General features: G+C 37.2%; 11 protein-coding genes and 1 long non-coding RNA gene across 20 annotated transcripts; 5 read left to right on the forward strand and 7 right to left on the reverse strand.

The window, feature by feature from the left end:
* Nucleotides 1-463: 463 nt before the first annotated feature.
* On the forward strand, nucleotides 464-9,034 carry LOC6039932 (sideroflexin-1-3). Its single transcript, XM_001849378.2, has 5 exons — nucleotides 464-1,380; nucleotides 5,103-5,451; nucleotides 5,879-5,964; nucleotides 8,153-8,280; nucleotides 8,349-9,034. Exons 1-5 carry the CDS (start codon nucleotides 1,223-1,225, stop codon nucleotides 8,591-8,593), a joined length of 966 nt encoding a protein of 321 aa, XP_001849430.1. The 5' UTR covers nucleotides 464-1,222; the 3' UTR covers nucleotides 8,594-9,034.
* Nucleotides 9,035-15,543: 6,509 nt separating this feature from the next.
* On the forward strand, nucleotides 15,544-17,879 carry LOC6039934 (ran-binding protein 3). The gene is made up of 4 exons (XM_001849379.2): nucleotides 15,544-15,745; nucleotides 15,820-16,832; nucleotides 16,889-16,984; nucleotides 17,055-17,879. Exons 1-4 carry the CDS (start codon nucleotides 15,730-15,732, stop codon nucleotides 17,322-17,324), a joined length of 1,395 nt encoding a protein of 464 aa, XP_001849431.2. The 5' UTR covers nucleotides 15,544-15,729; the 3' UTR covers nucleotides 17,325-17,879.
* Nucleotides 17,880-24,541: 6,662 nt separating this feature from the next.
* LOC6039935 (puff-specific protein Bx42) lies at nucleotides 24,542-26,551 on the reverse strand. The gene is made up of 2 exons (XM_001849380.2): nucleotides 26,158-26,551; nucleotides 24,542-26,087 (listed from the first exon to the last, which is right to left on the reverse strand). The coding sequence occupies exons 1-2, from the start codon at nucleotides 26,387-26,389 to the stop codon at nucleotides 24,643-24,645; spliced, it is 1,677 nt and encodes a 558-aa protein (XP_001849432.2). The 5' UTR covers nucleotides 26,390-26,551; the 3' UTR covers nucleotides 24,542-24,642.
* A 4,812-nt stretch (nucleotides 26,552-31,363) lies between these two features.
* Nucleotides 31,364-39,779, forward strand: LOC6039936 (TBC1 domain family member 22B). The gene is made up of 4 exons (XM_038255452.1): nucleotides 31,364-32,714; nucleotides 32,772-32,954; nucleotides 33,018-33,241; nucleotides 39,252-39,779. The coding sequence occupies exons 1-4, from the start codon at nucleotides 31,688-31,690 to the stop codon at nucleotides 39,375-39,377; spliced, it is 1,560 nt and encodes a 519-aa protein (XP_038111380.1). The 5' UTR covers nucleotides 31,364-31,687; the 3' UTR covers nucleotides 39,378-39,779.
* A 48-nt stretch (nucleotides 39,780-39,827) lies between these two features.
* Nucleotides 39,828-43,391, reverse strand: LOC6039937. Its single transcript, XM_001849382.2, has 4 exons — nucleotides 43,020-43,391; nucleotides 41,319-42,959; nucleotides 41,079-41,251; nucleotides 39,828-41,025 (listed from the first exon to the last, which is right to left on the reverse strand). Exons 1-4 carry the CDS (start codon nucleotides 43,183-43,185, stop codon nucleotides 40,036-40,038), a joined length of 2,970 nt encoding a protein of 989 aa, XP_001849434.2. The 5' UTR covers nucleotides 43,186-43,391; the 3' UTR covers nucleotides 39,828-40,035.
* An 831-nt stretch (nucleotides 43,392-44,222) lies between these two features.
* Nucleotides 44,223-45,650, forward strand: LOC119765572. The gene is made up of 2 exons (XR_005276823.1): nucleotides 44,223-44,909; nucleotides 45,379-45,650. It is a non-coding gene; the product is annotated as an uncharacterized LOC119765572 (long non-coding RNA).
* Nucleotides 45,651-50,281: 4,631 nt separating this feature from the next.
* Nucleotides 50,282-89,876, reverse strand: LOC6039938 (serine-rich adhesin for platelets). 7 transcript variants are annotated; one of them, XM_038248163.1, is made up of 6 exons: nucleotides 89,696-89,876; nucleotides 87,660-87,860; nucleotides 67,611-68,051; nucleotides 61,798-61,876; nucleotides 51,577-51,866; nucleotides 50,282-51,514 (listed from the first exon to the last, which is right to left on the reverse strand). In XM_038248163.1, the coding sequence occupies exons 2-6, from the start codon at nucleotides 87,723-87,725 to the stop codon at nucleotides 50,888-50,890; spliced, it is 1,503 nt and encodes a 500-aa protein (XP_038104091.1). In that variant the 5' UTR covers nucleotides 87,726-87,860; nucleotides 89,696-89,876; the 3' UTR covers nucleotides 50,282-50,887. The 7 variants fall into 7 exon arrangements, with proteins under 7 accessions (XP_038104091.1, XP_038104098.1, XP_038104080.1 ...); XM_038248170.1 differs by lacking the exon at nucleotides 89,696-89,876 and having other exon boundaries at nucleotides 87,660-87,880; XM_038248152.1 differs by lacking the exons at nucleotides 87,660-87,860; nucleotides 89,696-89,876 and adding an exon at nucleotides 78,850-79,123.
* Nucleotides 89,877-94,401: 4,525 nt separating this feature from the next.
* On the reverse strand, nucleotides 94,402-190,484 carry LOC6046541. The gene is made up of 10 exons (XM_038248191.1): nucleotides 190,355-190,484; nucleotides 177,784-177,804; nucleotides 166,399-166,446; nucleotides 150,894-150,967; nucleotides 130,138-130,340; nucleotides 122,190-122,217; nucleotides 105,472-105,556; nucleotides 105,158-105,364; nucleotides 98,947-99,496; nucleotides 94,402-97,532 (listed from the first exon to the last, which is right to left on the reverse strand). Exons 1-9 carry the CDS (start codon nucleotides 190,413-190,415, stop codon nucleotides 99,297-99,299), a joined length of 927 nt encoding a protein of 308 aa, XP_038104119.1. The 5' UTR covers nucleotides 190,416-190,484; the 3' UTR covers nucleotides 94,402-97,532; nucleotides 98,947-99,296.
* Nucleotides 111,606-151,950, forward strand: LOC6046540. 3 transcript variants are annotated; one of them, XM_038248212.1, is made up of 3 exons: nucleotides 111,606-111,666; nucleotides 115,989-116,039; nucleotides 151,616-151,950. In XM_038248212.1, the coding sequence occupies exons 1-3, from the start codon at nucleotides 111,619-111,621 to the stop codon at nucleotides 151,886-151,888; spliced, it is 372 nt and encodes a 123-aa protein (XP_038104140.1). In that variant the 5' UTR covers nucleotides 111,606-111,618; the 3' UTR covers nucleotides 151,889-151,950. The 3 variants fall into 3 exon arrangements, 1 of the variants encoding a protein (XP_038104140.1); XR_005276493.1 differs by lacking the exons at nucleotides 111,606-111,666; nucleotides 151,616-151,950 and adding an exon at nucleotides 116,118-116,209; XR_005276492.1 differs by lacking the exons at nucleotides 111,606-111,666; nucleotides 151,616-151,950 and adding an exon at nucleotides 116,095-116,179.
* LOC119765074 lies at nucleotides 128,279-129,227 on the reverse strand. Its single transcript, XM_038248203.1, has one exon. The coding sequence runs from the start codon at nucleotides 129,175-129,177 to the stop codon at nucleotides 128,512-128,514; it is 666 nt and encodes a 221-aa protein (XP_038104131.1). The 5' UTR covers nucleotides 129,178-129,227; the 3' UTR covers nucleotides 128,279-128,511.
* A 226-nt stretch (nucleotides 190,485-190,710) lies between the features above and the next one.
* LOC119765077 lies at nucleotides 190,711-191,368 on the reverse strand. The gene is made up of 2 exons (XM_038248208.1): nucleotides 191,296-191,368; nucleotides 190,711-191,061 (listed from the first exon to the last, which is right to left on the reverse strand). The coding sequence occupies exons 1-2, from the start codon at nucleotides 191,351-191,353 to the stop codon at nucleotides 190,742-190,744; spliced, it is 378 nt and encodes a 125-aa protein (XP_038104136.1). The 5' UTR covers nucleotides 191,354-191,368; the 3' UTR covers nucleotides 190,711-190,741.
* A 12,434-nt stretch (nucleotides 191,369-203,802) lies between these two features.
* LOC119765443 lies at nucleotides 203,803-207,410 on the reverse strand. The gene is made up of 4 exons (XM_038249300.1): nucleotides 207,321-207,410; nucleotides 204,604-204,660; nucleotides 204,454-204,543; nucleotides 203,803-204,390 (listed from the first exon to the last, which is right to left on the reverse strand). The coding sequence occupies exons 1-4, from the start codon at nucleotides 207,408-207,410 to the stop codon at nucleotides 204,310-204,312; spliced, it is 318 nt and encodes a 105-aa protein (XP_038105228.1). The 3' UTR covers nucleotides 203,803-204,309.
* Between the last annotated feature and the right edge of the window lie 3,704 nt (nucleotides 207,411-211,114).

A 211,114-nucleotide genomic window follows, 5' to 3' on the forward strand; every position in this document is an offset into this window, starting at 1 on the left:
TTCTAGGGTTAGCCGGTAGGCTATCATCAAATCATCATCATATTATTTCGAATGAACCACCCACATTTAACAAGCCAAGAATGAATTTTGTTCTCTCTTTATCAATTTTCAACTCTCGCGACCGATGGAGAAGCAACACGCACACTCCACACACAACACTCCGCGAGAATCCCCTCAGCAAATAAAAAAGAGAGTGAAGGCGGAGGAAGACAAAACAAAATAGAACCGAATCGATGTACCTCGGTACATGAACTTCTCAAAACAGTTTTATGGATGTTGTTCTTAGAGAAAATGTAAACCTGTTTTTGAGCTTAAATGATTTGTTTTTTTACTTTACCAATGCATTTGAAAAGTCCTAAAAATTATTAGCTTTAGTTCAATACTGCCCACGTTCGGAACTTCCACTAAAATTGAGGAAAAAAAACTTGACAAAAAGGAGGCGGTCAAACCAGCACAAATTTGCGCACAAAAAAGTTCACGGGGTTCATTTTTAACACTGCGAGAGTGTCAAAAAAGCAAAACTTCATACCGATTCCGCAGTCAATTGAAACAGGTCCTACAAGACTTATCGCGCCGTCGTCGTCGTCGAAGTACAAAACTCATCCTCCAGAGTGCAAAAAAAAGACATCAATATTCTCGTTTTTTTTTGCGACTGATAATCTATATAATATTTCACAAGTGACGGGTCTCAAGTCAGCCGGGAGAGCCCGTTATCAGTGCTTAATACCTCTTGAGAGCTTCAGGCTTGGCCGTCGTCCTACATTACGAGCTTAGTTACTACACGGCCACGGCCATCATCGTCCGTCGGTCAAGTGAGAGTTGAAAGATTTGCAGTCTCAGCAGCCGGTGTCAGTTTCCTGAGGCAATTCGTCCAGTCCGGGCAGGCCAGCGCCTACTTTGTGGGGAAGTCCATAGCGGAGAAAAATTGGAGCAATCGCGGATTGCATAACCCTTTGAGGTTGAAGTTACAATAGTAATCGCCTACTTGGGGCGTGTGTGCAGTGCCAACAAGTAGTTCCCGGTTCTCCAGGCACGGAAAGGTCGAATTCATTACTCGGACTATTGTGACGTGTGTGTGTGTGCCATATACTTATATCCGAAAGCTGTGTTCACCCGTCGGAACCAAGTGTGTTCAACAACTGGAAATCGCGTGATAGAATTGTAAAGTGTGAAATTTAGCCAGCCCGATCCAATCTAGTTAGCAGTTCGATTTATAATAAAAATGACGTCTCTACCTCGTGTCAATCTGGACGAGCCCCGGTACGACCAGAGCTCATACCTGAACCGGGCGAAGCACTTTTTGATTGTTACCAACCCGCTCAATGCGTTCGCCACCGAGGAACAGCTGGACCGGGCCGCCCGGATCGTCAAAGACTATCGGTAAGCTCCATGTTGCTAAAGTACTCACTAATAATGGTTTTCCCATGAACATTTCAGAAGTTGTAAATATACTAACAACTTTTATTTCTTAGTTTAATTCGATTTTTTAACAATGTGCCTTAAAATGCTAAATATGTTCAGTTCTTATCCTTAGAATTTAGAATCTTTTGTAAACAAAACATTTTTCCTTGTTTCATTGAAATTTTTTTTAACGGTTTTAGAACAATAATGTGTGCAATTTATATTTGCAAAGTAAGAATTTTGTCAGCACGAATTTTCAGTCGAGTTGAATAATTACGGCGAGTGCTTAAAAAATCGTATAAAACCGCATAGAAAATATATCTGGATAGAAAACTTTGATGTGTGCGATTTTAAGTTTTAAAGAGTTAATACTGAAAAGTATTTCATTTTTGCACTGTTGACCTTCTACAAACCACTCCACTTTTAGACAAATTTTATTACAAAATTAAGCGGAAATTAATTTCAACCAATTTTCTTATCTTTTTATTATTTTTGAAATCAAGCAAAACAATGTGTGCAAATGAGCCAAAGCAAAAGTGTAAACAAACAGTCTGTCCTGCTTACGTCAGTGGATGTTTACGTTAGGACAAGCAGGACAGACTCTTTTTTACACTTCGGCTTCGGCCCATTAACATTGTTTTGCTTGAAATAGTGGTTTTGGTCGTTTGTTTTGTTTCATGTGACATTGCATTGACTATGTTTTGAAAAATGCATTTTTTGTAAGCTTTGAACATATTTTTGACTTAGTTTCACTACAATTTAGGTTTAATTTAATATGCAGTGTTTTTTGTTTAGCTGAAATTCGAATTAAAAAGCACTCAATCGTCAAAACCAGTTGCCAAACATATGTACAATTTAACTCATTTGTTAGACGATTTCCGAAGACGTGGTTCCATGCTTTTGGCAGCTGTCAGACGTTGCTATTGGGTACTAAAGCTCTATGTAAATTTTTATGTACAACGGTAAAAAATACGGTTAAAACCCATTTCTGTTCATTTTTTTTTTTTTTTCATTTTAATGCAATTTTTTTTTTGACTACACAGAAAAAAATATTCCTGTAAATTTACATTATTTATCATGTACCAAAAAGTATCATGATAAATGATGTATATTTACATTAGGTTCATTGGAAATTTACATTAGATTTATTGGAAATTTACATTAGTTTTGAAAATTTACATTAGTTTTGGAATTTACATTACTTTAGCAATTTACATTAGTTCAAAGCAACTAATTCTGATTGGCCAATGGGAATGAGAAGCTCGACTTGGATTGCAGTAGGAAAAGGGTGTGGCCTATGTTCTATTTTAAAATGATTGAAGCGGGCAGCAAAAGGAAATTCTGATTTTAAAAAGTTGTTTCACAGGTAGGGGGCGCTTTTTCGTCGACGGCCAAGTGGAATAACGCTGGACTGGAATCGAACGGACGACGGGTAGGATGATCGGTGTTACTGCTGCTACCCGCTGCCGACTGAGCCATCTTCGCATTTTATAAACGAGCGGCTAAAGCATCAACTTGTTCAGGTCGAGGCTCAGGCAGTGGGCCAGCGAAGTATGAGAGCGATAGAAAGAGAACCAAATATAACTATTTTTAGTTCGGGTAGTTTTGAAGGCAACGTTTGGCAGAAATACATTAGATATATGATTTACATTAAATAGGAATTTACAGGAAGCCGAACACGGGTAGAAATTCATCAGATTTGAGTTTCCATGCTCAACGTTTCCATTAGATTCATGATTTACATTAGATTTAGATTTACATCAGAGTAATTTCCATGACTTTTTGCGCTTTACATCATATCTCAACATTACATTGAGTGAGTTTACATAAGAAACAGTAATTACGTGCTGTGTAAATTTACATATTTTTTTCTGTGTAGACAACATTTTTTCGACGGATCAACTATGGTCTCCTTGGAACAAGCTGTCAAGTAAAAGCTTTTCTGTCAAGAAGGACCGCGAGGTTAATTGGGTACTAAAGCCCTGTGCCAATTTTTATGTACAACAGTAAAAAACACGATTAAAAACCATTTCTGATCACTTTTTTTCATTTTAATGCAAAATTTTTTTTTGACAAGACAACCTTTTTTCGATGGATCAACTATGGTTCCCTTGGAACGACCTGTCAAGTAGGAGCTTTTCTGTTCAAGAAGGACCGCGAGGTTAATTTTTCAAAATTGATTTGAAAATCCATTTTAAGCTCTTTATGGTCGTACTAAGGGTCATTGTACTCAGAAAAATAAGCTTTATCGCTGTGAACAATAATATCAGGAATCTAAGCTTCATTTTAGGACCCATTTTTTCAAAATTTATTTAAAAATCTATTTTAAACTCTTTGTGGTTGTACAAAGGGTCATTGTACTAAAAAAAATAAGTTTTATCGCTGTAAATAATAATATCAGCTTCATTTTAGGACCCAATTATCGAATTCGGATTCGCTCATTCGAGCGCAGTTCCATGCCATTCTGTAATTATAAATTTATAATACAGTAGTTGTTCGGTAACTGCCCATGGGCGTTGTTTAACTGAGCTGCTTTTTAACTGCACGCAGAAAAATGTTTAGTAGAATCAGCCTGTACGAGGTTTGAATCAACAAAATTTTTTTGCGTGCTGTTGCCAAACTTATGTTGACAATTTAACCCCATTGTTCGACGATTCCCGAACATGTAGTTTCATGCTTTTGACAGCTGTCAGACGTTGCAATTAACGAATTCGGATTTGCTTATTCGAGCGCAGTTCCATGCCATTTTGTAATGTTTAATTTATATCAACAAATGTTCAAGAAATGAAAAAGCTAAAAATTGTGTGGAAAATATTTTTAAAAAAGCAAAAATTTGTTTGGAGTTTGTAGAAAACATTACTCAAACTACCTCAGTGATGTATGCCCACTAGGCTCGTCGTTATATGAAAAATTAAAAAAAAATGATCAAATCAAACCAGAACAAAGTTTTTTTTAAGTCTTTTGGTTTTCAAAACAACTCCCTAAAATTCGGGAGTGATTGGTTGCGTCCACACTTTGCGCATTGCATTTCAATTTTGAATGGAAATTAGTATGGAAAACCCATCTCTTTTACATTATGATTTTTATCATTTTTATTTTCCACTCATTTTTTTAAAACCAACACAAAAGCACTAAAATTGAGAAAAATCTCTAAAACTTTACTGAAGAAAGTATTATGCTATCTTGCTCCTGTCAAAAGATACAGCGTCCTCAAAACTGGGCTAAAACGTGTTTTTTGCTCGGAAATCACGTTTTAGACGAGTTTTTTGCTCAAAACTATATATTTTGACAGAAGCAAGATAGCACAATACTTTCTTCGGAAATGTTTTAGAGAATTTTCTCAACTTTAACACTAATGTGCTGGGTTGAAAAATTTAGTAGAAAATCAAAATGATAAAAATAAAAATATTAAAAAGAGGGTTTTCCATACTAATTCCCATACAAAATTGAAATGCAATGCGCAAAATGTGGACGCAACCAATCGTTCCCAAATTTTGGGGAGTTGGAGCTGTTTAGGAGGCTAAAAGCAACCGAAAAAACATGTTCTGAAAAATTGACCATCTCGAGCCATCCTAATGCCCACCCCAAAATGCAGCCCAAAAGCTTGCAAAAAACCCTATTGAAGCTAAAAAGTAGTCTGGTCTATATTTTGATTTGTTTTTGACTTTCCAAAATAACATAAAAAAATTTTCCTTCCCCAGCGCCGGCAAACCCGTCGAGGGCATCTCCTCCGTGGACGAACTGTGGGCCGCCAAGTACCTGTACGACAGCGCATTCCACCCGGACACCGGCGAGAAGATGCTGCTGGTTGGCCGCATGTCCGCCCAGGTCCCGATGAACATGACCATCACGGGGTGCATGATGACGTTCTACAAGTCTACACCCGCCGTCATCTTCTGGCAGTGGTTCAACCAGTCGTTCAACGCGGTGGTCAACTATACGAACCGTTCCGGAAGTTCGCCGATTAGCCAGCAGCAACTGCTGACGTCGTACTGTATGGCCACCGGTGGTGCGCTCGTGACGGCCCTCTCGCTGAATCGACTCGTGCGGGTGAGTTTCTTTTTTTTTTTTTGACGGCTTGCCATAATGGCGGATGCTATAAAATCGTGTTTTCGGGCTACTCACGCGAAAAAAAGTGCAAGTCCACGCAGAAAAATGTTTTGTAGAATCAGCCTGTACGAGGTTTGTTTTAACAAAAATTTTGTTGAATATAATCAACGCCGATTTTGCGTTGAAACAGACCTTGATTATCTCAATTTAACAACAATCTTTTGTTGTTTTGAAAAAGTTGCTTTGACGTTTAGCATTGATTCAACAAAAATCTTGATTTTCAAATCAACAAAATGTTTTGTTGATTCAAATATGCCTTATTTTTCTGCGTGTCAGCCAAGTTCAAGTTCAAACCCATTAATTTGCACACAAATCACGCGGAATTTTCACTCTCCCTTTTGCATTTTCTCGTTTTTTATAATTTTAGAATGCACCGCCACTTGTTGGCCGGCTGGTGCCGCTGGCAGCCGTGGCCGCGGCCAACTGTATCAACATTCCGTTGATGCGTATGCAGTAAGTATATCCACGTTCCAACCGTATGGAGTTTTTGAGTGGGGGCTCGTCCCATCCCAGAGTTGGAGGAATTTACTACGCGCCATTTATGGTACATTTAGCTCGCAAAAGCGGTGCGACAAACATGTGACCTCGGCTGACGCGCGCTGCTGTCTTTTTTGTTGTTGTTTTTATCTCACACAGCTGATGTATTTTTGTCGTGCGTGGAAAATTTATCTTTTTTTGCTGTTTTTGTTTTTTTTTTTTCGTCAAGCACGTTAATCATTGGTGAAGTGCGACTTTTGTTACACCTCCAACGGCGCAGAAATACAGTGAGTCAAATATTTGTCCGTACCCCCCCGTACGGGAAATGTTTGTGATATAAAAGTACATAAAATTCGACTAAAGTGCCATGTTTTATACATCAATCGACGCGGCAAAATGTCCTCTTTAAGACATTGTCATTGGATTTGCAAAAAACTTTTTCTTGAAAAATACAAAAATTGTTTACTGAAAAAAGTTAAAAGAGGTCAAATAATTGTCCGTACCCCTAGTAAAAGTACAAAATCTGATCGATTTAAGTGAATTCATTTATGAAATGTTGTTTCAGTGTCAAATACTAATACCTTTAGCCAGTTTGTGACAACTTTGAACTTCTGATAAGTTTGTTTAGTTAATTTATATTAAAATTGGATTAAATTTAGTTTTTAAAGTAAAACTTATCAAAACATTAGTTTATAAACAACTATTTTTATAAAATTGCTATTTTGTGTTGTAAGAGTCTCTATTGAACAAGTTTCAACAATATTTGTTCAAAATATACATTGTTTTCATCTTTTTATTGACATTTTCGACCAAAAATACTGTTTCGGAACAATACCGTTAAACAATCCGGATTGTCCCGGAACCGGTTCAACCTCGGAGGAAATTTTGTGGTGATCAGATAGAGGACAAAAAACCCACCTCTTGCAATTTGAAGCATCCAATTTCGTCCACTACAGCCCGATTACGAGTCCCTAGTCTGAAATTTGAAATTTTCACTTTCCGTGCTGAGAATTTCTGTACCGTTCTGGGTCAGAATGTTTTGCTTGGGGAATTCGAAAATTTCAAATTTCAGACTAGGGACTCGTAATCGGGCTGTAGTGGACGAAATTGGATGCTTCAAATTGCAAGAGGTGGGTTTTTGTCCTCTATCTAATCACCACAAAATTTCCTCCGAGGGTTGAACCGGTTCCGGGACAATCCGGATTGTTTAACGGTATTGTTCCGAAACAGTTTTTGGTCGAAAAATGTCAATAAAAAGATGAAAACAATGTATATTTTGAACAAATATTGTTGAAACTTGTTCAATAGAGACTCTTACAACACAAAATAGCAATTTTATAAAAATAGTTGTTTATAAACTAATGTTTTGATAAGTTTTACTTTAAAAAAACTTTAATCCAATTTTAATATAAATTAACTAAACAAAGTTATCAGAAGTTCAAAGTTGTCACAAACTGGCTAAAGGTATTAGTATTTGACACTGAAACAACATTTCATAAATGAATTCACTTAAATCGATCAGATTTTGTACTTTTACTAGGGTACGGACAATTATTTGACCTCTTTTTTTGACTTTTTTCAGTAAACAATTTTTGTATTTTTCAAGAAAAAGTTTTTTGCAAATCCAATGACAGTGTCTTAAAGAGGACATTCTGCCGCGTCGATTGATGTATAAAACATGGCACTTTAGTCGAATTTTATGTACTTTTATATCACAAACATTTCCCGTACGGGGGGGTACGGACAAATATTTGACTCACTGTAGATCGTTTGTTAGGAGGTTTGAATTTGTTCGGAGAATTAGACGAATTTCAGTTAAGTACCTTTTAGAGAAGAACTGTCAAGTTAAGTCGCCATTATGGCAAGTCTGACATGTCATGATTGTTCGAAATAAATAAAACGAAACAAATGTAGAATTATAAAATCCCACTCATTATCAGCATTAAACTTGGACTTTGATAACTATGTTCATCACTCCTATAAAAGTGAATCCAAACAAAACTGCTCACTCCATCGACACACGGTTAGACACGACATGAGATCGCTCTCTTATCAGTAAACAAAATACCAATAGTCGAAGGTCGGCCCCCATTCAGACTCAAGTTGAAGGTTAAGCGCGTGTCTATACGAGAGATCTCGTTACTCAACCATAATATTTCCGCAGAGAACTTCAGCAGGGCGTGACACTGATTGACGAGGATGGAAAGGAACTCGGCCAGTCGTGCCGCGCCGCCAAGGAGGGCATCGCCGCCGTCACGTTCAGCCGAATCATGATGGCCACTCCGGGCATGGGTAATCATGGCGCCCAATGTGACGTTTTAAACCTGCCATAATGACGCTCCTCTTTCAATCCTTCCCAGTTCTGACGCCGGTGCTGATGAACTCGCTCGAGAAGCGTGGCTTCCTGAAGCGTGTGCCGTGGTCAAACGCCCCGATCCAAACGCTGTTCTGTGGTTTCCTGTTGACCTTTGCGACGCCCCTGTGCTGTGCGCTGTTCAGCCAGAAGGCCTCGATCAGCGTGGACAGTCTGGAGGAGGAGGTGCGCGAAAAGATCCGCAAGGAGCGCCCCGAGCTGCAGGTCGTGTACTACAACAAGGGACTGTAAGCCTTCCAAACATCCACGCGTGCAGGGACAATAAAGGTCAGCTAAGGAACATCCGTGGTAAGAAATTCAAGTGTGTCGAGTTTGAATCTTTATTTTTTATTTGTGTTAAACTGCATTTATTGTGACATTGTTGTAAACTTCGACTTCGTTTCCTCGTCTTAATCCTCAACCGATTCAATTGAGAGACAACTCTATAAAGTAAATCGATTTCATTCCACGAGGCAGTTATCCAGAAATGCATGTTGGAGCAGTAGAAAAAATGCGCGATGTTGTCGTTAGGATTTAGCTTAGGAAGGGGAAATAGCTCAAATCGTTTGGATCAATAGTGCAAAAGGCGGTCTGTGTTTGTGTATTATCCGATGAATATTGTGTGCAAAACAAATGTTATATTACCTCTAGATGATGGAACCAGTGCAGAGCAAATAAAGAAAATGAAATAAATGTGGTGTTTGAATTGAAAGAAATGGGGATAAAACATAAAATTTGTTTTGATTTAAATGCAAAAACATTGCTTAATCCACCTTTAGGTGATGGGTGTCTTCCTCACATTCATATAGTAAATATCTTCATCCAGAATTGCATCATTCCCCCTTAACATGTTTAAAAATTTAAGCTTCAAAACTCATTTCTTTCGATAGGATTTTCAGATCTTCAATCCTTTTGGTTCACACTCAGTCGCCAGCCAGCGACAAGTTCAGACGTGTTTTGCTCGTGTTGTCGTCTCGCGTGCTTGGAAGTTTTTGACAGATGGAGGTGGAGGAATCCTCCGTGGAGGAAGATTTTCGTCCCGTCCGCGGGAATCGGAAGCGGAAGAAGTCCAGCGAGGTCACTGGAATCGGCATCGAAGGAGAAAAAGTTGAGAAGACCCTGCTCAACAACAACAAGTTCAGCCCGCTAGCGGATAACAAAAACAACAACAATGCCAGCCCAGCAGGAGGAGGGGATGCCTCGGCGGTTCCACCACCCGGCCAGTCGGCAGGTAAACAAAAGCAACCACCTTTGGTGGTGAAGAACACCACGGATTTTTACAAGCTCGTGGCGATAGTGGAAAGTTGTAAATTAGGTTTCAAACCGATTTACAAACTAACCCGATTTGGAACCAAGGTGACCTGCTTCTCTGTCAAAGATTTTGACAAGTTGCAAGAGCTACTCAAGAAGAAGAAAGTGGAATTCTACACCCACGATCGGCGGAGCGAACGAAATCATCGGGTGGTTCTTCGTGGTTTTCCTGATGAACTGAAACCGGACGAGGTCAAGTACCTTCTGAAGAGGGATCTCAAGCTGGACGCGCTGGAGGTGCATATCATCAAGCGGAAGGAAAAGTCCACCGTGGACGAAACTCCGTACATTGTGGTCTTCCCAAGGGATACACCAATCTGAAGAAGCTCTCTGCAATGAAAGTTGTGGCAAGCACTATCATCCGGTGGGAGGCCTACCGGAACAAGCGGCCGAACGTGACCCAGTGCAGGAACTGCTTGCAGCTGGGTCATGGAACCAGGAACTGTCACCTGAAAGGCAGGTGCAACAACTGTGGGGGTCCTTACAAGACGGACAAGTGCGAAGTCCAAGAAGCCGAGCCGAAGCGGTGTGCCAACTGCTCTGGAGCCCACGAAGCCACGGACCGCAGCTGCCCTAAGCGTGCGGACTTTATCCGGAGGCGCCAGCAAGCGTCGAAACCGAAACCGCCGGCAAGGAAGGTGGAGAAGCAGAGTCCAGCAGTTCCGGCGTTTACGCCGGCGGAGTTTCCTCCGCTGCCGGGCGCAGTTCCGGACGGAAAATCCAAGGATCGCCCTCGTCCCGCAGGAAGCAGCCAAGGTGGCCCCCGAGACGGTGGAGCCACGGAGAAGGAAGCCGGGGAGGTGCTCTACAGTTCGTCTGAGCTGTGGGGGATTTTCTCCGAGTACATCGGCAGGTTCAAGTCCTGCAAGACCCGCTTGGACCAAGTTACCCTCGTCAGTTACATGATCTCCAAGTATGGAATTTAAGGAGTTTTTTTTTTTGTTATTATATATTGTTATACTGATCCTCGGTCCCAACCTGGTAACAGCACCTAAAAGGACCTAATAAAAATAAGTTAAGAAAAAAAAATCCTTTTGGTTCATCGGTAAGGTCTTTTGATAACTTATCCAACGATAGTTCGCATGATAGATCCGGGCAACGTTTTCATCAAAATATCTGAGATCCGGCCTCTAAAAAGTGTATAAACAACACTAAAGTGCATATGACTTTTGATATTGGAAAGGTCTTTTAAATACCTTTCTAAAAATGTATAACATGACGGGTTTCTTACAAAAAAACACCCTAAATCTTCCGGACTTTTGTTAAAATCGTTTTTTTAGCATAACTTTCGAAGTACTTTTCTAAACTTCATAATATTAATTAGATTCTTGTGGGACCCCGAGACGGATCGAATGAGACCAACACGGTCCAAATCGGTTCAGCCATTCCGGAGATAGTCGTGTGCATATTTTTCGGTGCACGGACTCACATCCACACACACGCACAGACATTTGTTCAGAATTTGATTCTGAGTCGATAGGTATACGTGATGGTACATCTACGAGGTCATTTTTCGAGTGATTTTATAGCCTTTCCTCATTGAGGTGAGGAAGGCAAAACTATTGAAACTTCAAAAGTTTTTTATTTCGGAACCAACCCTTTACCAGCTATCAACATTGTTTGTTAAATTTACTATTAACATGGACATGGAAGTTTTTTTTTAATTTTGGTTAAAATAATAATAATTATTATCAATAATAGCAATTAATGATAATAATAATTTATAATAATAACTACTATATATACAGCAATTCCCCACGAAAACTGCATGGAAAAAAACAAAAGTCCCCTGGCCGAAATAATTAGACCCGCTTTTTTCCATTACGGTGACCTACGGCGTGTTAGGGTGGTCTGAAATTGGTAATTTTCGTCGATTTTCGCAAAAACTCCCAGAAAAATGTTGACAAAAATAAAACATAATACGCACTTCGGAAGGAACTGGTCAAGAAAAATTCTAAATGAAAGCAAGCTAGAGAGCAGGCTTGCCACACGTACAGATATTTTTGGCACATACCAAACACTCAATCAAGTATAACTTTAAAGAAAAACTGGCAGTGTTGCAAGCGCAAAACATATGTTGCCAGAGCCTATTTATTTTACATCGACCAATCTGTTTCCCTTGACAATCTGTACTGCTCACGTCAGTTGATGTTGAACGAGCAGGATAGACTTTTTGTTTACGCTTCAACATTGGTCAATCATTTTGTTTTGCTAAAAATTACACTTAAAGCATTTTCGCAATTCGCAATTTTCAGTGTAAGAACGGGCCTTGATCGATCTTATGCACCAGGTTCCCGACGAACACGCACTGCCCTTACACCTACATCTCACCCTTGCTCTGAGTCAGTACGAGCAGCACGCTAGAACACGCTTTGAGTGTTCGTGCCAGGCATGCACACCTTCTTTTCCGGTTACGCATTTTAACTCGGCCGGGGGTGGTACATTACGTAGGGTTTGATGTAAGTATAAGCGCCTAACCATTTAAAGTGTGCCTATCAACTTTCATTAAAGCAAAAACTGTTTTATTTTTAGTTTGAATTCAAAAACTAATTGTTATTTACTGTGTATTGTTTTCTCCTGAAATCTTCCCTATTGTTGTGTCTGTTTATCTGATGCTATTCCTTTTGTCGCGGTGTTTTGTTACAATTTTTGATCCTAAGCATTTTATAAAAGTTTACCAAAAATACAATAGTAATATTTGTGTTAATCCTTTAACCGTTCCATAAATTGAGTAAGGGCTCAAACCTCACTTGTTTGAAAAAAGGGTGAAGATTGAAAACAATTGACAGTAAAAGAGAATTTATTTTATAAAAATCAAGTATCAATAGTAAGAGAATGATGAGCGTATTTTGAAGAATAAAAATGAGAAGCTAGATGTCATCATTCTCTTACTATTGATAAGATGTAAAATTAGACAATAGTTAATAAATAGAGATACAAAACAAGCTTAGATTATAGTAATGATAATTTATAGGACAGATAAAGAATTATTCAAATAAATAAATTCGCAATTAATAAAATCAAAAAAAAAAAAAGATTAGGCGAATGATAAATAGACTTGATATTACTAGTACATTAAGGAAAAGTATATTTTTAAAACAAAGTTTGTTACAGCAGTATCAATTGATAGAAAAGAGTGAAAAAGCTTTGAGAGATAAGAGAATCAAAAGTTAGTAAAATTAAAATAAAATGTTGGATATTAAATAGAAGAATCAGTGAAGAATTGGGAATCAGAAGAGCAAAATAAAAATAGGAGATAGGTGGTAGCTGAGAATGAAGAGAAGAGAAACCCCGTTGTGCGATGTTTCAGGTACATCCACAGCAGTTGACTCAACATACTGCGAATCAAAACAATACCGTCTACAATCACAAATTACTTCCCTTTCCCACATTGTCGCGCCCCTTTCTTTTAGCCGTCTTGACTCTGACCCGCGGTGGTCAAAGGTTTACGATCCGTTTCCACAGGCCACCAGCTAGGTCATCATGAAAACCAAGCCAACGTGGAGGTAAGAAAATTTGACACTCGCAAGGAACCAGAGCTATACTGTTCTGATCAAGATAATTCGGATGATCTAACAGAACTACGGATGTAGTTAGTTACGCTCCTTCCAGGATGTTCCTTACGTGGACGTCAACCGAAGAGCACGCAACAAGGTCAGTGCCATTGCATGCTCTTAGGTATCAATCCTTGGCCTGCAATTTGTTTTGCTAAAAATGACACTTTAAAGCATTTTGAATATAAATTATTTTCAATATACCATATTGAACTTTCCATAGAAAATTCATCTCGTGACGGTGGGGCGGTACGGTCTCTTCCATTTTTGAACATTCGAAAAATTATTTTTGATCATTCGAAAAATTAGTTAGGTTTCCCTTATCAACAGCATGTACGAATGCGCTGAAAAGATAAAACACCATAATTGCTTAAACTAGATTAGTTGCGAATAGGTAACAGTCATTGGCCACCAACGGCGCCGGGAAGGGAATGTTAGTTAGCGCAAGTTGCTACTAGGGCAGCGGGTTTACCTTGAGACCCTAAATAGGGAGGCTGGTCTAAGCTAGCTAAATCGATCTGGCAACGTATGTAATGCTCGTTTGGATACGTCAAACCCGTGTCTGTTTGGGTACGTCAAATTCACTTCGACCAGTCTCCCTATTTAGGATCTCTAGGTTTACCCTATACTAACACCCCACAAGCGCCAGGAACCTGAAAATTTGAAGGGTTTTTGGTAAGGATTCATCATACGGTACGTTATCCATTAAAAAACAAATCTTGTTATTAGGCCCTTTTAACATTACAACTGTTGAGAACTGAAAGGGCAATAAAGTGCTGTCACCGTATTGTTGTTTTGAATGATGTTTATGGGCCCTTTGTTTAGATAGAAATACTAAGGAATTCAGCGGAAATTTTGATAATTGGTAAAGTTTTGTGATTGAATGGTGTAGATAAGGTACCGTAAACTGGGGTGACTTTGATAGCCCGGGGTGACATTGATAGAAATTTGATTTGGCCACTAATTTTGATACATCCAATGTAACAGGCTCATTTTTGCATATATGTTCGATAATAAGCTATCCCTTAATGCTTACATACTCAAAATTCTCAAAAATATTTAGATATTAATTTGACGGGCATTTGAAAAATCTATCAAAGTCACCCCGGGCTATCAAAGTCACCCCAGTTTACGGTATGTAAAACATAAAAATTCTTCAAAAGTGTACTGAACAGCAGCCACGGGACCGTATTAAATATTGTATTTTGACAAAGTATTTTTCTGCAAAATCCTTGGTGAAAAGTAAACCAAACTTTGTTTTGAACTTGGTTTTGAAGTGAATTAGTGTTAAGAATGTATGAAAAGTCTACTTTATAACACAAAATGTTCCTCAACTACGAAAAACTAACGAAAAAGAAAAGAGCTCATTTGAACACGTGCCCTTTTGCGTTTTTGCATTTTTCAATAGAAAATTGCTGGCTATCAATCTGATTCTTAGAGTGCATGTAGGGAGTGTACTAATGAATGAAAATTTCATTTTATTTAATAGTGGAATAATCCCAAATGTTTACGTTTTGGCTTGATTTACACGTTAAGGTTTATCTAAGAGGTGTATTTAAGCTCATTTTCGAGTGATTTTATAGCCTTTCCTCTGTGAGAATGGTTAAAACTTACCGCGTCCTGTAGCAATACAATAGAGCTTTATGACGTTTCGCGTACACACACTAGCGCACCATTTGATTTTGCTGGCCGGACAAAATTTAACCTCAATCTTTTTCGTGTACGTACACGCAATACATGCGCACGTAGATAACTCTATAGAAGTCTCCCTTTGCAAGACATGAACACTGCACACAAAGTCAGAAGTATTCCTCAAAAGGGTACTTTCAATCCTCAAAAAGGATACTTTCTATCCTTTTTTAAAGTTCACCCGGCGTAACCCTTTTAAAATGGTATGTCAAATTCAGTACATTTTCGATACCCTTTTAAAGGGTGACGACGGGTGAACTTGAAAAAAGGATACTATTTACTTTGAGTGTGCAGTATCGAAACCGAAATAATGCGAATGCGGAACACATCATATTACAGCAGTTACCGGTATTTCACTATCTTCAAAACAGTCGAAATCGAACACAATCACATATACGCGAAATAATAATAAAAGAAAACTGCGCGCTTTTATATATAAAAGTGGAGCACAACTTTTTGTAAACAATGACATATCGCGCGAAAAGTACTACGTTCATTGGACAGTGCTTAAGTTTGGGTTTAATTGTCAACACCATTCACCACAAAATGATCCACCCTACTGCGAAACATTTCACATCCTTCAAAGCTAATATATTTGGCTCAAATTTCCGTTCGACCTGCTGCGATTCAACCCACTGCCCGCTGCCAAAGCCCAAAACTTGACAAAAATTGAAGCCTGCCCGCGTTCGCAGCCCCATCAGGTTTGCATCTTCTTCCAGAAGCAGCGAGTTTTTTTTTGGGTTCCAAGAGGAAAATTATTGGCCACTTTTTTCCGCAATCCGGACCCGATAAAACAGACCAGGAAGAGGACGACGACGACGGATTTGTCCGACGATGGCGAATGTTGAGCGTGAGTAACTTTTTGTTTGTTGCTTTGGGTGGAAGCAGAAAATGTTTTGGTTTTCTTCCTTTACTTGCCATCAGGGGACAACAACATGATGAACGAAGAGCAGGAATCGTCCCAGTCGAACAGTTCGAACGGTTCCGGAGCGACTCCGCAGCAGAACCAGTCCAGCTTTCAGCTCAAGTCGAGTATTTTGCGGCAGCCTGCTACGTTCGGTTCGGGAGCGGGTGCTGGGGGAGGATTGTTTGGCAGTGGTTCGTCGGCGTCGTCGGTGACGGCCGCAGCCGGGGGAGGTTTCAATCTGAAGCCCAGTGTGTTGAAGCCGTCGCACTTTGGCGGGTCGGCCTTCCAGAACAACAGCAGTGGCAGCAACAGTTTCGGTTCGAATCCATTCCTGAAAACGCAGCAAAGCGAAGAGGATCCGGAATCGGAAGCTTCGGCCCAGCAGGCGCCGGAAACGTCGTCGGATGGGACCGCCAAAAACGATAAGGAAGAAGGCGGTTCGGATCCGTTGACCGCGTTGAACCGCTCGACGCTGCCCAAGTCGAATCTGTTTGCGAACGTGAAATCCATCAGCGAAAACAAGGGCTTCGTGTTTGGCCAGAATGTCCACGAGCGGGTCACCGGCGGTGAGAACATTGACGTGTCCGCCACTCCGACGGCCGGGCTATCCTTTTCTAGTACGGTGGCCACGACGACGACCACCACCAACAACAGCAACGATTCGTCCTCCTCGAACTCGACGACACCGGCCTCGACAGCTGCCTCCGCTGCAGCAGGTTCCACCGGAAATAACGGCGAGAAGCCGGAATCGACCGGCGGTAACACTGAGGAAAGCCTGGAAGAAGCGGCCCGTCGGTACGAGGAAAGCCGAGGCGCCCTCAAGCGAAAGTTCGACGAAGTCGAAACAATCACCGGCGAAGAGGACGAACGGAACGTGGCCGAGCTGAACTGCAAGCTGTTTGCGTTCGCCAAAAGCAACTGGGAGGAGCGCGGCCACGGTACGCTTCGCCTCAACGACTCGGATGGCAGCAAAGAGTCGCGGGTGGTGTTCCGGCAGGCCGGCAACCTACGAGTGTTGATCAATACCAAGGTAAGATGCAATCATGGTCGTATTTACGTTAACTAACCTCTGCCTTCCGTTTGCAGGTTTGGTCCGGAATGACTGCCGACCAGTCCAGCCAGAAGAGCCTGCGCCTCACCGCCATGGACAACAACGGCCAGGTTAAAGTGTTCCTTGTGATGGTAAGCTAAACCGCTTTATCAATCCCAAAAACGACTCGAAACAACCTCCACTTCCGCTTTCTCTTTCAAGTCCCGCCCGGATGTGATCGGCAAGCTGCATAAAGAGCTCACCAAGCGCATCGAGACGGCGAAGGAGTTGGCCGCGGTCGCCGGCGAAGACCACGACGACGACGACAGCAAAGAGAACAACGACGAAAACGTGAGCGCCGCTGCGGCGGTCAAACCCAGCGAAGACGACGAGCACGCCACGCCGCCCGTTGTGGTCGTGGTGGGAGATGGTGCCGGCGACGACGAACCGCCCAGCGCCAAGAAACGGCTCAGCGCGGCTGCTTCGCCCTAAATCGCACCGAAATACGATATCTCTTTCAACAAACAACAAATTGCTGACAAGTCGAGTTATTCCAAAAGTTCTACCAATCATGCATTCGAGCAGAAATTTACGCGAGAATTTGTCAAACTAAACACAACACACAAATTCGCACGCACACACACACACACTTACTATGAATTTAGAACAACACAACAAGAATAATAAAACATCAAAAATAAACCTTAAAAAAAGTGCGAACTATTCTTCCCAAAAAAAAAAAATTAAAATCGTCGTCTTATCAAAAGAAAAAAAAAACTTTATCACCATCAAAATTCACTTGGCTCCGTTAGTTTTTTTATGTGTAGGCAACGTCTAGGTGTTTATAAAATTTAGAAATCAAACATTACGTTGAAAAATTACAAGCGGCAGAGAGAAAGCGCGTAAAGTCGACTGAACTAAAGCAATTAATGTGCGTGTGTCGGGCAAAAAATAAAATGAGAGGATGACGGCAGGAAGAAAGAAAAGCGCTGTACTCAAAATCTCTTCAAAATGTGTAATGGAAAATGATAAAGGAACAAAAAAAAATAATAAAATGATTCAATCAGTCACGGTTTGTTTCTTCTAAAGTGACCAAATGGCCTTCTTATCGTTCGCAAAAATCACACTGCTGTAAAGTTCACTTAAAGAATTAATTTGAATTCTGAAAAGCTCAACTTTTCAGCACTTGTGTCGAAATTTCCAGCGAACACCAACTCCCTCACACGTGTTTTCGATATTGCGGATATGCTTCAATTTGTAATCTGCGTCGTTTCAATAAAATCTGCGCTCCGAACAATTTTTTAGTGCACTATTCGTTTCGCTGAAAGCTTTTTTTAGTTTCAGCTGACTTCAACAATACATTGCTTGTAAACATTGGCGCGAAGCGAGAGAGAAAATCGCTTGACAGATTGTTCGTTAGAAGCAAAAAAAAAAAAACAAAGCAATCCACACCTTAACTAGAGAGCCTATATGGAGAGGCGAAATGTCACTCTCAGGGTTCCAATCGAACTGTCAAATCGGGGTTCCAATCGAGCAACAAGGTCATGTAAGAACAAGGTCGGAATCAATTTAAAATCATTTTGGCAAAAAAACGAGACTTATAACAATCAAAAGTATTGTAAAACAGTTGTTGATAATAATCTGATAGTTTTTGTTATGTTTGTGCTTGTTCGGTACAAGAAAAGTGCCAGCACCAAAGAAAAACTACAAGTTTTTCAACCTTAAATTTGCATGACTTTGAGTGTTTGAAATTTCTCCCAGAACATTTCATTTCCCTATGTAGGTCCCTAACCTTAACGACCCCCGGGTCGCTTGTGGTCTTTGTTGCAAGTTTCTGCTCATTTTTAGGCGTCCGAAGATTTTGTGTGGTGAATATTACGATCGTAATTTGTCGATAGTAGATTGAGATCATTCGATCGTAATTTCTCGATCTACCATTGACAATTTACGACCATTATGGCCTATCTACAATCACTTTGCTTAGAAAATTTCACTTAGCTTAGAAATTTGAATCAATGGAAATGAATCTGAGTTTCTACAATGGAAAAGTAATCAAATTAGAAACTGACGTTTGGTTTGGAAAATTTCAAAATCTACGGTAAGTTGACGTTTCCATATCAAAGGTAAACAAACAACTGCATAGCAACGTATATCAGCCCAGCAAGTTTTCTAAGTTGATTGTGGATGACGAACGTAAGTTGCAGACTTTCCTAAGTAACTACTTTACTTAGATGTTCTAAGCTAAGTGATTGTAGATAGGCCGATCGAGAAAATCTCGATACATGTTTTAAAAAATTCAAGTATTCAAAAATTTCTAAAATTTGAAAAATTACAAAAATTTTAAAAATTTCAAAAAATTTAAAAAATTCAGTGATTTCAAATATTTTAATAATTTCATATAGGGTATATGATCCTATTTTGGACCTAGTACCTATTTTGGACCTATTTTTATTAATCGAGGTAGTTCAGGCTTTCAAAGTACGAATTCACTGAATCCAACCAACAGAAAGTGTAGGCAGGATCGTTTTGTATCTTACCTCTTCCAAAAATGTTAACATTTTTGATTATTTCCGCTTTTTCAGCCACTTTTTCCAACGCCATTCGAACTTCCTTTCATTTTCCTACCACATCGATTAGGTCCAAAAATTCCAGCCTCGTTGCTTATCAGATTTGGCTCGCGACACCTTGATGATTTTTTCTGTTTTGCACTGACACCAAGCAATTTCGTCCGGTTTCCGAGCAATGTAACTGTTGCTTATTTAATTCTTTCTTGTTTTCCGTCACTAAACCATTGAAATAACTATTCTATTATCGAAAAAAACTCATTTCAAAATATTTTTTCAAATCAGCCGCGTTGGATCAGTTTTGGAGCTACTTTGCCGTCGGTTCAAGGCTATCACAAACACATGCATAACAAGGTGTTGCCAGTTTTGTTTATCAATTTATTTCGATATTTCATTGAAATTGATTGAAATTTTTTAATTTAATATTTTGAATTGAATTTCTTTACTGTAATTATTTGAATGAAATCTAAGCTTTAAAAAGCAAATGATTAACAGAAACAATGAAAATATGTTTTTTAAACGATAAAAATGCAAATTGAAGCTAAAGATTTAGATGATTGTTAGGACCGATTGCAAAGTATCCCAAAATTTGAACTGATGTTGATTTATTTTTGTCTTAACATCATTATCACCAATTTAGCCGCATATATTTTTAATTTTTGCTTCAAAAAATGCAAACTGGCTACCCTGTTGGAATTGAAGGGGAAACGATTGAAAAACCTAAAGGGTCTAGTTCATTAAATCGTCAGCTGTCACCGTGACAGGAGCTGTCAACATCGCTTAAGAGTGGTTTTTGAAAAAGTCGTATGAATTAAATTTAAAAAAATCTTGAGTTAGTTTTAAAAAGATCCTAAGTGCTAGTTGTAAACAAATCAATTTTTCGATTAGTTCTCGATCAATTAACGAATTATAAATAAAAAATGCTTTGAATTATCATCTGCACGTCTTTTAAATGCTATTTACTGGAAAACAAACAAAATTTGGTTTGGTTCAGAAAAAAATCAAAAATGTGTCGGAGATCGTGATGGCTTTTAAGACGTATTGCTAACTAATCAGAGAAATATACATATGGAAAATATATATGATTTTTGGCATATGAGCAGTTCTCTACGGAATCGGTCTTTTTTGTTTTATTTTAATTTTTGTATTTTTTAATCCGGCTGAAACTATTTTGGTGCCTTCGGTATGCCCAAAGAAGCCATTTTGCATCATTAGTTTATCCATATAATTTTCCATACAAATTTGGCAGCTGTTCATACAAAAATGATATGTGAAAATTCAAAAATCTGTATCTTTTGAAGGAATTTTTTGATCGAGTTGGTGTCATCGGCAAAGTTGTAGGTATGAATATGGACTACACTGAAAAAAAAATGCTACACGGTAAAAAAAATGTTGGTAATTTTTTATTTAACTTTTTGTCACTAAAACTTGATTGAAACTTGGCAAAAAATCTTTGACCGAGTTATGATTTTTTGAATCAATACTGATTTTTTCAAAAAATCGAAATATCGGTCGCAAAAAATTTTCAACTTCATTTTTCGATGTAAAATCGAATTTGCAATCAAAAAGTACTTTAGTGAATTTTTGATAAAGTGCACCGTTTTCAAGTCATAGCCATTTTTAGGTAACTTTTTTGAAAATTGTCGCAGTTTTTCATTTTTTATAATTAGTGCCCATGTTTGCCCACCTTTGAAAAAAATATTTTCGAAAAGCTGAGAAAATTCTCTATATTTTGCTTTATTGAACTTTGTTGATGCGACCCATAGTTGCTGAGATATTGCTATGCCAAGGCTAAAAAAAGGTGCAGGTGGTTATGTTACACATGACCAGTATGACAAAGAACTTTGCAAGATGATTGTTGAAATTTTCGATTAGAATGTCCGGTTCAAATTTCCCCTTTATAATTACCGTCGTATCGAACTAGGGGAACATATTGCCATATTGCCCCAACTCTTACGGTCCAGCAAATTTCCCACCATCGGAACATCCGCGGGGCCTCCGGCCACTCCGGATTGTGGCCACTACTGCCGAAATGTCAAATTTCATGTCCAGTAGCAAAAACCATAAAGTTTGATACCCATATTGCCCCAACTCTTACGGTCCGGCAAATGTCCCCCCATCGGAACATCCCCGGGGCCTACGGCCACTCCAGGCCAGGTGGTGGCCAGTTCCAATGATCGACTCCCGCGACTGGCATGTCTTAGCTGGTCCTTGCCTCCAAGCCATCTGCTCCCAGACCTCCAGACCGTCTGCTACCGGGCCACCAGGCCATCTGCTTCTGATGTGTCCTCGTCGACGTCCAGCAATAGAATGAATTTTCGGGATCAACTGAGCCGAGTTTTGTTGGCTCGTCGACGATCCGAAAATTATGAGGTGGAGTGGGGGTGATTTTAGATACATCAATCTCACGTCTCTCGATTGACTGATTGGGAAACGTTCGTTCATCCAACCAGCGTGCACCAAAAAGAGGGGAAATTTGCCGAGAGGGGAATTCGTCACGTAACGTTTTCGCTTCGCGAAAATTTTGGATTAACACCACGTATAGAAACCTTAGGACAAAGTTCTTTGTCAAAACAGGAAAATTGATGTTTTCTAAGTCTCACCCAAACAACCCAACATTTTCTAATGTCGATATCTCAGCAACTTTAGGTCCGATTTACAATGTTAAAACATGAAACATTCGTGAAATTTTCCGATCTTTTCGAAAAAAATATTTTCAAAAAATTAAAATCAAGACTAACATTTCAAATGGGCGTAATAATTTAGAACCTTTTTTCATTGTTACTTGTTATGTAGCTTAATTCATTTAATTTTAAGATAAAGTGTTTTTATTGCGAGTAATAACGGGTTGTCTTTAATGTTCTAATGCTTGAACAATTAGGTCATAAGAATATGCAAATTGTAAATAGGACAGAGACCTGCTAAAGATGCGTGAGTTTCCATTCAATATGATTAAAACACGTTTTCAAATTCAAATCCATTGTTTCATCATAATTGTTTAATTTCTGAAACAAATATTTTCCAAATTATAATCGTGGATAGGCCCTTTGGTTTATCAAACCGAGTTTTTGTAAGTGTGCGTGTTGCCACCGCACGCCGCAATTCGAGTTGTCCAAATTTCAACCAATCAGAGTGTGGGTCCAAAATAGGTTCAGCGATGTCTCCAAAATACATTCAATAAGTCCAAAAAGCATCCAAAAAATGTTTTACTTGAAATGCTTATTACAATGGAATGGTAAAATTATTTTAAATTTTCAATAGTACACTTTGTTAAGCATAAATTAAGGCACAAAACAATCCTGAAACGAGCCAAATTAGTTAGACCGTTCCTGAGAACTATGCCAAATATGTTGACGCTTTGCATAGTAGGTCCAAAATAGGGCCATATACCCTATTTCAAAAATTCCAAAGATTTTAAAAATTTCAAAAATTAAAAAAAAAAACAAAAAAAAAATTCAAAAATTTCAAAAATTTTAAAAATTACAAAAATTTATAAAATTACAAAAATTTTAAAAAATTAAAAAAAATCATTAATTTTAAATAGGTATTTTCCAAATTATAATAGTGGATAGGCCCTTTGGTTTATCAAACCGATTTTTTGTAAGTGTGCGTGTTGCCGACGCACGCCGCAATTCGAGTTGTCCAAATTTCAACCAATCAGAGTGTGGGTCCAAAATAGGTTCAGCGATGTCTCCAAAATACATTCAATAAGTCCAAAAGCATCCAAAAATGTTTTACTTGAAATGCTAATTACAATGGAATGGTTAAATTATTTTAAATTTTCAATAGTACACTTTGTTAAGCATAAATTAAGGCACAAAACAATCCTGAAACGAGCCAAATTAGTTAGACCGTTCCTGAGAACTATGCGAAATATGTTGACGCTTTGCATAGTAGGTCCAAAATAGGGCCATATACCCTATTTTAATAATTTCAAAAATTTCAAAGATTCCAAAAATTTCTAAAATTTAAAAAATTACAAAAATTTTAAAAATTTCAAAAAATTGAAAAATTTCAGTGATTTTAAATATTTTAATAATAAAACAATAACAAAAATTCCAATGATTTTTAAAAATTTCAAAAATTTAAAAAAAATCAAAAATTTCTAAAATTTAAAAAATTACAAAAATTTAAAAAATTACAAAAATTTTAAAAATTTCAAAATTTTTAAAAATTTCAAAATTTTTAAAAATTTCAAAAAATTAAAAAATTTCAAAAATTTCAAAAAATTAAAAAAAATCAATAATTTTAAATATTTTAATAATTTCAAAAAATTTAAAAATTTCAAATATTTTAATAATTTCAAAAATTTCAAAGATTTTAAACATTTCAAAAATTTAAAAAAAATTAAAAAATTTCTAAAATTTTAAAAATTACAAAAACTTATTTTTTTTTAATTCAAAAAATTTCAATAATTTCAAATATTTTAATAATTTCAAGAAATTAAAAAAATTAAAAATTTCAAAAAAATTCTTTTTTTTTTTTAATTTAAAAGATTCAAAGAATTCATAAATTTCAAAAAATTTAAAAATTTCAAAAAATTCAAAAATTTCTAAAATTTTAAAACTTTTAAAACATTCAAAATTTTTAAAAATTTCCTATATTTCAAATATCTCAAAAATTTAAAATTACTGAAATTTTTAAAAACTTCAATTTTTTTGAAATTTTTAAAAACTTCGAATTTTTTGAAATTTTTAAATTTTTTGAAATGTTTGAAATACTTAAAAAAAATTAAATTTTTGAATTTTTTGAAATTTTTAAAATTTTTGACGCTCTTGAAATTTTTAAAAGTTTTAAATTTTTTTAAATTATTGATTTTTTTTTAATTGTTTGAAATTAAAAAAAAATTCGTTTAGATTTTTTTATTTTTGTTATTTTTTCACATTGGAAAAAAAAATAACTTAGATTTTATTTAAATATTCCGTTTAAATAAAAAAAAACCAAAAAAGGTTACGATCGAGATTTCACAACAGTAAAATTACGATCGTAATTTCTCGATGGTAAGTCGTAATTTCACGATGGTAAGTCGTAATCTTACTATCGAGAAATCTCGATCGTAAGTCGAGAAATTACGATCGTAATATTACGATCGAATGCAATAATCACCACGTGTGATTTTCTTTCATTCAATTATAAAGCCGTCCGTTACGTCAAACTTATTTATTTATGTTACACCCAATCATGTAATGCATGTCTAATAACTAAATATTACTTCATTCCATTTAATTAAAAAAAAAAGACTCCTCTTAATCTCTCCGCTTCTTACGGTCCTTGTCGCGATTGCTGCTGCTGCTTCCGCTGCCGCCAGCCATGGCGTCCTCCTTGCGCTTCGGCGCCTTCTTGGCCATGTTCAAGAACTGGTCCAGACCGAACGGATCCTCCTCCTTCTCGAACTGCACCGGTCCCTGGCGTGCGGCCTGCGCCGACCGATCCGTACCGCTAAACTCCTTGTCCGGCACGAAGCGCTGCGTGGTGATGATCTGGTCCAGGTCGGCCCCGTACGCGTCATTGTCGGCGCCCTTGGTGGGCCGATACAGATGCGTGCCGAGTGTTCCGGCTTCGCGCCACGGTTTGTCGTACACGTTGTACGCCTCGTCATCGCCGTAGCCCGAGTCCATGCCCTTGGAAGTGTTGAACAGACGCTGGTCGAACTGGGCTTCACCGGCCAGGTTGCTCTTGGCCGGCATTCCAAGTGCGATTTGCTCGGATATGTCACGCTCGCGTTCACGCTGCAGCTTGGATCGCTTGTCAGGGGCGGCGCGGGCCAGGTTGCGATCGCGTGCACGCTCCCGGTGACGTTCGGCACGAATTTCTTCACGCTCGCGGAACTCGGCCGACGTTGAGCTGCCTTCTCCGCTGGGACCGGCTTGAGCCATTTCGTTCGGATGACGAATTCCGGCACGTTCCTCACGGGCCCGTTGAGCCATCTGCCGCAGCATGTCTTCCTTCTTTTCCTTCTCTTTCTGGGCCAGCTTCTTCTCCAGCTGGGCACGGGCCTCGACAGCTTCACGTGCCTTCCGGTCAGCAATGTACAACGCCTCGGCCATTTTGGCGAACTTTTCGTTGATGTGCACCTGCTGCAGTCCGCGACCATCGGCGGCCAAACGCTTATCCAGTGGGATGGTGTAACCTTTGGCGTTCTTCCAGTTTGAAATGCACGGCGGAACCTTCCACTCTTTTTGCTCCTTCACGGTAACCTTGCGTGTCGGCGAGTGAAGAACCGGTGCCGGCGGTGACGGTGGCCCACGGGGAATCTTCTTATTGATGCGGAATCGCGGTGGTTCCATCGGATCGACCTGTGCCTCGACCATCCGAATGACGCGCTGCTTGGCCCCGGAGTTGAACGCATCGCCCTGCTGCGACGGAGTGTACCGGATGTACTGCGCCGGACCTTGCTTCTCGGCAGCCCGCACAGGCATCGCCGACACAATCTTCTGATTGGTCAGCTTCTCCAGCGCCCGGCGGGTGTTTTCCGTAATTTCATCAAGCGCTTCCTGGTCCGGCATCTGCAGCTCTTCCGCATCTTCGGACAAAACCTCCGCCGGAAGCAGCTGGTTAATGTTGGAGTACACGATCTTGTCCTTGGCGTGGCCCTGCCGGGCGATCGCATCGTACTTCACCTTCCCACTCTGGTCCAGCTGGACGGCCAACGCATTCGATTTCTTGTTGGCATTCCCCGGAGCTCCCAACCCTGCGGAACACACACAAAATAATCAACACAAAATCCCACACGACCAAATAAAATCCCCCTCCCAACTCACCCAGCGGGTACTGCGCAACGTGAATCTCCGGAAAGGCACCTCCATCACCAAAGTCGGCCTCCGTCCGGGGGACCCAGCCCTTGCGCTGGCCATATGGAGGCGATGCGATCTTCGCACTGACCAGCGCACCCAAATTCGAGCCCGAGCTGGACGATGCAGCCTTGTGGCGACGCTCGTCTTCGCGGTCCCATATCGGGTTGGACGGCGCTGGCAATATACTGGACAGGGACATGGCGGCGGCGGCAGCGGCGACAAACTCACGCGATCATTCGGTACTGCGAAAACCAGGCTTTGAGGATCCGCGCACACGGGACGTTTACGTTTTTGTGACCGAAGAAAAGAAAATGTCGACTTTTGTGATTTCACTTGACGCACAAGAATGAGGTCGAATGAGAATGACAGCTCAGAGGGATTGTCAAATAAGGTCGAAAGCCATCGATGCCCAACAAATGAACCGAGCTGAGGTGAAATATTTCAATATAGGTTTTCATACACGCAAAAATATCAGGCCTATTTGAATCGACAAAATATTTTGTTGTTTTCACTTGACGATTTTTTGTTGAAACAGATCTCAAAACCAACTGAAACAACTCAAAATTTTGAGTTGAATCTACTCTGTGTGTTTTGCCAAATCTTTTTGGAAATATCAACAAAAATATTGCGTTGATTCTACAATAATCGGCGTTGAATCAACTTAACTATGTTTTTTGATTTTAATTAAATTTAATGCTGTTTACACGTGCCCGCTATATGTCAAAATGTTAAGTTTTTCTTGAATTTGATTTGAGTGGACAAGTTTTGTTCCGTGCGAGAATTTCGTTCGTGTGTTTGATCCCGATCCCGTCATTTTATACAATGCGAGAAGTCAGTGCGCTATTCGTGCCGATTTCACCTCCACCAGCTAGGCCACCTCATCATCAACAATTGATATGCGCAAGCTGCCATCTCTTGAAGTTAAAGATGTTTTGCAGATTCACGAAACTCCCCAACCACTCGACAGAACATGCTTGGTAAGCCGCTCTAGCATTTTACTTCAAATGACCCTTTTTGATCCTCTACCATCCTTGCAGACTTCTGCGGAAAACAACGTAACCACGGTTTACCGGAACGCCAATGACAACATGGCTCATTCAACGCGGGAGGCAACTTTACAAACTCGTCGGTTCATCAGGAGGCGGCGGTGCCACCAGGTGCGGTTCAAAAGCAGCGAAACGGCACATAGACCGAACAAGGTGCAACCACGGGTGCAACACATGGAGGACCACATCGAATTGTTTTCTATACGATAAAAAAAAATGCAAATATTAATAAATAATGACTATTTTTATTCCTATTCAACATTTGTTAATTCAATTGAAAGACTAACCTTATTTTGAAAAAATAATCAGGGTTGTTTCAACAAAAAATCTGGAGTTTTTTTTGAAAAGGTCCAATAAACCAAATTTCCAGTTTTTGCTTTTTGGGTGTTTTTAAAACCGCCTTGAGTCAGGGGTATTGAAAAACACCCAAAAAGCAAAAACTGAAAATTTGGTATATTGGACCTTTTCAAAAAAAAACTCCAGAAATCGACGTTGCTTCAACAAAAATCTGATTTGAACGAGCTTCTGTCAAATTTTGATCAACAAAAAAACCCGATTTGAAACAACAAAACATGAGAGTTGATTTAATGCAAAAATTTTGTTGATTATATTCAACAAAATATTTTGTTGAATCAAACCTCGTACAGGCTGAATCTACAAAACATTTTTCTGCGTGTACACGCTTAATTATTTATCTTTGCGTATAAAGGAAAAAATCGTGACGTCAGAAATGAACTCAAATCACTCAAAGTTCATTTTGTGAGTGACTTTAACATTTTGGCCTAGTTTGACAGCTACCTCGTTCCCAGGTTTTCTGTGGGAGAGAAAAGGAGGCGAATACTTTATGAAAATCATACCTGTCAAAATTCCGAGCCTCAAAATTTTGTCGCGAGTTGCTTTTCTCCTCTATACTTTATGAAAATCATACCTCTCAAAATTCCTAGCCTCAAAATTTTGTCGCGAGTTGCTTTTCTCCTCTAAATAAATATTGCTTATTGCGAGATTCTCCTTCGCTTCTACTGACAGGAGGTCTAAGTCGCTGAACTACCGTGGTCTGAAAATCAGCAAGTTGAACTGAAATAATTCCACGTTGATTTGTCAACTTCACTCAAAGTCAGAAGTATCCCTCAAAAGGGTACTTTCAATCCTCAAAAAGGATACTTTCTATCCTTTTTTAAAGTTCACCCGGCGTCACCCTTTTAAAAGGGTATGTCAAATTCAGTACATTTTCGATACCCTTTTAAAGGGTGACAACGTGTTTTCAACATTCTCCAAAAAGTCAGCTGAAAACTCAAGGCAACCTTTAACAACAGTGGGTAAGCATGGGCGTTAAGATTAAAAAAAAAAATTACTGCGAATATTTTCAAAAAAGTTACCTAAAAATGGCTGTAACTTTTTTTTTAAATAAAATATATCTTTATAAAACATTCTTGTAATAATTACATTTTATTTACATTCCAAGGGCATCTGCATCGGGGTGCAAATCAAATTTGCACTCGGGTTATGGAAACCAAGATCAAATTTACCACCTTGAAATAATTCCGTCTTCCCCTAGCGAATTTGCCACCGAAACAAGCCCACAGCGGGGGGCAAATATGGTTTTTTTTTCGTTTTTTGCTCTTGTTTACCTACAAAGTCAATAATTATGCCATGATTCATGCCTAGAAATGCTTAAAGTTTATAATCTCATTGAAAATTTAAAAGAATTTCATTTTTCGAAAATGTCGAAAGTTCAACAATTTGCTACCTGATTTCATTCACATCTGAAATTAAAAAATTCCAAGATTCAAAAAATCTAAATCTACCAAAATTTAAAAATAAAAAAAAATTCTAGAATTTAAAATTATGTTTATCAAACTGATAGATTTTTTTTGTTTTAATTTGTTGAACATTTAGAAGACTCTTTTGAAATTTTCTTTTTTTTTGTTCTAATTTTAGAAAAAATCGTTTTATTTATTTATTGATTTTAGTTTTCTTTTGATTAGGCCATGTAAATAAATGCAAATATTGAGTCGTGTCCCCAAGCCTAAAACAGCAAACCTCTTCAAACCCAGAACTTTTGCACATCCTACTGCTTCAAATTTATCAACCAGAATGACCCGAATCAACATGAGGTTGATTCGAGTAGGCAGAGAGAATCCTGTACGAACACATGATTTCCTCTCCAAATACTTGCTTTCTCACTCACTCTCCCTTATTTCTCAATTTCTTGTGCCCTTTTCTCACTCTCTCTCTCTCTCTCTTTTCAGAAATCTAATCCAAAATCCAAATTTCGACCGGGTAGGTTTTAGACACTTTTCTCTTTGTTTATCCTTGAAATTCTCTGGAATACTCAAATTCGTTCAATATCATTTGGCTTCTCCAAACTCTTTGCAACAAGACAACCGTTTCTTAAATTATCGTCATGAAATTGACTGAAATTCTCTTTCTACGCAATATTATTCGTCTACTACAATTTTGCACTTACAATCATCTTCATTTTTTTTTTAAAGAAATTCAATCAAAAGCCAAAACCTAAACTGGTGCCTAAACCTTGTAGATTGCCAGACATATTTTCTTGTTTATATTCTTAAAATGGCTGAAATGTTCAAACTCAATTAATATAATTTGGCTACTTGAATCTCTTTGCATCTAATCATCTGGTCACGACAATCATCTACATTTTATTTTCCAGTATTTAAATCAAAGCTAAAGTGTGTTTGTTTCCAGACTACCCTTCGGTCAAGAAAATTTCAAAAAGGGGAGCAGCGGCAGCGTAAACAAGCCAAAGAGGGTAAAGAAAAGCACCAAGAAAAACGCGCCCTCTCCTTTGTTCTGCTGTTCGTAAAGCTGTTTCTTGGCCCCTTTCCTTCCGATCTCCATACTAGCCTAAAAATAAAGAGCAATATTCAGCAGTTTGCTTTCACTCGAATTTCTTCTGATCCACAAAAAACTTTTTTTTATTTCAGAAATTCAATCAGAAGCAACATTTGTACGTGTACGATTCTAGACTACTGTTTCCTTAATTGTCGCTTTGAAATTGATTGAAATTATCCAACTCATGCAATATAATTCATTTACTTAATTGTTTTTTTTTTTTGAACTCCAAATCATCTTTACTTTCTTTTTTCAGAAATCTAATCCAAAATCCAAATTTCGACCGGGTAGGTTTAAGATTTTTTCTGGTTGATAAATTTGAAGCAGTAAGATGTGCAAAAGTTCTGGGTTTGAAGAGGTTTGCTGTTTTAGGCTTGGGGACACGACATATCCCTCTCACACCTCCATCGTATTAAGCGGGATACACTAAATGTTTACATTTGATAACCGCGGTGTGGTTGACGGGGTTGACGTCGGGTGCAAAATTGATTTGCTTCGATGTTTGCCACCAGCGCTGGAGATGCACTTATATATAGGTTTTTTTTTTGAACTTTTTAACACTTGTTTGGTTCTTGAGGGACGCACGTCTGACTCGCTGCTCTGCTTATCGCACTAATCGCAGCCTAAGCCGAGGCCTAAGCTCTAACTTAAAAACGGTGCACTTTATTAAAATTTCACTAAAGTACTTTTTGATTGCAAATTGGATTTCACATCGCAGTAAATATTGATTCAAAAATGCATAACTCGGTTAAAGATTTTTTCACATTCTGCGAATTTCTGAAAAGTTGGCATTTGATGCCTCCTAAAACATATCAGAAAATAGAAAAAATAGTGTTTTTTGCACATCAAGTTTTGGTGATTAAAAGTGAAGTTAAAAATCACCAATTATTTTTTAACCGTCTATCATTTTTTAGTGTACTGCTTATCCACACCTACAACTTTTCCAAAGACACCAAATAGATCAAAAAATTCCTTCAAAAGATACAGATTTTTTTAATTTTCATATATCATTTTTGTATGGACAGCTGCCAAATTTGTATGAAAAATTATATGGACAAACTAATTATGCACAATGGCTTCTTTGGGCATACCGAAAGCACAAAAAAAAATTCAGCCGGATTAAAAACTACATAAAAAAATTGAATGACCGAAATCTCAGAGAATTGCTCTCGAGTCATCTTGGCCATTTTTCTGTTTTTTCTAACGGGGTTCAAAATACAAGTGAAATATTTCGTCCATCCGATGGAAAAGAGATTACAAAATGTCAACAGCCCCATCAGTGAGTGAGACCTGTGTATGTGTCAAAATCGTCAAAATAGTGGAAGAAAATTTTTAGCTAGTTTTCCGGAATTTTTGTTAATTTTGTTTTTCGTGTTCCGTGATCCGCGCCGTGAAACCGCCGCCCCGTCGTCGACGTCACTTGCAGGGGCACGAGTATCGAGTACGAAGCAGGAGCCGCTGCAGCGCCCTTCCGGGAGAGTGAGGTGACACACAAAGAGGGAAGAAAAGATGACCAGCCAAAACTCGTCGTCAGCTAATTAAAGGCAGCAGGGAGGGTGCAGCAGCAACAGCAGCGAATCTTCGGAACGGCGGCCATGAACAGCAGTAGCGACGCGGCCGGTTCGTCGACCTTTTGGCGGAACAATTCGGCAGCGCGACTTCCGGGTCGGCCCACGATGGCTACGCGGATGGCCTCCGGGGGAAATGGGGGAGCTGGAGCTGGCGGTGCGGGGGGTGGAAGTTCGTTCCAGGACTACCAGGAATCGGTGAGCGACGCGTGGGATCTGGGGGACGATGAGTTTTGTATCATTTCGGGGGGAGTGTCGGTGGAGGCCGCGCGGATATCGAAGAAGGTCTCGCAATCGGCGGCGTTGAACGTCATCAAGACACACAAGAATCACAAGAATGTGAGGGTCGGAACGGCGGCGGTGGCAACGACGACGACGACGACGGCGGCGGCGATGGTCGAGAGCATGGACGGAATGAAGATTAGCAGTCGGACCGCCGTGGACAGTGACAACGACGGGAATGTGGTTCAGCGAAGGGAGCAGCAGCAGAATCATGACGGAATGAACAATGTCAGCGATCATCGGCTGCGCCAACGGTTTCACGCCTACCCGGGCCGTCCACAGCCGTTGAAACTGTCCTCGAATGTGGCCTCGAAGGACGTCGAGTGCGAGTCCAAGTACGAAAAGTTTACCAACATTCTGGAGGCGCCGTTGTTGAACCTGATCGCGCTGAAGGAAATCAGCTGGTCGGGCGTTCCGCGCCGAATGCGTGCCGTCACGTGGCGTCTGCTGGCCGGTTATCTGCCGACGAGCCTAGAACGGCGAAACACTCTGCTGGAGCGAAAGCGAGTCGATTACCGGAAGCTCGTGCAGCAGTACTTCCACGTTGACGCCCGGGACGAAATCCAGCAGGACACGTACCGCCAGATTCACATCGACGTGCCGCGGATGAACCCGCACGTGGCGCTGTTCCAGCAGAAACTGGTCCAGGAGATGTTCGAGCGAATTTTGTTCATTTGGGCAATTCGCCACCCCGCGTCCGGCTACGTCCAGGGCATCAACGATCTTGTGACGCCGTTCTTTATCGTGTTTCTACAGGAATCCGTCGGAGCTGGTGAGTTTCTGACAATTCATGTTGAACCTAGATTAGTTACAAACTCTTCGATTCCAGACAAGGACCTGGAACAGTGCCAACTGGGTGACCTGTCCGAGGAGCAGCGCGACATCATCGAGGCGGACTCGTTCTGGTGTCTGTCCAAGTTCCTCGACTGCATCCAGGACAACTACATCTTCGCCCAGCTCGGTATCCAGGAGAAGGTGAACCAGCTGAAGGACCTAATCCAGCGAATCGACGGTAAATCTGGCCATCAAACAAACATTTCTAAAAAAAAAACTAATCCCTTCCAAAACCCCGCAGGAACCCTCCACCGGCACCTGCAGGCCCACGGCGTCGACTATCTGCAGTTTTCGTTCCGCTGGATGAACAACCTGCTGACGCGCGAGCTGCCGCTGTACTGCACGATCCGCCTCTGGGACACGTACCTGGCCGAGTCGGACGGCTTCGCGGTGTTCCAGCTGTACGTGTGCGCCGCCTTTCTGCTGCACTGGCGCGACCAGCTGCTGCAGGAGCGGGACTTTCAGGTGGGTTATCACTTGCTTTCTTCTGTGTTTCAATTTATTTCGGCTCACCGATTCCTGCCAACCTTGGCCGTTTCCCAAACGTTTGGCTTGCCTTGGAGTTGCACACCAGCTCGTGGTTCGTCCTTCTCCGCCATACACTGTTGTTTTCGCGTACGCCGTTTGAAAACTTCAAGCGCTTTCAGGCCTTCCTGCCCGTATAGAACGACCGGTCTTATCAGCGTTTCGTACATGGTACACAATTTAAACTACTAGATTCTTTCAAAAATCGTGCTTTCCATTTCAATAGGGCACAAAACTTTTGTAAACAATTGTGTATCCCTCTCACACCTTACGCAAACTGTCATTTGAGTGAAAGGGATACGCAATTGTTTACAAAAGTTTTGTGCCCTTTTAAAATGTTATGCTCCAAATGAACAGATTGTTTTTATTTATTTTGGATTTTTGCTACCAACCTGAACATTTTCAGTCTTAAAAGAGTGACTTAATACACCCCAAAGTAAGGTTTGCAGATCGAAGGGAACGCGGTCAAGAAAAGTTGAGCATTCTTTTCGTGACTCCCTCAAGAATAGATGACAGTGCGTGGCTGTTAAAAAAAAAACAATAATTGAATTCAAAAATTAAATTGAACACTGTAATTTCAATGTTGAAAACAATAAAAAAAATTAAAAATCTGAAAAGAAAAATTCTGATATTTCTAGATTAAATTTTCAAAACAACCTATCCGTCATGGGTTTCCTGTGTAGATAGGACCATTTGACAATTTAATCTAGATTTTAGAAAATCCAAAACTCTAACGTTCTAAAAGTCTGAAGTTTCAGAAAAGCCTATAACATCCAGTACTTTGTTCTAGAAATCAAGAGGAAATCCAGTTTTTTCGCGAAAACTTAACAGGTAACCTTATGTTTGGGACAAACTTAAAATGCGTTTTTCTCAGCTTACTGTTTTTTGCATATGGGACATTTATGCGAACATGGACAGTTTATAAATTACTATCTTTCTTTTACTATTGATCCTTGAAATAGTATATTTCTTTCACTGTCAATTGCTTTTCAATCGTCACTCTTTTCTTCAAACAAGTGAGGTTCGAGCCCTTACTCAGTTTATAGCAGCGATTCTCAACGGGGGTACCGGGCCTACTTGATTTACATGGCAGGCGGTATCGGCGTAGAAGAAGGTTGAGAATAGCTGGTTTATAGAATGGTTAAAGGATTAACACAAAAATTACTACTGTACTTTTATAACATGCTTAGGTCAAAAAATTGTAACAAAACACCGCGACAAAAGAAATAGCAACAAATAAACACGACTCAACGCTAGGATCTTGGTGATTATTGCATTCGATCGTAATATTTCGATCGTAATTTCTCGACTCATAATATTACGATCGTAATTTGACGATAGTAGACTGAGATCATTCGATCGTAATTTCTCGATCTACCATTGACACATTACGACTGACGATCGAGAAAATCTCGATATGTGTTTTAAAAAATTAAAATATAAAAAAAAAAAACTAAAAATTTCCAAAATTTTAAAAATTTCAAAAATTTTAAAAATTTCAAAAATTTTAAAAATTTTAGAAATTTTATAAATTTCAAAAATATCTAAAATTTAAAACATTTCAAAATTTTTATAAATTTAAAAAATTTCAAAAAAAATCAAAAATTTCAATCATTTAAAAAATTTAAAAAAAACGTTGCTTAATCCACCCTTAGGTGGTTGTTGCCTTCCTCACATTTAGAGGGTAATGCTATCCAAAATAGATACACAAGGGCGGACCTTTGCAGTGTTCTATCCACTTGATTAATATTTCATATTTTATAATTATTCATACCATCAGATTGGGTAGTCAAATCTTCATAATTCAGGGCACTTACGTGCTTATAACTTTTGATAGGGTTGTCAGATCTGCAATCTACTGAACTCGTTGGAAAGGTCTTTTGATTACCTATCCAACGACAGGACGCATTAACGCGGTCTCTAAAAAGTTCATAAATAACACTTAAGTGCACATAACTTTTGATAGGGTTGTCAGATCTTCAAACTTTTGAACTCGTTGGAAAGGTCTTTCGAATACCTTTCTAAAAATGCATGGGTTTCTTACAAAAACCACCCCAGGGTGACCACTCAAATTCCATTTTCAAATTCCCGACTTTTTCCCGACTTTTTCCCGACTTTTTTCCAGACTTTTCCAGAATGCTCAAATAATAGGCATTTGTTATCTAAATAATAATTTCAAACAAAAAACTTTCTATAAAAAAGTCAATATTAACCACCGAAAAAAAATTATCAATAAATTTAAAAAAATATCCAAATATAGGCATTTTTTGTAATTACAGAAATTAAACAACAAATAAAAAAACTTCAAAAATTGAATTTCATTATTATGATTCAGAGTAGAAACACAAACAATTAGTCTTTGAAAAAATAACCGAAAGTTCAACAATACTTAAAACTTCCGTGTTATTTTTTGAATTGGCAAACGTATAGTTTTTGATACTGCGTTTCAACTGGAAATGACAAAAAGTTAAAGATGACTGAACTTAAAATCTCGATCTTATTTTTTTTAAACTTCATCATCTTTTTAAAACTAGGAATGATTCAAACATAATTGCTGTTATCATTCATTTAAAGGATTTAGAAAAATGTCAAATGGAAAAATGTTTTTTTCAAGTTCCCTTTTTAATTTTGTAATTTATGATATTGAATTTTCTAATTAATGCTAATTTATCTAGTGGTCAGTATTTAACTGTTTGTTTTTTCAATTAAAATTCAGTTTGATATGATTGTATGTTTTCCAACTTTTTTGATGAGATTATTATTTTAAACAATTTATTGCAAAAAACTCAAAATTTCCTTTTTTTTTACAATTTCAAAATTTTCTTTATGTTTTAAAAACTTATTTTGGATTTTATGCGATAATTAAGTTATCCGAAAACTGAAAATTAAGCTTTATTCATGGTATTTAATTTACCCATACTCACAAAAAAAAGTTCAAGGGTAACATTTGAAAAAAAAAAACATATTTTAAATTACTTAATGAATTTAGTAAAACAATTAATAATATTTATTTAAAAAAAACATTGCCACATTCAATTTGGAATCTGTTAGTTTTCAAATATTCAATTTATGTGACAAAATTAAATAGAATCTATTAGGATTTATTTTTATATTAGTTTTTCATTGACTTTACCTCTTGTTTAATGATAAAAAAAAATAGCGATCATTTGATTTATAGAAAAATATTATGAAAATCTGTGTCAAAGACCCCAATATTCATTAAGATTTTGAATGTCTTAAACAGCTTTTCAATTCTGAAATATATTGAAATATTCAAAAGAACCTTAAATTTAAAGAAAGTTACTAAAGCAGAAATGAGTGACTTCAATTTTAAAATTGTTCAAAAGTTGAAAAATAATTTTCAAACAAGTATGCTCAGAATTCCCGACTTTTCCCGACTTTTTAACAAAAAATCACAAATTCCCGACTTTTTCCCGATTTTTTGCGGATTTTGGCGAATTCCCGACTTTTTCCCGACTTTCCCGATTTCCCGACTTGAGTGGCCACCCTGCCACCCTTTTTATAATCATCCGGACTTTTGTTAGAATCGTTTTTTTAGCATAACTTTTGAAGTACTTAACTAAACTTTATAATTTTCAATAGCGACTTATGGGACCCCAAGACGGATCGAATGAGACCAAAACGGTCCAAATCGGTTCAGCCAGTGCCGAGATAATCCAGTGCAAATTTTTTTGATCAACATCCCACCACACACACAGACATTTGCTTTGAAGGTGGGTCTAGAAGGTAAAATTAAGAATTTCGTTTTTTGAGTGATTTTATAGCCTTTCCTCAGTAAGGTGAGGAAGGCAAAAATATAAAAAATTTAAAAAACTTAAAAAAATCAAAAATTTTAGAAAATTTAAAAATTTAAAGAATTAAAATTTCAGAAAAAGAAATTTGATTAGATTTTTAATTTAGTAATTTTCAATTTTTTTTCAATTTTTTTAAAATTTTGAAATTTCTAATAAATTTATTTTTTTTTTTAAATTTTTAAAATTTTGAATTTTTAATAATTTTAAAAATTTATTTTTTTTTTATTTCAAATTTTTTAAAAAATTTAAATTTTTTGAATTTAAAAAAAAACTTAATTTTTTGAAATTTTTAAATTTTTTGAATTTTTGAAACTTTTGAATTTTTTAAATTTTTTGAATTTTTTGAAATTTTTGAATTTTTTGAAATTTTAGGAATTTTTGAAACTTTAGAAATTTTGTTAAATTTTTGAAATTTTAGAAATTTCTTAAATTTTCAAAATTTTTGAAACTTTTAAAATTTTTAAGTTTTTTTAAGTTTTAGAAATTTTAGAAATTTCTTAAAATTTTTTAATTTTTTGAAGCTTTTGAAATTTTTGAAACTTTTGAAATTTTGATATTTCTTAAATTTTCAATTTTTTAAAAATTGTTGAAACTTTTAAATTTTTTAAAAAATTTTAAGTTTTAGAAATTTTAGAAATTTCTTAATTTTTTTGAAATTTTTGAAACTTTTGAAATTTTTAAAACTTTTAAAACTTTTGAAATTTTAGAAATTTTGTTAAATTTTTGAGATCGGTCAAGGCCCGTTCTTACACTGAAAATTGCGAACAACCTTGGTCTTTTGCTCGATTGCACAGTGGTCCGAACCCGAAATCTAGCGTGGCAAAATTGATAGCGACCATACGTTAAGATTTATAGCTTTGGTGTCTTCGGGACTAATGATCAGGGTCAATAGGGCCCTCTTTTGGTATGGTGGATATTAGGGTGGTCCAAATTTTAGGGTGGTTCAGAATTTTTATTTTGGCGGGATGACGAGATAGCGCTTCGGTGTCTTCAGAAAAGTTGTAGAGAACACCATTTTGAGCAACTTTGCTGAAGAGCACAAAGCTCTATCTACAAACGGGAAGTTTCTAGAGCCATTTTTGTAATTTAGGTTGAAGTGTTTATGGAAAAATGAGTTTTTTGGATTTATCAACGCAGGCTTGTGTCGTAGCGAGTTGGTGTCTTGTAGACATTTGTAGAGCTTATCAAAACACACATTTATCTTCCCAGAGAGCAAAAATCGGATCTTTAAAACGAAAGTGATAGCCAAAATACGACGAAAAAGACGCCATTTGGTAGAGTTTGACCTCGCTCTTGGAAGCATCAGAAAGTACACATTTTAGAGTACATTTGCTGAAATTACCTCGGGGGTCTTTTTTGTTTAACTTATTTAATCTCAATTTGAAAATGAGCATTTTTAATCGCTTTTTGCCCATAACTTTTGATAGCATTGACCAAAATTCATTTTTCAAGAATAAAAATGTTCATTTTTGACAAGCTCTACAATTGTCTAGAAGGGCTCAAAAATGTACAAAATGATCTAGTGGTTGTAAAAGAAGAAACAAATTTTGGTTGAAATATTCTAGGAATAAATTTAATTACCTATTTTGCCGAAGTTTTTGAAATTTTTGATTTTTTTGAAATTTTTAAATCTTTAAATTTTTTAAAATTTTTTAAAAAAATTCAAAACTTTTAAAATTTTTGAAATTTTCAAAACTTTTAAAATTTTTAAAGTTTTTAAAATTTTAAAAATTTTAAAAATTTTTGAATTTAAAAAAAAATTAAATTTTTAAAAATTGTGAAATTTGTAAATTTTTTAAAATTTTTATTTTATTTTATTTTTATTTATCTTTAAAATTTTTAAAATTTCAGAAATTTTAGAAATTTCTTAAATTTTTGAAATCGGTCAAGGTTCGTTCATACACTGAAAATTGCGAACAACCTTGGTCTTTTGCTCGATTGATACCTCCGTTTTACAGTTCTCGTCCTTCGAGTGATACTTTTGGTTTAAGATGGCCGTTCTCTAATAAACTCCAGGTTCTCTACTTTTGCGAACCATTGGGAACCAACATGGGTAGTTGGGTGTTTTGATTGATTGAAAATTCATAGTTTGCTAATCCTCTCTCTTGTTGCTTGCCCTTCTCCCCACCACACAGGGCCTGATGCTGCTGCTGCAGAACCTGCCGACCCACAACTGGACCGACTCGCACATCGGCGTGCTCGTCGCGGAAGCGTTCCGCCTCAAGTTTACGTACGCCGACACGAAGAAGCACCTGAGTTGACAGCTGTGCCACCACCAGCAGCAACAGCAACAGCATCACGGGGACTATTGTAAAAACTATCTGTACAAGTTCATTTGAGGCAGGTCAGATTGAAATTTCCAGGGGAAGCAAAAAGATTAGATTTGTTTTTTTTTTCGTTGGTGCAGTGCGCGTGCAGATATCAAACAGGTTGCAAAGTTAAATAAAAAGGGAAAAATATAAGAAGCATGGAGCAAGAAGTAAAACAGATTATTTTCTAGAGTTTAGAAACGACGACAAAAAGCGACATTTCCGGCAAACTGTTCAGAGGCCGTTTGAACGAAAGATAATTAAAATTTAACTAGTAAGAGACGTATCTATGATAAACCCAATCTACACACATAAGTAAGTAATCAATAAACAATATTATAATAAAACCAGCTTTGAAGGGGGTCGTGTGATCATCACCAAGTTTGAAGAAAGCCGCTCAAGTTTTGCAAAACGAACAACTATATTTATTTCGGAAAAAAATCTCTCTAAAAACCCGCTAAATAATTCGATTGTTGCATCAAAACACTAAGCTTTGAAGAAGAAAAAAAAAGGACGCTTCATCCTTATCACATTCGGTCGTGTGGTCGTCACTTTGCAAGTGCTACTACAATTAAAACAAATCAATACTTACCTCTCCTCCCTTCGTCGTTCAGTAGCAGTCGGCTTCGTTGACCTCGGCCGCGTAGTACGAGAACAGCACGTCGTCCAGCAGCGAGCCGAAGCTTTCGGTTTTCCGCAGCCAGCTTTCCCGGCCCGCGATCAGCTCGTCAAAGTCCGTGGCGGCGACCTGCTTCAGGAAGTCCTCCGGCGAAACTTCGGCGTACTTCCGGAACAGATCGTTGTGATGTTTGCTCGCCTCGCAGTGGCAGCCACCGCCGGCGGGGGTCATCGTCGTGGCAGTCGGTTCCGGTCCCGACGACGAGACGCTCATGTTGTGTTTGTACGTGATCGAGAGCAGGTTGACGTCGTCCAGGTTCACGATCGAGTCGATGATCTCGTCCGAGTTGATGAGGCAGGGCACGTTGCCGCTGCTGTAGTCGGCGTCGTTCCGCTGGGCGCTCTTCAGCTGGTGGTCCGAGGGACGCTTGTGCTCCGAGTAGTTTGTATCGATGACCGCCACGAACGCCGAGCGATCGTCGCTGGCCGGTTCAACGCGTCGATTCACGCACTCCTCCATGTAGTTGTACTTGTTCAGGTAGCACATCAACCGCCGGATGATCTCCACCGTCTGTCGGACCACCTCCAGGTCACAGTCGTCCCCCAGGCAGGCCAGCAACACCCCGAGACACCCCCGCAGCGACAACTCGTTCAACACCTTGCGCAGCCTCAGCAGAATCTCCTTGTTCGTCAGCGTGATGATCTTCTTGTGCTCCTTCGAGAACGTCACCGCCGGAAACGTTCCGTCGATCATGCCCTGGTGCTGAAACTGCCGGCACATGACCACCTTCCAGAAGACCAGCGCGTTCAGCTTGACCTCCCAGTACAGGTCGTTGGCGGCGGAGAACGCCAGCACCGAGAACACCGCGTCCAAGCACTGCGCCTGGATCTTGTGGTTCGAGTAAATCTCCCGGATGGTGTTGACCGCTTCGCGCCGCACCACGCCCTCGCTCTCGTTGTCGAACACGGTGATCAGGTGGTTCTGCGGGATAAGAAGATTTCGAAACCTCGTTGATTGATAGAAAAGAAACTCACCATCAGGTTCAGCTGGACGAGCGAGTGCTCCCACAGCAGCCGAATCTTGACCATGAGCGTGAGACAGCGCAGCGCCGACGCCCGCACGTACGGTTCGGAGTCGTTCTTCGCGGCCGCCTCCACCACCGGAATGATGTCGCAGTCCAGGACGTGCTTCTGGAAGGAGGGAAATTCTGCGAAAAGGAAAGTGAATGCGATTAGACGCGGTTATTCGGGGGGGACGTTGGCGTCCACACTAACTGATTTCCGAGATTTCGACGATGGACGCGAGCAGCTCGAGGGCCGAGTCGCGAACCTCCCAGTTGCTGTCGTGGAGTCGCTGGTAGATGATGCGGCCGACAAAGGACAGACCGGAGCCCTCGATGTTGTCCATGAGCAGGGCCAGGTTCGGTGCGAGAAAGTGTTCGATCGACAGCTGGGTTAGCTTGAGCGCGAGGACGACGTGGCGCGGGGGTAGATTCGGGTTCCCCAGAAGGTTCAGCATAAAGTTGACGAGCGTGGTCGATTCGATGCACTCCTTCCAGTTGAATTTGTAGTTCTGGATGAGTGAGTGCAGCGCGTTGATGATTGCGGCGAGCAGGTTCGGTTTGGACAGAATCAGGTCGGTTTTGGAGAAGTCGCATTGGTTCTCCAGGTAGCACATGTCCGGCAGGAACTCCTTCAGCACGTAGACGAACACCTGGAACGCGATGATGGCCCGGGGACGCGGGAGCGTGTTCATCGAGACGATTCCCTGGATCGATTTGATGGCCATCTCGGCGACGACGGTGTTGTACGCCTCGAACACGTCCCGGCACGCGTACATGAGTCGTACGGTGAACTCGCAACTGATGTCGTACAGCCGCATGCAGAACTTTTCAATGTAATCCGGCGGGTCCTTCGAGGTGAGACTCTTGATTTCGTAAACCACGGGGAACAGCTGGAGCAGCAGAATCTGATCGCCAAACTTGATGTTCTGATTCTTGAGGACGACCTCTTCCGGGGCGCGGTCCGCCATCAGGTTCCACGCGTGGTGATGCATTTGGGCCATCAGCATTACGTTCGGGATGTTTCCGCGACGGAGCGAAAAATTCACATAGTTAAAGAAGTTGATTGTGTACTTTTCAAACTTTAGATCCTCCACTGCGGTGTCTTCCGTAGGAATGTCCATGCAGCCAAGTCGGGTGCAGTTCGCCAGAATGTGCGTCTCCCACACCTTCGTAAGCACGCTGTGGTCCTGAATGGCATCCGCGTAACACCACAGGTTCCGCTCGAACTTAAACGTTATCAAAATATGGTACGCAGCGCGCGATCTCTTATTACTGACCAGCAACTTCCGGAACAGCGTACACATCAGATTCAACATCGACGTCACAATCCGCTGTGATTTCTCATCGTCCACCAGAACGGCATGCTCCTGGTCCGGACTCTTCCACACCACGTCCAACAACGGCGACAAAATGTTCCGCACAATTTCCTCCACCAACTCGTAATCCCCGACCATCCCGAACCTCTCCAAAACCTCGTAAATAAACAGCGACGCTTCCTTCGTAATAAAGATCGTCTGCAGCTGGCCATTGTAATAGTCCAAACAAATCCTCCACGACCCCGAACTCTTGATCCAGGCCAGCCCCATCGCGTGCCTCGACACGGCCTTCAACACCAGCACGTGGCCCAGCTTCACCGACGGGTGCTGGAACCGCCCGACGCAGTCCTGGAACCGATCCAGCAACTTCTTGTTCTGCACCCGGGCAAAACTCCACTCGTCCCCCACGATCATCGCCAGCACCTGCAACGTAAACGCCGCCACATCCCCCGACGGAAGCGTCTCACTCTCCCACTGACCCAGCGCATCGTCCAAAAACACAAACATCTCCGCCGACTTCAACAGGTTGCGATGTTCTGAAAAAGACAACGGCGACATCAAAATCAACCCGCCGCTAATCAAATTGCCCAACTCACCCCCCAAATGGGACACAATCATCTCCAGGTACACGTCGTTGTTGATGGTAAAGTTCCGGTTCAGCAGCGCCGCCAGCACCTTGTTGAACTTGTCGGTGCAGTCCTCGAGGGCGGGCGTCCCGTCGTCCGGATGTTTCAAGGTCGCCGACTCTACTACGCTGGCCATTCTCACGCTTGATTCTCGGTTCGTGTGCCTTCAAAAGACTGCTCGCATTTTCCGCGTCGACAAGAGGGTGCAAGATGTTTTTTACTCTGCTCGTGCTGAATATTGTGGAAATTTGATGGATTTTGGCGAAATAGTTAAAAAACAACACAGCTTGCGAGCATCAACGCAAAGTTATGACGAAATTTTTGACACTTTGCGACACACCATGGGAGCGTTCATTTATTACGTGACGCAGTTTGGAGGAATGGCGAGTGGAAAGGTCGTGTTATACGGTCCATATTTTTTTTTTAAATTTGGATAAAAATTTTGTTACGTGTGGGGATAGGGGGTCCATAAATCCAAATGTATGCTCCCAAGCAGATTGATTATCAAGGGACCATCCATAAACCAAGTAGACAGTTTTTTTGGAATATCAGACCCCTCCCCGCCCCCCCCCCCTCGTGGATAATTTCTTTACAAAACCAGTATTTTTTGTATGGAACGTGGGAAATCACTGACCCCCCTCCCATTAGGTGTCCACGTGGTTTATGGATGGCCCTTAAAAGTTTTTCGTGCATTTTCTTGAAACATTTCATCGCACACGGAAAGTTGTACTGAGTACTATTGTTAATTTGATTTGGTTAACCGCGGTGGATTTTCTTGAAATAATTCGAACTGTCAAAAATCCACCGAAGCATCTACCGGTGGATACTATTCTATCACAGTTTTTTGAGCGATCAATAGAGTTATCTACGTGCGTATGTATTGCGTGTACGTACACGAAAAAAAGTGAGGTTAAATTTTGTACCAGCCAGCAAAACAAATGGTGTGCTAGTGTGTATGAGATCGGGCTTAGATAGCTCTATGTGGTAGATGCTTTGGTGGATTTTTGACAGTTCGAATTATTTGAAGAAAATCTACCGCGATTAACCAAAATAAAATTAACTCTGTTAAAATTACAATTCCGGTGCCAGTGTTGCTGGGCGTAAAGGGCGGTTGGTGCCCAGCGCGTTTGGATCTGTCAAACATTGGCCAATATGTTTCCCTCGACAATCTGTATTTCTAGAGTACTTTTTCAAAAGGTCCTATGCGCCAAAAGTAAACAAACTGAGTTATACAATGCATGACGTTCTGCATATCCGAAACTACACTATCCTCAAACCCGATTTCTTCTAAGTATTTAATTTTTAAAATTATTAGCGAAATGCAAAAAAACCTATGAGCATTCTCTTAAATTTTCATACAAAATAATTTACGTCGTTTTACCTCTCAGTGTCCTATGTGCATTCAGTAAAATGATGCACATACGACAATAACAAATCGACCTATGAACAATTTTAAATATATTTCAATCATTATGCACATACGCTAATATAATAACGACGTATGTACGCATTTTATTGAATAATTAGAAAGTAATGATAGATTTTTTTATATCCATATATCTTTTTAAAAATAATGTTTGCCTAGGTTCCGGTTAACGTGTAGACGTCAGCTGTAAGAGAGTATGAAATGTTTCAATGCCTGACACAGCAAAAGAGAAGAGCAAAATTTGACCAATGAGCTCTCTCTCCCGAATCTGGCGGATACGACTCCCAGCATGACATACCAAAACAACTCATAAAACAGCATAAAATATGTTTTTTGTTTTGGTTGATAGGATCCCGGACAGATCATTGTTGTGGACTGTCTGAGTTTTTAAAGAAAAGTGTCGGAGGGCGAAGGATTGCGGCAACAAAAATACGGTAAGTAGGGTGGAAAATTACCGTGATTCCCAAAGATGATTCCAGGACCATGGGATCGGCTCCGAAAGGCGTCCCTGTGCAAGAGGGCGAATATTTGTTTGGCCTTTCGGGTTGGGTTTGCCGGTACCGTGGCCATTATTTGGCTTTCCGGATGGGTTTTCTTGGTTCCGTGGCTATCTGGAAGGTGTCCCTGTCCAAAAGGGAGGATGCTTTTTGGCCGCCCGGATAGATTTTGTCTGTTCCGTGGCCATCCGGATGGCCAAAAAGCATCATCCCTCTTGCACAGAGAAGCCATCCGGATGGCCACGGAACCGACCAAAAAACATCCGGAAGGCCAGAAAACATCCCACCTTTTGGCCAGGGACGACTTCGGATGGCCACGGTACCGGTTAACACATTTCAGGAGGGAAATGTTATGCTGTTAAATTTAATAAACCTTAACCTTAAACTACTTTTTCATCACCCGCAGCACTGCTTTACGGTACCTGGTCCCCCGACAACGACCAACCAAGCGGCGGCGGACGTGGTACGGAGGACGCTTCTAGAAACCCTAAAAGAGCGCGCCATCCGCTTCGTGGTCATGGTCTGTCAGAGAACCTCAAGACGAACGTCGAGTACATTAAGATTGCCGGAACCCGGGCGGATCGGCTATCAACAACTTCGCCAACGGCAAACTCATAATTACGCACGCAGATGCAGGTCGTCTGGGCCGCTTGGGACAACGTGTCCGAGAATCCAAAATGCACGAGCTGCTGAGACTAGTGTTTCTGAGGCCACCGGAGTGGGCGGAAACATAGAGGTTGCGGCGGTTAAGGGGTTACATACATGTAGAAAATCACAAAATGTCATATTACAGATTTTTTTGAATCCACTAAAAGATGATTAGGAATATTTTTTCTGTGTATATTTCGGCAGTGATACAACCAAATGTCTTCAAATATGTTTTGATAATAGATGAAAATGTGTATTTTAATGCCCTGATAACAGTTTTTAATAAAATTAAGTGTGTGCTCACACCAACCTCTGACTTTTTTATCGATTTACATGTATGTAACAAAGGCTCTGCAGAAGCGCTCCGATCACGACGTGTTGTTCCTGACTACGCAGGGTATCGTCCAGCTGGAGCAGCGTCACCGTAACGGAATACGCGGTCGCATGGCGGCCGTGCACGATCTGTCAGTACTACGCCGTGGTTTTTCAGTTCCAGCATGGACACTACGACAAGTGCGTCGCGGCTTCGTCGTCGTGATGAACTTTTCTCACAGCCAGCCATAAACGAACTGGTTTTACGGAGGAATTGGCTGCTAATCTGAGCGAACTTACCTCGCTGAAGAATCGCTTGTGACTCTTCGCGCTTGACAGGTCCTAATAGCTGCTCATCAGCCAGCTTAAGAACTACGTCACAACCAGATAAAGTCCATCTGTCTGTCTAAGAGCACGAAAACCTGCAGTGGTTGATCTTTTCGGATGTTTCCATCTTGGATATTCCGCACGACTACCTTTCGACCTTTCTACGACTACTCGTTTCTACCTTTCTTATCGTGCAGTCTGCAATGCAATGCTGGATTACGTCCATTGGGCGTACTCGTCCTATGATATGACCTGCCTGCAGCATCTGGAGCTGTCCGGCAAAGTCCCGCTGATGAACTGCCAACAGCACGTTACGAGTGTTTTTCTTCTGTGCCTCTGTTTTTTTGTGACCCGATGTTTTCCGTTTTTCCAGACTCCTCCCAAACGGTATCAAGTCGGCAACCTAACCGACTCGTTCATGACCCTGGCAGTTTAGCGGCGTTCGATTCATACGAGCACTTTACCCAGTACTCGGATGAGATCCTGGACTTGCTCGGGGACATGACTTCGAGGCGCGCGATTCGGACCGCCGCATAAGCATCTCGATCAACGCAATTGATTCCAGTTTTGTGCGACTTGCGCTCTTCAAGTCCCAAGCTGACCTCACCCCTCGGCCAAGCAACAGCCGTAGAACCCGTTCGGAGATCAAACCCCTGAGATCGGAATAATTCTTTGGCGAAGAGCAAGGTTCTCAGGGCCGCTCCTGAATCAACATCTTGCATCCTTCGTTAGGCCGTAGGCGTCATCCATAAAGTACGTCACGCTCTAAGGGGGTGGAGAGTTGTCGCAAGTGTGACAAGGAGAGGGGGTACGTGAGACTGTGACGTGATAATCGGACATGGTAATAATCCGTGACGTGGTAATCACTTTGGCATAAAGTTGTGCGCATGCAGTGCTGCTGGGGGCTATCGGAACACTTGTTTATAAGTGTTAAATAATATGTTTACACTACTTGGGCCAAAAACTTTCAAAACGAAAGATTAAAAAATGTATTATGTGCGCTCACAGCTCGATAGGCGGATAAGACAATTTACCATGTCAAATTATCCTATGCGCCAAAGTAAACAATATTGATTGTTTACATTGGCGCATTGGTTAATTTGGCATCGTAAATTATCCTACCCGCCACCCATCTGACAGAATGCTCATTGGTAAATAACGGCTTCTCTCTCCTCTCACGCGCTGGAGGCATTGAAATATTTCATGCTCTTCATCAGCTGATGCCTACACGTTGCGAGAGGGTTGGAAATACATTATTATTACAAAAATTTAGTTTTTGTTTAAATCGAGATTTAAATTTTATTTGATAAAGTTTTATGTGCAATGCCACATGAATATAGTCCAATGCCAATGTCTTATGTGCAAAAATTGTTCTATGAAACGTGTCCTATGTGCACTCACAGGTTGTATGAACCAAATTGCGTCAGAACTAAGCGTAATCTTGTCTTTTATATAATCCCGAGATGTACACTTGAAAAGCATTACTCTAGACCCATTTGGGCGTTTTCAGAATCGAAAAATACCCAAACGTGTTTGAATGGGATTTAAAAATGTGCACCAAAACTTTATCATCAAATTTCTCAGATTGAGGTTTTTGCACATAGGACCTTTTGAAAAAGTACTCTAGATTTTATAACTCTCTTAGGGCATCTCCAGCGCTGGGGTGCAAATCAAATTTGCACCCGGCTCATGAATACCGAGATCAAATTTGCCACCTTGAAAAAACTCCGTCATCCCCACCGCTAGGGTAGCAAATTTGCCACCGAAACAAGCCCACCGCGGGGGGCAAATATGGGTTTTTATCATTTTTTGCTCTCGTTTACCTTCAAAATCAATAATTATTAATTGAATCATGCCTAGAAATGCTAAAAGTTTATTAAACTTTTTAATCCTATTGAAATTTCAAAGAATTTCATTTTTCGAAAATGTCGAAAGTTAAACCATTTGCTACCCGATTTGAGTCCCACCTAATTTGCTCTCGAGTTTGCCCCGAGTATCCCACCGCGCTTAGCAAAGCAGGTATCAAATTTGATCTCAAGTTCATCTGTAGAAGAAAATTATGTCTCGGTACCTGTCGGGTACTCATTTTCTGATACCCGACAAGTGCCGGCAAGCTAGGGGAAAAGTTTTGAATGCGTGTTTCGGAGATTTTTGTAGGGTCTTGTGGGTGATTCAAAAATTCAAATATTCAAAAAATTAAAAATTCTAAAATTCTAAAACCCTAAAATTCAAAAATTCAAAAATTCAAAAAATCAAAAATTTAAAAATTTAAAAATTCAAAAATTCAAAAATTCAAAAATTTAAAAATTCAAAAATTTAAAAATTTAAGAATTCAAAATTCAAAATTCTAAAATTCTAAAATTCTAAAATTAAAAAATTCAAAAAATTCACTTAGGAAAGGCTATAAAAAAACTCGAAAAATGAACTTCTTAAATAGGCCTTGTAGACCCACCTTCACGTATACATATCGACTCCGAATTCATATCGACTCCAAATTCTGAGCAAATGTCTGTGCGTGCGTAACCCTATCAAAAGTTATAAGCACTTAAGTGCTATTTATGCACTTTTTGAAGGCCAGATCTCAGATATTTTGATGAAAACGTTATCCGGATCTTTCATGCGCCCTATCTTTGGATAGGTAATAAAAAGCACAAATTGGATTGGAGATCTGACTACCCTATCATAAGTTGTAAGTACATAAGTGCCCTGCAACATGAAAATCTGATTACCCAATCTAGTGGTATGAATAATGAGTCAAATTGATAACACTGATAACACCGCCCTTTTGTGTCTATTTTTGATAGCACCCTTTAAATTTGAGGAAGGCACCAACCTCCTAAGAGTGGATTAAGTAACGTTTTAAATTTAAATAGCTTATTTTTTGTTTGATTTTTTCAATTTTATTTATTTTTTAAATTTTTTGAACTTTTTAAATTTTTCCAATTTTTTAAAGATTTTTCAATTATTTTTAATTTTTTTCAGATTTTTAATTTTGTTTGAGTTTTTTTTAATTGTTATTTTTTTTTATTTTATTTTTTCGGAATTTTTAAATTTTTTATGTTTTTAAATTTTTTTATTTTTTTTTTAAATTTTGTTTTTTTTTAATTTTTTAATTTTATTATTATTTTTAAATTTTTTTAAATTTATTTTTACTGTTTTTTTTAAATCTTTTAAATCCTTTTAAATTTTTTTGATTTATTTTTTTTTAATTTTGTAATTTTTTTAATTTTTTTTTGATTTTTTATATTAAAAAAGAAACATTTTTTTTCCGCGCATGATTCAGTTTTCCGTGCATCATTCCGTTTGCCGCAGTAGCAAACCAGCGGGTAGCAAATGGTACGTTCGCTTGAACAGCCGGTGTGGCACTGAGTGCCGCACTCGTCGGTGCCAGTTTTGGTTCAAACGAACATCACTTTTCAGTGTGCATGGAACTCGCATGAAACTGAAAAAATATCGAGTGTGGCACTAGAGTTTCAGTTCTGGAGTTTTTTTGAAAAGGTTCAATAAACCAAATTTTCAGTTTTTTCTTTTTGGGTGTTTTTAATACCCCTGACTCAAGGTGGTTTCAAAAACACCCAAAAAGCAAAAACTGGAAATTTGGTTTATTGGACCTTTTCAAAAAAAAACTCCAGAGTTCCAAGATGGCGGTGAAACTTGTGCGGAACTAGCGCGAGTTTCTTCAAACAAACACTTTGACAGCTCTGAGTGCGGCACTCAGTGTGGAACCAGCCCTCAAACGAACGTACCAAAAGTGAAATCCCGAAGAACTGAGAGCAAATTTGCTACCGCGACAGGTACCGCGGTGGGGTTGACGTCGGGTGCAAATTTGATTTGCTTCGATGTTTGCTACCCGCGCTGGAGATGCACTATCGCCACCAATTAAGGTTTGAAATCTTCTTCGCAAACAAGCTATGCGTCAAGAAACAAAACAAAAAGACAAAACAAAATTTGTCGGGGTTGGCTTGTTTATAATGTTTAAACTTCGCAGAATGGGAACTTTTCGGACTAAATTAAGCGATTAGTTCATCGTTCAAGCTTACTCTCGGTTACACACCCAAAGCCATTACAGCTAAATATTGGTCAAAAAACTGCTGCGAGGGAGGGAGAGAAAGCGAGAGAGGTTTTATTTGTTGCAATTTCATTTGTTTCAAAACATTTATTTCTGTTTTCTCCACTCTGTCCTGCCAATCGGTTTTGGTTCCGGCCAACTTCCGACTGGACTCCGACCCTCGACTTCACGCGAGACGATAAAAACCCACCCATCAACACACTTCAGCACGCGACGACACAATCTCGTTACACTTTTTGTTATTGTTTCATGCTGTTTTTATTTTGCTCTTCATGCTTCTGCTGATAATTTGAGATGAATTTTGATTGCAATTTTGTTTTTGCAGTTGGTCTTTTTAATTGGTGTGAAATGCGAGCATTACGATTGGTTAATGATTTTTTTTCGTATTTTTTGTCTTTTCGGTTTACTACTTTTTGTGAGATTGATAGAAAGAAAAGCATAAAATTGTTAATGCTCCAAATACTAAACACAGATGATTGCATTTTATATAAAAATAGATAAATCTGGTTGCTGACTAATATCGTTAAAGTTAAAATCGTTTTAACAAAAATATATCTTCCTAAACTCGCCTGCCCTTGGCGGCCGGTTTCGGCTTGTTGTGCAGCATCGTTTTACACTTGGGAATGTGTCGTTCGGCGGCCGTCTGGTTGAACCGCCGGGAGCAGTGCGGACACTGGACGTAGTCCGGATTCTCCGAAGGTGGTGGCGGCGGCAGATCGGACAGCTTACCACCCTTGGCCAGATACGCCTTCATCTCTTTGGCCGCCCTGATGGCCGCGATAAATTCTTCGTGTTTCCTCCTCCAATCACCCTTGCCACCGGATGTGGCCGCGGCGGCATTCGATGCCGCTGGTCCGGAGATTGATTTTTTACTGCCGGAACTCGCCGCCACGCCAGTTTTCCCCTTCCGCAGGACGTACTTCTCGGCGTCGGTTCCCTGGACACGGTGCTTGGTCACGTCAAACACCTTCCGCTTCTTGCTCTTGGTCTTTCGGCAAATTTCCATGTGCTTGGCGACACGATCCTCGGCAAAGTTCCGTCCGCACACGGAGCAGCGAGCCATTCCGTCCGGCACGGGACCGTCGTCCATTGAAGCAATCGACGCAGACGTGACTGAAATGGCCGAAGCCTTTCTCGATCCAGAGGCCGCCATTCCGGTTGCGGACTTTCCGGTTGATGCGCGAGACTGCAAAAAAAAAGTTCGAATTTAAAAGTGACAGTTGAAAATCATAATCAAGCGACGCCTACTTTGGCTGAACTTGGCTGGGAGCCACGTGGCGTCGAGGGGTTTGTCGCCGATGGGGGCGCCGCTGGAGGTGTCTTTTTCGGGGCTGCTGCGGGAGTGGCTTTCAGAGAGGTCGTCGTCGGGGTTCGTCCCGGGACCGGTTTCAGCTTCAAGCTGTTGACGTTCTGCGCTGGAACGGTGCCGTTGGTGGTGGCTGCGGCCCCGGGGGTGTTGAGTTTGCCAACGTTGGGCAGCTTCCGGGCGAGGAGCGTTCCGGTGGACAGCGCAAAGTCCTCATCGAAGGAGATTGTGTCTGGTAGAAAATAAATTCATTTTTAAATCTCAAAACGAGAGTTTCAACTTTCTATGGTGTTCAATTCTATTTGACGCTTCCTCCTCTCTTCTGATTTTGTAATTTTGAGAATTTTGACAATATTGAAAATTTCGAGAATTTTGAAAATTTTAAAGATTATGAGAATGTAGAATTTTAAAACTTTAGAATTTTAGAATTTTAGAATTTTAGAATTTAAGAATTTTAGAATTTTAGAATCTTAGAATTTTAGAATTTTAGAATTTGAGAATTTGAGAATTTTAGAATTTTAGAATTTTAGAATTTTAGAATTTTAGAATTTTAGATTTTTAGAATTTTAGAATTTTAGAATTTTAGAATTTTAGAATTTTAAATTTTAAATTTTAGAATTTTAAATTTTAAATTTTAAATTTTAAATTTTAAATTTTAAATTTTAAATTTTAAATTTTAGAATTTTAAATTTTAGAATTTTAAATTTTAAATTTTAGAATTTTAGAATTTTAGAATTTTAGAATTTTAAATTTTAGAATTTTAAATTTTAGAATTTTAGAATTTTAAATTTTAAATTTTAAATTTTAAATTTTAGAATTTTAAATTTTAAATTTTAAATTTTAAATTTTAAATTTTAGAATTTTAAATTTTAAATTTTAAATTTTAAATTTTAAATTTTAAATTTTAGAATTTTAAATTTTAGAATTTTAGAATTTTAAATTTTAAATTTTAAATTTTAAATTTTAAATTTTAGAATTTTAGAATTTTAGAATTTTAGAATTTTAGAATTTTAGAATTTTAGAATTTTAGAATTTTAAATTTTAAATTTTAGAATTTTAAATTTTAAATTTTAGAATTTTAGAATTTTAAATTTTAAATTTTAAATTTTAGAATTTTAAATTTTAAATTTTAAATTTTAGAATTTTAGAATTTTAGAATTTTAGAATTTTAAATTTTAAATTTTAGAATTTTAGAATTTTAGAATTTTAAATTTTAAATTTTAGAATTTTAAATTTTAGAATTTTAAATTTTAAATTTTAAATTTTAGAATTTTAGAATTTTAAATTTTAAATTTTAGAATTTTAAATTTTAGAATTTTAAATTTTAGAATTTTAGAATTTTAAATTTTAAATTTTAAATTTTAGAATTTTAAATTTTAAATTTTAGAATTTTAGAATTTTAAATTTTAAATTTTAAATTTTAAATTTTAAATTTTAAATTTTAAATTTTAAATTTTAAATTTTAAATTTTAAATTTTAGAATTTTAAATTTTAGAATTTTAGAATTTTAAATTTTAAATTTTAGAATTTTAGAATTTTAAATTTTAGAATTTTAAATTTTAAATTTTAAATTTTAAATTTTAGAATTTTAAATTTTAAATTTTAAATTTTAGAATTTTAGAATTTTAAATTTTAGAATTTTAAATTTTAGAAATTTAGAATTTTAAATTTTAAATTTTAAATTTTAGAATTTTAAATTTTAAATTTTAAATTTTAAATTTTAAATTTTAGAATTTTAGAATTTTAAATTTTAAATTTTAAATTTTAAATTTTAAATTTTAGAATTTTAAATTTTAGAATTTTAGAATTTTAAATTTTAGAATTTTAGAATTTTAAATTTTAAATTTTAAATTTTAGAATTTTAAATTTTAGAATTTTAGAATTTTAGAATTTTTTAAATTTTAGAATTTTAAATTTTAAATTTTAAATTTTAGAATTTTAAATTTTAGAATTTTAAATTTTAGAATTTTAGAATTTTAGAATTTTAGAATTTTAAATTTTAAATTTTAAATTTTAAATTTTAAATTTTAAATTTTAAATTTTAGAATTTTAGAATTTTAAATTTTAAATTTTAAATTTTAAATTTTAAATTTTAGAATTTTAAATTTTAGAATTTTAAATTTTAAATTTTAAATTTTAAATTTTAAATTTTAAATTTTAAATTTTAAATTTTAAATTTTAAATTTTAGAATTTTAGATTTTAGAATTTTAAATTTTAGAATTTTAGAATTTTAAATTTTAAATTTTAAATTTTAAATTTTAAATTTTAAATTTTAAATTTTAAATTTTAAATTTTAGAATTTTAGAATTTTAAATTTTAGAATTTTAGAATTTTAGAATTTTAGAATTTTAGAATTTTAAATTTTAAATTTTAAATTTTAGAATTTTAAATTTTAGAATTTTAAATTTTAAATTTTAAATTTTATTTTAAATTTTAAATTTTAAATTTTAAATTTTAAATTTTAAATTTTAGAATTTTAAATTTTAGAATTTTAGAATTTTAAATTTTAAATTTTAAATTTTAAATTTTAGAATTTTAAATTTTAGAATTTTAAATTTTAGAATTTTAGAATTTTAGAATTTTAGAATTTTAAATTTTAGAATTTTAGAATTTTAGAATTTTAGAATTTTAGAATTTTAAATTTTAGAATTTTAGAATTTTAAATTTTAGAATTTTAGAATTTTAGAATTTTAAATTTTAAATTTTAGAATTTTAAATTTTAGAATTTTAGAATTTTAAATTTTAGAATTTTAGAATTTTAGAATTTTAGAATTTTAGAATTTTAGAATTTTAAATTTTAGAATTTTAAATTTTAAATTTTAGAATTTTAGAATTTTAAATTTTAAATTTTAAATTTTAAATTTTAGAATTTTAGAATTTTAAATTTTAAATTTTAGAATTTTAGAATTTTAAATTTTAGAATTTTAAATTTTAAATTTTAAATTTTAAATTTTAAATTTTAGAATTTTAAATTTTAGAATTTTAAATTTTAAATTTTAAATTTTAAATTTTAGAATTTTAAATTTTAAATTTTAAATTTTAGAATTTTAAATTTTAAATTTTAAATTTTAAATTTTAAATTTTAGAATTTTAAATTTTAGAATTTTAAATTTTAAATTTTAAATTTTAGAATTTTAAATTTTAGAATTTTAAATTTTAAATTTTAGAATTTTAAATTTTAGAATTTTAAATTTTAGAATTTTAAATTTTAGAATTTTAGAATTTTAAATTTTAGAATTTTAGAATTTTAGAATTTTAAATTTTAAATTTTAGAATTTTAGAATTTTAAATTTTAGAATTTTAGAATTTTAGAATTTTAGAATTTTAAATTTTAAATTTTAAATTTTAAATTTTAGAATTTTAAATTTTAGAATTTTAAATTTTAAATTTTAGAATTTTAAATTTTAGAATTTTAAATTTTAGAATTTTAGAATTTTAAATTTTAGAATTTTAGAATTTTAAATTTTAAATTTTAAATTTTAAATTTTAAATTTTAATTTTAGAATTTTAGAATTTTAAATTTTAGAATTTTAAATTTTAGAATTTTAAATTTTAGAATTTTAGAATTTTAGAATTTTAGAATTTTTTAAATTTTAAATTTTAAATTTTAAATTTTAGAATTTTAGAATTTTAAATTTTAGAATTTTAAATTTTAGAATTTTAGAATTTTAGAATTTTAAATTTTAAATTTTAAATTTTAGAATTTTAAATTTTAAATTTTAGAATTTTAAATTTTAGAATTTTAGAATTTTAGAATTTTAAATTTTAAATTTTAGAATTTTAAATTTTAGAATTTTAGAATTTTAAATTTTAGAATTTTAGAATTTTAGAATTTTAGATTTTAAGAATTTTAAATTTTAAATTTTAGAATTTAGAATTTTAAATTTTAGAATTTTAAATTTTAGAATTTTAGAATTTTAAAGAATTTTAAATTTTAAATTTTAGAATTTTAGAATTTTAGAATTTTAAATTTTAGAATTTTAGAATTTTAAATTTTAAATTTTAGAATTTTAAATTTTAAATTTTAGAATTTTAGAATTTTAAATTTTAGAATTTTAAATTTTAGAATTTTAAATTTTAGAATTTTAGAATTTTAGAATTTTAGAATTTTAGAATTTTAAATTTTAAATTTTAGAATTTTAGAATTTTAGAATTTTAGAATTTTAAATTTTAGAATTTTAAATTTTAAATTTTAGAATTTTAGAATTTTAAATTTTAGAATTTTAAATTTTAGAATTTTAGAATTTTAGAATTTTAGAATTTTAAATTTTAGAATTTTAGAATTTTAGAATTTTAGAATTTTAAATTTTAGAATTTTAGAATTTTAGAATTTTAGAATTTTAAATTTTAGAATTTTAAATTTTAGAATTTTAGAATTTTAGAATTTTAAATTTTAGAATTTTAAATTTTAGAATTTTAGAATTTTAAATTTTAGAATTTTAAATTTTAAATTTTAAATTTTAAATTTTAGAATTTTAAATTTTAGAATTTTAGAATTTTAGAATTTTAAATTTTAGAATTTTAGAATTTTAAATTTTAGAATTTTAAATTTTAGAATTTTAGAATTTTAAATTTTAAATTTTAAATTTTAAATTTTAAATTTTAGAATTTTAAATTTTAGAATTTTAGAATTTTAAATTTTAAATTTTAGAATTTTAGAATTTTAAATTTTAGAATTTTAGAATTTTAGAATTTTAGAATTTTAAATTTTAGAATTTTAAATTTTAAATTTTAGAATTTTAGAATTTTAGAATTTTAGAATTTTAAATTTTAGAATTTTAGAATTTTAGAATTTTAAATTTTAGAATTTTAGAATTTTAGAATTTTAAATTTTAAATTTTAAATTTTAAATTTTAAATTTTAGAATTTTAAATTTTAGAATTTTAAATTTTAAATTTTAAATTTTAAATTTTAGAATTTTAAATTTTAAATTTTAAATTTTAGAATTTTAAATTTTAAATTTTAGAATTTTAAATTTTAGAATTTTAAATTTTAAATTTTAGAATTTTAGAATTTTAGAATTTTAGAATTTTAAATTTTAGAATTTTAGAATTTTAAATTTTAAATTTTAGAATTTTAGAATTTTAGAATTTTAAATTTTAGAATTTTAGAATTTTAGAATTTTAGAATTTTAGAATTTTAGAATTTTAGAATTTTAGAATTTTAGAATTTTAGAATTTTAAAATTTTAGAATTTTAAATTTTAGAATTTTAGAATTTTAGAATTTAAATTTTAGAATTTTAGAATTTTAGAATTTTAGAATTTTAAATTTTAGAATTTTAGAATTTTAAATTTTAGAATTTTAAATTTTAGAATTTTAAATTTTAAATTTTAGAATTTTAGAATTTTAAATTTTAGAATTTTAAATTTTAGAATTTTAGAATTTTAGAATTTTAGAATTTTAGAATTTTAAATTTTAAATTTTAGAATTTTAGAATTTTAAATTTTAAATTTTAAATTTTAGAATTTTAAATTTTAAATTTTAGAATTTTAGAATTTTAGAATTTTAGAATTTTAGAATTTTAAATTTTAAATTTTAAATTTTAGAATTTTAAATTTTAAATTTTAAATTTTAGAATTTTAGAATTTTAAATTTTAAATTTTAGAATTTTAGAATTTTAAATTTTAGAATTTTAAATTTTAAATTTTAGAATTTTAAATTTTAGAATTTTAGAATTTTAGAATTTTAAATTTTAAATTTTAGAATTTTAAATTTTAAATTTTAGAATTTTAAATTTTAAATTTTAGAATTTTAAATTTTAGAATTTTAAATTTTAAATTTTAAATTTTAGAATTTTAGAATTTTAAATTTTAGAATTTTAGAATTTTAGAATTTTAAATTTTAAATTTTAGAATTTTAAATTTTAAATTTTAGAATTTTAGAATTTTAGAATTTTAAATTTTAGAATTTTAAATTTTAGAATTTTAGAATTTTAGAATTTTAGAATTTTAGAATTTTAGAATTTTAAATTTTAAATTTTAGAATTTTAAATTTTAAATTTTAAATTTTAAATTTTAAATTTTAAATTTTAAATTTTAGAATTTTAAATTTTAAATTTTAGAATTTTAGAATTTTAAATTTTAGAATTTTAAATTTTAGAATTTTAAATTTTAGAATTTTAGAATTTTAAATTTTTTTTAGAATTTTAGAATTTTAGAATTTTAGAATTTTAAATTTTAGAATTTTAAATTTTAAATTTTAGAATTTTAAATTTTAGAATTTTAGAATTTTAAATTTTAGAATTTTAGAATTTTAGAATTTTAAATTTTAAATTTTAGAATTTTAGAATTTTAAATTTTAAATTTTAGAATTTTAAATTTTAGAATTTTAAATTTTAAATTTTAAATTTTAAATTTTAAATTTTAAATTTTAAATTTTAGAATTTTAGAATTTTAATTTTAGAATTTTAGAATTTTAGAATTTTAGAATTTTAAATTTTAGAATTTTAGAATTTTAAATTTTAGAATTTTAAATTTTAAATTTTAGAATTTTAGAATTTTAGAATTTTAGAATTTTAGAATTTTAGAATTTTAGAATTTTAGAATTTTAAATTTTAGAATTTTAAATTTTAAATTTTAAATTTTAAATTTTAAATTTTAAATTTTAGAATTTTAGAATTTTAAATTTTAGAATTTAAGAATTTAAAATTTAAAATTTTAGAATTTTAGAATTTTAGAATTTTAGAATTTTAGAATTTTAAATTTTAGAATTTTAAATTTTAGAATTTTAGAATTTTAAATTTTAGAATTTTAAATTTTAAATTTTAAATTTTAGAATTTTAGAATTTTAAATTTTAAATTTTAAATTTTAGAATTTTAAATTTTAAATTTTAAATTTTAAATTTTAAATTTTAGAATTTTAAATTTTAGAATTTTAAATTTTAAATTTTAGAATTTTAGAATTTTAAATTTTAGAATTTTAGAATTTTAAATTTTAAATTTTAAATTTTAAATTTTAAATTTTAAATTTTAAATTTTAGAATTTTAAATTTTAGAATTTTAGAATTTTAGAATTTTAGAATTTTAGAATTTTAAATTTTAAATTTTAGAATTTTAGAATTTTAAATTTTAGAATTTTAGAATTTTAGAATTTTAGAATTTTAAATTTTAAATTTTAAATTTTAGAATTTTAAATTTTAAATTTTAGAATTTTAAATTTTAAATTTTAAATTTTAAATTTTAGAATTTTAAATTTTAAATTTTAAATTTTAGAATTTTAAATTTTAAATTTTAAATTTTAAATTTTAGAATTTTAAATTTTAGAATTTTAAATTTTAAATTTTAGAATTTTAAATTTTAAATTTAAATTTTAGAATTTTAGAATTTTAGAATTTTAGAATTTTAGAATTTTAAATTTTAAATTTTAGAATTTTAAATTTTAAATTTTAGAATTTTAGAATTTTAGAATTTTAGAATTTTAGAATTTTAAATTTTAGAATTTTAAATTTTAGAATTTTAGAATTTTAGAATTTTAGAATTTTAGAATTTAAAATTTTAAATTTTAGAATTTTAGAATTTTAGAATTTTAGAATTTTAGAATTTTAGAATTTTAGAATTTTAAATTTTAAATTTTAGAATTTTAAATTTTAGAATTTTAAATTTTAAATTTTAGAATTTTAAATTTTAGAATTTTAGAATTTTAGAATTTTAAATTTTAGAATTTTAGATTTTAAATTTTAGAATTTTAGAATTTTAAATTTTAGAATTTTAGAATTTTAGATTTTTAGAATTTTAGAATTTTAGAATTTTAGAATTTTAGAATTTTAGAATTTTAAATTTTAAATTTTAGAATTTTAGAATTTTAAATTTTAGAATTTTAGAATTTTAAATTTTAAATTTTAAATTTTAGAATTTTAAATTTTAGAATTTTAAATTTTAGAATTTTAGAATTTTAGAATTTTAAATTTTAGAATTTTAGAATTTTAGAATTTTAGAATTTTAGAATTTTAAATTTTAGAATTTTAAATTTTAGAATTTTAGAATTTTAGAATTTTAGAATTTTAGAATTTTAGAATTTTAGAATTTTAAATTTTAAATTTTAGAATTTTAGAATTTTAAATTTTAAATTTTAAATTTTAGAATTTTAAATTTTAAATTTTAAATTTTAGAATTTTAAATTTTAAATTTTAGAATTTTAGAATTTTAAATTTTAAATTTTAGAATTTTAGAATTTTAGAATTTTAGAATTTTAAATTTTAAATTTTAGAATTTTAGAATTTTAGAATTTTAGAATTTTAGAATTTTAGAATTTTAGAATTTTAGAATTTTAGAATTTTAAATTTTAGAATTTTAGAATTTTAAATTTTAGAATTTTAAATTTTAAATTTTAGAATTTAAATTTTTTTTAGAATTTTAGAATTTTTAAATTTTAGAATTTTAGAATTTTAGAATTTTAGAATTTTAGAATTTTAGAATTTTAAATTTTAGAATTTTAGAATTTTAGAATTTTAGAATTTTAAATTTTAAATTTTAAATTTTAGAATTTTAGAATTTTAGAATTTTAGAATTTTAGAATTTTAGATTTTAGAATTTTAGAATTTTAGAATTTTAGAATTTTAGAATTTTAGAATTTTAGAATTTTAGAATTTTAGAATTTTAAATTTTAGAATTTTAAATTTTAAATTTTAAATTTTAAATTTTAAATTTTAGAATTTTAGAATTTTAGAATTTTAGAATTTTAGAATTTTAGAATTTTAAATTTTAGAATTTTAGAATTTTAAATTTTAAATTTTAGAATTTTAGAATTTTAGAATTTGAGAATTTTAAATTTTAGAATTTTAGAATTTTAAATTTTAGAATTTTTGAATTTTAAATTTTAAATTTTAAATTTTAGAATTTTAGAATTTTAGAATTTTAGAATTTTAGAATTTTAGAATTTTAGAATTTTAGAATTTTAGAATTTTAGAATTTTAGAATTTTAGAATTTTAGAATTTTAGAATTTTAGAATTTTAGAATTTTAGAATTTTAGAATTTTAGAATTTTAGAATTATAGAATTTTAGAATTTTAGAATTTTAGAATTTTAGAATTCTAGAATTTTAGAATTTTAGAATTTTAGAATTTTAGAATTTTAGAATTTTAGAATTTTAGAATTTTAGAATTTTAGAATTTTAGAATTTTAGAATTTTAGAATTTTAGAATTTTAGAAATTTTTTTTCTCAAAATTTTGTTTGCAAATATTATTGATTTTTTGATCAAGGAAAGTTGATTTGCGAAAACGTAAAGAATTGCACTTCTGCAGTGTCGAAATTGTTTTTTTTAAATAGCTGAAAACAATCAATAATATACCTACATGAGGATTTTTAGTCGAGACTTATACATTAATTGAGAATATGCCTTCATACACAAAACCGTGAGTTGCCAGTTTTATACCCCCTATCAATCAAAACAGGACAACAATAATTTACTGTCTCTTATCAATAAATCTCGCTTCGTCGTTAAAAAAGAGGATATTCCTTCCTCCCCACCCACTCCAACTCAAATCTCTAACCTGTCTGTCCGAATTTCAAGGGCGTGCGACAGCGTCGGGGAAAAGGGGGGTATCCAAAAAAACACCTCTATATCAATATTCGATGTAAATTCCTGCCTCACCCCCACAAACCCACCCATCGTCTAGGACGACAAGGGGTCGCTCAATAATTCATCTACTTGTTTGCCGACGCCGTAGCTTTCGCTTTCTAACCTAACAAAAGTGAGCGCCGAAAAAAAGTCGTCGAATGGGAGGGGGGGTGGGGGGGTCTCTGCATAGAATTTGCAATTGCGTCGTCGTTCCTGTGTCTGGAATCAAAAAATGCGACGAGGGGGGGGGCACTTTGTTTTGGTGCAGAACCGATGTAACCGAACGGGGAAGGATGAATAAAAATTTGATTTTAAAACGAAGAGAGAGAGGGGAATTGATCAGAGCAGGCATTCAAATTAGTTTAATGTCAAAAAGTAATCAGTTGTCATAAAAATAGGACGTGATTTGACAGCTCAAGTAGCCGCCATTATGGCGAAGTCAGTCTGGCAACCCTATCCACCCTTTGCCCGGTGAACTCCGGCGAGGATTGACGTTCGATTGATATCGATTTGGGCCCGTTTGACGGTGTTTTACCATTTCTCGTAAAGGGGAAGGCAAGGTAGGACGACCTGGAACGAAAACAGAACGTGACACGTGCAATTACCTGGAAACTTCTCGTCCTCCAGCAGGTTTTCGTTGTCGTCGAAAGTGGCACTGGCACCGCCGCCGGATTTGCCGAGGACCTGTAAAATGGAGCTGCCGTTACTGAACTGCACACGTGGGTAGGTTGAGATGTGAGTGAATTTGACTGAATCTGACAGGTTGATAAGTGGCAGCTTTGTAGCGAGAATTCATCGGAACTTGATCGGAACGGGTTTTTTTTAGAGGAATGCCTTTATAAAACATTATCAACTGGAAATGAAAAATAATAATTTTATCCAGCACGATGTTGAAAAGCTATGAATCAATGCAGTTCAATGTTAATCAAAACATAGGTAACGAACTGTCAAATGAATCACGCCGATTTCCTGCCATTTCCCCAATTCCATGTCTTGCTCAAGCTAAACAATTTCGTCACTCTCCAGAGTAGGTGATCGACGTATTGTCGCTCTGGCACTAAACCGAATCGAGCGATTTCCACTCTCGCCGCACTTTTTCTCTCCGCCTTTTTCTGCCAAGCTTTATTTGGTATTACCCGATCAGAGTGTAGCCAAGTTTGTTATGATTCCTCCATGTTGTTTTGATTGGCGAAATTTTTTGTCGAGGGATGAAACATTTTTTTTGTTTATTTAATAAAAAAACAAATAAAATATGTACTATTTTTATCTTCAAAAATGCCCATCATTATCATCCAAAACATCCGACGGCAACACGCAAGCACTGATGCTATTTATTTTGCAAAAAAATGCGGAGAGAAAAAGTGCGGCGAGAGTTGAAATCGCTCGTTTCGATTTGGTGCCAGAGCGACAAAATGTTGTCAGTGATGTTTCAGCACAACATATCGTTACACTCAGAAATGATGTTGATAAGTTTTCGAAGCGTAGTGTCGGAGAAGTCGCCGCAAAAATTCGATTTATTTCCGAAACCACAATAATTACGGTAATGGGTCCTGGCCGGAGCGATGTCATCACCGTCGTCGTGCCCAAATTGGAAAAGTTTACCGATTAATGGAGACGCCTGTCGTCGCGATTCAGGAAGGAGGTGGAAAAATGTCGAAATGTGCCCCCCTTTTTGTTTATTAAATATTTGTGAGCGGGGGAAGAAAGGCCAAAGTAGGCGATAAAGTTGTGCCTGAAAGGTGACCTTCCCGTGCCGGTTTCGATTTCCCGGTCCATTGACCGATTGACCAACAGGAATTCGAGGTCAAACAGCTCAATTAGAAGCCATTGCCATAATGGCGCAGCTTGCTATAAAAAAAATGACAACTCACCTCCCAGGCCCGTAGCCAGGGGGGGGGCTTCCGGGCTGCAGCCCCCCCCGAAATTTTTTCCAATTTTTTAAAAATTGAACTACCTTAAAAAAATCTTAAATCAATGATTGTGTGTTCTCTTCCCAGAAATAATTTGTAAGATAGAGAATCAAGAATTGATTGATCAAACTAAGTAATTTGCCTGTCCGTTGCCGGGCTCAGTTTTAGTAGATTATGGATCCAAAATTTGGATATTTAAAAATTGAGCTGCAGATTTGAACATTGTTCCATTCAGTAACATCTCATTTATCTTGTAGTTTTAGCATTACATTGGTTAGGATGGTCCAAATCTGGGCTTACTTGGGGCTATCCCCTGAAATCAAAGATTTACGCATCACTAGCCTAAGTTCCAAAATTTGAACTTTTTCTGACCACTGACCACCAAGTTTGGGCAAAATCGTCAAATTGTATGAAGAAAAGCAACTGTTTCAGTTTTTGACCAATGGAAGGCGCAATAACTATCCAGTTCTTATCAATTTTCAGAACTAATATCTTCTTTAAATTTGGAAAAACTTTCCCGAAGACACCTTATTTTTTTGGGTTTTTTGCTAAAAAGTTATTAACCTTCGAAAATAGCAATTTCCGAGTGGACTGCTCTAAGGGGCTACATAGAAATAATTACCGTCATCTGGGGCGAATCGGGACTACAGTCTGAATAGGGACAGCAAAATCCTTAGATCTTGTTGTCTTATTTTTGATTGTAGAACTTAAGTATGACCCCTGAAGAACCATAAAATAATTTAGAATTTTTGGATTCAATGTGGCGGTCAAAATGGAGGTCAAGAAATATTTCTGGTGTTTTTTTTAAAGGTCTAATAAACCAAATTTCCAGTTTTTGCTTTTTGGGTGCTTTTGAAACCGTCAGGGGTATTAAAAAACACCCAAAAAGCAAAAACTTGGTGTATTGGACCATTAAAAAACAGATGCCGAATTTGATGTTTAAAAAAAGCAAATAAAACATGCCGATTTCATTTGTTCCTGATTCGGTTATCCAAAGTCCTTCGAACTTCGGATAATCGAAACTTTGGATAATCGAGGCTTCGGCTAGTCGAATTTGGATTGTAAAATTAATAGCCCTCCTTTATTTGCATTAAAACCTTTAAACTGTTAATACATGTTTTTTCTCTACATTTTTCAAAATTTATCATAATTTCTCAAAAATATTTAGATTTTGTTTTCAAAAACGAAAGCATTTAATATGAAAAACATTTGAGTGAATTTTGACTATTATCAGAAATACAATTCTAATTTTATCGTTTTTGGTTTTAAGAATATGGTTAGTTACATATCTAAGACCTTAGAGAAAAATGCTTGAGAAATATCTGTGTGTATTTTTTTATTACTTTTTCGTAAACCTTTTTTCCGAAACCACTCGTCCAAAATGCTTTCTTTTGGTCACATTTTTTAGTTTCCACCGTGGCCAATCTCCAATTTTTATTTAATATATCAAAAATCGGAAGATCAACTAAGTGAATACTTATTATCAACTAAATTTCACTTTGTGCATGAGCTTGCGATTTTTAAAGGAAGAAATAAAATGATAAAAATATTCAAAACGTTAAAAAAAATTAAGCTTGGAATCAAAAACTCTGAAATTAAATTAATTAAACATCACTTTCAAATTATATAATTTCTGATCAATAATTAATTTTTATACTATTTAATTTCTATTTTTTGGATTTTACAGATTAGAATTTGCATTTTGAAAATTTTAAAATTTCTTTATTATTTTTTTTATAATTTCTTATTTCTGAATATCAATTGTAAATATTTAATATTTACAAAAAACAGAGAGCAAATACAATATTAAAAAAAAAATAGCTTCACAATTTTAATGGAAATAACTTATTTCGATTAAGTCTTTTTAGGACCAGCGACCAGGTCGGTCCGGAAAACAAATTTGAAATGTTTTTCCTGCTTTGATAATCATATACGACATGTTTGGGCTCGTTTAAAAATATTTAGAATTTTTGTAACATGTCGCGGAACCGCGGAAAGTTTTTTCTCACGAAAAAAGGATTTCGCCATCAGCTAGATATTTTGAAAACTAATGATGCAAAACAACTGTACTGATTTAAAGTGTGTTTTGAACACTTTTAAAATAATAAAACCATAGCTTGTAGTTTTGATTTGTAACCCTCTCAACTTTGGTCAGAGTTTAGTGACATAAACTTCAGAATAATATTCGCAACGGCTAATTGAAGATTTAAAAATTTTACACTTCCAAATTTCTAAATTTTCATAATTTTCAAAATCAAAAATAAAAATAATAAAAACATAAAAAATTTAAGATAACAATTCAACAGAATAATATCAAAAAATCTGAAATTCCAAAAATTTAAAAATCTAAAACTGAAAAATTAATAAAATAATTGATACTTAAGAAATCCTAAACTAAAAAAAAATATCATTTTAAAATTAAGTTATTCAAAATCCAATAAGTTATGTTTTTTCAATCTTAATTTTTGGATGCTTTAAATATTTTTATGTTTGAATTCTAGTATTCCTAAATTAATTTATATTTACCAGAAAATTAAGTGATTTTTGTAATGGCTTTTCCCTTATTTCAGCATTTTAAGAATCAGCGTTTTGATAGTCAGCTTCATGAGGCAATTCTTCAATATTATTTAAGCGAATTCATTATTTTCAAACGTTATTTTCAGTCGCATCCAAATAAACAAATCAAAATCTCATCAACACATATTGTTCCCGAAGAAATATCAAACGACGCTTTTTGTTTCTGTTCCTATTCAGCTGCGTACCGCTTAAGAGAAGTCTTTTCGTAAACCTTTTCTTGACCGTTCCTTGAGATTTTTTTATGGAGTTTTAAGAGTCTCCGTACTACAGGACATTTTTTAAAATTTTCGTTTGAAAGTAAAATATAGTTCTTGTTGCAAAATTCAGACTAAGATTTGATTTACAGGAAAAATGTAATTGATTTAAGAATTCTTACATAAAGTATTCTTTATTTTTAAAACAAAAATTTAAGATAATAACTACACATGATAATTTAAAAAAAATCAGAAATTCCAAAAATTAAAAAAAAAACAAATACATAAAAAAATATAAAATAATTACAACTAAAAAAATCCTTAAATTATAAAAAAAACATTTTTTATCATTTTTAAATAAAGATATTCAAAAAATAATTTTCAATCATTTCAATAAATTATGTTTTAATAATCTTATTTTTTTGATGCTTCGAATATTGGTATGTTTGAATTCAAGTGCAGACTAAGATTAGATTTACAGGATAAAACTAATCAATTTATGAATTCTTACATAAAGTTTTCTTTATTTTTAATTTAGCAACGTTTCGTAAATATAAAATTTCTAAACCATAAAATGTGCAGGATTTTGTTCCTAGAGTCAAGATATTGGTTGAACAAACATCGATTTTAATAAATGGTTACAATCCTAAATTATTAAATATGTATATAGATTAAAATTTTATTAAAAAAATATCTTTAGAATTGAGATCTGATTTAATTTTTTTTGTCATGTTTTAAAATTTTTTTTTTGCTCAAATTCTGGACAAATTTTCAGAATACAATGAGTAATGAATTTGAAAATGGCGTTTAGTCGGAATATTAAAGTTAAACATGATTCGTTTTAATGTTTGATGCAATCGAGGAAAATTTTAACGGTTACATATGCATTTAAAAATGGTTACATATGCATTATTAACAACTCTCCCAGATTATATTTTGGCGTTAAAAAATAATTTAATACATTTTATCTAAATTTTTTAACACATTAAAATTAAACACAGGCACTGATTTTTTTGTTGCCATGGAGACACTTCAGAAGCTGAAATTTCAACGATTTTATTTTTTTGTATTTCATTAAAATTATTTATTTTTGAGAGCACCAGGAGCTTTGCAAAATATGAAATGGCTTCAATAGCTTAGAACAATTAAAATAAAACATTGTTTAAGTTTGTTTATAAAATTTTAAGAAAAACAAATATTCCAGTTATGAGTTTTATGTTGTGCTAGAAAAAATGAAAAATGTTAGATAAACCATCACAATTATCACACAGCTGAAAATGTAAATCCAGACGGTTTAAAATTTCTCTCAGTATAAAATACAGAAAACATAATACTTATGGTTAGATAAATCGATATTACTTTTAAAAAAAATTTATGCTTTCAAAAATTTGATTCAAGTTAAGTATATTTTAAATTTAGCGACGTTTATCACGAAATTGGATTACAATTAAACAATTCAAGAAAATGTTAAAAAAAACACTTTCTCTACTCCTTTAATACAAACAAGCTGTTAAAATAAAGAAAAAAAATGACGAACGAGTTTCTTCAATAAATACATTGAAAACTTAATATGAAAATCTTCGAAAACTTTTTTGCATACATTAAAATTTTACAATTCATCTCAATAATTATACCACAAACCAAGTGATGGTATAAATGATTTGCTGATTTTTATACTCCTTGAATTTTTGCACCCAAGCCCCCCCCGAACAAAAATCCTGGCTACGGCCCTGTCACCTCCCCATTTCCGTTTTCCTGCTGGTGCTGCCTAGCAAGCCGAGCCTTCGTGTTGGCCGAAATCGGCGGAACGCGCGTTTTGTTGTTCAGCCCGTTCGCCGTCGCCGCCGCCCCCTTGGATGGCGCGGCGCCAGTGTTGCCATTTTTGCTGACAACCTGCCCGATCGGTTGCAGCGGGTAGCTTTTGTCGATTCCGGCCGCTTTGCGCTGTTCGAACATTGCCCGGACTTTGCCGGCGCCGAGCGAAGCGGACAGGTCCTGCTGCTGCTGGACGGCGGAACTGGTCGTCACGGACTGGTGGATGGCCGTGGTTGCCGACGAGCGGATCGTGCTGCTGCTACTGCTACTGTTGCCGGAAGTGGTCGTCACGGTTTTGGTCGCGGACACCATCTCTACCTTCCGTTGGTCGCGTTCCTGTTGCTGGCGCTGCTGGAATCGCATCTGTGGGCAGACGAGAGAAGGTTTATGAGAAAATTTACACTTTTATGACATAACCTAAAACAGTTTTCTTTTGAACAAAACATAAATTTTAGCAGGTTGCGATAATGGCTGCATATAGAGTTATCTACGTGCGCATGTATTGCGTGTACGTACACGAACAAGATTGAGGTTAAATTTTGTCCGGCCAGCAAAATCAAATGGTGCGCTAGTGTGCGTACGCGAAACGTCATAAAGCTCTATTGTCAAATAAAAAATATATTAAAAAGTCACGAGCATTAGTGCAACCTTCAATGTTCGAACATTGATATTTTGTATTATTTTTATATTTGCATTTGATTTTGTGGGAGCTCTCCATATTTGCAAATCATTGGTTCTTCCCACGGTTACGACACGACTGTCATCCACATACAAAGCGAGTGAAGTCAAAATCGAACCAAGATCGAACCAAGTTTATAATAATAAAAACTTTTTTCCGGTTTTTTGTCTTTAGAAAGATTTATGTTTTTTCTCAAATTTGAACTAGGGGAATAGCATATAATTCCATCGAAAACCTAATGTTGGCTTATCAGCACTTTGGTGTTCAGTTACAGCTAGTTTAAAGCATTTTCGACAGAAATTTAGTTAGTATTCTGAAAGCGTAATTCATTTTAACACAACGGACAGGATTTTAACACAACGGAAATATCAAACAAATTTTATTTTGTTTCAAGGAAACTGAAGCTATTCAGTTTTTAGTTCAGTTCAGTGTGTTGTGTAGTTTTTCTTGCATGGCCAAGTAGAACTTTGTTTTATTGATCTAATAAATGTTAAATGTAAAAAAATAACGTAATACTTGTAACTATCTCGCATATATATGCAAAAAAAAAAAAGTTAAAACGGAGGTACAAACTAACAAAAAACATAATTTGAGAAAAAAAATGTATTTGTTTCATACGACCTTTCCAAAACCATACGTAAACAATATTGACAGCGCTGGTGGGGACTTCAGGAAACTGCATGCGTGTCAAATCCCTGGTTCTTCCTTTGAAGTTGTTTAAATACAAGTTTGACAGCTGTCCATTGTTTTTTTTTGCAACCAGTGACTTAACCAAACTTTTCTGCACCCTCCGCTAACGTCAAACCACTACAAAGTTGTTGTCGGACCTTTCTTTGGATGCCTTTCGGAAATATCATTCCCAGTCACGAAATATTCTAGCAGAGCTGGTTCTGCCAGAATCCTGCTAGAACGGTGGAACATTTCTGCTAGAATGCTGTAAGAATATCCAGCTCTGTGAGAACTCTGCTAGAATCCTGCTAGAACGTCGTGACTGGAGCGTTCTTTTATTACGTAACGCATAATTTGGAATTTGGTATGTGTCTAGCGAAGGGTAGCGAAGAAGCCGCCATCTTGGAAGTTCAGATTACAAACACTGTGAATCAGTATTATTCATATTACTTTGGTAACACGAAAGGTGTTATCTTGGTTAAACTCAAAAGTCCCATGCAAATGTGTAAAACCAAACTGAAAAATTTGTAATGCCGATTCACAGTGTACGGGCGCACTGTTTGATGGACCAAAAAAAAAAAAAGCAAAAAAAGGTAAACAGAAAAATCACTTTTTTCGATATGAATTTTCAGCCAATATTGGGATGGAATCTCCAAGGATATGATAGATTTTGCCATCAGCAACACAATTCACGTGTTTTTTCAGGTATTTATCGTTTGAATTGCGGGTAATTTGAGCATCAAAAGCCCAAACAATGATTTGTTATGGGCTACCATTTGACAGCTATTGTTTTTGTTGTGGGCTCTCATTTGACAACCGTACTAATGTCGACTGTTGTCAGTTTGCTTTGGTTGGAATAGGGTTGCCATCCCCCCGCTAAATATTCTTAAGTTCCAGAGTACTTTTTCAAAACAACCAATGCGGCATGGCTTTCCTATGTGCATAGGCCCTTTTGAAAAAGTAAGCGAGAATTGATGTGTCTTGGGCAAGGTCATAAATTTTCAACTTACTTTGTGACCGAAAAAAGAGCACAACATATTTTTTGAGAATATTAATTTTGGATATGTTTAACACCAAAAAAAAGAAAAATTTACAAACTTTTTTTATGTGAATTGAAAAATACTGATTTATAGAATCATATTGTTTTTGATATTAATTCACATTCAGTTCGAATTTTGCGGAAATATTACAATTTTAACATCATTTATTATTATTATTAATTACAGCATATTGGTATGTTAGTATTTTTCTGTGTGTTTTTTGCATTGTTTTTGTTTCTTTTTGTATTTTGGTATTTTGATATTTTTATATTTTTGTGTAGTTGGAAAATAGTGTAAACATACACGGATAGTAATCCTGTGAGCAAATCCGGTAACTATATGTTGCTAAATTTGGAAACATTAAAATGTTTTTGAACATTTCTTCCGATTTTGAACAACAATGTTGTCAATTTTGACATTTTTTTAAGTTAAGAAATTCGACAACATTGATTTCTACAGGAAATTTTTCAGAAGTTTAATTTTGTTGTTGCTGTAAATTACAGATCTTTTTGTAGCAGTTGACCAAAATGACAAAATTACTAATATTTATTGTTTTTCAAATCAATCCTACCTTTTTAACGATGTGCTCATAGCGATTGGTAAAGCTCTCGATAATGTCCACATAATCAAGAGATTTTAACTTCATTTCTGCACACTTTTCAACGCATGAAGTCCTCTAGCTAGCGTTGCCAACTAACCCCAACAACAATTGGCCCCCGACCCTTCGCACTGGATGTTATTGCACAATTATTGTGTGCAATCTGCACTGTTTTGCTTCGCCTGACTTCCGTTCGCAATGGTGAAATGCTTTTTTTCAGCTTCCTGCTATTGTTCTCACTCCCACGAAACCATTTTTTTCTTCTTTGAAAATTCTTTGCGCGAGCCTCCCCCCTTTTTTTCTATTCTTCTATTGTTTGTCAGCAGCTGATGCTGGCAAAAAAAGATCGGTTGCAGCCATCCAGGAGATGGCGTGAGACATGCACGTTTTTTCTTCTTCTTCTTTGTTACTCCCAACTACAACAATAACAATGCATGGAATTTCTTCCTTGTGCGAGGAATGCGTTTTGCCTGCTTGCAGGGGCAAACTCTTTATACGGTCTAGCTTTAGGCGTCCGCGCGCGGGCTATCGTCCTTCCCGGTGGCAGGTGAAACTAGTACTGACTAGCCGATGTAGTTAGTTAGTAGATAGTTTCCACCCCACTTTTTTCCACTGTGATTAGTGGAGGTTGGTAGGTAACTCTCAAAACAAAGTAAGCCATGGAAACGCCTAAAAATAGGCAATTTGGGTAAAATTTACTAAAAGCGCCATAATTTTACAAAAAGAACCGCATTCTTTAAAGCCATTTGTAAAAAAAAGAAAATTTCATTAAAAAATATTCCTCAAAACCAGCAGATACTGCACTTTCCGCCCCAGTAGCAACTGCTTGGAGCCGCCGCACGACGAAAGTTTGTTTAGTTTCGAAACAACCCAGTAGGCGGGTAGAGAGGAAAAGTGTTTGCTTCAGGTTCGAGTTACAGGAACCCCAGGTGCAGTGCCGTCCAAAGGGGTGACACTGACCACGTGTTTTGCCGTTTTGCTTAAAATACCATAAAAAGTTTGACAGCTGCCGCCATTATGGCAAGCACTTGAAATTCTAACCAAAACAGTGTTTCCAAACTAACCCAAAATGACGGTTTAAAATTGAAACGGAAAAGAGTGGTGCACCTTTTGCTGCAGCCAAAACGGTAGCTACCGTTCGGTGTAGTTGTTTGGTTGTGTGTGAGTGGCGCACACTTTTGTGTATTTATAGCGAAGGCTCTCCTTGATTGGGGCAAATTGAATCCGGGGTTGAAACTTTGCCCACTGAGCAGTCACGGGTGCAGTTTTGTGAATGCTCTCTGTAATGAAGGCTACTCGTTTGGTTTTGTGTTGGGAGCTTTTTCCGAGCTTTGTTTGTACCTGTTTGGTGGAAAACAATCTCTTGGGTGGAGGGGGAACTAATGAGCCTGATTTGTTTGAGCGATGTTTGCGAGGTGGTTTGAGGCTAGGATAAGTTTGCTATAAAACTAGACGTAATATTTTTTATGCAATCAACATGTCCTATCTGTACAAGTTTTTAGCAATTTTAAATAAGTTTGAAGAAAACAGATCGGATTTGTTGATAAGAATTTCGTCAATCCATAAAAAATGCAACGTCATTTGTGGATTGGGCCTTGAATTTATGTAGTAAACAGTGTTTGGTTTGTTGGATGTTACAAAATTAATTTTATTGAAAACCTTATCCTTTACAATTTTACACGGGATTAAACCCGCAAATAAGCTTTTTCAGAAATGTAACTTTTCCAGCATCAATCTTATGATCACAAACCGAGTCACAAACAGGATTACAAATTTTGCCCATAAACAATGGCCACATTTCCCACAAATAAGTTCGGAACTTGCCCGGGCCATGTGACAAAGTAATCCCAGTTGATTCCATGGTGGGAGCAAGGTTTAATTTCCGTCGTCCCCTATCCGCATCCAAGGAACCTCCTGGTTTGCGGGTTTGTTTACTTTGATTGACAGCATAAATTTACTTCCCATTCTACCTCCGGGCGCATCGCCTACTGTGAAATTTTGTCGACCACTGCGATATTCACTTTTTTTTCGAGGTTATGTTACGATTTTCGATCATTTCCCTCACTGTCTGGCTCGTCGGAGTTCGTTTGAGCTTCTTTTCTCGTAGATTTTTTTTTCGCTGCTACTCTCCCCATCGCCAAATTCAATAAAGGGAAAATTGCTTGACTGTTCATTTGCCATTTCCCTACGGGGACTTGGCGTAGCAAAAAAAGAAAAAAAAGTCCGACGACGTTGTCGGTGAAATTTGCTTACAAATGAGATTTTGAGATCCAATGGAACCGGCAAATTGTGCAATTTGCAGGGGCACGGAGAACCACACCGGAAACTCAAGCTCCTTTTGCAGAAGGGAACTTACGAACTTGGCCCTTACCAGACAAGAAATACGAAAAACGATGAAATAATCCTCCCTGAAATACTGGCAAGCTCATGTTTGCACTCTCTCGCTCCCCTTTTGCAATATGGCGAAATTTTCAAATTCCACTTGAATGCACCCTGCTTCGATTCGAGCCACTTGCGAGAAAACTTTTGCCTTTGTGCAATATCATCGAGACTGTACCCTTCCCGGACCCCGGAAATGGACAGACCCGCGGAGATGGTTCTTGTTTATGCGAAGGAAATGAACTTTCTTGAGTGCTGTTGCTGACACACGGTTGGAAAAAAGCTGGCAAGTTTGCGCTAGTGGAAACAAAGATGGCGCTTTCGTACCTTGAGGAAGAGTGGGTTTGGGAAAAAGGTGGCCGAAACGTCAAACTTGAAATTTTGAAATGTGACTAATTTTCTCTCACAGTGCAACCGATTTGCACTAGCAGTTACTTAGTGCACTTCAAACGATGCACAAAATGGAATGCAATCGAGAATTGATACACACACACACACACATCCTCACATAAACACACAATCGCACACTTATTCGGCGAATAGTAAGTGGGAAAGTGCAATTCAGCGAATTTCTTCTTAAGAATAGGTTAAGGTTGCCAATGGTGGGCCAAGTTTGACAGAATAAAAAGGGCAACATTTGCAATTTTACCCTAAGGGCAGGAAGCTCTCTGGACCAACTTTGAAAGATTTGCTGCAAGCTCCGACCAAGAGCTATCAGTTTCAACAGGAAGGCAAACTATTGACTGTGTGCCAGTCACTCTCTCCCGTGCTGGGTGTAGAGTTTCGAAAACATGGATTGGAATTTTTCCATTATTTGAAGTTGTTTAGTTTCCGGTTGCGTTTCCTTTTTTACTTCCGTTATTGGATTATATATCAAAGTTGGAATGATAGAAACAAAAACAACACCGGAAACAGAGGAGGGTAACGTTCAACAAATTATGCTAATTTTATTAACAATAGAGCAATTCCAGCTCAAATCAGGATTTTTTCTGGTACTTTTGTACCTGACCCTCTCCGATTTCAATGAAACTTTGTAGAAAAGTTATCCATAGGCATTGTTGTGTATATGGAGTCAAAAGTACTCGAAAATAACATTTCGGAAGGGCGTAAGGTATTTAAATATTTTTTTATTTTGTAATTTAAAAATTACTGTATCTCGAAGCCGTTGCGTCGTATCAAAAAGTGTTCCAAGACAAACTTGTGGGAAATTGGACGGGCTTTCTGAAAAAATACACTGAAACAAAAATACACGCCACATCTAAGAGATTTTTTTGATTTTTAAGTCTAAAACTTAAATTTAAAGGTGATGTCACGATTTTTTCGTTCAAAATTTTTGAGGAAATAGCCTAAAATATAATCAAAGCACTGACGAAAAATGCAGGATGGTATGTCTCTCCTAAAAAAATACAAAAATCATTTACAAAAACTGTTTTTTTGAAAAGTGGTCTAAACGTCAAAATTTTTGAAAACCGGTGGTGGGAATCGATTCTCCAGACAATTTTACATAAAAGTCTCCATATTGATCATGATAGATCAAAATAGGTCGCGCTGCGGGTCGGACGCAAATTTTTGTGCTCCTGTCATTCACATGTTTGAGACAAAATTTAAAATGTCTTCAAAATTATTCGAACGGTTTGTGAATGTTTTAAAACTTGTGCACCTGGTGAAGAAGGAAACTGTTTTGTCCGCGCCGGCCATCAACCAAGTGAATTACTAAATTCGCCTTACGGACAGTTTTTATCGGACGGCGCTGGGTGGCGATTGCTATCAAATTTTGGTCTGAAGAAGACCAGTGGAAGTTGACCAATATGTACAACTAGGTGGAGCTGAGGGATTTAGATTTGCGCTTTCCGCGGCATAGAACAGCTGTTCGAGATCGTGTTGTTCAAACCCGGTGAGGAATTTCCTTTTTGCATCCTTATTTAATTTTCAAGTGTTGCAAGAGCGGCCGTGGCTGACTGGTTACAATGTTCGCTTTATAAGCGAATAGTTCTGGGTTCGATTCCCATCTGCTCCCAACGAGAAAGTTAAGGAAATATAAATTCTTGAAATTCCTGAACATGAACAAAAAATCTAAATTGCTCAAGGCGAGGTTAGTTCCCCCGTCCAAATTCGCGGCATTATGAGCTATGACTGGAATCAGGAATACTGTTACTGCTAACAATTATATACGCTTTGTCCATTTGACGAGGGTCCGGAAGTTCTGAATAACTGTGAATACAAAGAGACGAGTTGTTCCTTTTAATTCCGCTATATATTTTAATATCTTGACAGATACGTATTTCGTCTACTACTTGCAGACTTCATCAGTGTTCTGTTCTGGTCGAGAACAGAACACTGATGAAGTCTGCAAGTAGTAGACGAAATACGTATCTGTCAAGATATTAAAATATATAGCGGAATTAAAAGGACAACTCGTCTCTTTGTATTCACAGTAATGCATTCTGCTAAAACGCTCAACCAAACCACAATTCTGAATAACGTTTGGATCAAATTGATGCAACCGTTCTTTAGGGCGGGGCTTGTCGGTTCAGCGGAGGTACCTCGCGCTTGGCTAGCCAGCGTAGAAATGGGTCACCGAAGCTCGGCAGAGCTAACACCTTCCAAATGCCTATGCAAGTTATTTGCATCTATAGAATAAAAAATCTAAAATACATGGAAACAACTCAATTTGTAAGAAGCGGCCACGTGGTCCCGTTTGATTGGTTGCACACACACACACACACACACACACACACACACACACACAAGTCTCCATATTGATCATTGTCCTATGTCCAATCTTTGGGAAGATACAGCGGTTTTAAAAATGAATATGTTGAAAAAAACGGGTTTTTTGGTGGTTTTTGGCAATTTCCATATGACCGACTGGGTTTTTCAGTCTCGTAAATATTTGTACCGGAAAGCTCGTCTAATTTCCCATAAGTTTGCCTTTGACAGCATTTCAATTGGATTTAAGGGCTTACAGATATGAGCATAATTACATTGCTCATAACTGATAATTGAATATTTTTTTCAGTGTGGTAGAAACCAAGATAGTAAATTTGATTACGTAAATATAAAAACGATATAAATCAAAAATCTGTCAAGGGAAAACTTATGGGAATTTGGACGAGCTTTCCGGTAAAAATATTTACGAGACTGAAAAACCAAGTCATTCATATGAAAATTGCCAAAAACCACAAAAAAACCGTTTTTTCAACATTTTCATTTTTAAAACCGCTGTATCTTCCCAAAGATTGGACATAGGACAATGGTCAATATGGAGACTTTTATGTAAAATTGTCTGGAGAATCGATTCCCACCACTGGTTTTCAAAAATTTTGACGTTTAGACCACTTTTCAAAAAAACAGTTTTAGTAAATGATTTTTGTATTTTTTTAGGAGAGACATACCATCCTGCATTTTCGTCAGTCTTTTGGTTATATTTTAGGCCATTTCCACAAAAATTTTGAACGAAAGCAAATCGTGACATCACCTTTACATTTACGTTTTAGACTTAAAAATCAAAAAATCTCATAGATGTGGCGTGTATTTTTGTTTCAGTGTATTTTTTTCAGAAAGTCTGTCCAATTTCCTACAAGTTTGTCTTTGACCACTTTTTGATGCGACGCAACGGCTTCGAGATACAGTATTTTTTAAATTACAAAATACAAAAATATTTAAATGCCTTACGCCCTTTTCAAAAGTTATTTTCGAGTACTATTGGCTCCATATACACAAAAATGGCTTGTATAAGCCTAGGATAACATGTCTATAAAGTTTCATTGAAATCGGAGAGGGTCAGGTACAAAAGTACCAGAAAAAAACCTGATTTGAGCTGGAATTGCTCAATAGAAGAAATGATTCAATGAACGTGGTAAATTTGAACGGTTGAAAACACGTTGTATGCAAATTTTCTGATCGATTTCATCTCTTCGGCAAAGTTATAATGACTTTATTCTAAAGCTCGAGAAAAAGCAATTCTCTACGTAATCGAACTTTTTTGGATCGATTTGGTGTCTTCGGCAAAGTTTAGGTAAAACGCTATTGATACGAAAATTTATAACTCGGTCGAAATTTCTGAAAAGTTGGCATTTGATTTCTCTTAAAACATATCAGCAAATAAAAAATAAAAATAGTGTTTTTCTGCAAATAAATTTTAGTAACAAAAAGTTAAATTAAAAATCGCAAAAAAAATTACCATTTATCATTTTTTCCCAGCGTAGTCCTTATCCATACCTACAATTTTGCCGAAGACACCAAATCGATCACAAAATTCCTTCAAAGGATACTGAATTTTGAATTTTCATAGGGTATTTGTCCCTATTTTGGGCCTAGTAACTATTTTGGGTCTACCAAACTTAATTCAACGAAATTGAGCATTTCACCAAATCTGGCAGGAATCTACCACTTGATAATGATACGTGCAGTCATTATCTTCATTTTGGTGGGCAAGAATAATTTACTTTTTTCTTCTAAATTAGAAATAAAGTGATAAAAATAGCACTCTTCTCTTTTTTCTTGGCAAATCGCTAATTGCCCATTAGGGCAAACATTTTCACCACTTTTGCTTACCGCTTGTTGACACTCAGCGCCCGGCTTTCATCGCTCAGCACACGAATGAGAGCCGTCCCCCGAATCTCCAACCACCGGCAATATGTTTTTTGGTGGGTTGCACAATCCCGTTGAAAAAACAATCACCAAACTGCCACCAAATCACTAAAATAACTGATTAATAACTTCGTCTATTTCGGAGAGAATGGCTCTATATTCAGTCCATTTGACACTTCTACAAATTGTGACAGTGTGTGTGTGTGCTTTTCACAAGTTACAGTGTTTCTTGCATCTTACGGGCTTGTTGTTTGGCTACGCAACAAATGTTTTATTATGTTTAAAACTCGTAAAGAATGATATAAATCATGTCCAAGCTAACTATGCACGTAATGCAAGTGAAATCAATCGTTCTAATGTTGATTTGTGGCTCAAAACATCACAATGATTGAGCATGTTTGTCGACCGAATTTGTGCGGCTGTACTGTACGAGCTGTGCACGAGCCCTAATCATAACATAACCTACAACTTTGCCGAGGACACCAAATCTTGTCTAACTAAAAATACAGAAATAAATTAAGGGGTCGTAACGCCCCACCGTCACAAAATGGACTTCCGATTCATGATCAGAGAATAAAATTACCCCGTAAAGAAAATTTTACCAAAATCGAAGAGAGGTCGGGGCAACTGCTTGTGTGTGTTGACGAAGATTGACATATTATTATTTTTTTAAGAAGTAGAGAAATGAATTAAAAAGCACTCAAACGTCAAAATTAAGCTGTTGGTCAGCAAATTTAGACTGTCTTGTTTTAATTTGAATTTAATGAAATTAATTTACTTACAAATTGTTATTTGTCGCTCTAATCTTAAAATAATTCAATTCACTCTAAGCCAAAATTAATTGCAACGCAATAACCAACCAATCTAACGACCAACCTTGAACTTGTACAAAAACTGTCCGACTCTTCCTTCTCCTCCTAGAAGGACCGTCCAACCGAAACCGACTAGCAGAACTGCAGCAGGTGGTTGTCAGTCCATCAATCGTCGTCGATATCTACCACACCGGAGCTGAATTATTCATGGCTTCCCCTCGAAAACAGTGAGACACAAATCGATAAATCGGGTTGTTTCGTTTGCACTAATAGTGCAGTGACGCTTTGCTGCGATCGAAGCATGCCGCGAGAATTTCATTGTCAACCCTGTTTAGTCAAGCTTCGAACCTCTCTTTCCCTTCTAAGAAGTGCGCCTTAATTTATGCCTTACATCGTAACTCCCGGTGCGGTTCAGCACCTCCAGCAGGCTGCGACCGGTCCAGGAATCGTCCAGGCTGATACTGACCGCGCCGTTGATGAGCGTGCCACGTGTCAGCAGCGAAGACGAAGCCGACGAAGACAGTTGGTTGTTCATTTCTTACAAACTCGCAAAAGCTATTCGCCACCAGGGGACGCGGTGCGGTTGCATACTTGGAGGAGGCGCGCGCAGCAAACACCACCCGGAATCGATCCGTCACGTTCCGCGGTTACCGGTGGACTGGCCACCCTCCCCCTGTGCGCGGTGGTGGCCGGGCCGGCTTGGAGTGCTCTTCAAGTCCCAATCCTGACGACGCGGGGCTTTTGGAGAAGGGTTGGACAGCGGAAATTGACAAACACACAAATGATCTATAATTATCGGGATAGTGCGGTAGAATAATAGGGATGTTCAGCTACTAGCACTAGACAGCGACAATATTCACTTTAAAACACTCTTAAGAAATGTTGATCATTTTGCGTTTAGACCATCGTCACCATACATTTGTCATAGGAGCTTGATTTTTAAAATTTTCAATATATTTCCGGTTTTTCGAACACCCCAACTCGATGACCAATCCCCATCAAACCTACCCCTAACCTCCTTCGAACACACACAAAACATGTCCCCCCCCCCTCCCCAAACCCCGTTCTAATTGACAGGTTAAAGCATTTGCATGACTCTGTCCCAACTCTGTCTTCTTGTCGCTCGGTGACGCACACGTTCTAAAGTGCGGATTGCCCCCTCCGCCCTTCCTTCTCGGGATGGACAACGCGGAGGACACGTTTACCGTGTTTATTCCCACTCCCTCCTAAGGGGTCATTCGGTCCGTTGACGCTGGCCGTGGCGCGTGACGTTTGCCACAGGTTTGGCGGTGGGTGGAGTGAGGTTATGTTTGGTTACATGTCCATCAGCTAAAAGCTTTGGCCCGTGTTCGGCGGAATCGTGTGCTCAGACAAATTAGGTACTGCCAGATTGGGGATAGCTTTAAAGCTTGAATGTTTTAGACATTTTGAAATTATATTAGCAAATTGTAGTTGGTTCTATTCAATGTTTTTTTTCTCAGTGCATCCTCTTTTGACAATTTGTTTGTGTAGGTTTACTCAAAACTGTTTAAAATTTAGTCAAACTACTCAGTTTCGATTAACAATAAATCGAAAATTGGTACATCCTGGCTATTTAATGCATGAATAATGTGGCTCTTCCAGCCACACAACACCGTCATGTGTGTCAACATTCGCTCCGCGGCCATCTCTTCAACAGGCAGTATACACCAAGAACTGCTTGTGTCCAGCCGGGTCCATTCGAGAGTGACACATGACCATCGGCAGATTGAACCAGGTGTTTTTTTCAACAAAGTGACGTTAATGCAACCTTGAGCCAGTTTGGAATTTTAGGATTTTAGAATTTTAGAATTTTAGAATTTTAGAATTTTAGAATTTTAGAATTCTGGAATTTTAGAATTTTAGAATTTTAGAATTTTAGAATTTTAGAATTTTAGAATTTTAGAATTTTAGAATTTTAGAATTTTAGAATTTTAGAATTTTAGAATTTTAGAATTTTAGAATTTTAGAATTTTAGAATTTTAGAATTTTAGAATTTTAGAATTTTAGAATTTTAGAATTTTAGAATTTTAGAATTTTAGAATTTTAGAATTTTAGAATTTTAGAATTTTAGAATTTTAGAATTTTAGAATTTTAGAATTTTAGAATTTTAGAATTTTAGAATTTTAGAATTTTAGAATTTTAGAATTTTAGAATTTTAGAATTTTAGAATTTTAGAATTTTAGAATTTTAGAATTTTAGAATTTTAGAATTTTAGAATTTTAGAATTTTAAAATTTTAGAATTTTAGAATTTTAGAATTTTAGAATTTTAGAATTTTAGAATTTTAGAATTTTAGAATTTTAGAATTTTAGAATTTTAGAATTTTAGAATTTTAGAATTTTAGAATTTTAGAATTTTAGAATTTTAGAATTTTAGAATTTTAGAATTTTAGAATTTTAGAATTTTAGAATTTTAGAATTTTAGAATTTTAGAATTTTAGAATTTTAGAATTTTAGAATTTTAGAATTTTAGAATTTTAGAATTTTAGAATTTTAGAATTTTAGAATTTTAGAATTTTAGAATTTTAGAATTTTAGAATTTTAGAATTTTAGAATTTTAGAATTTAGAATTTTAGAATTTTAGAATTTTAGAATTTTGGAATTTTAGAATTTTAGAATTTTAGAATTTTAGAATTTTAGAATTTTAGAATTTTATAATTTTAGAATTTTAGAATTTTAGAATTTTAGAATTTTAGAATTTTAGAATTTTAGAATTTTAGAATTTAGAATTTTAGAATTTTAGAATTTTAGAATTTTAGAATTTTAGAATTTTAGAATTTTAGAATTTTAGAATTTTAGAATTTTAGAATTTTAGAATTTTAGAATTTTGGAATTTTAGAATTTTAGAATTTTATAATTTTAGAATTTTAGAATTTTAGAATTTTAGAAGTTTAGAATTTTAGAATTATAAAAAAGTGGCGCCTACGTAAAAAAAAAACACGGAAAAGCTGCAGTTGTTGGTGCCGGAATATATTGACGAATGAATGATGCATGAGTAGTTAATGGTGATTGTGCGTTTTACTGTTGGTTCAGGCTCCCTCCCCCTCGGATGGTGAGTGTGTGGGGTAAACAACTCTGAAACTTTATGGAAATTGGTCCAGGTGGTGTTGATTAGGGGACAGTATTTAAAATGTATTCTTTTTCATCAATATGTTGAAATTAACTTTATAGCTATTCATAAAGTACTATTTCAATTCATGTCCAAAATAGGCAAATTCTCGATCAAATTAGATTTCTTGAAAATAGCTCTGTGGATAAGTTTTGACAGAAAGTAAACAAACCTCTTGATGAGCACCAGCGCTTGACCACTCATCATCCAACTCCAATCCCGCTAGAGAGTGCTTCGCAAATGCTAATTAAAAGCAAACGCGAATTAGCAAATCCGATTTCGAGGCGGCGTCGTGCTGTTAAACGTCAACAAAGTTAAGCTTGTTGTCTGGGTGTCCGTCAATCCGATGATCATCATCGCGGATGATCAATTTGCATACACCGCAATTAAGAGTTGGTACGATTTTTCTTGAGTTGGGCTCTAGTAATTTCAATGCAAAATTTGACATTCAAAGTTTTCTTAGCACGCTTATCCAAAATAAGTAACATTAAAATAATGTTTTTTGTTTTAGAATGAAGTTTGTTGCTCAGACAGTATGGATACATTTTACTCATAATTTGACAGCAAAATTTGTCACAAAAAAGTCTTCAATTCAAGTCTATGACCCTACACTGTCAATGGCAGTGACTCACTTTTCCATCGAACCGGCGCGTTGCCGTCAGTTTTTGAAAATCTGGGTCAAGTGTGTGTGGTTTTGGATCGCTAATCGGAGGTTGGTTTGCTTTCCATCCGACGTCGATGCTGGGATTTCATATATTTTTTTTTCAAGTACCCAACCCTCCAACGCTCTCGCTCCGAATGTTTTCGCAATGAAATTGATTGAAAACAAAAACCAATCTCAAAAGTGGCGAATGTGAGCGGTGCACGGAGGGAAATCGTAATGAAAACGATTGGATAGTTTGTGTTTTTTTTTTCGCACGTGGGACGTTTAAATCTCACAGACTACTCGGATCGCGCTGAGCTGAACAGAACAAGTTCTTGCTCTTTCCGCACGCAATAAATTACTCACTGTGTGGCACACGTACAGATGGGCACACGTACACAGACACACACAGTGTGCAGCGAGATCAAATTTTTATCATCAATCTCGTCGACCATAATTGATATTAGTTGGTGAAAGTTGGCGGAGAGCAGTGGGATGAAATACATTTTACGACAGTTTTCTGGGTGTGTCCTAGTTTGTTTTTTGACAGTTATGGTGTCATTTGTTTACACTGGATAAGGGGAAATTGCTGGAAATAATAAATGAGCAAAGTCATGTCGTTAGATTTAGGTTAGCGTGTAGGCAACTGTCAAAATGGAAATAATAACGTTCAAAGTTGCTCATAACTGAGGAGAAATTCTTAAGAAAAAATTTATTGAGGAATTTGTTGTTTAAATATCCAGCCAATACATTTCATTACAACGTTCCATCGCCAAGCATTTCGTCTTGTTGATAACAGTCGAACCCCATTTACATGACACTTTCATTCCGCTTTTTCAACAAATTTCAAAATGCCTGAGACCAGGGTCGTACGGTGAAATAGTACGATGTCACGCGCCAGGTCCTGCGTGTCTTTGACAACCGCTTCTAGCAGAAAATTCTTCAAGAAGATTCACCTGCTGCCCCCTCCGGATCACGTTGACATTGACAGGAAGGAGGACGGATCAACGGCGGCGGCGGCAACAGGAAATACCTTCCGGCTGTGGGTCGTACACATTCCGTTCCGTCTTGTGTACACACAAAACATGTCAAAACGCGCAAGCCAGGGTAAATGGGGAAATGTTGAGGTTATGTCTTGGTAGACCATCTAAGTAAGCCGAGAAAGGACGAAGAAGCCGCCTGCTCTGTTTTCAATGGTAGAGAAAGGGATCTAAGCTTGACATACCTTTGAATAATGTCTATAAGACGTGTACACGCTCAATTGAGCACGGAATTCACGTGGATGTTAAAATCTGTACACCTCCCGGGAAGAATAGGGCAGAGGGTGACCAAGAAATGTCCGGATGCACATTTAGAACATATAGGCAAAGAGAAGGTCGCATCGTCACGTGGTCACTGCACACATGTTGCATAATTAACGGCTGAATCTGAATCAAGGTAGGAAAGGTCGCCCGCAAATGGATTTCCAAGATGGCCGCCGTTAAAACAAACGAAGACGGTCTGCTAATTTCCCAGCCTGCCGGAATGGTGTTGTTTGCGCTTCTCGGAACATCATCACCGACAAAACATTGTACTTTTGCTGTCCTGTCAAAGCTGTCATCGCACAGCAGCAGGGCTGGGTAGCGCAAGGGAACGACCGGATTGCTGCGATGAACAACAGGGAGCCGCCGGAAGTTGTTTACAACAATGGCGTCGTTTATTCAGCGAAGGAAGAGCTGATGATGATGATGGCGACGAAAGAATTGCATCTTTCACCGGTTTCCGTGGGGGGAGGGACGTCGACAAAGTGGTTTGCGGTATGGAAGTGGCGCTAGAGTGAGGTTAGGAGGATGTTACACAACGATAAATATGTCAGCTAGAGTTTGCTGGATGCACATTTCGCAGTCCCAACTTTGGGGGGATAAAATGGAAAGAGTCTACATTTTACTATTTTTATTTATTTTAGTTTCAGTTGATGGAGCCAGCCAGGGACAAGACAAGTCTTGACAAACTGGCAACACTGGGCATTGCCATAGTAAAAACTTTAAGAATATTTAAGGTGGCAATGAAGTGTTGGAATGTTTTTGCCAATGCAATTCGTCTACTAATCCTAAACCGCTTCTCCTGTCTAAAAAGGTAAATATTATGATCTTCTAAGGTAATCATTTTCTGATGAATTGTCAGTTTGACGTTCACGCCATCACAAATTGACACCCCTAACCGCTCGTTGCGCCATCTTTAGTCCAGTGCAGGCAACAAAAATGTCAGGTAACAGGAACAATAAAGATGGCGGCCTGCTGGTCCGGTTTTATGGGCAAGTTTTCAAATTGAATTAAATTTTATGGTCGGTCTTGATGAAGACGGAACGGTCGCCGGACCGCCTACCGTGGCACGCTAAAAGCCCCTGTTTTCCGGAGAGTGGTTCGGGATGATGAAAGTTTTAATTAAAATTGACAGCTTCTCTTTTTTTTTTGGGCAGGTGGGAAACGAAGCTTTTCTTCGGGCATAGTTTTTGCATTTTAAACACTTTCTGGACTATGGGATGGGGAGCGTGTTGAAGCGTGAGTAACTGGTTGTGGGAAAACTTTTACTGTCATGGCGGCGACGTTTAACTCGCGTTTTGCGTGGAAAATTTTGGGAAAATTAAGCTTTTGACAGTGTGTGAAACGATCGCAAATCGTTCGCTCACTGAGTGAGCCCGTAAGAAGATTGTAAATTTATAACACTGAACGCCTTAACTTTTCGTGAGCTGACAGTTGAAGGTTTAGCTCTACCGAAATCCCAATTAATCCCCCGTGGGTGGTGGTGTTGCTAACACCTGATCGTGCCGAAAACTGTCACTTTCGCAGCTTATCATCCAAGCTGGCGTCGTCGTGTCGTGTCAGCTTGCCATCATCTCGCCTCGTCAGCTCAGCTCAGAAAATGGCATGGCTAACTAGATGAGCTTACCACAGCTTTATAGAAATGTGTAATGGGGGTGTGTGTTTTGAAAGTCACCACAAACACACAATTTAATCAAACCCTTGAGGCGAAAACACAAAGCTTCCCAGCCAACCAGTTGCGCTTCTGTTTGACTTTGGTTTCTGGGGTTTTACATGCGAAATTTAATATCTTCAACGAGTAGAGAATGTGTGATGAGCTGGAAGACCCAGAACTATTTTGTCAGAGAAGTTACACGCACATTTAAAATCAATCAAACTTTGTTAAAACCAAACACTTGTAAACAAATGAGTGAAATCAAACCTTACTTGTGTTAAACTACCCAAATCTAACAGTTTAATGAAAAATTTAAACTTTGCATGATATTTTTTTTCAGATAAGTGAAAAAAAAATAACAAACCATAACTAATTGAGAAAACTTAAATTCTCAGTGTATCTGTCATGATTACACGCTAACATCGATTTGACCAAACTTGCTAAATTTTGTGTATATTTTGCTTGCTGTCAAAATTTGCGTAAAACCTATCCCACCCACTTGTCCCTGCACAAAAGTGGTTGCTAAGGATCCGGTAACACAAGTCGTTGCCGAGTTTTGTGGTTTCCGTTCCGGTACACCGACGACGCCGGAGACGATGATGTCGAGCGCAAAAGTCATGTGTCATCGCATCGCAAAACCTCGGGAGAAACTTGTCGGGTCTCTGTTCCGATAAAGTAAAACATGGGTGTAATAATTAGCCAACCGAAAAGGCGGTCACCATCATCTTCAACCGTGCAACAGGGTACCGGCCTAGGGACCGGCAGTGTTTGCGGCAACAGAGATGAGATTTAATTAATTGGATAATTCAATTTTTAAACAGCCTCGGCAAAGCTTGCCATCAAACGTGTTTTAAGTCGATTATGGCACCAGTAATGAAGTGAAAATTGGACGCGCCAACTTTGACGTCAGCTGACTTTTATGGCGACAGCATTTGGATGAAAGCTTTAAAATTTGCGCGTGCAATAAAGGGTCCTGTCGTTAAATGAACGGAACGAGCCCCCACCGGTGAACCTTAACAGTAGGAACCGAGCATAAATCACGTCTCCTTCGGCGGCACATTTCCAACCTGATGAATCTAATCTTGGCCCAGAAATCTCGTGCTTCGTGCCTTTTCTTACCATCAGAGCCGGTGCCGGCGACTTTTTATGGCTTTCTGGTTCATAGCAAGGTGGCGAGATCCGGTAAGCAATCCGGACGCAGGAAAAAAAGGTAAATTTGGAGATGACGTGCAAAAAGATGCGACACGGCGGTTGTCATCGCGCCATAAACAAACAACAACAAACCACGTGCGCGCCGCCTGCTTGGTTTATGGCAAACGGAGGCGTTGCGGACTCTTAGTTTTATTTTTAATAATCGCATCCACAAATGGAAGATGATCCGGACGCCATATTTGGTGCTGAAATAAAATAGTGCGCAGCACTCTAATGGCGAATTGATGGAGCAGCAAAAAAAAAACTTTAATGACCTCAGCATTAGCTCCAAATTGTCGCTCCAACAAAGGAAAAATTATTACAAATTGTAACTGTCAAGCGAAGAACGCATGCAGTGCCATCTAGCGGTGGTGGCGCCTGTTCTGGAGGGAGGGCTGCGTCATAAATTTTAATTGAAAACAAGCTTGCTGCAGCAGCATCAGTAGGCGGGGAATGCAACGCAGGCGGATGTTCGCTTGGAACTGTTGCAGGCACCCTGGCAGGAGGTTGGGGCAAGTTGCTGGTTTGACCTTGACAAATGTCGTTTGCGAAGCCATAAATTACCACTTTCTAGTGCAGGATTGGGTTCTATGGCTGCGATTGCCGTTGTGCATCGACTGGAGAAATGGATCGAGGGTCTTCAAACGTGAAGATTTCCTGCTAAACTATGAAATGATTTGATAATGTTTTATTTTAATCCAACCAGAAATTGTCCAAATTGTTTTTATAGCAGATCCCATAATGGAGTTTGGGAGTAACTCTTTTGTCGAGTATCGAAACAAATAAATTTAGGAAGTTGTGATGATTTACCACACCACATCGTGAGCTAACGATTCTGTATATATGGCTGACTCACAGCTATAAATCATTTATGGTGACAACCACAACTTCGAAAAATCTCCCGCACTTTGCTCAAAGTTTTACTGTTTTTTCGCCGTTTTGAGATGAGGGCATGATGACTCAACGACTCGCGGTCATCGTTGCAAAAGGTGATGTAATGGAGGTAAGAACAAATAAATTCATCATTGCTTGAAATCAAGAAGGCGAGTCTCATTCTAGGAACAAGGAAGATTCACACAAAAAGAAACTTAATTTCGCATAAAATCAACACCGCTCCGCTGACATACGACCCGACCTGTCACATTTTGACAGCTGACTGCACGCCAACCGGGAAGCAGCCGCGCGCGCGACCTTTCCCATAAATTGCCTTGCAAATAGCGATCATACACGCAGAAATCAATCCAAGCAAGCTTGTGGCGCGCGTGGGCAAACACCCCAACTTACCTGCATCTGAGTAAGCCTTGATGTCATTACGGCGGGGGTGGCCGTCGTCGGTCCTTGCGCTGCCATAATTGGGCCGGGGGTTCGGCGGGTTGACGCTCGCGCTGAAGTCGCTTAGCACTGTTGTTTTTTGCTGTTGGCACTACGTTTCGTCGTTTCACTGATTAATATTGCTGATTATCACTCATGAAGCTTGCTTTTTTCCTGACAAAGAAGATATTGCACTTTTATCGCTTTTCAATCAACTTCCTTGAGATTGGCAACACTGCTGTCAGTTTCGCGACCTTTCTTCGTTTTTAACCATTCAAGGAAGAAGATTCCACAAGCAGGCGATGATTTCCAAGGTCTGAAATCGGCGCCTGCTTTGGTAGTCTGAGATGTGGACTTGTCGCGGTTGAAAACAATCAATGACTCATTTTGACTAAGCCGGCTACTCCGGTGGGTGGCGACCGTTTGTTGCGGCGTCCGTTTTCGGGAATTTTGACACTGCGTACTGATGCGTGCGTGGGACGCGTTTCAGTTCCAGATTTGGAATGGGACCACACTGTTCTGCACCGGAAAAGGAAATCCAGAGCAACGACCTAGACGGAGTTGAAGCTGGATCTGGAGATGATTTAGGTCTGGACAGTAGGTGTTTAAGACACTTCCGGATTTGGAAGAGATTGGATTTGGCATTGGTTTTTTTTTGTGTCTGGGTTAAATAAATTTACCAAGGTTGTCATAATGGTCAGAGCAACTACATTAGGAAAGAAGTCAAACTTTCAAAACCTTATACTTTAAAAGTATTTGTTGAACTGTTCAGTATAATTTAATAACTAACCTTTACAAAAGGTTTTGATTTTCTGATTAACTTTGACGGTTGATGTGTTTCAAATTAGAGTGTCACAATTTACACCAGTTTAAAAAAGAGTGAAACCATTTTAAAAGGTGACGAAGGGTGAATTTGAAAAAAAAATAAAGTGGAAAGTAATCCTTTTGCAGATAACTTTTATTTTGAGTGTACGAAAAACACATTTTTCTCTCTACACGCTAAAAAAACTCTTGTTTCGACAAAACCAAACTTGCTTGGAAATGAGTTTTTCCGATGTCAAATGTCAGACTGGGATGAGTTTCCCTTAAAATTAACCAAAATTTTGAATATTTCATCATAATTTGACATTTGACATTATAACTCATACCTGCGTAGGTTTCGATGAAAACTAAGAGGTTTTTTAGAGTTATTGGGTTGTAACGTAAACAAGAAAGTTAATTAACCTTAAACAGTCAACTGCTATCCGTTTTCAGCCAGCCAATCATTGACGTCGGCTGGAGTGTAATTAAGCCCAAAAAATAATCTGAAAATTCCACTAAAAAGAGCAGTTTCAAAAGGCAGTAATCCACACGCATTCTGTTGCATTTAACATGTTTATTTTAATTTAATCCGACTGTAAACACACATGATAAAAACGCCAATCGACTGGAAAAGTCCTTGATTTACTTGTTGTGAATTTTAATTTTGCTCGACTGCAAAATGCAGACACACAATCCCACTCGCTGGATGGAAAAGTGTTATTTACTGTTTATTTTACTCTGAAATTTGTGCAGAATTATTGAAAAAGAAAAAAAATATGCACGCTAAAGCAAAAAACAACCTTAATTAAACCAGCTAGCAACAACCTGTTAGAGCAAAAATAAATTAGAGTGCATTTTCCTCGTTTTTTTTTGAACTGTCAACAGCGCCACACCACGGACGAACGCCAGCACTCAAACAAACGCACGCCACATAACGGTTTTTTCTTGCTTCTTTGTCGTCGTTGTCGCTTTCAGCAGAATTTGACAGTCAATTTCGTGCAATGAATTCGCGTTCGCTTAATTTAATTAAAATTCGCGGTACATTTGGTAACGCGGCGCTGAGTCACGCCCCAATGGAGCGAGTGTCATTCATAAAAGAATAAAACACGCCCAAACACACAATCTCACAAACACAGATGAGGTTATTTCCAAAATTGAGCCGAAATTTGCGCGCACGACAGCGCAAAAAGAACGCAAACCGACAATACCTCCAACAATGACAGCACTGGTCGATCACAGTGTGCCGCGCGCCACCTGTTGAGGGAGTGCCCACTTGAGAGGGGGAGTATGTTACGGGTAATTAATCACAGTCAGATTTAAAATCGCGAAGCGAACTTAAGTCGAGGAGTAGTGTCTAGTCGCGACCGCGGTTTGCAAGTGACTAAAGTCTGCCCAAGTAGCTGAACCGCAGAGGCTGGAAGTAGTTAGCCTTTGCGTGGCGCCGTCTTTGGTCACGCACACACCGACAGCAGCGATCATCAGCCGTCGTCGATGCCGGGCCCGGCCCACTTTGTTTTTGTTTACAGTTTTAGCATCCGCATGCTTGGAGAAATCGAGCTTTTGGCGGGGTTTGCGGTGACGTCACTTGCATGTTTGCACGGACAAAAACACTCTAATTTCGTCGAAACGGTACTTACTCAAAGATGAGTTTATTTGCAAATGCTAGATTTGAGTAAACCTTATTCAAGATTTAAGGAAAACAAAAGTAATTCTGATTCGTTTTTGGTTCTTCAAATTTAACATTTTCTTCCGAACTCAATCTTGAGAAAGGTTAGTTTTGGCGAAATCGGAATAATTTTTTTTTTAAATTCGCGACAAAATAGGCGAATTTCGTTCATAGAAATTCCAATCTGTAAACTAATTTTGTTTTAATTGAATAAAAAAATTAATAACAAATGCCACATAAAACATCTGATAGCCACCCCACTATCAGCAATGATTAATGTCTAGCGGCTGACTCCAACTGCTGACAGCTGACGATGACGGTAAACAACAACAGCGCGACAGTAAACAGACGCGAATCGCGTGTGGCACGCCGTCACCACCACTGACTAATGATGGGCTTGCCGGCTTTCAGAGCTTTTTTTTCCTCTCTCTCTCTCTTCTGTTTACTTTTGAATTTATTCGCAGCGGAAGGTCATGGCACACTCGATGACGTGATTTTACAATTTCGGTGTGGGTGATTCACGTTCAGCGTGTGTCGAGTTTTGGAAAGAGGAAGGGTTGTGCGCCATAAAAGCAACATTCTTGCGCAGCTTTCAAAAGCGCCATAATGGCGGTGAAAAAATTACCGGATTAAATTTTGCCATAATGGCGGCGGCGATTCGCTTTAAACCGGGTGACAAGTGGATTTAAATTGATTTTTGCGAATAACAAAGTTGAGGCAGCAAGTTTTGCTCACGTCCTCGCCATCAAATATCATTTTACGGCCTCATTTCGTTCGAGACCATTACCGTTGTCGTCGTCGTCGTCGACGGGACAACTTTTCGCCAAGAAAATAAACTGCCCGAGTTATACACAGCAAAAGAGAGTGCGAAAGCGAATCCCCACGCGTGTCGGAGCTTTTAGTCACCACCACTGACTGGTGCTGCTGCCTTGTAGTGCAACAGGTAACGACGCCTCCGGGAGCAAAAAGCGGCGTCGTGGACGCGGGCGCGTGGGCAATCCCTCGTTCCAGTTTGGGGCATGAGATCACTTTTGGCCGTGGCCGCGAATCAAATTCAATAAAACCTTCGCCTCTTGAGAAGGCGAAAGAAGAAGTGCGAAAAACTTTGGCCATAACCTCAAAGTTCACGTAGCTGTTCACGGTTTCCACCATTGTTGGGCGTCAAAGCATGCCATGCCTCTGGCATAGCATCCCTTTTGTTTACGCTCGATGGCCGGCACAGTGTGCTCTAAAGTGCTTAAAATATTTGCATTTCTGGTTCAGCGGTGATCGCCAAAGTGCACTCAGCTATGAGGACGCCGATGACCTGGTTTCGGAAATAGTTTGGCGGGATGGCCCTGCATCGTCCTGGTCAACAACGGGAGAACGCGGGGAGAACCGTCAGATAAATTTCCATTCCTTCTGCTCCAGTTGGCACGAACAAACGGTTGTTCGTCGTTGGACAGAGGCAGGGTTGCCAGCAGCAAAAAAAGAAGAAAAGATGAGAGGAGCTGTCAGAACTATTACCAATAACGCAGCAAGCCGTGGAAATCACTCTGGACAGCGAACGCGAAAAGTCTAGCAACACTGTCAACATCGGACATCCTCTCGGGTGTGCTGCCCGGAGTTGGAGCCTGTAACAAGGGGAAAATAGCACGAAATGCATTTCATCATAACGCCACAAGCGTTTAAACTGGGTCATTGCACTTGTTTGTGCCGAACTGGATGGGTCAAACGGAGCGATTTTGTGTTTTTATAGGATGACAGCTTTGTTTTTTTTGGTTTGCATGATTCCATTTTGTGGAATTTTGATTAAACGTTTAAATACACTCTTAGAAATGATTCTTATTTAAGCTGTATATCGTTTTGTGTCTTTTTGAGTAACCCTAATTGAACGTGTTATCGAATCAATTTGTCAAAAAATACACTCAGAAAAAAGTTTCGTTATTTTTTATCAATTTAGAGTTATGGTTATTAATTAAAACTAATTCAATGTGGCAAATAAATCTTTAAAAAATAAAACAAAAATCTTTTATTAAGTTTTGACTCTCACTAATTTCGAAACATAACTTTATTCTGGTAGTTCGGCGAGCGAGCGCGTTCAGCAGTGCCGCCAGTTTCCCATCAAAGATGACAGTAACTTAATTTAGTTTCCATCTAATTACTGCTGGGCACGGCATGGAGCAACTCGCACCGCGTTCTTTAAAGTTTGTTCCGCAGTTTTGAATCTGGCACAACTTCTCTTTTCTAATTCGAGCAATAATTAACATAATGTAGTTAGTTAGGCGCAGATGTGGTGTCACCGCGCGAGCTGTCATTGTGACACATGACACAAGGGAAGTGCCATCGCGAAGGTTGAATAAATTACAGCATTCATAGAATCATGTTCATGATTTCGTTACAAAAAAGTGAAGTGCATTTTTAAGCTTCAATGTTGTGAAACGACAATATTTTGACAGCTGTTTCGCCTATTTTCGAGCCTTTATTGAATAAACGTGAAAATTATACTAAGGTGACAGAGGTACAACAAAAAGTTAATTAACTCTGTTCCATTGTGAAGCAGGTAATGAAAACCTCTTTCCCGTTGCGTCTGATTCGAGCGGAAAATGGAATGAAACGAGCCGGGCGTGTGACACTGACAGGGCGAATAATTAAAATGTATTATTTCAAGTTTGACGGCTAGTTACGTCAGGACTCAAGTGACGCTTTCATGGTTTGTTTTGTGTGTGTGTGTGTGTGCAACCAATCAAACGGGACCACGCGGCCGCTTCTTACAAATTGAGTTGTTTCCATGTATTTTAGATTTTTTATTCTATACATGCAAATAACTCGCATAGGCATTTTGAAGGTGTTAGCTCTGCCGAGCTTCGGTGACCCATTTCTACGCTGGCTAGCCAAGCGCGAGGTACCTCCGCTGAACCGACAAGCCCCGCCCTAAAGAACGGTTGCATCAATTTGATCCAAACGTTATTTAGAACTTCCGGACCCTCGTCAAATGGACAAAGATCCAGCGCGTATATAATTGTTAGCAGTAACAGTATTCCTGATTCCAGTAATAGCTCATGATGCCGCGAATTTGGACGGGGGATCGAACCTCGCCTTGAGCAATTTTGATTTTTTGTTCATGTTCAGGAATTTCAAGAATTTATATTTCCTTAACTTTCTCGTTGGGAGCAGATGGGAATCGAACCCAGAACTATTCGCTTATAAAGCGAACACCGTAACCAGTCAGCCACGGCCGCTCTTGCAACACTTGAAAATTAAATAAGGATGCAAAAAGGAAATTCCTCACCGGGTTTGAACAACACGATCTCGAAAAGCTGTTCTATGCCGCGGAAAGCACAATCCAAATCCCTCAGCTCCACCTAGATGTACATATTGGTCAACTTCCACTAGTCTTCTTCAGACCAAAATTTGATAGGAATCGCCACCCAGCGCCGTCCGGTAAAAACTGTCCGTAAGGCGAATTTAGTAATTCACTTGGTTGATGGCCAGCGCGGACAAAACAGTTTCCTTCTTCACCAGGTGCACAAGTTTTAAAACATTCACAAACCGTTCGAATAATTTTGAAGACATTTAAATTTTGTCTCAAACATTAAAAAATGAAAACTCCATGTAAATGACAGGAGCACAAAAATTTGCGTCCGACCCGCAGCGCGACCTACTTCGATCCTCACGCTTTCATGGTTTGTTTTGTTATGCAAAATTTATACAATTAAAAAATATTTTGGTAAAATTACTGTTTAAACTATTCAAACGTCGAAAACTTTTCGAAAATGAAAAATTGTTCTAAATGTTGTTCTATGGTGGAATGACCCAGTCAACATGACCTAACTGCGGGTCACTGACAACGAAGCGGACAAACGGCACGTTTTCCGGATATCGAGCATTACAATCCCGCCGTTGTTGTGTTTACGCAGCCGATCTTCATTTGTTTAATGAAATTGGCTTCACTATCTGTCAGCTTATATCAAGTTGCGAGCAGCAGCCTTGAACGAAATCTCATGAATTCATGATACGCGCATTTTCCCGCACACAATGTGCAAATTAGCTTGACTTTCATTATCTGATTTCGGGAAAATTCCACCCAACAAAACAAAAAAACAATGTTCAAATTAAATAATTGCCCGCAGTGATTTGCTTCAATCGAAGGAGGCTTCTACGAGTGGGACCGAAACTGACAGCTGCGCGAGCCATAATGGCGACCGGGTGCCATAAAAATGGCTCCTCACCAGGGAAATGTTCTTTCGCAATGAATCAAGCAGTTGGTAAATTTTTGCTTCATGATCTTCAACACTCTCTCCAGCGCTTCGGCTTGATTGTTTCTTTATTTATTGATTTTTCTCGGCATTTTTTCTTCTTGTTTATGTTTTGTTTTCTATCCCATTCCCGTTTCATGAGCTTCAAATTACTAACAGTGACAGTGAGTTGCTTACATCTCTTTCTTTTGTGTTGTTGTATTGGCAAATGGGTTGAACCGGGATTAACAGTTACTGATGAGGGGTAAACAAAAGTTGTTTTTTGTTTTGTTTTGTCATCTTGTTTACGTGGAGGTGCATTATTGTTTTGACTTTGGAGGAGGTTCGGCAATTGTTTACAATTTGTATGTGTGAGAATGACAGCTCGCCCGTTTTACGTGCTGATTATGAAATGAACACATTCAGGTTTTGTTTTTGCATATTCTTGGTTTGTTATTTTTAGTTGTTTCATCTGCTGAATGCAGGGGGATAATTTGGAAAACTTTTAGGGCCGGGAAGATAATGCGGGGCAAATGGGGGTTCGGCTTAATTGACATTTCTCACCGGGTTTGTTGTGAAAATGGTGCAAAAAGTAGTTAATGTTCTCGTGAAAAGCTGCTTTTGAAGGCTCTGCTCAGCAGTTTTTTATATTCCGTTTCCGAAGCAGCAAATTTTTGGATACTACAAAATTGGTCTTGTTTTGGATTGGGGGCTCCAGAAAGGATAGAAGTGATGTTTATGTTTAGCTGTCAAAATGGTTTTCTTCTTTATTATCAATAGTCTGCTAGTAATGTTTTTGTGGCGTCAAAATCGTCCCGCGATTTTGCCGCACAGAAAATGCAAAAATTCTCCCAACGTTACGCTCGCCAATTGTTTACATCGCAGTATTTATTTTTCCTCTTGTTTAATTTTTTGTTAAACAGCTATTGAAATCTTCTAAAACAGTTACTTCTATTGTATATTTCTTTCTGCTGATTGATGGTTGGCTAACACTTGTTTATGTTTTTTTGTTTGTTTCATCACACTGTCTATTTTTGTTTAAATATCGTTTACAAACACAGTTGCTCGCACTGAAAAAACGTCTTTGTTTTGTTGTTTATTTCAGTTAACGGTTGGCAAACTTACACTTACGGTTTTTTTTCGGAATGTCATTACAGCGCAAATCAATGCAAAGCGAAGTCAGTTAGTAAACAAACACGCTTTGCTTTGTTTTGTGCCATTTTGTTTATGGCGCTTATCAAATGTCAAATGAAGGGGCCATCGATGAAGGGATCAACACTGCTACACATTCAGTATAGGTTAGCTTTCAACATCTTAATTTCGACACTCTTCCGAGAGGATAAGCAATTAGGTTTTACGCCGGATGTCATTTGACAGCTCGCGTGCATTGTTTACACGGTCTGGTCCTTGTAAACAGTACACTCCTTCTAGCCTCAAAATCGAGTCGGCGTTAAATCTAACGGCGGCCGCGAGAAAGCGTTGGGGCTTTGGTGGAAGTCACTTATCAGTTATGGTCGATTGCTAGGCCCTACCCGTAGTTTTTAAAGATTATAAATAGATCTCCAGCTGGCACATTTCACAAATGTTTCGCTAGTTGGTGGAGGACACTAAAGATACTACAAGGGGGATTACTCTTCCGCTGACTTGCAGTGTCTTTTGTTGTTTTGTTTATGTATTTTTGTTAATTGTTTGTAAAACATACACATATCTCGGCTTGATTTGTTTGTCGACATTTGGTTCAACTTTTGTTTCTCACTCATTTGCAATTCTCCCTTTTGAGAAGTGATTCTATTTTCCCTCTTCATTAGATATATTTAAAACTACAAAGTATCAACAAATTAAAATATCTGAAACAAGTTCAAGAAATTTTTACTTGGAAAACTTGACTTAAAAAGGATCCGCACTAATTTTAATCCCGTTGTTTTTGTTTGTTCGGTAGGTACAGTCTCTATGTTTTTTTTTCGTTTATTGTTTAACACTACTTTCTAAGATTATTTTTATGTGTTTGGATTGCTCCGTCGTCGAATATTTTGCATTATTTCCCACGCCGTTCCGATCTCGTAACAACTTCGTGTCGATTTAGTGTTTAATGTAGAATTAAGCTTTACCTCAATTTCCTTTTTTTGTTTGTTAGTTGTCACTTAGATATTTTGTTGCGTCATTGCGTAAGTGTTTTTTTTTATTCCCTAGGGTGCAAGATGTTCGTTTTTGAGTATTTTTTCTCCTATGTTGAGATTTTTGTGCTCAATTTCTCGAATGTATTAGAGGAAAAGAGCGCGATAAAGAGTTTGCCAATCAACGTGTCTTACTATGAAAAAGGTTTACAAACAGATGGTATAGATGGTGGTATAGGTGATTGGGGAACAAATTAATATTTTTGTGTTAAATTCTAATTTTGATTTTTTTAAACTCTCGAATGGATGCAAACATTGTTTTTAAATACTCTTCTTTAGTATCTTTTTGCGCGGTAAAAATATTTTTATTAATTATCTCTCTTTCTCGGGAATGCAATATTTGTCACGAATAAAAAAATCTCTAGAAATTAGATCTTTTCCGTGTGTTTGTTTACACATGTCGATCGGTGTTTTTGTTTCAGAGTGCATTTTCCGTCGGTAAATATTTATAATTTTTGTCTTGTGTTCAATTACCCACACTAAGCTATGACCGCACACTACGAGGGACACTTGTTTGTTTACGTTAGTATGCTTTTGTTTATCAACACCCACATTCATTGTTTATTTACCTTTTTATTAGTTTTCCTTTGTTTTCAATCGCTATGGGGTATATAAAAAAACATTTATCCAACTTAGTAAATACTCACAAATGTGCGCCTTAAATTTTGGTATTTTTCATCTGCTTATTTCATAACAATACGTCTATGTTTGTTTATGCCGGGGTTTGTTAACACACACGGTGAAGCTGATGTCCGAATAAAACTCACTATTCTCTTGTACGGGTTGAGACATTTGATGTTGGTTTTGATGATGCTTGTTTGTTTATTTTTACTATGATTTTTCGCTAGGTGTATGGGGATTGGTTTATTAAATTTCAGAGCTTTTGAGGGATTTCTACGAGTGAATCAGTTTTTAGTCAAACTGATTGCTTATGTAATTTTTGGGTCATCCTAATTGATTATCGGTGGAATTTTCGGTTAAGAACTTGCTAGAAAATAGAAAGAAAATGTAGAAATATGCCATAAATTATTTTGTCTCTTAATCTATCTAACAGGAAAAAATCTTTTGTTTAATTGAATGAATGAATGATTCTATTTGCACACCATAACTAGTCTTTCAAGCTCTCAAAAATTAAACGCTGAAAATGCATCAAAGGGTTCATTCACATTTCTTAGGGAGCTCTATACATCAATTTTAAAATTTGTTAGGAAAGTTTGTTATGAGAGGGCCGGAGTTGGGGTACAAAAGTCCGTTTTAAGCGCTACGTAATAAAAAAAACGTTCCCTTAAAAAAATAAATCATAATTTATTCATTTTCCAGCAGGAAAACTAATCTAGATAATGCCTAATAAATATGCAAAGTAAGCGTATAATCAGCCCTTTTCAACTCGAAGCTGACAATCCGATCGGCTCCGCCAACTAGGTTATCTTTCGCCAAGAACGCCGCGCAAAACTCTAGCACGGACACGGAGAAAAAAGAGTTCCCAAAATCGTGAACAAGCGTTCATGAAAATGGGAACCACGAACAAAGTGTTCAAATTTCATGGTACGTTTTTCAAAATCGTACCATGAAATTTGAACACTTTGTTCGTGGTTCCCATTTTCATGAACGCTTGTTCACGATTTTGGGAACTCTTTTTTCTCCGTGGAGAGAAAAGTGTGTATTTAAAATTTTAGCAACAACCCAAGATAGTGCGGAACGAAGGTGTCAACAAAAACGCGAAAACAATCAACCCACTGCTAGACTGATGGCTGTGCTCGGCCCCGCCCAGGTTTGTCAACACCAAAGATGGCGCTGGTGAAGGGGAGATGGGAGAATCTGCCATATCCATTATTCTTCATAATTTATGGGAAAACAAGCCATGACGTCGCGGTGCGTCTTCCTCTGGCAAGAAGGTCGATTTACGTCAGCTTTCCTCGCTGGGAAAGCCCGGGCAACCCCTGCCGGGACGAAATTGGGTCTCATAATGGGTTTAGCGGGGCGGGAACTATGCTGTTACTGGCAGCTAGCTATCTGCAACATTTTGTACACCCAGGGAAAAAAGTTTTTGCGAAAAACTAAAACGTTTTGACAGAGCTCGAACTCAAGACTGTTTTCTCAGTTTCAGAAAACCAATGCCAAATAGCAAGACTTTCGATTTTGGGTGCACCAATCCGTTTATCCTCGCGGGTAACTGAAACGGGTATGTACCTTGATAGGAGAAATGGCTGCGACCGATAGGGAATCGTTTGCAGGATGGAAGTGTGCAGAAAATATAAATTGAAATATGATGATGAGGTACGCCGCCATGCAGATAAAAAAAACTGCTGCTGTATAGAATTGTAGAGTAGAAATTGGATCAGCAGATTGAGTCCGATAAGTGGTGAGATTTTTAGTTATAAAAAAATTGAACTTGCACTTACCTAAGGTGTGACATCTAGTTGTCAATCGACGCGCGACGTTTCGTTCACCCAAATGTTTGCAAGTTGTGTGTTGTCTCAATAGTGTGGAAGTGTGTGTTAGTGAGTGCGCGATACAAAATCGGTGCGGCGTTCGAATGTGTGTGTGTGAGGCTTCGTGTTCCGATTTGGTGAGGTGAGTATTGTTTAAAAAATTTATCATATTTTTTTTGTTGCGTCCATGGTCGCCGGCCGCCATCTTGTTACAATTGTCCACTGTTTTATTTTGCACGATTTGCACTTCGCCGTGGATATGTGTCAGTGTATTAGTGTGTTCGTGTTGTGTCATTGTTAATGTGTGTGTGTGTGAGTATTTAGAAGATGAAATCGCCGCAGTCCATTGCGTAGTCAAAGTCTTCGCCGCCGACGTCCTCGATGCCGTGGTGCAGGTCGAACCCGCTGATTTCGGTGTGGTAGATTCCACCGGCGCACGGCGCCTCGATCAGGTTGGTGCAGTGCGTCGTCGGCAGTGCGTGCAGCGTGATTGAGTCCTCGCACTGGGACCAGGTCAGTGCTGCCGGAAGGAACGGAAAGAAACATTTAATAAAAAAATAGTAGTAGTAGTAATCATCAAACCAAGAGTTTTATTTGAAAAAGGTCCTATAAACATATGAAACGATAGCTTATAGGGCCTCTTCAAAACGAAAGGCTAGAAATAGACAAGCAATTACTATACAATTGTTTTGAAATAATTAAATAGTCAAAAAAAGAAATAGGGTTAGTTTCTCAGTTTTTGCATTTTTTTTTCCTTTTTGATTTCAATGAAATTTTGTCCATGCATCGCGAATGCATGTCAAAAGAAACCATATTTTGTGAATAAAGTCTCTCCGTGCATTTTTTGGGCAGATTTTCCAAAATGGGTTTATGATCGGTGATCGCTTTGGTATCTTCGGCATATTTTAGGATATGGTTAGGACTATCCAGAATTGAAAACACAGTCTTCGAGTCTCTCCACATATTCACCCTAGCGGCGTTACGTAATAAAAGAATAGTCCTAAGATATTACAAAAACTGTTATCTGGAGCCATGATTGAAAAAAAACACGATTATTTTTTAAAATAAAACATGATATTGAAAAAAGGCAAAGCCCAAGTTTTTTCAAATTGGAAATTATCGAAACCTTGTTGGCCTTCCACAGAAAAAAAATCAATTCTCGTAATCATGAGTACGGTGCATTTGCAATATAAACGTGAATATATTCCTTCGTGGTTCTCGCATTCGTGAATTTAATTCACGATTTCGAGAATTGATTTTTTTCCGTGTTCGGTGCCAAATTATGGAAAACAAAGGAAAAGGAAAGATAACTTTGGCGAAGTTTTAAGCTCGTTTCAAAAAAGAAATCAAAATTATATAATCAAGAATACTGTTTGAAAGTGCTGAAAACTTTTAATTTTGACATCATGAAAAAATTCAAATTTTACTAATTTCGTAGAGAATTGTTCTAAAGAATAAGGATCTAAAATATAAGAGGGTGGCTTTCTAACAGATGTTAGAAATTAGACAATATGAAATAAGAAAATTGAAAATGTTAAATTCTCAATCAGAAATAAAATATTAAAAATGTAAAATTGGATATAAGCGGGGGGATGGAAACCCGATTCCAACCAAAGCAAACTGACAACAGTCGACAAATGAGAGCCCACAACAAAAACAATAGCTGTCAAATGGTAGCCCATAACAAATCATTGTTTGGGTTTTCGATTTTCAAATTTCCCGCAATTCAAACGATAAATACCTGAAAAACACGTGAATTGTGTTGCTAATGGCAAAATCTATCATATCCTTGGAGATTCCATCCCAATATTGGCTGAAAATTCATATCGAAAAAAGTGATTTATCTGTTTACCTTTTTTTGCTTTTTTTCTTTTGGTCGATCAAACAGTGCGCCCGTACACTGTGAATCGGCATTACAAATTTGGATTGGTTTTACTCATTTGCATGGGACTTTTGAGTTTAACCAAGATAACACCTTTCGTGTTACCAAAGTAATATGAATAATACTGATTCACAGTGTTTGTAATCTGAACTTCCAAGATGGCGGCGTTTTTATAACGGCGACGTTTTTATAAGTGGATGGTGCCTTGAACCCCCGAAAAAAAAAACTGATAATTTTTAATCAGAAGCTAAGCAAGCTTATTAAAACAGTTGATGGTTCAAATCAACATTAAATCTAAATCGTACCTAGTGATTATTTAAACACTCACTTAAAAGAAAAGTACTCATCCAACCTCTTTAAAGGGTGGGAAGAAGAGTCTTCGCACAGCAAAGAAAACAGCTCCAGTGCCACTTGCACTCGAGTTTCTATGAATATAAATTAAAATTAGGATAAATCCTGTGCGGCTTCTCCTTATTCTCTGCCATACGTGAATAGAGTTAACCATTTTCCACTTTCTCGCTCTCTTTCTTTTCAGAACGAACCCGGATTATTCCGGTGGAAAATTATAGAGTGGGGGTGACCATATGTAAAGCGGACCGACCCCGCTCGTCGTCGGCGGCATAAGTCATCTGTAATGGAAACCAGAGAGATGACTTGCAGGTCCTTTTGAACTTGCCGGTGAAGCCACACGCAAGCACTGGAAGGCAGAAAAAGGGGCAATATCAGTCGTCATAATGACTAATCCCAACTCTTTCGGAACAAATCTCATAAAACTCATCCTCATCCATAACCCAGAGACGGCACAGACAATTGGAGTAGAGTTTGACATTACAAGTTTTCAAAGGGTTTACCCAAAACTGGGTAGGATTGTTTTCATTTCGAACTGTCATTGAACACGCTGATTTGAGGTTGGCCATTTTCATCAAAATTTCAAACACACTTGTCTGTGTCATAAATAAATGAATATGTTCGAGATGGTTATTCGGTGCCGTCCCGGAGAAAAAGTGATCAACTTTTTGGGGACGACCAGACCGGTGAACGAACCAACTTTGCGTCAACCCGGTCCTCGTCGTTGGATTTATTTTCCCGTCCTTTTTTTTGCTGTGACTGATCGCAAACTTTTTCATCTTCAATCACCGGAGCTCTTGATTAAGGCATCAAGCAGAAGATAAATTGGTTTGGTTCTGTAATATGCGATGAAAGTGGACGGTTTCCAGGTTGCAAAGGGAACTGACCGGAAGGACGAACTATGCGATAAAAAAGAGTTGACCAAACTTCGAACAAAAGTGCAGCAACGATGTGATTGACAGTTGCAGAAAGTTTTTTATAGCACCGTCCCACACAGCTGTCAAACTTTGCCATAATTGCGCGTGGTTCGCTCAAAGGTGAAAACGCGACGAAAGCAGATTTAATTAATGGAGGACCAACTCACCTTAAGGGTTCCCAATGGTGCATCTCCTCTCACAGAAGGTGCCCTTCCATAATTATGATTAATGGACAAATTTTCCCCCGCACGAGGAAAGGTTCACATTTTAGAAGTGGAGCCAAAAATAAAAAAAAAGGTTATTTGTCAGAAGCCAAAGAGTGAGGGTAATTAAAAACTTGTTCACCGCAAGGACTAAATTCTTGACAGCTTATTGTTTTAGATGCGATCTCGAGTGTGAAATTTAATTAGGCTGGGTATTTTTTTCTCAGCGTGTAGCTGTCATTTGAACGCCTCCGATGTTGAATTACAAATTTGGGCGGTACCAAGGCCGGAAACCATCCAGAACCTTCCCGGAAATCTCACGTAACACTCAATCACGCGTAATGGATCAATATGTCACACAACTAAAAACAGGTCCAGTGTTTCCAGGCTAAAAAATATTACTTTTCATTTCGAAATAAAAATTCTTGGAAAATCTCGCAATTCACCACCGAACATTCGACAGAAAAAAAAAAAAAACAGAATTACAGAGTCAACAGTCAACGCATAAAAATAAAAGAACGGCCCAAACAAACAAAATGCCAAAAAGAGAAACAAATCCAACAAACTGGACGCCCGGAAAAGTCCACCGAAAATGATTACTTTTGCTTTTCACGTTTCACAATCTCGGCTTTCGGTTGGCTGATGCTGAGGAGAATAATTTTTATCCCTCAACTCGTTCTCGTTAGCATTAGGGGAACTATATCCTTTTTCAGCCTAGTTCTATCATTACAGTTTTCATAAGGTTTTTTTTATAACTGTTTCAAGGTAATAAATAGCTCAAATAAAAGTGAGCAAGCAACTCTCTATTGTTGATACATCTGAAAATGTTGATTTAATAGCGGAAAACGGCAAAAAGTGATGAGAGATAATATCTGCCAAATGTAAACTAACACACCACACCTAACTGATTCGGAGCGTTTGGTACGGTATGTCCACGCATCCTTCCTCCCCTATAGATTCTGTGAAATGTGATTCGTTCACAGAATCCTCTCTGCGGTAAACACAACGCAGTAGGGCTGGCCGCTTTAATTTTTGTATTACATTTTCGGGTATTCTCGGATGTACTGCAATTATTAATATTGACAAGAAAAGTGCTTGGGGCGTAATCTAATCACAAGACTTTCCAGCATGCTTTCATCGGACTGGCTGCGTTTGTGTTAGATTAGATTAGATTAGATTAGATTAGATTAGAAAACGGCAAAAAGTGATGAGAATTGGTCGAGCAGGTTAGGGTGGTTAAAATGGGTATACTTCCCCTATTTCAATCTGCTTTGGTTTGCTTTATAATGATTTATTTTCGGCCACTTTAATCAATGCCAGGGTTGCTCGTTGCGACCTGAAAATGTGTGTTTTTATTGTGGATTTTGCGTGTTTTTTTTTTTTTAAATTATAACGTACAATGTAATTATTTTCAACAAATGATTCAAGCAAAAACAAAAAAAAATAATAAAATAACCAAACAAAAGATCTTATGTAGAAAAAAAAACTCAGGTTGAAAAATCTTAAATTAAAAAAAAATAAGTTGAAAAAAACTATAATTCAAAATTTCAAATTTCAAATGTTATAATAAATAATGATGGAGAAATTTATGTCGAAACAAATCAGGGTGAAAAGAAAACAGGTTGAAAGAACTCAATATGGAAGGACTTATCCAATCTAATCTCTAATCTAACACAAACGCAGCCAGTCCGATGAAAGCATGCTGGAAAGTCTTGTGATAAGATTACGCCCCAAGCACTTTTCTTGTCATTGTTAATAATTGCAGTACATCCGAGAACACCCGAAAATGTATTACAAAAATTAAAGCGGCCAGCCCTACTGCGTTGTGTTTACCGCAGAGAGGATTCTGAGAACGGATTACATTTCTCAGAATCAACAGGGGAGGAAGTATGCGTGGACATACCGTACCAAACGCTCCAAAGAACTCAATATGAAAGGACTTATGTTTAAAAAACACAAGTTGGATGAAATCAAGATAAACAACCTTGAAACAACCTAAAATTGAAAAAACTAATGATAAAAAAGATAAGTTGAAAAAACAAACGTTGAAAATTTAAGTTGAACGGTCTTGTAAAAACATTCATGAAACGAAATCATGAGAAATTTTAAGATTGGTAAATCAGTAAAAACCAGCATTAACCGAAAATGGTCAAAAATACTTAGGTATAGAACAAATTCAAGTTGATTCAAGCCCAGAATCCCATCTCGGAAAGATCAGGATTTGTGTCTCTTTGATATCTGCCCCTACTCGACTGGCAAAGGCTCCGGATGTGATGGGATTCGTTTTTTTTTTGCTTTTTTCGCGCTCGATTTTTGTCATCATCTCTTGTGAACGCAACTTTGAGAGAAAAAGCTAGCGAAAAAAAAGGAAATCATCATGAAATCCCATCTTGCCGCGCTTATTTCCAGCCCAGCGAGCTCAATTAATGTGATGAGATCGACGTCGGAGACGGAGATTCGTCTTTTTATTTCTTCTATTTTGTTGTTGTTGCTATTCTTCTATTTAGTTGGAGCTTTCGAGCTTACACAAAACAGTCATCAAATTAGTTGTCAGGACATGTTTTACCTTAGAAACTGAAATAATTCAGATTTCTCTAAGGTTTTTGTGACCAATATTGATCAACTTTGTTTTCGTCCTTTGGAGTAGAGAACCTGGAGCATAATAAGCTTCAGGTTCTCTACTTTGTTGGAGCGATCAACGTGGTGTAACTAAGCAACTGTCAAAAACTGAGTTACATTTACACGCTTAGAAATAAAGCAACCATTTGGCTAGGCGCCCAAAATTAAGTGCAGCTACAAACGTCAAAAGTGGGTAAACAAAGGCAACTTACCGCCGCTCCAGATGCCGTTCGGCAGGGTCGCCCAACCCCAGCCGTGGCCCCAGGGCAGCGCACAGGCCAGCGAACCCTTCGGTTCCGAGTTCTCCTGGGTGGACTTTTTGATGATGGCCACCGCCGCCTCGCCCCGCACCTTGGTCGTGTTGTTTTCGATGCTGGTGCGGTTTTTTCGCCGGGCCGACACCTCCGAGCTGGTGGCCGCTGGTGAAGTTGAGTTTCAGAGGGAAGAGTAGAAGAAGAAGAAGAAGAAGAGGAAGGATTAAGGATTAAGCTTATTTGTGGATTCTCCAAGCAAAACAAACACTTACGTCGTATCCGCACGATTGGCCTCCGCAAGACGCCCATTAGGTGTGGCTTATCGACGACCAGCTCGATCTGCGGCGGTGGTGGAAGCTGCAAGATAAGACAAGCGAAAAGGTGAGTTGTTTGTTCTAGGTACACTTTCATTTCTACACAAAACGGAATGCGCGCTTCTAAATTTAGTTTTTGTTTGCGTGGCGTAAACAACTCTCGGAAATGCTTAACCCGCAATCAACGTGTGCGCCATAATGGCGAAGCGTCTCAAGTGTCAAACGAAGTTTGCTTTTTATAGCGGGCGCCATATTCGTTTTTTTCCGAAAAGATATCTGATCGCCGCGAGGTATGGAAATTAGAAATCAAACCCACGTCAATGGAAGTTTTGTTTTGATTCGTGGAAAAATCAATCTTTCACCGAAAAGAATCCTGCTCCACGAACACGTTCCGAGAAGAATTTGCCCTCCTTTCAATTGGATGTGACGCGGGCACGGGTACGATTTCCGAAGTGAGCAATAAATTGCATTACGCCCTTTGGATAGCGCTTGGTCGGATGTTCGATGGTGGTGTGGGTGCGTTCTCCTAAAAAAGCTACAAGTTTTTGGCAGGGGTTGAACTTGTGGAAGGCTGCGGAGCTAATTTTGTTACACTTGGAATGGTTGAATCCGTTGCAAATTGAATCATTAGATTTTCTCGCTCGAACTGGTGATTTAAGGAGGGAAAGAAAGGAAAATTTCGATCGTGACTTTACAACGGTTTGATTGTTATTTTTAAAGTTTTTTTTTTTAAATGTACTTTTTCAATATTTCGTTACCAACATCTTTGATTTGAACATTTTAAAGCACTTTAACGTAGTTTAGAGGTCAGCTCAACAATACAAAATTGGACAAACAAGTTTGTTTGTGATTCGATTATCCGAAGTTAAATTTTCCGAAGTCTTCGGATCCCGGGCAGACATCAATAACAAAATTAATAATATTTCAATAACAAATCCTGTTAAAATAACAAAAAGTGTTATTATTTTATCCTGAACTTCAATTTCAAGAAGAAAAAATAATAACAGTTTCTGATAAAATAACAAGATTTGGTATTGATGTGATATTATATTGAAAATGTTTAATAACACGATAATAAGAGGAAATTTTATACATTTCAAAAACTCTCCTAATAACAAGATTTGTTATTCGTTTGGTATTCTGACTTAGAAATAAAATTACCATAAATCGCACAAATGGAAAAGTTTCTAAGTATCCATTACACAATCTGTTATTATTTTTTCTTTTGTTAAATATGTTTAGATCTTTGGGATAATTTTGACCATTTTCGTCGGGGTCATTATTTTGACCATGAAATGGGGTCCTTAAGCTAAAATTATTCTAAATATTTGAAATTTTGAAAGTTTATTTTTTTTAATTATTTGATATACCCCCTAAGGGACTTTGCTAATATTGGCTAGAACTATGGGATAATTTTGACCATTTTCATCGGGTTCATTATTTTGGCCATGAAATGGGGTCCTTAAGCTTAAATTATTCTAAAAAGTAGAAATTTTGAAAGTTTATTTTTTTTAATTACAGTCGACTCTCTGGTTGTCAATATCCAAGGGACCGTCGAGGAAAAGAATCATCAGTTTACAGAACGACGCAAAATGAAGACTCGATTGAAAATATTTTTTTCTTGATACCCAGCTATGGGAGAGAATCAAACAAAAACAAACTAATGTCAAACACCCTTCAAAGCTTCGTTTCGCCAAGAAAAATGTCTATGCAAGCCATGAGAAAGTGAAGTTATTGACAACCGAAAGAGATGTTTAAAGCAAAAAGTATCCAAGGGACCGTCGAGGAAGAGATCCTTCAAGAAAGGGAAAATATCGAGGAATGAAGATAATTGAAGTATGCAGATTGAAGGGACTAAAGAATTCATCGATAGATGGAGAATTATTGATATCGAGAAGATCGAAAGCCAGAGAGTCGACTGTATTTGATATCCCCCTAAGGAACTTTGCTTATATTGGCTATAACTTTGGGATAATTTTGACCAATTTCGTCAGGGTCATTATTTTGGCCATGAAATGGGATCCTTAAGTTAAAATTATTCTAAAAAGTTGAAATTGTGATAGTTGATTTTTTTTATTATTTGATATACCCCCTAAGGGACTTTGCTAAAATTGGCTAGAACTATGGAATAATTTTGACCAATTTCATCGTGGTCATTTACTTAACCATGAAATGGGGTCCTTAAGCTAAAATTAATCCAATAAATTTAACTTTTGAAAGTTTTTTTTTAATTTTGTTATATTCCCTAAGGGAATTGATTTTTTTATTGAGAATTTTTGAAATGTGAATAAAAAAACTGTTATTATTTTCACAGAGCCAAGAAGTCGGAGCCAACGTTGAAGTTCGAGCTGGAGTGAGACCTCTGAGACGGCATCGGATTCAGCTAATTTTCAGCAACTTTTACTTGGAGTCGGAATCTGTGAAGTCGGGTATCTCTGGAGAGCTGAAATCGGCGTTGACGTCATATCCTGCATCCAGAGTCGGAGTTGTCTTCAAAGTATGGATTCAAAGTCGCTTGAAGGTACCCGACTCTGCAGCCCTGACTAGTACAGAGGAGTTATGGCAACTGACGGTTACTGCACGTTTATACAAATTGCAAATGAACCAATAACAATTTTTGTTATTATGCTGCTCCACCTCTCCGCACAAAATAACAAATCTTGTTATTCCTTCATGATTCCTTCTGTGTTATTGGTTTGTTATTGCAATAACAACATAATAACAGTTTAAGTTATTCTTCGAACAAATCTTTGTTATTGATTTTTGTTATTTTAATAACTAATCCGATCATCCCAATAACATATTTCGATCTTCTCACAATAGCAAAAACTGACCTTCCCAAGATATTTCCGTCTGCTCGGGATAATCGAGTCTGGACTGTACTTCGAAGGAGGCGCGCGATACTTCATGAACCCAAAAACGAAGCTTTGCATTTTTTGCCTTCCTCACTGAGGTAAGGCTATAATCCTGCTCTGAAAATGAACTTTTTATTGAAAGCTCCTAGACCCACCTTCATGTATACATATCGACTCAGAATCGAAAACTGAACAAATGTCTGTGTGTGTATGTGTGTGTGTATGTGTGTGTGTATGTGTGTGTGTATGTATGTATGTGACCAAAATTCTCACTGAGTTTTCTCAGCACTGGCTGAACCGATTTTGATCGAACCAGTTGCTTTCGACTTGGTTTAGGGTCCCATACATCGCTATTGAATTGTTTGAAGTTTCGATAAGTAGTTCAAAAGTTATGTATAAAAATGTGATTTCACAAATATCCGAATCTCAATTATATGCATGTAAACGATGTCCGGATCCATCATCCGACCCATCGTTGGTTAGGTAATTAAAAGGCTTTTCTAATGAGTACAAAACATTGAAGATCTGGCAATCCTGTCTCGAGTAATGACCACTTAAGTGATATTTATGTACTTTTTTGATGCCGGATCTCACTTAAATGTATGTAAACTATGTTCAGATCCATCATCCGATCAATCGTTGGTTAGGTAATTAAAAGGCCTTTCCAATGAGTACAAAACATTGAAGATCTGGCCACCCTGTCTCGAGTTATGACTACTTAAGTGAGATTTATGTACTTTTTTGAAGCCGGATCTCACTTAAATGTATGTAAACTGTGTCCGGATCCACGATGGTGAGACGGGCGTGTTTGAGAAATGTCGTGTGTCGGGCGACTTTGTTTCGATTGCGATTTTAAGTGTGAATTTAAAGGATTGGTTCGACTTTATTGGCGGCATTCGGTCGGCCGTGAAAAGTTTGTCGCGAGAGTGATGGAGTTCACGCGTTTTCTGGATTATTGTCGTGTTTTGATCGGTTTATTTTGCGGTCGGTGGTGGCGTTTCTGGCCATTTTTTTATTTTCTATCTTGCTTGCGCCGTCGTGAGTGAGAGCGAAAGCGTTGTGTTAGTGTGACCTGAGCTGAACACCGGTGTTCTACTTGCATGCAAGTGTTTTGCAAGGTTGTTAGTGCGTTGACAGCCCCGGTTGAGTGAGATGGTGTTGGTCAGCCGATGACTCCCCCTTACCACCGCGTTGTGTTGGAGGAAGAGAGTGAGGGTGTTTTCATTAGCTGCCTGGCGGACGCAAGGAGTGAACTTTGGACGCGATCCGCGGCGATCGGCTCGGGGAGCGAGAGACAATGACGCAGGCTGGAGAGTGCAACTGGCGAGAGCAGAGCCCAAGCTGTTCCACCTGCTGCTAAGGGGAAGTTTGAAGAAGGGAGCTACTGCCAGAGGAGCGCAGGAAACTGACGATCAGTACTGTTTGTCGTGCGAGGGAAGAGCTCGCGAAGATCAATCTCTCAGCGATGCCTGTCGTTTCATCATCCTGAAAACTTGCCTTAGGGGTTATTCAAATATTTCATTCAGAGTATTTCGAGATTTCTGAACCACCCTCCCTTCTGTTACGCACTTTTCCTATCTTTAACATGGCCTTCACAATCTGCAAACCCCCTTCCCTCCCTTTATTCATGGACTTAATTTGTGAACAACCCCTTACAGTGCTTCCAGATTGTATCCTTTTCAGAGAATTCAAAAAATGTTTCATGGTTGATTTTTTTCCCGCGTTTCTTATTTCCATTTATTCTTCTCTTCTTTATAGTTATTTCTTCTGGAACTATCAAACTTCTCTTTAAATCTTTTATCTCAGTTTTTCTTACTATTATTTCTTACAATCTCTACATTTCTTCTAATCAAAAAAATGCTGTGCTGTACTCTACCTTATTTCAATCAATAACGTATAATTTTTCAGCTAATAATGAAGGTAATTCACTATATAAAATATTACTATTGATTATATTCATTGATTATATTTACTTTATATCATTACACTAAACAAACCCTACATAACACCAATGCAACTATAAATCGGAGCGTTTGGTACGGTATGTCCACGCATCCCTCCTCCCCTGTAGATTCTGTGAAATGTGATCCGTTCACAGAATCCTCTCTGCGGTAAACACAACGTAGTAGGGCTGGCCGCTTTAATTTTTGTTTTACATTTTCGGGTGTTCTCGGATGTACTGCAATTATTAATATTGACAAGAAAAGTGCTTGGGGCGTAATCTAATCACAAGACTTTCCAGCATGCTTTCATCGGACTGGCTACGTTTGTGTTAGATTAGATTAGATTAGATTAGATTAGATGTAAACTGTGTCCGGATCCACAATCCGACCCATCGTTGGTTAGGCAAGTAAAAGGCCTTTCCAAAGAGTCCAAAACATTGAAGATCTGGCAACCCTGTCTCGAGTTATGACCACTTAAGTGAGATTTATGTACTTTTTTGAAGCCGGATCTCACTTAAATGTATGTAAACTATGTCCGGATCCATCATCCAACCCATCGTTGGTTAGGAAATTGAAAGGCCTTTCCAAAGAGTCCAAAACATTGAAGATCTGGCAACCCTGTCTCGAGTTATGACCACTTGAGTGATATTTATGTACTTTTTTGAAGCCGGATCTCACTTAAATGTATGTAAACTATGTCCGGATCCATCATCCGACCCATCGTTGGTTAGGCAATTGAAAGGCATTTTTAAAGTGTCCAAAACATTGAAGATCTAGCAACCCTGTCTCGAGTTATTACCACATAAGTTATATCTGTGTTTTTTCTGGATCTAAAAAAAGCTGAAATGTGTGTCCAAACCACTCATATTACCCATTTTTGGTAAAAAGTGAGGAAGGCATCAACCACATAGGTGGATTAGGTTAGTTTTTTATTGTACATTGATTTGCAATAATGCTCACCTTTCCCATGGAGTAAGGTGAAATTTTACATCAAAAACTGATGCAAATTTTATCGCTGAGGTAAAATAACGTTGCATTTACATTATACCGATGTCACGATGTTAACTTCCTTGCTGAAACAATAACTGGTTAGTTAGATGAAATTACTTTTGCAACGATAGTCACGCAAACGATTCAGACAAGCCAGTACTAAATCTGCTCAAACCGCTTCAGTTTGGTGAAAATTATTGCTGGAAATGAAGCTTCCGACGATAATTATCCCCTCTTGTTTGCTTATTTTGACCATTTCCCCCGCCAGCTCGGTCCAGGTGATGTTCGATTCGTTCAGCTACTGCAACGGCACCGGAATGATGGAATGTACCGTAAGGGTCCGCAAGCTTAACCGAACGACGGCAGCTCTATCGGGGAATTTTTTTTTTTTTTTTTGAATTAAATATACTTTATTGAATCTTTCTTATAATAATTACATTTGGTTTACATAATAAGTGGTCAGCTGTGGCTCTTCAGCTTTAGTTTGCTTTTCGTGATTTAAACACTGTTTATTTTTATAACTTTAAAAGTATATGATTTATCATTTTTGTAACACTAGGTACAATAAGGAAAAAAAATGTTAAGAAAACATAACCTAACCTAAAACTAACTTAATCTTACCATAAACTAAACCAATCCTTGAATCAAGGGGTATTCAGATATAGCACATTTTTCCCTGAATTTCAAACATTTTTCTTGAATCTTCTGATCCAACATTTTAACTTCTGCTAATTCATGAACCTCACTTGATCTTGTCCAGCCAGGAACATTCAAAACCATTTTGAGTACCTTGTTTTGGACACGCTGGAGCTTCAATTTATGAGTTCTAGCGCAACACTCCCAAACAGGTACTGCATACTCAATAACGGGGTAAATTATTTGTTTGTAAACTGCTAGCTTATTTTTCAAAGATAGCTTTGATTTTCTGTTAATTAAAGGATACAAACACCTGATGAGAATGCTGCACTTGTTCAATATTTTATCTACATGCTGCCGAAACAAAAGTTTCGAGTCAAGTATGAGACCTAAATAGACAACTTCCTTTGACCAGGGTATCGAAACATCATTCATTTTAATCAAAACATCATCCTTTGGGACAAATCTGGCCGATTTGGAAAGTGGAAAAATGATGGTTTGAGTTTTGGCTGCATTTATGCGAATTTTCCAGTCGCCAAAGTATTCGGAAAGAACGTCAAGACCCTTCTGAAGACGGCCAACTAAATATCTGGTTATTTTACCCTTATAAATAACGGCAGTGTCATCAGCAAAAAGTGACAACACACCATTACCAGGAAGAGTAGGCAAATCAGATGTAAAAATATTGTACAGAAGTGGGCCAAGAATACTTCCTTGGGGAACCCCAGCATCAATGTTGAATAATCCAGAAGCAATCCCATTCAGAAAAACCTTGAACGATCTCTCCGAAAGATAGTGCTGGATAATTTTGATAAGATACATTGGAAAACCGTATAAATACAGTTTATGTATCAAACCATCATGCCAAACATTGTCAAAAGCCTTCTCAACATCCAACAAAGCCATAGCAGTTGATTTAGACTCAAGCTTGTTCTGCTTGATGATTTTAGTTACTCTCGTAAGCTGATGAGCAGTATTATGTCCCTTTCGGAAGCCAAACTGCTCGTTCAAAATTATATTATTATCGTTGGTAAAATCCAAAAGCCTTGAATAGATGACCTTCTCAAAGAGTTTGGACAGACTACTCAAAAGACTAATGGGACGATAACTTGTTGGCGATGTTGGATCTTTTGAGGCTTCAAAATTGGTATGACTTTGCCCAGCTTCCAATTGGTGGGGAAGTAACCAAGTTGCAAACATTTATTGAAAATATTGGCTAGATGTTGAAAGAACTGATCACTCTGTTTTTTCAACACCAGATTAAAATGTTATCAAAGCCTGGAGCTTTCATATTTTTCATTTGTTTAACTGCAACTTTGACTTCCTCACCAGAAACATGGGAATCTGCAGGAAATTCAAAGGTAGAGTTATTAATTGTTGAAATACTATTGGCAACTGATGTTTCTTTACGGCTGGTCATGGAAGCGCCAAGATTATGAGAACTAACAAAATGAAGCCCAAGTGCATTTGCCTTTTCCTCGGATGTAATCAAAGGAGAATCCTCAACAATAAGAGGAGGAATAGGCTTTGGTTTGTTTTTAAGAACTTTTGAAAGTTTCCAAAATGGTTTTGAATAATTCCCAAGCTGGCTTACATGTTTTGAAAATTCTTGATTTCTGATATTGTCAAGTCGGTCTTGTATGATTTTGTTCAAATTGTTTACTGAAATCTTTTGTCATAGTCCCCAGTCCGTTGATATTGTCTCCTATAAACATTCCTAAGTCTAATCAAGTGTTTAGTATCTACGTCAATATCAGTTACCTTAAAATTAACAGGAACCTCCCGAACGTTGGCAGCCTCTGCTTGGTTGATAGCCTGCTGGATCACCTCCAGCGAACGATCAATATCAGCAGAAGTTTCCGGGTGTTGATCATAGTCGATGTTGCTGTCTACCACTTGCTGAAACTGCTGCCAGTCAACGTTGTGGTAATCTTTCCGGGTTGGTTGCCGCTGCGGAGTAACGGAAGCTCCAACCTCCACAACCACCGGATAGTGATCAGAACTCAACTCTTCAAACACCTCAGGATGAGCCACGTTCTCAGCCATATTGGTAATGAAGAAGTCGATGATTGAGTGATTCCCAGACCGAGCCACCCTCGTTGGACGATCCGGACTCACAACGTTGTAGTATCCGTTTTGCAGATCGTTGTGCAGAATCACTCCGTTCCGATTCCTCCTGCTGTTGCCCCAAACTTCATGCTTCGCGTTGAGGTCACCAGCGATGATGTACTTTGCGCTCCGCCGTGTCAGCTTCTGGATATCGCTCTTCAGTTTTGCTGCTGAACCATCTCTGGAATTCACCTGACGTGGGCAGTATGCAGCAATGAAGAGTACTGGGCCAACCGAAGTGGGAATTTCCACCCAACGGCCTCGATGATGTCCAGCTTAAAGTGTGGCAGCCGGCGTGGCTTGAGATCACGATGAACAGCGACAAGCACACCTCCTCCTCCAGAGGTGGTCCTATCGAGCTGCGTCGCGATCTTGTAGTTTTGCAGATAAACTTTTTCACCGGGCTTCAGATGAGTTTCCGTGATGGCAGCTACGTCGATCTCCTTCTCGCGAAGAAAATCCACCAGCTCTAAATTCTTCCTCCTAATGGAGCAAGCGTTCCAATTCAGCAGCTTGAGGGACCTACGATCCATACTGGATGACGAACGAGGTCAGCACTTCAATCTGCTGGGTCTTGGTTTTGCATCCACGCAGTGCAGCGGACATCTGTTTGAAAATATTGAGGAGTTCGGTTGAGGTGTAAAGATCATTACCATTTTCCTCAACTGCTGGTTCTTGGGTTGGTCTTGGCTCCTGGCTGAAGCCCGGTGGTGGCGGTCTCGGCTCCTGGCTGGAACCCGGCCGTGGATGATTCATCTCAGCTCTCTTCCTGGGATCCAACGGCAACGGTGCCAAGTTCGGGACCTGGCGTCGCGGTTGAAGAGGTGGAAAATTTTGCTCCACCAGGGCTGGAGGAGTTCTACGACGCTGAGGCTGATTCTTCGTCGATGCTTGCTGCCGAATTTTCACGAACTCAGCTCTCTTGGGGCACTTTCGGTCGGTTGACGAGTGCTCACCGTTGCAGTTGAGGCACTTCACCAGCGAATCTTGGATGCACTGGGATGTGATGTGCGCATCGGTACCACATTTGGCGCAACGACGCTTCAGGTGGCAGTTCTTACCTCCGTGCCCGAAACCCAGGCAGTTGAAGCATTGTGTGACGTCACGATGCACTGGTCGGTATCGCTCCCACGACACGATAATGTTGAAAACCGCTCGAATTGCCTTCAGCTCAGGAAGCGTCGTCGATCCCTTAGCCAAATGCAGCAGGTAGAGCTGGTCACGGTACTTGATGTCTTTGTTGCGTCGGCTCATTTTGTGCACGGCCAACACATCCAGTTTCAAAACTTTTAGCTCGGCAGCTAATTCCTCCACTGGCATGTCGTACAGACCTCTGACGACGATTTTGTACGGCTTATCCATGACGACATCATGGGTAAAGTACTCCGCCTCGTTTTCGGTCAAGTAATCCTTGACCAGTTGATAGTGCTGCCTGGATTGCACCAGCACCTTAAATCCGTCCTGACACAGACGAATGTTGCCTAGGACTTTCCCAGACTTGATGAGTTCAACCAGCCCCGCTCGAAAGTCGATCGTTGCTGCTGATTGCCGCACATAAAAAGGAGGCAGTTTCTCCTTTCGCTGTTTCACTTCATTCTCCTTTGCTTCCGCTACCTGGTCCTCGTCAGGCAGTCCAGCAAACTTGTTGTTCTTCAATAGCTGCTCCTCGTGCGACGAAGAGTTCTCCTCCTCCTCATCCATCGGTACAGTACCGTCGCTCTTCTTCGTCTTTTTGCTGTTCGATGTCACTTCCAAAAGCACCTTCCTTTTGGAAATCCCCGCTTTTTGGCCATCAGTTGAGGCCTCAACCTTCCTTTTGGAAATTCCCACTTTTTTGCCTGCCTGAGCCGCAGGTAGGGCAATATTGCCGGCGTTTTGCGCCAGGATGCGACGAGTCATGTTGATTCAGACAACCTTCACCAACGAATGCTCGGATAACAATGCTCTATCGGGGAAAATTATCCAAACTGTGGACATTGGAGACAGTTTTGAGGTTAGTCATGTATCTTTGAAATGGTTTAAATTTGTGTGAAATATGATGTTTTTAGACTTCAATAGATTTGTACCACAGTTCTTTGGGGAACAATCAGTTCAACCGATACCCGATGAAAATTGGCCCAATCAACATGTGCAATTTTATAGACAATTTCTGGAGCGATTATTACGAAAGAGTTGTGAAATATGTGCCAAACCTTATGAAGCCCAACGAATGTCCCTATAACGCTAGGACACTCGAAGTCAACGATTGGATTTTGGACGCGGAAATGTTTCCAACTTTTGTACCGGCTGGACTTTGGAAAATGATTCACGTGATCAAAGATGAGGGAAATGGACACTATTATACGATGGAAATGATTTTTAAAGTTTATGAAGATGGATATTTTTGAAGCAACTGAGTTTTTTTTATTTTTTTCCGCAATCTTGATCCTACGTCAATAATAAATGCCACACAAAATAATTCTACCCAGTTTTGCTTACTAAGGCATTCACTCCCAAAAGATCAATGCCCTCGGCGCTCGTCGGCAGCATAATTTATCTACATTCCTTACCCAGTTTTGGGGCATAATTTATGAGCTCACCTTTCCTTTTTGTTTGATTTTTTTTCTGTTGCTGCTGCATTTTTACTAAGCAGTTTAGAGGTCTTCCCCGGGTTTACGACTTTGCGTTGGGGGAATTTATTAACGCTCGCGCTGGTTACCTTTTACCCCAACTGCTGCTGTGGTAATTTATCATTTGATTTTTCTTTTCGGGTGATTAAATTCCGGCACCTTTTTTCGCTCCCTCTCTCGGGAGGGGAAAAGGTCGTAATTTTGAGCCCACATTCAGGCGCGTGCGAAACTGGATGCGCCGCTTCCGGGGATAATTGTGAAATGAAGTGCCACTCGAATAAATATATTTATGGCGCACTTGATTCATGAAATAAGCACCACCCGCCGCCGCAGCACCGCTCTTAATGGACTCGAATTGGGACGCGAGATTCGGATTCGGGATCGATCCTTCCAGTTTTCAATTATTTACCAATAAAAGAGGATTTTCTGACCCCCTTTTTTTAATCAAACTGATAATTAATCCGGAAACGGTGCTTTTTCTTTCACACAAAATTGAAAGAAAAAAAAAACGAAATAAAAAACATTCAATTAACGCCGCCAATCTCGATTCCACGGCATTGTGATCAATTTCCTTTCACCGTGTATCGTTTGACAGAGAGGTAAAAAAAAGATGGCGGCGGTTGCCCGAGCAGAAAATCCCTTTGTTTCATCGACTAATTACGAAGATTACCCAACTTTGGGGTCTTTTGTTTTCCGTTTTCGGGCGTCCGACGGAGCGGGCGTGTGGAACTGTTCCTCGCGATATTTTTTCTTTTGTTTCCGTTTGCACTCACACTCGGAGATCCGGGTCTTACCCGGTCAATTATTCTGTCAGCGGGATTTGGGAGGTTGTTTTCGGTGGTTTCTTATGGGCTGTTGTCTTTGTTTGGTTTAGTTGAAAAATGATTTTATTTGGTTTGTTTTGACGGGAAACCATAACCTTATTTAGTGGTTATGATGTTTTGGGTTTAAGATTAGGATTTTTGGTTAAGATTTGTGTTCAGTCATTCCTTTTTATAACAAATTCAACAAAATTTGCATGTTTAAAAATATGATTTCGTTTATGTTAATTAACGAGTAACATTGATAAGAAACAAACGAACACATCACTATTATAATTTAAATATTAAATCAACAATTCAAGAGCTTTTTTAAAGGGAGCAATTCTCTACCAAAACCAGAAATGGATTTTATTTGTATTTTTTGATTTGGCTCAAACTTTGTGGGGGCCTTCCCTATGGCCAAATATGCTATTTTGTGTGATTGGTTCACCCATACAAGTCTCCATACAATTTTGGCAGCTGTCCATACAAAAATGGTATGTAGGGTAGGGTAGTCATCAATGAGACACTTTTGGTTTTCAACTATCAACGATTTTTCTAATTTTTTCATTAGCATGTTTTAATGAGCTTTTAGTTGCATTATCTTTCTTTTAATGTGTTCTAACATTGACCAAAATATGAGATCGATCCGACATCTACAGCCAGAGTTATTCAACTGTCTCATTGTAGACGCATTTGGCAGGAACAATGAGACAGCTGGGGAACAATGAGACACACTACGAAAATCAACATTTTTCATGCAAAACATCATGTTTTTGTATTGTTCCATTGCAGATGACTTTCCTTGAACATTTTAGAGCAATTTTGCCAACATGAAACTTTTAATAACAAAAGTTACACTAAAAAGTATTGAAATTTTGTAAAATCTATATATTAATACCAAATAACCTAGTATTTTTGGTTAAATGAAGTTAAAACTCTATAAATATGCCAAAAATCACTTTTAATTCATGTTTTGAAAGATTTCCATCGATTTTGAAAAGTTTATTGAAGAAAAATCAAAGTGTCTCATTGTTACCCATGGGCTGAAATGAGTGGGGAACAATGAGACAGCCCTGGATTCTGGGTATATTCTAAATTTTGGCCAAATCTAATGAAAGGACATTGTAGCCCAACTTAATCCCTATGGAACGTCGAAAGAAATTTGAAGAAATATTAGTTTTGGTGTAAATGGCAGCCTACGAGCGAAAAAGTATTTTTTGTCTTTAATTTACTTTTACACCCCAGAATCAAACATTTATGAATCACTTTTCAAGGGAGCGTCCATAACCAAAGCCACTAATATGGCAGACGTGTATCCAGTAGACACACCTTTCCCCCAAATATGAGCCTGATTGGTTGAAACTACGACTTGTGAGAGCCATTTTATCATTGTTCCCCGTGTCTCATTGATGACTACTCTACCCTAAATATTCAAACAGCTGTAACTTTTGAGTGAATTTTCTGATCAATTTGGTATCTTCGGCAAAGTTGTAGGTATTGTTGAGGAATTTTGAGAAAAAAATAGGTACACGGAAAAATAATTTGCAGATTTTTTTATCAACTTTTTTTTCACTAAAACTCAATTTCCCAAAATACGTATTTTTTGATTTTCGAGATTTTTTTATATGTTTTAGGGGACAAAAATCCGCAACTTTTGAGCCATAGAGAAACATGGTCAAAAAATCAGCCGCCGAGTTATGAATTTTTGAAAAAAAAAAAATAGTGATTTTTGGAAAAAATCGAAGTTTTATGCAAAAACAAGTTTGACATTATTTTTTTTTATGCAAAATAGAATTTGTAATTGAAAAGTACTTTACAGATTTTTTGATAATGGGCTCCGTTTTCAAGATATAGAGTATTTCAATTTTTAAAAATAGTGACCATGAGTGACCGTTTCTAAAAATATTTTTTTTTAAAGTTAAGAAAATTTGCTATAAAATTGTCTAAGAGACATTGAAGATTGGACCACTGGTTGCTGAGATACAGCGGCTTAAAGAAAAATAAACACGAAAATTGAAGTTTTCTAAGTCTCACCCTAACAGCCCACAATTTTCTAATGACGATATCTCAGGAATTAATGGTCCGATTTTCAATGTTAATATATGAAACATTCGTAAAATTTTCCGATCTTTTCGAAAAAAATATTTTGAAAATTTTTAAATCAAGACTAACATTTTAAAAGGGCCAAACATTGAATATTACGCCCATTTAAAATGTTAGTCTTGATTTAAAAATTTTCAAAATATTTTTTTCGAAAAGATCGGAAAATTTCACGAATGTTTTATGTATTAACATTGAAAATCGAACCATTAGTTGCTGAGATATCGTAATTAGAAAATGGTGTGTTTTTTTGGTGAGATTTTGAAAACTTCAATTTTCGTGTTTCTTTTTCTTAAAGCGGCTCTATCTCAGCAACCCGAGGTCCAATCTTCAATGTCTCTTAGACAATTTTATAGAAAATTTTCTGAACGTTTAAAAAAAAATATTTCTAGAAATGGTCACTCATGGTCACTATTTTTAAAAATTGAAAAACTGCAAATATTTCGCTAAAATCAAACATTCGGTGGCTATATCTTGAAGACAGAGCCCTTTATCAAAAAATCTGTAAAGTACTTTTCGATTGCAAATTCAATTTTGCATTAAAAAATAATGTCAAACTTGTTTTTGCATGAAACTTCGATTTTTTCCAAAAAGCACTATTTTTTCAAAAATTCATAACTCGGCGGCAGATTTTTTGACCATGTTTCTCTATGGCTCAAAAGTTGCGGATTTTTGTCCCCTAAAACATATAAAAAAATCTCGAAAATCAAAAAAATACGTATTTTGGGAAATTGAGTTTTAGTGAAAAAAAAAAGGTGATAAAAAATTTGCAAAAAAAATTTCCGTGTACTTATTTGTTTCTCAAAAGTCCTCAACAATACCTACAACTTTGCCGAAGATTGGTGTCAGAAAATTCACTCAAAAGTTACAGCTGTTTGAATATTTACATACCATTTTTATATGGACAGCTGCCAAAATTGTATGGAGACTTGTATGGGTGAACCAATGACGCAAAATAGCTTATTTGGACATAGCGAAGGCCCCCATAAAGTTTGAGTTAAATCAAAAAATTCAAAAAATAAAAATGGTCGAAATCGGGCGATTTCGAAGAGAGTTGCTCAAGGGTCCTTTAAATAAAATTTTCCAATTTTGCTTTTTTGGTGTTTTTAAAACCGCCATGAGGTGGACGCTAACATGAAACTGCACGCAATGTGACTAAACGTTTTCGGGCATCTTGTTTGAGTACAACAAAGTTCGAGTTTTCATGTCTGTTCGTCTCTGATTTAACTGTCAGTTTTGCACGCTTCTAGAAGGCTATTGACTTTTTTGACAAGTTTAACCCGTACTTTTCCAACTAGAACAAACGCCCTGAAGAAAAGCTTTTTACCAGTAGCCAAGAGAAAGAGGTGAAATCAATCAGCTAAGAACAAAAAGATCCCCAGACAGACAGTCTGGTAGATGTCTTGTCTCATTTGGCGGTGTTGGTTACCATTTCCGTTGGGCGAAGATTACTCTTAGATTTGTAACGTGCTGTAGTGTAAACGTTAGTTTGATTTTTTTTTTTTCATCAAATAGGCTAAAAGCATCTCATTCCATCGTGCCTCTTTCCTCTAGGAAAGTGAGCAAGCAAGTTTCAAGGAAAAGTTTACCATAAAAAGTTATTTTTTTAAGTTTTGTTTTTTGTTCTAACTTTTTTATATTGATTTTGTACAAAAACTGCATAATTTATCAAACTTCCCCCAGATCAGAGTTCCTTCCAGAAAAGTGACACCAGTGATTGTAATTCAGCCCAGAATACATCAAATAGGACTTATCTGGCATTAGCCTCTCCCACTCTGCACGTCTGCTCCAAAGCTGATATATTCCACATTCAGTGTGACAATTCACAGGCGGATTTCTACCATTAAATCACACCACATTCTGCCGTCAGCCCAAAGACGACGCCGAGACAATCTGCGTCAATCAAATCAAATGCAGCTCATTTCTCGGCAATCAATTTGAGAGACATTCTCTCTTTCGCACATAAAAGTCGAATAAATTTTCCATTTCCAGAATTCCAGAAAGCTGACAGCAGCAGTGGCGTCCCCCTTAAAAAAGGGACGAGGAGCATCAATTTTTTTTTAAAAAAACCACGCGCTCCCGCCAAATTAGGTAGGGCATTTCAAATGAGTTTTTCCCATCCCTTAGTTTTCCCAAATGCCAATAAAAGCGAAGTTCCTCCCTTCCCCCTCAAATCAATAGACACGACCAATATTTGGCCTTCTTTCGCGCTCGATTCGATTCGTTCGCAAAAGCTTCGATATTGGCTGTTCAAATTTGAATGTGATGAATTTTCCGGAGCTTTTCTCTTTTATTTTTTTTGTCTGTTGGTGATGGTGAGCTGCTGGGTCAAATCTATTATAGAATTTTAGATTTCCCAACTCTCGGTGTTTTTTTGTGTGAAGAGAGAACAAGATTTGATTGCCACTGAAAAATGAATGCTGCGGGGGATTTGAACGGAAATGCATTTTGTCACTTTGGGGGTTTCGGCAATCAAAAATTCAAAGGTGGAGGAAATGGCTAAGAGCCGCGGCTTATGAATTTTGGAATATTTTTTTCTCGTGAAAGAGCTTATGCACGCTGAATTTAATTATTTTCGTTGGGGAAGTTTGCTGTGAATTCGTACGTTCAAAAGAAGTCTTAACTACTTACCGTTTTTGTGATGGCCGCTATCCAGTCGCTGAAAAAAACAGATAAACAAAAACGGTATTTAATAATACAAACAAACATTCGATTTCATGCATTTATTTTTTCTTTTGGTTTGGCCTAAACATTATGGGGGCATTTGACCAAAAAAGGCATTTCGGGTGTTGTTCATCGATACATGTTACCATAAAATTTTGGCAGCAATAGTCTCTATAAAAAAATATCTAGCAAAACTAAACAATTTTATGCAATCTTGTAGTTGCATTGTAAATTTGATTTATAATATAATCTAATCTAATCCAATCTGATCTGATCTAATCTGATCTAATCTTATCTAGTCTTATTTAATCTTATCTAATCTTTTCTAATCTTATCTAATCTTATCTAATCATATCTAATCTTATCTAATCTTATCTAATCTTATCTAATCTTATCTAACCTTATCTAATCTTATCTAATCTTATCTAATCTTATCTGATCTTATCTAATCTTATCTAATCTTATCTAATCTATTCTAATCCAATAATTTTCTTGGCTAGCTTCCGGTGGATACTTTTCAACCACATTTTTTTTTGTGTGATCAATGTGGTAGATGCTTTGGTGGATTTTTTACAGTTCGAATTATTTCAAGAAAATCCACCGCGGTCAACCAAAATCAAATTAACAATACAACTTGAATCTCAGCAAGACTATGTTCGAGTTGTTCGCGCAGAAATGGACACTTTATATGAATGAAAATGTATTTTTTACCGTAAGTTATGCTCAAAAAGGCTAAAACTTCAAAATATATTGCTAGCCAAGAAAATTATTAGATTAGAATAGATTAGATTAGATCAGATTAGATCAGTTTAGATTAGATTAGATTAGATTAGATTAGATTAGATTAGATTAGATTAGATTAGATTAGATTAGATTAGATTAGATTAGATTAGATTAGATTAGATTAGATTAGCTTAGATTAGATTAGATTAGATTAGATTAGATTAGATTAGATTAGATTAGATTAGATTAGATTAGATTAGATTAGATTAGATTAGATTAGATTAGATTTGAATTTGATTGGATTAGCTTTGATTACATAATATTCAATTTTAAATTTTATTGAAACTAAGTTTTTCTTCAATTTTTAACTTTTCTTTTTTGTTCTTTTATACAAAACTTTGTATTTAGGGAAGAAAACTTCGAGGTTAAACCTTTGATTAATAAAAAATTAAAACCAAACAAAGTTAATTTCTTTTGGGAGTGTATTTACCTAAAATTATGACATAAAAAATCATTAATTGTGCTATTGCTCGAAAGATTTCCATTTTTTCCATTATTAAAAAAAACCCGATTGCGAAATTAAAATTTATTTACAAGTAGGTTCTTTTTTGTAATAGTTGTATGAGGTATTTCTTTTTCAGATACACTAAATCAATTTGAAAACTTTAATACACAAATTTTAGAACATTTCTATAAACATTTTGTTTGAAATTTATTTTGTTTAATACTCTCAAAAAACAACGAAAATTGTGATGGTAAAATCGCATGTAAAATCATGCAACTCACCTTGGTACGAAATGACTTTAAATATAACATACTGAAGGGATTCAAACCCAGCACACACAGAGTAGACTGCGCCTCAGCTCACACGGCTATTAGGCCGATGAAGATGATAGTACATAATTATGAACTTGACATTTCGGTCAAGCTTACCGAAAATCTTCACATTTTTGCATGCAATTTTACAAGGTAATAAAAAAGCGAAAAAAAATACACACACACAAGAGTACTTTAAAAGTTTTCGCTAAAAAATCCCCAATTCCGACAACATCAATTCCAATTATCGAGACTCCAAGTCACGCACATTTTCGCTTTTTCATAGAATCAAACCGAAGAACCCGAAAACCCTTTCGCGCGAACATCATCGTCAGAAACAACAACAACAAGACTCTCCTCCGAAACAAGCAGCCAAGACAAACAAAAACAAGAAGAAGAAGTGAAAGTGTTGTTCTTGTGTTTGTGTTTGTGTGTGTTCTGTCCAGGGGGATGCTAACGGCCGCCATCTTGGGTGATTGAGATTGATAACGTGCGCAAACTGCGCACAGTGAAAACAAAAATATTTCTTTTATTAATAATTCAATTTTTGTTATAAGAATTACTGTAGTAAAAGTCACAGTTTACACAGTAGTTATGTTAAACGTTTCATGTGATAAAAGTACAACTTAAAATGAGGTCATCGGCACGATGTGTGCTTAGTAATCCCTAATTTAGTAGTTTATTTTGCAAATAAATTGATAAAAATTACCTCACAAACATACACTAACTTTTAAACGTACATTGCGGTAAAATTTTACATAAAAACAATAATTACTTTATTTCCATTTTATGCCTGCAGTTTTTGAACTTTTTTTTACAGTGCGCAGTTGCTTTGTTTTGATTCCGTAACGAACAGCTGTTCTTTTGTGCTGGAGCCGAAGTTGACATTTCCCTTTTGTTCTGGAGCCGAAGTTGACAGCTTGTGTTGGCTACGGGCGAGCTGCCTGTAGTGAGATATAGATGTCGCCCCCCTGGTTCTGTCTGTTGTTTCTAGTTTCGAAGAATAAGGGGCTCCAGAACCACGATGTCACGTTTTCCCGCGTTCATCAATTTTGATAGAATTGTTCCGGGAAAAAAATGGATGTTTGCAGAGTGATGGAAGGAAGAAAAAGTTTGTGATGTTTTGTTTGATCTGGAAATTTAATCATTTATTGGGGGAAGCGATGTTGGGCCCGCTGAAAATTGTTTTTTTTTTTCGCAAGCAAATATGTATTTATTTTAAAGAGATTAAAATTCAATGTCATTTTAGATAATAAATAAAATAATATGTCAAGCTTGACATTTGGAAGCATTTTCAAACAACTGTGTAACTCTCTCTGTCTGGCAACACAGATCCGTAGAAATGTGCATCTTTCCATGGCTAGAAGCTCGAGAGTGCTTTCTTCCCACGCGCTCAAAGTGAGGTATTAAATTAAATTTTCACTTTATGCAAACACACGACACCAGACTTATGTTATGCCTTTCGCTTCCCACACACCATCAACGCTAGAAACCACGGAGACGCGGTAACCTAACCTTTGCTTTTCTTCCCGCCATTTTGCCCTCCCCGTGAAAAGTGTGGTTTGCATCGTCGTGAAAATTGAATTGAAATGCTTTGATGCAGAGTGCAGAGCCAGAGCGAGAGTATTAGGATGGAACTTCATCTGGTTTCCGGATGGTTTACCTTTTTCCTGATGGCGGTGGTGGTAAATCGATTGATGTCAAAGGTTGTGCCACCTCGAGCAAAAACTAGCGTCGAGGAATTTTAAAACGGGATAACAGTTTTTCGAGCGCCCAGACAGCATGAATGGATTTTCTTTTCTTTTTAATACACGACATTCGAATACATCAAAAAATATTTCATCAATTTATAATTATTATATTATACCATTATAAAAAATAACAATTTATCAATTAAATATGATATTCTCATTTAATTATTAAAAATCTTTTCCATTTATTTTTAAATTTGCTATGTTTTTAATTCCTTTATTTGGTCAAAATATTGCTCGGCCAAAAAATGTAATTGAGATCTTTTGTAAGGTATTTTTTTTTTATTCAGTTTTCGCCTAACTCACTAATTTTGTATGTTTTTTTCAAGCACCTTGTTTTGCATTTTTGAACAGTACAAAAGTCAAGTGAGCAACTCTCTACGAAATCAGCCAATTTCGACCATTTTTATTTTTTGTATTTTTTGATTTGACTCAAACTTTGTGGGGGCCTTACCTATGACCAAATAAGCTATTTTGCGTCATTGGTTCACCCATACAAGTCTCCATACAATTTTGGCTGCTGTCCACACAAAAATGGTATGTAAATATTCAAACAGCTGTAACTTTTGAGTGAATTTTCTGATCAATTTGGTGTCTTCGGCAAAGTTGTAGGTATTGTTGAGGACTTTTGAGAAAAAAAATAGGTACACGGAAAAAAATTGCAGATTTTTTAATCAACTTTTTTTTTCACTAAAATTCAATTTCCCAAAATACGTATTATTTTATTTTCGAGATTTTTTGATATGTTTTAGGGGACAAAAATCCGCAACTTTTGAGCCATAGAGAAACATGGTCAAAAAATCTGCCGCCGAGTTATGAACTTTTGAAAAAATAGTTCTTTTTGGTAAAAATCGAAGTTTCATGCAAAACCAAGTTTGACATTATTTTTTAATGCAAAATTGAATTTGCAATCGAAAAGCACTTTACAGATTTTTTGATAAATGGCTCCGTTTTCAAGATATAGCCACCGAAAGTTCGATTTTAGCGAAATATTTGCAGTTTTTAAATTTTTAAAAATAGTGACCATGAGTGACCATTTCTAAAAATATTTTTTTTTAAATTTCAGAAAATTTGCTATACAAGTGTCTAAGAGACATTGGAGATTAGACCTCGGGTTGCTGAGATAGAGCCGCTTTAAGAAAAAGAAACACGAAAATTGAAGTTTTCTTAATATCGCCAAAAAACACACCATTTTCTAATGACGATATCTCAGCAACTAATGGTCCGATTTTCAATGATAATACATGAAACATTCGTGAAATTTTCCGATCTTTTCGAAAAAAATATTTTGAAAATTTTTAAATCAAGACTAGCATTTTAAATGGGCGTAATATTTAATGTTTGGCCCTTTTAAAATGTTAGTCTTGATTTAAAAATTTTCAAAATATTTTTTTTAGAAATGATCGGAAAATTTCACGAATGTTTTATGTATTAACATTGAAAATCGGACCATTACTTGCTGAGATACCGTCATTAGAAAATGGTGGGCTGTTTGGGTAAGACTTAGAAAACTTCAATTTTCGTGTTTCTTTTCCTTTAAGCCGCTGTATCTCAGCAACCAGAGGTCCAATCTTCAATTTCTCTTAGACAATTTTATAGCAAATTTTCTTAACTTTAAAAAAAAATATTTTTAGAAACGGTCACTCATGGTCACTATTTTTAAAAATTGAAATACTCTATATCTTGAAAACGGAGCCCATTATCAAAAAATCTGTAAAGTACTTTTCAATTACAAATTCTATTTTGCATAAAAAAAAATAATGTCAAACTTGTTTTTGCATAAAACTTCGATTTTTTCCAAAAATCACTATTTTTTTTTTTTCAAAAATTCATAACTCGGCGGCAGATTTTTTGACCATGTTTCTCTATGGCTCAAAAATTGCGAATTTTTGTCCCCTAAAACATATCAAAAAATCTCGAAAATCAAAAAATACGTATTTTGGGAAATTGAGTTTTAGTGAAAAAAAAGTTGATTAAAAAAATCTGCAAAAATTTTTTTCCGTGTACCTATTTTTTTCTCAATTGTCCTCAACAATACCTACAACTTTGCCGAAGACACCAAATTGGTCAGAAAATTCACTCAAAAGTTACAGCTGTTTGAATATTTACATACCATTTTTGTATGGACAGCTGCCAAAATTTTATGGAGACTTGTATGGGTAAACCAATGACGCAAAATAGCTTATTTGGTCATAGGGAAGGCCCCCACAAAGTTTGAGCCAAATCAAAAAATACAAATAAAATCCATTTCCGGTTTTGGTAGAGAATTGCTCAAGTAAATAATAAAAAAAAACATCAGTAAAACACATCCGTTTTTTTCCATCCTACGATGTTTACCGGAAAGTTAACCCGACGAGACCCGAGACCAGGACCGGAAGATAAAAATAGCTGACCGTTAGATATGGTAATGGAGCCCAGGCATTTCTTCCCAGAAGAAAGCTCTCACAGCCCAAGCTGCCGAGGTTGGTGGGTGGTGCATAGATGTTTTCAAGAGTGTTGCAAAAATAAACCGAGTTAGGAAGCTGGAAGGTACGACACGATGTTGAGTTGTTCAAGGAATGTTTTGGTATTTTCGAGGTTAGGTTCTACGGTTTTTCAGTAGTATTATGAAGTGAGTTTTCACTAGATTATTCTATACAATCAAGATTTCTAAGATTTGTTTTAATTTTGTTAGATTTGGTACTGCGCAATACAAAATTATGTCAATAGCAACACTTTTTTTTATTATTCACGCTCCGGTGGGATATATTCAATTTTCCAACTGCAAATCTACACTTGAATCGAATTAGCTTCCAGCCACAACTGAATAACACCATCCCAGCGCTGCTGCTCTGCTTGTTTCATACATTTGATTTACGAGTGTCACCGGAGAAAAACCGCACCACCCGGAGTCACGACCACCACCGCAAGTGTGTCCTAGATTGCAATTAGAGGTTCTCTTGTTCGCGGGGTTCGCCGTTCAGCAAAAAAAAAAAAACGAACTCTGCGTCGTCATTCGATTACTCAAACACGCTGAGCAGGAGCGTGAAGACCGAGTAGCAAAACTGGACTACGCTCCAGCACGTGGTTAGGGACATGGCGTAGAAGTTGCCGCACGTGAAGCCGACCTTCCGCTCGGTGCGCTCCATCACGATCAGCATCAGCTTGCGGAAGTTCTTATAGCGGGGGGCGAAGACGCGCGAGTAGACCAGGCGGTCGACCCAGTTGGCACTGTAAAGGTGGCGCTTGATCGAGGATACGTGCGCCTCAAGCTGGTCGCACATTTTTCCAAACATTAGCAGGTTGATGGTGGCCGTTACGGCGGCGAACGCACTGTACATGTACCGAGGAGAGTCGCTGCGACGGCTTCTGCCGAACTGGAAGCAGCTGAACGTGATCAGGAAGAAGTCTACCATCAGGTTGAACAGGAAGAACAGCTTGAGTCGTCGTTGAAGGAGTTCGGCTAAGGTTAAGAGTTCCTGGTGACGTCGGATGCAGCTCTTCATGTTGTTTTCCAGCTTGGTCCAGTTGGAGTTTGCGTTCCGGGCCGTTTCGAACAGCGGACCAACGTTGTCGAAGATCCGCTGAAAGTCTTCACCAAGTACGAGGAACTCGATCGAGAGCGCTGGCAAGATCGCGCTGATCAGGATAATCGTGTAGACGAACATCAGCGATAGCAAGGTCATTGCCAGCGGATAGCATACGACGTTGAGTCGGTCGACGATCTCGCTTCGGAACACCTGCAGTGGGCAGCTGTAGTCGACGGCGTTGTTCCAGATGATGATCTGGACCAGGTTCTGCACCAAAAACACCAGAGATAGACAGTTGATCCTCCAGATGTACTGCCTGCGGCGATCGTCAGCGGCTTGCCGCTGAAGCTCCATCAGGCGATTCAGGACCAAGTCCAGATCGCGACGCTGAAGCGCCAGCAAAACCCAGATTATGACGCACATCAGGCCGGTGTTCATGACGAAGATCATCCCAAATTGTTGGTCGATCGAAACCGGACCTGGATCGAAGAAGGCGATCGCTACGATCGCGAGGATCTCGTAAAGGATGGCGTAGATGAGCAGACCGGCTTTGACGATCGGAATAGGTTGGTCCCAGGTGTACCCGGTGAAACCGATCAACCGGTTGAAGTTGAGCACGACCACGAAGCAATGCTCGTTGCGGCAAAACCGGCGGAACGCGTTTACCAGGAGAACTCCCAAAAGACGGAACATCTTGCCGACAGTTGAAACTGTACTGGACAAACCTGATCAAAGTTTAAGCCATTTAAACCCCTAATTGGTTGAGAAAAACGACACGTGGCGAAATGCATCGTTCGTACCTTCACAACTGTCAAACACAGGCGCGTTGCAACTTTAATCACATCGAAAAGCAGTTCTTCAAAAAATAACAAAAGTTTTGATCACGAAACCGTGGTCAAGTTGGGGTTAAGCACAACAACTAGGTAATTCCCATAATTATTCCGTCCCATTTGATCCCAATTGGGTGAGAAAATCGACGCTTGTTGAAACGCATCGTTCGTGCTCAAACAACTGTCAAACAATATCCCTTATTGAAAAAAAAAGTTTCACAAAGTTATGCTTAATCACGCCCCCCCCCTACATTTCATGTGACATCGGACACCTGTCAAAACTCACCTGACTTCCTCCTCGCTCTTGGCGATCATCCAGTACACCTTGGAGCGTTTCCGCCGTGACCCGAGCGCAATCAGCTGCGACACGCTGACGCCGTCTGGGAGCGGCGGCCGGCGCGGAATCTGCCCCGTCCAGTGGGCTATCGCGAGCATTTCCGGCGCTTCCTTGACGAGAATCTTGCCGGCGGGGGACGAGCGGCCCGGTTCCTGCGGAAACGAGGGGATGGAAACAAATATTTAGTGCCGGAATTACGTTCGATTCAAGTTTCGAACAGACAAGCAGGCGTCGTAATTTCGACTCAACGTTAATTAAAATTACTCAGATTTTGCCAAAACCCAACTTAACCAGAAATGAGTAGTGAGGCAAGTGTCAAAATTATTCACCAAAGTTATTCAATCAACGAAATTTCCCCACTTGTCTGTGGTGACATTATCGAAAGTTTAGACTTTATGGCTGCTCGAGTTTGTCTGCGAAACTTTTGCTTGTTTCGTTCGCTCGCCAACAATCAATGAAAAAACTTTTGGCAGTAAAATCAAAAGTGGCGGCAAAAAAAAAACGAATATTGATTTCAAGCTGTAATTTCGTAAACTACAGTCGCTTGTGACTACTTTGGCGGACTGGGAAAAGTTTTTCGCGCGTGCAGGTTTAACGTTGGCTTGAAAAACTTTATGAACGCTTTGTAAACAAGCAATATTTCAAAGAAAGATACTGAGATATTATGAAAAATAACAGTATAGAAAATGCCACGAAATCAAATTAGCATAGATATCAGTTTAACACACCCGAAAATAAACATAACCGTAACAAAAAACATCATCAAAAACCTCAGTCCATTTCGCGGTCGGATTGCCGTTAAACGCAAATCAGCCGAAATAATGAGCCCCAAATTATGGGCCAACAACAGCAGCAGCAGCAGCGACATCAACCTTGGCCATGATTTCCCACGGGTCGCTAATCCGTGGACTCTTTTAAAGGGAGTATTTTTTTCAGTCCGGAGTGGTATCATAGACAAAAAGATTTGAAACTTTTTTTTTTGAAGTTCAGATAAACGTGTAAAAGGGTCATTTTGATTTCATGGTTGCACGTTTAAGGGCAATTCACCGTTTTAATAAATATCATTTGATTCAATTCAATTTGGTTGGATTAAATAAAATAAGATTAGATTAAATTGGTTAAGATTAGATTGGTTTAGATTGATTAAGATAAGATTATATTAGATTGAACAAGATTGAATTCAAAATTGTTCCAAGCAAACATCGTTTAAAATTGCAGTTAAAACTTTTTGCAAGTTTAATGCAAAGTTGAAATTAACATTTGATATTTTATAAAACTAACCGAAACTGTTCAAAATTCATCAACTAAAATGTAAAGTTCTAGTGACTTATCCATCACTCTGTGGTCGAAAAGGAATCACTTTTAATCCCAGCCTACTAAGCCCCTTCCGCCCCAACTCTCGCGGGAATTTGGCGTGGCGTTGTGTGGTCATTAAAAACGATGAGGCTTTTTTTTTGCTGTCGTGGCCTGCTTCTTTTACGGTTACTGTTATCACATCTTAATGGTGGTGTGCCACTTCACATCGGGACGTTTTTTCACTCGAGGTTCTCTTTTTAAAAGATTGCGAATTTCGGCCCAATATTTATTCTTATTAGGGTGAGTTAAATTTTACACCACTTTTAAACCTGAGAGAAAAGGTTACCGCAGCAGATTGCGTGGAAATTTATCCGGCAAATTAATAAATAAAATCCGCTGCGCAATTAATATTCACTTTCGATGAGAGTGGCTCGTAAGCCGGGACACGTGCTTCGCCGGTAATTCATTAAATTTCATTTACCACATTCACGCACACTCACACACACGTACAGGTTCGGTTACTGCTTTCAATTTTCGATTATTTTCCTTTTATTTTGGCGGTTAAAAATTCGCCCGAAAATTGCTTGATAAATAATTAAATTTTGCAATTTGCGATGTGGCTTCGGCGGTAATTTGAGCTTGATAGGGATGTAATTGAAAAATGGAATGCAGCCAACAAAGTGTCAGAAAAGACAACAAAAACAAAGGTTTTAGTCCAGCTTCACAAACATAAGTGTGAAATTTTGAATGTCTTAGAATTCTTGTGTTTGTGAATTTAAGAGTTTTGTGTAATGATTCTTTGTGTGTATTAGCATTTTCGTAATTTTGTGAGTTTAAGTATTTCAGTATTTTAGTATTTTAGTATTTCAGTATTTTAGTATTTTAGTATTTCAGTATTTTAGTATTTTTGTATTTTTGTATTTTAGTATTTTAGTATTTTAGTATTTTAGTATTTTAGTATTTTAGTATTTTAGTATTTTAGTATTTTAGTATTTAGTATTTTAGTATTTTAGTATTTTAGTATTTTAGTATTTTAGTATTTTAGTATTTTAGTATTTTAGTATTTTAGTATTTTAGTATTTTAGTATTTTAGTATTTTAGTATTTTAGTATTTTAGCATCTTTAGTATTTTAGTATTTTTATCTTTTTTTATTTTAGCATCTTTAGCATTTTAGTATTTTAGCATTTTAGTATTTTAGCATCTTTAGCATTTTAGCATTTTAGTATCTTAGCATTTTAGTATTTTAGCATTTTAGCATTTTTTTTAGTATTTTAGCATTTTAGCATTTTAGCATTTTAGTATTTTAGTATTTTAGTATTTTAGTATTTTAGTATTTTAGCATTTTAGTATTTTAGCATTTTAGTATTTTAGTATTTTAGCATTTTAGTATTTTAGCATATTTTAGTATTTTAGCATTTTAGTATTTTAGCATATTTTAGTATTTTAGTATTTTAGTATTTTAGCAGTTTTAGTATTTTAGTATTTTAGTATTTTAGTAGCATATTTTAGTATTTTAGTATTTTAGTATTTTAGTATTTTAGCATTTTAGTATTTTAGCATTTTAGCATTTTAGCATTTTAGTATTTTAGCATTTTAGTATTTTAGCATTTTAGCATTTTAGCATTTTAGCATTTTAGCATTTTAGCATTTAGTATTTTAGTATTTTAGTATTTTAGTATTTTAGCATTTTAGTATTTTAGTATTTTAGTATTTTAGCATTTTAGCATCTTAGTATTTTAGCATTTTAGTATTTTAGTATTTTAGCATTTTAGTATTTTAGTATTTTAGTATTTTAGTATTTTAGTATTTTAGTATTTTAGTATTTTAGTATTTTAGTATTTTAGTATTTTAGTATTTTAGTATTTTAGTATTTTAGTATTTTAGTATTTTAGTATTTTAGTATTTTAGTATTTTAGTATTTTAGTATTTTAGTATTTTAGTATTTTAGTATTTTAGTACTTTAGTATTCGATTCATCGCCCATAATGACGCCACAGGGCTTACTTCCAGAATGGGTAGGGTTCAAGGACGTAGCACAAGACAAACAAACACATATTAATCTGTTCACTAACTTTTCACTTATATCGAGAAGCAAAATAAGTAACGAACCGGCGAACGAGGGCAAACTTTTGCCCCCTCCTCTCGACATGTAATAAGCAAGATAAATTTTGCGAATTTATCCTCCATGTCGTGTGTGTGTGTGTGCGATTTTTTCTTCTTATCAAACGAGAAAAGAAAACAAGCACAAGGCTAGATTTGAACGATTTCTGTCGGGCAGTGTTGCCAGTTTTTTTTGGGAAAAATGAGTTTTTTCAAATTTAGGACAGCCATTTCTTTTGCTGAAATTGTAACTTAATTTTTATATTGAAAAAAAAAACAGCTTTCTTTAACCACTGCTGGCAACACTGCTCTTCGTATCTTGCTCTCAAGCCAAATAAATCCACGAATCTGCGCGAGAATTCCAACCCAACAAATAAGCATAAGCTCGCATTTGTGAGTAAATTTTCTAGAGTTGTTGCGAGTAAAGTCGAAAAGTTTGCCAAAAACTCTTTACTCGTGTGTGTGTGTGTGTGTGTGTGTTTGGTTTGTGGGAATAAGTGTCATGTACTTGGTCGTTACTTTTGATGAAATTTCGACAAACTTTTCCCGCACATGTGAAGGCAAATTTGACAATATGTGGGCACAGGGGGACAGCTTCGCAAAAGAGTGCAGATTAATGACGCAAGCTGTTCGCGTTAGGGGAATGCATTAAAGTAGGGTTGCATTTTTTTTTTAGTGTTTTCGAAATCATTTCAAATTTTTTGAAATTTTTCACAGCTAAGATATTTTTTCACTACCTTAAAGCTGGGAGCCCGAATCAGAGAATGCGAACAAAAAGCACAAATTACTCTCCTTAATTAATTCATCACCGCCAGAAGGGTGTGACGTTCGTTTCGGTTGACAAATTTGTAAAGCGTCACCGGGGGATTTTCCACCTCATTGGGTCGGGCAGTGTTGTCAGCCGTCAATCGATACGGCGGCCAACCATTTTCCAGTTGACAAACAATGACCTCGCGTTCTGGTGGTTTGGCCACTCTCCGGAGCAAGGCGCAAATTGGCGTGAAATGTGGGATGACCACTTTGCATTTTTTTTCCTTTTGGGATCATCCATAGATGACGTGGCAAAAAAAATGTTTTATTATGTTCTATTATTGTTTAAAATAAAAAAAATTGTCGAGGGGCTGGACACTGCAATAATATTAAAAAAAAATAATCAAAATCAATTAAAAAGAAATCTTCTTAATCTCGAGTGTCCAACCCCTTTCCGATCACCGACCAAGTCGTTAAGAAGCGCTCTAATAAACGAAATACTACAGGTGTGGAAGTTATGAAACATTAAAAAGATGTACTGCCGTGCAATATTGAACCCATAAATTCTCCAGGGCCACATTCCAGGCAGGCAAGATGTTGGATGATGGGTAAAAAGGTGGGAAATTTATGTTACTCAAGTAAGGGGAAGGGGGAGGTGCTAGTGTACCCTTAAAAAGGGGTACACGATTTGCTTTGTTGTCTCGTCGTTTGCTTAACTGGGACACATCACATAACTTCAGGGGCAAAAGTGTGTAAGGGTTGTGTGTGTGTGTGTGTGTCCTTGTGTCACTTCAGACAGATTCGAGGCTCAGGTTCAGGGACGACGACGGCCAGCGGGAGTGGGAGGATGGATTCAGCTGTTTGTTTGTTTGTTTGTGAAGGTGAAAATTTATGCTCCCCCTGTAGCAGTTCGTGGTCCATGCATCAACGTGAATCAACGCAACGGTGGGCAGGTTTTTGTTTCGTTTGTTTTCCATGGTGTAAGGCAAATTTAAATATTGATGGAAATTTTTAACAGTGGCAGTGTTAACAGATAATAATAATAATTTTAAATGTTTCCACTAAAAATATTTTTAAAACAATATTTGCTATCTGGTTTCTATCAGTTTTTGAAACACTGGTTTTGAAACTGGTAGAACAAATTTGAATTTTCTAAGCACCAATCTTTTTCTACGCATATTTAAAACAGTATTCAAAAAATGAATTCGTAAATATTTTAATGATTACTTTGAATGATTTCATGCATTGTCTTAATAAAATCTTGAATTAAAATTCACGAATTTGATATTTTAGTTATGACTTGAATTTTAAACATAAACATTTATTCATAAATTCGTGAATGATCAAAATTCATGATTTAACAAAAAAATAAGACTTCCAGCTCTTGTAAATATTTATCGAGAGTTAAAAATCACAATTTCAGGACGTTAGAAATTAAACTCATAAATTATATTAATTTTTATTCATGAAATGGTGAATAATTCGTAGTATCATGAAGGTTTTTCACAAATTCATGAATTAAATTCTCAATGACCAATTCGCTGAGATTTCGGTCATTCGATTTTTTTTGTATTTTTTAATCCGGCTGAAACTTTTTTGGTGCCTTCGGTATGCCCAAAGAAGCCATTTTGCATCATAAGTTCGTTCATATAATTCTCCATACAAATTTGGCAGCAAAAATGATATGTGAAAGTTCAAAAATCTGTATCTTTTGAAGGATTTTTTTTATCGATTTGGTGTCTTCGGCAAAGTGTAGGTTCCATTTGTTTTTAAAAGCTTGGCATAACATTAAAAAGTTTGGTGGTTTCATAGCAGGAACAAAATGATTGTCATTTTCGCAAAAATTAGCCTTTACATCCGATGTTCCAAAGAGCCTATGTCGAAAAATTTTAGGCGAAAATTTCATAACATACAAAATTGTGTCGAAACGTTTTGAGATACGATTGAAATTTCACATAACGGGAAAATCGAAATCGGCAAAAATCAACTTTTTCACTAAAACTGCGATAACTTTTTTCAGCGATGACTATCATGTCTGGGTACCAAAATTTTCGTAATTGAGAGACGCAACTCTTGGTACCATAACATCTATAGGTCATCGCTGAAATTTTAAAGTTATCGCAGTTTTAGTGGAAAAAGTTGATTTTTTGCCGATTTCGTCATTTTCCCGTTTTTGCGCGTGGCGCGTCGAAAAACGCAGTTTTTTTTTTCAAAAAATCATATCTCGGAAACGTACGGTTCGACATCGCCAATTTTTTGATATGTTATGTGAAATTTTCCGAGGAATCCGATAAAATATTTTCAGACATAGGCTCTTTGGTCCAGACACGGTCAAAACGCCATTTTAAGTTTTCATACGACTTTTTCAATAGTTAAGCTAGATTTTTGGAACTTTTACTATTTTTCCCAAATAGCCAAACTCATCACCTTTCTTTGCGTCTAAGACAGCTAAAATCGGATGAAATGGCGCGAGATATGATTTTTAGAAAAAGTGGTTTTTGCGAAAATGACGAAAATTGCCATTTTTGAACCAATTCTAGCACGATGTAGGCCACCCTAATGGCCAAACAAAAAAATACGGGTCTAATTATTTTGGCCAAGGAACCCCCAGAAAAATTTTGAGCCCGATCGGAGAACTTTTTTTTTGGTTTAGGCTCTTTTCAAATGGAATTGCTGTATGGATATGGACTACACTGAAAAAAAAATGATACACGGTAAAAACAAATTTGGTGATTTTTAATTTCACTTATTGTGAGCATGAGCATGAGCATGAGCATGGTTGACTGCCAATGAGCTGCTACTCCGTTATTGACAGATCAGCTGAAGTTAAACAATGAATCAAAAATGATCAGTGGGAGCCAACCATCCGTTCACTGTTTAACCCCTGAAGATCCCTACTTTATTAGTCAATACCGGCGCCTCCCAAGAAGCCTGCAGTTCAACGAAAGGGAGGAATGTTAGTCCGATAGTTGAAGTTGCAGACTCATCAAGCACACAGTTTTTCGCTATATACTTGTTGATACCGCTTGAGACCGTTGAATCCACAGCATCTCCTTCAAGCATCACGTGATTATTATTTTTTGGGTTAGTAGGATAAGGTATTGGCTTTTCGATGCCTCCCGAGCTACGATGCTATGGGGAGGACTTTCATAACAGACCCGTCGGCGAGCCTTCCGAGCAACGATGCTATGGGAAGGTCTTTTTGGTTAACACACAAAGACACTCACACACAATTATTTCACTCCACTATTAATTAATCCAAAATGTCAGTGCGTCTTTCGATCATTATATAGAAATGTTTTTTTCACCATTAAAAATAAAACCTTATTCAAAACATTATACACAATTTACCGACGCCGTGCCTTCCGATCAACGATGATATAGGAAGGGCTTTGAAAATCACAAAACAATTAATTAAGATCTCAAAAAAAAATCACAAAAAAAATCACAAAAAAACACCAATTACTCAACGAAAATTACGCTCAAGACACAAATAATTCAGTAAGTCATGCTATTATTCGATTAGCACAATCACTCATCCCATACGAACAGCGACACAAAAGCACACCAAAAAATTAACCTGAATAATCACGATTTCGCGTCCCCACTTCCAGCGCACCAATGATGCTATTATTCGATTACCACAATCACTCACTCCTTATGAATAGCGACACAAAAGCACACAAAAAAAAATAACCTGCATAATCACGATTTTGCGTCCCCACTTCCAGCGCACCAATGATGCTATTATTCGATTAGCACAATCACTCATCCCATACGAACAGCGACACAAAAGCACACCAAAAATTATCCTGAATAATCACGACTTCGCGTCCCCACTTCCAGCGCACCAATGATGCTATTATTCGATTACCACAATCACTCATCCGATACGAACAGCGACACAAAAGCACACCAAAAATTATCCTGAATAATCACGACTTCGCGTCCCCACTTCCAGCGCACCAATGATGCTATTATTCGATTACCACAATCACTCATCCGATACGAACAGCGACACAAAAGCACACCAAAAATTAACCTGAATAATCACGACTTCGCGTCCCCACTTCCAGCGCACCAATGATGCTATTATTCGATTAGCACAATCACTCATCCGATACGAACAGCGACACAAAAGCACACCAAAAATTAACCTGAATAATCACGACTTCGCGTCCCCACTTCCAGCGCACCAATGATGCTATTATTCGATTAGCACAATCACTCATCCGATACGAACAGCGACACAAAAGCACACCAAAAATTAACCTGAATAATCACGACTTCGCGTCCCCACTTCCAGCGCACCAATGATGCTATTATTCGATTAGCACAATCACTCATCCGATACGAACAGCGACACAAAAGCACACAAAAAAATTAACCTGAATAATCACGACTTCGCGTCCCCACTTCCAGCGCACCAATGATGCTATTATTCGATTACCACAATCACTCATCCGATACGAACAGCGACACAAAAGCACACCAAAAATTATCCTGAATAATCACGACTTCGCGTCCCCACTTCCAGCGCACCAATGATGCTATTATTCGATTAGCACAATCACTCATCCGATACGAACAGCGACACAAAAGCACACAAAAAAATTAACCTGAATAATCACGACTTCGCGTCCCCACTTCCAGCGCACCAATGATGCTATTATTCGATTAGCACAATCACTCATCCGATACGAACAGCGACACAAAAGCACACCAAAAATTAACCTGAATAATCACGACTTCGCGTCCCCACTTCCAGCGCACCAATGATGCTATTATTCGATTAGCACAATCACTCATCCGATACGAACAGCGACACAAAAGCACACCAAAAATTAACCTGAATAATCACGACTTCGCGTCCCCACTTCCAGCGCACCAATGATGCTATTATTCGATTAGCACAATCACTCATCCGATACGAACAGCGACACAAAAGCACACAAAAAAATTAACCTGAATAATCACGACTTCGCGTCCCCACTTCCAGCGCACCAATGATGCTATTATTCGATTACCACAATCACTCATCCGATACGAACAGCGACACAAAAGCACACCAAAAATTATCCTGAATAATCACGACTTCGCGCCCCCACTTCCAGCGCACCAATGATGCTATTATTCGATTAGCACAATCACTCATCCGATACGAACAGCGACACAAAAGCACACAAAAAAATTAACCTGAATAATCACGACTTCGCGTCCCCACTTCCAGCGCACCAATGATGCTATTATTCGATTAGCACAATCACTCATCCGATACGAACAGCGACACAAAAGCACACCAAAATTAACCTGAATAATCACGACTTCGCGTCCCCACTTCCAGCGCACCAATGATGCTATTATTCGATTAGCACAATCACTCATCCGATACGAACAGCGACACAAAAGCACACCCAAAATTAACCTGAATAATCACGACTTCGCGTCCCCACTTCCAGCGCACCAATGATGCTATTATTCGATTAGCACAATCACTCATCCGATACGAACAGCGACACAAAAGCACACCAAAAATTAACCTGAATAATCACGACTTCGCGTCCCCACTTCCAGCGCACCAATGATGCTATTATTCGATTAGCACAATCACTCATCCGATACGAACAGCGACACAAAAGCACACAAAAAATTAACCTGAATAATCACGACTTCGCGTCCCCACTTCCAGCGCACCAATGATGCTATTATTCGATTAGCACAATCACTCATCCGATACGAACAGCGACACAAAAGCACACCAAAAATTAACTTGAATAATCACGACTTCGCGTCCCCACTTCCAGCGCACCAATGATGCTATTATTCGATTAGCACAATCACTCATCCGATACGAACAGCGACACAAAAGCACACCAAAAATTATCCTGAATAATCACGACTTCGCGTCCCCACTTCCAGCGCACCAATGATGCTATTATTCGATTAGCACAATCACTCATCCGATACGAACAGCGACACAAAAGCACACCAAAAATTAACCTGAATAATCACGACTTCGCGTCCCCACTTCCAGCGCACCAATGATGCTATTATTCGATTAGCACAATCACTCATCCGATACGAACAGCGACACAAAAGCACACCAAAAATTATCCTGAATAATCACGACTTCGCGTCCTCACTTCCAGCGCACCAATGATGCTATTATTCGATTAGCACAATCACTCATCCGATACGAACAGCGACACAAAAGCACACCAAAAATTAACCTGAATAATCACGACTTCGCGTCCCCACTTCCAGCGCACCCTGGTGATTTTTAATTTCACTTATTGTCACTAAAAATTGATTTGCAAAAAAACACTATTTTTATTTTTTGATATGTTTTAGAGGACATCAAATGCCAAATTTTCAGAAATTTCCAGAATGGGCAAAAAATCTTTGACCGAGTTATGATTTTTTGAATCAATACAGAATTTTTCAAAAAATCGAATCATTGGTCGCAAAAATTTTCAACTTCATTTTTCGATGTAAAATCGAATTTGCAATCAAAATATACTTTAGTGAATTTTTGATAAAGAGCACCGTTTTCAAGTTATAGCCATTTTCATGCATTTTTTTTCAAAATGGTCGCGGTTTTTATTTTTTTTAAATTAGTGCCCATGTTTGCCCACCTTTGAAAACAAATATTTTTGAAGAGCTGAGAAAATTCTCTATATTTTGCTTTTCTGAACTTTGTTGATACGACCTATAGTTGCTGAGATATTGCCATGCAAGTGTTGAAAAACAGGAAAATTGATGTCTCATCCAAACAACCCACCATTTTCTAATGTCGATATCTCAGCAACTTATGGTCCGATTTACAATGTTAAAATATGAAATATTCGTGAAATTTTCAGATCTTTTCAAAAACAATATTTTGAAAAAATTTAAATCAAGACTAACATTTCAAAAGAGCGTAATATTAAATGTTTGGCCCGTTTGAAATATTTGTCTTGATTTTAATTTTTTTAAAATATTTTTTTCCGAAAAGATCGGAAAATTTCACGAATGTTTCATATTTCAACATTTTAAATCGGACCATTAGTTGCTGAGATAATATGGGTTGTTTGGGTGAGACTAAGAAAACATCAATTTTCCTGTTTTTTAACCTTTGCATTGCCATATCTTCGCAACTAAGGATTGTATGAACAAAGTTCAACAAAGAAAAATATAGAGAATTTTCTCAGCTTTTCAAAAAAAAAAAAAAAAAATGATCACCTTTGGGCAAACATGGGCACTAATTTTTAAAAATGAAAAACTGCGATTATTTTCAAAAAAGTTACCTTAACATGGATTTAACTTGAAAACGGTGCACTTTATCAGAAATTCACTAAAGAACTTTTTGATTGCAAATTCGATTTTACATCGAAAACTCAAGTTGAAAAATTTTTGCGACCAATATTTCGATTTTTTGAAAAAATCTGTATTGATTCAAAAATTATAACTCGGTCAAAGATTATTTGCCCATTCTGGAAATTTCAGAAAAGTTGGCATTTGATGTCCTCTTAAACATATAAAAAAAAAAATAAATAAAATAGTGTTTTTTTGCAAATCAAGTTTTGAGCATGAGCATGAGCATGAGAGATCACCCATGGTTGCCCCTCCGTTGCTGAACAGAACCGTAATATCCTTTCAGCACTACTGATTATATGCTTCGACGATCTAGTGGTGTTTCCCTTATCAACAGCATGTATGAATGCGCTGAAAAGATAAAACACCATGATTGCTAAAGCTAGATCAGTTGCGAATAGGTAACAGTCATTGGCCACCAACGGCGCCCGCCATGTCAGTTTGTAGATCTCGATTTTAAGGGACGGGAATGTTAGTTAGCGCAGGTTGCTACTAGGGCAGCTGATTTACTCTGTGCTTACACCCCACAAGCGCCAGGAACCTGAAAATTTGTTAGTAGGATAGGATGTTTGGTCAGGATTCACCATAGAAGATGATGATGCGACCCAAAATCATAGTGTTTGTTGAAAGGTATTATGTTTTAATCTCAAGGCAAGCAATCGGATGCTGCGGATGAGTCATTTCCCGTTTATCGGCTGTTAACTTTTAATTGAAATGGATTTATCTTAGACAGCCGGCTGTGGAAAGATAGAACCAAAATTATTTATAATTAAATGATGAAGAATTTAACAGTCTGACTTTTTAATTGAGATGTTTTTACGAGTTTTACATGATTCATGTTTAGTGGGGTACTGATTAACGAAGCGAGCGACGAGTTACGATGTTTATCGAGCTGAAATGGTATGATAAGGTTTTGTTGTTATTGCACACCGACGACGAACGCGATAAAACCCTGCGACCCGACCGAAAGGCATCGCAAATAAGACTGGCTCAATTGTCATCGATGACAACCAGAACCAGCCGCACTTTTACACACATACACGCACGCGAAAAAAAAAACAAAAAACACACCGACGACGAACGCGAAAAAAAAACACGACCCGACGGAAAGGCATCGCAAATCAAACTGAGGAAATGGAGAGAAAGAAAATAACATAAAAAATAAAACCTAATCACATAAAACCTACTCACATAAAACACCCATGCACACAAAGAGCGACACAAAAGAGACGAAAATTATCACGAAAAAACAGGACTGCGCGTCCACCGAAGCACCGCACTTCTGATGGCATTATTCAATTATTATGCCCAATCACCCCATGCACACAAAGAGCGACACAAAAGAGACGAAAATTATCACAAAAAAACAGGACTGCGCGTCCACCGAAGCACCGCACTTCTGATGGCATTATTCAATTATTATGCCCAATCACCCCATGCACACAAAGAGCGACACAAAAGAGACGAAAATTATCACAAAAAACAGGACTGCGCGTCCACCGAAGCACCGCACTTCTGATGGCATTATTTAATTATTATGCCCAATCACCCCATGCACACAAAGAGCGACACAAAAAGACGAAAATTATCACAAAAACAGGACTGCGCGTCCACCGAAGCACCGCACTTCTGATGGCATTATTCAATTATTATGCCCAATCACCCCATGCACACAAAGAGCGACACAAAAGAGACGAAAATTATCACAAAAAACAGGACTGCGCGTCCACCGAAGCACCGCACTTCTGATGGCATTATTTAATTATTATGCCCAATCACCCCATGCACACAAAGAGCGACACAAAAGAGACGAAAATTATCACAAAAAAAGGACTGCGCGTCCACCGAAGCACCGCACTTCTGATGGCATTATTCAATTATTATGCCCAATCACCCCATGCACACAAAGAGCGACACAAAAGAGACGAAAATTATCACAAAAACAGGACTGCGCGTCCACCGAAGCACCGCACTTGATGGCATTATTCAATTATTATGCCCAATCACCCCATGCACACAAAGAGCGACACAAAAGAGACGAAAATTATCACAAAAAACAGGACTGCGCGTCCACCGAAGCACTGCACTGATGGCATTATTTAATTATTATGCCCAATCACCCCATGCACAAAGAGCGACACAAAAGAGACGAAAATTATCACAAAAAACAGGACTGCGCGTCCACCGAAGCACTGCACTCTGATGGCATTATTCAATTATTATGCCCAATCAATGCACACAAAGAGCGACACAAAAGAGACGAAAATTATCACAAAAAACAGGACTGCGCGTCCACCGAAGCACCGCACTTCTGATGGCATTATTTAATTATTATGCCCAATCACCCCATGCACACAAAGAGCGACACAAAAGAGACGAAAATTATCACAAAAACAGGACTGCGCGTCCACCGAAGCACCGCACTTGATGGCATTATTCAATTATTATGCCCAATCACCCCATGCACACAAAGAGCGACAAAAGAGACGAAAATTATCACAAAAAACAGGACTGCGCGTCCACCGAAGCACCGCACTTCTGATGGCATTATTTAATTATTATGCCCAATCACCCCATGCACACAAAGAGCGACACAAAAGAGACGAAAATTATCACAAAAAACAGGACTGCGCGTCCACCGAAGCACCGCACTCTGATGGCATTATTCAATTATTATGCCCAATCACCTCATGCACACAAAGAGCGACACAAAAGAGACGAAAATTATCACAAAAACAGGACTGCGCGTCCACCGAAGCACCGCACTTGATGGCATTATTCAATTATTATGCCCAATCACCCCATGCACACAAAGAGCGACACAAAAGAGACGAAAATTATCACAAAAACAGGACTGCGTCCACCGAAGCACCGCACTTCTGATGGCATTATTCAATTATTATGCCCAATCACCCCATGCACACAAAGAGCGACACAAAGAGACGAAAATTATCACAAAAAACAGGACTGTGCGTCCACCGAAGCACCGCACTTCTGATGGCATTATTTAATTATTATGCCCAATCACCCCATGCACACAAAGAGCGACACAAAAGAGACGAAAATTATCACAAAAACAGGACTGCGCGTCCACCGAAGCACGCACTTGATGGCATTATTCAATTATTATGCCCAATCACCCCATGCACACAAAGAGCGACACAAAGAGACGAAAATTATCACAAAAACAGGACTGCGCGTCCACCGAAGCACTGCACTTGATGGCATTATTTAATTATTATGCCCAATCACCCCATGCACACAAAGAGCGACACAAAAGAGACGAAAATTATCACAACGACTGCGCGTCCACCGAAGCAACGCACTTGATGGCATTATTCAATTATGCCCAATCACCCCATGCACACAAAGAGCGACACAAAAGAGACGAAAATTATCACAAAAAACAGGACTGCGCGTCCACCGAAGCACCGCACTTCTGATGGCATTATTTAATTATTATGCCCAATCACCCCATGCACACAAAGAGCGACACAAAAGAGACGAAAATTATCACAAAAAAACAGGACTGCGCGTCCACCGAAGCACCGCACTTCTGATGGCATTATTCAATTATTATGCCCAATCACCCCATGCACACAAAGAGCGACACAAAAGAGACGAAAATTATCACGAAAAAACAGGACTGCGCGTCCACCGAAGCACCGCACTTGATGGCATTATTCAATTATTATGCCCAATCACCCCATGCACACAAAGAGCGACACAAAAGAGACGAAAATTATCACAAAAAAACAGGACTGCGCGTCCACCGAAGCACCGCACTTCTGATGGCATTATTCAATTATTATGCCCAATCACCTCATGCACACAAAGAGCGACACAAAAGAGACGAAAATTATCACGAAAAAACAGGACTGCGCGTCCACCGAAGCACCGCACTTCTGATGGCATTATTCAATTATTATGCCCAATCACCCATGCACACAAAGAGCGACACAAAAGAGACGAAAATTATCACAAAAACAGGACTGCGCGTCCACCGAAGCACGCACTTGATGGCATTATTCAATTATTATGCCCAATCACCCCATGCACACAAAGAGCGACACAAAAGAGACGAAAATTATCACGAAAAACAGGACTGCGCGTCCACCGAAGCACCGCACTCTGATGGCATTATTCAATTATTATGCCCAATCACCATGCACACAAAGAGCGACACAAAAGAGACGAAAATTATCACGAAAAACAGGACTGCGCGTCCACTGAAGCCTGCACTCTGATGGCATTATTCAATTATTATGCCCAATCACCCCATGCAACAAAAAGAGCGACACAAAGAGACGAAAATTATCACAAAAACAGGACTGCGCGTCCACCGAAGCACGCATTTGATGGCATTATTCAATTATTATGCCCAATCACCCCATGCACACAAAGAGCGACACAAAAGAGACGAAAATTATCACGAAAAACAGGACTGCGCGTCCACCGAAGCACCGCACTTGATGGCATTATTCAATTATTATGCCCAATCACCCCATGCACACAAAGAGCGACACAAAAGAGACGAAAATTATCACGAAAAAACAGGACTGCGCGTCCACCGAAGCACCGCACTTCTGATGGCATTATTCAATTATTATGCCCAATCACCCCATGCACACAAAGAGCGACACAAAAGAGACGAAAATTATCACAAAAAACAGGACTGCGCGTCCACCGAAGCACCGCACTTCTGATGGCATTATTCAATTATTATGCCCAATCACCTCATGCACACAAAGAGCGACACAAAAGAGACGAAAATTATCACAAAAAACAGGACTGCGCGTCCACCGAAGCACTGCACTTGATGGCATTATTCAATTATTATGCCCAATCACCCCATGCACACAAAGAGCGACACAAAAGAGACGAAAATTATCACAAAAACAGGACTGCGCGTCCACCGAAGCACCGCACTTCTGATGGCATTATTCAATTATTATGCCCAATCACCCCATGCACACAAAGAGCGACACAAAAGAGACGAAAATTATCACGAAAAACAGGACTGCGCGTCCACCGAAGCACTGCACTTGATGGCATTATTCAATTATTATGCCCAATCACCCCATGCACACAAAGAGCGACACAAAAGAGACGAAAATTATCAAAAAAACAGGACTGCGCGTCCACCGAAGCACCGCACTTCTGATGGCATTATTCAATTATTATGCCCAATCACCTCATGCACACAAAGAGCGACACAAAGAGACGAAAATTATCACGAAAACAGGACTGCGCGTCCACCGAAGCACTGCACTTGATGGCATTATTCAATTATTATGCCCAATCACCCCATGCACACAAAGAGCGACAAAAGAGACGAAAATTATCACAAAAAACAGGACTGCGCGTCCACCGAAGCACCGCACTTGATGGCATTATTCAATTATTATGCCCAATCACCTCATGCACACAAAGAGCGACACAAAAGAGACGAAAATTATCACGAAAAACAGGACTGCGCGTCCACCGAAGCACCGCACTCTGATGGCATTATTCAATTATTATGCCCAATCACCCCATGCACACAAAGAGCGACACAAAAGAGACGAAAATTATCACAAAAAACAGGACTGCGCGTCCACCGAAGCACCGCACTTCTGATGGCATTATTTAATTATTATGCCCAATCACCCCATGCACACAAAGAGCGACACAAAAGAGACGAAAATTATCACAAAAAAACAGGACTGCGCGTCCACCGAAGCACCGCACTTCTGATGGCATTATTCAATTATTATGCCCAATCACCCCATGCACACAAAGAGCGACACAAAAGAGACGAAAATTATCACAAAAAACAGGACTGCGCGTCCACCGAAGCACCGCACTTCTGATGGCATTATTCAATTATTATGCCCAATCACCCCATGCACACAAAGAGCGACACAAAAGAGACGAAAATTATCACAAAAACAGGACTGCGCGTCCACCGAAGCACCGCACTTTGATGGCATTATTCAATTATTATGCCCAATCACCTCATGCACAAAGAGCGACACAAAAGAGACGAAAATTATCACGAAAAACAGGACTGCGCGTCCACCGAAGCACCGCACTTGATGGCATTATTCAATTATTATGCCCAATCACCCCATGCACACAAAGAGCGACACAAAAGAGACGAAAATTATCACAAAAAAACAGGACTGCGCGTCCACCGAAGCACCGCACTTCTGATGGCATTATTCAATTATTATGCCCAATCACCCCATGCACACAAAGAGCGACACAAAAGAGACGAAAATTATCACAAAAAACAGGACTGCGCGTCCACCGAAGCACCGCACTTCTGATGGCATTATTTAATTATTATGCCCAATCACCCCATGCACACAAAGAGCGACACAAAAGAGACGAAAATTATCACGAAAAACAGGACTGCGCGTCCACCGAAGCACTGCACTTCTGATGGCATTATTCAATTATTATGCCCAATCACCCCATGCACACAAAGAGCGACACAAAAGAGACGAAAATTATCACAAAAACAGGACTGCGCGTCCACCGAAGCACCGCACTCTGATGGCATTATTCAATTATTATGCCCAATCACCTCATGCACACAAAGAGCGACACAAAAGAGACGAAAATTATCACGAAAACAGGACTGCGCGTCCACCGAAGCACCGCACTTCTGATGGCATTATTCAATTATTATGCCCAATCACCCCATGCACACAAAGAGCGACACAAAAGAGACGAAAATTATCACAAAAAAACAGGACTGCGCGTCCACCGAAGCACCGCACTTCTGATGGCATTATTCAATTATTATGCCCAATCACCTCATGCACACAAAGAGCGACACAAAAGAGACGAAAATTATCACAAAAAACAGGACTGCGCGTCCACCGAAGCACCGCACTTCTGATGGCATTATTTAATTATTATGCCCAATCACCCCATGCACACAAAGAGCGACACAAAAGAGACGAAAATTATCACAAAAAAACAGGACTGCGCGTCCACCGAAGCACCGCACTTCTGATGGCATTATTCAATTATTATGCCCAATCACCCCATGCACACAAAGAGCGACACAAAAGAGACGAAAATTATCACGAAAAAACAGGACTGCGCGTCCACCGAAGCACCGCACTTCTCTGTTTTTTTGCAAATCAAGTTTTAGTGACAAAAAGTGAAATTAAAAATCACCATTTTTTTTACTGTGTATCATTTTTTTTTCAGTGTAGTCCATATCCATACCTACAACTTTGCGGAAGACACCAAATCGATCAAAAAATTCCTTCAAAAGATACAGATTTTTGAATTTTCACATATCATTTTTGTATGGACAGCTGTCAAATTTGTATGGAAAATTAAATGAACGCACTAATGATGCAAAATGGCTTCTTTGGGCATACCGAAGGCACCAAAAAAGTTTCAGCCGGATTAAAAAATATAAAAATTAAAATTAAAGAAAAAAAACCGATTCCGTAGAGAACTGCTCCAATTTCATGAATTTTGTTCAAGTTTTTCAAACAATAACACAATTCATAAATGAGGAGTTACCCAAATTTAGTGTCCATACATGCTTCGTATTCCAGTTCGTTGCTTTAATGATCATATTTTTTGAAGAATGCTAAAATTGAACAGTTATAAAGTTATTTAAAACCACTAAAAATTGAGAATAAAAACTTTGGAAATCGCTGCAGTACGCTGCTTGTCGAAATCCATCAGATTTCACTCTTTGAGGGGATCTGACTTGCGGAGCCAGACAGGATTCGAATACATCACCTTCCGCTTACAAGGTGAAACTCGTAACCTCATGGTCGAGTTAAACAGCTTAAAAATATTCTCAAAAAAAAAAAACAAACTTTTGAACTATTCAAATTTAAAAGTTAGTATATCTTTTTATGTAATGTTATATAATTTTATGTGTAGTGAATAAGTGGAACTACATTCAATAACATGTAAATTTCAATAGGTTCATGTAATTTTACATAGTTTCTGATGTAAACTTGCACTTTTTGCCTTTCTTGCAAAAGAAAGGTTTAAGGTTTGCTTTTGAAAAAACGCTTTTTTCAGAAATCTAAAAAAATCGTGCACGGCGAGGATTCGTCCCAGGAAAAAATCCTATTACTAAATTGAAGGTTTAGATGCGCTCTTTCGATTGAATTTTGGCCCGAAACCCGGAACTGAAAGTCTGAATTTTGAGAGCTCTTTTTCTGAAATACATGGCCGATGTCTGTATCCGCTCTTAAAAATTTGTGTCTTCCATCACTGGAAAACCGCTCGTGAAACCCACAATTTTTAAAAGCCAGATCTGTAGCCGTGGGGTCGGAGACGAACATTTTATTTTTCGATTCACAATTTTCGACCAGTAAATGTGGTCAAAGCCATTTTTAGAGGTATTTTTTGGACTATTTTACAGATAACACTATCAAATTTAAAGAACTCAGTTTCAAACAAAAAGCCATTCGAAAACATGCGCCATAAACTGTTTGGGACCAAAATTTGAAGCTTTTCCAAAATGTATTTCCAGAGATATAGCGATTTTAGTGTTTTTCGTCTTATTTTTACCCTATTTTTTCCTATTAAATTTTTGGATTTATACAAAATCATATACTGAACATCAAATTCGAAGTCCCGGCTCGTTCTCGCTCGAATGCTCGACAAGCCGTCAAGTCGAAGCTTCAACGCCAGCGCTTTTACGCTTGCGCGTTTTACGCTGCGCGTGAAAGTGTTCTTTCTGGCTTCTCATAATTGATCGACAAAGTGCAATTGCGATACATATTTTTTTAAGTTAATCATAGACTAACATTATAGACTGAGTACCCTTTATTTTTTTTTCTAATAATGTCAATCCAATATGTTTTTCTTAATTAAATTTAAATGTCTTGCGACAAATAATGTACTTATGAAATAAAAAAAATGGCATTTGAGGTTAACCCTTAAAAGATTCGAAGCTTTAGGTAAAATTCTCACTGGATGGTATCATTATGTTTTTGAAAAAATAATTGCACCAAAATATATCTCGGAGTTTCATCATTTTGTAAGAAAGGCTCTATTTCACCTCTGGTGATATTAAATCGGGTTTTTCAACAGAAAATTACTCAGAAAGATTTTGTGCTGGTAACAAGTGTAATTTTAACACAAAATCAATGAAAAATGTGATCTTCACCATCTTCTGCGTGGGAAATTTAAACATAAAGCATAATCTATCATATTTAACCATAACAACTTACCGTAAACCATGCCATCGTCGAGTCATCGTACAGGACGACCCACTCCTCCGACCATCGACTCCACAAAACTTGCTCTGGAATAAAAATGCAGAAAAAAAAAACATTTTGTGTGTTTAGCCATTCCGTATTTACATGAGTTCACCTGAAAACGAACAATTCACTTTACACAAACGATTGAAAAAAAGTTTACCATTGAAAAGCGCATCCAACCATTTATTTGCCCAGCTCAATGAATAATGTTCAGCTTTTGGCTTTTGTTTGAAACTTTGTCCCTCTCTGATCAGAGTCTGATGTGAGATCCGGCTTCGTTTTTAAACTCGGACGACACAAGCCAAATGCACTTCCCACATCATTTTCGAAATGGACACAGAGCACATTATCAATAATTCATTGTGTTGCAAAATGACACTGAGTAACACTAACAAAGGGAAAAGACACAAAAAGTTGGAACTTTTCAATGGTGAAAATTTTCCCTTTGTCCGAATAATGGATGTGAGATAGAAATTTTCCATGAATGCAGCGAAAAAAAATGATCACATTAAAAGTGCATTATTGGAATTATAGCTGTCAACTGAGAAGAGAAAATTTTGGTTGACGTTTCAGCGCACGAGCGGTCTTCCCAAGGGCACTAAACGCCATCTTTTTTTAAATGTCAATGCAATATTTCGCTTTTAAAGATTTTTTTTTAGATTCAATTTTCTTCAAAATTCCCAACCTCGTAGGCAAATCTCCGCCGGCACACAAACTTTCGGATGCGTGGGCGTCTTCATCATCATCATCGTCGTCTGGCAACTGGCAACAAGGCAAAGAAGCTGTCGTGTGCTGAGGCGACAGCTCCAAACTGGGACACGTGTCAGCTGCAGCAGCAGCAGCCTCAACTTTCGAGCCAGCCAGCCAGACTCGGAGCAGAGGGAAAAGTTGGTGTAATATGTGTATTTACGTGGCTTTTTACCACCAAGGCGACGTTGTCGGGAACGGCACAAGTTTTAAAGTAGAGGAAATGCGAGACTTTTCTGTTGATATCATACTTAAATCAGAGAGGAAAAAAAAATTACGAGATGATAATTTTCATTGGCAAAGTACACATTGCATTTTTTATTCAAATTATATTGCTAAATTTGTATTTAAGACAAACTAATCAAAGTATTTAATACGTACATACATCCAAACCAAAATCATAACAAAAAAGTGAGTCTCGTTGAACTGGTTAACCACTGATACAGATTCACCTGAGGTTTCGGTAACTGAGTTGAAAAAAAGAAGTTAGAATGGTGGAAGAAGACTCTCATCTTCAACGCATTATCGTTGCGTTTAACATTTAACAGTAGGCCTGGCCATTGACAAAATGTCAAAGTTATTAGACTAAAAGTCGTTTTCAACTGAATGCAAGAATTCGTCTCTTCAAAAAGTTTTTTTGTTTTCCAGACATGTGCTTGATGCCTTCCGAGCAACGATGTTATGAAGGGATTAATATAACAATCATGTTGAAATCGAGCTCTATTCATCTACGTGCCTGCCCAGCAACGATGCTATTAGATGGAATTAAAACATATGCTTTCCTTTTTTATTTCAATAAATAAAATAAATACAATCATAAAATAAAGATTGCGTTTGTTACGTAACCAATCCTACGAAAGTACAACAACGTGCAAATATCTTCATGAACCCGTTCCGGCCACATTTTAATCCACTCCACAATACCTCTTCCCAGGGAAGCTTTTCCTATTTGCAGCTAACCAAAACATAACAAAATCCTGTTGCCTCCTTCTTTTTCCATCCCAAGCAATTTCCCTAAAAATTCCAAAATTGATCTCACTCTTATTTGCCCGAAAAGGGGAGAAAACCATCACAACCACAACTCCACACAAACACACACCTCTGCACGGAGTCGTAGTTCGGTTCTCCGCCGCCAGGGGAAAAGCAATGCCCTGAATTCCAATACAACCTTCGGTGGTTCTTGTTCACATTTTTCAACGTTACGTAACGGTTGAGTTTTTCACAAGTTGGGCGTGGTTCAAAATTCAGATTTTAATTTTTAAAATTCATGCTATGTAAGTTTGTTGTAATTTTGTATATCGTTGATAAGTCTCAAACAAATTTTAATTATAACGTTACGTAACACTGGAACTACCCCCAGGAACGATGCTGCCAGAGAGCAAGCTTTCGCCTATCGCCTCGAGGGATTTATAACCCGGTTCTGCCTGCGCCTGCAAGTAGACTAAACCTAAAACCAAACGACCAAGAAGCAGCTCCTGGCAGCACAGCTGGGAAGCCAAGAAAATGGAAAAAGTTGTAATTGCAATACACAGGTAAATAATGAAACGACGTGTCGTTGTGGGATGAGCGAAAAAGGGGTTGGCCGTGTTGCCAGGAAGAAGCTCCGTTGGGGATGTGACGGACGTGTTCTTTGCTTGCAGAAGGTACGTCTTCCGAACAAACTGTCTGTGCTCTGTGGGCCAACTACAGTGCTGCGCAAAAGAAAGGAAACAGTGGAGACGCGTGGTTCTGCAAACGGTCACCGACGCCCACCAAGCTGCGATGTTATGGGAATGACCGAAAAAATCACGTTTTATTTGTGGTCGTCGACATGCTTTCCAAACTGCAAAGCTTTGCAAAAGTCGTTTCGTTCGGTTTACAGCATTTTTCACCGACGTGCCGTCCGATTGGCAATGTCAAAGAGCAAAAACAAATCTTATCTCGCAAATCTTTTCCCGCACTGTTCCCAACTTGGCACCGTTTTTCCCCCTCGAGTGTAGCAGAAAACGTGTGCAACGGCTGCTGCCAGTGCCAGGCAAGAAGTCGAGAGCTGCTTCTTTTCCCCCTGGAGGGGACCGACGATGCAGTTTATTACTGGAGAATTAAATATTGAGCTAAATGGGAACTAATTTCGGTTGTTTTCTCGAGAGTTATTGGCTGGCGCCAGCATGTTTGGCTTGGTTTAACGTTTCGTTGAAGCGCGCTGGAAATGAGTTTCATCACGGACAGATGGCGCTGGGACAAACAACACCATGTTTTGTAGGGTAGGTTATGTGTGTGTGTGGGTTAGGAGGTTCGATAACGAATGTGACAGCAATAAGGAGGAAGGGCTGAAGGACAATTATGTGTGTTTATTGTTGAGATTTTTTTCTATTATAGTTGTGTAACTTTTGACTCGTCATGTATTCATGATTAAATCTACTACACTCAAGGTTTTTTGACCATATTTGAGGTGAACTTCACACAGTAGGCTTGGCCATTGAAAAGAAGGCTGTTGAAAACACTAGTCCTTTTCATGACAACGCAGTTCGGAAGGCACGTCGACGAATAAAAAAAGTGTTTCGAGTCATTTAAATTGTTCTTGAGGCATTTATTTTAAGATTTAAAGACAACTTTGCTGATGATCTGAATCGTGCCTATACCAAAATGACCAAATTTAATAAAAAAAGCCTGCAAAGGTCCACTTCCCAAAACAATAACGATCTGCAGCATCCGGTCGTCGTCGTCCAACAAGTGCCACTTTTGCGTAGGTCAACACAATCGCTTCGCCCCTCTATTCGCAAACAAAACCCGAAAACATAACCTGCAAATTTCGGGCTCGTTCCCCTAAATGTATGCAAACATATGTGTGGCGATCCCATCCGGCCCGGAAGGAGGAGACAACCCCGGACGAACCACGCTCTCTTTTTTTTATTGACTTGGGACCCTTTTTTGTTGCCGCTCGCAAACCGGTCAATATGTCAACTTGACCTTGCGGCGGCAGTGTTGCCATCAAGGTTGTTACGCAGCTGCGCTGCAAGTGACAGATTGCTTCTGGGCTGCTAGGATTATTTTTCACTGTCAGCCCCCAAGCCTACTTGGCTATCTATTCATGGCCCTATTTGAAGCACGGCATTGTTCTCCATGCCGGGACAAAGAAACGGGTTCAACTCTTCATCTTCAAAGAAGCCCTTTGGAACAAAAAGCGACACGAAACGGCATCAAGTGCGGCCCCACACCGGAATCTTCCGGTGACACTTGACGAGAGTGATGAAGAAAATGATTGATCTTGTTCTGATTGGGTGGCCAATAATCGGGACACTATTTTTCTTTTTTTTCTTTGACCATCTAAGTCCGTCGTGGAGGGCGACATCTGCCGGAGTGTGACATGCAACAGCTTCCGCGAACCCAGTAGGCGGCGACGCGGCTGGAGATGATTGATGATGACACGCTCTGTGGACGCCATGTTGGAGGATTTACTTGGTGTGTCCGGAATTTTGGAATCCGGTGAAGGCGTCCAGTAATTGAGCTCGCCGATCCATACACGTGTGTGTTCTTGGTGGGCGGAATTTATGAACAAGATTTATGGCTTTTAGAGTAGTTACTAATTGACGAGTTTCCGTGGCCGCCATATTGAAACGGTTCCAATTTGACAGATGGGCAAGGGAAATCAATTAGGAAAGCAGTGCTGCCAGCTTCCTCGTAATTACATCTGGAATGCAACAGATGACTTCAATAATTTTGATTGATTACAATTCCATTTGGAAGTTATTCATTCGGCCTCAAGAAGAGAAGTGAGTCATTGTTATGAAAATGGTGTCAACCCCCTCCGGTCACAGCCTACTACAACACTCACACACTCAAAAACACAACTGTCAGTTCCAGATTCAATTTGGGCCCCCGCTCATAACACTAATGGAAAAATCAACCTTTTGTGTTTTTTTTTCCTATTTGGTCCGGGCCAAATCTGGCACCGTGCCCGAATCCTCCCAACGGCAACATAACCTCACAACAAAAACATCGAGGGGTCCACCGTCCGGAAAATAGCACTCGATTGAGATCCAATTGAACCTGCCCCTCGGATGTGTATTTTTTTGCGATCCAAAATGGCGTAATTGGAAAATAAAACTTGTTTGACAGATGTCGCTTCGCGAGAGAAAGGATCTACGGGATGCAACAGCAAAAAAAAAAAAAAAAAATCGGGACAAATTTGCATACACGAGTGTGCGCGCCATCTGTCTCCATGGTCGATCCGGTTTGGACTCTATGCGATATTCGTGATGGATTAAAAACTCCCGAGCTGGGAAGTGGGAAAGGTGAGGTTGAGTGGGCATTGAAGTTCTGGACTGATGGAGAGATCTGAATAAAGTAGCTTGATTTCATCATCCTTCTTTGGGATTTGAACTCACGACCATTAGATTACTCCTGATTCTAGGGTCAAACCCTCTTCTTGAATCTTAGGTATAGGGGGATGGCGTCGCTATTTTTAGACCACATTTTCCACTTTTTCTCATCGAAACCAACTACTTTATCGACTTCATTTTGCTGGGCGAGATAGGACGCCGTCTATTTTTAGACGATGACTCAGCACTTTTCCACTCTTGCACTTAAAAACACCAGATGGCAGCACGATGTAACGCCACGTCCCTATAGAGTCTTGCGTCTTGAGTATTATGTTTTAAGTTTTGAGTCTTGAGCGTTGAGTCTTGACCTTGAGACTTAAATTTTGAATATTGAGTTTTGGGTATGAGTCTTGAGTTTTCCGTCTTAAGCTTTTTATTTTTTACTGATTTTTAATTCTTTGTTTTGAAATTTGGATTACACCGACCAACAAAGTTTCTGCGCAGGTTCAACTCGAAGGGAAGCGTAACCTCCAAAGTTTGCATGGAGAATAAGTGCTGTTCCGTTCTCCTACATATTGCATGCAATTTTTAGTTGTATGCAAGATCGACGAACCGCCCTAATTCTCTGTACAAACTTTGGAGAAAAACCATTCAGCCCTGTCCAAATATTTTTGAAAAAATCAAAGTGCACTTGTTTCTGAGGACCTTAAACTTCATGCCTCCCCTCGAGTTGAGTCTGTTAGTTATTTTTGTCATTTTTTGTAGGCCAGTGTTATGAGTTTTGCAACTTGGGATTGAGTCTTGAGTTTTGAACTTTAAATGAGTTTTTAGTTCTATGTTATGCTTAGGTTTGAGTATTAGGTCTTGATCAGGGATGGAATAATCGCAAAAAAATCAATTTCGCTTGCGAACTTTCTTCACTCGCGAAAGAGAGAGGAATCAAATCACGCAAAAAAAATCGCTCCCGAACTTCTCTAACAAAATCAATCTGTTGATGATTTTTTTTTAATTTCCTTGTCAGCACCACTTAAAAATATTTATTTCACTTTGTTTACAGACATTGCCCATCTACAAAATGTGACAGGTCATATTTCGACGTGTGACGTTACACTAAGTCTTGCAAATGTAGTAGTGAAAAAGATGTTCTGCCGAATAATCAAGATGATGATTTTTTTAGATTCCTTTTACCGAACTTTCGTGCGCGAGAGAGAAGAGCCATGCTCCCTTCGGATTTTTTTCTCTTGACAAACGTCCAATGATTTTCTTTTGACGATGATTATTCCATCGCTGGTCTTGATTCTTGACCTTTAAGTTTTAAGTTTGTTAAGATTTGTGTGTTGAGTCTTGAATTTTTAGAAGAAAATTCATTCAAGAATTCTAGAGTACTTTTTCAAAACAATCAATGCGCCATGGGTAGCCTGTCCCATTTTGAGGTCATGTCGAGAAATTTCTGGTGCTCACTTCTTAAATGATAGATTATGATGTTAGGAACAATGTTTTCTTAGACAAGAAAAAATAATAAAATACTTTCTCGCACCCCCTAGTCGATTTACTGAAAAAAGTCACTTTTTTGAACAAATTTTCTAAAATCGCTTGGAATCAATACAAAAACTGTTTCGATCAGGTGTGTATTATCTTCAAACGATAGGTTTTTGTCCATAGATTAAGATGCACTATCAATATTGGACCAAAATTTAAGTTTTTGGACTCTCCCAGGCGGATTTGTGTCGAAAAATCGCATTTTTCGAAACTTTTTCAGAAATGTTCATTTAATTTAGGTAGCCTATTTTTCCCAGTGAAACTAATAGATGCAGCTTGTAGGAAATTTCATGGCGAACATTTTTCCCTCTAAGAAAATGCAATTTCGACACTCCAGAGCCGAGATATTTGAGTTTTAGTGAGGAAAAAAGTGCCAATTTTCAAAATTTCTCAGAATTCAGAAGCAAGGCCTACTAATTACACGATATAGCAAGCATATGTCTCAAAGGTCAAGGTATGCTTTTTTATAGTAATTTTGGCCGCTGAATCCGAATCTGAAATCAAATTTCGTGTAAACAGTGATGTTTTGGAGCTACACCCTTTTGGAATGTTATTTGCGTGTTTAAGAGGCAGTATTTGTAAATATTGCTCGGTTTGTTCTAGAGGTCGTATCGAGGTGCTCCGATTTGGATGAAACTTTCAGCGTTTGTTTGTCTATACATGAGATGAACTCATGCCAAATATGAGCCCTCTACGACAAAGGGAAGTGGGGTAAAACGGGCATTGAAGTTTGAGGTCCAAAAAATATATAAAATCTTAAAATTGCTCGCATTTCCGTAAAACTTCATCAATTCCAACTCTCTTAAATGCATTCGAAAGGTCTTTTGAAGCACTTCAAAATGAGCCATAGACATCCAGGATTGGCATTGAAGTTTGAATTTTCCGAGGATTTCGAATATGACAAAAGTGAGACTAAAAAGTGTCGCTATGGATGCAGGACAATAACTAACGTTGTAAAATGTTTGTTATAGAAAAATCGAAAACTATGAGAAAAACTGCATTGGCCAAAAAGTTATTTCCGTAGACTTATAGTCTATGAAACTACCAATCTTTTGACCTCTGGGAGTATGGGTGTTGGAGGCTGTTGCAAAAAGATATTGAGGTTTAAAAAAAAAACATTTTTAACAGTAATTTGCAAAAGCTATGAGAAAAAGTTAAACCAATCCTGGATGTCTATGGCTCATTTTGAAGTGCTTCAAAAGACCTTTCGAATGCATTTAAGAGAGTTGGAATTGATGAAGTTTTACGGAAATGCGAGCAATTTTAAGATTTTATATATTTTTTGGACCTCAAACTTCAATGCCCGTTTTACCCCACTTCCCTTTGTCGTAGAGGGCTCATATTTGGCATGAGTTCATTTCATGTATAGACAAACAAACGCTGAAAGTTTCATCCAAATCGGAGCACCTCGATACGACCTCTAGAACAAACCGAGCAATATTTACAAAAACTGCCTCTTAAACACGCAAATAACATTCCAAAAGGGTGTAGCTCCAAAACATCACTGTTTACACGAAATTTGATTTCAGATTCGGATTCAGCGGCCAAAATTACTATAAAAAAGCATACCTTGACCTTTGAGACATATGCTTGCTATATCGTGTAATTAGTAGGCCTTGCTTCTGAATTCTGAGAAATTTTGAAAATTGGCACTTTTTTCCTCACTAAAACTCAAATATCTCGGCTCTGGAGTGTCGAAATTGCATTTTCTCAGAGGGAAAAATGTTCGCCATGAAATTTCCTACAAGCTGCATCTATTAGTTTCACTGGGAAAAATAGGCTACCCTAAATTAAATGAACATTTCTGAAAAAGTTTCGAAAAATGCGATTTTTTCGACACAAATCCGCCTGGGAGAGTCCAAAACTTAAATTTTGGTCCAATATTGATAGTGCATCTTAATCTATGGACAAAAACCTATCGTTTGAAGATAATACACACCTGATCGAAACAGTTTTTGTATTGATTCCAAGCGATTTTAGAAAATTTGTTCAAAAAAGTGACTTTTTTCAGTAAATCGACTAGGGGGTGCGAGAAAGTATTTTATTATTTTTTCTTGTCTAAGAAAACATTGTTCCTAACATCATAATCTATCATTTAAGAAGTGAGCACCTGAAATTCCTCGACATGACCTCAAAATGGGACAGGCTAGCCATGGGTTTCCTATGTAGGTATCCTTCTGAAAAAGTAAGCGAGAATTATATTAATAATTTTTTTTTGTCTTGTTTTGATTGAAACGATATTTGATTTTTTTATTCACTAATAATTTTTTTTGGATACCGTGTAACTTCTTAATTTCCTAAAGTGTCTTCCTTGATCTGAATAAATCAACAAATTGCAAATTAAAACAAATATTTCTATGATTTATTCATTTTGTTTGCTCGAGAAAAAAAAACCTAGCCCCAAATGGACCATCAAATCACACGTGGGAAAAGGGTAGAGCTCGAATAAAAGGACGATGATGATGTCCGAAACCTCTTTCAAAAATGTTGGTGGACGGGAAGAACGCATGTCACAGTGTCACACACATCCCCATTAAAGTGGGTCGATGATGTTTATTGTGATCGATGACGGTGGTGGTGGCATTGATTAGGATTTTCTCACACTGACAGGCACGTGACCGGCTTACACGTTCAAATTGGATAATCTGGACGATGCAGTGTTGCCAGAATGGATCTCGCGAATTTTGTGAAATGTTTGTGAAAAAATGGACAAAAAAATAAAATCAACCCTTTTCTTGCTCGAATAACTGATAATGCAATTATTCAGATTGCATCCACTGCCAAATTTGAGCTGAATTTCACATCAGCAAATAGCAGTCAGCAAACACAGACCCCCAAAACTCAATTTTGTTTGATTACCCTTGTCGGTGCAATCATCACTATGTACCTCCAACCTCGTCTTCTAGCCAGCATTTCAGCACAGTGCTGCCAGTTTTAATTAATTTTATTCCGTCTGTCAAAATCTCACTTACCCCCCCCCCCCCCTCCGCTCGCCATCCGGTGGCTTCCTTTTGGAACTGCAGAATAATTGGAAAATTTGCGCAAAACTTCCCATTCGTTCTCGGCAAACGACCCCTGCCGCACAACTTTACATACGCTCGACTGTAACGTTGCCGGCATGTGACATGTATTTTTACACCAGACTGAACACGGCGGAGGCTCCGCTGGGGATCACTCTCGAAAGTGACGTGGGTTTGAGTGGATGACAATTTATGTCACAACCAAAAACTAGTCAGCTTATAGTATGCAATGCACAGTGAAAAATTTCCAACTTTGCAGGACTTTTCCAGCAAAATTACATAACCGTTAAAAAGTGTGCAACAAACGGTCGAGTTCTCACAGTCGTCAAGCTCAAAGGGGGGATTGCATACTTGCAGGCACTATCGCCTAAACGTAGGCAAGCCAGAGTGCTAAAGCCAGACTGCCATAAATTGCATTCCGTCTCGTTTTGTGCATCCCACCCCAAAAACTGCATCGACCCTAATGCCGTCATTTTCATTCGCCTAGGTTCGGGTGGCGAGGAGACCGGACGAATTTATCTTCGTTTAGCAGGGATCCTTCTTAACGAATTCCTGTTTTATACACGACAAGGTCGAGCAGCGCTCGTTTTACGGCGAAATGACTTCTGACATTTTATAGCTAAGTTTTTTTTCTCCAGAGTTCGCGTACTATCTAGAATTTCGGAGAAGGGATGAACGGAAAAACGGGAATTTGTGGGACAAAGCAGTTTAAGCTACTTCCCTTATCAGTCGAGTCCAGGAAGGCGATGTATTTCCGGGGATTTCCGGAAAGCGTCCTGGGCACGTGATTGATGGAAGCGAATTTAGGTCAGAAGATTCACTGCGTTACAGCTTTTAGTTTGAGGATGATTAATTGATAGGAGAAAATCGAATTTTGGTTCAGTGTGGGAAAAATTGCAACTTGACACCTATTTAGTGTATTTTTTGAACAACTTAAAACGTAGTCATAAGTCATACGTTATTTTGATTTTGTTGTTAACGGTGCACTTCAGCTGGCGCTGAATGAACCAAGATTTATGCTACACACATTTTAGTATCTCCAAAACTACGGGAACTATCGAGATAATTTTTGACTATTCCCCTAAAGAACTGTCTACAAAGTAACGGGATTGGTTCTGTAAATTTGACTATTTTGTAAAAAGAAGACAACAACTTTCTTGATTGCTGTGCACCCTTAAAAATGTCAAATTAACTTCGCTAATGACTTTTTGAACTAAAATATGAAGTTTATAGAAGACATAAATGTTTAAATACACAGAAAAAAAAATCATGGTAATATTACATCTGAGAAGGGGTACATCTTTTATGTCAGAAAAAAAGTGTAATTTTACCTCTGGAAATGTGTCATTTTACCACTTTTCTGGTGTAATGTAACTTTTTCAGTCTAAATTGAGGTAAAATTACATCATAAAAGAGGCAATATTCAACCTTCCAAAATTACAGCTTCCAAATTTACATAATTTTTTTCTGTGTATATAAAAAAGGATTCTGGCAACCCCTTTTAGGCTACATAACAACGTTTGTGATTTTACCAAAAATATTTCTCCTATGATCTCTTTTATTTGAAAGAAGAGATTATTTATTTATTTGTGTATGTGTGTATGTGTGTGTATGTAACCATCCAAACGGGACCACGCGGTCGCTTCTTACAAATTGAGTTGTTTCCATGTATTTTTAGATCTACACATTCTATACATGCAAATAACTCGCATAGGCATTTGGAAGGTGTTAGCTCTGCCGAGCTTCGGTGACCCATTTCTACGCTGGCTAGCCGAGCGCGAGGTACTTCAGCTTTGTCGACAAGCCCCGCCCTGAAGAACGTTTGCACCAATCGGATTCAAACGTTATTTAGAACTTCCGAACCCTTGTCAAATGGACAAGGACCCAGCGCGTATATAGTTGATGGTGGTAACAGTATTCCTAATTCCAGTCAAAGCTCACCAAGTCGCGATGGCCTAGTGGTTAACATTTTTGCTTACCAATCCAAAGGACGGGGGATCGAACCCCGACTCGAGCGACTTTGATTTTTCGTACATGTTCAGAGTTTCAAGATTTATATTTCCTATACTTTCTCGTTGGGAGCAGATGGGAATCGAACCCAGGACCATTCGCTTACAAAGCGAACACCGTAACCAGTCAGCCACGGCCGCTCCTGAGATTATTTATTTATTTGATTCTAAATTTTTACTTGTTTAACTTTATTTTTTGAAAAGAACTTTTGACTTTTGGAACTGTTCGAATTGTTGGTTGGTAGCTGTTTGTAGATGAAAGATTTAAAAGGATCCCGTTGCTCTTCCAGAACAAAATTGGGAGTTTTAAAACCTTTTTGAAGCAATGGTTTTCTATGGTTTTATTCAACTGTTGTCATATTTGTATTTCGCACGGTTACGACACGACTATCATCCACATACAAAGCGAGTGAAGTCAAAATCGAACCAAGATCGAACCAAGATCGAACCAAGTTTTTAGCGCGTGGCATTTGAAAAGGTCGTATGCGCATCGGACATAAATTCCATAAATAAAAACTTTTTTCAGTTTCGCCTTCCTCACTGAGGTAAGGCTATAATATCCTGCTCTAAAAATGAACTTCGTATAAAAACGTCGTAGACCCACCTTCATGTATATATATCGACTCAGAACCGAAAACTGAACAAATGTCTGTGTGTATGTGTGCGTGTATGTGTGTGTGTATGTATGTATGTGACCAACAAACTAGCTCATGTTTCTCGGCACTGGCTGAACCGATTTGACCCGAACTTGTATCTCACTTAACTGTATGTAAACTATGTCCGGGTCCATCATCCGACCTATCGTTGGTTAGGTTATCAAAAGACCTTTCCAACGAGTGCAAAACATTGAAGATCTGGCAACCCTGTCTCGAGATATGGCCACTTAAGTGATATTGATATACTTTTTTGAAGCCGGATCTTACTTAAATGTATGTAAACTATGTCCGGGTCCATCATCCGACCCATCGTTGGTTAGATAATCATAAGACCTTTCCAAAGAGTCTAAAACATTGAAGATCTGGCAACCCTGTCTCAAGATATGACCCCTTAAGTGATATTGATGTACTTTTTTGAAGCCGGATCTCACTTAAATGTATGTAAACTATGTCCGGATCCACCATCCGACCTATTAATGGTTAACTTATCAAAAGAATTTTCCAATGAGTCCAAAACATTGAAGATATGGCAACCCTGTCTCGAGATATGGCCAATTAAGTGATATTGATGTACTTTTTTGAAGCCGGATCTCTCTTAAATATATGTAAACTTTGTCCGGATCCACTATCCGACCCATTGTTGGTTAGGTTATCAAAAGGCCTTTCCAACGAGTCCAAAACATTGAAGATCTGGCAACCCTGTCTCGAGATATGGCCACTTAAGTGATATTGAAGTATTTTTTTGAAGCCGGATCTAAAAAATAGATGAAACTTGTGTACAGCCATTGTTGTGAGGAAGGCTCCAACCACATTGGTGGATTAAGTTAGTTTTTTTTTCTTTAGAAAGATTTATGTTCAATTTCAAATTTGAACCAAGTGAACAGCATATAATTCCATCGAGAACCTAATGTTGGCATATCAGCACTTTGGTGTTCAGTTACAGCTAGTTTAAAGCTATTTCGACAGTATTCTGAAAACGAAAACGAAACGATTCAGTTTTTAGTTCAGTTCAGTGTGTTGTGTTGTTTTTATTGAATGGCCAAGTAGAACTTTGTATTATTGATCTAATAAATGTTAAATGTAAAAATATAACGTAGTGCTTGTAATTATCTCGCATATATATGCAAAAAAAAAAGTAAAAACCGAGGTAGAAACTAACAAAACACATAATTTGAGAAAAAAATTGTATTTATTTCATACGACCTTTCCAAAAACCATACGTAAACAATATTGACAGCGCCTCTGGTGGGAACTTTAGGAAACTGCATGCGTGTCAGATCCCTGGTATTTCAACGTCGTCGTGCTATCTTGTCGCACCCGCCATTTCGACGTTGCGAGAAAAACGCGTTTCAATGTTTGACCTTGAATAAACAAAAACGAAAGCACGCAATGTACACAATAACAAACACGTTTTGTTTGGTTGACCATTATGTGCATTATCCAGAAGTTTGGTTGAAGTTGGTTGCTGGAGTCCCGAGTTATAATTACTAATGTTTACGGTAGTCTAACTTGTACGTGCGTCAGACGCGTTCTGACCTTAAATCCCTCTGGCCAGTTGTCGCACTTACATCAATTTTCAGGGAGTGACAAGATAGCCCGACATGATTTAAACTACTTTCATATGTAAAGTGACAAAAATGCACGGAGTTCTTTCGGGTTTCGTTTAATATCTCAGGATTGAAATCGAATTTTAGGGATCAAAAGGTGAGGCATTGTGACCTGCACAAAATGGCGTTCGTAACTCAATTTGGCTCAAAATGCACGTACGACAATTTGGCACGACGGCGACGATTTGCGCTTTTGTCTTTGAAATATTTCATCAACCCATTTTGACAACACTTATCGATAAAATATTTGATGATAAGTACACGACTGTCAATGTTTCTTGTTGGAACGTTTCAAAAACATATTTCAACTCGACAATGACGTAGGACTACGCCAGGTGTTACCTTAGAAAGTTATTTCTTGCTTGTTTGCCTTTCCCCCCGCACACAATTCCAAGAATGCATCCCGGCTGACAGCTGTCAATTAGAGAACCGGCCACCGATCATCCAACAGCCGCAAGGAAAAAAGGCATCTCGCATTCAACACATTGCTGCGGTGCCGTTGTCGGTTTTCCTCCGGGTCCGGGTTTTCCCAACAAGTATTCCATCACGCCACCACCACCATCATCATGGTCGTCGTCGTCGTCGCTCCGATTGGGAATAGGAAGTTGGGAAAGATAAAAAGAAGAAGCAGAAGCCACTTTATGGACGGATTTCTTGCTCCTTCCTCAGCTAGAACTTACAACGGCTCTTCTGGGACAGATCAATAGCAATAAAATTCGACAGCAAATGTTTATTCGATAAAAGCCTCGACGCGGCACGACGACACGAAGCCGATTTGAGAAACTTCAGCCAAAAGAGGAAGACCGTTCCGTCAGTCCATCTGAGTGATCCCCGGAATGTGACCGGCTGCAAAGCGACCGATGGACCGAAAATCCACTCATCTGGAACGGAGAGGCGAGACTCTTGAACGAGGAGTTTCAAAAGGTGGTTTAATTTTATGAGACATGGCAACACTGACAAAAAGACAAAACAGTTAGTTTTGAAGTGCTTTGAGTTAAACCAATGTCCACTTGTCTGTGGGTGAACATTCAACAGAGTGGAAATGAGATAAAAAGTTTCGTCGACAGGAATGTGAATTCGATACTGTTGTACCTACTCCTCGTTTTTTTTTTCTTTCAAGAGATGCCTTCGAATTGGGTGCACTGAAGTGGGTACTCGTTCTTCTAATGGATGCTGTGAGAATCTCACCAGATGCTGTCAGTTACCGGACGAAGCAACAAAACCCGGTCTTTCTCTATATTAAGATCCTGTGTTTGACCTGAACATGACACACAGACACACTTATCTATAGGATTTGGGACGAGCAAATGTTATTAACTTTTCTAATGCTTCCCAGAATGAGGGTGGGCCAAAGGGAGGTGTAGTTTATCGGAAAGTTAATATTTGCACTTTCGCTTCCATGACCCAGGTCTCAATCGGATCCATTTTATCTGTTTTACGCCGAATTAAACCTGGATACGGTGGGCAAACAGACTGACGCACATCTGTTTACTCGAAGGCTGTATACCAGATCCGAGCCAAAAGTGGGACAAACTTATCAAATTTCTACTACAATGAGCACATTTTTGAACCGCACGCTTTAAAACATATACTCACTTTTATATCGAAGCAGATAGCCTCCTTTGATTTGTTTTCCAATGGCAGCTGAAAGAAAGAAGAAGTAATTTATTGATTTTTTAACATAACACCATTTTGTGCGTGAGTTAGGCAGTGAGTTAGTGAGACAGTGAGTGATTGAATGAGTGAGTTAGTGAGTGATTGAGTGCGTGACTGACTGACAGACTGATTTTTTGAGTGGATAAGAGAGTGAGTGTGAGATTGACTGAGTGTATGATTGAGTGAATGAGTGTGTGACTGACTTAGTGAATTCTTCAATTAGTAAAAGGGTGAGTGAATGAATTCGTAACCATGTAAATTAGTGAAAGTAAGTAGGGCAAAATTGAGCGCGTGCGAAAGGTGTTGACTGAGTAAATGATTGAATGAGTGGGTGAGTGACTGAGTGAGTTACTGTATGAGTGAATATGTGTGTGTGTGAGTAAGTAAATGTACGAGAATGTCAATCAAAATGACTGAGGATTGAGAATTGAGCGAGAATATGTAGCCGAGATGGCGAATGAGTGAGCTAGTTAATTAGAATGAGTGATTAAGTGAAAGCAAGTAAAGGGTGAATAAATGAGTGAGTGAATTAATGAAAGTAAGTAGAGTTAAAATGAGTGAGTGAGAGAAATTTAAAGGACTGAAAATGAGTCTATGAGTAAGTGATTGAGTGAATGAGTGGGTAAGTGGCTGAATGCCTCAGGGGCCAAAAGTAAGAATGAGTGATTGAATTAGTAGATTGGATTGGGGGTGAAATAAGTGAGATTTAAGAAATAAATAAAAAATGCAATATATTCCATGTATCATTGAATTTTTTAATTTAGAAGGTACTAAGTCTGAGAATCATACCCATCAGTTTAGCTATTTTCATCTCGCAAATTTGTTTTTTTTTTATTTAACGGAATCATCAAATTCAAGATTCCAAACAGCAAAACAGCAAAGATTTGATTTTCCTCCACAATGACCTACTCCAACTACCCCGAACTCTCTCAATTTCCAATTTCAAGAATCGCTGAGTAGGTTCCATTATAATGAACCTTATTCAATCCATTATTACCATTGTATTCTCGGCAGAAATCACAATTGCCATTCAAACATCCCACCCAAGTTTGCCACTTTCCATCGAAAATCGAACTAAACCTCTTCTCTCCAACAAAACGAAGAAGTAAAAACCCACTTCTCGTTCACTCTTACCGGGACTGGAAATGAACCAAAGTTTTCCCCCGCAGAGCGAGAGCGAAAGAAGCAGGGAAAACTTTTCAAATTTCCCACATTCCCCCTTCAGCGATTGATGGGCCAAGTTCGGAAGGATCGCGCGCACGATTCGATTCATTTTCGGGAGGTGCAAAACTTTGCCAAACCTCAAAGTTTCACCTCTTGCCGCCGTGAGGAACCCCGGGCGGCACTTGAATTTGAGTTGTTTTTTTTTGCTCTGATGTTTAACAACTTGCATGCAAAGTTTGACGCAAGTGATCACTTGAATTGTACCGCCATCTATTGGTGCAATTTTCCTTTCACATCTTCGTCGATGAATTATCGCCGTAATTTCAACACTTTTTTCTGACTTGACGAAGTCAAGGAGGCGCCCTCCATCCTCTTTATCTGGTAAAATTGAAACACAATTCAACTTTGTTACGTTTTATTGGCTTACAAGGAAGCTTTCTGACTTTTATTTTCGCAGCTGGGAGCCGCTGAAATTGAAACCGGAAGGAGCGCCACCGACCACTGGATAAGGCGATTGGAATTGTGAATGGGGGTGGAAATTTTGACGTATTTGCACGTCTAGTTGTCTGTGACATGGTTGGTGAACGTACTCGCAGATAATAAATTTTAACGGCTCATAAATTCAAAACCAGGGTGTACAGTATACAGTATTATAACTTTGTTGGAAATATTTCTTTTTATAAATTTTAGTCATTAAATTTTTTTTATTAAAGATTTTAATTTCACCAGATTCCCTAAACCAATTTCTCCATAAATGTCAAATCACCATGTTGGGAACGTCCCACAATTCTTGTAGCAGTAGTCACCACCACGCCGGAACCATTAGGAGAATCCCGACCTCTTTTATTGAGAGCAGCCGGGTGATAAATGGCCAAAACGGGCCCTACCACGAGAGTCGAAATGGTTGTAGAACACCGCTGAAAGTGTCGTTTCTTGCATACTGACACAGGCTTTTTTTTGGGGGAAAAAGAGAATGAAATAGTGCTTTCATGTGCTGTGGAAATTGAATTTATCCATAAACGTTAGAAGGAAAGCGATAATACTGTCGTCATCGTCACCGATTGCGTTAGCTTTAACGTTGACGTTTTGAAAATACTCTACGAAATCGACCGATTTCGACCTTTTTTATTGTTTATATTTTTTTTAATTGGCTCAAACTTTGTGGGGGCCTTCCCTATAACCAAAGAAGCTATTTTGTGTCATTGGTTCACCCATACAAGTCTCCATACAATTTTGACGGCTGTCCATACAAAAATGGTACGTAAATATTCAAACAGCTGTAAGTTTTGAGTGAATTTTGTGATCAATTTGGTGTCTTCGGCAAAGTTGTAGGTATTGTTGAGGACTATTGAGAAAAAAATACCTATCATTTTTTAGAAAGTTTTATGTTTGATAATTTTGTTGTTTCATATAACTTTGCAAATGTTTTGAAAAAAATAGTTTCCGGGCCAACATTGGCTTTAATTTTATCAAATATCTCCTATTTTTTTATTTAAAAATAAGCATAACGTATGTGTTTTGTTCCAAACAATCGTTTCGATGCTTTTTAAGGATCAAGAATTGGTTGAAAAATTGATTTTTGGCGAGTTTTCAAATCGAAGCCCGATTAAAGGCAAGGTTGGGTTAAGTAGGGTTGAGTTATGCAAAAATATACTAAGCTGCTACCCGGGCAGACGGTAATAACAAAATTAATAATATTTCAATAACAAATCCTGTTAAAATAACAAAAAGTGTTATTATTTTATCCTGAAGTTCAACTTTAAGAAGAAAAAATAATAACAGTTTCTGATAAAATAACAAAATTTGGTATTGAAGTGATATTATATTGAAAATATTTAATAACACGCGAATAAGAGGAAATGTTATACATTTCATAAACCTAATAAAACAATTTGTTATTCGTTCGGTATACTGACTAAGAAATAAAATTACCATAAATCGCACAAATGGAAAAGTTTCTAAGTGTCCATAACACAATCTGTTATTATTTTTTCTTTTGTTAAATATGTTTAGATCTTTGGGATAATTTTGTCTAATTTCGTCGGGGTCATTATTTTGGCCATGAAATGGGGTCCTTAAGCTAAAATTATTCTGAAAAGTTGAAATTTTGAAAACAGATTTTTTTAATTATTTGATATACCCCCTAAGGGACTTTGCTAAAATTGGCTAGAACTATGGAATAATTTTGACCAATTTCGTTAGGGTCTTTATTTTGGCCATGAAATGAGGTCCTTAAGCTGAAATTATTCTGAAAAGTTGAAATTTTGAAAGTTGATTTTTTTTTTTAATTATTTGATATACCCCCTAAAGGACTTTGTTTAAAATGGTTAGAACTATGGGATAATTTTGACCAATTTCGTCAGGGTCATTATTTTGGTCTTGAAATGGGGTCTTTAAGCTGAAATTATTCTAAAAAGTTGAAATTTTGAAAGCTGATTTTTTTAATTATTTGATATACCCCCTAAGGGATTTTACAAAAATTGGTTAGAATTATGAAATAATTTTGACCAATTTCATCGGGGTCATTTATTTCACCATGAAATGGGGTTTCCAGCTAAAATTAATCTGATAAAGTTAACTTTTGAGAGTTCATTTTTTTTGTCATATTCCCTAACGGAATTGATTTATTTACTGAGAATTTTTGATGTGTGAATAAAAAAAGCTGTTATTACTTTCACAGAGCCAGGAAGTCGGAGCTGACGTTGAAGTTCGAGCTGGAGTGAGACCTCGGAGACTGCATCGGATTCAGCAAATTTTCAGCAACTTTTACTTGGAGTCGGAATCTGTGAAGTCGGGTATTTTTAGAGAGCTGAAGTCGTCGTTGACGTCATATCCTGCATCCAGAGTCGGAGTTGTCTTCAAAGTATGGATTCAAAGTCGCTTGGAGGTACCCGACTCTGCAGCCCTGACTAGTACAGAGGAGTTATGGCAACTGCAGGTTTATTTGCAAATTACAAATAAACCAAAACAATAATTTTTTTTTGTTATGGAGACGTACCAGTTCAATGACATTTTTTGTTATTATGCTGCTCCACCTCTCTGCACAAAATAACAAATCTTGTTATTCCTTCATGATTCCTTCTGTGTTATTGGTTTGTTATTGCAATAACAACATAATAACAGTATAAGTTATTCTTCGAACAAATCTTTGTTATTGATTTTTGTTATTTTAACAACTAATCCGATCATCCCAACAACATATTTCGATCTTCTCACAATATCAAAAACTGACCTTCCCAAGTTATTTCCGTCTGCTCGGGTACAAGTTTGAAATGACTCAAGGATTTTTGAAAGGATGATTTTTCTTTACCGCCGACAATAAATCGTTGACGATAACGATAATATCGTCGTAAGTTTGGGAAAAACGGGTTTTATTCCAAATGTGCACCCACAATTTCCACCACAGGATACCATTTTTCGCGCCATTGTCCTTCCGTTCTGATTGGAATGTCCCCTCAGTCTTCCATTCCGGAACATTTATTTCCCAACCCATAGAAAAGAGCGCACCCACACACTCACAGTTTTGGCTTCTGCTTTGCTTGTTGCTTCCGAAAACCGACATTCAAAGTCGACACCAGAGTGTGAGCGTGTGGCTTCCCCAACAAATTTATTCGTTTGTAATCCCCATTTAGCGTGTGAAATTTAACATGGCACTTGTGTCCAACCCCCTTTAAAACTGGCGAACTTTGGCCGCGCGATCCGACCGACGGTGTCGGGCTGATGTATGAGGATGATAAAATTTTGAAATGTAAATGCAATTAAAAACTTTTATTATGAGTCCCACTCGTGTGTGTGGTGTGTGTGTGTGTGTGTGTGTAGGTGTAATTCAGTGTGTGTGTGTATCTGAAATGCGTTCGCAGAGCCGGGAAACAACGTAATGTTTTTCCTTTCGCGTTTATTTTTTTGAATCCAGTTTGGGTTTTCCGACAAGATAAACGATGTAATAATGGCTACAATGAAGCCATAATTTTCGTATTCGGGGCAGGAAATCTTACCGGAAATTATGCATGCGATGAATTGTTGATGCTTTTTTGCTTGATTTGTAGAATCACTTTGCATAATTTTGCATTAAAAAGCCAAATGACGAGATACTTTAGACTATTTTTGTATAATAATGTGAAAACTTTAAAACTCAATTTTGCGACGCTTTGGCACGGCACGATCCATCCATCGAGCTAGTCGTGTTTTGAAGGTGGAGGTGTTGCCCTGTGGCCAGTCAGCCGTCCATAATGATGTGAATTATGGGTCCCAGCGGAAATTCCAGATGATTTATGAGATCCACACCCACACCAACACAGGGTACGGTCCTGGATCTCTCGTATTTTTTTATATTTTTTTTTGCTGAAGTGTTGGAGCTTTCTATAAGCTCAATATCGGTAGGAGTGATAAAAGATGTGTGGGAGGAGATTGTTTTGTGGCGGAAACAAAAGCGCTTTGTTAACGTTCCGTGCTGAAAGTGCAGATTTTTATCTAAGAAATTTTGAACTACATCTTTTGCTTTCTTAAGGGAAAAATTCTTTAAACACGCCTTATAATTTCCAATTAATTTTTTTTTTAATTTTGAGATTTTAAAACATTTTCAAGTCAAAACATAACAGAAAAAGGAACAGACAAGTTCATTTTTTTCCGAAAACCTGGCAGCCCTGTTAAAGCTTAAAGTCGTTAATTGTGGTCAAAATGACTTCCAAACCCACTGTTCTATAAACACCCAAAGCAACCACACAACCATTTCGATGAATTACAAAATTGACAATCTGGCAGAATAAATATTCAGCCTGTTTTTTTTATCCAGCTCCGCCTCTAAACGGACTTTAATCGATTCGCCAATTTTTTTTTTATTTTAATCAATTTGGAATCTCATTGGAAAGTAAAACTAAGCTACTTTTCCACAAAAATAAAAAAAGGTCGAATTTTGTTTCAAGCTTTTTTAATTTAACCCTCTAATGCCCATGGTTACTCCAGAGCACCACTAATTTTTGGATTCAAAATTAAATTTCTCTGCAACCATTCATCTTTTTCAACCTGCTTCAACCTGCGTTAGTTAATATAGAATGTTAGCCAATAATCATTAAAATTTCGTCCAATTTAGTCGATCCAGTTACGAGTAATGTGGAAAAACGTAAAAAAATCTCGATTCTGCTCTGGGCGGGAAGGGGTTAACAAAAATAATTTTTTTTTTTAAAGATCTATTTAGGCCACTGCAAATATTTTTCAAAGTTTATGTCGCCCCCCCCCCCCCCCCTTCCTTCCAAATTGGTCAAAAAAATCGGGGGGCAAAATATTTTTTCAAAAATTTTCAAAATTTTAATGATATTAGAAGTCAAATCAACTTAAAACAATCTAAAACGCATTTTTCTGCATTTATAATAATATTTAGCATGTTTGGGCTGGATTAAAAGTATTTTGAATTTTTATGAAATTCCAATGTACAGCACCGCCCCTCACGCCCCCCCCCCCCTTAGGTCGGCCTTATGTTTGAAAAAAATATAATCTCTTTGAAACATTGCAACCATCATGAACAGATTGTTTTTGTTGAATAGAAATTTTTCTGAATATTTTTTGAAGTCTGAATTTTTCTTTTTAAAAGAACTGCTCATGTTAGAAAAAATGAAATTAAAAAACATAAAAAAAAGCACAACAATCAAGAATATTTTTGCCCATTCGACCATTTGTCAACTTTCGACCTTTTGACCATTCGACCTTTTGGTTCATTAGACCTTTTGTCCATTTGACCTTATGTCTTTTGGCCTTATGTCTACCTTTTGTCGCTCATCCATTTCTCACAACTTTATTTCTGACATTTTTTACAAGGGAGCAGTTCTCTACGGAATCGGTCAATTTTCTTTAATTTTAATTTTTGTATTTTTTAATCCGGCTGAAACTTTTTTGGTACCTTTTGGTATGCCCAAAGAAGCCATTTTGCATCATTAGTTCGTACATAAAATTTTCCATACAAATTTGCCAGCTGTCCAAAAAAAATATGTGAAAATTAAAAAATCTGTATCTTTTGAAGGAATTTTTTGATCGATTTGGTGTCTTCGGCAAAGTTGTAGGTAAGGATATGGACTACATTGTTTTTTGCAAATTAAATTTAAGTGACAAAAAGTGAAATAAAAAATCACCAAAATTTTTTTTACCGTGTATCATTTTTTTCAGTGTAGTCCATATCCATACCTAGAACTTTGCCCAAGACACCAAATCGATCCAAAAATTCCTTCAAAATATACAGATTTTTGAATTTTCACATATCATTTTTGTATGGACAGCTGCCAAATTTGTATGGAAAATTATATGAACGAACTAATGATGCAAAATGACTTCTTTGGGCCGGATCAAAAAATACAAAAAAAAAATCGAATGACCGAAATCTCAGAGAATTGCTCAAGGTCAAAAACGTTCATAAAAAATGCTATCAAAATAGTCATGAAATTCTTTCTGAGCACGGTTTTTGGGATCGATTTGGCGTCATCGGCAAGGTTGTATAGGATATTATTAGAAAAAAAAATAAAAATTGAAATAGCAAGCTATGGTCTCAATATAAGAAAGAAAAACGTTACTTAATCCACCCTTAGGTGGTTGTTGCCTTCCTCACAGGGCACTTATGTGCTCACAACTTTTGATAGGGTTGTCAGATCTTCAATCTTTTGAACTTGTTGGAAAGGTCTTTTGATCACCTATCCATCGACAGGTCGCATGATAGATCCGGACAAGGTTTTCATCGAAATATATGAGATCCTGCCTCTAAAAAGTGCATAAATAACACTTAAGTTCGCATAACTTTTGATAGGGTTGTCAGATCTTCAAACTTTTGAACTCGTTGGAAAGGTCTTTTGTATACCTTTCTGAAAATGTATAACATGACGGGGTTTCTTACAAACACCACCCTTTTTACAATTTTCCGGACTTTTGTTAGAATCGTATTTTTAGCATAACTTTTGAAGTACTTTACTAAACTTTATAGTTTTCAATAGCGACTTATGGGACCCCAAGACGGATCGAATGAGACCAATACGGTCCAAATCGGTTCACCCAGTGCCGAGATAATCCAATGCAGATTTTTTTGATCAACATCCCACCACACACACAGACATTTGCTCAGAATGTGATTCTGAGTCGATAAGTATACATAAGGCTACCTACTCTTGCTGAGCAAAAATCCTTACACTTTGCCGACTTGACACCATGATATAACAAAAACTGTCAATGAATTATTTAGATGAATTAAATTTAATAAATTTCAGACATAAACATATAAAATTGTGTCGTTTTTATAGCTAACAAATTTCACAAAATGCTATCAAAGTGCTTATTACTTGCACGTTTAAAAGTATTCATAAAATAAACCGTGATTTGAATCAAATCATTATGTTCTTCAATTTTTTTGTTAAACGTTTAAAAGTCTACGAAATGTCAAGTTTGCTTTTACGAATAATCATTCTTAGTGTTTTCATGGTCACTTTTCCAAAGTTTTTTTTATTGAAAAGGTCCTATAACATGTGAAACACAACAGTTTATAAGACCTTTAAAAAACTATAGATTTGTTAATTCAAATGTTCAAATGTTTTCACAAGTTTTAGAAAGCCTTTGGAAAGGGATAAATATATTTATTAAGGAATTTCTAAAAGAACAATTCTAGAGCTTTTTTTAAAAGGTCCTATCAACATATGAAAGACAATAGTTCAAAAACTCTAGAATTATTGATAATCAAGTATGAATTGAGGAAACCTAAAAAAACTCTACCTTTTTAAATCAAAATCACAGAAAAAAAAACAAAAATTTCTAGTTAACAAAAGCTTCGACCAAATCAAAAAAGCAATTCAATGATTAAAAAATTGTTAAAATTCCGTACAAATCCGTATTATGCGTAAAATTCCCTACAAAAATTCCGGACTGTTAAAAATCCGCGAAGTGGTTCGAAAATCCGTATGGTAAGGAAAAAATCCGTACAGTTGGTAGCCTTAAGTATACATGAAGGTGGGTCTAGAAGGTAAAATTAAGAATTTCGTTTTTCGAGTGATTTTATAGCCTTTCCTCAGTAAGGTGAGGAAGGCAAAAAGTGTTTTAAAGTGCATTTTACACCTGCCCAGTTTTTTTTGCAATCATTAGTTTTCAAAATATCCAAATATTGAAGAATGAAGGTATTTTTCTTTCGCCGAAAAAATAACTTTTTGCGATGATGTACATTGGAATTCCGCAAAAACTGAAAATATTTTTGATCAACCCCAGACATGCTAAGCATGATTTTAAACGTAGAAAATGCTTTATAATAATTTTCAGTTGGTTAGACTTCTGTTTCCTTTAAAATTTTGAAGTTTCTTGAACAAATATTTTTTTGCCCCTGATTTTTCCTTGAAGGCGGGGGGGAGGGGGTTGGGGTGGCGACATAAACTTTGGAAAATATTTGCAACGGCCTAAGCAAGATCAATTTTCAGTTGTAAATGCTTGTTATCTGAAATAGACCTTGATATGAAATTTACAGATGAGCTGATTTGTTCGAAATCAAGAATAAAATCAAGTTAGATTTTCAACATTTAATTTTTTGTAAATTTTTAAAGCATTGGTGGCAAAAAGTTAGGAAAATGTATGCTTTCGCTTGAATTCCGAGAATTTCAATTTCCCGGGAAACTTATTTTTTTCCGGAAATTCCGAGAATTCCAGGGATTTTTTTCCCGTTATGGGAAATTGGACGCTCCATATTTTATTGATGAGAAGGATTAAAAACAAAACATTGCTACACTTTAAACAAAACCTACTCATTTCTAATTCACTTTTTCACACCGATCATTTAGTTGTGCAACAAAACAAGAAGGATTAATAAGAAGTGGGCTTGTTTCGTTTGGAGCATATTTTTTTTCTGAGTTTCGTAAATCAATCAGAAACCCCGTTTTTAACAACCCATTTTTTTCAAACAGTCCAGACTCGATTATCCGAAGCCTCATTTGTCCGAAGTTCGATGATTTGTATGAGACTTCGGAAAATCTACACAGAAAAAAAAATCATGGTAATATTACATCTGGGAAGGGGTACATCTTTTATGTAAGAAAAAAGGTGTAATTTTACCTCTGGAAATGTGTAATTTTACCACTATTCTGGTGTAATGTCACTTTTTCAGTCTAAATTGAGGTAAAATTACATCATAAAAGAGGTAATATTCAACCTTCCAAAATTACAGCTTCCAAATTTACATTATTTTTTTCTGTGTAATTTCGATTGTAGGACTGATCTATTTTATGCAAAGCTGCCTAAATATACACTGATAAAAAAGTTTCTGCGTTTCAGTTATGGCGTAATGAGGCGAGTTTCACTTCCAAGGCGTAATTTCATTAAAAAAAATAATCCAAACCCAATTGAAATTACTTCTTTTCCTTTATACATGATTTTGAAATAGTGCTCATACACAGAAAAAAAAAATCATGGTAATATTACATCTGGGAAGGGGTACATCTTTTATGTCAGAAAAAAAGGTGTAATTTTACCTCTGGAAATGTGTAATTTTACCACTTTTCTAATGTAATGTCACTTTTTCAGTCTAAATTGAGGTAAAATTACATCATAAAAGAGGTAATATTCAACCTTCCAAAATTACAGCTTCCAAATTTACATTATTTTTTTCTGTGTAATTTCGATTGTAGGACTGATCTATTTTATGCAAAGCTGCCTAAATATACACTGATAAAAAAGTTTCTGCGTTTCAGTTATGGCGTAATGAGGCGAGTTTCACTTCCAAGGCGTAATTTCATTAAAAAAAATAATCCAAACCCAATTGAAATTACTTCTTTTCCTTTATACATGATTTTGAAATAGTGCTCATACACAGAAAAAAAAATCATGGTAATATTACATCTGGGAAGGGGTACATCTTTTACGTCAGAAAAAAAAGGTGTAATTTTACCTCTGGAAATGTGTAATTTTACCACTTTTCTATTGTAATGTCACTTTTTCAGTCTAAATTGAGGTAAAATTACATCATAAAAGAGGTAATATTCAACCTTCCAAAATTAAAGCTTCCAAATTTACATTATTGTTTTCTGTGTACGTTTAGTCGCAAAAAAGATCTGATGAAAGTGTTTTGATTATTAGAAAAAAAAAACATAATTTATTCCATTTATAACTCATTAAAATAGAAAAAAGCAAAAAAACAAATCATCAATCAATACTCACAGTTGCATCCTTTGCAAGTACCTGAAATGAAAGAGCGAGAGAAAAGAGAGAATAAATAAACGTCACTTTGACAAATCACAGACAGCCTCCCCTAATGAAAAACAACTTTGACAAATGACCCCGGAGGAAAACATATTGAACCCACAAAGATGGCGTAATTCATTTAGGAAGAGGCAAAAAGTGCACCATCAAACACCGTCTGGTCCGGTGACTTCCGTTTCCGTTCGTTTTCCATCCCTTTTTTCCGGCCACAAAAAGCTTCGTTCTTTGGAAAGCTGGGGGAAAAAAAGGAAACCCCGGAGAATACCGTTTGCCGGTCAAGGGGTTCACCTAATTTAATTAAAAGTGAACTTTTCGCGAGTTTCATTTTGCTCTCTCGATTCGAACAAAAAAAAATACTTTCACACAAAGCTTACACACTTTTTTTTGTACTCGCTCGCTCTTTTTAAGAGGGCCAATAAATCCGGTGAAAAAATGGCCCCCACAAAGTTTGAAGGTTGGGAAAGGGGGATACAAAATGGTCACGCAGAAAGAGCCAGGGTGAGGGGGTAAACGGGGCAAATATTCCAATTTTATTTGGAGAAGGCAAATAAGCTGAGTTTTTGCCTTTTTTGGGTGTGTGTGTTTCCAACCAACGAATTGACCTTTGGTCCTTATCAGCACAATTTTATGGTCGATTTTTTTAAGGGTGCAGTGACGTGTGTATTAGGTCAGGCTGGAGTTTTTTTTTATCTCAGAGTGGTTAAATTATGTTATTGGGCATTTTTAGGTTATCTAGCGTAAGATTGGTAGACATTTTTAGGTAGTGAAGATTTCAAAAAGAAATAAAATCCTAGCAGTACCTTTTTTAAACTTCAGAGTTGCTGAAAAGCGATCGAAATTTTTTTTAAGGATCGTAAATCGAAGGGTTTCGTACGATGACTTGATTTCCTGTAAAGTTTAGGTATTAATTCAATCGTAGGTTATGTATCTACCTTCAATTTTCAACTTTTCCTTTCAGCTTTTCTCTCCATGCACAAACACAAGCAAACTTGAGTTTCCTGTAATCTTCTTTTTGTTTTCGTAGTCCAGCATTCGAATCAGAGAAAGTACCTTTACCCTTAAAAAGAAAACAGCAATCCCAACACAACTTTCCGGTCAACAGAAAGAGTCCTTCTCATTGTGTGCCTTCGTCCTTTGTGTCCACGAAATGCAGCAAAAAAAAAAAGAAAGAATATTTTTGTCATCGCACACTCATGCGGTGGGGGTGGGGTGTGAGTAACGATGCCAGAGTGTAGCGTTACGCTACGTTACAGGGATTCAGTGACTACGACGTCGCAGACACTGACTCCTTGTCGTTGTTGCTGCTGAAGTGGTGACTTGGTTTTGTGTGATTCTCGACTCTCTTATTCCCATTAGAATGCCTGCACACCAGGCCTGCAGGGAGTGGAAGCAGGGGTGCTTTTTCAAGTTTTTTTGAACACTATTTTTTTCAATTTTTAAAGTTTTGATTAAAATATCACATTTTATTACCTAATGTCCAATGTCCAAAGTCCAATGTTCAATGTCCACTGTCCAATGTCCAATGTCCAATGTCCAATGTTCAATCCCAAGTAATATTTTTTCCAGGAGTTCTACAAGAGCTCTTCAAGATAGCTGCAGCATAGCAGTTTGGACCGCGGTAGGATAAAATTCTCTTCAAAACTTCTTCAGGAGTTTGGAAGAGTACTTGAAGAGAGCTTTATCCTACCGCGGTCCAAACTGCTATGCTGTAGCTATCTTAAAGAGATCTTGTACACAGAAAAAAAATCATGGTAATATTACATCTGGGAAGGGGTACATCTTTTATGTCAGAAAAAAGGTGTAATTTTACCTCTGGAAATGTGTAATTTTACCACTTTTCTGGTGTAATGTCACTTTTGCCTTCCTCACTGAGGTAAGGCTATAATCCTGCTCTAAAAATGAACTTTCTATTAAAAGCTCCTATACCCACCTTCATGTATACATATCTACTCAGAATCGAAAACTGAACAAATGTCTGTGTGTGTGTATGTGTGTGTGTATGTGTGTGTGTATGTGTGTGTGTATGTATGATGTATGTGACCAAAATTCTCACTGAGTTTTCTCAGCACTGGCTGAACCGATTTTGATCGAACCAGTTGCATTCGACTTGGTTTAGGGTCCCATACATCGCTATTGAATTGTTTGAAGTTTCGATAAGTAGTTCAAAAGTTATGCATAAAAATGTGTTTTCACAAATACCCGGATCTCAATTATATGCATGTAAACGATGTCCGGATCCATCATCCGACCCATCGTTGATTAGATAATTGAAAGGCCTTTCCAATGAGTCCAAAACATTGAAGATCTGGCAACCCTGTCTCGAGTTATGACCACTTAAGTGATATTTATGTACTTTTTTGAAGCCGGATCTCACTTAAATGTATGTAAACTATGTCCGGATCCATCATCCGACCCATCGTTGGTTAGGTAATTGAAAGGCCTTTTCAATTAGTCCAAGACATTGAAGATCTGGGAACCCTGTCTCGAGTTATGACCACTTAAGTTATACATTGTGTTCTTTTTTTCTGGATCTAAAAAAATGATGAAACCACTCATATACCCATTTTTGGTAAAAAGTGAGGAAGGCATCAACCACATAGGTGGATTAAGTTAGTTTTTCAGTCTAAATTGAGGTAAAATTACATCATAAAAGAGGTAATATTCAACCTTCCAAAATTACAGCTTCCAAATTTACATTATTTTTTTCTGTGTAGAACTCCTGGAAAAAATGTTACTTGGGATGTCCAATGTCCAATGTAATTTGTTGTTTTATTGGTTACGATAGCCTGTCCAATGTCCAATGTCCAATGTCAAATGTCCAATGTCCAATGTCCAATGTCAAATGTCCAATGTCCAATGTCCAATGTCCAATGTCCAATGTCCAATGTCCAATGTCCAATGTCCAATGTCCAATGTCCAATGTCCAATGTCCAATGTCCAATGTCGAATGTCCAATGTCCAATGTCCAATGGCCAATGTCCAATGTTCAATGGCCAAAGTTTGCCATTCTTTTTTTTTGTCTTTCAAGAAAAAGTTTGTAATTTTAAAATCCAGAAAGTTTTAAAAATTTGCTCAGGAAACCCCTGCCCCCTCTCTCCATCAAACCGACCATTCTCCTCTCGGGTGGTATTACAAGCATCTTGATTCAAGTGTGAGCAACAAGGACCAGAAACTCTGCCGAATCAGCATTTTTCAAGCCAACCGAGAGCCATCGTTCGTGAACTTGAGCACTTTTTGATGAAGTCGGTGAAACCTCAGACAGCTCCGTCGTCGTTCGCCCATTGGAAAAGCCCGCCACCAGTCCGTGAACAAGTTGATTATGCAAAATCAATCATCTCGAGCGAATTTAACGAGCGAGCTTGCTGAACTATAATACTCAGTGGAGGAGTTTTAAGCTTTCGAGAATTTAATTAGCGCGAGCTTTCGGCTTGCCCGCGAAAAGTCGGGTTTTTCGGTGGGACCAATTTTGTGATTGGTGCGGTGAAAATTCTAAATATTTGGCTACCTGTCTGCGAGTTTCGCAATTATTTGCAAATCCTTTCTGGCGAACACAGGGGGGAAACGGGCTGGGGCCAATTTTGGAACCCAAATCCTGTCAAAATCGATTTTTCAGTTGGGGTGGGATTAGCGAAATGGATTATTCAGACTAAAAGGTTTGTCATTCGGGTATTTTGTAACAAATAATACATTCTTCATTGTAATCAAGCTAATATTATTGTTTTTCCTCTTGTCTAAGGGTTAAAACCTTGCACCCCCATTTTACAATTTCAATATTACATCATTATGCCTGAAAGTATCAATTTGCTAGAACTTTCAAACAATGTATCCAACATTGTGCCACCGTCATCGATTTCGGTGCTCACGATTTTGGCGAATTATTAATGGCATTTTCGACTGGGCTCACCGGCTTTGAACTTGAGTTCTGCCGTTTGCTCGACCCAAAGATGTGGTGCAGTTAAATGGACAAACAGTCTCAAATAAAATAAAATATTTTTTAAGGTGAATTCTTGAGTTAAGACTTTTTAGTAAATTCTCGCCAACAGATGGAAGCACTGTAGCAGGCAGGACTTGCATGCAACATTGTCTGCAATGATTTGTCAAACTGGAACCAAAGTAGCGTGTATGGCAGAAATACTTGGCTTGTTTTTACCGCGAAACAATGGCTTCCATAAAACTAAAATTCCCATAAATAACTTGCATGCAATTTATTTGGAATTTTTAATTAATTAATTAGAAATTTCGATTTTTATAATTGCACGCGGAATAAGATCAAGAAAACAATGCACTGGATTGCACCTTTTTGGTCTTTGAGAAAGAATCTTGACCACAGACAACAGACGTTTGGGCACAGACTGTCTGTGTCTTGACTGACCAAGTATAAAAAAAATACTTAGAAAAAATGGAAAAATAAAAAAAATATATTGTGAGGTTTTGATTAAACCTGAACGTTTGAGATTTTTCAAAACATATTATTTTATGTGACTTTTGAAGGCATGTCTGTATTCAGGTATATGGATTGTAAAAGGCAAAGTGTGGAGTAAACCAAACCCCTGACTCAAGGCGGTTTCAAAAACACCCAAAAAGAAAAAAAACTAGAAATTTGGTTTATTAGACCTTTCAAAAAAAAAAAAAAAAAACTCCAGAAGTGGTTATTTGAGCTGTTTAGCCAGCCAGCCAGGCTTGCTTGAAAAGTGAATTTAATATTAACATTTTAAGAAAAGGGAAAAATGAACAATTTTCAGACAAATCTCATTGCACAGTGGTCCAGATCGCAAAATTAAGTGGAAAATTGATTTTCCGAAAAATTGTAAAGATTTGGAGCTTTGGTGTCTTGAGAAGAGTTGTTGCAGATGGAAAGGAGAAACTTTTGGTTTGGTTGAAAATTTGGTTGATTCACTATTAGGGTGATTTTGAAAATCTAACTTTTCAGGAATATTTTTGGGAATTTTTTTTGTCTTCTAAAAAGTTTTTGGGCTTGCCAATCCAAGCAACTTTGTCGAAGACACAAAAATTTTATCTCGCAATCTACGCCTTCTACGACCAAATTTAGAAAAAGCATCTGCTTTTTTTAACGTAGCAATTCAGGGTTAAGTTTTAGAGAAAAGTGTTATTCGGGGCACTTTTAGAAAAGTGTTATTCGGGGACTTTTAGGAAAACCACATGGGACCACCCTAACGAAATTCGAAATTTTTCCAAATATAAGTTTTTCCATGTAATTTTGCCCATTGAATCTGAATCTGCCCTCAGAATTGAGCCAAAGTGTCGAAAAATCGATTTTTGGTCATATTTTGGGTTTCCATGTAAAATTATCATTTAAACTCAAAATATGACCAAAAATCGATTTTCGACACTTTGGCTCAATTCTGAGGGCAGATTCAGATTAGGGTGGTCCCATATGGTTTTCCCTTGAAAATTAGACTTTTTCAAATGGAGATATCTCGAGTTTGAAAAAAAACATCCCTGAGATTTTTTCAGCGTTTGTTGTGCTGGATCTTCTCTTTGAAATGCAACCTAGTGCTTAAAATTTGGCTTGTGCCATTTCGAGATATTTAAGTTTTAAATTTGCATCTTTTTTACATTAAAATGGCTGTAACTTGACCCTTAAGTCCAAATAGACTTGTCAGATAATAAAAATGTTCATTTTTTAGAGCTCTAAAAGTGCCCCGAATAACACTTTTCTCTAAAACTTAACCCTGAATTGCTACGTTAAAAAAACTGATTTTTGAATGTTTGCTCAGATGCTTTTTCTAAATTTGGTCGTAGAAGGCGTAGATTGCGAGATAACATTTTTGTGTCTTCGACAAAGTTGTTTGGATTGGCAAACCCAACAACTTTTTAGAAGACAAAAAAATGCCTAAAAATATTCCTGAAAAGTTAGATTTTCAAAACAACCCTAATAGTGAATCACCCTAATTTTCAACCAAACCAAAAGTTGACCCTTTCCATTTGCCACAACTCTTCTGAAGACACCAAAGCTCCAAAACTATACAATTTTTCGGAAAATCCATTTTCCATTTAATTTTGCGATCTGGACCACTGTGCATTGGGCATCTTATAGATTTATAGAAAAAAAAATAAAATCTGAATATTTCGGTTTTTTCTGAAGGAAACAGTTGTCAATAGACACAATAATAGCGAACTGTCAACCTGTAGGTGATACATAGGTAAATATATAAATAAGGTTACGTCCATAAAGTACGTCACGCTAAAATCAGCCAAAATTGACCCCCCCTCCCTTGTCACACTTTTCCTATATTTGTAACATGCAATGTTACGCTTGCTCAGAACTCCCTTCCCTCCCTAGAGCGTGGCATACTTTATGGATGACGGCTAAGAGCATCACTACCGGTACTTTATTAAATTTCAACACCAACTTTTCAAAAGAGTGTGACTTGTAAATGTTAACCTGGATGCAAATTTGAACTCCATATCTAAGACAAAATATTAGTGGACCGCTCATCTATTTTCAAAAAAAAAAAAAAAATCCATAAAAAGGAGTGAGTGTATCCCCACCGTTTTATCAAAACCCCCCGGGATATTGAATTCCTCATCATTTCTAATGAGTTTCACGTTCAAAATTTTGAATGATTAAGGATGTTATTAATTTTATTGATTTAGAAAGTTGATTAGAAGCTGCTCTGAACAAATCAGTTTTTATCGTCTCAACTTCCCATCCCAAAAAAAAAAATATCTGAATAAATTACAGCAGGTTGGTCACGTCAGCGCCATTTTTTCTCAGAAGCAGCAAGAAATTTATTCGACGAAAACAAAGGCAAAAAATGAAAACCACCCGCGCGGTCCGTGAGCTTAACTTCATCGAGCCACTGAGTTTTAATTCACTAACAAAATAAATTGTATTTTTCTCACCCCACCCTTCCCAGAATTTGAAGAAAACGTGTTTTGGTCCAAATCCGAGAATTTTTCTTTGCAATTTTGCTACACAACCCTGTATTTGTCGGCTCCAGAGCAGGAGGAAATTTGACTAAAAAGCTCATTTCCTGTTTGGAATATTTAATTCAAAGTGTGATGGTGACGTTTCCGGGCGAGAAGGGAGCTGCTCTGCCACACTACACTACACTAATTCGAGTTTAATTCCCAACTCTTGGGGCATGTCGTATTACGTTTTCGTGTGACTATTTTCTGGACCAGGGCCAACATTTTTTTTTTCGCTCGTTTTTTTTTATCTGCATTCTGACGAACAGCCATTCAACCAGTGCCCGCTGAGCTATGAATACTAATTCGAAATTCAAATCTCAAACGCAACAGGACCCCGGTTTGAACATGGGCATGCATGATGAATCTGTTTGCAATTCAATTTGAGCGGAACTGAAATAGATTTGCGTGTATAGAGATAGGATTGAGTGGCTTGCTTGAATGCAAATCAACTTGCATGCAAGTACGGGTTAGTGGAGTGCTACCATCTGTTGGCAAAAAAAACACTACTCGCGAGAAAACATTGGTTGGCACTTTCGTGATTGCTGGTTGATTTTAATCATCCCAACTCAAAGGACAATCAAACTTTGATGGTGCCGTCACTTTCAGCTTGTCCAAAATCGTCGGGGATCACGGCTGTTTCGCAGAAAGCTCACAAGCGTCTAACCATAATGGGCAAGAGGACAGCAAATCGGATTGATGGTCCTGATGAAAACGGTACTTTTTGTGTGTGTCCAATTTCCAGGAATCTACAACAATAGCCGGACAGATTGATTGAGATGTTTCAGCAGTCCTGCCCTTTTTTGTTCTATTCAAAATGACTGGTCCTTTCGGATTGAAGTGCCATCATCATGTAACGAGATTTTTTCCTCTTTTTACCCCCATTAGCAGATAATCAACTGACCAGCGCAGTGTTACAATGTTCTTTTTACCCTGTTACGGTTGAAGGCTTCCATCTGTTTTTTTTTAGTGCCGGGGTATTTTTTTCTCTCTATCTATTTCTGCGAAGCATTCAAGTGCAACGTCAGGTTTTTCATTTCAATTCCTACCGAGAAACGGGAGTAAGCTTCATTAGTCCCAGCAGCCTCAGCCAGCCGTCCAACAGGCCGATTTTTCACTTCATTACATTTTATCGAAGCCCTATTTCTCGATTGGGGTGGTTTGTGAGAGTTCAAGTGATCAATTTATATGTTTTTTGTTAAAATTTGTATAAGCCGCTTTCCGTGGACTTTAAAAACATAAACAGAAAGGAGGTTATGTTATGTTTTTTGTTGAGCTCAAACCTGCTAAAATTTTAAATTTTATAATTTGGGGATTTTGGAATTTCAGAAATTATTTGATTTAACCAAGCTTAACGAGAAACCTTTCAACCAATGTTCAGAAAATGTCAGAAACAATTTGAAACCTAATCGTCCACCTTCCCAACACAGCCTCACCCATAAATCGGGGTCATTTTACAAACAGATTTTCACTGGACCGAACCCGAGATTGGGTGGCAATAAGGAGAAGCAGAAGATAACCATAAAACAAACCAATTGGTTCCAACTGATGAGTTCATTGTTGCCTTCCAGCGCCAGTCCTCTGCTCCTTTGGAAGACCAGCCAGGGGAAGTGCAATTAGTGTGCTGGATGGATTCAACGAGTGGACGAGGACGGGTGTCCAGGTGCAATCGAGGTATTTTTGTGGAAGATATTAGTTCAAGGGCATTTTTACCGTGCATGTCAAACCTAACCTAACATTGCCTTTACCATTTTGCCATGCCAGTGATACAATCGGCGATGGAAATGCTCTAAAGGCACTCAAACAAAACTGTGCCTACCTGGTAATTTAGGGCATCTCTACCGTGCAGTTTTGAACTAAGGAAAAAACTCCTTTACAGTGGAGATGCCCTATTGAAAATGAAACATAAAACGGGATCGATTAAGGGCATTTCCACCGTATACATCAAATTTTAAAAATCGTTCAAATCATTTTTACTGTGTCGATCATTTACACATTATACGTGGACGTGAACCTGCTGAACTTATCATTAAGGTCATATCTACCGGTCGTTAGTTCTTAAACGAAATCACCCCCGGTGGAGATGCCCTAACCTTATTAAAAGCTCACCCATATTCCCAGAAGCGTCGACCTTAAGTGATCCCCTTCAAGTTGCTCGACTAACATGTTTCCAAACACAGCCAGTAATCATCATTTAACGCTCCATTTCACCTCTGGTCCTCACCTGTGTGGGATGAAGATGACTGGAAGGCTCTAATGGCGAAAGGATTTAGCCCCCGAAGTGGGAGCACGAACTGAACTAAACTATCAGTTTGCTCCTTGGGCGGGGGAAACCTGCGAGCAGCGAGGAAATAGGCCGCGAAGAGTATAATGAACTCGTAATCACCTCGATAAATCACACCACGTTGGTCGTGTAAATGAGAGGAAACGAGAGCAATGAAGAGGAAATATCCTCCCACATTAGTGTGTTTGTATTTACAGCAGTAGGGGGTCTCCAACTGCTTTCGATGCAACGCAGCGTGTGAATCACGGGAGCTAACGAGAAGAAATCCGTTAATTGCAATCGACCACGACTGCAAGCTAGGCGGGAATGGTTCGGGGGCTTTGCGGTATAAATTATAATAAATAATCAGAGTACTGTTGGGAACAGATTGCATAAATCGGTAAATGTCAACGTAGGGATCAAGTTGTTATCGAACACTATGAAAACAATTGACGCTAAACTCCTTCCATTATTTCAACGTTTACAATTCCACCCAAAACAAAGTTCTCTCACATTTTTTTGCCAGAGTCGGATTTTAACACATAATGACAGTTGGTTTGTCATCAAACGCGTCAGCCAATACATCTTTTACTTTGTTTAATTTTGACGCTTCCGTCACTTTGCACTATTGCATTCAATGTCAATGATTCAAAATCAAATTATTCGCTCTACAAATTTGCCTTGGCGTTCTCGATTGCGAGATTCCTACTCGAAACTAAGTGTCCGAAGGCTTGATTGTTGAGGCAATTGCAGACCTCTTTTTACACCTTAGCTTCCATCCACCCCGGGATTCGAACTGACGACCTTTGGATTGTGAGTCCAACTGCCTACCAGCGACTCCACCGAGGCAGGGGGCCCAAGAAGACGACTCCTACACCTGGACTGAGCTAACAACCTAACCCTTTTAGGTTAGACCGGGGCCAACATTTACTTCCCCATCCGACGGAAGGCGCGTGGTCAGACAAATCTCGTCTCGAAAAAAATGCCACCGTCTGGGATCGAACCCAAGCCGACTGGGTGAGAGGCAACCACGCTCACCCCTCCATCACGGGTCCCAAATGTCAATTATTATGTTAATCTTTTCAGTGGATACGATGAAATTCTATTGTTTGTTTTGGTTGAAAAGATTATGAAAAATGTCGATTACGTTTAACATTCCCCAACATTTCAAAGCAATGTGATGTAAGCACCAAATTAAAGAAATAAGTATAATTAGTTTTGTTTATAAAGTATCGCTTACGTCACACAACATGTTCTACACCAAAACATTTGTAAGTGGAATGCACTGAAGCTGGGTGGCTTAAATTGCTGGTTGTACGACGTCGAATGTCACGACATCGGGGCATCGGAAAGTACCAAACGCGCGTCCCTTTGAAGAGAACATCATTATTCTGGAAATGACGATAGAGCCCAGAGCGACGAAGAAGAAGTGCTGCGACAGCAGCGTTTGTCATAATCACTCAATTACCCGCTGATGCGAGAAAATTCGCGGAAAAGTGACGTAAACGCCATTTCTACTAAAATTTATGGAGAAGGCGCTTACGTCACTTTTTTAAAAAAGCAAAAATTACTGCGAAACAAACTGTGGAAGCAATCAAGGTGTCTCCTCTCGGTGAAATAGAAATTTAGAGAGTGGAAACCGGCGCTCCAAAGGGCCAGGACTGAGTTTTGATTGCTTTCGGATGTTTTATTAACGGTGGAATGATTTTTCATGGCTCTTTGGCGCAGAATTGCGGAAAGCTCACGCTTCGAAGCGTTGGCAGAGGTCGTGGATTCGAACTAAGCAGGTTGGTGCATGATAGCTGCTCGTTATCATCGAAATCAGTTCAGCGCAGGGCAAGTTTTATCGCGTCGAGCGTAATGCGGGTGTAGTTGGAAGAGGAGAAAACAAGTCATCTTCTATTGGCTGAAACTGGAAAACAAGTTCCTGAAACTGAATTCAAAAACAAGTTCCTAGAAGTTGTTAGGTAAACAATTTCATAATGCAAGATAATTAAGAAAAACGGTTCTTAATCCACCATTAGGTGGGTGGTGCCTTCCTCACATTTACAAAGTAATAATGAAAATAAGTTTATGAAAAAAATATATACCTGATACAGACTTTTCCAGAAAACATGCAGACTCTCATTTGAAGCAATGTGGCAACCGGGCGTTTCGCATCTGGCGCGGCTCTCGCACGTAAACAAAAAGACCCGGCCTTTTGAGGTTAGGCAAAAAATCACCCTTTTTGTATCTACAAAATTCTTTTTCTTGGCATAACTTTAAAAGTACTTAACTAAACAGAATAAAATTTAATAGGGTCTTAGGGGACCCCAAAACGAACAGAATAAGGCGGATCCGGCCAAAATCAGTTCAGCCAGTTCTGAGATAATCGTGTGGAAAAAAAATCATTTCTACACACATCCCCACAGACATTTGTTCAGAATTTGATTCTGAGTCGATAGGTATACGTGAAGGTATATCTAGGAGGTGTATTTAAGAAGTTCATTTTTCGAGTGATTTTATAGCCTTGCCTCAGTGAGGTGAGGAAGGCAAAAAATAAATACGCTTAATGAACCACCTTATTGCACAGGTGTGAGTCTTGTCTTTTTTCCAGACATCGTTTCCCGTTTTGGAAAAGCACCTCAACGAACTCTAGCCTTTGGTCAGGATTAGAACACGATTCTAGTAGAAAATACCATACCTGGAGAGTGAGGTTATGTTCCAACAGTTGCCATTTTGCATTCTGAAAAATGACGTCCCGTTTCACCTTAAAGCACTATCCAGATATTTAAGCGACGATGGCGTTACGAATGGCGTCAAAATCACTCAGTGGTATCAACATTACAAAAAAGCGCAATTTTAGCATTTTGGCGTGCTCGATTCGTAACGCCATCTTCGCTTAAAAATCCGGATGCGACTGTTACCTTTTTCATACTTTTTTCGATTATTAAATTTTCTGCCATTTACGAAGCTTCAAAGCTTTCACGAACAACCGTCGTAGCAAACCAATTTACTCTTATCACAGATTATCAGATAGGAAAGTTTAACATTTTTGACAAATAAATGTGACCACAATATCAAGTCGATTCAAAATGGCCGCATATTTTTGGAATAACGTCTACTTATCTGTGCCCAAACTAAGCCAACCCGAACCCAATAACTCAATTTCTCCATCAAACGAGGAATAAATACATTCCCCCCTGTGGTGTCCCCCTAACACAGCAGGATACACCAGACACAGGACTTCCCACTGTAACAACCCATTCGTGGGATAATCTGGGCGGGGCACCAACCTAGGAGAGGGGTTGATTCTTTTTCGTTGTTGTTGTTTGAGGTTATGTCAACACTTACCGTGCGGTTGGCCGCGATACGACGACGAAGATTCCGCTGGCTTCGAGCAGAACGAGAACATTTTGGCAGATTTGTTGTTGTTGCTGTTGCGGTTGCGTTTGACAGAACTGTTGCGGAATGTTTATGTTTTGTCGAAAAAAATTTGTGAGGTTATGTGATGAAAGCGAAGCTATTGTTTTTCGTGCGCTCGTTGAGAGAGCACTCCCGAAGTAGGCTTTGACCGCTGGCTAACAGGTCATGTTGCTTGAGATGAAGCCTGCTTGATCCGCTTGGACGGTGCTCGTTGGAAAGCCCTGTCGCTGAAGCATGTTCCCCCCTCTCACCAGTACCGGTTCTACGCGTGGTTCACCGCAGCATTCCCGCACGGATGACGGATGATGACGACCGTCAGGCACGCACTTTTCCACTTTGGGTCAAACCCCTCCGGGAGCAGCAACCTCTTCCCCGCTGGTCACAAACCCCAAACTTCGTCTTCTTATCACTCCTTCTTCCCGGTTCGCACCACAGCTGACAGCTCACTTTCTCCTTGTCTCTCTCTCTCTCCCTCACTCTGACAGTTGACTCTGACCAGGCTGGGGCTGTCACACCACCGCGGAACTCCACCGGGACGACGTCGATGCTGGGTGCCGGTCGAAACTCTACTGAATCGGCCACGATGGCCGACCAGCGGATTGGTATGAATGAATCTCGGGATTCTCGGGGCATGTCTGTGAATTGATAGCAATTCGTGAGAAAAAAGAGAGAGAGAGCGAATGGGGTGTTGGGAGGTGACCGTGGGAGAGAAAATATTTGGAAGGAGAGAGAAGAGAGCGTGTCCTGGAAAAAGGGAAGTTTTTCCGGTGAAGGAAGCTTTTGAAAGGAAGCTTTTTTACAGGGTAGCAATCGTCATCTTCCTGATACTACTCTACCTCTAAATCTAACTCTAACTCTAACAAAATTACCCGGCGATCGTCCGAGTAAGTAATGGACTCGAGTCGAGATAATGGTGGCCGGTACCATTCACGGCCACAGAGAAAACAGCTCGAGATGGGCGGAATAATTATTCCTTCGAGGTTCATCTACAAAAAAAAGTTTATCCGTCAAAACCAAAAATAAATAGTGTCGATTCCGGGAATTGAACCAGCGACCTTTGACAGACTAACCTAATGACTAAATTGCCTCGGCCACCATAGATTGGTAACTCAAGAGTGGTTTGTTGTTTCAATTAATGAATGAACACATTTGTTATGATGAGGTGAGTTGGTAGCATTATTCTTTCGATTTTGACACTTAATAAATTTTGAGGGAACGATTCTCTCAACTCTGAATTTTGAGTGTGACGTATTCATACGGAAGTTTACAGGTTCGAATTCAAAATAAAATTACAGGTTCAAATTCAAAATAAAAACTAACGTCTCAAATTTTGAATTCAAAACTTTCCATTTTCATATGACAACCGTTTTGAGAGCGCACATGTTTTATTGATAACAGCGAAAAGCTTTCTCTCTTTCCTAAAATCTCGTATTATCACATCGAAATGGAACAAAAATCTCACATGTTTTCAATTAAAATCTGAGAGAAACATCCCCCTCTCAAACTCTCTCATTTTTCGGTAAAACTCGGTCAGCTGGTCACGCGCAAGAAAGAGAGAGAGCAAACCCTCTCTGCTTTCGTCTCGCCTCTCTCAGACACGCGGCTGGCTGTGCACACATTTTTATCAATGAAAGATGACATGATCCAGGCGCGGTCAGGACACACGTCCGGCCAGCATCCGGAAAATGGGGACAATCCATTGACTCTCTCTCTCTCTGGCTCGGTTGTCCTCGTTTTTTCGAAAGTTTTGCTTTTTTTGCTCTGTTTTAAATTGAAAGTGGGAGAGAGAGAGAGAGCAAGAGAGGGATAGGATGATAATCGGGAATTCCGTTGTCTCTTCGGGTGAAATCTTTGAAGTTTTCCCAGAAATGAAAGCGGGATGGGAGGATAGTTTTGCAAGGGGGTCATCCATAAATTACTTAGTCGGCGGTGTCAAAATAACGTATTAAAGGGAAAATAACAAATACGAAAAAACAAGCTGCATTTTTTTCGCAATTATTTCAAAATCGCATCAATTTTTCTTTACCGTGATTGATTGTGAGGCTGGTATCGATGGTGGTCTAACGATTAAGTCAGTTTTATGCATGGAAAAATGCTATATTACCTGTAAAAGATTCAATTGAAAAAAAGTTTTTTTTTTACTTTTGTTTCCATCACAAGTTTGCTTTGAATTTCACAAATTTTATTTATTTTTTGCTTATTAAGCAATCAATGTTTAAATTTACCACTGTTAGGTAAATAGCTCCCAACCTCAAATGGGGTCACAGCAAGACAGCACAATGATATTGATTTTATCACCCCCTCTAAACCCTTTCTCTATCTATACACAAATTGATGCATTACTATCAGAACAGAAGATGGGTAACACCCTAAGGAGGAAAGTTTAAATTTTTATTTTATTTTAAACCACCCCTTTAGAAAATTTCACCGCAATTTCACCAAGACAGTTGATAACAACAAACAATGTTTGCTCTTACCTGCATCTGAATTGCAGTGGTTGAGAGGGGAAGAGAGAGATTCTGATTCTGATCGGTCAGATTTCAGGAGTGAACGAGAGAAACAGAAAGGGATGTGGACTTCACCTGGTGTACCATTTTCCAACGAGGACAAAAGCTTGTAAGCTGATAATTGGTTTGTTTGAGCTTTGAATTGCTAATGAAGTGTGTGGATTGAGATGGTTTCTGGAATATAGTACTCTTTTATAACTGAATTTATGAAATTTTGAGTATTCGGAATTAATAACTTTAGAAACAGCCATGTTCTTTTCAGAAATACTACTTTTTTAAGTTTAATTTTTAATGTAAAAAAGGATTATTTTTCAAATTGTGAGTATTTTGTATCTTATTTTTTAGCGTAACAAATTCATTGATACCACAGATTTAAATCTCAGTGGTGTATATTCCTTTCCACCACCTTGCATAAAGCTTCAATTTTATCCATGGGAGCGAAAGCTCGAATGTGGAAACAAGCTTTTACTGGAAAAGTGTTTTGCCCCGGAGAAAATATTTCATTTCAGCGCAAAAGTTTATTTTCCGCTGAAACAAAAAAAAAAATAAATCCATTGGATAAAAAATCGTTTTAAAATATCACATTAAAATGATTGCAAATTTTATATTGTTGCTGTTTCTGAAATGTATTAGAGTGATGTTTTGGTAATATTTCTATCCAATTTATCGATTCTCACAAAAAATTTAAGCAAATTATATTGGCAAACTTTTAATAAAACCTTGCTTGCTTACGTTCTGTTTAGCTACTTATTTATTACTTGATTTCTTCCTCTTCTCATCATCTTTTTTAGAAGATGATATTGAACGTCAAATACATTTATTTCTTTTCACTTGTTTTTTGTTTTACTGTTTAAAACCATAAACCCACGATCACATAAATGGCCCATATCCCTTCTCATCACTTTTGATGTTAGGTTGCAGTTCGATTCAATATCACGCGTAATAAATAAATAAAAATATTCCATATTTTGCTCTACAAAACCAGAGTAAATCCTTGCCTTTTTTCAGCTTAATGTTTTTTCATGTAAGACATTTATGCATATATTGGGGCGGAATCGAAGCAAGCCGTGCGCGTGTCGTGACGTTTTCAATTTTTGCTCCGCGATTTTTTCGTTTCTTGATTTGATTGTTATAGTTTTCTAAGTGAATTTTAACTTTAATATTTTGATTGCCCGGGAGGTTCAGAGTCGGATTACGAATGCTGAGCGACGAATTTTCAAATTAGAGGTCAAAGAGAAATATGATTCGTAAACTGGAAATACGTTGGCAGTTTTGTTTGGCAAGCAAATCCGAAGACAGGGACCTTCAAGGGTGAGCTTGCCCTAGCAAGAAGCAGAACCTTTTGAACCTGCTGGTGGAAATTTCGGTGCTGTCGGGATCGATTCATGCTGAATGGTGATCGAGATGATCGAGTCAAAAAATGGATTTGTCAAAAAATCGATTTGTCCTGGATCGTGTTGTCCCATCCCGGTGAGCTCTTTCCTTTTTGGATCTACGTTTAATTTTCATGTGTTACATAACGGAAAAAAATATGGGAGTGCCGTGGCTGACTGGTAACGGTGTTCGCTTTGTAAGCGAATGGTCCTGGTTTCGATGCCCATCTCATCATCCAACGAGAAAGTTTAAGACTTATAATACTTGAAATATGTAATATGAACTAAAAATCAAAGTCGCTCGAGGCGGGGTTCGATCCCCCGTTCTATGGATTGGTAAGCAAAAATGCTAACCACTGCACAGTGTTCGGAATGGCAAAATTAAGTGGAATAAATTGATAACTCCTTTATTTGACGTCCTAGCCGAATGTTGTCTTCGGAAGAGTTGTTGTACTTGATAAGGGCTATCTTTTGAAGTTATTGACATACAGGGTGACGACCTTCCAGGGTGTCAACCAAAAACTAACTTTGTTGGATGACGTTATAGGGCTTTGGTGTCTTGGGCAAAGTTGTAGAGGAGAAAAATTCATGAAAGTTTGTCGAAGGCGTCAAATTTGTAGCTCTTAATCTACTCGAGATATACGCCATTTTTGCAAAAATTGTCCAAAAAAGCACTTTTTTGGTGATAACTCAAAAAGTTAGCATTTTAGCGGCCTACTATGTTCTGAAGAGTTGTTTATGACATAAAATTACACATCTTTGCCGAAGACAGCAAAATGTTTTGAGCCTTTATTAAGGAGTTATAACCATTTTTAAGTGATTTTGAGCCTATTTTCAAGTTGCTATGTTTTCAAAATGGCGCATTTGGCACAAAACCAAGCAATGCACCTGAAAATACACACTTTCAACTACATTTCCTGAAAATATCTCCATGTCTATCCATGTCTATTTTTAGATATCTCGATTTGAATTTGACGGTTTTTATTCAATTTATTTATATTTAGCGGAATTTTATTGAAAACGTGGTAATAATCGATAAATTGATCGATTTTATGAAAAAAAAACATTGTTTATGCTTAAAATTATGACACACATTCTAAAATTATGAATAAAAACATGTTTAGCCCAAAAATAATGTAAATTAAAATTTTAAATAATTGTTCGTATTTAAAATTAAGTATTTCCTTTTATATTTGGTCACTTTAGAAAGGTTGTCGTATTTGTTCATAGACAAAGTATTTTCCATGAAAATCGATCAATTTACCCTTCAATTCACCGATTTTCAATTAGTATTCAACATGATTTCGATTAACATTTATAAATAAATTGATTAAAAACCGTCAAATTCAAATCGAGATATCTAAAAATAGACACGGATAGACACGGAGATATTTTCAGGAAATGTAGTTGAAAGTGTGTACTTTCAGGTGCATTATTCGGTTTTGCGCCAAAATGCGCCATTTTGAAAACATAGCAACTTGAAAATAGGCTCAAAATCACTTAAAAATGGCTATAACTCCTTAATAAAGGCTCAAAACATTTTGCTGTCTTCGGCAAAGATGTGTAATTTTATTTCATAAACAACTCTTCAGAACATAGTAGGCCGCTAAAATGCTAACTTTTTGAGTTATCACCAAAAAAGTGCTTTTTTGGACCATTTTTGCAAAAATGGCGTATATCTCGAGTAGATTAAGAGCTACAAATTTGACGCCTTCGACAAACTTTCATGAATTTTTCTCCTCTACAACTTTGCCGAAGACACCAAAGCCCTACAACGTCATCTAACAAAGTTAGTTTTTGGTTGACACCCTGGAAGGTCGTCACCCTGTATGTCAATAACTTCAAAAGATAGCCCTTATCAAGTACAACAACTCTTCCGAAGACAACATTCGGCTAGGAAGTCAAATAAAGGAGTTATCAATTTATTCCACTTAATTTTGCCATTCCGAACACTGTGCACTGTGCCATCACGGCTTGGTGAGCTTTGACTGGAATTAAGAATACTATTACTACCAACTAAATACGTGCTGGGTCTTTGTCCATTTGGCAAGGACCCGGAAGTTCTTAATAACGTTTGTATCCGATTGATACAAACGTTCTTTAGAGCGGGGCTTGTTGGTTCAAGCTGAGGTACCTCGCGTACGGCTAGCCTACGTAGAAATGGGTCACCGAAGCTCGGCAGAGCTAACACCCTCCAAATGCCTATGCGAGTTATTTGCATGTATAGAATGGAAATCTAAAACACATGGAAACAACTCAATTTGTAAGATGCGACCGCGTGGTCCCGTTTGGTTGGTTGCACACACACACACACACAAGACATTTATGCATATATTGGCTGTATAGGTCACTGCAAATATTTTTGAAGTCACAATTTAAAAAAAAGTTGATTGGATTACAAACATTTTCTACAGAAAAAAAACAGTTTTTTTGGTGCTATGAACCTAGATTTACTATTTCACAAAATGCAAAACAGGTAAAAAAAAAACAATTCATTGCTTTAAGAACTTGTTTAACATTTTGAAGAAAGTTGAAAAATATTTTCATTTACCTCCTGACTTTTTTGAGACATTTTTTTTATCTCTGAAGAATAATTGCAAGGGACACTGTTTTCAAAATGTGAAGGCTTTTTTTAAATCTTTTTTTATTTGTAAATTTTTATTAATGAATACACAACATTGATGTGTGGCAACCTTGCATAATCCCTTTTATTCATGTGCCTTAAAAAAATTAAATTCTGTTTCTAGTTTGTAAAAGCTTTAATTTTGAATGGAAAACCATGGTGTTTTTTTTAAATTAAGACTTTTTGTGGCCATTAAGTTAAATTTTGACACTATAGAAAAGAATGAAATTCATGCAGAAAATAATGTTGTAAATGTTAATATTCAATATAGATAAAGATAAATATCATTCATATTCATATTTTATTTTAAAGTCAGGCACTTCACTCGTTTGTTCAATATTTTATGAACGGCCAGTCATTGCACAATTTCAAAGGATGTTGCGGTTTTGCAAATGAACTTGAGCCTCAAAAAATAACGAACAAGTTGAATGAATCATAAGAAGGTTAGGTGAAACTACACTTTTTACTAACACAAATTATTTCCTCGTTACTAGATATAATTTGATCATACATGGGTAATTCTCACACGAAATCGGAAAAAGTTGCTTCTTTGATTTGCGTGAAACTTTGTCATAAGGGGTAACTTTTGTCCCTCATCACGAATCCGAGGTCCGTTTTTTGATATCTCGTAACGGAGGGGCGGTACGACCCCTTCCATTTTTGAACATGCGATTTTCGTAAAATCGCGATAACTCGTGATGTTTTTGAGCAAACCCCTTATGTATACATATCAAAATTTTGTAATTGTCTGCTCTGCAAACTTTTTAGAACATTATTACACTCTAAAAAATAACCCTACAAAGTTAGAAAAAAACACGAAAATTTAAAATGAAAAATTTTGCTCTAAATGAAAAAAATACCCTTCTGCGTCAATGTAGATTCGAAAAGTACATTAAATTTCCCATAAAATGACATGCTCGTAAAAATTTACAGTTGAATAACGGAAAATGGGAGAACTTTTAAAACTTTTTTAGTGTTTTTTTTTGGATGAAAACTACGTTTTTTCCGGAATTCTGAGTATGCCATCAAATTGGGCGTCTAATTTTACATAAAAGTCTCTTTGAAACCAAATTTATATCTCACGGTGAAGTTTCAGGCTGCAAATTATTGAAAAAACATCTCTTTTTTCGCATGTTCAAAAATTGAAGGGGTCGTACTGCCCCTCCGTCGCGAGATATCAAAAAACGGACCTCGGATTCGTTATCAGGGTCAAAAGTTACCCCTAAGGACAAAGTTGGACGCAAATCGAAGAGGGGTCGGGGCAACTTTTCCCGATTTCGTGTGAGTTGGTAGAGAATTACCCACATGTTAACACTGTGTATAAAAGAGGAGATTTTTTTTTTCATTTTTGGTACAACCACTAATCCCATCCCTTCCAGTCGAAAATGCCGACACCAAAGTGGCGTGTGAACCTGAACACGGGGCGCTGGTCCCATTTTATTCTAGGTCACACCCATCATCATCACGGTCATCATTCGTCTCGTATCGAAGACCTTTCGCGCCGCGACGATGACCCCTAGCCTTTTGATGATGACGAAGAGCGTGGGAAAACACCTTTTGCGCCACGCGTTCGTCACGGCCAACCCTTAACCGATCAACCCGTTTTATCCATGTTGCGAAATTTTTAGATTTGTTTTCATTCATATTGAAGTTGTTGCTGAAAAAATCTTCTTTTCAATACTTTTTTAAACATGTCAGCAGAGAATTTGGTATTTCGAGGGGCAAGGTTATGCATTCCGGTTCCCTTCCACTATTTTTTGCCTCCTTTTTTATTTGCGACTAATGGGTTGTTGATGGTCTAATCCCAGCACGTGGCGCGAAACCCTTTTCCCACCGTCAAGGTCGATTGGCGTGTTGAGATATTCGGTATTGATTTCACCGAAATGGGCAAGGCTTTTAGGGTTGGGTGGGATAATTAACGATACGGTTTGAATCATTTTTTTCGATGGTGAAAGGTTGGCAAATGATTAGTTTGTTTAGGATATTGAACGATAGAAGTAAAAGTCGTCCGTCCTCCAAAATGATGTAACTTCGACATTGCAACAATTTATCCCCTCAAGCCATCACGAAACGACTTGTTGATGGACATAATTTTTCCTTTTGTATTTGCTCCACCATCGACAAACTACTCGATGTCCTCGATGTCACAGCAGCAACACAGCATGTCCCAAACAAAACGACAGCAAGTGCAAAAAGCTGCAAGGAAATGAGTACATTTCGTGTGCAACTGATTTGAATTGCAATCCAAACACACACACACACACACACCCGCGCATACACTGACTGGATGAGGTGGAAACAATTTGAAAGGGACTAACAAGATACAGTATTTTTTTCAAATTATGAAAATTGACTTGAAATTGTAAAGAGTTAGAATATCCTAGAAGTATTTGAAATTAAAAATTAAGCCCTTTCACAAACTTCGTCCCGCCCATCGTCCCGTTCGACATTGTCCCCGTCGGCTATCGAAACGTGTGGCACTCCGTCGTCCTGGCTGGCTGGAGTTGGGTCTACCCCACCGTTACGACGACTTTACGATACAGTGTTGGACAGCTTGCCTTTCTTTTTTTTTTTTGCTCGTTGTGCCTCGATGTTTTTCAATTTTGGGTTTGTCACGGCGAGGGTAATATTTGTCTCGTTCCGGATTTTATCGAGGCCGGGCGATGATGTTGATGTTCCGACGACGTGTAAAACACAGACGCGACGCCATCGAGGCCATCCGGTGCTGCCCTGGGTGTCCTGTCTCACTTGGACATGAGTTGGCGTTTTTGTGTGGGGGACCGGCCAGCACTCGATGTCACGTACGGTCGATGACCAGTTTGGATGGGAGCGTTGATGAACTGGAAGCTTTTTAAGTGGAGTATCATGCGTCTCCATCAAATTAACATCTTTTTTTAAATCGTCTAACATTTCAATGGAGACGCATGGTTGCAGAGATTTGATGCATCAAAATAATGACCAATCTGTAAATTTTCACGATTGAACAAAATTTTGAATGATGAGTTTTCCCTATAGTTTAAAATTCAACTAGGGAATTCTTCGCCAACTCACACGAAATCGGGAAAAGTTGCCCCGACCCCTCTTTGATTTTCGTGAAACTTTGCTCTAAGGTGTAATTTTGGTCGCTGATCACGAATCCAAGGTCATTTTTTTGATATTTCGTGACGGCGGAGCGGTACGACCCCTTTCATTTGATGGCGTACTCAAAATTCAGAAAAAAACGTATTTTTCATCAAAAAAAAATTAAATATAGTTTTAAAACCACAATTTTATGAAAAATTTAATGTACTTTCCGAATCTGAAATAACCTACAAGGTTCATCTTTTCATTTAGAACAAACATTTTTATTTTGAAATTAGAGCAATTCTCTGAGATTTCGGTCATTCGATTTTTTTTGTATTTTTTAATCCGGCTGAAACTTTTTTGGCGCCTTCGGTATGCCCAAAGAAGCCATTTTGCATCATAAGTTTGTCCATATAATTTTCCATACAAATTTGGCAGCTGTCCATACAAAAATGATAAGTGAAAATCCAAAAATCTGTATCTTTTGAAGGAATTTTTTGATCGATTTGGTGTCTTCGGCAAAGTTGTAGGTATGGATACGGACTACACTGAAAAAAAAATGATACACGGTAAAAAAATTGGTGATTTTTATTTAACTTTTTGTCACTAAAACATGATTTGCAAAAAACACTATTTTTATTTTTTTTATATGTTTTAGAGGACATAAAATGCCAACTTTTCATAAATTTCCAGAATGGGCAAAAAATCTTTGACCGAGTTATGATTTTTTGAATCAATACAGATTTTTTCAAATAATCGAATATAGGTCGCAAAAATTGTTCAACTTCTTTTTTGATGTAAAATCGAATTTGCAATCAAAAAGTACTATAGTGATTTTTTGATAAAGTGCACCGTTTTCAAGTTATAACCCTTTTTAGGTAATTTTTTGAAAATAGTCGCAGTTTTTCATTTTATTAAATTAGTGCCCATGTTTGCCTTCCTTTGAAAAAAATATTTTTGATAAGCTGAGAAAATTCTCTATATTTTGCTTTATTGAACTTTGTTGATACGACCCATAGTTGCTGAGAGATTGCCATGCAAAGGTTTAAAAACAGGAAAATTAATGTTTTCTACATAGCAAAAAAATCCGATGGTAAAATCGCATGCAAAAGCATGCACATCACCTTCGTCAAAATAAACACTTAATATTAAACACTGCATGTACAATTTTTGCAAATACAAAAAAAAGTTGCAGCCGACGGGATTCAAACCCAGCACCAACAGTAAGGACTGGCGCCTTAACCCACTCGGCCATCAGACCGATGAAAAGTTGTAAGGATAAACGCATATATGAACTTGACATTTCGGTCAAGTAGGTTTCCCATACTGATGGGCTACATATTTCAGGGTGTAAAATCACATAATATTGCATAAAATAATGCAATATTTATTTTACACCCAGGCCTTTTACACGCAGCTGGATTACTACTTTTTTAGCTGTGTAAGTCTTACCCAAACAACCCACCATTTTCTAATGTCGATATCTCAGCAACTATAAATTCGATATACAATGTTAAAACATGAAACATTCGTAAAATTTTCCGATCTTTTCGAATACAATATTTTCAAAAATTTTAAATCAAGACTAACATTTAAAATGAGCGTAATATTGAATGTTTGGCCCGTTTGAAATGTTAGTCTTGATTTTAAATTTTTGAAAATATTTTTTTCGAAAGTATCAGAAAATTTTACGAATGTTTCATATTTTAACATTGTAAATCGGACCTATAGTTGCTGAGATATCGACATTCGAAAATGGTATGTTGTTTGGATGAGACTTAAAAAACATCAATTTTCCTGTTTTTTAACCTTTGCATGACAATATCTCAACAACTATGGGTCGTATCAACAAAGTTCAATAAAGCAAAACGTAGAGAATTTTCTCAGCTGTTCAAAAATATTTTTTTCAAGAGTGAGCAAACATGGGCACTTATTAAAAGAATTGAAAAACTGCGACTATTTTCAAAAAAGTTACCTAAAAATGGTTATAACTTGAAAAAGGTGCACTTTATCAAAAATTCACTAAAAAGAACTTTTTGATTGCAAATTCGATTTAACATATTCGATTTTTTGAAAAAATCTGTATTGATTCCAAAAATCATAACTCGGTCAAAGATTTTTTGCCCATTCTGGAAATTTCTGAAAAGTTGGCATTTGAAGTCCTCTAAAACATATCAAAAAAATAAAAAAAGTGTGTTTTTGCAAATCAAGTTTTAGTGATAAAAAGTTAAATAAAAAAATACCAATTTTTTTACCGTGTAGCATTTTTCTCCAGTGTAGTCCGTATCCATACCTACAATTTTGCCGAAGACATCAAATCGATCAAAAAATTCCTTCAAAAGATACAGATTTTTGAATTTTCATACACCATTTTTGTATGGACAGCTGACAAATTTGTATGGAAAATTATATGGACAAGCTAATGATGCAAAATGGCTTCTTTGGGCATACTGAAGGCACCAAAAAAGTTTCAGTCGGATTAAAAAATAAAAACATTAAAATTGAAGAAAAAAAGACCGATTTCGTAGAGAATTGCTCAACTAACATTTGACCAAATTTTCTGTTTTTGCTGTTTTTGTGTTTTAAATACCTCTGACTCAAGGCTGTTTTAAAAACACCCAAAAAGCAAAAACTTAAAATTTGGTTTATTGGATCTTTAAAAAAAACTTCAGACATTCAGACTCCGTGGTTCTTAAACGCATGAACACAACAATTCACGATTTCAAGAATTGATTTTTTCCGTGTTTGCAACACATTTCGAGAACACAAGAAAATTAATTACAACAATTAAAGCAGCCAGCCCTACTTCGTTGTGTTTACCGTAGAAAAGATTCTGTGAACAAATCACATTTCACAGACTTTACAGTGAAGGAAGGAGGCGTGGACATACCGTACCAAAAGTTTTGATTTGTGGTTTAAATTTTACTGTGTGTTTGGTGCCAGGTGCAAATTTAATACAAGTCTTTCCTTACATTGCTAGTTGAAGTTTGGCAGCCTTTTCCGGATGGTTTTAAAATGTGAAGATCTGGTAACTCTGCCGTGTGTCATATGATATTTTCTAAGCTTTCAACATCATGTAATTGAAACATTTAATTCGTTCCCAACATAGAGGAAACCACAACCATACAATTGCACAGCATCCGACCAAATTCGCGATGAACAAGCTCGATTACAGATGATGTCGGGGAAAGCCACAAGAAAGAGATTGCAAAAACTAAAATCAGGACTCCGCTCCGCTAAATTGAGTTCGGAAATAAAACTCTAGCAAACATGCAATTTCAATAATGGTCCACCAGATCAGAATTTCTTTTATTTTTTTATTTTTTATTTTTGGGTAGAGAGGGAAAAACAAACCAAGAGAAAATCATTCTAAGCTGCCAGGGCCAAAATACCTGTGTGCCTTTTCATTTGCCAAAGTGCTCCAGATTCTAGCTCTCCAGGTTAAAATTGGGACAGCTGATTTTTCTTCCTTTTTCCTCTTCCCTCAACCATACGAGGGAAAACCAGGAAAAAACTATCATTGAGTGCATGTGTGCTGCTGGTCTCACATGTTTTTGTGTGTTGCTGGGTTGAGGTTATCTAACGTACTCACTACAATGGTTCTGGTTTCCTTCCTGGCTGGATGGTTCCTCTTTTTTTTCTGCTAGAGAAAGGGATTCTGGGCAAAGGACTAGGAGAAGATATCCTTAAAAACGAAACCCATCATTTGGAGCGATCGTTTTGCAGCGAAGCAAAGTGCTCTATCATCTGAGGCAGTTTTTTTTTTGTTTATTATTTTCGAGTTTTTTTTTCGATGGAACAACCCGTACTTCACTCCCAAAAACTCGATACCAACAGCTTTTCAGCCGGACTTTTCAAGACTTATCCATCAATTCATCTTCGTCGTCGTCGTTGACGTTGAAGCAAGTTCATGAAGTTGCTGCTGCTGCTGCTGCCAGTGATTGAAAAGGAACGCTGAAAGGCACCGAGATGAAGGACAGACCGTTTAATTATGTTTGCTCTCAAGATGTGCAAGAGCGATGGCAAAAGAGGCTAGACAGGCTCAGGCATCTCCGGAGAAGCTTCAGGCGATGAATGCATTTCAAGATCGGCGAAAGTAATTCAATGCGACTGACGCAAGACGGCAGCCGTTGAGAGCTGATGCTGGTTGAAAGTTGTGCAATATGAATAGATTCGATGGGAGAGGTAAGCTTGGGGATGGACTTTTAAGAAGGTAATGTTTTACTTTTTAGCTACAGGCTAAACCATCAATATCTTTTGCAAATCACCGATTCTTTCAAGTACAAGATTTTTTAAATAACCTTTTTGGGGTCAATTTTACGCTGATTTTCCACTCTCGTCGTGAATACTTCCCAGCTCTAGATTGTTCAACATTTGAGCGATAATCATGGTGGTCATCTGGCGTTGAAAAATACAGTCATTATTTCAAATCAGCTCTAGGAAACGTACAAATAAACGTACTGGTGGTAAAATTGACGTGTCGATTACAAATAGTCCCACACTTTTAAATCCTCGTTGTGTCAGCAGTGCAAGGTCCGAAATTTGGATAACCTATGTGAAGAGAATAGAGGCTATGTTTTTTTCAAGCTTGAAATTGTAATCTGTAATTACCACTTTAAGCAATCCAGGACGTGCGATGAGACACACTGTTGCACCAGTTTTCTTTAGCTGAAAAAATACAAGTGTAATATTAAAAAGTTTGAAAAAAAAAAATTCGCAATATTTTTCTGCGAAAAACATTACTCTTTGCCAGAACAAATCAAATCCAAATTCAATCCACATTCGATCCAAATCCAATCCAAATCCAAACTAATTCCAATCGGAATCCAATTCAAATCAAATCCATAACCTAACCTAACCTAACCTAACCTAACCTAACCTAACCTAACCTAACCTAACCTAACCTAACCTAACCTAACCTAACCTAACCTAACCTAACCTAACCTAACCTAACCTAACCTAACCTAACCTAACCTAACCTAACCTAACCTGGCCTAACCTAACCTGGCCTAACCTGGCCTGGCCTAACCTGGCCTAACCTGGCCTAACCTAACCTAACCTGGCCTAACCTAACCTAACCTAACCTAACCTAACCTAACCTAACCTGGCCTAACCTAACCTAACCTAACCTAACCTGGCCTAACCTAACCTGGCCTAACCTAACCTGGCCTGGCCTAACCTGGCCTAACCTAACCTGGCCTGGCCTGGCCTAACCTAACCTAACCTAACCTAACCTAACCTAACCTAACCTAACCTAACCTAACCTAACCTAACCTGGCCTAACCTAACCTAACCTAACCTAACCCTAACCTAACCTAACCTAACCTAACCTAACCTAACCTGGCCTAACCTAACCTGGCCTGGCCTGCCTAACCTAACCTAACCTAACCTGGCCTGGCCTAACCTAACCTGGCCTGGCCTGGCCTGGCCTAACCTAACCTGGCCTAACCTAACCTGGCCTAACCTAACCTAACCTAACCTAACCTAACCTAACCTGGCCTAACCTAACCTAACCTAACCTAACCTAACCTAACCTAACCTAACCTAACCTAACCTAACCTAACCTGGCCTAACCTGGCCTGGCCTGGCCTAACCTAACCTAACCTAACCTAACCTAACCTAACCTAACCTAACCTAACCTAACCTAACCTAACCTAACCTAACCTAACCTAACCTAACCTAACCTAACCTAGCCTAACCTAACCTAACCTAACCTAACTTAACCTAACCTAACCTAACCTAATTGAATGAATGCAGTTAGGTTTCACTCTCACAAACATTCAAGCAGCCAGCCCTACTTTGCTGTGCTAAACGCAGAGAGGATTCCATGTCAAAAGTAGATGAATGATTTGATTATGTTTTTAGGCAAATGTTTGAGGAAATCATTGAGCACTTACTTCACGTTTAACGCAATGCTGACGATAGGTTATCAACACCAGCTTAAGCAGCACAATTGTGACTTCCATGAAGAAAAATAAATGAAGCAAAATAAATGTTTGGGTATCGTATTTGATTTTGAAATTGAATCCAATCCCCGACAGTGCCATTGTGCTGTTTGCAATAACTCTCAGTAGCTGAATCACTGAAACAGCTCCAAATAACTGAGTGATTTCGTCCGCAAGTGCGCACAAAATTCGAACTCTTCTCTGAAGGATTATGAGCTTCTTTTTCTGTTTACCGATCTTACGGATTTCCTGATCGCAAAACCGCAACATTTCAACGATCAAACCGAGTGCGAACCATTGCTGGCTTAGGGAGAGAACAACAATAAATTCGGGAATTTTAATACAAGATAGACTCATCAAGTCGTACGCAGGATTGGCGCTAGTTAGAAATACAACATCTATTGTGAGAAACAATCCTGCTGCAATCACTATTGAGAGGTTGTTTCGCCACAATCGAGGGATGTTCACTTCATAACCTTCCTGATGGAAAGCGTACAAAAGCCCTCCGATTTTGGTTGAAAAGTGACGGTACCGTGATTTGAAAATCCGACAAAACACTAAAATAAGCACCATCGATAGTAAGTTTGAGCTCAAGAAAAGATACCTGATTGCTGTTGTGAAAATTGGCAATCTCAAACTGGCAACAAAGAAGTAGCGAGAGCCTTCACAAGACAAAACAAACAAAATAAGTGCCCACAAAGTTTGAACTATTTGCAGTCCCGTCACAATCCATTGGTGGCGATATTTGGGGGCCGTAAACGAAGCTAAATCCACCGGAAACGGAGCCGCGCCAAACAGTTGACTGCAGCGCAGAACCGCCGTTGCCACTTGCTCGTACTGCTCCAGATAGCGTAGAGCCAAGGTAGACATCGTCACTGGTTGGAATGATAGAAAATTCAATTGATGTACGATTTAAAAATGCAGTTCTGATTGCATCACAGCCGTTAAGTTCGCGTTAATGATAATAATTAACTTTTGCGAGGGAAAATGATGTTGTTCAAGCTGTTCGCCAACACACAAACAATCAATTATATTTAACTCCGAAAAAAAAATACAACACAGTAAAAAAAATCCGGGAATGTTGAAAGCTACTGTGGAAGAAAAAAATGAATGTATTAACGTGTAAATTTACATCTTCTTATGTGTAATTTTACATAATCCACGAAAATTGAAGTTACACTACAAAATTCTACATTTTACTATGAATTAAACAGAAAATATTTGCTTCAAAGTTCGATCAACTTCACCAAAACTCAATACATCAATAGTTACACAACCAAGTCATTAAACTCCACCGCGGGCTCATCAAATTCCAAAACTCGCATAACGTTTAGTTCAAAAACCCCGGAGCACGCAGCAAATTATTGACATTCTCACACCCACCTCAACAGCAGTGCCGCCCACCGGAACTGTCAAGGCTGGAACGTCATCGACTGCCGTCAATGCCACAGCGAAAACGATTCGCCGTTCCATTTGACACAACTTTCTAAACAAGTCGCTCACAAAGCAAGCGAATGAAAAAGTGGTGGAAAATGGTTAAAGAGGAAAGCTTTTCCTCCAGGAAAGAAGCTTTCCACTGCGCCGAATCGGTGCGCTCTCTCTCGTTTAGAACAGGCTCTCGCAGCGCGAGTTTTCCGTCCCATCGCCAGCATCAAAACAGAGCGAACCTCCCTCTCTCTCTCGCGCGCGCGCTCTCTCTCTCTCTAACTGATGCTTCAAAACAGAGCAGCATACTAGGATCGCGTTGTGAAGCACGCGGAGGGTGGACTCTCTCTCAAAATTATTTTTCTCTCTCCAGTTTTGCCAACATTGTGTAACATTGTAGAGAACCGCTCTGTGATGTCACACACATTCCGACGCATTTTCTTTTGTGGGTGCGTGGGAGAAGGGAGAATACATTTTTGGGAAGAGCTTTGTAAAGGGTCTAGTATAAATTACAATACAGCTTAAATTGATTTCATTGGTCTGCGTAAAATTCTCATATAAACCCAAAATATGATCAATAATCAATATTTTAACAGATTGGTTTGATTCTGAAGGTACATTCAGATACAGCGGGCAAAATTAAATGGAAATATAAAGCCAAATTCACTTGTCAAAAATAAAAATGTTTGTTTTGTAGAGCTTTAAAAGTGTCCCAAAAATCACTTTACGCTAAAACTTAACCCAAAACAAAAATCATGGCAATATTACCTCGGGAATGGGTACACATTTCATATCAGAAAATTTCTGGAGCAACAGGAGCAATTTGACATTGTGATGGGTAAATTCTCTAATTTTTCATTATCTTGCCACTTTTCAGTCTTAATTGAGGTAATATATAGTGCGTCCATCCCGGGAATTCCCGGCAAAAAAAATTCCGGGATTTTCCCTAAAACTGGGAATTCCCGAATCCCGGGATTTTTATATTTTGTCCCGGGAATTCTCGAAATTATTATTTTTTGTCTGGAAGCTCAGATTAGGTTGTGGAAATAGATGAACAGTTCAATAATTAGTATTCGATATGAGCATTAGCAAATTTGTATTCGGCATATATCAACATTTATTTGGCTTATAAGGGAAAATTATACAAATTTTAGTTTACGGTTCCGCAAAATGCTCAACGCTTAAAAATTTTTCATTATGTTTTATTTATTTTTCAAATATTTACGTTCAATAATGATTTTATACTTGAAAAAAAAAGATATTTAATTATTTTTCATCAAACATCGGCATCTGGAGTAAATCAGGACAATAGTAACGAATTAAGACAACTATTTTGCATAATGTTCTAATCTAATCTAATCTAATCGAACACAAGCGCAGCCAGTCCGAAGAAAGCATCCGGGAAGAACTTATGGTTAGATTACGCCTCAAGTTTCTTCTTGTCATTATTAATGATTGCAATACTTTCGAGAACCCCCGAAGTGTATTACACTCATTAAAGCGGCCCGGCCTACTGCGTTGCATTAACCGCATGAGACAGATTCTATGAACGGATCCTACATTTCATAGAACCATCAGGGGAAGAAGAAGAAGCCGGGGACATACCGTACCAACCGGTTCGAGTTATTTATAGATTATGATGATGTGTGGTGTGTAAAGGAATCGTTGGGGAAGGGATTTTTTGTATTATATAGTAAATGACCTTGTGACATTATTTCACCACTACGGATTAATTCACTCAAGGAGTATTAATCCCTTGGTGGCCGAATGGCTAGAACATCTGACATTCAATCCAGAGGTGTGAGTTCGAATCCCGCCTGATTCTATGCGTTTTTTGTTCATATTCAAAGTTCAATTACAGTCGAAAATTTTCAAGGAGACCGATCGGGAATCGAACCCTGAACCTTCCGCTTATGAGGCGGGAGCCGTAGCCATTAAGCCACGGGCCGGTCTAAGACAACTGTTTTGCATAATGTTCTGATATTTAATTAAGGGGTTACATACATGTAAATCGGCAAAAAAAATAGAGGTTGGTTTGAGCACACTGTTTTCAGGGCATTAAAATATACATTTTCATCTATCAATAAAATAAATTTGAATACATTTGGTTGTATATTTGCCGAGATACAGCAATTTGAAGTTAGTAGTTTCAAAAAACGGGTGCCATGATATCTCAATACTGTTTTGGCCAAATCGGCTAAAAATTTTGGTGAAGCCTCATTAAACCGGTCTCGTGTGCATGACGAAGGTCGATTTTAAAAAAGTTTATTTAAAAAAAAGATAAAAATATTTTTGTGTTTTTCATATAAAAATTCGTCAGTTTTTGATTTTTGTATTTTTTTTTAAACTAAATTTCAAAATCGGGCTTCGTCATGCACACGGAATATGTCTTGAGAGTCATCACCCCAAATTTCAGCCAATTTGGTCTGTCCCATCTCGAGATATCGTGGCACCCGTAAATCAACTCGGTGTTCCGAGAAAAACGCTCACAAAGTTTGACAGTCCGCTTTGCGCATGGCAAAAGTTTAAACTTTAATCGTCTTCTACTCACTTAAATCATGACATATCTTCATGAAACTTTCAGGAGTGATTGGAATTCATCTTTTTAAAGGATTTAATAAATATTCGGAATTATAAAATATTGAGATTTTGTACATGTATGTACAAAACAATTGGTATACCGATTTTCTAATTTGTTGCTCTAAAATATCTTGTACCTACTCAGACTGCTGTCCCAATTTTCTCTCAATTGGTGGTAGTGACTTAAAGATAATTTTAAAATATGTTTTACATAAAATATGAAATTCTAAAGTTTTCTAAAATTCAATCATTTTATTCATTTTCGTTTCTTATTTTTTACAGTTTCAATGATTTTTTTGAACCTTTTGCAGTCATTTCATATAAAAATAAAAGAAACATATTTATAAGAATTTTAAGATTATTGCTATAAAACAATTTGAATCACATTGGATTAAAATTTATGATTCATTAAAAATCCAAAGCACCCCAAAGAACAAAAAACAACAATTTTTAATGATTTATAAGCTAACTAGAAACTGATGTTCTTGTTAAGATTGAAGTATAGATTATGACCAATAAAGATTATTGAGCTATGATTTAATGCTTGAAAGACATAACAAATTTAATAAAAACGTAGATTTTATGACAGTTTCAAAAATTTCCCGGGATCCCGGGAATTCCCGGGATTTCAAAAATATTTTTCCCGTTTTCCGGGAAATTGAAAACCCGGGAAAATTGGACACCCTAGTAATATCACATTTTAAAAGAGGTTATATTTCAGCTTTCAATTTTACACCTTGAAAAATTTAAAAAGAATTCCGATGTACCCATCAAAGTTTTTTTTCACACTTTTAACATAAATTCGAGTTCTGCGACCCTATTTTAGCTTAATTGAAATGGTTGATAGCCAATTAATTTGCTGAATTGCATTTATTAACTGAATGCATTTATTTTATATTTTATCACCGCCATTTTGGCCACCATAGTAGATTTAAAAACAAATAAATCACTTCAGCGTAGTTTAAAGTAAAGGTTGGGCTCAACAATAAGAAAAAGACAACAAAAAAAATGCGATTCGTCATATGGATAGCTTTTCAAGAGAAATCGCCGTGAGTCAAGAAGTTTGATTTTATGGCAACACTGCCATGCGATATTGTTACTAAATTGGTCATTTATAAGAAAACAAATTCTGAGATCATTTGAATTTGAAATCCCGTTTTCCACCACTAGGT

The sequence above is a fragment of the Culex quinquefasciatus genome, chromosome 1 (assembly GCF_015732765.1).
Source record: "Culex quinquefasciatus strain JHB chromosome 1, VPISU_Cqui_1.0_pri_paternal, whole genome shotgun sequence".
NCBI lineage: Eukaryota > Metazoa > Arthropoda > Insecta > Diptera > Culicidae > Culex > Culex quinquefasciatus.

What these genes read in the sequence shown, in the direction of transcription:
- LOC6039932 (XM_001849378.2), top strand. Translation starts at nt 1,223, where the DNA reads ATGACGTCTCTACCTCGTGTCAATCTGGACGAGCCCCGGTACGACCAG. An exon ending in CGGATCGTCAAAGACTATCG is followed by an intron (nt 1,381 to 5,102) that starts GTAAGCTCCATG and finishes TTCCTTCCCCAG; the next exon opens with CGCCGGCAAACCCGTCGAGG. An exon ending in ATTCCGTTGATGCGTATGCA is followed by an intron (nt 5,965 to 8,152) that starts GTAAGTATATCC and finishes ATATTTCCGCAG; the next exon opens with AGAACTTCAGCAGGGCGTGA.
- LOC6039934 (XM_001849379.2), top strand. An exon ending in GAGTGTTGATCAATACCAAG is followed by an intron (nt 16,833 to 16,888) that starts GTAAGATGCAAT and finishes TTCCGTTTGCAG; the next exon opens with GTTTGGTCCGGAATGACTGC. An exon ending in TTAAAGTGTTCCTTGTGATG is followed by an intron (nt 16,985 to 17,054) that starts GTAAGCTAAACC and finishes TTCTCTTTCAAG; the next exon opens with TCCCGCCCGGATGTGATCGG.
- LOC6039935 (XM_001849380.2), bottom strand. Translation starts at nt 26,389, where the DNA reads ATGTCCCTGTCCAGTATATTGCCAGCGCCGTCCAACCCGATATGGGAC. An exon ending in CGTTGCGCAGTACCCGCTGG is followed by an intron (nt 26,088 to 26,157) that starts GTGAGTTGGGAG and finishes TGTGTTCCGCAG; the next exon opens with GGTTGGGAGCTCCGGGGAAT.
- LOC6039936 (XM_038255452.1), top strand. Translation starts at nt 31,688, where the DNA reads ATGAACAGCAGTAGCGACGCGGCCGGTTCGTCGACCTTTTGGCGGAAC. An exon ending in ACAGGAATCCGTCGGAGCTG is followed by an intron (nt 32,715 to 32,771) that starts GTGAGTTTCTGA and finishes CTTCGATTCCAG; the next exon opens with ACAAGGACCTGGAACAGTGC. An exon ending in TGCAGGAGCGGGACTTTCAG is followed by an intron (nt 33,242 to 39,251) that starts GTGGGTTATCAC and finishes CCCACCACACAG; the next exon opens with GGCCTGATGCTGCTGCTGCA.
- LOC6039937 (XM_001849382.2), bottom strand. Translation starts at nt 43,185, where the DNA reads ATGGCCAGCGTAGTAGAGTCGGCGACCTTGAAACATCCGGACGACGGG. An exon ending in CGTCGAAATCTCGGAAATCA is followed by an intron (nt 41,252 to 41,318) that starts GTTAGTGTGGAC and finishes TCCTTTTCGCAG; the next exon opens with AATTTCCCTCCTTCCAGAAG. An exon ending in TCGTCCAGCTGAACCTGATG is followed by an intron (nt 41,026 to 41,078) that starts GTGAGTTTCTTT and finishes CTTATCCCGCAG; the next exon opens with AACCACCTGATCACCGTGTT.
- LOC6039938 (XM_038248152.1), bottom strand. Translation starts at nt 78,993, where the DNA reads ATGAACAACCAACTGTCTTCGTCGGCTTCGTCTTCGCTGCTGACACGT. An exon ending in GGAGGACGAGAAGTTTCCAG is followed by an intron (nt 51,867 to 61,797) that starts GTAATTGCACGT and finishes ATTTTCTACCAG; the next exon opens with ACACAATCTCCTTCGATGAG. An exon ending in CCCAGCCAAGTTCAGCCAAA is followed by an intron (nt 51,515 to 51,576) that starts GTAGGCGTCGCT and finishes TTTTTTTTGCAG; the next exon opens with TCTCGCGCATCAACCGGAAA.
- LOC6046540 (XM_038248212.1), top strand. Translation starts at nt 111,619, where the DNA reads ATGATGGAATGTACCGTAAGGGTCCGCAAGCTTAACCGAACGACGGCA. An exon ending in AGCTTAACCGAACGACGGCA is followed by an intron (nt 111,667 to 115,988) that starts GCTCTATCGGGG and finishes TCGGATAACAAT; the next exon opens with GCTCTATCGGGGAAAATTAT. An exon ending in ACATTGGAGACAGTTTTGAG is followed by an intron (nt 116,040 to 151,615) that starts GTTAGTCATGTA and finishes CCAACCTCGTAG; the next exon opens with GCAAATCTCCGCCGGCACAC.
- LOC119765074 (XM_038248203.1), bottom strand. Translation starts at nt 129,177, where the DNA reads ATGACCTTGCTATCGCTGATGTTCGTCTACACGATTATCCTGATCAGC.
- LOC6046541 (XM_038248191.1), bottom strand. Translation starts at nt 190,415, where the DNA reads ATGTTCTCGTTCTGCTCGAAGCCAGCGGAATCTTCGTCGTCGTATCGC. An exon ending in AAGAGCGAGGAGGAAGTCAG is followed by an intron (nt 122,218 to 130,137) that starts GTGAGTTTTGAC and finishes TGTTTTTTTCAG; the next exon opens with CGACTGGATAGCGGCCATCA. An exon ending in GAACGGCATCTGGAGCGGCG is followed by an intron (nt 99,497 to 105,157) that starts GTAAGTTGCCTT and finishes TCCTTCCGGCAG; the next exon opens with CACTGACCTGGTCCCAGTGC.
- LOC119765077 (XM_038248208.1), bottom strand. Translation starts at nt 191,353, where the DNA reads ATGGTACCGGCCACCATTATCTCGACTCGAGTCCATTACTTACTCGGA. An exon ending in CTTACTCGGACGATCGCCGG is followed by an intron (nt 191,062 to 191,295) that starts GTAATTTTGTTA and finishes ATCAATTCACAG; the next exon opens with ACATGCCCCGAGAATCCCGA.
- LOC119765443 (XM_038249300.1), bottom strand. Translation starts at nt 207,410, where the DNA reads ATGGAACGGCGAATCGTTTTCGCTGTGGCATTGACGGCAGTCGATGAC. An exon ending in TGGGCGGCACTGCTGTTGAG is followed by an intron (nt 204,661 to 207,320) that starts GTGGGTGTGAGA and finishes GTATTTTTTCAG; the next exon opens with CTAAAGAAAACTGGTGCAAC. An exon ending in ACACGTCAATTTTACCACCA is followed by an intron (nt 204,391 to 204,453) that starts GTACGTTTATTT and finishes TTTCAACGCCAG; the next exon opens with ATGACCACCATGATTATCGC.